The 285101-nt window shown below is 41.6% G+C and overlaps 4 protein-coding genes, 1 long non-coding RNA gene and 5 gene segments (V, D, J or C); 2 read left to right on the top strand and 8 right to left on the bottom strand.

Annotated features, from left to right (window-relative positions):
* Positions 1 to 22623: 22623 nt before the first annotated feature.
* On the bottom strand, positions 22624 to 53235 carry LOC136284918 (T-cell receptor beta-2 chain C region-like). The segment is given in 7 exon segments: positions 22624 to 22956; positions 24495 to 24601; positions 25696 to 25713; positions 26089 to 26424; positions 30136 to 30179; positions 52452 to 52749; positions 53187 to 53235. Coding segments are annotated over 7 exon segments (873 nt in total).
* On the top strand, positions 46833 to 50089 carry LOC136284910 (trypsin-like). Its single transcript, XM_066175403.1, has 5 exons — positions 46833 to 46938; positions 47651 to 47819; positions 48421 to 48674; positions 49303 to 49439; positions 49834 to 50089. Exons 1-5 carry the CDS (start codon positions 46899 to 46901, stop codon positions 49981 to 49983), a joined length of 750 nt encoding a protein of 249 aa, XP_066031500.1. The 5' UTR covers positions 46833 to 46898; the 3' UTR covers positions 49984 to 50089.
* A 6763-nt stretch (positions 53236 to 59998) lies between the features above and the next one.
* LOC136285860 (immunoglobulin lambda variable 3-10-like) lies at positions 59999 to 61358 on the bottom strand. The segment is given in 2 exon segments: positions 59999 to 60812; positions 61226 to 61358. Coding segments are annotated over 2 exon segments (423 nt in total).
* Positions 61359 to 69003: 7645 nt separating this feature from the next.
* LOC136285750 (T cell receptor beta variable 6-1-like) lies at positions 69004 to 69833 on the bottom strand. The segment is given in 2 exon segments: positions 69004 to 69383; positions 69791 to 69833. Coding segments are annotated over 2 exon segments (423 nt in total).
* An 8563-nt stretch (positions 69834 to 78396) lies between these two features.
* Positions 78397 to 79236, bottom strand: LOC136285749 (T cell receptor beta variable 20-1-like). The segment is given in 2 exon segments: positions 78397 to 78776; positions 79194 to 79236. Coding segments are annotated over 2 exon segments (423 nt in total).
* A 7378-nt stretch (positions 79237 to 86614) lies between these two features.
* On the bottom strand, positions 86615 to 87401 carry LOC136285748 (T cell receptor beta variable 14-like). The segment is given in 2 exon segments: positions 86615 to 86916; positions 87359 to 87401. Coding segments are annotated over 2 exon segments (345 nt in total).
* Positions 87402 to 100362: 12961 nt separating this feature from the next.
* Positions 100363 to 103619, bottom strand: LOC136284890 (trypsin-like). The gene is made up of 5 exons (XM_066175366.1): positions 103514 to 103619; positions 102633 to 102801; positions 101778 to 102031; positions 101013 to 101149; positions 100363 to 100618 (listed from the first exon to the last, which is right to left on the bottom strand). The coding sequence occupies exons 1-5, from the start codon at positions 103551 to 103553 to the stop codon at positions 100469 to 100471; spliced, it is 750 nt and encodes a 249-aa protein (XP_066031463.1). The 5' UTR covers positions 103554 to 103619; the 3' UTR covers positions 100363 to 100468.
* Positions 103620 to 107771: 4152 nt separating this feature from the next.
* Positions 107772 to 112114, bottom strand: LOC136284891 (uncharacterized). The gene is made up of 3 exons (XR_010719321.1): positions 108255 to 112114; positions 108095 to 108115; positions 107772 to 107785 (listed from the first exon to the last, which is right to left on the bottom strand). It is a non-coding gene; the product is annotated as an uncharacterized lncRNA (long non-coding RNA).
* Positions 112115 to 159581: 47467 nt separating this feature from the next.
* Positions 159582 to 217553, top strand: PRMT8 (protein arginine methyltransferase 8). 3 transcript variants are annotated; one of them, XM_066175365.1, is made up of 11 exons: positions 159582 to 159920; positions 160854 to 160997; positions 191481 to 191666; positions 194866 to 195021; positions 199951 to 200014; positions 203105 to 203247; positions 203632 to 203719; positions 206826 to 206941; positions 211496 to 211646; positions 213950 to 214071; positions 215906 to 217553. In XM_066175365.1, the coding sequence occupies exons 2-11, from the start codon at positions 160923 to 160925 to the stop codon at positions 215987 to 215989; spliced, it is 1185 nt and encodes a 394-aa protein (XP_066031462.1). In that variant the 5' UTR covers positions 159582 to 159920; positions 160854 to 160922; the 3' UTR covers positions 215990 to 217553. The 3 variants fall into 3 exon arrangements, with proteins under 3 accessions (XP_066031462.1, XP_066031461.1, XP_066031460.1); XM_066175364.1 differs by having other exon boundaries at positions 159582 to 160236; positions 203123 to 203247; XM_066175363.1 differs by having other exon boundaries at positions 159582 to 160236.
* Positions 217554 to 224270: 6717 nt separating this feature from the next.
* CRACR2A (calcium release activated channel regulator 2A) lies at positions 224271 to 284579 on the bottom strand. 5 transcript variants are annotated; one of them, XR_010719320.1, is made up of 19 exons: positions 284482 to 284579; positions 274730 to 274968; positions 270341 to 270452; positions 267913 to 268081; positions 266083 to 266229; positions 260523 to 260613; positions 257917 to 258012; positions 252896 to 253083; positions 250818 to 250889; positions 248263 to 248308; positions 247342 to 247433; positions 246275 to 246596; positions 242284 to 242416; positions 240257 to 240338; positions 239192 to 239306; positions 237457 to 237558; positions 232740 to 232816; positions 231569 to 231762; positions 224271 to 224292 (listed from the first exon to the last, which is right to left on the bottom strand). XR_010719320.1 is itself a non-coding variant. In XM_066175359.1 (18 exons), the coding sequence occupies exons 2-18, from the start codon at positions 274895 to 274897 to the stop codon at positions 231672 to 231674; spliced, it is 2103 nt and encodes a 700-aa protein (XP_066031456.1). In that variant the 5' UTR covers positions 274898 to 274968; positions 284482 to 284579; the 3' UTR covers positions 231321 to 231671. The 5 variants fall into 5 exon arrangements, 4 of the variants coding, with proteins under 4 accessions (XP_066031456.1, XP_066031459.1, XP_066031458.1 ...); XM_066175359.1 differs by lacking the exon at positions 224271 to 224292 and having other exon boundaries at positions 231321 to 231762; XM_066175362.1 differs by lacking the exons at positions 224271 to 224292; positions 284482 to 284579 and adding an exon at positions 281954 to 282014 and having other exon boundaries at positions 231321 to 231762.
* Between the last annotated feature and the right edge of the window lie 522 nt (positions 284580 to 285101).

The following is a 285101-nucleotide window of genomic DNA, read 5'->3' as shown; positions in this document are numbered from 1 at the left end:
GTCCCACAGATATTTCAACCCCACAAGAATATGAACCTCTACTGAGACAGGTAACCTTACACTCTTTTTCTCTGCCATTTCCTCATCACCTTCCCAGTGCTATCAGCAAAGATTTGTGCAGTGATCTGGATCAAGGATCTGATCTGTCTGAAAACTAATTCATCAAAAATTAAAGGAACAATTTTGATGTACATGTAGGAGACTTTATGGAATTGAATAAAATGCTACAGCTAGAAGATGGATGGGAAGGCAAAGGGTGTGCAGGTTGGGGAGGGACAGTCAAGAGAGTTGGTGTTTGTTTTAAGTGGACATCTGCCAGTCCCCAGAGTATGAAGGCTTTGAAACTGAGTATCCCATAACAGGGTTGTGTTTTCAGTACCCCTTGCTGTTGCAGTCTGTGTATGAAACTGTTCCCTTCCCACCAAAAATAAAGCTGCAAAAAGAAAGAAAGAAAATCGCTAAGAAACTATGCAAGAAAATAAAGTTAAACCTGAAAATGCCTTCAGAAATTGTTGAAATGCCCTTGTTGAGTAAATCTGGAAAACACTGAGGGTGTAGTGGTGTGAAGTCACACAGGTTTAGCCACAGGGTAACATGCAAAGAGTAAACCCCCTATGCATTAGGCAGCACAGCTGCAGAAGGTAAGCAAACACCTTGAAGGTTACAAAAGCAATGAACAACTGCTTCCCTTCATCATGTTGGGAGTAATCCATTACAATCTCATCAGCCCTCCGGCTTATCACCCTGAATTACAGAATTATAGAATCACAGGATATCTTGAGTTGGAAGGGACCCATTAGGATCACTGAGTCCCACCCCCTGCTCCTGACAGGACTGCCTAAATCTAAACCATATGACTTAAGTGCTCCTTGAACTCCAACAAGCTTGGGGCCAAGACCACTTCCCTGGGGAGCATGTTCCAGTGACCAACAATGCTCTCAGTGAAGGAATTCTTCCTAATGTCCAATGTAAACTTCCCCTAACACAGTTTCATATAATTTCAGTGGAATGAAAAGACAATAAAAATGTCTTTATAAATACATCAATGACAAATGGAAGGCTAGGGAGAATCTCCATCCTTTACTGGATGCTACAGGGGCAAATGTAGTGACACAGGATGAGGAAAAGGTAAATCATAGACCTTCCTTGCCTCAGTCCTTAATAGCAAGACCAGTTGTTCTTCAAGTACCCAGCTCTTTGAAATAAAAGACAGGGACAGGGAGCAGAATGCACTCCCCACAAGCCAATGGAAATGCTCAGTGACCAGCTGCACCACTCAGACACACGCAGGGTGCTCTGGATCCAAATGAGATCCACCTGAGGGACCTGGATCACCAGGGAGGGCCCAGTTGACTGGATGTTGACAAATGTGATGCCCATCCAAAAGAAGGGCCAGAAGGAAGATCCAGGGAGCTACAGACCCGTCAGATTGAGCTCAGTGCCTGGGATGGTAATGGAATAGCTCATCCTCAGTGCCGTCACACATCATGTGCAGAGCAACCAGGGGTTCAAGCCCAGCCAGCATGGATTTAGAAAAGGCAGGTCCTGCCTGAGCAACCTGATCTTCTGTGACAGGGTGACCTGCTTAGGGGATGAGGGAAAGGCTGTGGATGTTATTTTCTACCTGGACTTCAGTAAAGCCTTTGACACCATTTCCCGCAACATTTTTCCAGGGGGAAACAGGGTGCTTATCATTCAGACAGGTATACTTTCCATTGGGTTAAAAACTGCCTGGATGGCTGAGCCCAGGAAGTGGTGGTGAATGGAGTTGTGTCCAATAGGCAGTTGGTCACTAGTGGGGTTGCCCAGAACTCAGTACTGGGGCCAGTCCTGTTTAATATCTTTACTGATGATCTGGACAAAGGGACCAAAGGCATCTTCAGTCAGCTCACAGGACACACCAAGCTGGGTGGGAGTGTTTGTCTGCTGGAGGACAGGAGGGCTCAGCAGAGGGATCTGGACAGGCTGGATCCATGGGCTGAGCCCAATTGCATGAGTTTCAATGTGGCCAAGTGCAGAGTCCTGCACTTCAGTCACAACATGCAGAGTTAACAGGCTTGGAACAGAGTGAAAGGAGTGTGGCCCAGTGTAAAACCACCTGGGGGTGTGGCTGAACAGGAACTGGGAGTGTGCTCAGGTGGCCAAGAAGGCCAATGGCACCTGGCCTGTATGATCAGTACTGTGGCCAGCAGGGCCAGGGCAGGGATCATCCCCTTTCTCCTTGGCACTAGTGAGGCCACACTTCAAATCCTGTTTTCAATGCTGGGCCCCTCACTACAAGAAAAACATTGAGGTGCTGGAGCGAGTCCAGAGAAGGGCAATAAAGCTGGGGAAGGGTCTGGAGCACAAGTCTTGTGAGGAGCTGCTGAGGCAGCTGGGGTTGTTTGGCAGCTATGGGGGGACCTTATCGGGCTCCACAACTGCCTGAAAGGAAGGTGTAGCCAGGTGGGAGTGAGTCTATTTTTCCATGCAACAAGCAACAGGACAAGAGGAAACAACCTCGAGTTGTGCCAGGGCAGGTTTAGATAGGAAATTAAGGAAGATTTGTTCACCAAAAGGTTTATCAAACACTGGAACAGGCTGTCCAGGAAAGTGGATGAGTCACCATCCCTGGAGGCATTTGAAAGATGTGCAAATGTGGCAATTAGGGACATGTTTTAAAGACAGACTTGGCAGTGTTTGGTTTATAGTTGGATTTGATGATCTTAAAGGTCTTTTTCAACCTTAATGATTCTAGATTTCCTTTCGTTCTATCTTTGGTCACCAGAGAGAGAAGATCAGCAGCTCCCACTCTATTTACCCCATGAGGAAGCTGTAGGTCACTCCTCAGCCTTCTTTAGGCTGAACAAACCGAGTGACCTTGCTCTGGAGACCTTTCAATCACCTTGGTCGCCTTTCCTTAGACACACGCTAATAATCTGATGTTCCTCTTACACTGTGGTGCCCAAAACTGCACACAGAACTTGAGGCGAGGTCACATCAATGCAGACCAGAGCAGCACAATCCCCTCCCTTGCCTGGCTGGCGATGCTGTACCTGATATGCACCCCTGGACACAGTTAGCCCTTTTGGCTGCCAGGGCACTCCTGATTCGTGTTCCGCTTGCCATCAACCCAAATCCCCACATCCCTTTCCACAGGGCTCTCCAGCCTCTCATTCCCCAGTGTGTATGTATTAGAGTACAGGCTGTGAACAGAGAGGACTAAGAATTGTACTAAGGTACGAAAAAGAATTGAAGAAAACTATGGAATGGAGAGTGCAATTTTGAACTAGAACTGAGGAGAATAGAGAGCCGGCGAACGTGTTTGAGAACAAGTTAATATATTTTTCCTCACGCTTAAGTCTGAACACAGGGTGAGGATACTGTGTGGAGGGCCTAGCATTTCTGTGTCTCTTTTAGGAGAGCAGGGAACTCTGTTTGTCTGTGGGTGTCAAGTCACCCGAGGCGGCCGATTTTGGGGCGCCCCTTCCTTTGAGGCTGCGCGCTGGGTCGGGTTCTGCGGCTAGACAGTGCCGCCCTGTGGCCAGATCTGGTACTGCCGACCCGCGGGACCATCCGAGCGCCCCAAAGCGCCGGCTCAGCCCCGCACGCCTCCGGCTCATCCCTCGCGCTTACCAGAACCAGAGGTGTAAAAGCATGGAGTATTCAAATGTTAGCAATTCCATGAAATAAAAAAGCCCAAAAACTTGGCCAAGTACTAACCCTCTCCTTTTAAGGGTCCTTACTAGCGCTGCACAGGTCAGGGTACTGAACGGTAGGGAAAGTCATTTGAAACTACTTACCTAATCTCTAGCATTTCAGGGATATTCATGAATTCTAAGTGACTGTAACTGATCATTAATCATTAACTACTACCGTGATGAGGTTTTCTCTGCTGCAGAAAGTATCTTGAAGCAATGGGTGCTCGCTGTTTAACGTCGTCGGTATCCTACTGACACAGTGGGGTGCCACATGTGGTTCAAGTAAGTCTCTGTTTACTGAGTCTATGATTTCCTCTATGATGCTTGTTGAAGCTGTACTCCTTCATCCAAGAGAGTCAGGGTCCTGAGTGCATCAATAAGCTTTAATTATTCTAGACAAGCTCACCTGCACTCTCCAAAAATGCAGTTTCTGTCCCTTGCCCCAAAAGCTGTATTTAAATGTTGCCACACATTCCTTGTCTAAGCTATGTTGGGAGCGGGTCTTCACTTGTGTTATTGGTTAAAATGGGTGAAATGCACCATTGGTCAGCAGATCCTGCCTTGCATTTGTTGTTAGAAAAAGCTCCAGAGATCTTTTATGGATCATATTTACAAATTGCCTGTTCTCATGTAGGCAGTCTTCTGCTGTCTGTCTAAAGGCTTTCTCTCCTACTTAGTGACCACTGGATTGTTTCATAAATGCTTGGGAGCATTTTAAAGGCAGTGTGTCATTCAGGAAAGGACATCTTAAGGTTTTTTGCCACTGACACAAGTGGATATGTTACTTTGCCAAAATACAGATATTTTTCTCAGGTCCCATTAGCAATACTGAGACAACAAATCAGTCCTTGTACAGGCAAGAGCAGGGAAATGTCATCTTAAAAAAACCTGCAGGTTTTATGGAAAGTGTCATGGAACTACTTCTGCAAGTCTCTCAATTAGAGTCAGGCTTGTGAGGACCCATATGTAGTTAGATCTCACCTGTACTACAGCTCACTGCATAAAAAGAGTAACAATTTTGAGGAATTATAACCAAGTGAACAATAAAGAGCTGCAGGGGAAAAAAAAATTAAAAATCAGGAACTTGCTGCTGTGCTTCACAGCAAGATTGGACAGGTCATCCAAACAAACAAACAAACAAACAAAACGTGTGCATGCAAAATGTGTGGTACTGTTGTTGTTTCATTACAGTTGATTATGTGTCTGCTCAGAGAGGACATAGCAAACCGCTCATCTGGGCACAAAATGCAGGTGAGGAAGAGGACACCTCTCTTAAAGCAGGTAATGTAGGCTGCTTGCAGTGAAGTGCTTTCTGGTTTCACATTCAACAGGATGAACAAGGATGTGGTTGAAAGATTTCTGTCTGTAACTGAACGTTTTTCATCCTTGACTAGGAATATTCTGGCTCAGAGAAAAAAAAGCTTCAAGAAAATCTGGGACTCCAGATAAATGCAAGACTGTATTTGAGGGGGAATTCTTAAACTGTGGCCTGTAAAGAAAGTAAAACTGTTTTGCCCACAGTAAGGTGGGTTCACTTTTTTTTCTCCAAAAATAAACTAGCCTAATGTCTTGCTTCTACCTCAGCGTCCTAGGCACCTTAATCCCAAATTACCTGTCTTTTGCTTTCTACAAGTCAATTTTTATTTCTCATTCTCATTTATCCTGAAACACAGCCTGTGTCAATCTGCCTTACAATGACTCTGTGATATTCTAATCAGGCAGTCTGGTATTTCTACCTACTGACTTTCTGTCATTCCCTTGATTTGAAGTGCTTTTTAATGAACTGCTGAAATTCTTCATTTTCCTGGAATGAGCTACAGCCTGAGCAAGACCAAATCAATAAATGTTTTGAGCCAATCTTTTAAGAGGGGAAGAAGTTGCCATATGCAAAGAGGTTCAGGCAGTTGGTTCAGGGTTCAGCATCCTATACTCAAAGAAAAGAAAATAATGTGGAAAAATGTAAAGAACAGAAATTAATGTGGGAAAAAAAATCATGTTTAAGGTGCATTTATCTCTTTTTTTCAAAGATGGGACATAACTCATAAAAGGAATACTGCAGGAATATGGGACTGATTTCATAACCACTTTTTCAGTAATTCCATGGTAAAACAATTCTGTGGGAGTAGAATGTTGAATAAAGCACCAAAAGAAAAGTATTAACTTCAGATATTTCAGGAAATTGAAAAAATAATTAAAGAGGAGGAACTAGGAATAAAGGGAGAGTCTAGTAAAAGGGGGGAAAGTAAGAGCCACAGCATAACCAAATAAAAAAAAAATCCAGACAGATGAAGTAATGGAGACTGGAAAAATGAGGGTTTTGTAGGGAAAAATAAGATCTGGGCAACAGATAGAACATCTGGCTTCGAAGTGCCTGATATCTCTTGCTGACATCAGTGCAGTTGCAGGACAGGAAAATGCTGACATGCTTGTTGTTGTTTTTGTTTCTCTTTACAGCTGCTGAATGTAAGAACACACTGGGACTATCAGAACCAAGAGGTGCGCCTTCTGTTTTTTCCTCCTTCTTTCACATGAGTGCTCTCAGACCTTTTGGTAGCCTCCCTGGTTAGTTTGTCAGCTCCAGGGATCATCAGTCCAGCTTCTTGGCAAGCTGCAGTGGCAATGTTCCTCTGAACCAGCAGCCAGCCCGTGAGGAAGCTTTTCCAGCGCTGGTGGTGTGTGCTGCTCCGGCTGGTGCGAGCATCCCGCACAAAAATGTCACGGCTGGCGGGCAGGAGAGGCAGCTCCCAGAGTGCACAAGGACTTGTATGACATGAGAGGTGGGTTACTGGTGCCTGAAACCTCATGCTGAGCCACGCAAACACGGCTCTTGCACAGAGCTCTTTACCAGCTGAGCAGAGCTGGGCCGGTTTCAGCTGGCACTTCCCACCCTCTCTGAAGGGAGGTGCCCCGGACTGCTTCCTGCTGAACATAGGCTGTTTACCTTTTGTTAATTCTGGAAGCCGAATCAAGGAGGAACTCCTCATTAGTAAAGTCTCTTCAGAGGTTTTATTTTAGATCACAAGTTCCAAAGAAAATTCTGAGTTGTTCAAAAGGCTTTTTATTAATTTTTCCAATATCTCTGATAAGTTTTGTACTTTTTTTCATTGCAATTTTACATATAAAAATAAGATTCCCAGAAAAATATAAAACTGCCGTCTCCTTGAGAGTGTTCTTAAAATCTGCACTTTCAGAATGTATGGAATGTGGTTCATCCACCTCAGTCTAAGGAATGCTCATCAGTGAGAAATCCACGGAAAGGTGAGCCCTCAAGTGTGTTAATTCCCTAGGGGAAAGGGGAAATAGGATCAGCTCACAATCAGTTTAATTATGCGTGGGAGGGACAATTTCTTTTGACTCACCCTGCGCTGAGATTTTATTAATGAATAGGGAACAGGTTGTTCTTAAATCTGGTTTAGGCATCATGCCTGTTCACTAAAATCCTGCTCAGGGGCCGGCTGGCACAGCCGGTGCTAAGGCCCGAAGAAGGCTGGGGGCAGACACTGGGTCAGAGAGAGAGCTCCGGTGGGCAGGACAGGTGCCCAGAAAGGGCCAAAGGGCCATTATGCAGCCATTGTCACCTGCCGGTCGCTGGCACCTGCAGCCATCCTCTCCGTCTGCCACTTTGTGCACAATCTGCTAATTTATGAAAATGATGTAGACCAAACTTTTAGGCTGGAAGATATGAAACCATCAGCTTAGTCAGAATGGTTTGGAGCAGACACAACACCAGCTGGATTGCTGGGACTACTGTGCTTCCGGGTGTTTCACAGGGAGTGATCAAAGCGGGATGGAAGAGGAAGGATGAACATTCTCGCTATCGACTAGATGTCTAATTGATATTTTTTTTCCTTGTAAGGGCATGAATTACCAATTATGGGTTATAAGATTTGAAGCCGTATGATTTGAATGCTGAATAAGTGAATTTCTGTGATAGACTAGTCTAGGCAAAAGGAGGTTGAGCCCCTTGTTGTCAGACTGGCTGCATTTCTTTACGAGCTCATGAAATAAAGTTCAGATCACAAGTATTTTATGCTGTAAATTTGACCAGGCATTTAATTTTACAGCACCCGAAAACATTGAGTATATCCTAATGCTGTTGCATCTGCAGTCTTTTCTATAGATACTTGACATTTTTCCCTCAGGTCGAGGAAAACTAAAGGGTAAATGATGTGTAAGAACTTGTTTTAGGGACAGAAAAATGCTGAAAATTTTCAAGTAGAAAAAACAAGGCTGTAATTAACATCTTCCTTGGTCTGCATTATGAGCGTAAAACTAATGTCTTTACAGTTTGATGGGTGAAGGTGTGGGTGTTAATGTCTTTGAAATGGGTCTTAATATCTCTGCTGACTTTATGCAGCAGGTTTGTTGCAGAGCCCAGAAAGGCCCCTGAAATAGAGAGGGGTCTGCACAAGCCTCAGCTTCTGAGCTTTGGGGTACTTTTGGGGTACTACTGTGTGTAGGTTCAGGGGGGGAATATATGGTAGGCGGTTCAGGAAGGCTGTACCTTCCCTATACCTCAGCAATGGGGAGACAAAGAGGGCGATGTGTGGCTGTGAGTTGAGGATAAAAGGAGGCTGCGGCCTCTGAAACCTCGAGAGAGAAAACCCCACGGGTGTGTGCCGTGGCATCTGTGGATTTTCTTGAAAATTGTAAGTTTTTTAACATAAATAAACTTTGTCTTCTGCTTTCTTTTACAGTATCTTAATACAAATTTAACTATAGTGAATAATATGAATAGGAAAGCATCCTTTAGCACTACTGCTGGTAGAAAATCAGCCTAGTTCTTCTTAAATCATCTTATGTAACTACAGAAATAAGAGATTAATTGATTTCTAGTCTTTTACATTCCTATTTGTGGGCATATACTAATTTATTGACATATATTTGATACCAACTTTATATCATAGTTTGACAGAAAATTGTGTTACCACATTTTGCGTGTACATCAACATAAGTTCATTCCTATAATCACATTGCTCCTCAAACTCTTTATCAGCTTCACTAAACAGCTTCAAAAGTGTTACAAATAACTATGTAGTTGTTGGCTTTCACTCTTATATATTGGCTTTTGCAAATTAATATTTTTCAGCTTTTTGTGGCCAAGGCCCTGGCCCCTGTGTAGCTCGTATCCTCAAAAAAACATTTATGGATGATACTTTGATTTGTGGACAGTGTGATAAACACATAATATAGTTTTGGCTTTCTCAAACATTGAAGTGAATGCTATGTGTTGTGCATTATAATGTTAACTTTTGCAGAAATAACTGCAGTTGTGAAATAATAACTGTCATGGGTTTTGTAAAGAACATGTTATTCTATTCCATCTGGGTGGAGCAGAGTTGCTTATCTTTGCCCAAATGAGTCACTGTCACTTATCAGATGGTGGAGTGCTACTTATCTTTCTTCATTGTTTCACTACTCCCATGGAAATATCTTCTGCTAATGGACAATTAAGAGCTCATCAATGACATGACACATTACATTGTACTATTGTAAGATGCTCCACACAGGGAGGAGGAGCCAAACCATCTTAACCTAGATAAAAAGGAGCCACAGTACCTCTAGGTATCCAGTTTTCCACTGGATCCCTGGAGGAAGACCGGACCCATCTCACTATTACTGGACCCTTTTTCTTCAATGGGACCATCTCTACTCCAACAGAACCACATCTGCCACTCCAGGAGGGCTTACTTTGCACTGCTTCCAACACCCTGACCAACAGGGTGTCAGGTTGTATTTCTGACTCTGTCAGGGTTTTTTCTAGGATTTCTTGTTTGTTTATTTGCTTGCTTATTCTTCTGTACTACAACATCTGTATTATTATATCCCTAGTAAAGAACTGCTGTACCTATTCCCAAAATCTTTGCCTGACAGCCTTTTAATTGCAATTTTATAATAATTTGGAAAAGGGCGAGGGGCTTCCATTTCAAGGGAGACTCCAACCCTCCCTGGCAGATACCTGTCTATCTAAACCAAGACAATAGCTAATCCTTTTATTTTTGTAACTAAGTAACAGTAATGAAAATAACTCATATATTTATAAAATAACTGATGTTAATTTAAGGTACTTTTAGTTAACTTACAATAACAAAAGTAGCTAAAACCATCTGCATGGTCAAATAACACTTAAAGAACAAATGTGATGAGAACCCCTACTACTGACCCTTTGACTATCAATAACTGTCGCCTACTGAAACCAAGGAACAAAGAACTGTTGTGAAAAAATAAAACACAACCCTCAAAACCACATCCACAATTACTACATGTACTCTAAACAGACAAATCAAGAGTGGAACCAACCTAAAGAATTCCCAAAACATATAAATGAATGCAAAAAAATGTTAAAACATGTATAATCCTTATAAATATGTATTTAACCAATACAATGGAAAAAGTATACAAGAAGAATTACTAAGTTAGCCAGTATCCCTCTGACTGTCGCCAAACACCCAACACTGTTATTGATTTGTCCCTTATTATCCCTCATTAAACTTTTAAACATTTTGAAAAATGAAGCTTGTTTCTCACAATAAGCTTGTAAAGAAAATGCCATAAGGGTTTTTCTGTCGATTCAAGCATATTTGTTAAAGTCAATAGTGTTAAAGCAAGGGAGGAGCTCACATATATCTTAGTTATGGAAGTTTATCAATGCTTATTGAAAATCCTTCATCTTTTCTAAGAAAAAGTCCAGGTACTCAAGTTTTCAACTGGAATAGTAAAGTTTATTTGTACTTTTTTGTCCTGGTTTCACCTGGGGTAGAGTTAATTTCCTTCCTAGCTGCTGCAGTGCTGCGTTTTGGATTTGGAAAGAGAATGGTGTTGGTAACGCACTCATGTTTTGGTTTTTTGCTAAGTCAGGTTTATCCTGAGTCAAGGACTTCTTTCATTTTCCATGTCTCATGCTCTGCCAGTGCAGAAGTACACCAAAGAAGCTGGGAGGGAGCATAGCTGGGCAGCAGACCCAAACTGACCAGAAGGATATTCCACACAATAGAACATCATGCACAGTATTTAAAATGGGGGGAGTTCATGGAACCACAGCCAGTCTGGGCTTGGGAGGTGAGGTCTGGCACTAGTCAGAGGGTGGTGAGCAATTGCATTGTGCATCACTCATTTGTTTTTTTATTATTATTATTATTAATAATAATAATAATACTCATTATTATTCTATTTGACTTAATTTTCAATTATTGAACTGTTCTTATCTCAGCATACAAGTTTTGCTTTGATTCTCTGTCCTGGGTTGAAGTATATTCTATCACCATCTTCATGAACTGTTGAAACCAGGTGAGGCAGTGCTCCCTGCCTCCTCCACTCTGGCTTATCTTCTGTTAATGGGCCCATCAGCACCTTTGCTGCACAGCTCACAGATAACCCCCTCCTGGACTACCTCCTGTTAATGGGCTCATCAGGCCTTATCACATGACTCACCATCCCATTGTGAGATGCTCCGCCCAGAGGGAGGAACCAAGCATTCCAGCCTGGATATAAGCTGAGACTCTGAACACCAGAGGGGAGCTTATCCACTGGATTACCAGAGGACCCGAGCTACCAGACCTTTCTACAGGATCAGTGCTTCAGGAAGACCACCTTATCTGGACTGCTTCCATCACTCTGCTCAGGTTGTATTCTGACTCTGTCAGTGGTCTTTTGTGTTATTGCATCTATTTTATTTTACTTTCTTTCCTTTTCTTTCTATTAAATTGTATCTCTGACTTGGAACCTCTCATTTGTTTTGCTTTCAAACCACTACATTCTCCTCCCCATTTCACCGGAGGTGGTGTGGGAGCTGTTTCATCTCCAGCTGAGCTTAAATCCATGACAGGTTTTTTTTGGCAAAGTGGGGCACAAAGGGTTGAGATAAGGACAGACCCAACCAGAGCATGTTGTGAGATTTTCTTTCTTGCAAGAAGTACTTTGATTACCAACCCATTAGCAAATATCATCATAAAGAAGGGTGTTTATGGACCTAGCTGTTGTTTATGGTTCCCATCTTCTTTCCCAGAGAAGAAGTGTGTTCAAGCTGGTATAACTAACTGCATGAATTCTTTTCTCAGGATGTGATACGAATTATAAAATATAACAGGGTTTGTGTACATTGTTGCACAGTAAAAGTGGCCTGATCATGCTCCTCAAACTACAAAAAAAAAAATTGTTAATGTCACTCAGATTCAGCCCCCCTTCCTCTCCATGTTTAGCTGTTCACAGAATCAGCTTCTAGTCAATTTTAGCCAGTATGTAATAATATTTTTGGAATAATCTGAACAGTGAGAAAATGGATAGTTGTGACAGATATAGAAATAGTAGTACTTTTTCTCAACCACATCCCATTACCAAATATATAGTTTTATCCTTACTTAAAACTACTTTAAATACTGTAGGGTTACATCTCTGTGTTGTAGTATCATCAGCCAGAAAGGCTTCTTTCTCCCATACAGTCCTGCTAGCATCATAAAATGCAAGCTGTGTTTCTTGGTCCTGCCAGTATGTGACTCTCACTTTATTCATTGCCTGGCTATATGTTATTTTTATGTTGTTTGCAAAGTCAAGTGCTTTGTGTTTTGGTCTTTTTTTTTTTTTTTTTTTTTTTTTTTTTAGTCATATGGATAAGCTTGGCAGCAAAGAAATTAATTTTGTTTGGTGGTTATCTGTGAGATTGTGTACAGATGTGCCAGAAAGAAAACTCTGCAATTAAATACTTTTATCACCATGTGATAAAATACAGTTTCAGGCTGGTTTTGAGGTTTTGCTGACTTGTCTTCTTTCCTTGGTTTTTCAGCAAACTGTTGAATAGTTAATGAGCAGTGTCTTCTACTCAAAAATGTGTGGCAGCCAGCATTCTTTAGGTCTTATTTGCAGCTGTGCTGTATAGCATGCTTCTTTACTCACATGAGAATTTAGAGATCTATAGCTTTTGCTTCCTCTGCAGAGTATTTTATTGAGTGCATTGACAGCAAATATACTCAAAATCAATACCTTGAATGCTAGGCATTGCTTAGGTAAAGGACAAGCAGCTGTAATTGCTGCACCTCGGTCCACAGCATTGCAAGTAGACTAGACATCCTTTCCTTGATTTTCTATTCTCTTTATTTCAGCATCCACCTATCTCCCTTCTGGCTAAGATAATACACCTGTTGGTCTCCTGTCTGCTATTTCCAGTTCTATCTTCCCTCTCACCAAAGTAGTTGCATTGTTAATAGACCAGAGGACTTAGCTTTATGCCAACCTTTCTCTTTTACTGCTTGACTCCTAATGCTGCCTGTTCTCCCACTGGCTCTCCTTTCTAAAGCAGTCACAAGCTGGTTTATTAGTGAGAAGCAAAAGATCATTAGGGCTGCAACATGCTTGATGCTGGCAGCTGAAGTAGGAGGCAAACTAATAGGAGCTGTGACCAGCTGCCCAGGGAGTCATCAGTCCTGAAGGACAGGATATTCATGGCTTCTGAGTAGTGTGATATGAAAGATTAAACCTGGATGAACTGGAGAACATGCTTTATTCTGGTGTTGACTGCCAAACAGAAGAAGGCCTTCAGTACAATTCCTCTCACTCTGTTTGTGTGTTTGAAAGAACAGAGGGTAGAATTTGCACAACGAGGTTGTGTAGACCAGATGAGTGGGTGGGGAAAGCCTGAGAGTTTCTTGTGTTCTTAAACACAAGGTGACAAAAAGTAGTCATCTGAAGGTCTAGTAATGGAAATTTTAAAAGGTTGCTTTGTTATCTAGAGACTAACAAAAGTACAGTCTGATCACAGCTGTGAGGTTTGACAGGCCTTGATGCAAAAGGGCCATGTAGTTGGCACAGGCACAGAAAACTTGTTTAGAAGTGATGGGTTTTAATTGAGGAAGGGGAAAAGCAAGAAGATGGGAAGAGGGGAGAATGGAAGTAATCTGTAAGAGTGTTGTATGTGAATTCTGGAGCAAATTAGGGATAAGCTTAACGTTAAGACAAATGGCAGTGGAAGATGGAAAGCCTGAAATGGTATGTGATTCAACTGGTATGTAGCTTTTACCTGCCTGGAGGAAGGAAAATTACCTGAGACCAATGATGTTTAAGGAAAGAAAGATACCTGGGTAGCCACTGCTGCTTCTTTTTATCATGACATTCACTAAATACATGAACAGAAGTTATCTGCTGTGCATGAGAATACTTTCTCCTTTTGCTGGTTTTGCTCGTTTGTTTGTTTTGTTAGTTTCACTCCTTCCCTATTTCCTTCTTTATTTTTCAAGCGGATTCTCTGATTCTCCACCAGGAGGGGCACAGAGACAATCTTGCATTTACTGCTTCCAAGAGTCGAGACAGCGTGTTTTAGTGCAGGCAGCAAAAAAAGGTGGATGTTTAGACTGAATATAGAAAGAGTTTATCAGAAAAAAGGGAAACCCTAAAACATTGGGGTGCATTATGGTGCCAGGAGCCTTCAGTATGCAACAACAATAAAAAAAATGTCCTTTACTCTCACTGTGAGTAGCTGAAGACTAAGTGTTTGTCAGTAGGCCAGTTTCTTTCCCTTCCACCCTCACCAATGGATGTTCCTGTGATACAGAGTCCATTCCTTTATTCCGTTATATTTTCAATAAGAATTTAGAACTGGTTCAAAAAGAAAAAAAACAAAGAAGTCATCCTAAAAAAAGTGAATTGAAATTCCAGGCCTGACTAGGAGGGCTGTAGTACCAAACCTACATTGCTTGTGGCTTAACTGCAATGACAACCATCTCGTGCTGTGCTGAAACTTCTTTAATCCTCACTGAGCTACACACAGGGTTCTGAGACAGAGACACCATCAAGGAGTTTGGGATCTCCTGAAAGAAAACCTATCATTCAGATCTGAATAATAGTAGCATTGAAATTTCTGACAATGAAGAGAGTTAAGAGACCCCTGATTTATGAGATAAATATTTTTGCAACATCTCTGGATGTTATGAAATTCACAGTGAAACCCACGCTGAAATCCTTCTCTGTGTAACTCATCCTCACCAGAAGTGCTGTGTTGAAATTGAACTGACCAGAGAAGAGATTATGGAGCATGCAAACTAAACTAAATACCATTATCATATCTTTTTCACATAAAAATAATGTGACAACACAAGTTTGAAACAGCTGGCTTACAGACAAGAGTGAGTATTCTCTCATGACTATCCCTGATAGTCATGACTGGAAGATGACTAACATAACTAATTTTAAAATAAATTTGACAAATTGAGAAAAAAAAAAGAAAAAAGGAAATGCAGGGGTTTTTATCTAAAAATTTTTTTAAATTAAATTTTTAATGTAATTTTTTTTCCTGAAAGATGTATTTGTATTTACTGAATGAGTTCTATTAATGTTGCTAGTCATAACTTTTTTCTACATCTTATAATTTCAGTGTCACACAAAAATTTAAAAAAACATGGCTAAAAGGTTAATCATTACATTAGTTGTGAGTGAAGCCCATGTTACATGTGTTCATTCCCATTAAGAAGAAACTAAGCCCATCACACCACTGAGATGATGATTAGGTGAATAGGTTATCAGCCATGTTATGCTCGAAGTGTCAGTAAGACATTTTGATGCCTTTATTTTTACAACTTCATCAGAAAGACCAATCTCCCGGCAAACTCACTGCCAGGATTAGGTGATGAGGTCTCTTCCTCCAACTTCCCACACTTAACCACTTAGATTTAGCCACTGCTGTGCAACAGGATGATGTAAATCAGAATTTCCTCTTGAAATTCTTTCACTTTGTATTAAATACTTAAATATTTATTGTTCGAACATAGAATCTGAAGTCTAAGCTATAAAATTGGTTTTTTTATACATTAGTCATTAATCCCTTTGTGATACCCTACAGCACAGTGCACTTAAGAGCTGGTTTGTCTGGATTCAGATCCTGTCTCAAAACAACAACATGGGATTTAAATCTAGATATTGTTCTGAAAGGTTTTACCCGTAACATTGCTGTAGACCCCTCCTCTCCTCCCTGTACCATGTAAAATGCAGAGGAGAATGGTTCTGAGTGAAAAAAGGTTTCGCTTTCCAGCCCCTTTACCTGGATCTTAGGACAATTTTTGCAGCATATCTAATTAGGAACCTCAGCTTCAATTAGTTCCCTTGCTCGTCTACATTATGTTTTTGAAATCCCATTCTCAATATTACCTCTGAGATTTTTCTTGTCCAGGTAAAGAACCTGTGTTCTTGTGAGTCAACACTTTCAGTGCACAATTGCACAGTCTCCAGTTTAACGATAGACATGTATATCTCTGGCACATTAGTTCCAGTCCCTTTTCCATTAATATCTGCCAATGCAAAAATGAAGGTCTGTGAAAAATAATCCTCTAAAGATCACTGTAAACACCACCTCACTCCACCAGATGGTACCCTTTCACTTAAGAAAGAATAATTTCAGTAGTACAGATCTTGTGTTGCTTGATATGAGCACTGGCCTCTGGGGCCACACTTCAAAGCTATAAATGTCAGATTACGAGTACTGTGATGGTTCCCATTGTGCTTCCAAAATACCTTGGTGGAACAGCAATCAGTCTTCTTAATACCGGTTAAAAGGTTGTGTCAGAATCAGTGGTATCACTCTGGATCCTGCAAGATGCACTTATAATTAGTACAGGTACTGCTGGCCAAGAAGTTGTTAGATATTTACTTCAGGAATAACCGAGTTTTCCTTCATTTTTGCTCTGTGCTATGGCTGCAACAGGCTCCCACATAAAGCTCTTCACAAAATAACACTATGCATGCTTGTTCTAACAGGTGGAGAAGGAAGAAAAAAAAATTAAGGTCTGAGCATAAGTATTGCATTTTTCCTGAAAGAAAAGATCCATCAGTTACCAATACAAAAAGCAACCACATTATTTTGTTGCACTAAACATTTCCTGGTTTATTCTGGAAACAAAATATCAAAAGGTAAAAAAAGACATGCAAGGATAAATAAAACCACAATTGTCATTGGTAGAGTATGAAAAGCTTCCAGATGAGTCAGTTTGAAACTTTCTGTGTGTTTTCAACGCATGCACTTCAATTAAAGTGTTTGCTTGAAATCTTGCAGGAAGGAGCTTGTTTTTCAGCCCAGATGTAGCTGTCACAGAGATATCTGCTATTGGTTTTGGGGAAGCAGGTGAAACAGTTCTATATAAGTCCTGTCTAGGGTAGGTTCACTGACTCCTGAGGCAGAAATGAGGATGTGGACGGCTCTGTGTGTGGCATTGTACTTCTTTGGAACAAGTAAGGAATCAGTAGAGCCATAATGTCTGCTCTGCTGCTGGGAGAATGTGGCTTACTTGTTTTACTGTGTTTTCATTTTGTTCTGTTTTACAGGAGCTGAAATCACCCAGACTCCAAGTCTTGTGGTGAGAGAAGATGAGAAAGCTACTCTGAAATGCAGTCAAAATGATAATCACAATTCTATGTATTGGTATCTGCAGCAGGCAGGGAAGGGGATGCAATTGATTTATTATTCCTATGGTGCAAATCAAAAGGAAGAGGGTGACATTCCAGCTGGATTCCAAGCTAACCGGCCAAACCTTGCAGAATTCTATTTGGATATTTTGTCAGTGAAGTTGAACCACTCAGCCATCTATTTCTGTGCCAGTAGTTTGGACACAACACTTCAAAGTCACTTGCTTTCTTTACATAAACCTCTCCCCTTTCAGCACCTTTCCTCTGAAGGGAGCTGCTCTCAGCACAGGAAAAGGGTGTGTAGGGCAATCACCTACTCACATACCAGATATTACTTAGAAGGTGGAGAAAGAATAGGTAGAAATAAGACTTAGGCAAAATAGGTATTTGAAGTGCAGGCTAATTCCTGAACTACTCTGTCCTGATCAGCCATTTATCCTCCATCTCATCAGAACAATCAATAAAGATGGTTAACCAAATGCAGATATAAAATAAAGGAAATGTAAATTGTAGTCGACACAGCCACAAGTTGTTGTCCCCTAGGACATTTTCTTACCTGACACAGAACAGTTGCTTGACATATACAAGTCTGAAATACTTTAGAGATAGTGACCTCTATGTGCACTCTCATTCTTTCCTGAACCACAATGTTTTTCATTGTGTTTGGAAAGGTTACCCCAATCACAAGAAGACTGTTGAATTATCATTTTCAATGGTGATGAAGAGGAGTCTGAACAAAAGATGATGCAGGAATAGAATCTAAACAGAACTACCATGCAACAGACTGATTAAAATGACAAAAGTGGAGTCATTACCATGGCCTGCAAGTGCATAGACAAAATCCTGACAAGCTGTATGCAGATGGAGGGTATAAAGGCAGGTAGTCAAAGTAGTATGCAACTTGGAATGAATTCACAGTCAAGAAAAAATAACATGTAGGTTTTCATTTGTTTAAAAATGGTTCTGACTGTGGAGTTTACTTCTGGCTGCATAGTAAATCCCATACCACTATGTGTGTCACATCTATCTCTTTATCTCCCTCTCTCACTACTCAATAAGCAGCAGAATTCAGTATTAATCTGGTTGATTCCTTCTCTCTGTGGCTGAGTTCTGAGGGTATTTTAAATCCAAGGCAACTTTGTGATGTTTCTCAAGGCCTTGTAGATCTTTCTGACTGTGAGCTAAGTCCTGGTAGGAACACTGCTTCAGAGCGCATGCATATTTTGAAGACAAAAATATAGAGGGATGAACAAACAGGATGTGAATGTAAATTTAAATACTGCATAACCTCTCTCTGAGAGGATATTTCTGGTTTTGCATGAAGACTCTCTTCGTGTCACACAAAAAGATTTACCAGTGTCTTTCCATCACCACAATTCTCCCAGATAGTGTAACTGATGCAGTGGGATTAGTCATGGCCTGAGATACTCTTTGGTCTAAGCCTTTGATGATGATAATGTAACAAATTGTCTTAAGTTGTTATAAAGCAAAAGAGCACTAAGAAAGGTTCCTGTGATGTCTAAAAGTCACCTGCATAATTTTCTAGTTCTGAAATTATTATTATTACTATTATTATTATTATTATTATTAATAACAATAATAATGTGTTTCCAGTTTTGGAAAGGTTTAAATAAAGGGTGTAGAATCGGAACATTCTGTAATTACACATAGCATCCACACTGTGATATTATTCTTATCCCAGTCTGAACTGTGTCAGATTATATTGTAAATGTTGTAGGGCAAATGAGTTACCACATATGCAGGATAACCATATTGACCTTCAAAGGAAATTTTCAATTTGTGATTATTGTGCAGTGTTACTTCATTGGGACGGGAATTATTGGACTACAGGTATATCCCTGGAGAAAAGGTGAAAGAACTTTTATGTGAATCCTTTAAATATCACCTGACTGGGTAGGAGAACAACTTTGCTGAAAAATAATTAAACGTGAACAGGCAGCAAGCCCTTTCAGCAATGAAGGCTAGTTGCATTTTTGGTTGCACAGGCAAGGGTGCAGTTAGCATGTTGAAGCACTCTTGAGACTACATCTGGAATACCACCACTCTAGTCCACACACATTCCTGCCCCGCCGCAGACCCAGTAAAACAGAGGTATCAAAAACTGTGGAGTGCAGCAGAGGGTCAGTCACTGAGATGATCAAGGGACTGAAGCAGAAACATAAAAGAGGGAATTGATTTTTTTGTTCATCATGGAGAGAAGAAGGCTAAAAGATTAGTAATTGCATGACTCCAAATGCCTAACCAGAGTTGTAGTCTTAGAGGAGCAAGTGGAATCAAGTGGGAACAAGCTGCAGCAAGATAAACTCTGATTAGACATAACAAAAGTACTTTGTCTTGATGATGCTTCCACACTGGAATATGCTTTTCGGAGATCTTGTCAAATCTCTGTCCTTGAAGATTTTCAGAAGTCGCCTGGACAAAGCTCTGAGCTTGAGCTGGAACATAAGTTGGAGCATTGGAGTTAGCCCTGTTTTCAACAGGAATTTGTATTGAGAAACCTCCAGAAGTCCCCTCCCATCAGTTTTTCTACAAGTCTGTGATTTTTATTTTCTTGCTTTGCTGATTTGAGATGCCTGGAAAAAGCATTAGGGTTTGGTTGTTTTTTTTTAATTCGTAAAAGCAGATCAACAACTCCCCCTAAACCCACAAATCTTTTTTTTTTTTGGGGGGAGGGTTGTTTGTTTGTTTGTACTTTGCACAACACAAAGAGCAGCTGCACATGCAGGACCCGTCTGCAGACTTCAGTAACGAGAAGATTGTGTGATAATTTGGGGCAAAAAACCAAACTGCTTTCATGAGACCGTTTATGTGTCACTTTTTCTGCCCAGCTGTAAAATGGTGAACAGAAAGCCACATCCTGTGCCTCGTCCTGAGAAGCCTGGATGATGTTGTGGTAAGAGAGGCTGATGCGTTATCAAAATGGTTTTTTGAGTAAATGTCAAACCACATCCTGTTTTGCTAAAATTTAACTGCTGTTCTTTTAAGAGATATTTTCCAGCACAATTTGGTACATCACCTGCTCTCATTCTGAGATACCATTTTCTGTGGAGGCCTTCAGAGATATTTTCCTCTGCTGTTGACTCTGTTAGACAGAAAATGCCTTTAGGGCTTCCGCTCTAAGCCTTCTACTCCTTCTACCTGGCTAGTACATTCTCAGGTCTTCTACTTCCAAAGCTCCGCAACTGCATCTCTACCGTAGTCTGCAATTTTTCTACATCTATGAAAGAAACATTTATACATAAACTGTATGACTGCATTCTTCAATTAGCCCTGTGTGAACTTCCACTGAATTAACAATGGTTTAAATTGTGGTGTGAGGTAATAATGAGATGTAAAGTGGATGAAAAATCTCCAGAAAGAATCTCCGCATTTACTAATCCCTTGGGTTTATCCTTCATGGCACACAGAAAAGGTCCCAACAAACACGGTTTTACAGAAACACACCCTGGTTCCCTTTGATTCTCCTTGACTACAGATTAGATTCTCTTCCCTGTCTCTCAATTGTATCCTTTTCACCCTACCTCTGTTTTGTGTTTTTATTTTCATTCTTGGTTTTCTTAGTCTTTATTGTCTTGTTTTCTTAGGCTTCCGAAATTTCCTTTTTATTCCTTTCTTTGAAAGGCCAACACAATTTGATCATTCCTCATTGATTGTCTTAGGCAGTATTTCCCTGGGACTTTTCCCCTCTTTTTGTCCAAAACTCTCCCCTTCATTCTCACTAGCTGGTTCTCTTGAAAATTAAAGGGAACAAAGTGCAATTGGTAAGAAGTGGACTTACATAAATATCACCCTGAAGGCATCACTTTGTCCAAAGTGGTCTCCTATATGGCTAGAATGAGGGATAACAGATGTGTCCAGAGCACAATTCTGCTTCTACCCTTGGACCGGCGTAGGCATCATCTCCATCACAAACATCCTCTGTCCAAAACACACTTGCCAAAGAGCTTAATGGACAAAAGCTTTCATTTAAACATACTCCAGTACAAGAGGAAAATAAAAGGAGAGATTACATGAGGCCAGATATATATCTGTCTCTCTTTTAAAGTGATCTCTTTGCACAAACACCTGCATAATAGCGGGAGTGTGTGGGAATGAGAATTACAAGGCTTGCAGCAAGCTTGGAAAAGGACAGGATTGGATTGCTATGCTCGGTCTCAATTTCCAGCGACTGAGAGATATGAATACAGTGTGGGAACATTCTTCTTGTTCCAGAATTTTACAGGAAGTCTCTGTCATTTGCCAAGTTATTTTCTTGCATAGAACCACTGTGTTGTGTCCCTCCTTCACACTGCTGCTTGCCTGCTCCAAAACTGCTATGCCCAAGTTTGTCCTCTGTTCACTTTGACCGTGTTCTGCCATGACCACTCTGAAAGTCTGTGCGTGTGAGGACAAGGTTGATTTGGGGGTTTTTCTGTCAGCTCTGATAAATGCAGCCATTTTCACCAAATCTCCTAATAAATTATATCTACCTTAATGTGTTCCAGACTGAGCTAGAATTATTTGTTAATATTCCACTCTGCTGTGCCCCATTCTATTCTAAATTCATTGAGCATGAATAATGAGGCATCTTGGGAAAAGAGCCCATCATCAGAATCAAAAGGTGTCTCTCTTTGTTTATCTTTGTCCCACCCCCTGAAATGTGCCCCTTTGTACAACCTTCTGACGATTCCCGCTTGCCGACAACTGTTCCTTTTATTTCTTCTCCAAAGAGGAGGGGTACACCTTTCCTTAGACCAAGTTGTTCACACCTTGCAAATGTAAGACCCCTTGAAACACTTCTGTGAAAAGTATTTTTCAGGAAACAGTTCTCTGTTTTGTTTGAAGCATCCCCGAGACTACAGAAGTAATTTCTGTACTCAGAACACCAAATAAATCTCTTGGTTCTGTAGGATATTTTCTCGTGTTCTGAAGTGTTTTGAGGAGATTAAAGCAGTGACAAGCGCAGAGCAGGAACAGTAACTCCATTTTACAGCAAGAATAACTCCATTTTACAGCATTATACCCATCTGTCCTCTACCACTAAGATACAGCTTTTTTCTTTAATGACATTAAAAGAGATGTGACAGATTCCTCTCAAGTCTGTCATCAGATCCTTTAGAAACAAATGCATTTAGTGGCAGGTGACTTTTAATCTATTCACCAAATTTCTTTGCACAGCTACAATGAGTCTGGTGCCATCACCAAGGAAATCCCATGGAAGAGGAGAGGGAAAGAAAAAGCAGCTCTCATGTCTCTCCCTAAATGGTGTCCCTTCTCATCTGGCTGGAGTGCTGTTTCCTTCTCTGCCACCTTTGAATTATGCAGCTATTTTGGCTCAAAGTTAGACCCTGGTGAGGGCCTGCCTCCAAAGCCGGAAGCCCTGCTCCACTTGTTGGTACACAGTGTAAGTACTCAATGAGTGTCCACTGTTACCATAGAAAGTCAGAGATTGACCGTAAACGATCTTTAATGTGCCATCCCTTATGGCACTATTCATCACTGAATGTTGTGTGGTATGGCATTGTTACTACAGAAGACCAAATTTATAAACAACAAATCATACTTTTTCAAGGGAAAAGAAGTGAATACTTTATTTCTAAACCAAGGAGACAAGTTCACAGCCTCTGAGCATTAAGAAGGTGTTAGTTTTAAAGATATGTTACAAGAATAGATGATACAGTAGGATATGGAAGTACGGGAAAGCTCAGCAGTGATTACAACAACGTGAAGAACATGAAGGCGACCGATAATTATAACAAAATTATCTTCGTAAGTTCTTAGAAGATTTACTTCCGTAGCATAGATGCTTTGCAATGGAAAGTTAGAGAAGTGCTGTGTTCCTGCTGATGAGATGACAAGGGCTTTTCATTTATTCTCTAGATAACTTGACACCAGTCTGATTGAAAACAAAATGGAATAAAATCATAAGAACAATAAAATCATCATGATAACAACAAACACCAAGAGCAGAAACAAACACAGGAACTGGCTGGATGACCTTGCCCAAAGAGTTACCATCAATGGTTGAATGTTCAAGAGGTAACCAGTAACAAATTGTTTTCCTCAAGGGTCTGTACTGAGACTCAAAGCATTTTTTCATCTTTCATCTCTGTGTCATTGAGACTGGGATCAAGTGCCCCCTCAGCCAGTTCACAGATGACAGCAAGCCGTGTGGCCGTTGATGCGTGTGGGGGAAGGGATGCCATCCAGAGGGCCCTGGACAGACTTTGAGAGTGGGCCCATGTGAACGCCCACCAATCCCACCTGCAGTTCTGTGTCCTGCCCTGGGGGCCCAGCACAGGAAACTCATGGACGTGTGAGAGCAGGTCTAGAGGAGACCCACAGAAAACAGTCACAGGGCTTCAGGGTGTGAAGACAGGCTTAGAGAACAACCCATCTTCACTCTGGAGAAGAAAAGCCTCTGGAGAGGCCTGCCTGAGGCCTTTCAATACATGGCCCTGGGGGACTTTTAAGAAAAACACACATGTTTGACCAAGGCCTGCAGTGACCAAACAAAGAGGCCTGGTCCTAAACTAGTACAGGGTAGCTTCAGATGAAAGGAAGAAATTTCTTCTGGTGAGGGTGGTGAGACAGTTTCCCAGGTTTCCCAGAGAAGCTGTGGATGTCCCACCCCTGGAAGTGTTTAAGGCTGGATTGCATGGGGCTTGGAGCAACCTGGTCTAGTGAAAGATGGCCCTGCCCATTTCAGTGTGGGGATGGAACTAGACAGGTAATTCTAGCCTAAGTCATTCTTTGATTCTATTCTTGTGATCCAGAAAAGGACAAAACTACCCCCTTCAGTATATCTTTGGAAAAGGACTAAAAAATATAATTGTCTTTCTCCTTGCCCTCAACTCTACCAGCTCACTTTGGAAATACATCTCCCTGTTCTGTTTTTAAACGGACAAATGCTGGGGCTTCTGGTGCTCTCACTGGTGTATCTTTCAGCCACAGGAAAAACTTACTAATCAAAACCATTTTCAGGCAGTTAGTTCAATTTATCCCATCTGTTCAGATGGATCCCACTGTTCCTTGTAAATCTTTGTAAATGTTTGATCAGATTTATCCCCTGCATCACCACAAAAAACCTGCTTATTATTTTCATTACAGGCGTAAGCCCCTTTACAGTGGTTAGACAAATGCATGATATATCTGATATTTCCCTTATTTGCTTTCTGGGCAACTTGTCCTTAATTCTCATCTTTTTTCGTGGGTTTCAAGAGGATTCTCTGCTAGATAGCATTGATTTTATTTGAGTTCTGGAAAAACAGTAATAGGAAGCGCACCATTTGTGATTTTTCAAGCCAGACGTGCGCACAAAGCCTGGCAGAGCTCCTGCAAACCACCGCACTTGTGAGAACAGGTTTAGCATCCCGCATCCACTGATCCTTGACTAGTGAGTAAGCCCAGCCTTCCAGGGGCACTCTGACTTACCTTGGCTGTCCACACCAGGCCACTCACCAAAACTGCATAGACCAAGGCTTTGCCACAGAGGATGAGGTAAGTGAGCTTCAGAGAATTTCCATACCGCAAGTACGACTCTGCAAGTCAAACAGCATTTGTGTATTCAATTATCATCACCATCATCATCACGAGATGCTGCTTCTAATGGAGCTCTCATCAAATGAGAACCCTTGAAATCTTTAGCTAAGTGACTTAAACGAACAAGAGCCAAATGAGTGGCTCTGTTGACACCAGGGAACCGGGGATGGGACAGAACATAGACTCAGAGAACTGACAGGGAAAGCAAGTCAAGGAAAGACAGAGATTGGCTTTATGCTAGGGAAGTACTGAGTTGCCACATGTACTGGTCATCCGAGTGCCCTGCTAGAAACACAAAACAGGCTGAATCACAAGATATGAATTTTTATTTTGTCTCATTTTTGTCAGAGGCCTTATGAGTGCTGCTGATGTATCAGGAAGGTTTTACAAAGCCCAGAATTACATGTCTTCTAGAAGTTTTATTCTTGTAGATGTTTCACTCTTAAGGGGTTGCCATAGTATGGAGATACCAGCTCTGTCTTGGTGCAGCCCTAAGATTCCTGAAGCATCTAAGAAGTTTTTGAAAAAAAGAAGTGTGCAAATATGTAGACAAAGGGGAAAGAAATGTAATTTTTAATATGGATATCCTCCATACATGACAGCAGTGTGGAGGAGAATGTGACTTGTTATGAAAAGTTTGACACTTAGAAATATTTAGAAAATCATATCCTGAATCTTGATGTCAGAATCATTTGGATAAGAATAGATAACTTCTTTCATGGCTGAGCAAGACTATTCCCAATGGAAGTCAGTTTCTAGGACTGGAGGAGATGATAAAGAGTAGATTACAGTCTACAGGAAGGTACCCTGATTTCCTCTGTTTTCGAAATACATGGGAGAGCTAAAGCCTAAAGCAGAGCTGCATACAATATGCACAAACAACCCTCCCAAAAACTTGTCTTCCTTTTTTTTTGTTTTGTTTTGTTTTTAAATATGACATACAAATCACTTAGATGAGAAAGTAGAAGCTATTCACACAGCAGATATCTCCCACGCGTTGCACTTAGTGTCAGGAAAGCTGGAATTAAAATACACACTGATAATTGCCTGAGAGAAGAGGCAAAATTCTCTTTATGGGAGAAGCCACACGTACCTTCTGTGAGTGCACAACCTGAAAGACAAAAATGAACTGAGAGTCATGTTTCTCTTCAAAGCCAACAGAATACAGATTTTAGAAGTTCCAGTTTACAAAACACTGCCTCATTCATTTTTCTACTCTAGTGGTTTTAGGATACTGTGCAATTTACTACAGAGATTTCTCAGTGGAAAGCCTGAGGAAACACTAGATGCCTACTGGTAATGCAGGTTCAGAGGTCCAGGAATGGGAAGAGACATATGATAATCCCTACATATTTAGGTGTGTATTTGTGCCAGAAGAACACCCTGAAGGGAAGCTATATAGAGATGAGGTCTGTGTCATAACACATGCTCTTTTGATTTGTGATTTCTTCCTTGTACAACGTGGTGAGAGACTTATTTTACTCACCAGCATCACCAGAGATAAATTTACGTATTGACTGCGTTGCTCCATTCTGGAAAAAATTGGCAACACACTCAAAGCGATTCAAAGGGTTGAACCACTCCCAGGCTGGCATCCTCAGTCGGCTGGTCAGTGAGTAGGTGCTGCCATTCTTTGTGGAGGACTCGTCTGTCCCCACCCCTTCGGTCCTTTTCACCCCGTTCACCCTCCAGACCAGGGTCAGGTGGTCAGGGTAGAAACCAGAGGCCAGGCACACCAGCGTGGCCTTGCTCTTCTGCTGGATCTCCTGCTTTGATGGGGAAAAGATGGCCACAGCTGGAGGTATGATTTCCTCATTCTTCCCTGAAACACAAAGCAACATAGTCCACAGCCTCCATCACTCTCTTCAATCAGAACTCCCTGAAAATGGTCCTGACTTTGTGCCGTGTTACTCCTGAAATACCTGGCCTTTCAACAGCTATCTATTGGACAATTAATGTCTATTGGACAGGAGACACCAGGAAAGTGGAGGGATTTGTTTTCACTCGTTACACAGAGAGCTCTGGCCACAGAAATTCATGAGCACATGAATTTCTTCTATTGCCTCTGTCAGGAGAATAGAAAGCTGCAGAGAAGCTGAACAGTCAGATGGGCAGAAATATCCCCTGTTTTGCTGCAAGGTCTGTGTTTGTAATATTGTATGAATAGATAGGAGAGTCTTTTAGAAGGCACAAACATCTTCAGCAAACTGAGTCACATTCCTGGAGATGGAGTTGACACATGGTGGTCATAGCAGTGTTCAGAATTATACTGTCATGGGATACCCTACGTGGCCCTCATCTAAAACATGACGTGGAAGGAGGTAGCTGATCCTTCTCACTGTCTGAAGTGAAGAACACTTGAGGCAGGTAACATGAATCTGCCACGGACAGGTTTTTGCATTGGGTCTTAACCAACCAGCATTTAAGAATATTAAACATGTTTTTATGTCGTTTAATTTTTAGGTTATTGTAGGTATGAGACGCTCTGATCCTAGGCTACGCGCTTTCCCAAAATGACGCCAGATTCTATACACTTGCAAATCAAAAATTGTTCCCTGTCCTAATGTGTTTAATACCTGCTTGTAAGATTTATGGGAACAGACTTCAGTGAAAAGGATGTACAAGGCAGCCATGAGAAGTTAGTCAGAAGCCAAGCAGTGACCCTAAAAGCCAGGGTTTTTCCATATACTGGATCAGAGAGTCTTTTTTACTCATCTAGCATGAGAAAGCCATGAGGTCGGTAGAGTGCTGCTGGAAAAAGAAATGCAGAGAGAACTATGGAGCTAAAGAGAAAATAATTACTCCAGGTTGGGGTTTTTTTGTGTGACGGCACTATAAACTGTAGATGTTCTTTCTTATGACTCTCTCCTTTGCAGAGGAAGAGAGGTAGCAGAATTAGCAGAAATTAATCTCTTGCAGAGATCTTGTCCCCTAAGCCCTCCTGTTTGCATTCAAATGGTGCCTTAATTGTGACCACCAGGGCTTGCTCTGCAAAGATCCCTGGGCTGCTTCTGTATGAGCTTGTACAGACTTTAGATGACCTGGATATTAACTAGAGAGAACTCCCTAGAGGGTTTAGCACTGCTCTGCTTTCTTTTCAGTGGGTGTGTAGAGAGGTTGATGGCTTCTACTTCTCCCTTCTAGCACTTGGCGTTATGACATTTTTTCCTATTCTAAAATATTTTTGAAAAATTCTCTGGCTCATAACGGAGAGGAGGACACAAAAGAAAATATTAAAACCCATAATGAATACTGCATTAAAAAAAATAGAGGAACGCAGGGGGGAAGGCAAGTAAAAAGAGTGGCAGAAAGAATGATGAAACTACTGGATAGAAAAAGAAAATGAGCATGTTAGAAATGGAATAAGGAGACTGGTAAAAGCAAGAACTGGAAGAAACATCTGATCAGCAGCCCATTGTGCTCTGGTCGTCTACACTGGTCATTTTGATCTCAGCCTCTATACTATTTCCTTAAACAGTGGGAGGAAAGAAAATTATTTATTTCCTTTTTCCTTCATGAAGTTCCCAGAAATGAAAGACAAAGACTGCAGACAAAAGGATGTCTACATCTGTGCCTGCAAATTCGGCAAATTTCATAATGGCACATCTCATTTTAATAAGCAATTAATAAAGCATTCATCCTGTTCTCATGGCTGCATGAAAAATTATCATTATTAAACTTTTCATTAAGAATGTTCTTGTCCCCTATGCAGTATCACACAGATCACAGAGATCTGACTTCTTACTTACCTATGACCGTAAGTTTTGTCCCTCTGCCAAAGAACAGCTGCCCATTATTCACACTGTTTTGCAGCTGCATAAAAACCTCTCCTCTACTCCCAGACCTCTGAGCCAAGCCTGTGGACTAACCCTCCTCTCATGTGGTACCAGGAAAAGAAGAAACACAAAGTACTCAGGTCCTCTAAAAAAACAAGTCTGTAAGGGAAGACCACCAAATGTGTGTGTCTAAACAGCTGAGACCAACATCAGAAATACCCTGTCCAGAGCCCTTTTGCTTCAGGCTTAGGTGAATCAGTTGTTGGAACTTCCATCATTTCTTCAGATGATATTTATTTATTTATCTAGGTGTCATATTAGAATATTAGAAAATATTTCCTTTATGCAGACTGAATAATTTCTTATTCTCAGTGAAATAGCCACATTTCCTCTTAATTTATTTCAACATTGTAAATATTTTTCAGTCGTAAAATAAATGCCTTTTTCTTTTTACTTGCAAAATAATTTTTACTACATAGCGCAGTTTCCTGGTCCACTCTGCTCTTTCTAGAGGTTCCTAAACATGCTGCCTCTCCCTGGAAGGCTTTCCTTGGAAGGAAGTCTCTGCTTTTATTCTCTGTGCTCCCTTGGTGATGATTATTCAAGTTCATGGCATAAATGACTATGGTCAGTGAGGGGTGAGTGTATTCATTTTCATCAGCTCAGGCACCTCAGATAAACTTTGGATTTCAAAAAATGTGCTGGTCACAGATTTTTTTTCTTACGGAGATTGAATTTTACCACTTGTTATCAATTTATTCTGTAGTGGCACAGCAAGGTACAAATATCTGAGGCATCAATTCTTCAAACTCCAGGAGCAGCACAAAGAGAAGAAGAGATCACCATCATTTATCAGCATCTGAGAAGCAGCTTTGCTTTCCTGAGATTTGGACAGTCCAAATCCATAAATGTGGCACAGAAAAAAGCATTCCCTGAGATCTCCTTCCCCTTGAAATGAATCATATATTCTTCCTTCTGTGGTTTTCAGTGGCTGTTTAGCATATATTCTGAAATAGTAAGACCATTGTCCTTAGTGATCTTTTTATCACCATCCTGGTGAACCTGTTCAGAGGAAAGAAACTGGCTCTGCTATGGAGAGCTAATTTTATAACAAAAAGCACCACTTTAAACAGCTGCAGAGAGATTTTAGTATTGCTTATTATATAGTCGAGTATTTATTTGTGCCTTCTTTTTTATAAAGTAAAAATGCTATCACATTTGTTTCTCCCCAGTTATCTGAGATAACATATTCTTTAATTCACCCTAGAAAGATCCAGGTTATCTTGAGCTTGTATCATCTTGATTTTCTTTCCTACACCTCCTCAAAATGTAACTATAAGTCAGTTCTTTCCAGACAGATAGACAACTTTTCACTGACTTTTCCTTAATCATCTCTAACCCCAGTGGAACCAGCATTATAGAGAGTAGCTACACTTTTGGGGAATTTTTGCATGTCTTGATTCATAAGGGCAACTTTTTTTTTAAAGTCATGCAGACATTATTTATGGCATTCCTTATCCTAATTCTTTCTATGGACAACTTTTTCTTTACTGAAAATGCATTCATTCAGTTCTCCAAAATGAAAGGTGTACCCCTACTTAGAGGACCCAACTAATTCTATTCTCTGAAATGGATAGGATTACTAGCAGACCAGGAGAACACCAGTTTCATAACAATAGGGAGGATAATAATGAAATTATTTAAAGAGAAGACATAGCATTTGAAGTGAATTTAAAAAGGAAACAAATATTTCTTACCAATTACTGTAAGTTTTGTCCCACTGCCAAAAGACAAACCATCGCTGTACACAGCAGCAAAGTGATGTATCATAAGCTAAGAGAAGGGATGCACTTTTACTGGCTTACTATAAGCAGAAGCCTAAGAAACCATTTCTGCATTTGGAATTCCAAACAACATTCAATCTCTGTCTAAAGGGGTTTGACAGAAATCCAGCTTGAAATCAGTTGTATAATCTGTAGAATTCATAAAAGCATTTCCCAGATTTGTTTGCTACTTTGTCGACTTTTCAGCCAAGTGTTTTTGCCACCTTTCTCCAGTCTCCATGTTACGTCACTGATTTTATCTGCTATTCTCATTTTGCACATCTTGAAAACAAGCAGACACACCCAGAGGCTCTCACTGTCTAGGAACAGATCTTCTCTACAACTAGAACTTCCCCACTGTCAGACTTGTATTCCAAGCATTGCGATGCCTTCTTTTCTGTAACTTGTGAAATTAATAATCAAATTATACTTGCTTTGTGGTGTTTATAATCAAATGCAGGTGGTTCACCTTTAGCAGAGATGTGAAACAAATCCCTTTGTTTTCCCTTCCATGGCAGGCCAGCTATCTTCGATAGTCTTTCAGAATCCCATTCAATTTTCTGATTGCTTAGAATCATCCACACAAGGAGAGCCCAGACGAATCTGTTCACTGGTTCAAGACAAACCCTGCATATCCACTAGGAAAAACTGCAGTGAGACACTGGATAGAAGGATTAGAGGCAACCTTTGTTCTCACGAGCATGAGGCAATCTGCAGGTATGGGAAGACTGTTTAAGAGAGAAAACCCCAACACATTTTATGTACTGCCTCTGAGAGATACCTGCTGCATGTCAGAATTCTTTTATGAACACTTGTGTCACATTAAGAAAGAACCATTTTGGCATCTACTGCAAATACTGGTGCATCAGGAAAAAATAATAATTCCAGCTTTGCATGCTTGATAGGCTTTAGGTGCATCTGCAGGCAGTTTGGTTTGCTGAAAATTAATTTCAATAGCTCAGAATTTCCTAGCTTGCTTCCCAGAGAGGGCAGGCTCAGTTCTCAGATGATGAAAGTAAGTCCCAGCATACAAGGTCTGTTAAGAGAAACCAAAGCACAGCACGCCTGCTCTGCTGCACAATTCTCTGCAGCTGCCTTAGCACGCTCTGCCACAAGGCTCATGCACTTACGGGTTTTTGTAAAGGCTTCCTGAGAAATGTATCATGGTGCTCCCCTGTCCCCACAATGATACAACCTGGTACAAAAACAATCCCACCCATGACTCCACCCCCTGTTTTTTTGTCAACTGGGAAGGATTGCCATGAGTCCCTGTGCTGGTTTGGACTGTGGTAGAGTTAATTTCCTTCACCGAGGCTACTGTGGGGTTGTGCTTTGGGCTTGTTCTGCAAATACAGCTGACAACACAGAAATGTTTTTGTTGTTGCTAAGAAGTGCTTACACAGCATTCAAGGCTTTTCTGCTTCTCATACCACCATGCTGGCAAGGAGGCTGGTGGTGCATGGGAACTTGGGAGGAGGGACAGCAGGTGCAGCCTATCCCAACTGATCCAAGGGATACTACATATCCTTTGGCATCATGCCCAGTATGTGAAAGGCATGAGAAGGGGAAAGAAGAAGGAAGAGAGAGATATTTGGAGTGATGGTGTTTTCCTTCCCCAGTCACTGTTATGTGTGATGGGGCCCTGCCATCCTGGGAATGGCTGAACATCTGCCCACCCATGGGAAGTGGTGAATGAATTCCTTGTTTTGCTTTGCCTGTGTGCACAGGTTTTGCTCTCCCTCTTAAACTGTCTTTGTCTCAAGCCACGAGTTTTACTTGTGTTTTTCCTGCTGGTGGGGAGTGAGCAAGCGGTTGTGTGGGGCTGGATCCTGGCTGGGGCTAAACCATGACAGAACCACAGACCACATCCTTCCTTTGCCATTGCTGTTTCTGTGTGATAGTCCAATTAGCTCTCAGTGTATATTCATTATCCCACCCTCAATTTATAATCTCAAGATTCTTTTTCTATACTCAAAAAGGTAACACTTTTTTTTTTCTTTTATTGGTTGGCTTTAAATGTGGTAATTTTTCACTTGGTACTGTCATGGCAGTGTTCATGCTGCTTTCCTTCTGCTCTTTCTCTCTTCCGCCCCCAGGATGACAAACAAACTTCAAGCTCACAGTTTGCAATTTTTGGTTTGCAAGGAGAGTAATTTGCTTACTATGGGTCAGTGTTTGTCCTTGTAGCTTGCTGTTGCTTGAGAGCATCCTCCCAGGGCTTGTGACTCTGCCTATGAAAAGGCTTCATCTAGGAGTAAGAGCAAGCCTTCATACTGCAGACTGTCTGAAGGGATGGGAACTGCTGGGGGCAGGTAACAGGCTACATTTATCTCCCTCCCTTACAAATAAGTGGTGCAGTCTTGTCTCACAAAGTGTCAACACGTAGTTCAAGTACCTGCAGTAAACATGTTTTTCATATTGCTCTTTAATGGCTTCATTTGAATCTTCCTTGATCTGAAAAATAGACTGTAGAGCACAGGACAAAATCCTTCAAAACAAGGTCATTCTACTAGGATAATCTGAAATTATTTTTTTCTATTATATTCACATATCAGAGAAGAACCCATAATTTCTGATACAGCCTGTTTAGCCTAAAAGAGCTGTTAATGTCCCAGAGAAGGGAATGAGAAACATAGACTAAGCTGTAACATGTAGGACCAAGAAATAGGACTACAGAACACACATTGGGCAGGTCATCTTGGAATGCCCCTAGGTTGTACTCTCTTCTACAACAGTGAATGGAGTACTTCAGTAACTAATTCTGTCTGTTCATACAGAATGTTTGTTTCTATATATTGAATTCTTTCAAAAAATACATTTAAGATTTTTTTTCTTTTCTGTTACAGCCTAAATAATACAACTAATAGTGGGATATTGTTTTCCCGCCTTGGTGTTAGTCTGCCTGTGATCTCAACACTATTTACTCAGTGTCTTAACCCACTGGACTAAAATTCATTTGAGATTATTCTGTCTTCATCTCCAATCTAGAGCTCCATTAGTGTCCTTACTGTCACTTACAGACTGTCTTCCATGAGGTGTCTTTCATTTAAAAAGAAGGAAGTCAGCTCTTTATTAGTTTTGAAGGTATATGTGCTGCTATCAGCTCCTTAGGTCATGTTCAAAAGGCAATTTCCCAGACATGCCAGCAGAGACCAGTCTTGTCACACCTTTATGTTCCTTTGTAACCTGTCAAAAGGAAAGGATTTGCTGGCCATGAATTCAAGTAAATGTGAGTGAGAAAACAAAGGGAAGACACATCCATGATTTTTATTTCCAAGTCTTTCAAAAGAGGCTTTTTGGGCTTTGGAGGCTAAACTGCATAAGATTTCAGACAAGGAAAATCAAAAATATGTAAGGAAGAAACATTTAGGGATAAATTTTCTAAAAATTATGTCTTTTTAGTGGGAGAATTTCACAAGAAACTAAAGATTGCATCAGTTATACCTGACCTGGATTCTTTGGAGTTTACAGAAGAAGTAGATACAAAGATGCCGGCCATACTACAGAGACTCCATGAGCTTTACAGATCAGTTTTAGAGACACTAGGAAGCTTTCCATAAACATCCAGAGCTTTTGACCACAACCTCATAAAGTTAAGCAACGGCTCTTTTTAAGGGCCCATCTACGCACTGAAAAGGTATGATGGTGGAAGGAGGGGTCTGATTAATAATTTGTCTTTGAAGACAGAGCCTGCTGCACTGCTCTTTCTCTCTCCGCTTCAATACATGCTGCGTCTATTGCACCAACTTCTACCTCGTCTCCTTTCTGCTCTTCCTCTCCCTCTCTCCTGACTGTCTCACATTTTTCAAAGACTCCGTCTCTCATTCACAGAAGGTGGGGATTTGATCTTAGCGTTCAACCCCCTCGCTACACCGTGTGATCGTTCGCAGCACAGAAATATGTGGCTTCATCCTTGGATGTCACATTCTTGATTGTCATCAGAACATAGTTACTACTCTCTCTCTTTACTTCAAACTTGGCCTCACTGTAACCATCCTCATAAAAGTTATGCGTCCATGTACTAGTTCCAACTATTAACTTCAAACCATTTTTTGGAGGCTGCTGGTACCAGAACATGTAGGCAAGGTTACTATAGTTCTGGTAGCAGAAAATTGTCAAAGAGTCTCCAGCTCTCTGAAGGATTTTGTCAGGCCACTGTGCAATGTAGGCTCCAATCCCAACACCTGCATTAAGAAGAGACAACAGGAGAGAGTGAGGAGAAGGAGTACAGCTGATGGCCAAAGGGGTCCTCTACGTAATATTAGGCCTGCATGGCCTGGATGAGAACCCTGCTGCAGATGGATCTGTTGTCTCTCACCAGGTAAAAGAGCAAGCACAACAACCAGCATGGCCCTCCAGCTCTCCCAGGACATTGTGCTCCTGCTCACTGTGAGGTAAAAGAGACCGATGCCCCTCCCCTTGCCCTGATTTTTCTGTCAAGATTGGGCAGGGAAGAGAGAAGGGACTGTCCAGCTTTGATATTTTCTTTTCTGGGCCAGTAAAAGCAAAGCTAAATACTCACATGGCTCCAAGTTCTGCTTTAGCTTTTCCACAAGACAGTGTTCTGAGCTCCTGACACAAACGTGGAATTTCTCACACGCCAGTATTTTGCTGGCTGAATGCTGAGCTGTTTTTCCATGATTGAGAAGGTCTGGGTGCTGGAGGTCAGACAGGAACCTGGGATCCGTGGCTTCATAAATGATTTTTTTGGCCCATTTCTATCGGTGGATATAACTTGGGCCATTTTTGCAGAAGGATTTCCAGCAAAAGTACACCTGTCTTGTTTCCTTCTGAAGAGTTGCTCTTAAAATCTGGAGCACAGTATCTTACAACTCAGAACTTGTTAGTCAGAAGCAAAGATGATAGATCAAGGTAGCAAAGGCACAAAAAGCATGTTTAATGATATCTTAATTTCTTCAGTTTTCCAGCCAAGGATGCATATTCCCTGCTGGTGAATCTTTCTGGGAGCTCTAATTCACTTTTACAAAAAACAAGACATCTCGGCCAGCCGTTTTTTCTCAAAGCAAAAATTGTAGTTAAACATAAACCTCATGAACACCCTGTTTGTTTCTAGCCTGCCAGATACATCCTAGTTAGCCTATTCTATATATAGATTCTATTCTATTCTATTCTATTCTATTCTATTCTATTCTATTCTATTCTATTCTATTCTGTTCTGTTCTGTTCTGTTCTGCTCTGCTCTGCTCTGTTCTATTCTATTCTATTCTATTCTATTCTATTCTATTCTATTCTATTCTATTGTTTTCTTTATAGAACCTATGCCACTCACCATTCTTTTCTGAATATGTAAGATTTAAAATTACTATTGCAACTGCTTCTTTTCTCCCTAGTACTTTTAATGAAACACACACATTTAATTCTAATGACCTTCAATAATCCTGATATTGCATCTTCCAAAAACAATTGGGGAGACTTCTGAGGTTTTTTCTTTTTCCCTTTTTTTCTCTTTTGCCCTTTCATCTCTTTTCCTCACATTTTTCTTTTTAAGGGCCTATCTGTTTGCTGAAAAGATAAGAGAGTGGACGGAGGAACCTGCTTAATGATCTGAAGAAATCTGAGGACAAACAATGAGACACGAAGGAGAGTAGCTCGTTCATGAGAAACTTCTTAGAATACTGGCCTTTTCTGCATATGCAATTCAGGCTGGCCAAAGAAGTACTGCATGGGAGAAAAATGTCCCTTAGAGCTGGAAGAGGGAACTGTAACCACAGAATTCACAGTGGCAATGAACGTAGAGATCTCTGTAGTTGGCTATTACCACTGGGAAACAGCACAGCTGTGAGCACTCAATAGCCATCTCATTAAACTGCTGTATGTTGAAGGTGAACTGATAACTTTGTTATCACAAGGCCTTAAAATTGCATTTGCCACTCAAAACCAAAAATGCTCAGGAGTTGAGAAATAGAAAGGATCCCTCCTCTGTTGTATTACCAGAGCTGAAAAGGTGGTTTGCAATGCTTATGAAAAAGGTCTGAGCTAGCACTGTAAAGTGATTTCCAGGAAGAGGTAACTCACTAGAACAAAATTTAAAAAAGAAAACCCAAACAAAAAACTCAAAAAAAAATTTAAAAATTCTCACCCAAATCACCACCATAGTGTTTGTATTCCTTCATGATTCCACCATGAACTAGTTTTCCTAAAACTTTTACAGGGCATTTGGATCAGCAATAATAATTCAATAATCCCAGACAGCATCAGTGTGAGCATGTTTTACAAAGATGATCTCTACAAAAAGATCAGAGGCTGAAAAAAAAAGAATTCAGTATGTCTCTGCTATGTGAGCGACAACACTTTCCCAGTGTTTCCCTGTTGTTTGTCTGTAGCCTGACATGAACAGGGAGGAGATGACGGACCTGAGGATGTTCTGAGGAGCAGAGGAGTGCTACATGAGAGCAAGGAGTGGTGTGTTATGTTTGCTGCTGCGCAATTCCTGAAGTCAGGAGAATACTGGCTACAAAGATGTCCCATGTCTGGATTTCCCTAGCCCAGAACACTTTACTTTCTTTCAGGGCACAAGTGTGTTTATGTAGCGTGGTTGATCAGGAGACTTGGATTCCGGCACGAAACTCAGTGATCCATCTTGACAGGAGACTTCCAGCAATGTTGGTGACGTGGAGTGTGAGGATCTTTTACAGGACATGCTCCCAGCTGATTCCTGCTCCTTGTTCTCACCAGCTATTCTTATCACTTCCCACTCCTTCTTTTGCTGCAATCACACAGTGTGTCACTTCAGTATATCCATGTCCGACTTTGTCCCATCATGGAGCAGCATGGTACGTTTGCTACCTGTGATACCCAAGTGCTTCATATGCCATGCCCTCCACAGGAGCACATGAGGCAATCGGTTCATGCTCAGTGGTTGGTATGCAGACTGTCAGGGCCACAGCCTAAAAACAGAACCCAAAATACTAGGGTGTAGAGCCACACTTTCTTAAAATCACCTTTTGCTCTTCTACGTGCTGTTAGCCTTTGTTTGGAGAAAAGGTAAATCTTAGGTTATGCAATAAAAACAGGAGCATGGACAAGCAATGGTAGGTGAGGGAACCCTAGTAATACCCTGCCCTCAGCTTTGCCAGGTCCATCACAGAAAAGCGATTAGTTAATCAAAAGTTCACCTCTGCAAGCAATGGAGACAGAGGGACAATGGGGGAAATTTCTGCCTTCAGCTGTTCCTCACAAATAACATCAGCTCTTTGTGGTTTCTTTTTTCTGCCTATGAGGTTTTGCCCTGAAGGGACGCCTGGGTCCAGCTCAGAACTGTATGAATTCCCATGGCAGGGAAGAAAGGGATCCTGCAATTAAGCGATGTGCGAAGCAGGTGAATAAAATGCTGCAGTGCACACTGTTGCTTGTAAAGATGCTAAAGGACTGTTCCTTCCGCAGTAGGAGGTATGCCTGGTCCCCTGGGTATGTCTTCCTCCACTGTTAATGGTCTCATCCTCCTAAGTCTATAATCGGGGGCTGAGCTCACCTCACACACCGATCAGTTTCTCATTGGGCACCTCAGTTCTGTGTGGATTGTGACTATATGGAAGAACTTTGAATTCTCTGTCCGCTTTGTACTCTTTTTCTGGCCCTATGGGGATATCTGTGGGGAACTAGTGGCCTAGAACATGACTGTGCTTCTGTAGTACGAATCATCAGAAATATCTGCTGCCTTATCTAACCATACCAGCTGTGCCTCAATTCTTTATGCTGTTCTGTGGGTTTGTATTTCTGAAGGTCTTTGCCTTCGAAGACAGAGCCTGCTGCACTGCTCTTTCTCTCTCCGCTTCAATGCATGCTGTGTCTATTGCACCAACTTCTACCTCATCTCCTTTCTGCTCTTCCTCTCCCTCTCTCCTGACTGTCTCACATTTTTCAAAGACTCCGTCTCTCACTCACAGAAGGTGGGGATTTGATCTTAGTGTTCAACCCCCTCACTACACCGTGTGATCGTTCACAGCACAGAAATATGTGGCTTCATCCTTGGATGTCACATTCTTGATTGTCATCAGAACATAGTTACTACTCTCTCTCTTTACTTCAAACTTGGCCTCACTGTAACCATCCTCATAAAAGTTATGCGTCCATGAAGTACTGCTGACTATTAACTTCAAGCCATTTCTTGGAGGCTGCTGGTACCAGAACATGTAGGCAAGGTTACTATAGTTCTGGTAGCAGAAAATTGTCAAAGAGTCTCCAGCTCTCTGAAGGATTTTGTCAGGCCACTGTGCAATGTAGGCTCCAATCCTAACACCTGCATTAAGAAGAGACAACAGGAGAGAGTGAGGAGAAGGAGTACAGCTGATGGCCAAAGGGGTCCTCTATGTAATATTAGCTCTGCATGGCCTGGATGAGAACCCTGCTGCAGATGGATCTGTTGTCTCTCACCAGATAGAAGAGCAAGCACAACAACCAGCATGGCCCTCCAGCTCTCCCAGGACATTGTGCTCCTGCTCACTGTGAGGTAAAAGAGACCGATGCCCCTCCCCTTGCCCTGATTTTTCTGTCAAGATTGGGCAGGGAAGAGAGAAGGGACTGTCCAGCTTTGATATTTTCTTTTCTGGGCCAGTAAAAGCAAAGCTAAATACTCACATGGCTCCAAGTTCTGCTTTAGCTTTTCCACAAGACAGTGTTCTGAGCTACTGACATAAATGTGGAATTTCTGGCACATCAGTAGGACACTGTTGTACACTACAATGACACAAGACTCTGACTTTAGAAGGTTGAAAATGACTCTTTTATTTTTGGGATGTTTCTTCTTTATATACTATTTTACACAGACTAATTCAATTGGTGAAACAAAGACCAACTTTTTAATCACATTGGTTAGACCAGAGGGACATCAAGAAGTCCCTCCTAGGGAAAGAATGTAAATAAATTTTCAGTTACAAAAACATGTTTCTTGTTTACAGAAAATTTATTGGGAAAAGAATTTTAGAAAACCAAAACATCTCATGCATGAATTAGGGCTACATCAGTATGTTGCTGGGGGAATGCTGAGCTGTCATTCCATGATTGAGATGGTGTGGTGTTGGAGGTCAGACAGGAACCTGGGATCCGTCGATTTCTAAATTATTTTTTGGCCCATTTCTATCGGTGGATATAACTTGGGCCGTCTTTGCAGAAGGATTTCCAGCAAAAGTACACCTGTCTTGTTTCCTTCTGAAGAGTTGCTCTTAAAATCTGGAGCACAGTATCTTACAACTCAGAACTTGTTAGTCAGAAGCAAAGATGATAGATAGATGAAGATAGCAAAGGCATAAAAATCATGTTTAATGATACCTTAATTTCTTCAGTTTTCCAGCCAAGGATGCATATTCCCTGCTGGTGAATCTTTCTGGGTGCTCTAATTCACTTTTACAAAAAACAAGACATCTCTGCCTGCCGTTTTTTCTCAAAACAAAAAACCATAGTTAAACATAAACCTCATGAACACTCTGTTTGTTTCTAGCCTGCCAGATACATCCTAGTTAGCCTATTCTATATATAGAATCTATTCTATTCGTTTCTATTCTATTCTATTCTATTCTATTCTATTCTATTCTATTCTATTCTATTCTATTCTATTCTATTCTATTCTGTTTTCTTTATAGAACCTATGCCACTCACCATTCTTTTCTGAATATGTAAGATTTAAAATTACTATTGCAACTGCTTCTTTTCTCCCTAGTACTTTTAATGAAACACACACATTTAATTCTAATGACCTTCAATAATCCTGATATTGCATCTTCCAAAAACGGTGGGACACTTCTGAGGTTTTCTCTGTGTCTTCATATTTTGTGATTATCCCCTCTCCCTTATTTGCCTGATGCTCTAGAGAGATTTATATCTTTGCTTGGCCTCTAGACATTTGTATAAAAGACATGTTCTGTCTATGATCCTGGCAATATTGTACTTTCTTGGGGCCTGCGGCTTAGTTCCTGAATCCTCCAGGATTCAGAGCGGTGGAAATCTCAAAAATTTGGTAGTGAATGTTCCCTGTCTCACTTTTTAAATTCTTCTTTTTAAGGGTGTTAACGGAAATTACCTGAGAAGCTATAGCTTCTTTCCTGTCAGGAATGAAAATGCATTTTTTATGATGTATAAATGTTTTGTATGATCTCCAGTTTCATGGACACTTTGCATCTAAAATGTTTAGCCAGTTCTGAGGTTTTCTCAGGAGAAATTATTCCTTACCTGTGCTGCCATGAGGATAAGCCAATTTCAGTGATTTGTCAGAGAATTACAAATGATATGGACATTCTTGGTTTTTTAATTACTTTCCATAACTTTTACATTTTCTTTGAATTTTCATGCTGTTTACCAAGTCAATACATCAGTTAGCAAATAAATTTGAACAAATTTAATAAACTTCCATATCCTTTTTTGTTTCAATACTGGTTATTCTTTGATGCATATTTTTAGCTTTTACTTTTCACAAGTTTTTCTTCTTTTTCTGGAAGGTTTATTTTGATTTTACTTGTTCTTCATTTGATTTTATTGACATTTTTTCTTTTCACCGTAGTGCTAGGATGGGACAGTTTTAGGCACTTCCATGGATCCTGCTGAGACAGTTCCATAGGACACTGCTGCTTTGATCAATGTCTCAAAATGCATACCTTTTGCATGAAGACCGTACAGGATTTTTAGTTTGATTATTGTCTGTCATGCCAAAAGTATTTAAAGCCTTTTTTTCTAGTAGTAGTCAGACCTTAAGTCCTGGAGGGAGAAACTGTTTCGGAGACTTGATGAGAAATGAAACAGATTGTGGAGACTCTGGGAATTAATTCTAAGATTGTTCTGTGTAAGAACTCTGAGACAAGGCAAAAGCATTTCAATGCAGTTGGGCTACACCTTCTTCTTTAATCACTTACATTAGAATTTATTACTCATCCCAGCATGAAGATTTTTATTCAGATTAGCTTTTCTCTCTTAGGAAACAAAAGATGATTGCAGACTCGCCAAAGGAAGGAAGCATCTGGAAGATGTAACTTAGGACCTCTAGTGTGTCTCTTGGGAATTGCTTAATATATTACTGCCTTTTGAAGAGTAGCTAAATTGACAACCCTTTCATTTTTCAGTTCAAAATGTCTAATTCTTTCAGTCTGTTTTCTTTGAAGACTAAAGATGAAACAAGGGAAAACAAAAAAGTACCAAGATAAAGGCAGGTATGGTCAGTCTTCCCAAGCAAGACCCTGAACTACTGTACTTGGGGAGGAATAGACACAGAAAAGTGGAGAAATACAGTTATAAAATGGGCCACTCACATGAAATAAACAAGATGCTGGTGAGTACGCTTGTCTGGATATCCTTTGTACTGGCTTAGCTCAGTGTAATCCCCGTCTTACTAAGTTCCATTTCTAAGTATTTGCCTGAGGGAAGACCTGTCTATTCTATGTGCATGTGTTTTATGGCTCGATATGTAAGGGCTAGGAACTGGAGTCAGACCACAGGCAGCTGGAGAGACCAGAGTGAATGAACTTAAGCAGAAGACACTGGAGTAAGGCCACAGGCAAGAGGGGCCCTGTGTTCCCCATGCTGGCAGCTGGGGAGAGGGAGGGTGTGGGAGTGTGTGATCACTAGTGAATATGAAGCCAGAATGGCTGGCGAGTAAATGAGGTGGCCTGGACTTCAGGTATGTGTCTCTAATGGCAAGAACAGTGAGAGGTGGAAACCAGTGGGAGCAGGGGAGTCCCAGGCATTTTTTGGAGAGAGCTGTGTGAGAGGTGTGTGTGTGGACATAACAGTGACTGGGGGCTCAGAGGGCCAAGGGCCGGCACATGTGGTGACTGGGATTCAGTGACAGCCACTGGACTCAGTGGCTGAGCGTGGAAACCTGTGGAAAGCTTGCACACTGTACATGTGTATACATATATTTCCCACTATTGAACCTTGTCTAGAACCCTGATTTCCCACTGTGAACCCCAGCCAGAGAGGGACAAAAGATGAGGCCATCAGTGTTGTTTCTGTGGGTGCATTTGTGTTTATCCACATGTTCAGCTGTGTATACATGTATGTATGCTTGGTATTTATCTGTATAAATACTGGGGAGACACTCTCATTCTTACTGCCAGCTGGGCCAGGGGGCCTGGAGCTGTGGCAGCCTCCCCTCTGTCAACCCAGCCTAACAGTGAGCCTTGGGGGAAAACTGTGAGATCTCCTTCCTAAAGGTAAAAGAGACTGTAGAAGAGTTATGACAATGAGGAAAGGGCTGAGGTATGCTGCCCACATGGAAGAGGACCAAGGGAATAAGGAAAAGATTCCTGCTGAAGAGTGTTTAACATAAACTGGGAACAGTAAGTACTGGCTTAGCAGGGTTTTGTGCTGTATTTGGAAACCAATGTTATGAAACAGAGCATCAGGCAAAGGTGGTCTTCACTGTACCAAGTGATAGAGAAAAATGCCCATTGCAATGCAAGGAAGGCACTGACAACCCATTATCAGACCTACATGTAGGCTAAGTGTGTAAGGTCTGGGCTAGGACTGCATCCAAGTCAGTGGTGACTGTGAGCATCAGATGTCCCACTAGTTTTAGGGGATTTAAGGCATCTCAGGCCAGTTCCTTTCCATAGTCTGCACTAGTACAGGAAGGTTCTCCACGGCCAATTCTTTGCATTCAATTCTTAGAGGAAATCCTTCCTCCTCAGGCTTGTCATCCCTTGCCCACTCAGACCCATGCTGCTCCTTTATAGCTCTCACTCCCAACCAGGCCAGTTGAATTCTATTTCTAATGGAAGCAGATTGTCTGCTTGTTTGGTGAAAGTTCCTGTTCCTCATCCATTCTATTTAACTGTGCCAGCCTTGCTGGCTGCCACCTCTAAACTTTTTCCCAAGTTTTTCAGACCATCTGACTTTCCACATCATTACTTTTACACTTTTTCCAGTCCTTCATTGTCGTCCTTTTTGTTTCCCAAACTCTCCATCCCATATTTTTATAGCAGAGTCAGCTTCTAGGTTTGGAGATGTTAAAATTGCCCAGTTTTATAGGCTTGGGGTGCACAGACCCTCCAGAGAAGGTTCTTCAGGCTGCTCACTTACAGATCATGTCCTGGATGAGATGGATTAAATAAATACTTTCAAATCTGATGTCCTCCATCTGCTATGTTGTTTCAAGACCCTTCCTTTTAGGTCCAGCCACTTGATGAAGATTACTAGGTCTGTTTCCCACCTCAAAGGCTGAGGCTTTATATCCACATCTCTCTCAATGTGGGACCCCTGTTCTTAGGATTTTCCTACCCTTCTTCCTAGTACCATGATCTTTTCTTACTTTTTATTCCCTCAGTGCCTCTGGCCACAGTCATCCAGAATCCCTTCCCAGTTCCTGAGCTCAGGCACTCTGAAAGTAGTCATAACTTTCCTTCTTCATCCCCCCAAAAAATTAACAAAAACCAGAACGTCTGCAAAGTAGTGAAGAAATCAGAGAGGACATGAAGGCTCTGCAGAATTGGACACTGTTGGACACTGGATGTTATAGCAAATAATAAGAAACCTCATGTGAAATACTTTTTGACAGTACTAGAACAGTGTTCTCCAAAAATTCTTCATTGTACCTCCCTATCAGTAAAGTATTTTTAAACACATACACCCAGTATATGTATACTTAGTAGCTGATAGATACGTGTAACACTAAAGTTCTAATGCTTCCACCTCACACCTCAGTGCATCATCTTGCACCCCACTTTGAAGACTCCTGCACAGGAACATCATAAGACAGCAGCCTGTTGATGAATATGGATTACAGATACAAAGTCTAGGAGATGCACAGCCCTTCATCAAACACTCTCCTGGTCCCCCAGCAACTGAGGAGTTGATGTTCCCAGTCCTAGGTGTGCCTGTCCAGGAACATTTCACTGGCAGGAGACACTTGGGAAGAGAGGAGTAATTGTTCCTCCACCACAAAGTTCTGTGAGATCACAGAATCACAGAATATTCTGAGTTGGAGGGGATCCACAGGAATCATCAAGTCCAACTCATAAGTGAATGTCTCATCTCACCTTTTACATCTCAGTCATGGGATCAAACCCATGACTGAGATGTAAAAGGAATCAGCTCAGAAACTTCATGTTTTATGCTCGTGGGAAGCTTTACCTCTCTCAGCCCATAGTCTCAACAGGTTTCTCTTTCCCAGGCTCTTGCATCAGCCTGGACAAATGTATTTCCTTTATCTGAGTCCTGTGATGACCCAGCTGACCAAAATACTTGAACTAGGAACATGGAGTTACAGAAAAAATAAGCTGCCATTGCTTGTCCACTGATAACACGTAACACAGCTGCCCTTCAGTCACCAGTCCTCCCTCCTTCCTCTGCCCCAGGAGCTACCAGCTTTCTACTGCAGCATCACTGCATGAAATGAGAAACTTGTTTGCAGCAATGGATGTAGACCCTTAAGTGTATTCTTTGAAGGATACTATAAAAAACATTTCAGTGGGTCTGTGGGATGTTCAGCAGCACTGAGCAGAAAGAGTTATTTATGTTTCAGACAGGGATTTCTCCTCCTAAAGAAAGAAAGAAAGAAAGGGGGGTCATCAGAGGGTGTTCTAATTTCAACTGTAATTCAAAGGGGTCTGTTCATCCTCCACAGTTCTCATGGAAAGGCCTGAAGGGCTGCTGTGAGACTGCTTGCTGGATCACCTCTGAATCGTGTCAGAAACACCATTTGCCCTCATTTCAAACAGCAGTTTGCCCCACGAACAGGACACACATCATGGAGTTCTGGGCTTAGTGGGAGCCTCTAGAAGGGGTGTCAAAGAGGCTGTTAGGAGAATGAGAGGGGCTTGGGTGAGGTATGTTCACTAGATACCTGCCGTCAAGGACCTAGGAACACAGGAGCCCCAGGAGCTATGATCCAGATCCTTGGCTGTGAACTTTAGCAGTAGTCTGGGAAGAGGTCAGGAATCTCCTCTTGCTGATTCAAGCAAGTAACATAGGGAACCTCAGAGATCCTGTTCTTCTTGGGGATTATCAACCAGCCCTATACGATGCACTTCCTGCTGTTCAGAATAACTTACAAGTTAAAAATCAGAGTAGATGAAATAAGTAACAAAGAGAAACAATAAAATGTACTAAGATACAGGTAGGGATGATCAAGCTTCCTGATTCAAATGCTCACTTGCTAATTTACCTGAAATTTGTGTGGATATTTATCCCCATGAAAGGAACGAAAGAGACGTAGTCATAGCCTAAAGGTTACCTTACTGGATATGAGAGCAATAGATCAGGAAATATATTGTTCTAAAACATTGGTCTCCTTCTATGTCAATGGCATGTTTTAGACAAAGACATTAGAAATCCACAGTTCAAATGAAACACTACAATAAATGGGAAATTTTTCTTGCTCCACTTATGGGATTGAACAGCTTTGGTATTTTTGACCCTCTTAGTCCTATTACGGACACTTTCCTTTCCCACAGGAAGCTTCTAATCCTTGTTTCTTTCACAGAATAAAACATGCTTGTAAGAAAGCTGTGCACTAATACCAGGTTAATGGCCAACAGAATTCATGCACCCCCTTGGAGGAGTCCCCAGGCTTGGACTTGGACTTCAACATGAAGGAAAATTAAGGTCTGGACAGTGACACTGTGCACATCAGTCCTCCAGGGCCCACAAAAAATTAATCAAGAAATGGAGTAGGAAGAGTATTCCTATTTAGTCTCTCAAGCTATTCCAGCATCTCTAAACATATGGCTTCTCTTTACGGTCTCTGGAGAGAATCCTGTGTCTTTCAGGAACTAACATGAGGAAGCTGGCAGCTGCTTGGAGAATGAACATGATTATTCAGCAAAGCATTAAGCTTTAGTAAACTTGGTGTCATGACTAAAATCCCCACTCCTGCAGAGAGGGATTTCAGAAGATCTCACTATTTGTGTTCACAGGATTATTGCTCATCTACATTACACTCATAAACATCAGCATTATACTGAAATTCTTGCGTGGCAAAAAATCAGTCTCTATAGAACATTCCAAAGATGAATAAAAGCATGGTTTGGTACTTGGGCAGATACTTAAATACAGGTTAGGAGAGAGAAAGTAGAAAAGGGAGAAGCTGAGCATTCTCCCATTTGAACTATTTAACTTGGGAAGCGCTGGGGGGCACAGGATAGTTTTTCTATCCTATCTTTTGAACTTACAATGGAGGAATTTGATTTAGGAAAACACTGTGTTGCATATAATAAAACCCCACATGATTCAAGTAAACGGATTTACAAAAATAAACTCAACAAAGTTAAACACTGGGTTTGCTGGATTCCCTCCCCCCCCCCCCCCCAAAAAAAAATGCAATATAACTTTCTGTCCACTACCTACAATATGCAACTTTGGGTAAAAATATGCATTTTTAAGAAAGACACCATCAGCACAGAGGAATGTGAAAGAGGTTTGAGAGTTGTCCTCAACAGGTGCTGTGTCTAAGAATGAGACAGACAAACAACTACATATCTTCCAAAGCCAAAAGGTATTTTTAGATTGAAGGCTACCTTAAGGGAATAATTAAAATAGCTCTCTATCTTAGCAGAGGTTTATGATTAACGGGTATGTTATTTGTACATTCTACCAATGCCTGCTAATGCCCACATTTAGATCTTCAAATTTTCCACTGTGTACTTTTTGTCTGGAGAAAACCTTGGACTAGAGATAAGACCATTACCAAAAATGTATTTCTAGCAGCTCCCACGTCTAGTCAACCACTCTGGGCTTGAGGCTGAATCAAGACCATGAAGTGCCTGCTGCTTCTCGCCTTTATTGGGGTGGCTGGTGAGTATATTTTTTATTTCTATTTCTGTCATTTAATAGGAAGCTGATTTTCTGAGCAAACCTGCAAGGTAGCCTATTGTGGGAAAGCCAAGTCCAGTTTTGACTTGCAGAAGTTTGAAGGCAGGGCCTGCAACTTCCTTCTTCTGTCTGTTCCTAATGCCTTGCGCCACAAGCTGGGGAATGAACGCCTTCATTGGGGTTCCTGACCCAGCTATAGACATGTGGCCATAGCTTCAGAAAAAGGCTGCCTCCTTCTGCAGGACTAAGGAGTGCACAGGGAATACTTGTGGCCCAGGAAGTCCTAAAGCAACTGCAAAATTTTGGACCCTGGGTAGATGCTCCAAGATAATATCACTGCACACTTGTTTTTACTTTTCCCCTCAGTCAACCCTTGACTGTTTCAGTAGACAGGATCCTGGGAAAGACACACCCGTGATCTGATCCAACAAGAACTTTTCTATGCCCTTATGTTCCCTCAGGGAGTAGCCAGCAGGGCTTTAGTTGCAGATATGTGAGGCACCAGTGTAGGTCTGATCCCTTCTTTGAGGGTGCAGCAAATGGATGTGCCTTAGATCTGCCCAGCATTGCTGCCCTGAGTGCCCATAGAAGGGGAGCCTACAAGTGAGGGGCTACAGACAGGCAGTCACAGGGCACATTACAGGCCACATTACCTTTGGCCAGCTCTTGACACATGGCACTTCTTGTCTCCCAGTTGCCTTCCCCACCTTTGCTGAAGATGATGATGACAAGATTGTGGGAGGCTACACCTGTGAAGAGAACTCTGTGCCCTATCAAGTGTCCCTGAATTCTGGATATCACTTCTGTGGAGGTTCCCTCATCAGCAGCCAGTGGGTCGTGTCGGCTGCTCACTGCTACAAATCGTGAGTGGAAAAATTACATCCTTCTATAACCTACTTCTGTCTTCCAGTTCACTTCTAGCAGGAATTCTGAGCTATGAGACAGAAATATCTAAGTGCCTCCATTCTGACCAGAGACAGCCAAGGGATGGCTGGATCATTCAGGAGGCTGGGCCAAGGCACCCTGAGGCGTTTTCCCCTTCTGCAAATGTTTCTGTGAAAGCAAAACACTTGCTGAAATAACAATGGGATAATCAAGCAACGAGTTCTGGGCAGTGAATTCTTATCAATTGCATGAATCTTGCTAAAGCATTGTCCCTGGAGAACAGGAAGAGGAACGACGTCAGGCTAGAGCAGTTTGCCTTGTCCCAGAACACTTGTATAAAGTGCTGCTATGTATCCAACTGCTGTCATGTATTTACAAACCTGCAGAAATTCACCACCCATACTGGGTGTGCGGTAAGATCTCGGGGTGCATCCCCAGGGCTCCCTGCAGGACAAGAAAGATCCCCTGCCCCAGAAGGCTTCCGTGGCAGTATTGTTGGAGCGGGTGCACTCAGTGACAGGGAGGTTTCTTCAACCGGCCAGGAGCAGTAAAGGACATGCTGTGCCTTCTCTTTTCCAGTCGCATCCAAGTGCAACTGGGGAAACACAACCTGGGACTCACCGAATCCACACAGCAGTTTATCAACTCTGCTAAAGTCATCCGCCACTCTGGCTACAGCGCCTACACCCTGGACAATGACATCATGCTCATCAAGCTGGCCACCCCAGCCCAGCTCAACAAAGCTGTCCAAACCATTTCTCTGCCTACCAGCTGCGTGGCCACCGGCACCACCTGCCTGATCTCCGGCTGGGGCAACACTCTCAGCAGTGGCAGTGAGTACTCTGGGGGAATGTACAGACCCTTGGGGGCCCAGGACAGTCTCTAAGACCTCGCCATTAACCCCCAACAGGACAGGTTAAAGCACAGGAAATGCTGTGGGACAGGTCTTCTGAGCAATGGGTCAGTGTAGGGACTGCACACTGGACTCAGCTAATGTCAAAGAGAGTTCTCAGTTCTCTGAGGATAATGGTGAAGTCCGGGATTGTGGATCTAGAATTCCTACTAGAGATCTCGATTCCCCTACACCAGTGGTCAGAGATGTGCATGGCCAGTGGGTTCTATTCCTCTGATGACATCTAAACCTGCAGAAGAGGAGAGGATGGTTTTCCTGAGGCTCAGGTTTCTTTCAGTGAATGTATCACAAGAGTGGCCTCACTCTTGCAAATTGATGAAATTGCAAATACCAGGAAAGTTAGGGTGGCTGCAGTGTAGAATGCTGGGCCCACGGGTAGAATTTGTTGCATCTCTACAGAAGGAACCCATTGTGTGGTTGCTGTTGAGAGGAAGCAGGATGGCTGCTAGAACAGGGTGTCCCAGCATGTGCTTTTCTGCTAAGATCTTCTCCCAGCTCTGAAAAGGACTCAGCAATGCCATCAACCATCTCTCCCTATTTCCTTGTAGGTAACTACCCAGACCAATTGCAGTGCCTGAAGGCTCCTGTCCTCTCTGCTGCCGACTGCTCTGACGCCTACCCTGGGCAAATTACCAGTAACATGATGTGTGTAGGATTCCTGGAGGGAGGAAAAGACTCCTGCCAGGTAAATCATCTGCCTCTCCTTTCCCAGGCATTTCTCTCCTGCCTTTTCCCAGATGAAGAGGCCTTCACATTACAGAGTCAGCTCTAGTCACTGCACTGGTAAACCTGAGTTCTTGAATGACAGCAGAGCCTTCAGGAGCGCATATCCTGAATGTTTGCCAAGTACCGTGCCTGGAAAAACCAGGCAGCTGACTCATCCTTAGTTGTGGTTCCATTGGAGCTCGTCAGGCATGGTAGCATCAGGTGGAGAGTGTGAATCAGAAACAGCCTTTGTAGAACCTTTGTGCAGAGTACACCTGGCAGGGCTTCCTCCAGAGTCAGTGATCTCGGGGAGCTCTGGCTCATTGCTTAGGCTGATGCCATTTGCTCAATATCCACACCCTTTGTGTGCGCAGGGAGATTCCGGCGGCCCCGTGGTCTGCAATGGAGAGCTCCAGGGCATTGTTTCCTGGGGTATTGGATGTGCCCAGAGGGGCTACCCTGGAGTTTACACCAAGGTTTGCAACTACGTCTCCTGGATCCAGTCCACCATTGCCGCTAACTGAGATGCTCGTTTGGTGTGACCTGTATTTTCTCATCATCATTTCTGTTCTTGTGGGTCTGGACAAGCAAAAATTATGAAAAATTAATAAAGACTTTCAGGCACCCTTACTTTGTGCACTGTTTCTCTGGGAATTTCCATAGGCTGTGATACAGAGAACTGAGACAGTGAATGCCACTATGGAGAAAGTATTTAGTATTTGTAGTACCTGCAAAACAGAAAGGATCTTGGAAAACTTTACAGACTCATTCTTAGAAGCCTTTCAGTCAGTTTCTTTCAGTTGTTTCGGAAGTCTTTAATTTATGCCATTTCCTCCAAATTTCTCACTTTGAAGTATCCAATTCAGGTTTCTGCCTCGTGCATGTGTAGCTCTCCAGCCCCTTTCACAGTGGAGGATGCTGCTTGCTTCAACACATGAGGGCAGTCCTGACTTACCAACGCTTCATTATCCTCAGTGCAAAGGACAGTGCAAGTGTCCAGAGGAATGCAATGATCACATGAATTTTCATAATCCATCAAGAACAGAATCTGGAAATATCTTACTGGAGGGTGAAGTGCCATCTTGGTCAGGGGAGCCACAGCTCACGCCATAGCTGTGGGGACACAGAGATGCTGTCTGCTGCTGAGGTTGTAGTGGTTTAAGCCCAGGCAGCCACCAGGAGTTAGAGCCACTCTCTCACTATCCCCTTCCCCTGGTGGGCTAGGAAAAAGGATAAAATGTACAGGATGAGATACAAACAAAGCAATAATAGGAGCAACTGAAAAGGAGAAGACACAAATAAAAAGTCAAGTCAATCAATGTGATGCACACTACTGTCGCTCATGACGCACTGACATGGTGTCCAGCCCATCCCAAAGCAGGGATAGGCCACACCTGGCCAGTTCCCCTCATCTGGAGTCTTTCTGTTGGTTACTTGCCCTTGTTTCTGGAGAAGAACCTAATTTCTGTTCTTTTTGAACAGGACATGCAATAGCCCATATGTCGCCGGTAGGGACACGAAAGAATCACACTCACTCAGGTTCAGCGGTGAGCAGAGAAAGAGGAAGTTTATTATCATTTGGGATTTAAATAGGATTTGGAGTTTGGTCAAGGATTGCTAGATGATAGGAACACCTTTCCGACCCTAGTGGTCAGTTCACCAGTCCATCACAGCCTGGAACGAAAACAATCTACTTGTTTATGTTACATTTGTGAGAGACTCCACTAGAAATATGTAAACAGTCATCAGAAGGCTAAAGAATCAGGGCGACACCCATATTTCAACAGTTCTTGAAGTGATTCTGAAATTCATCCTCAAACTTTGCCTGTCCCCCTTCCCCTGGGAACACTAGCAGCTGCAGCATGTTATCCTTTCTTTAAGCCTGCTTATGCCACTGCATGAGGAATGGAAGATGGATGAGGGTGGTGTTTTCCCAGAAAGTCAGCAGGAGGCAGGGCATTGGAGTAGAGACTTTGGGTCTATCATGTTGAAGAGTTGGTCCTTGCCAGGAAGCTGCTTGGGATATCATGATCTATGCTTGCAGAGTGCCAGAATGAGGCTGTGCTGTCCCAAATGCCGAGGAGAAAAGAAGTTCAGGAGAGAGAAAGGTGGGAAGTGAGGAGGGAAGACAGAAAAGCTGCAGGAACAAAAAACGTATGGCAGGGAGGGAAGCAGGAACACAAGTCAAAAAGGGAGAAACACAAGGAAGAAAGCAGGAGAGCAGGAAGTAAGAAAAAAAGGAAAAAATCTAGAAAAGAATAAAAAACTAAAAGGAAGATAGGAAATGAAAGTTGCAGGAGGAAAAGAAGAAAGGCTCAGGAAGTGATGTTAGTCATGAGTATCTGCAAATGCCTGGAGCTCTTGGCCTACAGTCCCTGGATACAGTCAAACCGTGGGTTACATCATGACCATTAGAGTGTTCAGGTTACAGGGCAGTGGTGTAACTTGGGTCCCCGGTGCACAGCAGTGTGCCCATTCCGTGGAGACCAGTGGGGCCAAGGACCAGTGGGCCTTGTCCTTCCAGCTGGTGGAGACGGAAAGGTCTGCATGAACTATTCCAAATCCTTCTTCACCTGCCAGGAATTGATGTAACAGACTGAAAGGAAGGAGAAATGGATGAGAAAGGGTATGAGAAATAGGAAGGGACTAGGTGTGAGAGGATACAGGAAAAGTCAGGAGGACTGACAGAAAGACATGAAAGGAGGAAAGTGAGAATCAGTCAGTGAATGGCAGAGATAAGAGCTGAGACAGTGAGGACAAGAAGAAACAAGAGTCAAGAGGTGATTCAGAGATAGGAAGGAACAGAAATGCAGCTAGAGACCATGCAGAAGACAGACACTTGGATAGACAGACATAAACCATCTTTCCTGAAGAGCTGGAGGGCAAGTGAAGCAAACATGGTTCTGACAAATACAGGGCTCAGTGTGTGCTGGTAACAGATCCCTGACTGCCTGGAAAGGTTTGTGCTATGCTGCACCAGCCTTTGAGTCACTGTGCATCTCTTTCAGCACAGAAATAGGTGCCTGTGTCATTGAGCAGGACAGGCTGTATCTTCACAGATAAATGGTTGTTCTTAGTCCCATTACTCTGGAAGCGATGTTGGAATTCCTTTTCAATATCTGCTTTGCTGCCTTCCACTGAATATACAACCAACTGCATACTGGCATCCTTCTCCATGGGTAACTTGTACCAGTACATGAATATGAAATCTTTCCCTGATGCAGAACATTCCAGAGTCACTGTGTCTCCCACCCGGACAACTGTGTCTGGTGATTGTTGAAGGGCCCAGCCTGGAAACACAGTGGATGAAAGGTGGGAAGTCAAATGCATTAGAGAGGACAAAAAGACACATCCATGAACTGTGTCATAAAATGGAATGCCACCAGGACATCAGAAAGCTTTTAGTGAGTGCCCTGCTTCTCTAGAAAACACACACAGAATCCAAAAACCCCAAAGAAACCAGCTTCAAATGCAACAGTAAATCTGTTTTGAGAAATAAAGACTTGGGTACTCCCACAAGAAGTATGAAAATGAGAAAGGAAGGAAACGGATTTGCAGCTTTGCAGAGTTTTTCAATTCAACAGGTGGTGGAAAAGCTCACCTGGGTCATTGCCCATCCTCCCCCTGCAAGCCTTGGGGAAGGGGCACTGCCAGCAATTGGGAGCACAGCTGAGGAGGCAGCAGCAGCTCCAGTGCAGCTGCTCAAGAGGAAGGGAAGCCCACTTACCCACAGGGAGCAGGATGGCCACGAGCAACCGCTGGCAATCCATAGAGAAAGGCCTCCTCCTTCCAGCAACCTGCCCCTGGTGAGAGCACAGACACGGAGATGTGTAAAGAGGAGAGCTGGAGAGGAGGAGATAGGTCTCTCTGTGACTGGGCAGGGGAGTGAGAGGGAGTCTGAAATGTGCCAAGACAGCTGGCTGTGCGGGAACAGTGGGGAATGACACCTGCAGGCAGTCATGAGGTGCTTGTCCTCTGCTCCTCTGGCTTCCTGCTGGGTGTGAGCATGGGTGTGCCTGAGGAGGTGGGAGTTCAGTAGGTGGACAGTTCAGGGCTCTCATGGAGCAGGAGGGGGCTGTGTTGGAGCCTGAGCGTGTGCACAGGAATGCACCAAATGGCAGAAAATGCTGGGAAGAGAAGCACATCTCAGGAATGCATGTGTGTGTCTGTGTCCCGCTGTTTGTCTCCTCCCCAGCCACCCTCACCCTCACAGACTCCCAACCCTGCAACCTGCAAGGTGCAATCTCTGCTTCTCCCAGTCAGGCCTGACCTGTTGTCCAAGTGTGGGAGAAGCTGCTGACCTGCCAACCTGGTGTTTCTTGTAGGATGTCAGAGAATAGTTCAGTACCTGTTCCTCTCTAACTCCAAAAGAGCATCTCAAAGGGAGAACAGGCTGCATTTGCCTCTTCACTGGGACTGCCCCTGGAGAGATGGCACGTGGGAGAGATTGCTGAGGAGAAGGATGTGCCCCACAGGATGTGCTGCTACAGATTGACCTTCTCAATGCTCGAGAAAAACAGAGACTCTCCTTGTTCCCCTGTGGCCTGTCAGCGGAGGAGAGCAGCAATGCCTCCAGCTCCCAAACCCTCTGCTGCACCTCTGAGTGTGGCCCATTGCATTCATTTTCCCAAGCTGCCACGGGAAGATTCAGGAAAGACCCCAGATCCCTCTAAAGAAGTGGGAGAAAAAAGAAAAGAGATTGGGCTACTTTGTAGAAATACCACATCCTCACACCAGGACCAACACTCCAGCAGAGAGGAGGCTGTGCCTGATGTGTGCCAGGAAAGGGTCTCCAGTTCCCTGAGGTGTGCAGAGGGCAGGGCAGTGCCTGGGGAGCCTTGCAGAAGACACGGTACTTGAGGAGTTAGTGATGCTGAACAGACATGGCTGCTGTGTGGGGCCCTGGTTTAGGTCCTGAGGAGCTTGCACGTTAGCATGGGAATGTGACGGGTGGGAACCTCCTGGAGTGCCCCATGCAGGCCTGTGCTGTGCACAGGTGTGTGTTATGCAGGACACAATCATGGATTGGGGCAGCTAAGAAGGGACCTTGTGGGGTCACTGCTCCAATCATCCCTGCTTAAGCAGAGCCATCCCAGAGCACATGGCACAGGATTGTATCCAGATGTTTTTGGAATATCTCCAGTGAGAGAACCTTCAGAACTTCTCTGGGAAAACTTCTCCAGTGCACAAGCAACCACACTGCAAAGCTCTTTCCTCAGATTCAGCTGGATCTTCCTGCACATAATTCTCTACCCACTGCCTCTTGTCCTAGTGCTTGGCATCACAGTGAAGAACCCGGATCCACCTCTTGGCACTTTCCCTTCAGACGCTTTTAGAAGCTGATGAGGTGGCTTTGGAAGAATAGATTATGGGACATTAGAAATGGGGCTGTGGCCAAGCCTCATTCCTAATGTGTTGCAGGTGTGTCACATGGGTGACCAGCATTGAAGGAAAAGGGGCACGGAATGCTGAGGTCTATTGCCCAATCACAAAAGAGTAAAAGAGCATGCAGGTGTTATGCATGGGACAAACAGGGTATTAAAGGTTGTACTGGGGGATAATAAAGTGCTGATGTTTGTCACCATTATCTGTGTCAGTCATGTGTCCTCTGTCAGTGGCCACTGTGTTGTTTCTTCTCAAGGCCAAGCAGGCCGAGACCCCTCAGCTTTCTTCTTGGCGCTTCACTCTATTCCTCATTTTTCTTCTCCTCTCCTGGACAGTCCACTGGTGATCCATGTGTCTTTTGTACTAAGGAGCCCAGAAATGCACACAGCACAGCCATTGTTCCTCACAAAGGCAGAGTGGAGTGGCTGGATCATCTGCAACACCACGCTGGCCATGCTCTTCCTAATGCATCCCAGGACACCCCTGGCCTTCTTGGCCACCAGGACACACTGCTGGCTCATGGGGAGCTTCTTGTCCACAGGGACCCCCACGTCCTTCTCTGAAGAGCTGCTTCCCAGCAGGTCAGCCCCAGCCTCTGCTGGTACATGGGGTGATTCCTCCCCAGCTGCATTTGCATTGGCTGAATTTCAGAAGATTCCTCTCTGCACATCTCTACAACATTTTGAGGTCCCTCTGAACTGCTGCACATCCCCCTGGGGTGTTGGAAACTCCTTCTAACTTGATGTTATCAGTGAACATGATGAGGAGACTCTCTACACCTTCATCTGAGTCACTGATGAAAACAACACTGTAACCCGTTGGAAATTTCTGTTATCTGCTTTGCTTGCTAACATGACCTGTAATCTTTATAAAATATTTGCTGAATATAGAATGTATGTGGATCAAGGGGTTGAAGGCAGGCGGATCCCACCCCAGAGATGACTCTGAATGGATGAAATAATACTTGACCTGAGTAAGCACAGCCTTGTGCTCTGCTGGTCCTATTCCTTGGCCCCAGAACAACCACAGACAAGTGGTTATAATAGAGGAACATGTGGGCAGCTCCCACAGGCTACTGGCAACTTCAATACCTGCCTGGCCTTGCCTTTATCTGCAGGTGCACCAAGAACTTCCCACACAAGCACCTGTTCTGCTTGACAGTGAGAATCATCAGCAGGGTTGACTGGAGTTAAGTAAGACAAAGTCACTGGAAGAGTGAAACAGCATCCTGAAACAGCAAGAAGAAAGTGGGGTAGGGAAGAGAGAAAGAGTGGAGAAGAAGGGCTGACAGAATTTTGTGTACTGCAAGTTAGAATTAAATGCAGAGGGAGGCCTGGAGTGATAAAGAGACAAAGATGGACAAAGAAACTGACAGTATCTGACAAGCTGAAGAAGGCAAGGCTGGGAAGCAGAGGAGCTAGTGAGTGAGAAGCCTCATGCAGCACTCATGAGGTGGAAAGCAGCTCCTGTATTTGGAGGGATAAGTTTGTGCTCAGCTCCCTCTGCAGCTTCACCACTGTGTTCACTCTCAGCACAGTAGTATGTGCCAGAGTCATTGAGAAAGGCATGTTCTATGGAGAGGGTGACGCTGTCTCCTTTTATGTCGCTGCTCTTGAAATGGCCCTCAAAACCCTTCTCCACTGTTGCCTTAGCACCTACTACTGCAGAAGCAACAAGGGTCAGACTGGCATTCTTCTTGGAAGGCTGCATGTACCAGTACATGGCTATGTTTGAGGATTTCTTCTTGGAACATTCCAGATTCACGGACTGGCCTTCTTTTATCACCATGTCTGGAGACTGTTCCAGGGCTAACACTGGAAAGGAAAAGTAAGAGCAGTGAGAAGAAGAAAAAAATGGAAAAAATTTGATTGAGGCACTGTGAGTTGGTAGGGAAAGAGTGAAAAGAAAGAGGGCAGCCAAGGGAGCGGTTCAAGGCATGAGCTCTTCAGATCAGCAAGGGAATTTCCAATCTCTCTTCAATAGGCAAGGTGCATACCTGGGCAGTTTGTGTCCAGAACCATTAACCAGCTAGGGGCTGCACAAAGAAGGACAAAAAGACAGCCATTGCAGAAGATTCAGGGATTCCTGCCCACCACATTCACTGCCCATCCTCAACACAGGAAGCTCTGCAGAATGAAGCAGGGCCAGGAACTGGCTACAGAGCTGGGAGAGCAGCAGCAGCAGGATCAGTGGAGGTTCTCAGGGCTGCGTTGAGTTCACTTACCCAGAGGGGCCAGCATGGCCACAAAGAAACAGCAGGGAACCATGGCTGAAAAAAGGCCCTTCCCTCTCAGCAACCTGCCTCTTGCAGCTGCCCAAAGATGTGTGAAGAAGGAGCAGTGAGGGAGGGTGGGACATGTCGGGGTGGGGCTGGCCAAGAAATGTCAGAAGGCATTGGCTGGCTGGGAAGCCTGGGGAATGACACAAAGCATGGCAGGAAAGCAGAAGCCCTGCAGAGATGCAGCAGGTGGAAGGGGCAGGCTGGGCGTGGGTGGGTGGGGAGGCAAGGATGGGGTTGTAAGGACAGAACTGGGCTGAGGTTGCACGGGAGGCTGAGGGTGTGCAAGGCAGAGGAATTCTGGCTGCTCCCCTTCTGCTTCTGAAGCCCTTGGGAGATGGAGGAATGAGGGATAAAGGCCACACAGAGGTGCCTTGAATTTTCCCATGCATTATCCCTGTCTTCCCCACACATGGGTGATTCAGTTCCTGCCTGGCCACCCCACGTCCCACCCAGCTGTGGGACGGCTCTTTTTCTCTCTGCAGCACTTTGAGCACGGCAAGTAACATCAGTGAGAGGGAGGCAGGACCCTGAAAGACAGCAAGCAGCCCGAGCACTCAGACTTGGAAGGGCTCTCATGGACATGGCAGTGAGAGCGGCAGGAGAGGAAGGTCAATTCCTATGCACAACTGAGGGACAGTCAATGCTCGTGTGCCCTGGAATTCTGAGTTCCTCTGCCTGCCCTGCTGGAGCTGGGCCAGTCCTGCCCCAGAATCGCGGCTTCTTTGGCACTGCTCTTTTTGCTACAGTGTGACCCTGCATCTACTGCCCTGCTGGGACACCTTGCCCCTGCCTGCCTGGGACATCCTGCTGTTCCAACCACCACCGCAGGACTCTCCTGTGTTCCAGCCTGGTGCTCTCTGAGTCCTGCACCAAGACCAAACTGCCCTGGGTTTTGTGAAGTAAAGCCCTCAGCGTTCTTGGAACTGTTTTGTTATTAATGCTCTAGTTGGTTTTGTTTGCTTTGTTATACATACTAGTAAAGAATTGCTATTCCTATCCCCACATCTTTGCCTGAAAGCCTCTAACTTCAAATTTATAAGTGGAAAAAAGAGGGAGGTGGTTTACATTCTCCATTCCAACGCAAACTCCAGCTTTCCCTGGCAGATACCTGTCTTCCAAACCAAGACAAGCCTGTTCTCCTTTTTTTTCTCGTAATCCTATCTCACAGCAGAAAAGACACTCAAACCAGTACACTAAATTTGGCAAACAGAAACAGTTGAATGTGAAACCACTACACCATCCCAGAACACCTGGCACAGGATTCTATCCAAATGGTTCTAGAATATCTCCAGAGAGCCTCCAGAACTTCTCTGGGCAGCCTGCTCCAATGCACAGTCACCAACACAGTAAGGCCATTGCCTCATATTCAGGTGGAATTTTCTGTGCATCATTTTCTGCCCATTGTCTCTTCTCTTAGTGCTTGGCAACGTGGAGAACAGCCTGGATCTACCTCTTGGCACCTTCCCTTCAGATATTTATAGTCATTGATGAGGTGCCCTCTGTGTTGTTTCTTCTCAAGGACAAACAGGCCCAGCTCCTACAGCCTTTGCTCACAAAAGAGGTGCTTCACTCCATTCATCACCTTTCTCCTCCACTGGACCTGCTGCAGGAGATCCACGTCTCTCTTGTACTGAAGAGCCCAGAACAGGACACTGCACTCCAGATTTGCCTCACCAGTCCTGAGTGGAGCCTCACCTCCCTCACCCTGCTGGCAGTGCTCTTCCTAGTGCACCCAGGACAGCCCTGGCCTTCTTGGCCACCAAGATACACTGCTGGTCCATGGAGAGCTTGATTTCCATGGGCACACCACGTCCTTCTCTGAAGAAGGACTTCCCAGCCGGTCAGCCCCCAGCCCATGCAGGTAGGTGGGGTTATTCCTCCCCAGGTGCATTTGCCATGGCTGAATTGAAGAAGGTTCCTCTCTGCCCATCTCTACAACCTCTTGAGGTCCCTCTGAAGGGCTGCACAGGCCCCTCGGGTATGGGACACTCCTCCTAACTCCGTGTTATCGGTGAGCTTGATGAGAAGACTCTCTACCCCTTCACCTGAGTTGCTGATGAAGAGAACACTGTAACCTGTGGGAAATTTCTGTTATCTGCTCCACTTGCCAACATCCCCTGTAATCTTTATAATGTATTTGCTGAAGACATGTGACAATATGATAAGTTTTTATATTAAATGGTGTTTTATTTTGTCTCTTATCCTAATAATTGAGTCCTAAATTTTACCTCCTCCTTTCCCTGTCCTGTTAGTATGGCCTAGACTGCATTCCGTTACTTATCTGTCAATCTTTCCCTAACCCTGCCTTTTCTTCCAGACTCTTCCCTATCAATCTCCCAATCTTCAATGCCTTAATAGCAGTTTATATTGCTCCCCTTACTACTGCATTCCCTTATTAGTTATTACGCTCCCCTTATTGCTGTGTTCCCTTATTAGTTTCAGTATTGTAATCCCAGCCTTGTTCCCCTCTCCATCCTGGAACCTTACCCTGAAATCTGCGTCTGAACCAGTCCCATAAAACCCACTTCCCTGAGAGAAGGACTTTTTCTTTCATTTTTCATTTAGAGATTTTTGGGTCCTAGCTTCAGCTCTGTCTTCAAGTTAAGTTATAATAAAGGAATCTTAGAGCTGCAAGCTAGGTCCATGCTGCATTCTTTACGCTGACCCGCCAGTGACTGCCTGGGACACAGGGGACCCTGGGGGAACATGCTGCACCCCCATAAAGAGCAGTAGTATCAAAGAGGGCTGTGACAAAGATAAAATGTATGTGGCTCAAGGGGGGGAAGGCAGGTGGATCCTGTCCCAGAGACCACTCTGCATGGAGGAAATAATACTTGACCTGAGTAAGCACAGCCTTGTGCTCTGCTGTTCCTATTCCTTGGCCACAGAACAACCACAGACAAGTAGTTATAAGAGAGGAGTGTGTGGGCAGCTCCCACAGGGTACTGGCTACTTCAACACCTGCCTGGCCTTGTTTATTATCTACAAGTGCACCAAGAACTTCCCACACAAGCACCTGTTCTGCTTGACAGTGAGAATCATGTGCAGCATTGACTGCAGTTAAAGAAAACAACATCAGTGGAGTGCAGACTGAAAAGAGAAAAAAAAAAGATGGGGAAGAGAAAAGATGGAAAAGAGAAAGAGTGGAGAACAAGGCTTGAAAGAAGTAAGTGTATTGCAAGTAAGAGTTAAACACAGAGGGAGACCTGGAGTGGCAAAGAGACAAAGATGGACAAAGAAACTGACAGTATCTGACAAGGGGAAGAAGGCAAGGCTGGGAAGCAGAGGAGCTAGTGAGTGAGAAGCCTCATGCAGCACTCATGAAGTGGAAAGCAGCTCCTGTATTTGGAGGGATAAGTTTGTGCTCAGCTCCCTCTGCAGCTTCACCACTGTGTTCACTCTCAGCACAGTAGTATGTGCCAGAGTCATTGAGAAAGGCATGTTCTATGGAGAGGGTGATGCTGTCTCCTTTTATGTCGCTGCTCTTGAAATGGCCCTCAAAACCCTTCTCCACTGTTGCCTTAGCACCTTCATATGCATAAACCAACTGGGTCAGGCTGGAATTCTTCTGGGAAGGCAGCATGTACCAGTACATATATCTGTTGGAGGATTTCTTCTTGGAACATTCCAGATTCACGGACTGGCCTTCTTTTATCACCATGTCTGGAGACTGTTCCAGGGCTAATACTGGAAAGAAAAAGTAAGAGCAGTGAGGAGAAGAAAGAAATGGGAAAAATTTGATCAAGGCACTGTGGGTTGGTAGAAAAAGGCGAAAAGAAAGAGGGCATCCAAGGGAGCGGTTCAAGGCATGAGACAGCTCTTCAGATCAGCAAGGGAATTTCCAATCTCTCTTCAATAGGCAAGGTGCATTCCTGGGCAGTTTGTGTCCAGAACCAGGAACCAGCTAGGGGCTGCACAAAGAAGGACAAAAAGACAGCCATTGCAGAAGATTCAGGGATTCCTGCCCACCACATTCACTGCCCATCCTCAACACAGGAAGCTCTGCAGAATGAAGCAGGGCCAGGAACTGGCTACAGAGCTGGGAGAGCAGCAGCAGCAGGATCAGTGGAGGTTCTCAGGGCTGCGTTGAGTTCACTTACCCAGAGGGGCCAGCATGGCCACAAAGAAACAGCAAGGAACCATGGCTGAAGAAAGGCCCTTCCCTCTCAGCAACCTGCCTCTTGCAGCTGCCCAAAGATGTGTGAAGAGGGAGCAGTGAGGGAGGGTGGGACATGTCGGGGTGGGGCTGGCCAAGAAATGTCAGAAGGCATTGGCTGGCTGGGAAGCCTGGGGAATGACACAAAGCATGGCAGGAAAGCAGAAGCCTTGCAGAGATGCAGCAGGTGGAAGGGGCAGGCTGGGCGTGGGTGGGTGGGGAGGCAAGGATGGGGTTGTAAGGACAGAACTGTGCTGAGGTTGCACGGGAGGCTGAGGGTGTGCAAGGCAGAGGAATGCTGGCTGCTCCCCTTCTGCTTCTGAAGCCCTTGGGAGATGGAGGAATGAGGGATAAAGGCCACACAGAGGTGCCTTGAATTTTCCCATGCACTTTCCCTGTCTTTCCCACACATAGCTGATTCAATTCCTGCCTGGCCATTCTAATTCCCACCCAGCTGTGGGACGGGCTCTTTTTCTCTCTGCAGCACTGTGAGCACAGCAAATAACATCAGTGAGATGTCACCCTGATTCTTTAGCCTTCTGATGACTGTTTACATATTTCTAGTGGAGTGTCTCACAAATGAAACATGGACAAGTAGACTGTTTTCATTGCAGTCTGTGATGGACTGGTGAACTGACCACTAGGGTCAGAAAGGTGTTCCTCTCATCTACCTATCCTTGATCAAACTCCAAATCCTATTTAAATCTCAAATGATATTAAACGCTCTCTTTCTCTGCTCACCTCAAAAAAAACCCCACAAAAAAACCAAACAAACCAATTCTTTAAAACAAAACAGGGAATGCAGGTTTCACCCTGCACACAGTTGATTGGCAAAGCTTTATATGCCTTGAAGCACCTTATGATGCCACAGAATTCTAATAACTCTGTCATGTTGAAAGCTGGAGACCGTGACCAAATGAAAGGCAACTAATGCATGAGCCATGGGGTGACAACTCAGATGCTGACGACACGAGTGTTCACTCCAATGGTCCTTCAACAAGACTGAACATTGTTCACTTTTCTTTTCCGGATTTCTTTTTTCCTAACGCAAAAAGGGTGAGATGTCACCCTGATTCTTTAGCCTTCTGATGACTGTTTACACATTTCTAGTGGAGTCTCTCATGAATGTAACATAAACAAGTAGATTGTTTTCATTGCAGTCTGTGATGGATTGGTGAACTGACCACTAGGGTCAGAAAGGTGTTCCTCTCATCTGCCAATCCTTGACCAAACTCCAAATCCTATTTAAATCCCAAATGATAATAAACTTCCTCTTTCTCTGCTCACCTGTGAACCTGAGTGAGTGTGGTTCTTTCGTGTCCCTACAGGTGACAGTGAGATGGAGGCAGGAGCCCGAAAGACAGCACAGCAGCCCAAGCACTCCGACTTGGGAGGGCTCTCATGGACATGGCAGTGAGAGCGGCAGGAGAGGAAGGTCAGTTCTTCTGAAGAGCTGAGGGACACTCTGCCTTGGCATGGGAAGAGAGAAAGGAACAAGTGTGGCCACCAGGGACAGCCATGAGGGTGACAAGGTGTTGAGGATGGGGGTCGGGGTGACCTCTCCTTGGTGACAGAAAATAGGCTAAGCACCTCCAGAGATGGCTCCTCCCTGGAACTGTGTGGCCTTGCTGGGGAGCCCAGGGTGTCTCTGACTGGTGCTGCCTGTGGCACAGGGGCTTCTGGAGGTTTGGCTTCAGGAGTACAGTTCATTTGGCAAATTCAGGGATTGCTCTGGGACACAGAGCATCTGTGTCATTGCCCCCTCTGTCCTGAGAATTGACCACTGCAAGGAGATTTGTTTTCCTGGCAGGACTGAGCTGCACCTCCAGGGGGCTGTGGAGGCTGCCCCTGGGATTCAGTCAGTGAGAGCCCTGGGCTCTAGAAAGCAGCTGTACAGTGCAATTTGATTCACTCCTGCTGTGCCAGTGAGAAGCAGTCTGTGAATGGCAGAAAAATGATCTGAGACAGAGAGGACAAGAAGAAATGAGAGTCAAAGAGTGATTCAGAAAAGAGAGTGAGACAGAAAAGAATAGAAAAGCAGCTAGACACCATGAAGAAGGCAGACAGATGGACAGACAGACAGACATACACTGTCTTTCCTGAAGAGCTGGAGGGCAAAGGAAAAAAATGTGTTTCCGTCAAAAACAAGATTCAGTGTGTCTTAGTGCTAGATCCCTAGTTTCCCAGAAAGGTTTGTGCTGTGCTGCACCAGCCTTTGTGTCACTGTGCATCTCTTTCAGCACAGAAATAGGTGCCTGTGTCATTGAGCAGGACAGGCTGTATCTTCACAGATAAATGGTTGTTCTTAGTCCCATTACTCTGGAAGCGATGTTGGAATTCCTTTTCAATATCTGCTTTGCTGCCTTCCACTGAATATACAACCAACTGCATACTGGCATCCTTCCCCATGGGTAACTTATACCAGGACATATATATGAAATCTTTCCCTGATGCAGAACATTCCAGAGTCACGGTGTCTCCCACCCGGACAACTGTGTCTGGTGATTGCTGAAGGGCCCAGCCTGGAAAGAGAGGACATGAAATGTGGGAAGTGAAATACATTAGAGAGAACAGAAATAAACATCTCCAAAGTATGTCATAGGATGGAATGCCACCAAGACATGAGAAAGCTTTGGTAGAGTGCCCTCCTTCTCTGAAAAAAACCCAGAGGATCCAAAAACTCCAAACAAACCAGCTTCAAATGCAATAGTAAATCTCTTTTGAGAAATTAAAAAGAGTAAACAGTCAATCTGTTTGAATACTCTCAAATGAAGTATGAAAATGGAACAGGAAGAAAATGAATTTGCAGCTTTGCAGAGTTTTCCAATTCAACTGGTGGTGGAAAAGCTCATCTGGGTCATTGCCCATGCTCCCCCTGCAAGCCTTGGGGAAGGGGCACTGCCAGCAATTGGGAGCACAGCTGAGGAGGCAGCAGCAGCTCCAGTGCAGCTGCTCAAGAGGAAGGGAAGCCCACTTACCCACAGGGAGCAGGATGGCCACGAGCAACCGCTGGCAATCCATAGAGAAAGGCCTCCTCCTTCCAGCAACCTGCCCCTGGTGACAGCACAGACACAGAGATGTGTAAAGAGGAGAGCTGGAGAGGAGGAGATAGGTCTCTCTGTGACTGGGCAGGGGAGTGAGAGGGAGTCTGAAATGCACCAAGGCAGCTGGCTGTGCGGGAACAGTGGGGAATGACACCTGCAGGCAGTCATGAGGTGCTTGTCCTCTGCTCCTCTGGCTTCCTGCTGGGTGTGAGCATGGGTGTGCCTGAGGAGGTGGGAGTTCAGTAGGTGGACAGTTCAGGGCTCTCATGGAGCAGGAGGGGGCTGTGTTGGAGCCTGAGCATGTGCACAGGAATGCACCAAATGGCAGAAAATGCTGGGAAGAGAAGCACATCTCAGGAATGCATGTGCGTGCCTGTGTCCTGCTGTTTGTCTCCTCCCCAGCCACCCTCACCCTCACAGAGTCCCAACCCTGCAAGGTGCAATCTCTGCTTCTTCCAGTCAGCCCTGACCTGTTGTTCAGGTGTGGGAGAAGCTGCTGACCTGCCAACCTGGTGTTTCTTGTAGGATGACAGAGAATAGTTCTGTACCTGTGAAATAGCGCCCCCTCAGACCCCGGGGTAACTCAGTTTCTTGAGAGACTTTAGAGGGATATCTCAGGGACAAGAAAAAAGATTCCAAAAGAGGCTCTTACCTCGGGATTATTCGAAGGAGTTTATTCTTGAAGGTGTCAGGGGGGCAAGAGAAAGAACAAGGAAGAACAGGGGCTTATCTAGTCTCCTCCTCAGGAAAGGATGGCTGGAACTCAGCAAATTGTGTCAAGAAAGGAAGGAAAGGTCAAACCATATGGTTACAAACTTAAGGGGTCTTGGGGGGAAAAACCATTCCCCAGAGAAATACAACATACCTGTTCTTCTCTAACTCCAAAAGGGCATCTCAAAGGAGAACAGGCTGCATTTGCCTCTGCACTGGGACTGCCCCTGGAGAGACTGCACGTGGGAGAGATTGCTGAGGAGAAGGATGTGCCCCACAGGATGTGCTGCTACAGATTGACCTTCTCCATGCTGGAGAAAAACAGAGACTCTCCTTGCCTCTTTCTTGCAGCACTCTGCAAAAGAGCAGCAGGACACAAATGGACAGCGCTGGTTAAAATCATGTCTTCTTCCTTGCACACAGCCTTGTTCACCTGCCCAAGGCAGAGGGAAATGCCTGCAGGCAGGAAGGGACACTCCCAGCTTGTGTGCACTGAGTTTGGGTCTAGAGCTCTGACAGAGACTCTGCACATCGGTGCTGGGCTGTGTGCTCACCAATACCCGGCAGTGGAAGGCTGGCCCATACAGGACATCAAGGGATCCAGCTGCTCAAGGCTGTCATGGGCTTTGCAGTGAACATGTTCCCCTGTGGCCTGTCAGCGGAGGAGAGCAGCAATGCCTCCAGCTCCCAGACCCTCTGCTGCACCTCTGAGTGTGTCCCATTGCATTCATTTTCCCAAGCTGCCAAGGGAAGATTCAGGAAAGACCCCAGATCCCTCTAAAGAAGTGGGAGAGAAAAGAAAAGAGATTGGGCTACTGTAGTGGTGCGTTTTGGGGTTTTGCCTGTTTTCTGTATTTGTTCCTTGTTTTATACTCTTTTGGTCTGTTTCATGTACCCCATGTTTTACCTCACTTTGGTTTACCCCAGTGATTCTTTGTAATCAATCATCATTTATGTGACACCTGGGTCCTCTCTGTCACTTCAAAGCCTCACCCTGATGTCTAGAAAGTTCTGGTGAGGACATCGAGTGGTTGGCACGGTCCCAGTTCTCCACTCCCCTTTGTTCCTTGATTTGTCTTATGGGTTTTCATTTATGTTCTAGCTCACTCCCTTCCCCTCCTGGATTGGTTCCAGACTGCCCCCTTCACATTTTCCCACCCTCATATTTAAGGTGAAAACCAGTGAGTTCAGTTGGCTTCAGTGGGCTGACTCCTGGGAGAAAGGAAGTTGTGTGGATTTAATAAAACCCAGTTTAAAATTCCCCACCAGAGTTCCATCCTTTTATTTCTCGCACTGTTCACGATTCTGCCAAGGCAACAACCTACAGGATCAGATCTGCATTCCAGAATACAGGACCATACCTTTATTGCAACGCCGGCACCACAGCTAGCCAGGAAGCACGGGCGGAAGCCCCGAGAGAAGCACACCATCAGAGGCTACTTTGTAGAAACACCACAACCTCACACCAGGACCAACACTCCAGCTGAGAGGAGGCTATGCCTGATGTGTGCCAGGAAAGGGTCTCAAGTTCCCTGGGGTGTGCAGAGGGCAGGGCAGTGCCTGGGGAGCATTGCAAAAGACATAGTACTTGAGGAGTTAGTGATGCTGAACAGACATGGCTGCTGTGTGGGGCCCTGGTTTAGGTCCTGAGGAGCTTGCACGTTAGCATGGGAATGTGCCGGGTGGGAACCTCCTGGAGTGCCCCATGCAGGCCTGTGCTGTGCACAGGGTGTGTTATGCAGGACGCAATCATGGATTGGGGCAGCTAAGAAGGGACCTTGTGGGGTCACTGCTCCAATCGTCCCTGCTCAAGCAGAGTCATCCCAGAGCACATGGCACAGGATTGTAGCCAGATGGTTCTGGAATATCTCCAGAGAGCCTCCAGAACTTCTCTGGGCAACTTGCTCCAATGCATGGTCATCAACACTGCAAACTTCTTTCCTCATATGCTGGTGGAATTTCCTGTGCATCATTTTCTGCTCATTGTCTCTTGTCTTGGCATTTGGAAACATAGAGAAAAACCTAGATCCACCGCATGGCACCTTCCCTTCACACACTTATAGTCATTGATGAGGTGCCTTCTGAGTTGTTTCTTCTCAAGGACAAACAGGCCCAGCTCCTACAGCCTTTGCTCACAAATAAGGTGCTTCACTCCATTCATCACCTTTCTCCTCCACTGGACCTGCTGCAGGAGATCCAAGTCTCTCTTGTACTGAAGAGCCCAGAACAGGACACTGCACTCCAGATTTGCCTCACCAGTCCTGAGTGGAGCCTCACCTCCCTCACCTCAACACCCTCACTGCCCTGCTGGCAGTGCTCTTCCTAATGTACCCCAGGACACCTCTGGCCTTTTTGGCCACCAGGACACACTGCTGATCCATTATGAGCTTCTTGCCCACGGTGACCCCCATGTCCTTCTCTGAAGAAGGACTTCCCGGCAGGTCAACCCCCGCCCATGCTGGTACGTGGGATTATTTTTCCACATAGGAAAAATATGTAGGACCCTGCACTTGCCTTTCCTGAATTTCAGAATGTTCCTCTCTGCCCAACTCTCCAACCTCCTGAGGTCCCTCTGAAGGGCTGCATAGCCTCCTGGGGTATCAAAACATCCTCCTAACTTGGTGTTATCAGTGAACTTGATGAGGAGACTCTCTACTGCTTCATCTGAGTCACTGATGATAAGAATACTGTAACCTGTTGGATATCTCTGTTATCTGCTCCACTTGCTAACATCCCCTTATCATGATCCGCTAATGCAGGCAGGGGTCGTGATGGTTCATTTACTGATCTCAGAGTGCAAAAACAACACAGAGGGGATTTCAGTATTAATCAAAACAAATGCACTTTTATTAATGCCAACAGCAAATGCAATGGAAGGATTTGAAAGGAAATAAAGGATAGAGAGAAAGAGAAAGAGAGGGTGAGTAATAGCTACCAGTGGAGAGACAAAATCCTCGTAGTCCAGGCAATAGATCTATCTTCTTCCATGGGGAGATCTCAAAGCCTTGGTTAACTCAGGGGTCCTTAGAGTCCTTTCCAAAGCAACAGGCAGTTGGCCAAAAGGTGGGGAGGATGTTATGGTGTGTTCGTTTTGAGAGAACGAGAACAGGTCACCCATCAGCAAGTACAGTGTTAACGAGAACAGGTACAACCGTCAAAAGGTGCAGTCAATTCACCATGACATGTCCATTGTTTCTGCTCACGTTCTGATGTTCCGATGAAAATGTGTGCTAGGTTTTTCCAGTGAACACATCTGTACGCAACACTTGGCAAACATCCCATCTCAGCCAGGCCAGAACTCCTGTGCTGGGGTATTAGAGTCGTTTTAGGGGTTTCAGACTCTATCCTTGACGATGGTTGTGAGGCAGAAGAGGGTTCTTCACACCGTCTCCTACACACCGGTAATTTTTAAAACACGTTTGCTAAAGATAAACTGTATGTGGATTAAGGGGTGGAAGGCAGGAGTATCCTGCACCAGAGACAACTCTACATGGAGGAAGTAATACTTTACCTGAGTAAGCACAGTCTTGTGCTCTGCTGTTCCTATGCCTTGGCCACAGAACAATCACAGACAAGTGGTTATAAGAGAGGAGCATGTGGGCAGCTCCCACAGGCTACTGGCTATTTTAATACCTGCCTGGGATTGCCTTTATCTACAGGTGCACCAAGAACTTCCCACACAAGCATTGCTCTGCTTGACAGTGAGAATCATGACCAGCATTGACTGGAGTTAAGTAAGAGAAAGTCAGTGGAATGCAGATTGAAAACAAAAAGAAAAAGGTGGGGAATAGAAGGGAGACAAAGAGGAGATGGAGGGTTGGAAAAAGCAAGTGCAGTACAAAAAAAAATTAAACGCAGAGGGAGGCCTGGAGTTGCAAGGAGACAAAGATGGACAAAGAAACTGACAGTATCTGAGAAAAGCAGGAAGGCAAGGCTAGGAAGAAGAAGAGGTAATGAGTGAGAAGCCTCATGCAGCACCCATGAAGTGGAAAGCAGCTCCTGTATTTGGAGGGATAAGTTTGTGCTCAGCTCCCTCTGCAGCTTCACCACTGTGTTCACTCTCAGCACAGTAGTATGTGCCAGAGTCATTGAGAAAGGCATGTTCTATGGAGAGGGTGATGCTGTCTCCTTTTATGTCGCTGCTCTTGAAATGGCCCTCAAAACCCTTCTCCACTGTTGCCTTAGCACCTATTATTGCATAAACCAACTGGGTCAGGCTGGAATTCTTCTGGGAAGGCAGCATGTACCAGTACATAGCTGTGTTTGAGGATTTCTTCTCAGAACATTCCAGATTCACTGACTGGCCTTCTTTTATCACCATGTCTGGAGACTGTTCCAGGGCTAATACTGGAAAGAAAAAGTAAGAGCAGTGAGGAGAAGGGAAAAATGGGAAAAATTTGATCGAGGCACTGTGGGTTGGTAGAAAAAGGCGAAAAGAAAGAGGGCAGCCAAGGGAGCGGTTCAAGGCATGGGACAGCTCTTCAGATCAGCAAGGGAATTTCCAATCTCTCTTCAATAAGCAAGATGCATTCCTGGGCAATTTGTATCCAAAACCAGGAACCAGCTAGGGGCTGCACAAAGGATGACAAAGAGACAGCCATTGCAGAAGATTCAGGGATTCCTGCCCACCACATTCACTGCCCATCCTCAACACAGGAAGCTCTGCAGAATGAAGCAGGGCCAGGAACTGGCTACAGAGCTGGGAGAGCAGCAGGATCAGTGGAGGTTCTCAGGGCTGCGTTGAGTTCACTTACCCAGAGGGGCCAGCATGGCCACAAAGAAACAGCAGGGAACCATGGCTGAAAAAAGGCCCTTCCCTCTCAGCAACCTGCCTCTTGCAGCTGCCCAAAGATGTGTGAAGAGGGAGCAGTGAGGGAGGGTGGGACATGTCGGGGTGGGGCTGACCAAGAAATGTCAGAAGACATTGGCTGGCTGGGAAGCCTGGGGAATGACACAAAGCATGGCAGGAAAGCAGAAGCCCTGCAGAGATGCAGCAGGTGGAAGGGGCAGGCTGGGCGTGGGCGGGTGGGGAGGCAAGGATGGGGTTGTAAGGACAGAACTGTGCTGAGGTTGCACGGGAGGCTGAGGGTGTGCAAGGCAGAGGAATTCTGGCTGCTCCCCTTCTGCTTCTGAAGCCCTTGGGAGATGGAGGAATGAGGGATAAAGGCCACACAGAGGTGCCCTGAATTTTCCCATGCATTTTCCCTGTCTTCCCCACACATGGGTGATTCAGTTCCTGCCTGGCCACCCCACATCCCACCCACCTGTGGGACGGCTCTTCTTCTCTCTGCAGCAATGTGAGCACAGCAAGTAACATCAGTGAGAGGGAGGCAGGACCCTGAAAGACAGCACAGCAGCCCAAGCACTCCGACTTGGGAGGGCTCTCATGGACATGGCAGTGAGAGTGGCAGGAGAGGAAGGTCAATTCCTCTGAAGAGCTGAGGGACACTCAATGCTCTTGTATGGGAAGATCGAAAGGAGTGAGTGTGGCCCCTGGAGATGCCATGAAGGTGACAAGGTGCTGAGGATGGGGGTCAGGGTGACCTCTCCTTGGTTACAGGAAATAGGCTAAGCACTTCCAGAGATGGCTCCTCCCTGGCACTGGGGCCTTGCTGGGGAGCCCAGGGTGTCTCTGACTGGTGCTGCCTGTGGCACAGGGGCTTCTGGAAGTTTGGCTTCAGGGGCACAGTTCATTTGGCAAAATCAGTTATTGCTCTGGGACACAGCATCTGTGTCACTGCCCCCTCTGTCCTGAGAATTGACCACTGCAAGGAGATTTGCTTTCCTGGCAGGAATGAGCTGCTCCTCTAGGGTGCTGTGGAGGCTGCCCCTGGGATTCAGTCAGTGAGAGCCCTGGGCTCTAGAAAGCGGCTGTACAGCGCAATTTGATTCACTCCTGCTGTGCCAGTGACACCTCCCTGCTGCTCTGCTCCCAGGCTGAGGAGACCGAGGCCACTGCATCCTCTGCACTGCGCTCTCAGGTGTTTCTGCTCTGAAGAACATCCACGGCTTCTCTCCTGCATGGCACTAAATCATCATGGGATCGAGCTGGAGAGCCTGATGAGCACAGGGATAATAACATCTGGGACAGTGGCAAGGGTGAAAGGAATACAGGGAAGAAGGAAGTGGCCATTCTACTGAGATCTGCTGGCAGCACATTTCTCTCATCCTTCTTCTTCCTGTGCAGGGAGCTCTGCCTCACAATAGGGAAGGATAAACAAGTGGAAAAAGGCCAGGATGCCTGCTGGAACTTCTGCCTCCTAACTCTGGGAAGGAGAAGGCTCCTGGGGTGTCACCGGATTGAGTGTTTTTCTGAAGGAGAAATTTCAGTGGAAATCCTGAAGAAAACTTCATGCAGGTGCTAACAGGAGGCAGGATTAACAGGTGGAGACTGTGGCACTATGCTATTTTACTCTTTCACTGTGTGAAAAATGTTGATAAGAGAGTTTTAGTTGGAGTTAAGCACTGCTCACCCCTAATCCAGGACTTTACAGTGTCTCATGCTCTGCAGGCAGAGGGCAGTTGCACACGCAGCTGGAAGGGAGCATCTCAAGGGCAGCAAAGCCAAACTGGCCAAAAGGATATTTCCTCCCCTTTAACATGATTCTCAGTATGGAAGCTGTGGGGAACCAGCCAGGTGCTGCTTATCCCTGCTCTGGGACATCCTGGACACCATGTCAGTTTGTTGTGAGTGACAGTACTGTGCATCACATGGATTTTCTTGACTTTTTGCTTCCTTTCTCCCTTTCATTTACTCCTAATATTGCTCTGTTTGTATCTCAACCTGTAAGTTTTACCCTTTTTCCCATCCCACTGAGACACAGACTTCAAAGAATTAAAGATTTTAAAGAAGTTAAGATTTCAGTTAGAGATTAGCTTTGTTGAAATTATTTAAAGTTTGTTAAAAATTAAAAGTTTTAAGATAATTAAGAGAAATCAGATTTGAGTTAACTTTCCAAGGCCTCAGTAACTGATTGCTTGTCAACTTTATATTTTGATTAGCTGGGTTTGTAATGAAGAACAGAGAACCTGATAAATAGATTTAGAAACACAAGACAATTACAGAAACTCCCCCATTCCTAAACCCATTGAAAATCATGCACCTGGGGAAATGGGAGTCCTACAAGAGCTTATTTGTCACATTTGAATTGAAAAGGTAGAAAGTTCAGAGCGATGAAGGGTCATTTTACTTCCTCATTTTAAGCCCCCTCTCCTTGAAAAAGACCACCACCCATTTCAAAGGGCAAACTACACATGCTTAATTGTTTTTTAGGTAATTACCATACAAAGCGGAAAATGGGACGTACAGGGGCTATGAATATGCATTTGTGTTTTGGGTATTCAACATCTTTGTAAATAAAAAGACTTTGTGATTGTCTGTAAATGGCAGTGTGTATTTGGGAGCTATCCTGCATGCTGCCCATCGCTGTAATAAACATACACTTTCTAACTTTAAACTGTTAGAGTTTTTGTCCATCTCAGTTGGATATCGGTATTAGATCGATATTCGTATTTTTTTAATAAATCACCACCAGGGGAAGGGGGTAGTGAGAGAGTCGCTGTAACCCCTAGTGACTGACTGGGCTTAAACCACAACAACCTGAGCACCAGACATATCTCCGTGTCCCCACAGCTATGGCATGAGCTGCAGCTCCCCTGCCAGAGAATGTGCTTCACACTCCAATAAGGAATTTCCAGCTTCTGTTCTCTTGGGGTTGGTTTTCTTTTCCCGAGATTCAGGTGGTGGTTCGAGTGAGCCTTTTTTGCCCTCTGAAGGCCCCGAGCCAGACGCGAGAAAAAAGCGGAGACTTCAAGGTCTTTTTCTCTTTGGTTTCTCGCGTTGTTTATTATTTTCTTATCTTACAATTTTCTCTGTGCCTGGCTGAGATGTTCACAGCAGCTTGGACACAGGGCGACTCTCCCCGCGATGGGAGGTCGCTGCCTTTTATACAGATAACTACGTGTATATTATTTACAATTATGTGCCAATGCCTAATACCTATACTAAAGGGGTCAACTCTACTCTGACCCAATCTCCTTCAACTACTTTGTGCCACCGTAACCAGAAGATGGACACCAGGGGAGAAGAAAGAAGAACTCAGGGCAACACCCTAAATCCTCCATCTTGTTCCCCATGCACCTACATACTAAGAATCCTAAAACTACAAAATTTTCCACCCTGTGACACACTACGCTACTGTCTGTCACATCTTTGTGACTTGTGATTCTTCTCTCAGTCTTAGAAGCTTTTTTCCATGGACTGAAGTCAAAGATGGTGTCTCTCTGGGCTCTGTGCCAGGGTCTACAACCCCCCTGTACAGATTCCAGACCTCCCTGTACAGATCTCAAACCCTCTTGCTCGGGTCCCAGACCTCTCTGCCGAGCTCTGTAGCCTCCCAGGGTGCCCAAAGGAATGCCCTGGACTCCAACATGTTCTTGATGGATTATGAAAGTTTATGGGAGGATTCCCCTGGACCTTTGCACTCTGTTTTAAACTGGAGATAAAGAGGAATGAGCAAGTCAGGGCAGCTCTCATGTCTTGCAGCAAGCAGCAGGGGATGTCATGGATGGGCCAGACAAGATGCCTGGAAACACCAACAACCCCTGCTGAAAACTCCAAGGACATTCCATGGACAACCTGGGCTGTCTCCTACTGTAGGCAGGGACAATTCTCAAACATCAGAGCGTTCAGGTCACAGGGCACTGGTGTAACTTGGGGTCCCTGGTGCACAGCAGTGTGCCCATTCCCTGGAGACCAGTGGGGCCATAGACCAGTGGGCCTTGTCCTTCCAGCTGGTGGAGAGGGAAAGCGCTGTGTGAACTATTCCACATCCTGCTTCACCTGCCAGGAGTTGATGTAACAGACTGAACAGAAGGGGAGATGGGTGAGGAAATAGGAAGGGACTAGGTGTGAGAGGTCAGAGAGGAAAAGTCAGGGGGGCAAACAGAAAGACATGAAAGGAGGAAAGTGAGAAGCAGTCAGTGAATGGCAGAGAAATGAGCTGAGACAGGGAGGACAAGAAGAAACGAGAGTCAAAATGTGTTTCAGAGATGGGAAAGAACAGAAAAGCTGCTAGACACCATGCAGAAGACAGACAGACAGACATACACTATCTTTCCTTGAGAGTTGAGGGCAAGTGGAGAAAACTGGGTTCTGTCAAACACAGGGCCTCAGTGTTCACTGGTGGCAGATCCCTGACTGCCTGGAAAGGTTTGTGCTGTGCTGCACCAGCCTTTGAGTCACTGTGCATCTCTTTCAGCACAGAAATAGGTGCCTGTGTCATTGAGCAGGACAGGCTGTATCTTCACAGATAAATGGTTGTTCTTAGTCCCATTACTCTGGAAGTGATGTTGGAATTCCTTTTCAATATCTGCTTTGCTGCCTTCCACTGAATATACAACCAACTGCATACTGGCATCCTTCCCCATGGGTAACTTGTACCAGTACATGTTTATGAAATCTTTCCCTGATGCAGAACATTCCAGAGTCACGGTGTCTCCCACCCGGACAACTGTGTCTGGTGATTGCTGAAGGGCCCAGCCTGGAAGGACAAGAGAAGAAATGTGGGAAGTCAAATGAATTGAAGAGGACAAAAAGACACATCCTTGAACTATGTCATAGGGTGTAATGTCACCAGGACATGCGAAAGTTTTGGGAGAATGCCCTCCTTCTCTAAAAAACACACACAGGATCAAAAAACCAAAAAGAAACCAGGTCCAAATGCAACAGTAAATCTGCTTTGAAAAAAAAGGACTTGCATACTCTCAAAAGACAAATGAAAATGGAACAGGAAGAAAATGAATTTGCAGCTTTGCAGAGTTTTCCAATTCAACTGGTGGTGGAAAAGCTCATCTCGGTCATTGTCCATCCTCCCCCTGCAAGCCTTGGGGAAGGGGCACTGCCAGCAATTGGGAGCACAGCTGAGGAGGCAGCAGCAGCTCCAGTGCAGCTGCTCAAGAGGAAGGGAAGCCCACTTACCCACAGGGAGCAGGATGGCCACAAGCAAACGCTGGGAATCCATAGGGAAAGGCCTCCTCCTTCCAGCAACCTGCCCTTGATGACAGCACAGACACGGAGATGTGTAAAGAGGAGAGCTGGAGAGGAGGAGATAGGTCTCTCTGTGACTGGGCAGGGGAGTGAGGGAGTCTGAAATGTGCCAAGGCAGCTGGCTGTGCGGGAACGCTAGGAATGACACGTGCAGGCAGTCATGAGGTGCTTGTACTCTGCTCCTCTGGCTTCCTGCTGGGTGTGAGCGTGGGTGTGCCTGAGGAGGTGGGAGTTCAGTAGGTGGACAGTTCAGGGCTCTCATGGAGCAGGAGGGGGCTGTGTTGGAGCCTGAGTGTGTGCACAGGAATGCACCAAATGGCAGAAGATGCTGGGAAGAGAGACACATCTCAGGAATGCATGTGCGTGCCTGTGTCCTGCTGTTTGTCTCCTCCCCAGCCACCCTCACACTCACAGACTCCCAACCCTGCAACCTGCAAGGTGCAATCTCTGCTTCTCCCAGTCAGGCCTGACCTGTTGTTCAGGTGTGGGAGAAGCTGCTGACCTGCCAACCTCGTGTCTCTTGGAGCATGACAGAGAATAGTTCAGTACCTGTTCTTTTCTAACTCCAGAAGGGCATCTCAAGGAGAGAACAGGCTGCATTTGCCTCTTCACTGGGACTGCCCCTGGAGAGACTGCACCTGGGAGAGATTGCTGAGGAGAAGGATGTGCCCCACAGGATGTGCTGCTACAGATTGACCTTCTCCATGCCAGAGAAGAAGAGAGACTCTCCTTGCCTCTTTCTTGCAGCATTCTGCAAAAGAGCAGCCAAACACAAATGGACAAAGCTGGAGAAAATCATGTCTTCTTCCCTGCACACAGCCTTGTTCACCTGCCCAAGGCAGAGGGAAATGCCTGCAGGCAGGAAGAGACACTCCCAGCTTGGGTGCACTGAGTTTGGGTCCAGAGCTCTGACAGAGACTCTGCACATTGGTGCTGGGCTGTGTGCTCACCAATACCCAGCAGTGGAAGGCTGGCCCATACAAGACATCAAGGGATCCAGCTGCTCAAGGCTGTCATGGACTTTGCAGTGAACATGTTCCCCTGTGGCCTGTCAGCAGAGGAGAGCAGCAATGCCTCCAGCTCCCAAACCCTCTGCTGCACCTCTGAGTGTGGCCCATTGCATTCATTTTCCCAAACTACCTAGAGAAGATTCAGGAAAGACCCCAGATCCCTCTAAAGAAGTGGGAGAGAAAAGGATAGAGACTGGGCTTCTTTGTAGAAATGCCACATCCTCACACCAGGACCAACACTCCAGCTGAGAGGAGGCTGTGCCTGATGTGTGCCAGGAAAGGGTCTCTAGTTCCCTGAGGTGTGCAGAGGACAGGGCAGTGCCTGGGGAGCCTTGCAGAAGACACGGTACTTGAGGAGTTAGTGATGCTGAACAGACATGGCTGCTGTGTGGGGCCCTGGTTTAGGTCCTGAGGAGCTTGCACGTTAGCATGGGAATGTGCAGGGTGGGAACCTCCTGGAGTGCCCCATGCAGGCCTGTGCTGTGCACAGGTGTGTGTTATGCAGGATGGAATCATGGATTGGGGCAGCTAAGAAGGGACCTTGTGGGGTCACTGCTCCAATCATCCCTGCTCAAGCAAATCATCCTGGAGCATGTGGCAGACTTTATACACATTATTCTGGAATATGTCCAGAGAGAGAGCCTCCAGAACTTCTTTGGGCAACCTGCCCGGGTGCATGGGCACCCACATTGCAAAGCTCTTTCCTCAGATTCAGCTGGATCTTCCTGCACATAATTCTCTACCCACTGCCTCTTGTCCTAGTGCTTGGCATCACAGTGAAGAACCCGGATCCACCTCTTGGCACTTTCCCTTCAGATACTTGTCGACATTGATGAGGTGGCTGTGGGAGAATAGATTATGGGACATTAGAAATGGGGCTGTGGCCAAGCCTCATTCCTAATGTGTTGCAGGTGTGTCACATGGGTGACCAGCATTGAAGGAAAAGGGGCACGGAATGCTGAGGTCTATTGCCCAATCACAAAAGAGTAAAAGAGCATGCAGGTGTTATGCATGGGACAAACAGGGTATAAAAGGTTGTACTGGGGGATAATAAGATGCTGATATTTGTCACCATTATCTGTGTCAGTCATGTGTCCTCTGTCAGTGGCCACTGTGTTGTTTCTTCTTAAGGCCAAGCAGGCCGAGACCCCTCATACATTATTCATGGTGCTTCACTCTATTCCTCATCTTTCTTCTCCTCTCCTGGACAGTCCACTGGTGGGCCATGTGTCTTTTGTACTAAGGAGCCCAGAACTGCACACAGCACACCAATTATGCCTCACAAGGACTGAGTGAAGTGGCTGGATAATCTCCCACACCATCCTGGCAATGCTCTTCCTAATGCATCCCAGAACACCCCTGGCCTTCTTGGCCACCAGGACACACTGCTGGCTCATGGGGAGCTTCTTGTCCACAGGGACCCCCAGGTCCTTCTCTGAAGAGCTGCTTCCCAGCAGGTCAGCCCCAGCCTCTGCTGGTACATGGGGTGATTCCTCCCCAGCTGCATTTGCATTGGCTGAATTTCAGAAGATTCCTCTCTGCGCATCTCTACAACATTTTGAGGTCCCTCTGAAGGGCTGCACATCCCCCTGGGGTATTGGAAACTCCTTCTAACTTGATGTTATCAGTGAACGTGATGAGGAGACTCTCTACACCTTCATCTGAGTCACTGATGAAAACAACACTGTAACCCGTTGGAAATTTCTGTTATCTGCTCTGCTTGCTAACATGACCTGTAATCTTTATAAAATATTTGCTGAATATAGAATGTATGTGGATCAAGGGGTTGAAGGCAGGCGGATCCCACCCCAGAGATGACTCTGAATGGATGAAATAATACTTGACCTGAGTAAGCACAGCCTTGTGCTCTGCTGGTCCTATTCCTTGGCCCCAGAACAACCACAGACAAGTGGTTATAATAGAGGAACATGTGGGCAGCTCCCACAGGCTACTGGCAACTTCAATACCTGCCTGGCCTTGCCTTTATCTACAGGTGCACCAAGAACTTCCCACACAAGCACTTGTTCTGTTTGACAGTGAGAATCATCAGCAAGGTTGACAGGAGTTAAGTAAGAGAAAGCCAGTGGAGTGCAGCTTGGAGACAGCAAGAAGAAAGTGGGGAAGGGAAGAGAGAAAGAGTGGAGAAGTAGGGCTGACAGAATTTTGTGTACTGCAAGTGAGAATTAAATGCAGAGGATGGCCTGGAGTGATAAAGAGACAAAGATGGACAAAGAAACTGACAGTATCTGACAAGGGGAGGATGGCAAGGCTGGGAAGCAGAGGAGCTAGTGAGTGAGAAGCCTCATGCAGCACTCATGAGGTGGAAAGCAGCTCCTGTATTTGGAGGGATAAGTTTGTGCTCAGCTCCCTCTGCAGCTTCACCACTGTGTTCACTCTCAGCACAGTAGTATGTGCCAGAGTCATTGAGAAAGGCATGTTGTATGAAGAGGGAGATGCTGTCTCCTTTTATGTCACTGCTCGTGAAATGGCCCTCAAAACCCTTCTCCACTGCTGCCTTAGCACCTTCTATTGCAGAAGCAATAAGGGTCAGACTGGCATTCTTCTTGGAAGGCTGCATATACCAGTACATGGCTGTGCTAGAGGATTTCATCTTGGAACATTCCAGATTCACGGACTGGCCTTCTTTTATCACCATGTCTGGAGACTGTTCCAGGGCTAACACTGGAAAGGAAAAGTAAGAGCAGTGAGGAGCAGGAAAAAAAATGAGAAAATAACATGATCTGGGCACTGTGGGTTGGTAGAAAAAGGTGAAAAGAAAGAGAGCAGCCAAGGGAGCGGTTCAAAGCATGGGACAGCTCTTCAGATCAGCAAGGGAATTTCCAATCTCTCTTCAATAGGCAAGGTGCATTCCTGGGCAGTTTGTGTCCAGAACCAGGAACCAGCTAGGGGCTGCACAAAGAAGGACAAAAAGACAGCCATTGCAGAAGATTCAGGGATTCCTGCCCACCACATTCACTGCCCATCCTCAACACAGGAAGCTCTGCAGAATGAAGCAGGGCCAGGAACTGGCTACAGAGCTGGGAGAGCAGCAGCAGCAGGATCAGTGGAGGTTCTCAGGGCTGCGTTGAGTTCACTTACCCAGAGGGGCCAGCATGGCCACAAAGAAACAGCAGGGAACCATGGCTGAAAAAAGGCCCTTCCCTCTCAGCAACCTGCCTCTTGCAGCTGCCCAAAGATGTGTGAAGAGGGAGCAGTGAGGGAGGGTGGGACATGTCGGGGTGGGGCTGGCCAAGAAATGTCAGAAGGCATTGGCTGGCTGGGAAGCCTGGGGAATGACACAAAGCATGGCAGGAAAGCAGAAGCCCTGCAGAGATGCAGCAGGTGGAAGGGGTAGGCTGGGCGTGGGTGGGTGGGGAGGCAAGGATGGGGTTGTAAGGACAGAACTGGGCTGAGGTTGCACGGGAGGCTGAGGGTGTGCAAGGCAGAGGAATGCTGGCTGCTCCCCTTCTGCTTCTGAAGCCCTTGGGAGATGGAGGAATGAGGGATAAAGGCCACACAGAGGTGCCCTGAATTCTCTCATGCATTTTCCCTGTCTTCCCCACACATGGGTGATTCAGTTCCTGCCTGGCCACCCCACATCTCACCCAGCTGTGGGACGGCTCTTTTTCTCTCTGCAGCACTTTGAGCACAGCAAGTAACATCAGTGAGAGGGAGGCAGGACCCTGAAAGACAGCACAGCAGCCCAAGCACTCCAACTTGGAAGGGCTCTCATGGACATGGCAGTGAGAGCGGCAGGAGAGGAAGGTCAATTCCTATGCACAACTGAGGGACAGTCAATGCTCGTGTGCCCTGGAATTCTGAGTTCCTCTGCCTGCCCTGCTGGAGCTGGGCCAGTCCTGCCCCAGAATCGCGGCTTCTTTGGCACTGCTCTTTTTGCTACAGTGTGACCCTGCATCTACTGCCCTGCTGGGACACCTTGCCCCTGCCTGCCTGGGACATCCTGCTGTTCCAACCACCACCACAGGACTCTCCTGTGTTCCAGCCTGGTGCTCTCTGAGTCCCGCACCAAGACCAAACTGCCCTGGGTTTTGTGAAGTAAAGCCCTCAGGGTTCTTGGAACTGTTTTGTTATTAATGCTCTAGTTGTTGTTTTTGTTGGCTTTCTTATACGTACTGGTAAAGAATTGCTATTCCTATCCCCACATCTTTGCCTGAAAGCCTCCAACTTCGAATTTATAAGTGGAAAAAGGGGGAGGTGGTTTACATTCTCCATTCCAACGGAAACTCCAGCTTTCCCTGGCAGATACCTGTCTTCCAAACCAAGACAAGCCTGTTCTCCTTTTTTTTCTCGTAATCCTATCTCACAGCAGAAAAGACACTCAAACCAGTACACTAAATTTGGCAAACAGAAACAGTTGAATGTGAAACCACTACACCATCCCAGAACACCTGGCACAGGATTCTATCCAAATGGTTCTGGAATATCTCCAGAGAGCCTCCAGAACTTCTCTGGGCAGCCTGCTCCAATGCACAGTCACCAACACAGTAAGGCCATTGCCTCATATTCAGGTGGAATTTCCTGTGCATCATTTTCTGCCCATTGTCTCTTCTCTTAGTGCTTGGCAACGTGGAGAACAGCCTGGATCTACCTCTTGGCACCTTCCCTTCAGATATTTATAGTCATTGATGAGGTGCCCTCTGTGTTGTTTCTTCTCAAGGACAAACAGGCCCAGCTCCTACAGCCTTTGCTCACAAAAGAGGTGCTTCACTCCATTCATCACCTTTCTCCTCCACTGGACCTGCTGCAGGAGATCCACGTCTCTCTTCTACTGAAGAGCCCAGAACAGGACACTGCACTCCAGATTTGCCTCACCAGGCCTGAGTGGAGCCTTACCTCCCTCACCCTGCTGGCAGTGCTCTTCCTAGTGCACCCAGGACAGCCCTGGCCTTCTTGACCACCAGAACTCACTGCTGGTTGATGGGGAGCTTGATGTGCATGGTGACTCCCAGGTCCTTTTCTGAAGAGCTGCTTCCCAGCAGGTCAGCCCCAGGCTGTGCTGGTACAGGGAGTTATTCCTCCCCAGGTGCATTGGCCTTGGCTGAATTGAAGAAGGTTCCTCTCTGCCCATCTCTACAACCTCTTGAGGCCCCTCTGAAGGGCTGCACAACAGCCTGGGGTGTTGGAAACTCCTCCTAACTTGGTGTTATCAGTGAACTTGATGAGGAGATGCTCTACCCCTTCATCTGACTCGCTGATAAAAAGAACGCTGTAACCTGTTGGAAGTTTCTGTTATCTGCTCTGCTTGCTAACATCACCTGTAATGTTTTAAGACATGGTTGCTGGAAAGAAACTGTATGTGGCTCAATGGATGGAAGGCAGGTGGATCCTGCCCCAGAGACCACTCTACATGTGGGAAAAAATACTTTACCTGAGTAAGCACAGCCTTGTGCTCTGCTGGTCCTATTCCTTGGCCACAGAACAACCACAGACAAGTGGTTAAAACAGAGGAACATGTGGGCAGCTCCCACAGGGTACAGGCTACTTCAACACCTGCCTGTGCTTGCCTTTATCTACTGGTGCACCAAGAACTTCCCACACAAGCACTTGTTCTGTTTGACAGTGAGTGTCATCAGCAGTGTTAACTGGAGTTAACTAAGAGAAAGTCAGTGGAGTTGTCTTGGTTTTGATAGACAGGTATCTGCCAGGGAATATTTGAGTCTCCCTTGGAATGTAAGACCCTTCCCCCCTTTCCAAAATATTATAAATTTGCAATTAAAAGGCTGTCAGGCAAAGATTTTGGGAATAGGTATAGCAGTTTTTTACTAGGGATATAAAAATTACAAACGATGTAGTACATAAAAATAAGCAAGCAAACAAATAAACAAGAAATCCTAGAAAACCCTGACGGAGTCAGGAGTACAACCTGACACCCTGTTGGTCAGGGTGTTGGAAGCGGTCCAAAGTAAGCCCTCCTGGAGGGGCAGATGTGGGTCTGTTGGAGTAGACATGGTCCCGTGGAAAAAGGGTCCAGTAATGGTGAGATGGGTCTAGTCTTCCTCCAGGAATTCAGTGGAAAATTGGATGACTGGTGAAACTATAAATATTTTTTTGTTTTTTTGGTTAAAAAAACCCAAGACAGGATTGCAGACTGAAGACATAAAGAAAAAGGTGAGGAAGGGAAGGGAAACAGAGAGGAGAAGAAGTAGGGCAGACAGAATTAAGTGTACTGCAAGTAAGAGTTAAATGCAGAGGGAGGCCTGGAGTGATAAAGAGACAAAGATGGACAAAGAAACTGACAGTATCTGACAAGGGGGGATGGCAAGGCTGGGAAGAAGAAGAGGTAATGAGTGAGAAGCCTCATGCAGCACCCATGAAGTGGAAAGCAGCTCCTGTATTTGGAGGGATAAGTTTGTGCTCAGCTCCCTCTGCAGCTTCACCACTGTGTTCACTCTCAGCACAGTAGTATGTGCCAGAGTCATTGAGAAAGGCATGTTCTATGGAGAGGGAGATGCTGTCTCCTTTTATGTCACTACTCTTGAAATGGCCCTCAAAACCCTTCTCCACTGTTGCCTTAGCACCTTCATATGCATAAACCAACTGGGTCAGGCTGGAATTCTTCTGGGAAGGCAGCATGTACCAGTACATAGCTCTGTTGGAGGATTTCTTCTCAGAACATTCCAGATTCACGGACTGGCCTTCTTTTATCACCATGTCTGGAGACTGTTCCAGGGCTAATACTGGAAAGGAAAAGTACAAGCAGTGAGGAGAAGAAAGAAATGGGAAAAATTTGATCGAAGCACTGTGGGTCAGTAGGGCAAGGATGAGAAGAAAGAGGGCATTCAAGGGAGCGGTTCAAGGCATGGGACAGCTCTTCAGATCAGCAAGAGAATTTCCAATCTCTCTTCAATAGGCAAAGTGCATTCCTGGGCAGTTTGTGTCCAAAACCAGGAACCAGCTAGGGGCTGCACAAAGGATGACAAAGAGACAGCCATTGCAGAAGATTCAGGGATTCCTGCCCACCACATTCACTGCCCATCCTCAACACAGGAAGCTCTGCAGAATGAAGCAGGGCCAGGAACTGGCTACAGAGCTGGGAGAGCAGCAGGATCAGTGGAGGTTCTCAGGGCTGCGTTGAGTTCACTTACCCAGAGGGGCCAGCATGGCCACAAAGAAACAGCAGGGAACCATGGCTGAAAAAAGACCCTTCCCTCTCAGCAACCTGCCTCTTGCAGCTGCCCAAAGATGTGTGAAGAGGGAGCAGTGAGGGAGGGTGGGACATGTCGGGGTGGGGCTGGCCAAGAAATGTCAGAAGGCATTGGCTGGCTGGGAAGCCTGGGGAATGACACAAAGCATGGCAGGAAAGCAGAAGCCCTGCAGAGATGCAGCAGGTGGAAGGGGCAGGCTGGGCGTGGGTGGGTGGGGAGGCAAGGATGGGGTTGTAAGGACAGTACTGGGCTGAGGTTGCACGGGAGGCTGAGGGTGTGCAAGGCAGAGGAATGCTGGCTGCTCCCCTTCTGCTTCTGAAGCCCTTGGGAGATGGAGGAATGAGGGATAAAGTCCACACAGAGGTGCCTTGAATTTTCCCATGCATTTTCCCTGTCTTCCCCACACATGGGTGATTCAGTTCCTGCCTGGCCACCCCACATCCCACCCAGCTGTGGGACGGCTCTTTTTCTCTCTGCAGCACTGGGAGCACAGCAAGTAACATCAGTGAGAGGGAGGCAGGACCCTGAAAGACAGCACAGCAGCCCAAGCACTCCGACTTGGGAGGGCTCTCATGGACATGGCAGGGAGAGTGGCAGGAGAGGAAGGTCAATTCCTCTGAAGAGCTGAGGGACACTCTATGCCCTGGCATGGGAAGAGAGAAAGGAGCAAGTGTGGCCCCCAGGGACAGCCATGAGTGTGACAAGGTGCTGAGGATGGGGGTCAGGGTGACCTCTCCTTGGTGACAGGAAATAGGCTAAGCACCTCCAGAGATGGCTCCTCCCTGGAACTGTGTGGCCTTGCTGGGGAGCCCAGGGTGTCTCTGACTGGTGCTGCCTGTGGCACAGGGGCTTCTGGAGGTTTGGCTTCCGGGGCACAGTTCATTTGGCAAATTCAGGGATTGCTCTGGGACACAGAGCATCTGTGTCACTGCCCCCTCTGTCCTGAGAATTGACCTCTGCAAGATTTGCTTTCCTGGCAGGTCTGAGCTGCTCCTCCAGGGGGCTGTGGAGGCTGCCCCTGGGATTCAGTCAGTGAGAGCCCTGGGCTCTAGAAAGCGGCTGTACAGTGCAATTTGATTCACTCCTGCTGTGCCAGTGACACCTCCCTGCTGCTCTGCTCCCAGGCTGAGGAGACCGAGGCCACTGCATCCTCTGCACTGCGCCCTCAGGTGTTTCTGCTCTGAAGAACATCCACGGCTTCTCTCCTGCATGGCACTAAATCATCATGGGATCGAGCTGGAGAGCCTGATGAGCACAGGGATAACATCTGGGACAGTGGCAAGGGTGAAAGGAACAGAGGGAAGGAAGGAGGAAGTGGCCATTCTACTGAGGTCTTTTGGCAGCAGATTTCCCTCTTCCTTCTCCTTCTTGTGCATGGAGTTCTGCCTGACAACAGGGAAAGGGAAACAAGTGGAAATAGGCCTGGATCCCTGCTGGAACTTCTGCCTCCTTTATGCTGGGAAGGAGAAGGCGCCCATTGTGCAACCCAGTCCAGTGTTTTTCTGAAGGAAAAATTTCAGTGGAAGTCCTGAGGAAAACTGGGTGCAGGTGCTAAGCAGGAGGCAGGATTAACAGCTGGAGACTGTGGCACTGTGCTGTGTTCTGCATTCACTCTGACAATAATGTTGATAACAGTGTTTTAGTTGGAATTAAGCACTGCTCTACCCCAAATCCAGGACTTTACAGTGTCTCATGCTCTGCAGCCAGAGGGCAGGTGCACAATCAGCTGGAAGGGAGCATTTCCAGCACAGCTGAACCAAACTGGCCAAAAAGGATATTTCCTTCCTTTCAACAAGATAGTCAGTCTGTAAACTGAGAGAAACTGGCCAGGCGATGCCTATTCCTACTCTGGGATGGGCCGGACACCATGTCAGTGGGTCATGAGTGACAGTACTGTGCATCACATGGATTGACTTGACTTTTTATTTCTCTCTCTTCTCCTTTTCAGTTTCTTCTACTATTGCTCTGTTTGTATCTCAACTTGCAAGTTTTACCCTTTTTCCCATACCAACAGGGGAAGAGGGTAGTGAGAGAGTAGCTGTAACACCTAGTGGCATACTGGGCTTAAACCACAACAACCTGAGCACCAGACAACATCACTGTGGTCTCACAGCTATGGCATGAGCTGCTGCTCCCCTGACCAAGCCTGTCCTTCACACTCTTGGATGCTGACAGCCTGTTCAAAAAGCAATTTTCAAGCATCACACAGCTACAAGGCCTGTGAGAGATAAAGTCAAATCCCTTTCCCATACGCTCATCTGAGAAGCCTTGAGAAAGCTCATGAGGGAGCTAAAAACAATCCTTGCACCTGTTGTTTTGCACTTGTTTACTTGCAAGATGTTTATGAAGGGGTGTTCTTTCTAATTAGCCAATAATGGTGAGGGGTGTTGATTGAGGGATCAATCACGTCCACTGTCTCGGAACAGTCTATAAAAAATGTGATTTCCAATAGACTGTGCTTTTTGCCTTCTGAGAAGATTTGGAGTCCGTGTCGTTATTCAGCCATCTCTAATACAATAGCCACAACACTCCAGTACGGAATTTCCAGCTTCTGTTCTTGATGGATTATGAAAGTTTATGGGAGGATTCCCCTGGACCTTTGTTTTAAACTGGAGATGAAGAGGAATGAGCAAGTCAGGGCAGCCCTCGTGTCTTGCAGCAAGCAGCAGGGGATGTCATGGATGGGCCAGACAAGATGCCCGGAAACACCAAGAACCCCTGCTGAAAACTCCAAGGACATTCCATGGACAACCTGGGCTGTCTCCTACTGTAGGCAGGGACAATTCTCAAACATCAGAGTGTTCAGGTCACAGGGCACTGGTGTAACTTGGGGTCCCTGGTGCACAGCAGTGTGCCCATTCCCTGGAGACCAGTGGGGCCAAGGACCAGTGGGCCTTGTCCTTCCAGCTGGTGGAGAGGGAAAGCACTGTGTGAACTATTCCACATCCTGCTTCACCTGCCAGGAGTTGATGTAACAGACTGAACAGAAGGGGAGATGGGTGAGGAAATAGGAAGGGACTAGGTGTGAGAGGTCAGAGAGGAAAAGTCAGGGGGGCAAACAGAAAGACATGAAAGGAGGAAAGTGAGAAGCAGTCAGTGAATGGCAGAGAAATGAGCTGAGACAGGGAGGACAAGAAGAAACGAGAGTCAAAATGTGTTTCAGAGATGGGAAAGAACAGAAAAGCTGCTAGACACCATGAAGAAGGCAGACAGACAGACATACACTATCTTTCCTGAAGAGCTGAGGGCAAGTGGAGAAAACTGGGTTCTGTCAAACACAGGGCCTCAGTGTTCACTGGTGGCAGATCCCTGACTGCCTGGAAAGGTTTGTGCTGTGCTGCACCAGCCTTTGAGTCACTGTGCATCTCTTTCAGCACAGAAATAGGTGCCTGTGTCATTGAGCAGGACAGGCTGTATCTTCACAGATAAATGGTTGTTCTTAGTCCCATTACTCTGGAAGTGATGTTGGAATTCCTTTTCAATATCTGCTTTGCTGCCTTCCACTGAATATACAACCAACTGCATACTGGCATCCTTCCCCATGGGTAACTTGTACCAGTACATGTATATGAAATCTTTCCCTGATGCAGAACATTCCAGAGTCACGGTGTCTCCCACCCGGACAACTGTGTCTGGTGATTGCTGAAGGGCCCAGCCTGGAAGGACAAGAGAAGAAATGTGGGAAGTCAAATGAATTGAAGAGGACAAAAAGACACATCCATGAACTATGTCATAGGATGGAACATCAAAATACCTGGATATCAAAAAGCTTTAGGAGAGTGCTCTGCTTCTCTGAAAAACACACATACAGGCCAAAAACCCCACAGAAACCAGGTTCAAATGCAACAGTAAATCTGTTTTGAGAAATAAGGACTTAGGGACTCTCAAGTGAAGTATGAAAATGGGACAGGAGGAAAATGAATTTGCAACTTTGCAAAGTTATCTGATTCAATAGGGGGTGGAAAAGCTCATCTGGGTCATTGCCCATCCTCCCCCTGCAAGCCTTGGGGAAGGGGCACTGCCAGCAATTGGGAGCACAGCTGAGGAGGCAGCAGCAGCTCCAGTGCAGCTGCTCAAGAGGAAGGGAAGCCCACTTACCCACAGGGAGCAGGATGGCCACGAGCAACCGCTGGCAATCCATAGAGAAAGGCCTCCTCCTTCCAGCAACCTGCCCCTGGTGACAGCACAGACACGGAGATGTGTAAAGAGGAGAGCTGGAGAGGAGGAGATAGGTCTCTCTGTGACTGGGCAGGGGAGTGAGAGGGAGTCTGAAATGTGCCAAGACAGCTGGCTGTGCGGGAACAGTGGGGAATGACACCTACAGGCAGTCATGAGGTGCTTGTACTCTGCTCCTCTGGCTTCCTGCTGGGTGTGAGCGTGGGTGTGCCTGAGGAGGTGGGAGTTCAGTAGGTGGACAGTTCAGGGCTCTCATGGAGCAGGAGGGGGCTGTGTTGGAGCCTGAGCGTGTGCACAGGAATGCACCAAATGGCAGAAAATGCTGGGAAGAGAAACACATCTCAGGAATGCATGTGCGTGCCTGTGTCCTGCTGTTTGTCTCCTCCCCAGCCACCCTCACACTCACAGACTCCCAACCCTGCAACCTGCAAGGTGCAATCTCTACTTCTCCCAGTCAGGCCTGACCTGTTGTTCAGGTGTGGGAGAAGCTGCTGACCTGCCAACCTGGTGTCTCTTGGAGGATGACAGAGAATATTTCTGCACCTGTTCTTTTCTAACTCCAGAAGGGCATCTCAAGGAGAGAACAGGCTGCATTTGCCTCTTCACTGGGACTGCCCCTGGAGAGACTGCACCTGGGAGAGATTGCTGAGGAGAAGGATGTGCCCCACAGGATGTGCCCCACAGGATGGGCTGCTACAGATTGACCTTCTCCATGCCAGAGAAGAAGAGAGACTCTCCTTGCCTCTTTCTTGCAGCATTCTGCAAAAGAGCAGCCGAACACAAATGGACAAAGCTGGAGAAAATCATGTCTTCTTCCCTGCACACAGCCTTGTTCACCTGCCCAAGGCAGAGGGAAATGCCTGCAGGCAGGAAGAGACACTCCCAGTTTGGGTGCACTGAGTTTGGGTCCAGAGCTCTGACAGAGACTCTGCACATTGGTGCTGGGCTGTGTGCTCACCAATGCCCGGCAGTGGAAGGCTGGCCCATACAGGACATCAAGGGATCCAGCTGCTCAAGGCTGTCATAGGCTTTGCAGTGAACATGTTCCCCTGTGGCCTGTCAGCAGAGGAGAGCAGCAATGCCTCCAGCTCCCAGACCCTCTGCTGCACCTCTGAGTGTGGCCCATTGCATTCATTTTCCCAAACTACCTAGAGAAGATTCAGGAAAGACCCCAGATCCCTCTAAAGAAGTGGGAGAGAAAAGGATAGAGACTGGGCTTCTTTGTAGAAATGCCACATCCTCACACCAGGACCAACACTCCAGCAGAGAGGAGGCTGTGCCTGATGTGTGCCAGGAAAGGGTCTCCAGTTCCCTGAGGTTTGCAGAGGACAGGGCAGTGCCTGGGGAGCCTTGCAGAAGACACGGTACTTGAGGAGTTAGTGATGCTGAACAGACATGGCTGCTGTGTGGGGCCCTGGTTTAGGTCCTGAGGAGCTTGCACGTTAGCATGGGAATGTGCCGGGTGGGAACCTCCTGGAGTGCCCCATGCAGGCCTGTGCTGTGCACAGGTGTGTGTTATGCAGGACGCAATCATGGATTGGGGCAGCTAAGAAGGGACCTTGTGGGGTCACTGCTCCAATCATCCCTGCTCAAGCAGAGTCATCCCAGAGCAGGTGGCACAGGATTGTAGCCAGATGGTTCTGGAATACGTTCACAAACAGAGCCTCCAGAACTTTTCTGGGCAATCTGCTCGAGTGCATGGGCATCCACACTGCAAAGCTCTTTCCTCAGATTCAGCTGGAGCTTCCTGCACATGATTTCCTCCCCATTGCTTGTTATCCTAGTGCTTGGCACCCCAGTGAAGAACCTGGATCCACGTCTTAGCAGCTTCCCTTCAGATACTTGTAGATGTTGATGAGGTGGCTGGGGGGAAATAGATTATGGGGCATTAGGAATGGGGCTGCGGCCAAGGTGTGTCACATGGGTGACCAGCATTGAAGGAAAAGGGGCACGGAATGCTGAGGTCCATCGCCCAATCACAAAAGAGTAAAAGAGCGTGCAGGTGTTATGCATGGGACAAACAGGGTATAAAAGGTTGTACTGGGGAATAATAAAGTGCTGATATTTGTCACAATTATCTGTGTCAGTCATGTGTCCTCTGTCACTGGCCTCTGAGTTGTTTCTTCTCAAGGCCAAATGGGCTGAGCCTTTGTTCTTGGTGCTTCACTCTATTAATCATTTTTCTTCTCCTTTCATGGACATTCTCCAGGAAGTCCCTGTGTCTTTTGTACTAAGGAGCCCAGAACTGGACAGAGCGCACCAATTGTACCTCACAAGGGCTCAGTGGAGTGGCCGGATCATCTCCCACACCATCCTGGCTATGCTCTTCCTAATGCATGCCAGGACACCCCCGGCCTTCTTGGCCACCAGGACACACTGCTGGCTCATGGGAAGTTTCTTGTCCACAGGAACCCCCAGGTCCTTCTCTAAAGAGCTGCTTCCCAGCAGGTCAGCCCCAGCCTCTGCTGGTACATGGGATTATTCCACCCCAGGTGCATTGGCCTTTCCTGAATTTCAGAAGATTCCTCTCTGCCCATGTATACAACCTCTTGAGGCCACTCTGAACTGCTGCACATCACTCTGAGTTCTTGAAAATTTCTCCTAACTTGGTGTTATCAGTGAACTTCATGAGGAGACTCTCTATCCCTTCATCTGAGTCACTGATGAACACTGTAACCAGTTGGAAGTTTCTGTTATCTGCTAAGCTTCCTACAATCACCTATAATCTTTATAATATGTTTGCTGAAGAAAAAAATCTATGTGGCTCAAGGGGTGGTAGGCAGGTGGATCCTGCCCCAGAGACAACTCTGCGTGGAGGAAAAAATACTTTACCTGAGTAAGCACAGCCTTGTGCTCTGCTGTTCCTATTCCTTGGCCCCAGAACAACCACAGACAAGTCGTTACAACAGAGGAGCGTGTGGGCAGCTCCCACAGGCTACTGGCTACTTCAACACCTGCCTGGCGTTGCCTTTATCTGCAGGTGCACCAAGAACTTCCCACACAAGCACTCCTTCTGCTTGATAGTGAGATTCATCAGCAGGGTTGACTGGAGTTAAGTAAGAGAAAGTCAGGGAAGTGCAGACTGAAGACAGAAGGAAGAAGGTGACAAATGGAAGGGAGACAAAGAAAAGAGAAAGTAGGGCTGACAGAACTTTGTGTAGTGCAAGTAAGAGTTAAATGCAGAGGGAGACCTGGAGTGCTAAGGAGACAAAGATAGACAAAGAAACCGACTGTATCTAAGAAGAGGAGGAATGCAAGGCTAGGAATCAGAGGAGCTAGTTGAGTGAGAAGCCTCATGCAGCACCCATGAGGTGAAAAGCAGCTCCTGTATATGTGCAGGGCTAAGTTTGTGCTCAGCTCCCTCTGCAGCTTCACCACTGTGTTTAGACTCAGCACAGATGTATATGCCAGAGTCATTGAGAAAGGCATGTTCTATTGATAGGGTGATGCTGTCTCCTTTTATGCCACTGCTTTTGAAACGGTTCTCAAGACCCTTCTCCACTAATGCATGACCACCTACTATTGCATAAACCAACTGGGTCAGGCTGGAATTCTTCTGGGAAGGCAGCATGTACCAGTACATAGCTGTGTTTGAGGATTTCTTCTCAGAACATTCCAGATTCACGGACTGGCCTTCTTTTATCACCATGTCTGGAGACTGTTCCAGGGCTAATACTGGAAAGAAAAAGTAAGAGCAGTGAGGAGAAGGGAAAAATGGGAAAAATTGATCAAGGCACTGTGGGTTGGTAGAAAAAGGCGAAAAGAAAGAGGGCAGCCAAGGGAGCGGTTCAAGGCATGGGACACCACTTCAGATAAGCAAGGGAATTTCCAATCTCTCTTCAATAAGCAAGGTGCATTCCTGGGTAATTTGTATCCAAAACCAGGAACCAGCTAGGGGCTGCACAAAGGATGACAAAGAGACAGCCATTGCAGAAGATTCAGGGATTCCTGCCCACCACATTCACTGCCCATCCTCAACACAGGAAGCTCTGCAGAATGAAGCAGGGCCAGGAACTGGCTACAGAGCTGGGAGAGCAGCAGGATCAGTGGAGGTTCTCAGGGCTGCGTTGAGTTCACTTACCCAGAGGGGCCAGCATGGCCACAAAAAAACAGCAGGGAACCATGGCTGAAGAAAGGCCCTTCCCTCTCAGCAACCTGCCTCTTGCAGCTGCCCAAAGATGTGTGAAGAGGGAGCAGTGAGGGAGGGTGGGACATGTCGGGGTGGGGCTGGCCAAGAAATGTCAGAAGGCATTGGCTGGCTGGGAAGCCTGGGGAATGACACAAAGCATGGCAGGAAAGCAGAAGCCCTGCAGAGATGCAGCAGGTGGAAGGGGCAGGCTGGGCGTGGGTGGGTGGGGAGGCAAGGATGGGGTTGTAAGGACAGAACTGGGCTGAGGTTGCACGGGAGGCTGAGGGTGTGCAAGGCAGAGGAATGCTGGCTGCTCCCCTTCTGCTTCTGAAGCCCTTGGGAGATGGAGGAATGAGGGATAAAGTCCACACAGAGGTGCCTTGAATTTTCCCATGCATTTTCCCTGTCTTCCCCACACATGGGTGATTCAGTTCCTGCCTGGCCACCCCACATCCCACCCAGCTGTGGGACGGCTCTTTTTCTCTCTGCAGCAATGTGAGCACAGCAAGTAACATCAGTGAGAGGGAGGCAGGACCCTGAAAGACAGCACAGCAGCCCAAGCACTCCGACTTGGGAGGGCTCTCATGGACATGGCAGTGAGAGCGGCAGGAGAGGAAGGTCAATTCCTCTGAAGAGCTGAGGGACACTCTATGCCCTGGCATGGGAAGAGAGAAAGGAGCAAGTGTGGCCCTCAGGGACAGCCATGAGGGTGACAAGGTGCTGAGGATGGGGGTCAGGGTGACCTCTCCTTGGTGATAGGAAATAGGCTAAGCACCTCCAGAGATGGCTCCTCCCTGGAACTGTGTGGCCTTGCTGGGGAGCCCAGGGTGTCTCTGACTGGTGCTGCCTGTGGCACAGGGGCTTCTGGAGGTTTGGCTTCAGGAGCACAGTTCATTTGGCCAGTTCCGGGATTGCTCTGGGACACAGAGCATCTGTGTCATTGCCCCCTCTGTCCTGAGAATTGACCACTGCAAGGAGATTTGCTTTCCTGGCAGGAATGAGCTGCTCCTCCAGGGGGCTGTGGAGGCTGCCCCTGGGATTCAGTCAGTGAGAGCCCTGGGCTCTAGAAAGCGGCTGTACAGTGCAATTTGATTCACTCCTGCTGTGCCAGTGACACCTCCCTGCTGCTCTGCTCCCAGGCTGAAGAGACCGAGGCCACTGCATCCTCTGCACTGCGCCCTCAGGTGTTTCTGCTCTGAAGAACATCCACGGCTTCTCTCCTGCATGGCACTAAATCATCATGGGATCGAGCTGGAGAGCCTGATGAGCACAGGGATAACATCTGGGACAGTGGCAAGGGTGAAAGGAACAGTGGGAAGGAAGGAGGAAGTGGCCATTCTACTGAGGTCTTTTGGCAGCAGATTTCCCTCTTCCTTCTCCTTCTTGTGCATGGAGTTCTGCCTGACAACAGGGAAAGGGAAACAAGTGGAAATAGGCCTGGATCCCTGCTGGAACTTCTGCCTCCTTTATGCTGGGAAGGAGAAGGCGCCCATTGTGCAACCCAGTCCAGTGTTTTTCTGAAGGAAAAATTTCAGTGGAAGTCCTGAGGAAAACTGGGTGCAGGTGCTAAGCAGGAGGCAGGATTAACAGCTGGAGACTGTGGCACTGTGCTGTGTTCTGCATTCACTCTGACAATAATGTTGATAACAGTGTTTTAGTTGGAATTAAGCACTGCTCTACCCCAAATCCAGGACTTTACAGTGTCTCATGCTCTGCAGCCAGAGGGCAGGTGCACAATCAGCTGGAAGGGAGCATTTCCAGCACAGCTGAACCAAACTGGCCAAAAAGGATATTTCCTGTCAGGATGCTCAGTATGGAAACTGAGGGGAACTGGCCAGGGTTCTCTGGGATGGGCCGGACACCATGTCAGTGGGTCATGAGTGACAGTACTGTGCATCACATGGATTGACTTGACTTTTTATTTCTCTCTCTTCTCCTTTTCAGTTTCTTCTACTATTGCTCTGTTTGCATCTCAACTTGTAAGTTTTACCCTTTTTCCTATCCCACCAGGGGGAGGGGGTAGTGAGAGAGTCGCTGTAACACCTAGTGGCTTACTGGGCTTAAACCACAACAAGATGAGCATCAGACAGCATCTCTGTGGTCCCACAGCTATGGAATGAGCTGCAGTTCCCCTGCCCAAGCTTGTGCTTCACACTCCACTAGGAAAGTTCTACCTTCTGTTCTTGATGGGTGATGGAAATTGATGTGAGGATGCCCCTGGGTCTTTGCACTCTGTTTTAAACTGGAGATAAGGAGGAATGAACAAATCAGGGCAGCCCTTGTGTCTTGCAGCAAGCAGCAGAGGATATAGTGGATGGGCCAGACAAGATGCCCGGAAACACCAAGAACCCCTGCTGAAAATTCCAGGGACATTCCATGGACAACCTGGGCAGTCTCCTACTGTGGGCAAGGACAATCTCAAACAAGAAAGTGTCCAGGTTGAAGGGCAGTGGTGTAACTTGGGGTCCCTGGTGCACAGCAGTGTGCCCATTCCCTGGAGACCAGTGGGGCCAAGGACCAGTGGGCCTTGTCCTTCCAGCTGGTGGAGAGGGAAAGCACTGTGTGAACTATTCCACATCCTGCTTCCCACGCCATGTGTTCGTGGAACAGGTTGAAATGAAGGAGAGATGGATGAGGAAGGGAATATGAAATAGGAAGGGACTAGGTGTGAGAGGTAAGAGAGGAAAGGTCATGGGCACCAACAGGAAGACATGAAAGGAGAAATGTGGGAAATCTGTGAATGGCGGAAAATGAGCTGAGAGGACAAGAAGAAACGAGAGTCAAAATGTGATTCAGAGATGGGAAAGAACAGAAAAGCTGCTAGACACCATGCAGGAGAAAGTCACATGGACAAGCAGAGAAAGACACATACACTGTCTTTCCTGAAGAGCTGGAAGGCAAGTGGAGAAAACTGGGTTCTGTCAAGCACGGGGCCTCAATGTGCACTTGTGGCAGATCCCTGACTGCCTGGAAAGGTTTGTGCTGTGCTGCACCAGCCTTTGAGTCACTGTGCATCTCTTTCAGCACAGAAATAGGTGCCTGTGTCATTGAGCAGGACAGGCTGTATCTTCACAGATAAATGGTTGTCCTTAGTCCCATTACTCTGGAAGCGATGTTGGAATTCCTTTTCAATATCTGCTTTGCTGCCTTCCACTGAATATACAACCAACTGCATACTGGCATCCTTCCCCATGGGTAACTTGTACCAGTACATGTTTATGAAATCTTTCCCTGATGCAGAACATTCCAGAGTCACGGTGTCTCCCACCCGGACAACTGTGTCTGGTGATTGCTGAAGTGTCCAGCCTGGAAGGACAAGAGAAGAAATGTGGGAAGTCAAATGAATTGAAGAGGACAAAAAGACACATCCATGAACTATGTCATAGGGTGTAATGTCACCAGGACATGCGAAAGTTTTGGGAGAATGCCCTCCTTCTCTAAAAAACACACACAGGATCAAAAAACCAAAAAGAAACCAGGTTCAAATGCAACAATAAATCTGTTCTGAGAAATAAGGACTTGCGTACTCTCAAAAGACAAATGAAAATGGAACAGGAAGAAAACAAATTTGCAGCTTTGCAGAGTTTTCTAATTCAACTGGTGGTGGAAAAGCTCATCTTGGTACTTGCCCATCCTCCCCCTGCAAGCCTTGGGGAAGGGGCACTGCCAGCAATTGGGAGCACAGCTGAGGAGGCAGCAGCAGCTCCAGTGCAGCTGCTCAAGAGGAAGGGAAGCCCACTTACCCACAGGGAGCAGGATGGCCACGAGCAACCGCTGGCAATCCATAGAGAAAGGCCCCCTCCTTCCACCAACCTGCCCTTGGTGACAGCACAGACACGGAGATGTGTAAAGAGGAGAGCTGGAGAGGAGGAGATAGGTCTCTCTGTGACTGGACAGGGGAGTGAGAGGGAGTCTGAAATGTGCCAAGACAGCTGGCTGTGCGGGAACAGTGGGGAATGACACCTACAGGCAGTCATGAGGTGCTTGTACTCTGCTCCTCTGGCTTCCTGCTGGGTGTGAGCGTGGGTGTGCCTGAGGAGGTGGGAGTTCAGTAGGTGGACAGTTCAGGGCTCTCATGGAGCAAGGTGGGGCTGTGTTGGAGCCTGAGCGTGTGCACAGGAATGCACCAAATGGCAGAAAATGCTGGGAAGAGAAACACATCTCAGGAATGCATGTGCGTGCCTGTGTCCTGCTGTTTGTCTCCTCCCCAGCCACCCTCACACTCACAGACTCCCAACCCTGCAACCTGCAAGGTGAAATCTCTGCTTCTCCCAGTCAGGCCTGACCTGTTGTTCAGGTGTGGGAGAAGCTGCTGACCTGCCAACCTGGTGTCTCTTGGAGCATGACAGAGAATATTTCTGCACCTGTTCTTTTCTAACTCCAGAAGGGCATCTCAAGGAGAGAACAGGCTGCATTTGCCTCTTCACTGGGACTGCCCCTGGAGAGACTGCACGTGGGAGAGATTGCTGAGGAGAAGGATGTGCCCCACAGGATGTGCTGCTACAGATTGACCTTCTCCATGCCAGAGAAGAAGAGAGACTCTCCTTGCCTCTTTCTTGCAGCATTCTGCAAAAGAGCAGCCGAACACAAATGGACAGCGCTGGTTAAAATCATGTCTTCTTCCCTGCACAGAGCCTTGTTCACCTGCCCAAGGCAGAGGGAAATGCCTGCAGGCAGGAAGAGACACTCCCAGTTTGGGTGCACTGAGTTTGGGTCCAGAGCTCTGACAGAGACTCTGCACATTGGTGCTGGGCTGTGTGCTCACCAATGCCCGGCAGTGGAAGGCTGGCCCATACAAGACATCAAGGGATCCAGCTGCTCAAGGCTGTCATAGGCTTTGCAGTGAACATGTTCCCCTGTGGCCTGTCAGCAGAGGAGAGCAGCAATGCCTCCAGCTCCCAGACCCTCTGCTGCACCTCTGAGTGTGGCCCATTGCATTCATTTTCCCAAACTACCTAGAGAAGATTCAGGAAAGACCCCAGATCCCTCTAAAGAAGTGGGAGAGAAAAGGAAAGAGACTGGGCTTCTTTGTAGAAATGCCACATCCTCACACCAGGACCAACACTCCAGCTGAGAGGAGGCTGTGCCTGATGTGTGCCAGGAAAGGGTCTCCAGTTCCCTGAGGTTTGCAGAGGGCAGGGCAGTGCCTGGGGAGCCTTGCAGAAGACACGGTACTTGAGGAGTTAGTGATGCTGAACAGACATGGCTGCTGTGTGGGGCCCTGGTTTAGGTCCTGAGGAGCTTGCACGTTAGCATGGGAATGTGCAGGGTGGGAACCTCCTGGAGTGCCCCATGCAGGCCTGTGCTGTGCACAGGTGTGTGTTATGCAGGACACAGTCATGGATTGGGGCAGCTAAGAAGGGACCTCGTGGGGTCACTGCTCCAATCATCCCTGCTCAAGCAGAGTCATCCTGGAGAATGTGGAAGACTTCTATCCGCTTGGGTCTGGAATATATCCAGAGAGCCTCCAGAACTTTTCTGGGCAATCTGCTCGAGTGCACGGGCACCCACACTGCAAAGCTCTTTCCTCAGATCAGCTGAATTTCCCTGGATATAATTTTCTACCCACTGCCTCTTGTCCTAGTGCTTGGCATCCCAGTGAAGAAAATGGATCCACGTCTTGGCACCTTTCCTTTCAGATACTTGTAGACGCTGATGAGTTGGCTGTGTGAGAATAGATTATGGGACATTAGAAATGGGGCTGCAGCCGAGCCTTTTTTCTTGATGCTTCACTCTATTCATCGTTTTTCTTCTCTCCTGGACATTCTACTGGAGGTCCCTGTGTCTTTTGTACTAAGGAGCCCAGAACTGCACACAGCACACCAACTGTGCCTCACCAGGGCTCAGTGGAGTGGCCGGATCATCTCCCACACCATCCTGGCAATGCTCTTCCTAATGCATGCCAGGACACCCCTGGCCTTCTTGGCCACCAGGACACACTGCTGGCTCATGGGGAGTTTCTTGTCTACAGGGACCCCCGGATGCCTCTTTGAAGAAGGACTTCCCAGAAGGTCAGCCCCAGCCTGTGCTGGTACATGGGGTTATTCCTGTGCATTGGCCTTTTCTGAATTTCAGAAGATTCCTCTCTGCCCATCTCTACAACCTCCTGAGGTCCCTCTGAAGGGCTGCACATCCCCCTGGAGTATTAGAAACTGCTCCTAACTTGATGTAATCAGTTCATTTGACAAGAAGACTCTCTACCCCTTCATCTGTGTTGCTGAAGAAAAGAACACTGTAACACGTCCGAAATTTCTGTTATGTGCTCCACTTGCTAACATCACCTGTAACTTTTATAACATGTTTGCTGAAGTTAAACTGTATGTGGATCAAGGGGTGGTAGGCAAGTGGATCCTCCACCAGAGACAACGCTGGGTGGAGGAAATAATATCTTATTTGAGTAAGCACAGCCTCGTGCTCTGCTGTTCCTATTCTTTGGCCACAGAATAACCGCAGACTAGTGGTTATAACAGAGGAGCGTGTGGGCAGCTCCCACAGGGTACTGGCTACTTCAACACCTGCCTGGCCATGTTTTATATGTACAGGTGCACCAAGAACTTCCCACACAAGCACTTGTTCTGTTTGACAGAGAGAATCATCAGCAGAGTTGTTTGGAGTTAAGTAAGAGGAAGTCATTTGAGTGCAGATTGAAGACAGAAAGAAGAAGGTGGGGAATAGAAGGGAGACAAAGAGGAGAAAAAGTAGTGCTGACAATTTTGTGTAGTGCAAGTAAGAGTTAAACACAGAGGGAGGCCTGGAGTGGCACGGAAAAAAAATGGACAAGGAAACTGACAGTATCTGACAAGGGGAGGCAGGAAAGGCTAGGAATCAGAAGGGGTAATGAGTGAGAAGCCTCATGCAGCACCCATGAGGTGGAAAGCAGCTCCTGTTTCTGCAGGGACAAGTTTGTGCTCAGCTCCCTCTGCAGCTTCACCACTGTGCTCACCCTCAGCACAGTAGTATGTGCCAGAGTCATTGAGAAAAGCATGTTCTATGGAGAGGGTGATGCTGTCTCCTTTTATGTCGCTGCTCTTGAAATGGCCCTCAAAACCCTTCTCCACTGCTGCCTTAGCACCTTCTATTGCAGAAGCCACTACAGTCAGACTGGAATTCTTCTGGGAAGGCAGCATGAACCAGTACATAGCTGTGCTGGAAGATTTTTTCTTGGAACATTCCAGATTCACGGACTGGCCTTCTTTTATCACCATGTCTGGAGACTGTTCCAGGGCTGACACTGGAAAGGAAAAGTACAAGCAGTGAGGAGAAGAAAAAAATGGGCAAAATTTGATCGAGGCACTGTGGGTTGGTAGAAAAAGGTGAAAAGAAAGAGGGCAGCCAAGGGAGCGGTTCAAGGCATGGGACAGCTCTTCAGATCAGCAAGGGAATTTCCAATCTCTCTTCAATAGGCAAGGTGCATTCCTGGGCAGTTTGTGTCCAAAACCAGGAACCAGCTAGAGGCTGCACAAAGGATGACAAAGAGACAGCCATTGCAGAAGATTCAGGGATTCCTGCCCACCACATTCACTGCCCATCCTCAACACAGGAAGCTCTGCAGAATGAAGCAGGGCCAGGAACGAGCTACAGAGCTGGGAGAGCAGCAGCAGCAGGATCAGTGGAGGTTCTCAGGGCTGCGTTGAGTTCACTTACCCAGAGGGGCCAGCATGGCCACAAAAAAACAGCAGGGAACCATGGCTGAAGAAAGGCCCTTCCCTCTCAGCAACCTGCCTCTTGCAGCTGCCCAAAGATGTGTGAAGAGGGAGCAGTGAGGGAGGGTGGGACATGTCGGGGTGGGGCTGGCCAAGAAATGTCAGAAGGCATTGGCTGGCTGGGAAGCCTGGGGAATGACACAAAGCATGGCAGGAAAACAGAAGCCCTGCAGAGATGCATCAGGTGGAAGGGGTAGGCTGGGCGTGGGTGGCAGGTGCACAAGCAGCTGGAAGGGAGCATTTCCTGGACAGCTGACCCAAACTGGCCAAAAGAATATTTCCTCCCAATTGGCATGATGCTCAGTATGGAAACTGAGGGGAACTGGCCAGGTGCGGCCTATCCCTGCTTTGGGATGGGCTGGACACCATGTCAGTGGGTCATGAGCGACAGTAGTGTGCATCACATTGATTGACTTGACTTTTTATTTGTGTCTTCTCCTTTTCAGTTGCTCCTATTATTGCTTTGTTTGTATCTCATCCTGTACATTTTATCCTTTTTCCTAGCCCACCAGGGGAAGGGGATAGTGAGAGAGTGGCTCTAACTCCTGGTGGCTGCCTGGGCTTAAACCACTACAACCTCAGCAGCAGACAGCATCTCTGTGTCCCCACAGCTATGGCATGAGCTGCGGCTCCCCTGACCAAGATGGCACTTCACCCTCCAGTAAGATATTTCCAGATTCTGTTCTTGATGGATTATGAAAATTCATGTGATCATTGCATTCCTCTGGACACTTGCACTGTCCTTTGCACTGAGGATAATGAAGCGTTGGTAAGTCAGGACTGCCCTCATGTGTTGAAGCAAGCAGCATCCTCCACTGTGAAAGGGGCTGGAGAGCTACACATGCACGAGGCAGAAACCTGAATTGGATACTTCAAAGTGAGAAATTTGGAGGAAATGGCATAAATTAAAGACTTCCGAAACAACTGAAAGAAACTGACTGAAAAGCTTCTAAGAATGAGTCTGTAAAGTTTTCCAAGATCCTTTCTGTTTTGCAGGTACTACAAATACTAAATACTTTCTCCATAGTGGCATTCACTGTCTCAGTTCTCTATATCACAGCCTATGGAAATTCCCAGAGAAACAGTGCACAAAGTAAGGGTGCCTGAAAGTCTTTATTAATTTTTCATAATTTTTGCTTGTCCAGACCCACAAGAACAGAAATGATGATGAGAAAATACAGGTCACACCAAACGAGCATCTCAGTTGGCGGCAATGGTGGACTGGATCCAGGAGACGTAGTTGCAAACCTTGGTGTAAACTCCGGGGTAGCCCCTCTGGGCACATCCAATACCCCAGGAAACAATGCCCTGGAGCTCTCCATTGCAGACCACGGGGCCGCCGGAATCTCCCTGCGCACACAAAGGGTGTGGATATTGAGCAAATGGCATCAGCCTAAGCAATGAGCCAGAGCTCCCCGAGATCACTGACTCTGAAGGAAGCCCTGCCAGGTGTACTCTGCACAAAGGTTCTACAAAGGCTGTTTCTGATTCACACTCTCCACCTGATGCTACCATGCCTGACGAGCTCCAATGGAACCACAACTAAGGATGAGTCAGCTGCCTGGTTTTTCCAGGCACGGTACTTGGCAAACATTCAGGATATGCGCTCCTGAAGGCTCTGCTGTCATTCAAGAACTCAGATTTACCAGTGCAGTGACTAGAGCTGACTCTGTAATGTGAAGGCCTCTTCATCTGGGAAAAGGCAGGAGAGAGATGCCTGGGAAAGGAGAGACAGATGATTTACCTGGCAGGAGTCTTTTCCTCCCTCCAGGAATCCTACACACATCATGTTACTGGTAATTTGCCCAGGGTAGGCGTCAGAGCAGTCGGCAGCAGAGAGGACAGGAGCCTTCAGGCACTGCAATTGGTCTGGGTAGTTACCTACAAGGAAATAGGGAGAGATGGTTGATGGCATTGCTGAGTCCTTTTCAGAGCTGGGAGAAGATCTTAGCAGAAAAGCACATGCTGGGACACCCTGTTCTAGCAGCCATCCTGCTTCCTCTCAACAGCAACCACACAATGGGTTCCTTCTGTAGAGATGCAACAAATTCTACCCGTGGGCCCAGCATTCTACACTGCAGCCACCCTAACTTTCCTGGTATTTGCAATTTCATCAATTTGCAAGAGTGAGGCCACTCTTGTGATACATTCACTGAAAGAAACCTGAGCCTCAGGAAAACCATCCTCTCCTCTTCTGCAGGTTTAGATGTCATCAGAGGAATAGAACCCACTGGCCATGCACATCTCTGACCACTGGTGTAGGGGAATCGAGATCTCTAGTAGGAATTCTAGATCCACAATCCCGGACTTCACCATTATCCTCAGAGAACTGAGAACTCTCTTTGACATTAGCTGAGTCCAGTGTGCAGTCCCTACACTGACCCATTGCTCAGAAGACCTGTCCCACAGCATTTCCTGTGCTTTAACCTGTCCTGTTGGGGGTTAATGGCGAGGTCTTAGAGACTGTCCTGGGCCCCCAAGGGTCTGTACATTCCCCCAGAGTACTCACTGCCACTGCTGAGAGTGTTGCCCCAGCCGGAGATCAGGCAGGTGGTGCCGGTGGCCACGCAGCTGGTAGGCAGAGAAATGGTTTGGACAGCTTTGTTGAGCTGGGCTGGGGTGGCCAGCTTGATGAGCATGATGTCATTGTCCAGGGTGTAGGCGCTGTAGCCAGAGTGGCGGATGACTTTAGCAGAGTTGATAAACTGCTGTGTGGATTCGGTGAGTCCCAGGTTGTGTTTCCCCAGTTGCACTTGGATGCGACTGGAAAAGAGAAGGCACAGCATGTCCTTTACTGCTCCTGGCCGGTTGAAGAAACCTCCCTGTCACTGAGTGCACCCGCTCCAACAATACTGCCACGGAAGCCTTCTGGGGCAGGGGATCTTTCTTGTCCTGCAGGGAGCCCTGGGGATGCACCCCGAGATCTTACCGCACACCCAGTATGGGTGGTGAATTTCTGCAGGTTTGTAAATACATGACAGCAGTTGGATACATAGCAGCACTTTATACAAGTGTTCTGGGACAAGGCAAACTGCTCTAGCCTGACGTCGTTCCTCTTCCTGTTCTCCAGGGACAATGCTTTAGCAAGATTCATGCAATTGATAAGAATTCACTGCCCAGAACTCGTTGCTTGATTATCCCATTGTTATTTCAGCAAGTGTTTTGCTTTCACAGAAACATTTGCAGAAGGGGAAAACGCCTCAGGGTGCCTTGGCCCAGCCTCCTGAATGATCCAGCCATCCCTTGGCTGTCTCTGGTCAGAATGGAGGCACTTAGATATTTCTGTCTCATAGCTCAGAATTCCTGCTAGAAGTGAACTGGAAGACAGAAGTAGGTTATAGAAGGATGTAATTTTTCCACTCACGATTTGTAGCAGTGAGCAGCCGACACGACCCACTGGCTGCTGATGAGGGAACCTCCACAGAAGTGATATCCAGAATTCAGGGACACTTGATAGGGCACAGAGTTCTCTTCACAGGTGTAGCCTCCCACAATCTTGTCATCATCATCTTCAGCAAAGGTGGGGAAGGCAACTGGGAGACAAGAAGTGCCATGTGTCAAGAGCTGGCCAAAGGTAATGTGGCCTGTAATGTGCCCTGTGACTGCCTGTCTGTAGCCCCTCACTTGTAGGCTCCCCTTCTATGGGCACTCAGGGCAGCAATGCTGGGCAGATCTAAGGCACATCCATTTGCTGCACCCTCAAAGAAGGGATCAGACCTACACTGGTGCCTCACATATCTGCAACTAAAGCCCTGCTGGCTACTCCCTGAGGGAACATAAGGGCATAGAAAAGTTCTTGTTGGATCAGATCACGGGTGTGTCTTTCCCAGGATCCTGTCTACTGAAACAGTCAAGGGTTGACTGAGGGGAAAAGTAAAAACAAGTGTGCAGTGATATTATCTTGGAGCATCTACCCAGGGTCCAAAATTTTGCAGTTGCTTTAGGACTTCCTGGGCCACAAGTATTCCCTGTGCACTCCTTAGTCCTGCAGAAGGAGGCAGCCTTTTTCTGAAGCTATGGCCACATGTCTATAGCTGGGTCAGGAACCCCAATGAAGGCGTTCATTCCCCAGCTTGTGGCGCAAGGCATTAGGAACAGACAGAAGAAGGAAGTTGCAGGCCCTGCCTTCAAACTTCTGCAAGTCAAAACTGGACTTGGCTTTCCCACAATAGGCTACCTTGCAGGTTTGCTCAGAAAATCAGCTTCCTATTAAATGACAGAAATAGAAATAAAAAATATACTCACCAGCCACCCCAATAAAGGCGAGAAGCAGCAGGCACTTCATGGTCTTGATTCAGCCTCAAGCCCAGAGTGGTTGACTAGACGTGGGAGCTGCTAGAAATACATTTTTGGTAATGGTCTTATCTCTAGTCCAAGGTTTTCTCCAGACAAAAAGTACACAGTGGAAAATTTGAAGATCTAAATGTGGGCATTAGCAGGCATTGGTAGAATGTACAAATAACATACCCGTTAATCATAAACCTCTGCTAAGATAGAGAGCTATTTTAATTATTCCCTTAAGGTAGCCTTCAATCTAAAAATACCTTTTGGCTTTGGAAGATATGTAGTTGTTTGTCTGTCTCATTCTTAGACACAGCACCTGTTGAGGACAACTCTCAAACCTCTTTCACATTCCTCTGTGCTGATGATATCTTTCTTAAAAATGCATATTTTTTACCGGAAGTTGCATATTGTAGTGGACAGAAAGATATATTGCATTTGTTTGGGGGGGGGGGGGGGGGGGGGAATCCAGCAAACCCAGTGTTTAACTTTGTTGAGTTTATTTTAGCAAATCCCTTTACTTGAATAATGTGGGTTTTTATCCTTGCAACATAGTGTTTTCCTAAATCGAATTCCTCCATTGTAATTTCTAAAGGTAGGATAGAAAAACTATCCTGTGCCCCCCAGCACTTCCGAAGTTGAATAGTTCAAATATGAGAATGCTCAGCATCTCCCTTTTCTACTTTGTCTCTCCTAACCTGTATTTAAGTATCTGCCCAAGTACCAAACCATGCTTTTATTCATCTTTGGAATGTTCTACAGAGACTCACGCAAGAATTTGTGTGAAGTCACACAAATGAAAACTCACTTGTTTTTACCACACAAGAATTTCAGTATAATGCTGATGTTTATGAGTGTAATGTAGATGAGCAATAATCCTGTGAACACAAATAGTGAGATCTTCTGAAATCCCTCTCTGCAGGAATGGGGATTTCTGTCATGATACAAAGTTTACTAAATAATAATTCAAACATAAAGTTTACCGAATAATCATGTTCATTCTCCAAGCTGCTGCCAACTTCCTCATGTTAGTTCCTGAAAGACACAGGATTCTCTCCAGAGACAGTAAAGAGAAGCCATATGTTTGGAGATGCTGGAATGGCTTGAGAGACTAAATAGGAATAATCTTCCTACTCCATTTCTTGATTAATTTTTTGTGGGCCCTGGAGGACTGATGTGCACAGTGTCACTGTCCAGACCTTAATTTTCCTTCATGTTGAAGTCCAAGTCCAAGCCTGGGGACTCCTCCAAGGGGATGCATGAATTATGTTGGCCTTTAGCCTGGTATTAGTGCACAGCTTTCTTACAAGCATGTTTTATCCTGTGAACAAAACAAGGATTAGAAGCTTCCTGTGGGAAAGGAAAGTGTCCGTAATAGGACTAAGAGGGTCAAAAATACCAAAGCTGTTCAATCCCATAAGTGGAGCAAGAAAAATTTCCCATTTATTGTAGTGTTTCATTTGAACTGTGGATTTCTAATGTCTTTGTCCAAAACATGCCATTAGCATAGACAAGATGTGCTGCTGAACATTCCGTAGACCCATTGTAATGTTTTTCGCAGGGTCTTTTAAAGACACACTCAAGGGTGTACATCTATTGCAAATGAATTTCTCATTTCATGCAGTGATGCTGCAGTAGAAAGCTGGGGGCTCCAGGGGCACAGGAAGGGGGAGGGATGGTGACTGAAGGGCAGCTGTGTTAGGTGTTATTAGTGGATAAGCAATGGCAGCTTGTACTTCTAGAACTTCATGTTCCTATTTCAAATATTTCAGTCAGCTGTATCAACACTGGACTCAGATAAAGGAAATACATTTGTCCAGGCTGATGCAAGATCCTGGGAAAAAGAAACCTGGTAAAACCATGGGCTGACAGAGAAAAAGATTCCTAGGAGCATAAATCAGGAGGAGTTTCTGAGGGTAGTCCTTTTATACGTCACAGAGCTTGGTGGTGGTGGTTGCATTGATTCTCTCTTCCCACCTGTCTCATTTCTGGGAGAGGCTGGTACATTCTCCAAAGCTTCTTATCCTCCAGCTCTCCACACCTGAATAAAACTGCTGTCACAGCCTCTTGCCTTGTTCTCTTTGTCTGTATTTCTCTTTCACCTATGGCCACAATGCTTTTCTTCTATTTCTGCCCTTACCAAAGACATGGATTCTTAGTGTTCTAGAGAGAAAGAGGATGTAGGACATGACAGGAACTTATGAAATTATGAGTGGCCTGGGAACCCTGGGGAAGAACGAATTGCTTATTGTCTATTAGGGAGTAGCATGCAAACCTTGGTGGGGATGGCTCATTCAGAGCAAGCAAAAGACACATCCTCTCTCTTCGGAAATCTATGAAGTCCTTTCCACAGGTTTTTATGGATACAAAACATTTACATGGCCTCAAAAAGAGAAGAGACGCATGGAAGAAAAATCCTTGGAGGGCTGTGAGGTTGAAGGATACCTGATCCAATCTCCCTTGTCCCCAGGAATGGCCTGGTGTTGGAATGTTCCCTGCTACCACAGCCCAGCAAGAGACCAAAGATTATAAGGTATCTCTCTGGACTCTCGCCCTACTGCCAATGTGTCACGGTCTCCCAGAGAAGGACAGCCAGGGTTGCTTAAATCCTGCAAAGGCTTGGAGGAACCCAAACTCATGCCTTCATTTGCCGCAGCATAGAAGGTCTCCTGGGACCACCTCAGACCCTTTTGATCATGATGGAGGGCACAGATCAGGTCTGACTGGACAAAGATGTGTGTTAGAAGGTGGATTTATCTGACAGCGCTGCTGGGCTGTTATTGTTCAGGCAGATATGGAAGTGGGGATAGGGCTTTAATGATGGGAACACTTGTCATAATGATTCTATAATATATGAGTTATAAAGGGTTTGCTAGGGGAGTAAAATACCTGTCTTTCCTGGGAAACACAAAGACTCAGAACACTGTTTTCCACACAGCTTCTGTTCTCTCTGTCTCTCAGAAAGGATACCTAGATAGAGATGCTTATATCTTTCTTCCCCTAAAGCTCATTTCTATATTGTTTGCATCATTATTTAAATCTGATCCAGAGAGCAACTGATGGTGATGCACATTTTCTTCTCCAGCCTTCAAGCAAAATTCCCCTGTGTCCTGAAAATTCTCCAGTTGCCTTGGTAAAATTTCTTCCTGCCCTCTTCTTGCTTGCTTTTCCAAACCACAGAAACTAGGCATCTAGAGAGGAGTGTGGCCAAGCAAGGCCGTGGTGACCAAGATAGAGTCTCCAGTTTTGGTGGAGAAGGATCTGGGAAAGTAGAAGAGGGAAGGGCAGCATCAGCAGGAAGGCAGAGGCTTTGGGATGGTTAAAAACACTCCTGAAGGAGAGCTCCTCATCTTCTTCTACTACCATTTACTGCCGCAACCTGCTGTGGTCTCCTCAAGTCAATCAATCCTTTCTTCTTCTGTCATCTTTGTCCATTACCTCTTCCACTGACTCCTCTTTTTAAAATTCTGCTGCCTTCTTCCGTTATCTTCTCTACTGTCTCTTCCTTCCCTAGTTATGCTGCTTTTCTTCATCACTGTCAACTCTACGGCTGACATCCTCTGTCAACTTTTCCAACCTTCTATTCTTCTGCTGTTTTCTTTTGCCACCTTCTTCAGTCGCCTCCTCTTTTTCCTTCTTCCACTGCCTTCTTTTGCTGCCTTCTTCTGTCCCTTCCTCTGTCATCTTCTATTGCACATCATCCACAGCCCTGTTCCTCCTCTTCCTGTTCTTTCAATAAGACCTTCTGACATGTTATTCTGCTACCTTATTCCACTCTGTTCTTCATCTCCTTCTCCTGCTTCCATCTTCCTTTCCCTTCTTTTGCCACCTTCTTCCACTATAACTCCTTCCTATTCTTCTACTGCCAGTATTTCTGTTTCAGGTGGAGCATACAGGCCTTAGATCCTCAGATGGAGGAAGGAAGGAAGGAAGGAAGGAAGGAAGGAAGGAAGGAAGGAAGGAAGGAAGGAAGGAAGGAAGGAAGGAAGGAAGGAAGGAAGGAAGGAAGGAAGGAAGGAAGGAAGGAAGGAAGGAAGGAAGGAAGGAAGGAAGGAAGGAAGGAAGGAAGGAAGGAAGGAAGGAAGGAAGGAAGGAAGGAAGGAAGGAAGGAAGGAAGGAAGGAAGGAAGGAAGGAAGGAAGGAAGGAAGGAAGGAAGGAAGGAAGGAAGGAAGGAAGGAAGGAAGGAAGGAAGGAAGGAAGGAAGGAAGGAAGGAAGTTTCCCCCCTATGTTGGCTCTGCAAGGAGAAAAGGCAAAACATGTAATTATTAATAGCTCCCAATAGATGGCTCCCAAAACACAGAGGTGACAGCAATGCTGAGCACACAGATCAGATTAATTTCAAGACTAGCAATTCTTTTGTATCATAAGCTGATAAAAATGAATGCTTTTCTTTTTAGAAAAAGAAAATACAATGATTCTTTTATTTCATCACCCTTTGGTCAGATCTGTAGTTATCTTGACTCTTTGTGCCCCACATTGGTACCAAAAAAGGATCATTATGCTTTAACCCCAGCCAGCAACTAGGTACAATGCATCCACTCACTTTCTTCTCTCACTTCCACTCCTCCAGCCGGATGGGGAGAAGAATCAGAAAAAAAAAAAAGTAAAAAACCTTTGTGGGTTGAGATAAGAATTGTTTAATTCTTAAAGTATAACAATAATAGAAAAAGAAAACACAAGAAAAACAAAGTGCAATTGCTTACCACCTGCTGAGTGATGCTCAGCCTGTCCCTGGGCAGTGATTAGTTCTGTCGGTCCAGCTCCTCCCAGTTTATATTCCAAGGATGACGTTTTGTGGTGTGGAATATCCTTTTGGCCAGTTAGTGTCAGTAGTCCCAGCTATGCTCCCCCACAGCTTCTTGTTCACCTCCTTGCTGGTAGAGCATGGAAAGCTGAAAAGTCCTTGACTTGGAGTAAGCACTACATAGGAACAACCGAAACCTCAGAGTGTTATCAATAATATTCTCACATTAAAAACATAGTGCTGTATCAGCTACTAAGAAGAAAACTAACTTTATGCCACCCAAAATAACAAGTCACCTCCTCCATCTCCTCCTTCATCTTCTCCTAATCTTCCAACATTTTCTTCCATTGCCTCTTCCTTCCTTTCTGCTGCCTTCTTCCACTGACTTATTCTCTTCTGTCTCTTCTGTCTCCTCCTCCTTTTCTTCTTACACACCTTCTTCCACCACTTTCATCCTCTTCTTTCTTCTGCGGCCATCTCCTCAAGCTGCCTTCTTCCATTGCCACTTGCTCTTTTTCCAATACCTTCTTCCATCAAGTCTTCCTTCTCTTTTTTTGCTGCCTTCTTCTCACACTCTATTCCACCACCTTCTCCATTCCTTCTGCCTTCTTTTCCTCTGCTATCTTCTTCTGTCACCTGCACCAGGTCCTCGTTTTCTTCCACCACCTTTTTCTCATGTCTTCTTCCATCACTTACATCATCACATTCTTCATCACTTCCTTCTTTCCTAATTCCAGCACCTTCTTCCATTGCCTTCTCTCACATCCTCCTTTTCTTCTTCTGTCATACACTTCTGCTGCATTCTGTCACTTCTGCTGCATTCTGTCACTTCTGCCCTCTCTTCCTTCACTGTGTTTTTCCACCACCACCATTACCTCCTCCTTCACTTTTTCTGCCACCTTTTTCCTTCACCTCCTTTGTTGTCTCTTGCTTCTTCTTCCATTGCCTTCATCACCATTGTCTTCTATTGCCTCCTCAGTTGTTTTTTCCTTCTTTATTTTCACAGACTCCTCCTCCCCCTCCTTCACTGCCTTCTTCCATGGCCTCTTTTTTCTCTTCTTCCAATGTCTTCTGCCACCTTCCTTCATTGCCTTGTCTGTAGCCTTCTTCTTCCCTTCTTACAACATTTTTTTCTTCACCTCCTCCATTTTCTTCTTTTTTATTCTGTGGCTTTCTTCCTCTGCCTTTTTTTTGTTCCCTCCACCATTGCCTCCTCCTTCTGTTTTTCTGCCTGCTTCTGTTGCCTTCATCTGCCACAGCCGCCTTCCAATGCAAATGCCTTCCTTCTGCCACCTCCACCTTCTTCTGTCTTCTTCCACCACCATTTTTTGATGACTCCTTCCACCACTGCTGTCTTCATGCACCGCCTGTCTCTGCTGTCTTCCTCCACTGCTTTCTGCTGCCACCAGCTCCTGTCAATGCAGTCTGCTGTCACATTCCATCACTGCCTCCTGTTGCTGCCTTCTGCCACCTCCCACTGCTGCCACCTTCCACTGCTGAATTAATCAGCCACTGCCTCCATATGCCGAAGCTGCCTTCTGTCTCGCTGCCTTTACCACTGCATTTCACCACCACACCATTCCATGACCTCCTTAAGCCACTGTATCCCTCCACCTTTGGCCTCTGCCACCTTTCACTCCTTCTATCTTCCCTTATTCACCACCTTCTTCCAGCTTCTTCTGTCACCTACTCTGTCATCTCATTCACCATCTTCTTCTCTTCCATCACCTCTTCTGCCTCCTTTTTTTCCTATGTCACCTCCTCCTTCTCTGGTACTACTGCAGTCCTTTGCAACTTCTTTTGTCACCTTCTCCATTGCCTCCTCCTTCTGCTCCTCCATGGCCTTCTGCTGCTTGCTGCCAGTCCTTGCTTCTGCCAGCTCTTCCACCATTTCCTACTTCTCTTCTCCATTTCCAAGACATCCTAATGAAACTGTAATTGGCAAGCCAAATAATTGTAACCGTAGTTGTTAATGACTGTATAAGAATGTCTATATCAGCTCATTGGCAAATGAATACATTGGAAAACTCATTTTTTAATTATAATTATGAGAGAAGTGTTGCATTATAACAGCATAAAGAAAATAGTTTTTATCCCTAGAATATTGTTCAGTGGTACAGGTCCTAACTCTGCCTTTGAAAGATTTAGGTAATATTGTACTATTCCACTGATCCTTGAGTAAATAACATCACCCTTCTATCTGTTTATCTTTCTGCCTTTTTTGTGAGTCTTAGCTATACATACTGGAGATCTTAGGACAGGAACAATTTACATTAGTTATTTTCATTTTGCCCAGCATTAAAGAGAGACAATGAGATGTTTATAGCAAAAAGTAGTACTGAAGTGTCATATCCAGTTATGTGTCTATATACTTTCTGCTCTTTGACAATCAAGAGACGATTTCACAGAATACTTTTTGCCTGAAGGAGCATCCAGGAGGTGGGGGTCTGTGGTCCAACCTCCAACTTAAAGCAATTCCAGTTTATAACCTAGAAGAGGTTGCTTAGGGACTTACCCATTTGAGAGTTGGAAACCTCCAAGGAAGGAGATTCTACAGTCTTTCTGGGTACTCCCTGTTCTGGCTCAGTAGGACCCTCAAGGGCAAATTCTTTTCCTTTTATTCCTGCAATCCTGCCATTCCATCTTATTATTATGGCATGCACTGTCTCTATTTCCCTGTATCTGCCTTTTTTGGCAGTGAAAGGTTGGAATTATACCTCCCCTAGCCCAACCAGCCCTTAGCTTTCTTCTCTCTGAGTCAAAGAGTAGCAGGTCTCTTGTTTTCTCTTGTATGCCATGTGCCACTTAATCATCTTGGACACTAATCAACTTGTTTGCCATCTGCTGGAAATTTTTGGGTATTTAACACTACTTTTGCATAGAGGGGAAGGTGTGAACAAAACTGGACTTTATTCATCCCTTTACAATAATCAGCTCTCTATAAGGAGCAGAAGGGGTAAGTCATCATAGTCAGTAACACAGAGCAAGCAGAAAATGGATAAAAATGCTTTTTGCTAATGACATAGTAGTTGTACTATTGACCTAGAAATGATAAAGAGTCTGTGATCCGTCTTGCCCTTAATTATTGAAGGGACAGATAATTTTTTCACTAGCTTTACATGTTGTAAAAGAAATTTAACTATTTTTCCTAGCCTAGGAAGAAGGGTAAGAATCATTTTGCATTTTTCCCAGAAATTTAAATTGTTGTAGAGTGTGTGTCCTGGAACACATGAGGTTGTTATCTACAAATAATTATCATGGCATCTTAGCATACTAGATTATTTTTGTAGTGTGTGCTTGTTGACCAGTAACATTTGTGTTTGAAAAGGATGAGAATATGGGCCGGTCCAAGTCCCGATTCTTTGACAGTTGTGCAATCATTTTCATTAGTCAATACAATAAGAGTCAAATAATTCACTAGAGTCTGTTGTTACTGTTGCTTGAACACAAAACTAAATCATTCCATGAAATGCACATCAAGTACCACGTCCAGGAGATTTTCATTGAAATGTACTGCGTTGATTTAGAAATCCATCCTCTTGGATGCACCAGCATCTGAATGGGAGGAGCACATGTGCATTTTCCCTGCAGGTGCTTCAGGGAAACCTCTGTCTCTGATGGATAAGGTAAGTAAGCCACCAGCTTACTTAGGGCAAGTGAAAACTAGAGTGTTCAGAAAATGATGGCCTGGAAATATGTTTCTTTACTGAAATCAAGGACCAGATCAATTCCAGTGAAACACAACAGAGAGTCATAGAAGTATAGAATCACACAATCATAGAATGGTAAGGGATTGGCATGGATCTTAAAGACCATGTAGTCCCAACCCCTTTTTGGCCCCCACTGTATCTCTGGGTCACTAGTTTAGCACTTTAGTTCTCATGCTGCTCACACAGCCTCTTCTTATGCCTGTGGCTTATCCCTCCTCATTACCCAGTTGTCTTGCTTTAGACCACCAAATGAATGTGGTATTGAAATGTTCTGGGTTTCAGTGTAATCTAAAGGTGAAACTTCAAGGGGTTTGTGGACCTTGCACTTAACATTGGTGTCTCAGTTCCAGCAAAGATATTACATGTCATTTTACAGTTGTAGAGATAAAGGGGACTCTTCAGATGCAGCTGATAATTTATTATAGTGTGTAAATCTGCAGACAGATTAGGAAGACTTCCAACAGGACAAATTTCCTAAGTTTTTAATTAATTCAGAAAACTATTCTGGCTTTGTGAGGCCTTTTCACTATTTTCTTCTCTCTGCCCAAATGTTTTATTAACTTTGTAAGGACTATGAATTGAAACTCAGACAATTGCTCTCTATTTACTATGTATTATATGAGGTGTTACTAGTATAACACTCAAGAAAATTCTCTCAGGAGTGAGGCTAATCAAGAACAGAAGAAGTCTCAGTTTAAAGATTACCAATATCACAGAGTGTGGAGTCAGCCAGGCTTCCCCAGCAAGGGTCCTCTCTTGTCTGGGAGAATTCGTGCAATGAAGCTCTTGCAGAGTGGTTCATTTTGAGTAACCAATTAGTTATTTTTTATACCTTTTTGGTGTAGATACACAAGAGTAGCATGGGGCATCAGTGCCTGGAAAGTTGTTGCTGACTCCTAGTTTTCTGCAAAGTCAGTTCTTTATCACAGTTTCTTTGTGCACCCACCAGTTTGGTTTTTTGTGGGGTTTTTTGTTGTTTTTCTTTTTTTTTTTTTTTCTGAGAGGAACATGCTCTTATAAACAAGATGGTTCCCAAGAGAATTCTATCACTGCAAAAGCCATGTTTGCCAGTAAAATAGATGACAGATTTGCTAAAATACTCTTTGTTATGGAAAATCTTTGCTATTGTTACCTATCATTCTTCACTGCAGTGGCTGAAAATTATGACTGATGCCATCCATCTCTTGTACAGCACAACTTAACATTTTCAGTAGTAAGTTGGGCAGTTGGACAGAGTGCACCCTCAGCAATTTTGCAGATGATACGAAACTGGAAGAACTGATTGATACACCTGTTGAGAGAAAGGGAACATCCTGTACATGGGGAAAATAACCTCATGTACAAAAGTTGGAAAGTAGCTTTGCAAAAAAAAAAAAAAAAAAAAAAAAAAAAAGGATGTAGGAGTCCTCAAGGAAAGGTTGAAGATGAGTCAGCAACATGTCCTTGCAGCAAATAAGTCTGACAGCATTTCTGACTGCACTAAGAAAAGCATTCCCAGATCAAGGAGGTTATTACTCCTATTGTGCACCAACAAGATCACATCTGAGATCTTTGAGATATGTATTCAGTTCTGGACTCCCCACCACAAGAATTATATGGACATGCTGGATCAAGTCCAGCAAAGGGCTACTAAGATCATTAAAGGACTGGAGCTCCTTTCATATGAAGAGAGGCTGAGAGATCTGGGATTATTTAGCCTTAAAAAAAGAAGGTTCAGGAAGCACCTTATCAATGGGTATGAATGTCTGAATAAAGACAACAACATCAGCTATTCTCAGTTGTATAAGAGGCATAAATTAAATTCCAGAAAATTCTGTTTCAACATAATCCCCCCCCCCTTTTTTTTTTTTTCCCCACTATAAGGGTACTCAAACACAGGAACAGGTTTTCCAGCTATGTTGAACAGCCCTGGAATATCTTTGGATATTGAATATCTTTGGAGATGTTTCAAACCTGATTGAATACTGAGCAAGCTGCTCTAGCTACTATTCAAGAGCAGAGGTCAGCCTAGACAATCTCCAGACATTTCTTACAACCTCAAGATATTCACTGTGATTCCATAAATGGAATCTCAAAGCCAAAGGGTCTTAAATATTCTTTTAATTTTTCAGATGTTTGCATAAATGAATGATAATTTCTAAATTGACTCTTACACACCCAGAAAAGAGAAAGATATGTTTTTCTGTACCAAATAAGTTGAGTCTTTGTATATGCACTACATTTCAACTTTCCTTTTGGAGGTTGCTTTTATGCTGCCTGCAGTGCACTGAAGTAAGATACATTAAATCAATAAAATTTTTCCATTAAACTGTATAGATTTATGATTGAGGTCCTGCTCTCCTAGCACTCTTAATAAGTTGGAAGAAGCAAATCCTAGTCCTAGTCTCATAGGAATAGTTATATTACCTGCTGAAACTATCAGGAATATATATTCCATTTACTGACTTTAAAGTCAACTAGTAGAGATTTTATGTGCCATTTTAGCTGCAAGACTGTAATTTCTGTCACCATTAGTCCTATAAAAAATTGCATAGAGCACTGCAAAGTAAAAACTTCACTTATCATTGACCCTGTAGACATACAAGCTATCCTCAAATTTTGAAAATAATGCCTATCCCAGCCCAGACTATTTCAAATGATAGGTCCCCCTCAAATCCTAATGCTGATTTACTGCTTACTTTCTCTTGAAGGAGCTAAACAGAAGAGACAGCTAAGTCTGTAATGGTTCCTTCTGAAATGTCTAAGCTTGTGTAAATTAATTGCTTTAAAAGACACAACCTATTATACAAATCCCACTTAAAAACCATTAAAGCTAAATGAATTCTAAGCAGGAAGAGGAATTATCCTGTGGGCCACAATTAATTCACTAAGCAGCTCTCTCTTCCTTCACCTCTCTGTTTCTCTTCTGCATTTTTTTCCTCTTTAATCTTGTCAAAATGCCTGAGGAAAATAAAAACAGTTGAAAGTGTTTTCCCAGAGAGAACAGAGCTGTGAAGAATTCATCTTACTATTTCCTGAAGTCAGTGTGTAGGAAAACAGGACGGGTTTGAAGGAAATATTTTGTGGGAATAGATATGAAAATCCTAGCTCAACCATTCTGATCCTTGCTATTCCCTGTTTTTTTCACTGTCTCTTCAAAAAGTCTCTTTGGGCAGTTCAGTCTTGAACTACTGCATGAAAACAGTCTCTCAACATAAAATTCTTTTAGTTGCAGAGGCAAAGCGAACAAGATAAGTATTTGGCATGGGTTTCCAGAATCTGGAATGCTACCAGTAAGCACCACACAGTTGACAGCTTTATGATGATATAATTGCTAAATGATAATGGCTTCAACAGCTGTGTCACAGACCAAATGTTTTACACAATCTTATTCAGGTCATATGTATCCCAGTCCACACAATTCCAAGCCCCAGAGTCTGTTTATGAGATTATTTCAAGATCCATGACTTAATCAACAGGAGCACAGTGAAGATTATTCACTAGACCTAATTGATTAAGGGACTAGAGCTCCTCTGCATCTACTGAAATCTACTTTTGCAGATCTAAAAGCAGATGCAGCTCTACTGCATCTACTTTTAGTGAAAAGTAAATTCTTCCCCTCTGGGATGCATCTCATGATCTGTACCCTACAGAAGGAGAGTATCCCAGTCCCAAAGTCTGGTTAATAAATAGTCTTACAGACACAGACTCGTCCTAGTATTGCTATGAATTTTACTGAAAAAAAGATTGACACAGGTTTTGACATTTTTCCCTGTCCTCCAAAAGATGGTGTATTTTCTTAAATAAGACCACAGTTTTAATTCAGTGCAACTTCAATCTTCAGGGTAGGAGTAATCTTAGGTATATAAGCTGTATCAGCCCTAGCATGCATCCTGAGTGGCAAGGCTACTATTTAGAGATAGTCTATATTCACTACAGGCAAGTTGTAGGTAACACTCTTAGAAGCCAGACAAAAAAGATACAGAAAGACAATGCTTTGACACAAGCAGTTTGTAAAGGAGACAAAACTTCCATTTGCAGTTCTGCAAGTGTAGGTCAGTTAACAATGGAATCAAGCTCGAAGGTATTTATTATTCCTATCTCTCTATATTGCTGTATTAAGAGCTAGTGCTCATGGGACTGGGAAATATCATTCTTATCGGACAGCACAACTCTGTACAGCTCTGTATTGATTTCAAGGTTCTATAATTGGGTTTATACGGTATTGTAACCCAACAGATCGGGCAGAACTTCTGTTATTTGAGGCTTGTAGGAAGTCAGTAGCAGGAAGATGATACTTTAATCAGTTTGAACAACACTTTAATGTCTTTGGAATAAAAATACTCTCTGAATCACATCCTGTGATTTCAGAGCTCTTGCTTGAGTTGCTCTCATTGTTTGGGCTTTCACTTGATGTTATTCTAGCCTTTTTTAAGCTAAGAGTGATAATTATTAAATATTTTATTGCACAGCATGCTGCAGCTTCAGGGCATACTGAAGGGCACTGCTATGATGTTTCATTGCAGTTGACAATGAATGTGGTAATATTTTGGGTGTGCTTGTCTTTGGAGTGTTCCCTTTACATTCTGTTACCCTACTTATTTCCCCATTCCTGGATGCTAAAATGGGTCTCTTTGTAACTGTAAACAAAACAAATTTTGAATCATGTGAGGGATTCTGGATGCTCTCTGAGTAGGATTGTGTTTTACTGGAACAGAAACTCACATGGGCTTCCTGCACAGCTGGATACAAGTGGTCAAAAATTATCTTGGCTTGCCCATACTCTTGGCAGGACATGAAACAAAATCTATTCCCAAAGCCATTCATACATGTTAACATAGGACAGAGCCTGATCACGGAAGCTCTTAGTCTCAAGGCTGCAAAAGCCTTCTGATCCAGAGGCAGTCCATGGCAAGAGAGGACTTAACTCAAAACTGTCTGATTAAGAAAAGTTTGTCTTGCTACTAAATCTTTATTTTAGAGTAACTTATTTTGGATAATTTTATTTCCACCTCCCCCAATAAAATGCATCTGCATGGCAAAGTGCATGGCCAATGACTTTTTGGTGGAACTTACCACTTAGCACCACAGCTTGTTATTAGTAGTCACAGGCAGAGCATGTTTTGATTGGTAGTTTGCAATGTCTTGCATTCATAGCATGCATTTTACACTTGTCAAACTGATAGCAGAAATTGGCCAAGAAAACAAAGTCCTTTACTGTAACTACTGCATATTATCCAGCTTTTGTTAGTGATCAGTTCATGCTGTGTCCACTCTTCATATGCTCCTACATGTTTACAAATATTTACTAATTTTCAAATTCAAATTTCAAATTTACATTCAATTTCAATTTACAATTTTACAAATATTCTTTAAGAACAGCTTTCCTTTCACTTTTTCTCAGTTTTCTGCTAGTTTGTTACTGCATTTCATTTTTCTCTTTCTCAGAACAAGGTCTTTGATCTTTCACTTGCTGGCTCAATGAGTTACTTAGATTTTAAACAAGATGGACTGATTCAGAGAATTCACGGAAACCTGAAACTTATGAAATTATTCATATGTACTGAATGTTACTATTGAGCCATTAGAAACTTTTGCTTCAAGCTAGCCCCAGAGAGGAATGAGTTCAAGAAGCCAAGAAAATCTATGCTTTGGCTTTTGCTCAGTTAGCTATCTGAAAGCCATTAAATCTTACAGTCATGTCACACATGTGCTCTGTGTACCTTCTGAATTGTCTGGCTGACAGACAGACAATTGACAAAGGCAACTAAAACATGGCTAAATATCTTGGAAGTGAACATCAAATAAGATTTCTATTTATCCTGTCACTGATGTTACTTAAGAATCATTCTTTTGATGCTGTTGATTTCCATGACAAATGGAGAATTTGGCTTCCCCTGGACAAATATAGAAGAGAAGCTGACTTGGACCAAATAGCAGCAAAATCAAAGGCCATTGTATGTTGGTTCAGTTTTTCAGAGCTCAGGTATAACTGGTATCTTTTTCAGGCCTCAAATGAGAAGTTTTCATAGATTTTCCAGTTATGGGAGGTGTTTTTTCACAAGCCCACACCAATTAAAAAAAAAAGTACTAGTAATAATAATAATTCTCACTTTAATTTGGAAAGCTATAATATAATAAAACAACCTATTATGTCTCTCAGTCTGGCAAGAGGATCTGGCAGTCAGACAGATAGAATTATTGAGTCTTTTCCCTTGGTTGAATATACTGTTCTTAGTTTAGGTAAGCAATCAGGTCAAGGTGATGTTAATGCCGGTGCAGAACACAAACATTGATAGTGAATGCAGAATTTCTTTCCATGTTTCACTATTTGCAAAGCATGAAAAGATTACAAAGACAATATCCATGTTTACAAAAAGAGATCATGGTCTTCAGAGCCAATGTACTTACATGTTCACATATTCGCTCACAGGTAAGTAACTGTGCACAGCTGCACAGCTGCAGCTCTTCTAGGGAACGCCAGAAGCATTGTGTCTCAGGGAACAAAAATTGGCTCTGTCAAGGCACAAGATTTGCAGCCAACAGTGACGAGCAGAAACAAATTTTAACTACGAAGAAAAAAAAACACACAAAAAACCCCCACCCAAAACAAACAAACAAACAAACAAAAAGTTACAGGATTCCTAAATGCAGGATGAGAGAAAAGTTGCAAGGAATCTAGCAACTTTCCCTTTGAGAAAGTCATTCCTCAGCTGTTTAATCTGAGGCTTCTTGCATCTCCTTCTGAAGCACCGAGTACTGGCCCCAGGGCCAGTCTATTACTTCTGTGTTACCCTTAGCATGTGGTGAACTCTTTCTGGTTGGCTGTAGGTTTGAAAAGAAGTGGAAGAAACATGCACTTACTTCCTTTGCCATCCTAATTACAGCAAAAATATACTGCCTTTACTGACACCTTAGGTGTCAAAGCATGAGTTAAAGACAAATAAAGGCCAAGCATATTTTGCTGCAGTATTGCATTTATTCTTACCCCATTTATCTCAATATTCCATGTTCAGTTTGCACTGAAGGAAGATGAAAACCATCATGCTGTACTTCAGATGCATTAACCCAGGGGATGTTTAGAAAACACCTGTATTTTGAACCTCTTCAAAGCTCCAGACAGCACTGTTAGTAATATTTTATGACTTCCAGAACACTGTGCTCTCTGGCATTGGCAGTTTTCAATTGCCCGGCCACATGGGATTAAAGGCATCCATCAGAAACAAAAGGATCATTTGGTGCTTTAGGTTTTCTTGCCAAGTGAAATGGAGAGGCCTCACTTAAAATTAATTTTAAGCACATCACTAATGGGATATTCTCATGGAAGCGTCAATATTTGTTTTCTTAATAGCTACTATTTGGAGCCCAAAGAACTATCATACTTTTCATGCAAAGTTGTGCACTGAGGAGACTGTGCCTCCATATCTTTGGCAAAGTATGTTTCCCCATGTGTATTGATGTAGCTCTTTATTCCATGCTGCTGCTTCATTCAGGATGGTATGCTTAAAAATGAAAATTTGAGAACAGCCGTTTACTCCCTCTAATCCCTGCAGCATATCAACTAGACAGAAAGTGCCACATGACTGATTCCCACACTCCCCTTGTGCTAAAATTCAGAAGAATCAGGAAAGATTAGCATTGTATTCAGGGAAGAATAGTACTGTATCCCCACACTCCCCTTTCTTTTTGTTTGGTAGCATTTTCCATCCTCAACAGGGTAAAAGAGGGATGCACAGCAAGCAGGAAGATTTTTGCCACAAGCTCATCTGAAAAAAGTCTGAAAAGGTCCCAAGCCTAATTTTTTGCCTTGCTTGATTGATCTTTACAGCTCAGCAGAAACCAGAAGCCAGCCTAAACTTCCAAGACCTGGGGGCTTACTATTACTTTTTACACTTGGGCAATTCCTAATCAGGGCCGAGTGAGGTGCAAAGAGACAGGATCAGAGAAGTAGCATTTTAATGAAACATTGAAGCATTGAAAAAATACTACCATTGATAAAATTCAGTTTGCAGCAGTGGGTTCCAAAAAGAATCAAAAGTAAGAGAGAAGGTGGACAGCATGGGTGTCCTATGGATATATGAATGTTACATAGTCAGCATTGTTGGGAATCTGATGTAGGCCTTAATTAATATCAAGTATTAATATAAATTAATACAAAATATTAATTATTTAATTTAGACTGGAGGCTTAAATGAATATGGAGTATTTATTATTTTTTGTGGTATGTTCTAGTGATTGTTCCTTAGCAGGAGTGTTCCAAACAACCCAAATGAAAACACGGGCTTCTATGAGAAAAATCTTCTCGACCAGCCACTGCTTTGGTGCAGTGCATGAGAGAGCTGGTGCCCAAATGCAGCTGTGCAGAATCCTATGATACAGGAATATATGTTTGTTACATGAATATGATTATGATTATGTGATAAAAGACCAAAAGAAGAGTTTGTTTGAGAAAAAAAAAAAAGCAACAATAAAGTAGCTGAAGGTTAGCCTTTTAATAAATGGAGTGCAAGACATCTTGCACTATAGTTTGCTCTGGTCACTTGCTTGTTTGATCTACAGCCATGACAGAACTGCAGGGTTCATCAGTTTGTCCACCTGTAAAAATTTGCATACATAATATTGTGTGCACACTGTGGTGCCTTTTTTATTGCTTAGCTTAGCACCAAACCTGGCTAGCCTTACCAATAATGTGGCAGTCTACTCATACCATAAGTTCTGCCAATTTTTTGTTTCTAATCTTTCCCTTTCCAGAGATCCTGGAATGATTCCTAATAGCTAGAATCATAATAAACCTTTATTGGATTGTTTCCTTTTGGAGAGCACAGTTTGATTACACCGAATTCGAGTTTCGCAGCAACTGAAATACACCAAATATAGCTCTGAATATATATTATTCTAATGTAACTTCTTGAAGGTCTAGTGACTGAAAGGTAGCTGTCATAAAACCATACAACTGATATTTTTTACCAGCAATTGCCTGGCTTTTTTTTTTACTGTCTTTATGTACTTCAGTTGCTTAAAAATCTTTTTATGTACCTTTATTGATGCTGATATGTGTTTATATACTTTGATGTCAGTGTCTGTGTTTTGGTATTCCAGCTATTGAGTATTCATTCCTTGACCCAATAAAGTTGTAACATTACCACTTAAAAAGTGAGTTAGAGTCAGCTGCCATAAATCCTCAGAATGTTTGTGATCCTCACAATGTGAGCACAATCAATCAGCAGTTCCAGCCAGCAGACTTGAATGAATCATATGCTTTGGTCTACTTTTGGTGGTTGTATAAGATACATTAATCAACAATCCTTGCATGTTTAGAAAATACTAGAATCAGTCAGCCTTTGCTTTGAGATTTTAATTTTGCACATTGCTTTGATGATTACAACATCATTTGCTATAGAGGGTGGTTTGCTCATCATGGTCTGATGATTTGCTTATGATTTAATCAAGCACTAAATTCAGAGAGGAATGTGACTGCATCTGGCTTCCCTTACTATTTTTAAAGAGATGGGGGGCAGTCAGTATTCCAGGAACATGACAGCTTTGCAATCATAATGCTTATATTTAAGTTTTTTGTAAAGAGGTTCATTATATGAAGTGTTTATGCTAAGCATGATTATGAAATCAATCAGTGGTGAATAAGGGACTGGCATTCCCATTTATGAAGTCTTAATGGGACCCTGGACCCCTCTTGCAATGCCCAGCACAGCAGAGTATCAAGACAGTGGCAAGGGGTCTTCTGAAAAACTTCATATGCCATTTGAGGAGCTGGTAGTGCAAAGTGTCTGCTCAGAGGAGATTAATTTCAGTGATTACTGTCAGAGGCAAAACCACCCTGGCCTGACTGATATAGAGAGAAATGTCCCTTAACATCCTACAAGAATTTACAATATCGGTAAACAAGTTTTTCAAACCTTTTCAAAGGGTTGGGAAAGGGGTTTTTTTGTGTTGTCATGAAATTTAAGAGTAATATGAGATTGTTTACAAAAAATGAATGGTAATCTCTGCATAAAGAACTATCTAGAACACATTTTGTGCAAAAGTAATTAACTTTATAAGAATTTTGTTGAAAGATTTTGCAATGCAATGTTGGCTTAATGGCTGTTCATCACTTGCTAGTGTACTTTCCAGTTTCCTTATCTCTTATCCTATTTAATACTTAATCTATGCCCAGTTTCCATTGCACATAGCAGTTAAAAGTCCAGATATCACAGATCATTTTTAAATTACATGGTTCTAGAAGTAATTTTCTGACTAATTATCACTACTTTGGCTTCACCCATCAAGTGTGATCTACCTAAAATTACTACCTTGTCAAAACAAGCAAGACCAAAACATCCTTTCCTAATTCTCATGAACAAGCTGGGACATGTAAATTGTTACACACGATGCTCCTCTGACTGAAATTAACATTCTCTGACAGAGTCTGTAGAAATGCATGGGCAAAATTTTAATCTCTTTGTTTCATGGTCTAGCATGTTGTCTTAAAATATAGCATAAAATGGAATTTTGCCATGACACCATACCATGGACATGGGCGTCTGAGGCTCATATCTATCCTGGTTACTCTACAAATCAGTACCTCCCACCAGCCTCATTATGTTATATTATTCTAGGAGTCTTTCAGGTAGCAAGTCTACTATGATAAATGTCTATGTGAAGGTGGCAATTTCTTGTTGAATACACTTGTTCCCTGTGTATATTCCTTTCCTCCCTGCTTTTACTGAAACATCTCTTATTGCTAGTTTTTATCTCTATTTGTCTTTCAAAGCCTGAAGAGAGCAATGAGAAGACTTGGAAAGAGTGATGATATGCTTTCTTTCATGTTATCAGTCCTTTTGACCTAGTAGAAAATCACTTACGGCAGAAGAGAAGTAGAATTCTCTGGGAGTTGTTAACAGAATGGGACTGAGGTGGTACATTTGTAAAGGGAGAAAGGGAATTAGTCACTTCATGTAACTTATTAGCATTAGCAGGTGGACATGCTGAGAACTCAGGACACAAGCTGTAAACTTTTTCCTAAATATGCTGAGCTTTTCATCTACTTAGGTAAAGGGAGGCTCCACAGCTAGTTCACAGTGGAAGATAAAGAATGAAGGTCACTACCTGTGTTAGCAGAGGCTGCAGTCTTAGAGATACGAGGAGAAATAGTCTGCCTAGAGACAGTGAAGACAACCAGCAGAGAGCAAGAAGACCCCAGACCCTAATACAAATATTGGACCAAACTGTCACACGAGGGGTGGGCAACTTAGTTTTTAACAGCATAATTCCTATGTATTCCTTTGTTTGGGGTACTCAGCTTGAGCCAATCCTATTGTTGTACCACTCAAATAATAATTTTTTCTTCCTGGTATCAGACAGCTGAGACTCTGCTGTTGGAAACCTATGGCAAAGACATTTCTTTAACACATTTACATAGATGCCAGTGAGTATCCTAATTTATTCTGCAGAATTTTGTTGGAAACTCATTTTGGCTCAGAATCCAGATCGTATTTCAAGGGATGACACCTAAAGTATAAGCAAAAACTATTTTGACTATTCTCTCACCTAAAGTTTAAACTTGGTACTTGATAAATTTTTGTGCAATTGGAATACAACAAAGCTTTATGAATGATAGTTCAAACAATCAATTGTTGTTAATATTGGTTAATGTATCATATTACCAGTACATATAGCCCTTTATAGAGTCCAAGAGAGAAGTCCATACCTTTGCAACCCATTCTGCCTGGGAATGGAAAAGCTAAAGAAGAACATTCTAGAAGTCCTTTCACAACAATGACACAGGTTCACAATATCACAGAATGGGTCAGTTTGGAAGGGACAACAGTGGGTCATCTGGTCAAAATCCCCTGCTTAAGCAGAGTCATCCTAGAGCACATGGCACTGGATTGCATCATTCAGATGATTCTTGAATATCTCCAGTGAGGGAGAACCCACAACCCCTCTGAGCAATCTATTCCAGTGCTTGCTCACCTGCACAGCAAAGAAATTCTTCCTCATGCTCAGGTGGAACTTCCTCTGCGGACAGCTCACTCTTGGACACATCTAGCAGTGGAAATGACCCATTTCATTACTGCCCATACAAGCTTCTAATAGACAAAAAGAAGAGCAAAAATTCTTTTTTGTTTGTTTATTTTGTTCTGACTTCATGATTCATGCCTGAAAACTTTATCACATATGGTGAATTTTCTATACCTTGTGGTGAAAACAGTGCTCCATCTGTAAGAGACCACAGGGAGAGTGCTGACAGGAAGTAGCTATCTGTTTACTGTCATTGTTGGCAGTGTAGATTATAAGGGCCTCTGAGCCCTTCAAGGAGTGTTTTTACAGTTTTTTATGACCAACAAAAGAACAAGATATCAAATCAGCAGAACTAAAAAAAAACAAAAAGAGCAATATTGGCAAGTATTAGCCACTATTGGAAGTGGCCTCAATTTGCATCAGAGGAGGTTTAGACTAGATATTGGGGGGGAAAAAACTTCTCCAAAAGGGTTGTAAAGCACCGGAACAGACTGCCTACAGAAGTGGTGAAGTCACCACTCTTGAAGATGTTCAAAAATGTGTGGATATGGCACTTGAGAACATGTTCTAATAGTTAACATGGTGATGGTGCTGGGTTGGACTTGATGGTCTTAAAGGTCTTTTCCAACCTTTATAATTCTATGACTCTGTGATTCTAAGAACCAGGATTTTGAACATGATAACTGACAGTATGAGGTGATTGCAGAATATGGGACGGCAGCAAGGAACTGCAGTCTTTTCCCTGTGATCTCTCCTCAGGGAAAACATATTTTTTCTACCATGGTTTCTATGTAAGTTTACATCAGAACTGCTTATGCCAGGGAGCTAAAGGATCACATGTTGCCTCTCACAAGGTCAACAATGAGCAACTGACCATTCTTAGTGTGTGATATTCAGCTTGGTGCCACCCTCATAATTCAAAAAATGCATATATGTTTTTCTCAAGTACCTCATCCTTGCTGGATGAGCTACTGTGTGAAAATGGCAACAGGCTGACTCCAGAAAGACCGAGCTTTCTTGGCATCCTAGATGCCTTTTAGTCAGTACTGGAAGTTTAATGTGTTGAGAGAAAGCAGTTGTATTGTGTCAGTGAATCGTCTACAAGGAACTGCAGCTCTAGGCCGAGAATCCAGAATCCAGTGTTCAATTTGATATAGAATAGTACAAATTATATGTGGAAAAACCCTAAACCATGAGGATTATTCCATTCTTCAATGTCACAGCATTGAACTCTATAGTATACTTCCTATCATATTTTCAGTACTGCTGGCCATTATTTATTGACTTGCAAGGATTTTAAGTATTAGATTAAATTGCAGTTCTTTACTCATCTCAGCCCAATCCCAAAGGCTGCTGATTGGAGCTATGCTCTTTTTAATTCCTTTAAGTTATTCCTATGGTGTACAGAGTTCAGCTTTATTATGTTATAAATTAAATGTCTTCAATTACTCAGCAACACCACAGTAGTGTATAGAATTTTGTAAATGAATTCTTGTCCTGGTTTTGTGTGGGAAAGAGTTCATTTTCCTCTCAGAAGCTGGCACAGTGCTGTGTTTTGGATTTGTATGAGAAAAACATTGATAACACACGGATGTTTCAGTTGTTGCTATGTGGTGTTTACTCTAAATCAAGAAATTTTCAGCTTCCCATGCTCTGCCAGCAAGGAGATGCACAAGAAGCTAGGAGGGACCATGGCCAGGACAGCTGACGCAAATTGGCCAACGGGGTATTCCACACCATAGAATGTCACGCTCAGCATAAAAAACTGGGGAGAGCTGGCCAGGAGCTTTTGATTGCTGCCCAGGGATGGACTGGGCATCCATCAGCAAGGGATGAATGACTGTATTGTGCATCACTTGTATTATATTTAAATTTCCTTGTGTTTCAGTTATAAAACTTTTCCTATCTCAATTTTCTTGATCCTCCTCCCCCAGGAGGAAGGTGGGGCCAAGGCATCTGGGGTGTGAGAAAGCAGCTGTGTGGTACCTCATTGCTGGCTGGGGTTAAACCACAATAATTTTGCATGTTAAACACATCCTGCTTTCACACCTTCCATGGTGAATATAAACCCTGATGTTTCCTAGTTCAGTCCCTATGGAATTAAAACTGTTGCTAACGTAGTCAATTAAAAAGCTTAAAAAAGGAAAAGATAGCATTTTTAGGACAGGAATATTGTGAAGATTTTTTCATTTTCTTTTTCTCTTCCTTTTCTTCATCTGGTTTTGTTTTTCTGAAAAGGTATATATTTTCAGAGATGAATGTAACCAAGCTAAAAAACAATGGTTTGTTCAATTTCAGCCTTTTTCTGTAGGCATTTTGAACAGAACTGTTGCATCATTAAATGGCTGAAGGTAAAGAAGAGTGACTCACTGCCTTGTTTTTATTGTCTAACCTGAGTGCTATGACAGTAGTAAATGCTTGGTGCTGACATGAAAAAAGACTGTTTAAATCATCACCCTTTTTATTTGCCCTAAATTCATCTTAGGGTATTTTTAAAATTATCAGACTCCATTTTGATTATGGTATCACAATAGAATTTTTTATTCCTACCCTGCTTCTGTAGAGTTTCCATTCAACAATATTTAGTGTCCCTACATGTTCCTGGCAGAGTTTGCTGTTTAGTCGTGATGTGTATTCACACCATCCTGTAGAACTTGTGTCTATTCTTCTTTAACTAGATTATTCTCTGAGTTCATAGATTATGTATATGTACACATTTAAAGCCTAGAGGTTATCAGCTATAAGACATTTTCATTTAAATGTATTATGGTCATCGTGGTCCCTTCATGCAAATGCCCTCTTCAAACATAGACCAAAACCTTTAGCAGTGATAGACCATACCATGATACATAGGGTATCAAAAAAATATAGTAGTGGATTGGATTCCTAGTTAGTGGTGTTCCAGTTTACATCACTGAAGCTGTGACCAAGGGTCTTTTCAGATATCTTTAAAGGTAAATTCAAACACATTTTGTATGACAGCTTTTTAATACAGGCATTTTCTTCACTTTGCTTTAAAGATACCTATTTCTGGAAACTCACTGAAATTTTCTTAAACTTTCTTTATCATTTAAATTACAATATTTTTGGCTATAGATTGCATTTAAGCATGCAATTCTACTCCAATGTTGAGGGAGAACAAGTTGTTTGCCTTTTAGATTTGCTTTTTTATTAGCTTTTTTCCCACTCTTAGGAGAAGTATTTTCAGATACTCTATTTGGTCTCTTTGACCTGTTCTGACTTAAGCAGAAGGTTTTTGTCTGAAAGAGCTAAAATTTCTTCACCTTTAATTTCAGTGCTATCGTGCTACCAGAACTTTGTGTAAGTTGAACTGAAAAACTTCACTTTTCAATTTGGAAAGATTAAAAGACTGAACAGAGAATAATGGAGGGAATCAAGGGTTGAATCTCTATAGTTCATATGGCATAGGTAGTTGGAGTACTTACATCTGATCCAATTTTTAGTTAAATATGAGAGCGTAATCTGAATTTAAGAACCTTTCTGAGAGGTCAATTCTAGGTATTTTCTGTAAATACCTTTGTATAACAAATGTATATAAATGTATATATACCTTTGTATAACATTACAAACAGTGAAGGATATTTGAGTATCCAGATGAAGCCTCTTTAACAGCAGCAGCACCAACCAAAGAATTTTGTTTCCTAGAGGTCAATTGCATTCACGCCAACAAATGACAGAAAACAAATGAGAATCCATTGATTTAGGTTTGACTGAATTCAGTGGAAAAACCCATGACTTCTAGGGAAGCCAGTATTTTAAAATAATGTTTAGTCAAATTTTTATTTAATGTTTGTCAGATTTTTAAGAACAGGAGGAACCAATAAAATCTTTTGTGATCTACTTCAAAATGCAGAATGTAAAATTTATTTCCCTGATATCCTCACTGAATCTGTTCTGATTGCTCTTACAAGTGTATTTGGTGGAAACATGCAAAGTGATTTAGCTGTTACACAAGAATGAATAACATCTAGACCCCTGGCTGAATTGTGTGGGTTCTGCAAGGAGACAGGACAGGAATAAAAGTATTAAAGGCATATTTTTGTCTTTGAGGTAAATAGATCTGACTGAATAAACACAGCAATCAAATCTGTTGAGTAGGAAGGTGCAATTTTTATGTAATCACTTTTGGAATAGAACTTCCAGTATTCTATCCAGTTATCCAGCTTTTAGTTAAGTGAGTGAGTACAATCTGACTTTAAGTACCTGATGTCCATTTAAAGTCTTTTCTGTAAAATAATACATTCAACATTCCCACTTGAACTTTCAATATAAACATGAATGCTCTCCTCCTATCTCCTTGTTCTTACAGTAGCAATTTAAATTTTACTGTCAACTTTTTTAGGGTTTCACAACTTCAGCACTGACATCTCTTCCCGAACACTTCTCAAGACTCTGCATCTCTTGAGTCTAATGTGAATGTGTATCTTTCTTCTTTCTTTATCCCTTTGTTTGGCTCACCCTCTGGTTTTTGTTTGCCCACTGAAGATGCACGTTGTCTTTCAAACAACATGTAACTCATGCAGAAGAACAAACTGCCATTGAGATGGAGAGCATTGTGTTCCTAAACTACTCTTTGCACTTGCCTTCTCTGATCTGTGTTTCTTAGATCAGAAGTCAGAGCCCTGAGTGCACCACTGCATGCAATTCTTCCTTATTCCCACTGCATTTGATGGGCAAAAACTGTTCCTATTTAACTTTGGGCATTTATTTTATTAAAGCGTACAACTCTCAAAGAGATATTATATTCCTCTTTGGAATCTGCTTGTTTGCCTCGTTTCTCTACACCTGGTTGACTTCACCTGTTTTCTATTAACTGCAACATTAATTGGTTTTGATTGGTCTAATTTGCATAAACTGTCAATGATGTTTCATTTTCCCCTTACAAAATCCAACATAAAACTCTTGTCTGTAACTTCTAGTCCGTTTTCAGACTTTCACATGGACCCCAGTACTTACTCCTAACTCTGCCAATACATCCAGAAATACCCAGGTGAATTTTCTCTAGTTTTCTGACAGTGCAACTCTTACTAGGAATTGAAAGATCCTTTGTTCTGTAGTTGGTGAGTTTCAGCACAGAAACCAATTTTAACACCTCCTACCTTCACCATAAACAGCCCAGAACTTTCTTGCACCAAATATCAAATCAGGAGTTCTTAAAAAATCCTAAAAAATTAGTCAGTGGCTTAATTAGCAAAAAATATTTAAATTTTCCCAGTATTTATTTTCTGAAAATTCTTACAAAGGTTTGGATTGGGTTGGTTTTAGTTTAGTTTTTGGTGTGAAATTTCAAAGACATGCAGTGAATTTGTTTTTAACCAATGTCTCCCATGTGCAGGATAACAGGGCCAGTGGAAAGGAAGGGGAAACGGCAGAATATTGCAACCAACATGTAGTTGTTTATTGTACACTAAATTTTGGTTTGTTTCTAGTGTATTTTTACTGGAAAAGGCCACCAAAAACCCCCATACATGTCCCCCATCGCCTTGTCTTGTATCAGCTGTTGAAGTGTAGGGACTGCCTTGCTCAGACACAAGGTGTCTCTGCTCATTGTTAATCTTTCACAATGTGAGCTGATACCTCTAAATCCCTTAAATCTGCTGCAGGAATTCTGATGTTAAAGATCCAGGCAAGGACAGAATGATGATGTTCAGACAGAGAGGGACATTTGTCCTGATTTCAGCTGGGATGGAGTTATTTTCTTAGTAGGTGGCACAGTGCTGTGTTTTGAATTTAGTATGAGAAAAATGCTGGTAACACACTGGTGATTTCATTGTTGCTAAGAAGAGCTTACTCTAAATCAAGGACTTTTCAGTTTCCCATCCTCTGTCAGTGAGCAGATGCACAAGAAGTTGGGAGGGAGTACTGCCAGGACAGCTGACACAAACTGGCCCAAGGGATATTCTGTACTAGAGAACATCATGCCCAGTACGTACACTGGGGAGAGTTTTGCCAGAAGCCACCAAATGTTGCACAGGTGTAGGTTGGGGAGTCAGTGGGTAGTGAGTATTGTGCATCACTTTTTTTCTTGGTTTTTAATTTGCTTTCTCTTTTTCCTTTTTAAATTATTTTTGCCGTGACTATTATCATTAAATCGTTCTTTTCTCAACCCACGGATTTTACGTTTTTCCAGTTCCCTTCCTTATTCCGTTGTGAGTGGGAGAAGCATGAGCAGGTGGCTGTGTAGTCCTTAGTTGCCAGCAGGGGTTAATCACGACAGTCCTTCTTGATGCCCAGTGTGGGGCAAAACGAGTTGAGAAAACAACAGATCTGACATGAGCATGTTAAAACAAAATTGTTTTAAGTGTTCATTTTATCAGTTCAATAGTCACTGCTCACCCTGCTGATTTATTTCCTCTCAGAGTTTCTGCATGTGTGCTCATACAGTATTTCACTTGATGTATGTGCTCCCTGTTGTGCTGTCTATCATTCTCGAGGTCTGGGCTAAAGTTGTCGTTTTGTCGTTCTGTGCAATACTGGCTTATAATTAGATAGAATCACTGGTTGTGAAACTAATCTGGTACGTGTGATCCGTATGCTCAGCATCTCTGTTACCTCTGTGTTTCGGGAGCCATCTATTGGGAACTATTAATAACTACACTTTCCACCTTTTCTTGCAGAGCCAACCTATGGGGGAAACTTCCTTCCTTCCTTCCTTCCTTCCTTCCTTCCTTCCTTCCTTCCTTCCTTCCTTCCTTCCTTCCTTCCTTCCTTCCTGCCTGCCTGCCTGCCTTCCTGCCTTCCTGCCTTCCTGCCTTCCTGCCTTCCTGCCTTCCTGCCTTCCCCCTCTCCAGGCTATTTACAATAGCCTGTGAGATTTTTAAAGGTATTGAATATCCTTTGAATTACCTGAAAACAAACCGGGTCCTTCTGCGAGGATCCAGCCTACTACTGAATTCAGTTCAGATCTTGTTTAGGGTTAAACAAATGTGTGTGACATGGTACTCCAGAAAGTACTCGAGACAATGGACTCACTTCCAACAGAACCTTATAGATCCCTGGTCCAAAGAAAAGGGCACTGAGGGGGTATATCACATCCCCTCCCATGCACCAGCCTCTGGAAAAATTGAACAATGCAATGTACTTTTAAAAGCTACACTGAAACAATGGGTGGGGGGACACTCAGACTTTGGGTTTGGCATAGACAACCTGGCTAGTCAACGCTAGGCAATCTGCCTGTTGGTCTGACCCTGCCCGTAATTTTTTGACTTTAGAACAGGATAAAGTTCCTGTAGTGGACATAAAAAAATACTCCAGGGAAAACAGTCTGGGTTATTCCTGCCTCAGGAAAAGGCTGACCCATCCATAGGATTGCTTTTACTCAGTAGCCTGAGTGCTCTTGGTGAATAAAGTGGGAGGATGGGGAGGTCTGGTATGTGCCTCAGGGGGATTTGACTTGAGGTAAGAATAGCCAATCAATTAAATTGCATGATGTTAATTGCTAGATAACACTATATATTATCATTTGTGCAGTGGCTATATGCTCATCACACTGGGATCTGAACCCCAGTTCCTTTTGATTTCCACATTAATGGAAACTGAATTTTGATGAAACTGGACAAGTGCAGCAGTGATGGAATCAGAACTGACTTCAGCATGCAACAATTCACACACCATCTTTGCTGCCTTGAAAGATTTTTATGACAGATGGATCCCAATTTCATGGACTAAATGAACTCAATAAGTGGTCCATACACCAAGAGACTATATCTGTGTGCATATATCAAAAAACAGGAAAGATGATAGATAGGGAATTGGAAGTGTGGCATGACATACATCATATGGAACAAGTGATGTAGTACAGGTTTTAGCTGGGATAGAATTAATTTTCTTCTTAGTAGCTGGCACAGTGCTGTGTCTTGGATTTAGTGTGAAGTAATGTTGATAACACACTGATGTTTCAGTTGTTGCTAAATAGTGCTTATTCTAAATGAAGACCTTTTCCATTTCTCATGCTCTGCCAGCAAGCAGGTGCAGAAGAAGCTGAGAGGGAGCATGGCCAGGACAGCTGACCCGAACTGGCCAAAGACACGTTTTGTAATATGCAGCGTTATTCTCAGTATTTAAATGAAGGGGCGCTGGCTGTGAGCCACAAATTGCTGCTCAGGGATGTGCTGTGCATTGGTCAGTGGGTGGTGAGTAACTGTATTGTGCATCACTTGTTTTCCTTTTTTTCCTTTTAAATTATTTTTCAGTATCATCATCGTCGTCATCATCATCATCATCATCATCTTTTACTTTATTTCAATAATTAAAGTGTTCTTAACCTGTGAATTTTACTTTTTTTCCAGGTCCCCTCCCCATCCTGCTGAGGGGAGAGGAGGGAGCACGTGGCTGTGGGATATTTACTGAGTGGCTGGAATTAAAACACAGCAGTATTCCAAACATGGAAGCAGGGAAGCACAGGATAAAGAACTGAGGGAACAGCATTGCGAGGTGGGGGTGCATAAGGTTTATTCATCTTTTGGGTGAGTTGAGTGGCTGTGACAGGAGTATGGGTTTGGATTTCTGTTTAGGAGGTGAAAAAATATGTGATGTACGGGTCTGGAATTGCTAAGACAGGAGATGTAGGATCACACAGTATTTCAAGTGAAATTTCTACTTCTGCCCTCTCAAAGGGACATAAAATCAGTAGTGATCTATAAGATAATTTTAGAGACAACAGTGTGTCTTTGGAGGATGGTGGTGTACATTTCTCAGGAATTATTTAGTCACCCCAAAATAGCATAAATACAATATCTAGAGGCATGCAATAAAACAATGGGAAGTTGAGTGGCTGAATATTCCTTTATGAGAAGTTAACCCACTAGACCCACTTGGCTTAGAAGAGAGAGTCATAGAATGAGTTGTGAAACCACAGTGTTTAATACAATTAACTTGGAAGGAGGATTTGGAAGGATTCTTGTTTTCATGACAAAATTTCAGTAGCAGAGCTAACTGATTAATTAATTAGTATTTTTGAGTGTCCTTATCCAAGCATCCGTGGCATACCAAGAATATTTGGTGCAAGAACATAACGCAGGATTGGGAACAGTTATGAAAGAAATATTGGTGTTGAGGGGGAAGAAATAACTAAAAATGTACTGTTGTGGTGTAACCCGCGTAGGCAGCTAAGCACCACCCAGCCACACGCTCACTCCCCTGCAGTGGGATGGGGGAGATGAACGGGAGGGTAGAAGTGTGAAAACTCATGTGTTGAGATAAAGATGGTTTAATAGGTAAAGCAAAGGCTGCACGCACAGTGAAAATAAGGAGTTCATTCATTACTTCCCATCAACAGGCAAATATTTTGCCATCTCCAGGCAAGCAGTCCTCCATCATGCATAATGGAAAGACAAACACCAACACTCTGATCTTCACCCTTCTCCTTTCCCCAGCTCATATTGATCAGCATGATGCCATATGGTATGGGCATCCCTTTAGTCATTGGGGTCAGCTGTCCTGGCTCTGTCCTCTCCCAACTTCTTCCACACTCTCAACCTACTCATGGGCAGGGCCATACGAGAAACAAAAAATGCCTCAATAATGCATAATTGCTACTCAGCAGCATCGAAAACTTTGATGTATTATTGACACTGTTTTGGTCACAAATCCAAAGCATGGCAAAATTAACTCTCCCTTAGACCAAACAATGAGTACTTACAAAATTTTAATCTTATTAGTTGTTAGCGGAACATCTGCAAATAATGAATATTCATAAAAATCATGGGCTTTTCTTCTAGCCTGTCCTTAAGAGTCAAATTCTTCTCTCATTCCAAAAGGAGAAAAAGACAAACAGATTTTGCATTTCTATCAGAGATATTAACTATTGAACAAACCTAGTCTGCTGCTTGTTTTTATCAAAGGAACTGTTACACTGTACCTTGGAGCTCTTTGGATCATGCTAACTTTAGATATATTGTCTAGCTGCAGATGGTTCATTTTCTTTAGAATGCAGAAATAGAAGGCATTCATTTAAATGCAAATTTGCCACTATGTCCTATGGAATTTCCTCTCACTGAAGAGTGTTCTTGTGAACATCTACTGTGACTGGAAAAATACTGACACTCATGTATGCCTGCCCCTATTTTCCTGCAGTAAAGTGCAAGAGCTGTTAACTATTATAATTTGTGACAAACAACTGACAAGAAGAAATCTTACATTAAACATCTTGATGTATGAGTGGGGAATATCTGCCCAGCTTAATGTTCTAATTAAAGCAGAACATTAGACTATTAGCTTTTTGAAGAATCAAAAATTCATTTTCTCTGCATTTTTCTTGACTGATGCAGAGGTTTTCAAAAGATGATAACCAAATATAAAATTTCATGACAGATAATTTGCATATTTTCAAAGTCCCACCTTCTCACAGTTGTCAAATCTTTCATATTTCTTTCAAGCAATGTCATGATTCTGATTGCTTTAACAAATATCAACCAGGTTATATCACATCATTTGTTTCTCCGTTTGTGTGGTATCCACATTGCAGAATGAATCTCTGAACCTCAAGTTATTGTGACATTAATGTTTTTCAAAGACAGTACCAATGTGTCTGGGTTTTTTTGTTTTGTTGGTTTCATCTGTATTGGGTTTCTTATTTGGTTTAGCTTATTTTGTATTTCCTTTGAAACATGAATCAGGAGGCAGCTAACAGCTTCAGGACAGGTATGATCAGTATCATGTGATGTCAGTGTTGCTTCTAGCTTCACTTTTCTCTTCTGTATTCCACAAAAAAATCCCCTTATGTGTTCTACAAAACTATACAAGAATAAAGCCAACTGACTCATGAAGTGTTTACCTGATTGTGTGGTGGCCTGGGTTCTGATCTTACACTCACTATGAAATATTTATTTTGTTCATTTGCTTAGTGTGGTTTAGTTTCAATTGCATAAGATTCCCTACTTTTTGAACAAACTGCAGCACTTAGTCCTGGAGACAAACCTTAACATACCACTCTAGTCAAAGCTACACTGGGCCTGGAATCTTATTTACTTACGGAGCAAATATTTACGAACTTTGCAGAATAATAGCCCATAACTGTGTAAGAAATCGTACTTTGGAAAATGCTGTTCAGTATTACATTCTTTCACCCCTTTCCCTTTATATCATACTTTGAGCATACAATCCATTTGTTGTCCACAAAATTTTTTAGGTATCACTTGCAAATATAGTTTGCCTGGTTTCTGTGTCCATGGAGTATTGTTAAGGAGTAATGATATTTTTAAAAATGCCCCAGCTTTGTTCTGAGTATTAAATAATATCGAATGCAATAAATCACACTCTAATTAAAATTCAAGGTGTTAAGTTTAGTTAGATGTTCTCCAAGTAGTGTTCCCCATTTTCCCATTTTCTGCTTTTTCTTCTTTACTGTAGCGCCCTTTTCTTTAACCTGCAAAGTTCTTTGTTTGATTTTTTAAGCCATGCCCTGGAGGATTTTTGATGTATAAGTTCTAAACTCCCTTTTTTACATCAGTAGCAAATGTAATAAAAGAAGCAGAGCTTGACACCAAAACTTTCCTACCCTTCCAGAGATGTTTCCCTCTTACACTCCCCAGTGTGGATCAGAAAGACCATACAGACTCTAGAAACTTCCCAGGTTCTCCTTTACACTAAGTGTGGAAGGAATCTCCCTCTTCTGCCAGCAGGTGTGTCTTTGGACTCTCTTCAAGTCTACCATGCACCTCTTTAAAGTAGTCAGTGAGGGAGTAGCACATGCTGTACAAAACACTCACTGTATTGTTACCTGAGCAAGCTACACTTTACATCAGTGAACTTGTTTATGCTTATCATTTATTCTAAAATGTTATTAAGGAAGATCAGATGATATTAGGGCACATTGTCCCCAGGTAAGAAAAAGCCCATGCTCTGAAGAATTTACAGTCAAAATAGACAAACCAGGGTGGGAAACAGAAGAACTCTCTTTTAGCATGTGAGCACAAAAATCCTCATACAAGGTCCCCATCTCCACCTCCTTCTCTTATTTTGTACAACACATAGTGTGCCACATGTTAATCTGTGACAGTGCCATCATTGCTCTGAACACAAAGTCACGCATCAACCAAGACAAAGATTTCACCATTATCATACAGGCACCTGTTTGCTTAATTAGGTGACAACTCTGTGGCTCTCATAAACTATTTTAGGACAAAACAGGTAAAGAGGAATGCTTTTGCAGTGTGAATTATTTCAGTGCGCTAAGTTTGTGACTGATATTTGTAGATAAAAATATGTTCATTTCGTAGGAACAGTACAAACTGCAGAGAGGTCCAGTTTGATTGCAAAATGCAGCAGCATCAAAAATTCAGAACATTGATAAAAATCCAGACATTGGGGTCCAAGTTTCCCATACATGCTGCTTTTCAAAGAAAGGGAACATTATGCAAAACCTCTTGTTTTGATGGTTAGTTAAGCTACAAAGGCAAGAAAATCCAATGAGAATTCTCTCATTTGACAAAAAAAAAATCTATTTTTCCATCACAGAGTCTTTTAACTGCTGGAACATTTATCAGTTCAAGAAAACCATCTTGAAAGTGAAGCTTCTTCTGTGTTAAAACATGCAGAGCAGTCTATAGGAAACTGTGAAAGCCCTGAGAGGCAGCACTTTGCATTTTTTAGCTACTATCAGCCTATGAAAATGGAATCTTGAGCTATGAGCTAGAACCCTCCTATCAGAGCTAATCCACTTCTTTTGCTCATTTTACTTTGGATGAAGTACAGCACCCAGATCCATCTCTTGGAAGGCTAAGTCCCTATGATCTTGCCCAGCTTTCCTAAGAATTTAAAATATATCTAATTAGAGAAATGACTTTAGGAAACTTCAGTCAGTTTTGAGCTGAAAAACACATGATAAATGAAGGATGTGGAAAAACTTGGAAAGGGTCTGGCAGAGGGATGCTAAAATGGTGTAGGGCCTAGAGCACATGATCTGCAAAGGAGATACTTAATTCTTCTTCTTTTTTTTTCTTTTTCTTTTTTTTTTCTATTTCTTTTTTTCTTTACTTTTTCTTTTTCTTCTGCTTCCACTTCTTCATCTTCTGCTGCTTCTTCATGCACTGCTTCTGCTTCTGCTCCTGTATCTGGCTCTTCTTCATCTGTTTCTTCTTCTTCTGTTTCAGCTTCTACTTATTTACTCTGCTTCTGCTTTTTCTTCTCCTGCTGCTTATTTTGCTGCTGCTTCTTCTTTTTGTTTCTTCTTCTTCCTCCTCTTTTCTTCTCGTCCTCCTCCTTCTCCTCCTCCTCCTCCTTCTCCTTCTTCTTCTCCTCCTCCTCTAGTAGATGTTACGCCAACTAACCACTATCTTTACTGTGTTGTTTTTTGGTTTTTCTATGTGAACAAGGCTTATACCATTCCTTTCTCAATCTGCCTTTACCAGATGAAACATTCCTAATACCTTTGATCTATCCTGCCGTCTACTCAAAGGAATCTACAATTCTCTGGAGGGAAAAATTAAATTATTCATACAGTTTAAAATCACTGTGTGTAGGCAATGAGTATTAGAATCACTGTGAAACGCACATAAATTAAAATTGTAAATGCAATTATTTGTTTCTCATTTAGATTTTTTTTTTTTTAATTCTGTGCAGTAGTTCTGCTTTCATAAGTGGATAAGCTAGATAAGGATTACCTAGAGTATTATGATGGTGGATAGAACTGCCTTCCAAAGGGACCCTAGCAGACTGGAGAAATTACGCAGGCTCCACTGAGGTGCATGAAAGCCCTCGATCTGTAACTGAAGACCACATGGCCATGATTGAGAGTGCCTTGATAGAGCCTTTTCTGGGAACAAGTTGGCCTTTACCTTCTCAGCCCAATTCACTGTGAGGACCATGGGGAGTACATGCAGGTACCTGTTGGCGCACTGCACTGGTTTGGGCTGAGACACAGCTAATTTTCTTCATAGTAGCTTATGTGGTGCTGTGCTTTGGATTTGCAACCAAAACAGTGTCAATAATACATGAAACTTCTGCTACTGCTGAGCAGCACTTACACAACATCAAGGCCTTTTCTGTTCCTCACACAGCCCTGCAAAGGAGCAGCCTGGGGATGTGCAAGGAGTTGGGGGAGGACACAGCCATGACAGCTGATCCCAGTGACCAAAGGGATGTTCCATACACATGGCATCATGCTCAGTGTAAAAGTTCAGGGAAAAGGAGGGACAGTGGAGATTCAGATTTACTGTGTTTGTCTTTCCAAGTAAGCATTCTGTGTCATTAAATCCTGCTTTCCTGGAAGTTTCAAAACATCTGCCTGTTGACTGGAATGAATGAATGAATGAATTCCTTATTTTGGATTTGCTCATGAATGCAGTTTTTGCTTTATCTTCTTTCTATTCCCTGTCTCTTTTCAAATTTTTTGTTACTCATCAGGCCTGTGGGGAGTAAGAACCATCTTTTGATTCTCATGTTTTTGTACAGTGTAAAAAAAAGTCTCTTGTATCTGCAGTTGCTCTAATGATTCCTTCACAGTCAAAGCATTGTAAAGGGAACTTGGTATACATCCAAATCAGATAATCTATCTCTGATAAAACTTTAGCCTATGAAGAAGAAAGCAATTTCTCCTTTCCAAGTATAGCTACTTGTGAAATGACTGGTGCTTAACTTCAGTTGAGTAGCCAGATGTTAGAACAGAGGTAACTTTAAGACTGAAATGACATGCATTTATTGATGCATTTTGAAAAGTCAAAACTAGGAGGGGAATGCAAGTAAAATGTGATTATGATAATTTCATCTATCTAGAATGTATTTGTAATTGAAGAGACATAAATTTAAGTACGACTGTACACCAAGAAGTTCTCATGGGAAACCCCCAAAAGAGTATGAAGCAAGGTTTGCTTTATCCTAGCATGTTTCAGATATTTTTTTGGTCTCAATAGAAGTCTGTGAGACATACAGATGACTAGAAGTACCCTCAAACAGTTGCACCTTCTGAGAGGAGTGCGTGTTTGCAAAAATATCCTGCAGAATTATGCTTTTAGAATTTTGAGGATTCTCTAAACATTCATTAGCTTTGCCTTTGTGAGATCACTTTCTTACTGAAGTGTCCACAAGCACAGTACACAACAAATAACATCTGTCATCCAATTTCAGTTGTTTCTAAAAGGTTTGGGGAGGAAATAATAAAGGTTTAGACATAATAAATATAATTGCAAGTCAGACATTGTAGAAATACTTCATAAATATTTTGTCTGCCATTTATTTGAAATCTTACCATGTGTTCAATCTCTAACAGTTAAAGTTCTGCCTCTCATGTCTCTCTCATATTATCAGTTCAAAGAGGTATGCAAAATTACTTTCCTTTTGTATTTCATTGTTCTTCTCTCTTTTGTGAAACCTGATTTTGGTCTAAATCAAGCCAGTCTAAAATCTATCAATAACAAGAGTTGTTTGCCTCCGGACCTTGCATAAAAATATTCTTTGAAACAGCAAAGACTGCAAAAGTTCAGACACTTTCCAGAACTTTCAAGATAGCCCACAAAGCCTCATTCAAAGGCATTGAGAGCTAAATAACCCGTGGGATTCTGTCCATCCTTTTACATAAGTGTGGAAATTCTGGTATATTACAAAAGACAAGTTATATATGCCAGTCTGTAACTTTTTAAGATAATTAATTATGCATGATTACAAAAGGTTTTTTGTCATTTTATCAGTGTACTAAGACCAAATACCTAAGAATTTCCAAACAGAAGTGCTCAATGAAAGACACAGATTGTATGCATTTTCTAAGTAAGATCATTGGCACAGCACTTCAGTTAGATGGTTTTACTTCTGGATATCAGCATTAGCATCTTTCTACTATTTCTTGTCCCTACATAATGATGAGAGGCCTTCAAGCAGAAAATTGTTGATTCTTAATCCAAAATTTTATAGCCCTTGGGAAAGAATTTTTGGTGCATCTCAAAAACAAGTTTTAAAAGAGAATGACTTTAAAATTCCTAAAAGCATCAGAACTGAATATGCAAAAAGAAATAATAACAAAACCCCAAAATCCTCAAATATGTGGAAGAGGTTCTATTAATGAAGATAACATGGGAGGTTTCTCACAGTAGGGAGTGTTCTTGGTTAAACAGTTGCTCCCTTTTTCATGGCTTTCACATTCCTAGCAAAACTGGAGCAACTATCAAATGAAAAAACAAAGGTCCTTAGCCTCTTTTACTTTCCTGTCCTCATGCTTTTATCAAACATGCATATGACAATAGAGAATCGATGCATGAGAAAGAAAAAGAAATTTTGAGCAAACTAAATAGGAATGCTGAATGCCAAGATAAAATCCATAGCTAATATTAGCCAACAGCTAATGATTAGCCCAACAAGTTTATTGTAATTGCAGTGGACTGGAGTTGAAAAGAAGATGATATGTCTTTAAAAAGTCACTTTGCTGCATGTTGCAAGGTGATACAGAAACTGTTAAAGTAGAACTCAAAATGAACAAAATGCTTTGCCTGGGTTTTCCCTGGAGAGAGACACTTAACAAAGCACGTGTAAAAAAACTGCAGGAGTCTTTGTATAACAAATGAACTGTGCCTCTTAATTAAGAGACTCTCTCAGCACTCTTGGCAAGTCAAGGAAAAGCATGCTTGTATGAAAATCAGCTGGCTGTTTTAAGTGGATTTAGGATTTGTGCCATGTATTGGCCTGACAGCTCTGGGGACTGAAATCACTCAATAGTGAAGCAACTGTGCAGACTTTCCTACCTCCCTTCTGCAAAAGTGTTTTGTTTCTATCCTCTCAGAGCTCTCCCAAGATGCCTCCGTTCATTCTCCAAGCCTGTTTCATGCAAGACTTTTTGGATGACTACTCAAGGTCTAGTCCTGTCACCACAAGGATTCCTGCTGCGCTTAAGCATGTGACTTAAGGAGGGAGGAGGGAGTAGGGAGTGCTAAATTTGCTGCTGAGATAATCGTGGTTTTGATTAAATAAAGTAATATTCAGTTTCTGAGAACATGCAAATGGATTTTTATCCATCTTTACCCTGTGAGTGATTACTGTTTAAAACTTAAATAAGAATGAAGAGTTAAATTTAAATTCAGTCCCTATCCCTGTGCAAACTCTCAGCTCCACTGTCTCTGTTCCACAGATTTATCAGGAGTCTGCACATGGAACTTTACTGGCCTTTTCTCAGCTTCCCAGAGAAAGCTTAAAGCAGTTCTTAAAGAGTTCTTAAATTCTTCAACCGATTTTAACATGCTTTTTTCTATCTAACAATGCTGCTGATCCACAGCTACAAATGGTCAAATTTGCTTCATGTAAGAATTGCAACATCAGCATAAACAGGCTCACATAAATAAATTTGAGAACACTTTAGTGAGATCTGTAAGGAAGACTGTTTAGTCTCGTTTTGCACAGTAGAATAAATTAAATTCAGGAAAATCAAACAACTCATTTTGAGTATGTCTGAAATATCTGGAAGAAGGAAAGCTTGGTTAATATGATCTTATTTTTCATTATTTACTGTATAGCTGCTTTCTTTTATAAAGATGTTTTCTTTCTAGATTTGTATAATACAGTTCTTTCACTAGACAAAATGAGACATTGCCTTAGTAAATTTGCTAAATCAATTGTGCATTAAAACATGACTAATGAAGCATGCAAATCAGATTCTTACTTTTGTAATTTTTATTGTCTTTAGAAATGGTGACTTTCCTATTTGGTAGATGAAAAGCTTTTTCATTCATTGTGCAGGTTAAGCAGCCTTTTGTAAAGAAATGGAGTTAAACTCAAAAGGATTTTAATTGATTTTATACTTTAGTGAAGCTGCTGTAAAGATGTTGACTATACAAGAATAAAGTAGCTTATCAAATTTCCTGCACTGAAACAGAATCCTTCTAGTGAGAAAGATAGCTATTAGCCATAGTTACAGAACAGAAATATATTGTTTTGGATCACCATGCCTGATCTAACACAAAAGAAAGGTTTGGAGATCCCTTTTTTGTTGTTTTGGAATATGTCATTTTTTCCATTTTGGAAAAATCAGATATCAAGCAGCCACAGATAAATTGACCCAAATGAAGTGACTGTTCTTTCTGTATCTGGAAGATACTGAATTAGTTGCCAAAGGCAACTGGTGGATTGATGGGAAAAGGAGAAACCTGAATAGAAAACAGTGAGACACATGAATAGTGCATTGTCATTTAGCCATTCTACACAAAATCTTATCATCACTGGCTTTGATGGATTTTTATGATGTTATGAGAAGATTTATCTCATTTTTAAATGTTTATAACTAGAACAAAACACTCATGAAGAAGGATTTAATTTCAGAGTTTATTTTTTGGAACATATTCAAAGAGTAAATCTGGAAAAAATATCACAGGGTCATAGAATGGTTTGTGTTGGAAGGGACTTTAAAAACCATCTAATTCCAGCCCCCCTGCCACGGGTGAATTTTTAGGATCAATGCTTAATTTGCCTGGTTGCACCTGAAAAGAAAATGCATTTTCTAATGACATTGAAAGCAAAACATTATTTGGGTTATATAATCTCAACTATTTTTCCTGACAGAATCTTAATATTTAGCTTCTGACTTTCACTTTTGTGAAATTGTTTTCCTTTAGCAATTGAAAGAGTTACACATTTAGGGATGCACACATAGTCAAAAGCAAAATTTCCTTTTATCAAAAAGAGTGCCCTTCCCAACGTATTTTCCCAAGAAAGGTGATTTTTAATTGATTGATTTGTTTTTGCAAAGGAAATAGATTTCTCTGATGTACATTAGTTAATGCTTGCACGTTTGGAGTCACAAACAGCTTCTAATAACTCTCCACGTAAAAAAAAACTGCTTAGATTTATGTCTGATAGTATATCCTGGGATCAGGCTTATTCAAACACAGGAGTACATGACTGTGAAAAGGTTGCTGTTTTTGAAGCTGCACTGAATGTGACATTACATGAGCTGAAAAACTCCAGAAACGAGTTATTGGGGAGTCTAAGGTCTACAACGGAACAATCTGCTGACTACTGTTTTGCAGCTCAAGAGATTGCTGCCTGTGTCTCTCCCTCTTGGCCACTGTGCTGCTTTGCATCTGTCCTGGGAGTGAGGGCGATGACAGGGAGCATGAGCCTTCAGATTAACCACTGCAGCGGAGAATCTCCTTGCTTAGTGCCATCAGCCAGGAAGAGTGTTTTGATCTAAAATATCACACCATGAACTGAAGAGTTTGAAAAACAGATATGTTGTTTTCTTTCTGTTCTGTGGCTGAATTGAAAGTTTCTAGCAGCAAGGACAAAAGGCAGCTGGGTAACGCTGTAAGCTCCTTTAGAAAGGGGACACGAGACCTTGCTTATGTAGACCCAGGTTTTTAACTAAGAGGTAACCAGGTGTCATTTTGCATTTGCAGTAACTTTAAAAAGGAAAGTATTCTTTTATGGTTGCTCAGCTTCTCCTTTTCTTCAGCTGATGATTTTTATGGCACATAGGTTAATTTTATTGTTTATTTATTTGCTGGATGTTTAATACTGCAGATTGCACTTTGTTCTTTAAACAAAACTCACAGTGGTTTTGAAAGCAAAGATGCACATATTTGCAATAGGAATAAGCAGAGTGCTTGGAAAATTTTCTGAGATTCACTTGAGTATGTCAAGGTGGGTGTGTGTCTAATTTGATTAGCTCAATTGCTGCATTAAGAAATTGCCGTTCCTTTGGGGTCATGTGCTTTCTTTTATTGAACAATCTCATGGAAACTCATACTCTCAAAAAAACATAGTAAATTGCATCTGCAAAACCAGTTTGTGTTCAGTCATCATCTGTAGAAGTCATCCCACTGACAGTGATACAAAAATCATGTTTTTATTCACAATCCTCACACAGACCACAGTACCATGATGCTATTGAGAAACAAAAATGCTCTGTCTCAGATATTATTAGCATATTGGCTTAGTTAGGAGCTAACACAGCTTTTGCGGGTTAGTCTGCTTTTTCTTTCAGAATCAAGAATTCAAATCTCATCTTGTAGTCAAGTGCACAAATTTACAAAAATGCTGAAGCTATATTGGGGTTCATTTGGGTTTAAAATATCCCAAGGCGCTAATGATTCTGACTCAGGGCTTGAAGGGTCTTAGGAACTGAGAATCTGATAGTCTTCTTCGTGCTTTATATTTTACATCTGTGCCAAAAGTATCACAGTCCCATTCTTTCCTGTGACATCCTCAGAAAGAATATGCTGTGAAAAAGCAATTTTCCAATAGCCATTTCTACAGCAGAACTGCATATTAATTTCTTTAAAATTCATGTTTGCTCACTTTCCTGCAGAAAGTGATGATTTCTGACATGAAAAAAGGGACCAGATTGGAAATTGTCCCAACCTAGAGCATTTGCTGTGTTTAAAGTGAGATAGCAGTGAGAGCCTTTTCAGAGCACTGCAACACAGGTATTCAAACTGTGAGAAGAAGCTCTCCTTAGCACCGAACAGACTGAAAGCATTGGCTGAACTTCCCCTGCTGAAATCATAAAGTCAGGGGTACAAGTTACAAATTTCAAAGACCTGGGAAGATCAGCCACTGATATGTCATCCCACTCCCATGAAAGGATAGACATTGAGAGAAATTTAATGCGTATCTTCCCAGCTCATTAGATGAGCACTGGTTGCCAAAGCTTTATCATTAGCAGAGGCATATAGAACCCTTAAGACTCTAGAATTTTTCTTTACCATGCCTGTATTTTCCTTTTGAGGTAGATTCTTCTGCACTGTTCTTATTTAAGAAGCAAATCTCCATTCAAACACAGATAAAAATATAGAAAGGAAGCACTGTAATAGTGTGGGAAGGAAATACAAGAGGCTCTAACAAAAATGATGATAAGGATCACTAAGTGAGTCTCAGAGTGACTTTGTTTTCATTACTGTGATTATAGTCTTCATTATCCTTGATTGTGTTTGTTTAAAAGGGGCTAATGGATTTGGTCAAATTCAAAAGTAGATCTGCTTTATGAGGTACTGTGAGATACTGATAAAAAAGATTTTAAAGGGAATTACAGTTGTTAGAATTATGAGAAGGAATACGTTTCAAAAACCCTCAGTTTAGAGGCAGATGTGTCATTGGTAGGAAATATTCAGGAAAAAAAATGTTTAATGCTATGAAATTTGGGGATATTACAGTGAAGAATTAGAGGTGAGGAAATTTTTTAAAGGAATATGCCAGTGAAAAAGGCCTGTGGTGTTGAACTTTGATAACACACAGCAGTAGTCTCTCTTTCCCTGGAACTGACAAAATTGTCCTCTGGGCAGTTCTAGACGTGTCCTTAAAGATAGATAATCCCATAAAGGATGAGTTTAAAGGAAAAGAAAGAAAAAAAAAATCTGATGGGTCTGTCTGGAGGGATTAATTTATGGGGAAAGAATATGTGAAGAAGGATATAAATATGCCTTGCTTGACTGAGAAACCATTAAAAAGGAGAAGGGACAGAAGTATCTACATTTTTTTCAAGAGTAAACAAGTCTTAAGTTTATTTTTAGATTTTTTTTTTCCTTCAAACACATATTCCCATTGAAGTTTCCCAGGAAAAAAAAGCCTTCCTAGAACTAAACCCTTTCATATCAGTAAAACAGAGATCTAATATGTCTGACACCATCAATTAGTCTGCATTCTTTAGCATAGATTTTAATATCAGACTTTATAAATAGATAAAAAAGGTTTCTTGGGATTTAAAAACTGTGTGTAAGTCAAAAATACAAAAAAGTCAAAATAAGAAAGAAATACTAATTTATAATTTTTAAGGTACGTAGAGATTCACTCATCTTCCCTATGAAGTGAAAGGCCTTACGCAACCAGTGGTCAGTGTTTAAAATACTGCATTAAAATGGGTAATCCTGAAACAGAGTAGCCATCCTCTAGTGGAAGGCTTTTGTAGCCCTACCTGTTATTAGTTGCAATGATAGCATTTCCTCAGGAGTGCTGTCTTTGAAAAATTCTGGTCCTGTCTGACCTGTACTCAGGATCTTTAGCTCAATGGATCTGAGAATCAGGCCCTTCAGGTTTGACTAGGATTGCTGCGTTTGTTTCTTTTTATTTAAAATTGACTGTAAATTGACTTTTATTTTTCTTTGAAGAAATTCATCTTCAATTTCTGTTCAAGGTCAGCCTACCCACATTCAATTACCTTTGGAACAGAAACTGTAGCAGGTGGTAGAGTTTTTGCATGGAACAAGGACAGCTTGGAGAAAGGAAGGGAGCAGAGCTGACACCAAGCAGAAAATACCTAGCAGGTCTTTTAGAGGCAGGCTGAAGGGAGTGAAAATGGATCTGCATCAGAATTTAACAATAAAACCATATCCTGCTAGCTTGAACTGAATCAAGAAAAATATCATAGTAATACAATTAAATAATATGATGATAATATATATAATAAGATTTGCCATGACATAGCTCTACTTTGCAGTGCATGTGGCACGATAAGCAGAGTTAATTTCTCATTTCTTTTGGGAATATGATGTTCTCTTGTTAAGGTGCAAACTAACTTGTCATCACTTCTGGGAATTCAGTTTTAGTGGTCTGGTATTATTTCTTGGGGTGAATATACACTGACATTACTTAACATACATTAGCAGCAGAGTGTGCCTAGTTAAGAAAATGCAAATCTCAAGTTTTAAGATGTCAATATGGAATATAAACTGCAACCTGGCAAAGAAAATTCCTAAATTTAAAGTAGTGAGATTGGCAGATGTTTTTATTCTGTCATAGGAGCTGATTATTCTTTTCACTTAGAAACCTTTGAAACTGAAATCTTCTATAACAAAAAGCCAACTTTTAAAACATTTTGTATCAAGAAACCAAAGTAGAAAAAATACAATTTAAAATCATATTGGAATATCTCGCTTTATTAGCTTTATTTTTATAGCTTCTCTCCATGGTATTCCACGATAATTTGTTAGATGACCAGAACGGTTTGAAAGAAATGTCTCATTACAGTGTCCATAGTTTTATTTTAATCCACGTTCCTCAATTTACTGTGTGTGGGCAATAAGACCAAAGTGATTTATTAAATTGACCTCATGGTCAGTGGATCTGATGCCCACTAGTGTCTCACTTACAAACCTGTTAAATTCATAACAGGGTAAGCTAACATAAATCCCATAACCCTTCAGCCTTTCAGCCTCGGTTCAGAGCACTCAGTCCAGGGAGAAAGCTCAGGCACATAAATTAAGTATCACCAGACTCTGATGTTAAAATGCGTAAATAGTGGTTATTTTGTAGCCCAGATCCTCCTAATACTCAAAGGTATTTAGAAATTCACTCACATGCACACTTCAAAAATTAAAAATTAAGTATTTCCCTTGTTTTTCTGCGTATTTCTGTTTCATAAACAAAATCTGTCTATACCCCTGCCTACCAAATATGATTTTTCATGCCACACTACGCTCAGTGGACTAGTATTCTTCTGTCAAGAATTTGTGATGCAAAGTAAGAAAATGTTAGGCTCAAAGCTACTAATAATAACTGTTATATAACGAGAAGAATGGGTGAAATAAAGAAGCACTTAGACAGCAGCTAATGATTCAAGAATTATAGAACCAGAGAAGCAGTGAATGGAATGAACATCAGAGGTCTCCATCCAAATGTCATTATTGGAGTGGGACTGTTGCCAACACTCTATGAGATGAATCTCGAAAGTGCTCAGACATGGAGATTACCCAGGCTCTCTGAGAAACGTCTTCTAGCACTGCCCTACTCAATGAATGCTTTCATTTTGTCAAAGACAAAAACAGCTTTCCCCAAGATTTTGGGAATTCTCAAGCCATTTGCAGCCCCCAGGCCCTTGTTGGCCCCCTGGTCCAGTTTTGCTCTGTCATCCTCCTAAACTGCCCTTCATGTAATTATGAACAAACTCAGCTCCAGCTTTAAGATCAGTTCCCACCTGTGGGACCAGGAAGGCCGGCGGGATGCCCTGCTCCCCTCAGAGTGCCTCCTGGCCAGGGAAGCTTGGCTCTGCTGTCCCTCAGGGACCTTGCCCCTGACAGCCAGCTGTCGGCTGTGGTGCCCCTCTTCCCTCAAGGCTGAGCATTTTGTGCCAGCAAAGTGCTCTAGGCCCACTGTGGTTCCGTTCCCCTCCTAGCTGTCCTTCTTCTGGGGTCTGGTAGGCTGGAGGGGTGTCCTGCTCCCACTCAGGATGCCCTGCCTTGAGTTCCATCAGAGAGCCCCATTGTCTTCCAGGGCTCTCCAGGCTGCCCTACCTCCAGGCTGTAGCAAGGAGGCCTGCCTCCCTCAAGGCTACTCTGTTTCTGGATCAATTCCTTTTAGGGGAAGCTGCCCAGTGTCCTTGGCCTGGCAGGTAGCCCAGGTCCCTTTGTGACTGCCTTGTCTTCAGGGCATGGTGTGGTGCCCCAGACCCCCTCAACTCTTATGCCTGACAGGCCAGCATCGTGCTCCATGCTCCTTGGGGCTGTGCTGGCTCCACGACCAGCATGCAAGCTCGGCGTCCTTTCAGGAGGAATCATTACATGACCTTGATCTCTTGATCAGGAGGTCATTACATCTCTTGATTAACCCTTCAAAATATTGCACGTTGAAGTTTGATAAGAGATTACAATTAGTAATAAAAGAGTAGTTGTAAATAAAAGAGGATTTGTTTGTGAGAGTAAATGTAGACTAGCACTGGCATTAGAGCTAGGAACAACAAAGCCTTCATCAGGTATAAAGGGTGTTCACTACAGTCTTTGGCCTCTCTGGCAGGGAGATGCAGCAATCCTTCAAAGGCCCTTCTCTATAAATGACTCTTCTGAAATGGACACCCTCTCCTGGGGCAGGCCATTAGCCCCATTGGTAACCCTGAGAGCAGCAACTGGAGTTAGACCACAGACTGGAGGGGCCGATATTTGTCTGTGATACCAAAATTGCTGATACAGACATTAATGAATCACTACCTCCACCATAAACACAGGACTGAAGCTGTGTCTTTAATCGTATTTTTTTAGCACTAAAGGCAAAATTTCTGTCCCTTTCTCTTTGGACATACCCTCCAACAGCCTCAGTTTTGTGATAGTTCACCTCTTTTTTTCAGCTATACAATGAATTCGTTTAGTAAATGAAACGGAATAAAAGCAAACCCTCCTAAAGAACAATGTCACACTCCCTAAAAAATTTGGTTTGTCATTTTAATCAGTGCCCTGGTCTGGATCTACACAGACAAGTGGGTTTCCAAACAAAAAAAAGCAACAATGGGCAACAGATCTTGCTCTTGAGAAAATTGCCATCTTGAGCTGCATCTTGAACTCACCAAATAATTTCATACACTGGTACACATAAATGCTCATTAGATAACAATTACTTCTATAACTACCAGCTTCAGTAAATTTCTGGTTTTGTGATCTGGGATTAAAACTGTGTTCCTCTAACACCTTCTTGTGCCACTGTTCCATTCTGATATGCACTCTCAAACTGATCCTTGTGATGTTGAAGTAGGAGTCTCAATGGAAGTAATTTCTTATCTTTCCAGAAAATGGATCTTCTCCAAAAAGCCAGTACAGAACTGCTCCAAAAAGACTGCAAATTTTGGAAAAACAAAACAGAAAAGCCCAACTTGCCTCTTTCTCCAGAACACAGAGCATGGGATTTTACTGTGCTTTAGATCAGGACAGACTAAATCATTCTTTAATTATTATGCAATAATTGTATCCACATGAAGGAGTTTGGTTACGTATTGCTGTTGTGAAAGAGTGGTTATTGATGCATAAAACACTACAACATTACAGAGCAATTGTTATTTCTATTTCCCCTTTCCTTGCTGACAAGAACAGCAGCTGTCTGTCAGTGTTCTGGAGGAGTAGGTTGTTAAGAGTAGATTCTTGGTCCCAGGTATCCCTGGAGTGGATCCAGAGTTAAGCATTCCAAAACATAAAGTTCTCCCCTTCAGACAGAGGTGGATGAGCAAATTCTGGACTTTTAACATTATTATTGATGGGCTGCTTTGAGGTGTTATATGCTGATCAATGTAGCAGGTTGCCAGGCAAATATTAATAGTTCTGTTATTTTTGCCACTTACACGTGTTTTATAATAACTGTCTAATTTCAATTTAACGAATAAAAGTTGCATCCCTAATAACTCCACAGCAGCATATCAAAGGTTAGATTCTGGGCCTTCACCACCAAGCTAATTGTTCCAGTCATGTCAGCTCGGTAGGGATTTATCTCTCCATAAGGAAGATAATTTGCATAAGATAATTTTCACATAGGAAATCAAATCTCTCAAACAGGTTGGTCAACTGGTATCTGAACAGTCACCCTGTAGGTGTCTGTTGCATGTGTCTTTGTAAAAGCACCTTCAGCTGAATCTAGTGAGACTCACTGAATGGCTTCTGTGCTGAATTCTTATAATACAGCTGGCAAACAGTCTTATGTGCAAATCTAGTCTAGATGGCTCAAGTGTTATGTTTGACCATTTCTGTAACTGCAAGAACAGTTCTAAAGACTAGTTACAAGTATCTATGTACAGTTTGGCCAATTGTGCAGCATCAATTACCTGGGAGTGTCTCTGAGACAATAATGCCATCAGCTTATAAACAGAAGGAACTGCCTGAGGAAACCTCCAGGACTGGCTGAAATCCTCTCTTGAAGAGCTTCTGCAATGGTTTGTCACTTCGTTGTGAAGGCAACTAGGAGTTTAGTTGGCCCCCTCATGTCATGTCAGTACATTATCTCAAATGAGCTGTCTCAGCCAGCAAGATCAGCCTGTAGAGTTCCTCAGCCACCCAGGGAATTAGTGATTGTGCTGGGTATGCACATTGGCACAGCCAGGATACACATCTACACTGTGACTGCAACTTGTCACAAATGAGTATATCTGGATGTTATCTACCAGTTAGGGAATTGCTGGCATGGCAAGGTTTAGAAAACTGAGAGAGCAGGGCGAGAAGTTCCAGTTTTAAACAAGGAAACTAGATTTTTTTTAAAATCATCCATCAGCAATGCACTTCTTGGCAACAGTCAGTGCTTCTGCTATACTGATCATCATCATTTCATCTCCAGACCTCTTAGTCTTTAACAGTCATATTTTAAATTCCATGAGAGTATATGGACCTGATGGCTCAGAGGTCAGGATGACTAGGATTGAGAGCACAGTACAAGCCATGTTGGAATATCCTGATTAGTACAATTATATGTTATAGTTTTCAAAGGCCTCTGCAATAGTCCTAAATTACAGGTCAAATGCAAAGGTCAATCTTACATCACAATTAAAACTTAAAGTCCATAATTCTTTCCACAAGGGGAATTCATGATTACTTTTCTTTTTGTGAAAGATGTGAGAGGTTTTGGGTCTTTCACTACTACATTTATACTGAAAATAAAATAGCTATTAAATGTAGCAGAGAGACAAAATAGTCACTCAGAGAGACAAAATAATTTTTAAAATATGGAGTACAAAAATATATGAAATACATTCCTCCCTATGGAGTAACCATAATTAGGCTACTGTATTTGACAATGCTCTGGACTTGACCATATCTTCAATCTCTTTAGTTCTCTTCCTCTTGCAAACCACAGTGTGAGGACTTCTTGTCCTTTGTTACTGTAAATTTTAAGATTTTACTGGACAATAAAACATTTTGGTTTGCAGTGCATGAAATTATTTGTAAAATTTTAATTTTAAGTCTGTGTGTTTGTAATGATATTCCAAATATCATTGTAATATGATATTACAAATATTATTGTAATATCTAACGATGTCCAAACCAACTCCCTGAAATAATAATCCAGGTGGTCCCTCCCATTCTTGTGTCACATAGAAGAAGTGCTTTAAATAATAATTTGCATTTAGGGAGACTTCCGTCTTGTCTCTAGACATGTACAACACCAGGCATGTACCAGCTGATGATCCACACTCCAAAATGCAGGGTAATATTATAGGTTAACTTAAATATTAATATTATAGATCACAAAACTTGAAGATAAAATCACCTAGTATTTTGGGATAGAGACAAGATGAAAATCTAATGCTTGTAACCATGTGTGTATTTCTAACTTAGGCATTTGAAACATCAATATGCTTTCTCATTAAAAATGTTCTTCGAGGTTTTTACTCCTATTTGACCATAACTTGCAGGAACCATTATAGGATTCATTGTGGCTTAAGGTTGTTGGTGTTGAGTTTTCTTTATTTATCCTGGCATCAAAAGACAGAACAGCTCAAATTCGTCCTGAGCTCATACTCCTACAAAACGAACATGACCTTTCATGTGCCATTTTAAAAACATGCCTTACATTTTCTTATAATTTGAATCTTCTGTGGTTTAGATTGTTGTAATTTCCATTTTCCTCCTCACCAAGCTGGTAATTCTTTATAAACAGTACACACATGAATTTGCTACCTCTAAATCATAATTTTTATGTATTTTCAGAACATATTAGGTGCAAGGGAGAGAATGTACCACATTCTTATATTCTTTCTGTCATTAATAAATTACATATTTTTTAAAATATGCAGGCTGCAACACTGCAGTAAAGATTAGCATATTTCCATTTGGAGTTGCAATGGTGTACTCTTCTTGTAAACCCATTTATTCTATTATTGTTGTTTCCACACTGAAGAAGGTAGTGTTCCCAATGAAAAGGAATGGATCACATAAATTAGCTTAGTCACAAGAAGAGTTCTAATTCTGCATGATTTCTTTTTTCTAAATCCTCCATTTTTAATTATGTACTGTTTTGATTGAGCAGCTTGAATTTCATTTCCATTTTTTTCCAGAATGCCAGTTCTTAGGTTTACGGACAGAAAGATCCTGTCAGCTACTGAAATAGACCTGAAAACTGGCTCTGGCCCAGCCCTCCTGAAATTTGTTTTATGTTTCATGTAATTCACTTGAGCTCTGTGGCAAAACTGTAAAGCAAGAATTAGGGAAATAATGCTTTGCTCTCCTCTATTTTGTGGCAAACCACCAAAGCAGGATCTGAAGGGTGCTACTGGAACAATGGGATTTGAAGATTGATGGGCTTCTCTAGGCCACATCTCTAACAAAAATAACTGGTGTAAGAAACTCTTTCCTTAATGAAGAGAACTCTTTCCTTTACCTTGCCTGTAAAAGTACTAGCTATGTTCTCAGAAGCAAGCTTTCACCCAAACTGTGAATTCTGCTACACTGATTTCTCTAATTTGATAACTTATGCCCAACACATCTGTATTTCCAGAGGCTTTTTATTATATCATGCAGGTTTCTGAACACTACAAGCAAAACTATTATACACTACTTAAGAACCATCTGTTTCTCCTGAAAGAAAATACAAACACCACATATAAAGTTCATGCAATTCTCAATATTGGCTTCTTTAATATACTCCTTCTATTTCATATAGTTTGAAGAAAGAGAGAAGAGGGACACCATTAACACCTAGGTCACACAATTATACCTGTATTATGGAGAGTTTAGTATAAATAAGTTGATCTTCTCCCTGGCAGCGATCATAGATGAATTAGCAGAGTCTCCAGATTCTGCCAAAGTCCACAGCCACATCAGATGCCAAGGTCTACTACCAGATCAATAATCCAGGAGGCTGAGCTCAGTTTGCAGCTAGAAAAATCATCATCTTAGGCACCTCAGAGTGCTGACTCCATGCTATAACCTGGCCAAAGCCTGATTATATTTAATTTATTGGGGAACATCATCAAGCAACATTCTGAAGAGGTATGACCTCACTTTGGCTAAATTATAGACAGTTCTGGAAAATGAGCTACATTGTTCTCAGCTCATGAAATACACAGTACTGCTCACACTTCCTTATTTTTCACGTTTTAGTAGGAGGCAGCAGGGTTTGGCAATTTTCCTTATTGGAAGAGGAAGGAAAATACCAAACTGGGGAGAAAGAAATGCCAGCCCACTATCATAGTTACCGTTGGTTGCTTGTCAACAGTGACAGCTGAATATGAAGAAAATTGTTCACAACAGCGAAACGTGAGAAACGTAACAGAATGCCTTACTGTATAAGTCAGTTATGGAAGAGAAAGCAAGAAGACAGACAGCTATTTGCCAGACTTGACAGAGCCATATAAGTTATTTTCAAAGATCTTCCAGTTAAAATGCTTTACAGGAGTGCTCCCAAAGCACTACGCGTATCACTGAAGGAGGCAAATGCCTCATCCATTTTCTGAAAAACAGAAAGCAACAGAAACCAAGATGACAGAATGCCTGCTATTGGGCAAAGAAATAAAAGAGAGGTGTAATTTCAATTATTGCAGCTTCATCTGTGATCTAGTTAAATTCCTCTAACCTCATGTGACACAGCAATTCCAATTTTAGGCACTGACTGTACCCTACGAAGCAAAGAAACTACTAAGATTTGATATTTAGAAAGTAAGAAAACCTCTTGTTTGAATAAATAGTGACATTTTTACGTATTTGGTCTTCATCTCAGACTTGCTAATCATGCTATAATCTGTCAGGAGAGAAAGGCAGAGCAGATGAAAAAGAAATGGGTCTTTATGTGTAGAAATTCCTTCTTAGATTCCAGCAAACAGTAGACGGCAGAAGGCAGAGTTTTTCTCAGAAAGGAAAGTTTCTTAAAGCTATCACACAAGAGAAGTGACAAGAAAGGATGGACTCTAGTGATTTACATTTCTTTTCAGTGAGTTCATGACTCTGAGAGTATTACTTCACTTTCTTTCTCATAAGGTGTGTGCCTGGGTACAATACTCTGCACCCATTATATCTTCTGAGAGATGGCATTATAATGAGGTTTAGCTCTTCAAACAACATTACACACCTTCTCTCTCCTGTGAGAACTCTAGAATAGAATACAAGCAACAGTCTGTCACTTCTCTTAGCATATATTTTCTGTGACAATATTGGCTGCACATATCAAATCACCATGGTATGAGATTATACATATATAATCTTTTCAAGGCTTCAGGAATAATACAGAGAGAAAGCAAAAAGACAGATGCCCATTTGCCAGGTCTGGCAGAGCCATCTAGGTGATTTTCACGGCTCTTCCACAACACACAGAATTACATCATCACTGAAGTTAGAAAAGACATCAGGAAATCATCTAGTTCAGCCCTGACTCAAAGGACTGTCAGCTACAGTTGAGGCCATTTGTAGCCAGGTTTTTAACACATCTAAGGAAGGAAACTAGAAAATATCTTTTAACACCTTCACAGTAAAAAAAAAAAATGTTAGTTTTTAAAGCTTCCATGTCCTTTATTTCAATTTATGCTCATTTCCTCTTCTCCTTTTGCTGACTACCACTGAGAAGAGTCTGGCTTCACTTTTTTACCCCCTTCCATACCAAGCACTCTGCGCCTATCTTCATATTTAGACACCTCATAACTTTAAGAAAACTTTGACATCAAACTTCAGAAGTATTTTGCTGTCTGTTCTGAGTACATGATTTGTAAATGCTCAAGAAGTTAGGTGGGAACTGAACAAGGTTAGCATATAACAAACATCACGATGCTACACCCATTTATCTCTGCCATTGTAGTAATCACAATTCTCAAAATCCTGCTTAGCTCCTCCAATCCACAGAGGACTGGAGATCCAATTTGGTGACCTTTATAGAAGCTGTCCAAATACAACTTTCTTCCAACTGACCCAGTTACAACTTATTTAGAGTTTGGCACTCTCAATGGAAGAAAAAGAATGGAAGGAACATTTTGGTTCAGTTTAGATTAAGTTTTCAGGTTTGCAACTGCAAAATAGAGCTTCTGTTCTTAAATAAAGTGAAGTCTACAATCTTAGAAAAAATAATAAAATTATCTTGCAGAGATAGATCTGTGGTGTTCCATTATCTGTTAGTATGACTAAGGGTCTGTTTGTGAGAAGGTGTCTACAATTTGACACTGAATGATCTGAGCCCTGGACATGTATTCTTGGCCGGCAGCAGTGGGTATCTCAGATCAGCTTAGCTTCTGACAGACCCTTCCTCACCCAAACCTAACATCAATGATTGAAAACTGCAATGATTCCCAGGAAAAGGCTGGCATATGCAATGCTCATGAAGAAGGGTAAGAAGATGATACATGGCGGGGCGGGAGGGGGGGTGGGGAAGTTAATGGGGAAAACGAAAGGACAAGGAAGGAATGGCATAAATAAAATGAGATCTTTAAATCTGCAGTATGAATTAGAATTCACTTCAAATTCTTCAGAATTAACATGGGCAAGTTTCAGGAATAAGAGTAATATTTGAAGTATTGGCAACCTTGAGAGTCACAGTAGGGATAAAAGTGCGCAAAGAGACTGGAAAGATTGCCAAAGGTATCTTTTTGAGACAAAGGAAGTCACTGTGACTTTCTGAGCAATAATAAACAATGCAAAGTGATGCTACAGAAGGATCCTTCCAATAACAAATCACATAACAAACAAAATTGATTAGATAACAAAATTTGGTGGGGATATTGAAACAGGAATAATTTTTGCTACAATATTTTGCCATCCAAATAGGACATGGATTTCTAGTCCAAGAATTGTCTGATACTGAATCTGAACTCCCAAAGCCTCAATGTGCAGTTGTTGCCCATTTTCAAATGATCTGACTGTACCAAGTGGAGTTTGGGTCATTTTAGTTACAATCCTTAAAGCTAGTCATAAGACATTACTGGCTGCCTAACAAGCCCAGTTTTCCTCAGAACTTAGTGTCCTAAGAGACCACTGTAGCAGTCTTTCACTGAGCCATCTGCAATGTATAAGCTTCCTTCCTAAACCAGAAGACCCAGCTCTGGACACAGAATCAATGATGTAGTCTCACTAGTTCCAAGTAGAGAAAGAGATAGAGTCAGACTTCCCTCACTCCACTGGCCACTTTCCATTTAATGTAGATGAATTATACAGTTTGCCTTTCATGCAGTGAGAGAGTGTGATGAGTCATATCCAACCTAGCTGCACCTCCACCCCATAACCCCAGGATGCTTTCCAGCAGGACTGCTGTGCAATTTCTCAGTCTGCACTGATGCACAGGATTACCCCACCTCAAATGCAGACATCTGGGTTTCATCCAAGCTAATGACAAAGCTGGCAATAAGTCTGAATCTTCTGAGGGCCAGAACAGTGTTATTGCCACACTCAGCAAGTAGCAAGCAGCCTCAACCACAGCTGCTATTATTGGAGTTCTGAAGTAATAAATGCTTCCCTTTCCATTTTCCCTTCAGCACCACTCTACTCAATTCCTAATACTTGGTGACCTTCACATGTACTTACACATGATGTATTTAAACTCAGAAGATGCATTTGACACCTCCTGGCTTTGCTGCAAATGCACTTCTACTACCATGACATTTTCTTCATGACAGTTTTCTTTTTCTCCATGAAAGTTTTCTTTTTCTCAAGATCTAACGAAACAGGGGTTCAGAAATATGTTCCAAATACAGTTCCAATAACCAATTATCACCCTGGGGTAATGGATGATGTTAACAGGATTTGTATTCACATGATGGGAGTAGAATTTGTCCCCTAAACAGTATGAAAGCTCACATTCTTCAGGTTCAGTGTTGCTGTGAATTTCAGTATCAACAGGAACTTGCATGGAGCCTCATATTCAAACTGAAGAACTGGCCAAGTGTCTTTGTGTGCTCACAGGCATCTGTGTATGTAAACAAACTGCTCTGAGTTTCTTAAAAATTATTACAAGGAGTAACTTCTACCTGATTTTAAAAAAAGGTTCCAGTAAGACCAATCGTTTTCCCTTTGGAATAAAGACTAGAGAAAACTGTGTGTATGTTTTCAATGCAGTTTCCTCAATCACATATAGAATATAAATGGAGTGAAGACACCAACCATCTGGCAGATTTCCAAAGGAACTCAGGACCAAAACATTCATCCTTATCCTGGAAACTAAGAGACTGGAAGGCTTTCCCAGTATCTGTAAAACATCAGCACCATGTTCAAGGATGAGCAGTCAGGTATCATCTGTGTTGACAAAGAGGTGGAGGAGAACAAGAATAGGTGCCAGGGTAAGTCATGCAGTATCTGAAGCATAGGAGGGAAGGATATATTAAATCTCTGCCTGCCAACTTTGCTAGTTGCCGAGTGCTTTTGAAAATCTGATGCCTCATTTAGCTGACTAAAGAGTGATTGAGCTGTACCAGAAATACAAACCCAGCTGTCAGAGAAAACTGGAAAATATGTTCTGGAGTAGTTTTTCAAAATCAAATTCTTTTTCTCTATATAGAATGCTGGTTTATTTTGAAATGTTTAATTAGGCTAAGTTTAGCTGTGTGTATAACCTGAAAATAGAAAAGACACACTAAAACTATGCAGGTTAGTCCAAATGCATGCTGACTAAAACTTCACTCACTAACCACCAGATATTCATGCCATAGCAGAGAAAAACATTGTGACAAAGATTGCAGAGACATTAATTTTTTTAATCTGCAGATCATTTTATCCCCTTACTCCTTCACTTAGAAACTGAAGTACTTAGTGAGAAAGCAGTCCATAGCCCAAGATTATGAGAGTAGCTTTGGAATACTTGGCAATGACTATAGATATTTTCAGATTTGAAGGGTCTTAAGACCTTCAAAAGCTCCATGAATGTCACAAAGAAAAGGGGAGATGACCCACTTCCAACTCTGTCATTACTTAAGCCTCATGCTGGGAAGGTGTGAAATAAAATTCTTCCATACAAACAAAGGAGGTGTGGACAATTACTGAAAAAATTAGCAGTGATGTGGTGTTAATGAAAGAATTTGAAGTGTCAAAATAAATGTGAGATGAAAGGAATGGTGGGAAATCAGAAGCTTGTGAAAGACTGAGTGATCAAATGGCTCTGCAAAGTGTCTCACAGAGGTCCAGTTTCAGTCTGTATGGAATGTGTGTCTAAAACATATTCTCATATTCTGAAACCGCTTCATACGGTACCATCGTGCCCTACACGGCATACTCTCATTGCCACTTGACATTTCAGCATACCACACACCTTCTGCTTCCCTAGGTTTCTTACTTATTACTGTGTAACTTCTTACAAATTCCTGAAATCTAATGCATATCCACCGATCCATTTCTGAGCAAGAATTTGTGAGGGTCATTCAAGTAAAAAGGAGAAATTCATCTATTTCATTTTCTTGGCCCCACCTCCTCATCCCCATGGGGCAGGAAAGTAATTTTGCTCTCTACTCTCAAATTCACATTCTCTATTTCCATTCCCCCACCCCCAGGAATATTTTTGCCTCCTGTGGGCCCAGGGACCTCCTGTTTTTTGGCAGAACTTCATGGTATGTCAGTATTCCAGAGGTCAGCTGAGGATAAACTCTAATTGAAAGATATTAAAATAGGCTGCAAGGGACAAAAATTGAAAAACCCAAGTCTATCAAAATCTGTTACTGATGAAGCATCTGAACTGGCTATGTCCTTAAAATATACATCAAAAGTAATCTTTCAAACCTCTTCTTCAGGTCTCCATTGGCACCCCCAGAGAAAATAATTTCAAACTGTTCAGAGAGCAGCAATCCTGTTCTGGTCCTTGAAATCCTTCGAGCAACACACACCCACACACCAGCATTATTTTCTCACCTCCTCCGTATAAAAACAAAACAGAAACGTGAGAACAGTGGGCTGGAGATGGAGCTGCGGAAAGTGAAGTTGGAAGGATTAATTATGTAATACGCCCCCTCTCCCGCCCTTACCCACAGCAACACGAGTGAGGTAAACCCAATCCTCCCAGCTGACAACTCAGAACTAGAAAGTACCCGGAGGAGTGAACGCAAAATAAACGTGTGGGGAAGGCGGCGATGCACTCCTACAGAGGAAGATGTCATTAGGAAAAGGCTAAAAACAAGTTCAAATCACCTTTAGCCTCTTCCCTTCCCTCCCCAGCAAGACCTCTCCCTCCGCCTCTTCCCCTCTCCTCCCCCCAGCTCCTCCTCCCCCCTTTTCAGCAGGAACTGCAGCCGGATTGGGACTATATTCCTACAGTTCACGGCTATCTGACGGAGTGTGGATCCTCCTGAAAAACTTCAAGTAAAACAGGAGCTGGGAGCACACACACGAGAAGATATATTAAGAAAGCAGGTTTGCTACTTAACTCGGAGGAAAGAAGCTGGAGCAGACTTCTTCGGTTGCTCTCTAAGAGCCTTGCCGAGAGTCCTTGCAAAGAAAAGTGTTGCTGATTCAAAAGAAGAGGAGGGATGGGGAAGAGAAAAAAAAATGTGCATGTCTGTGTGAGAGGGAGACAACGTGTGTGTGCGTACGTGTGAATGCGTGCTTGTGTGTGAGAGGGTGTAGGCGATGGGTGGGGGGAGCTTGAAATTATATTTTTTTTTCTACGAAAGACACGTGAATGCAATTCCCAGTGAGGGGCACCAAGCTCTGCCCAAGAGCAGAAGGGGTAGGGAGGGGGAAAGGGAGAAGAGAGGGAAGGGGAGAGGGAAGGGAAGGGGAGAGGGGGGGAGGAGGGAGGGAAGAGGAGGAGGAGAAGGGATTTCTATTTCAGAAGACGTTCATAGAAGGAGGGTGGCAGATTCTGTGACCGTCTTTAAAGGAAGTGTCCTGGGACATAGAGAGAAAGAAAGAAGCCCAAAGAAGGAAAATAAAGGGCTATGATTTCCTTGTCCTGTTGCTTTGTCTCTGGCTCCCTCTGCCTCTGGAAGAGTAGCCACAGGACACAAAGATGCCCAGCTGGTCACTGCACGCCCAAGTTCAGTTTAGCTGGTGCTTCTCTCCTGTTTAGCCTGACTGCTTTCTCTGAAGGGGAGGACTCATAGCCCGACAGCCTTTTAGTTTAACCTGAAGAGTGTGTGCCGCCTCTCTCTGCCCACCCCAAGAACTCGCTGGAGGTGGAGGAGAGGGGAGAAAAGAGGAGGACTTGAAAGTGCCTGAGGAGCTCCCGATGCTAAGAGGAGACAAACATTCCTGTGGACGACGCAGAAAGGACAAAGCTGACTGATTTATTGCTGTTTTCCATATTTTTTTTTTTTTATCTCCCTGTCCTTTGGCGCACACCAGTGTTTGGAGATCTTTGAAAACACAAACCAAAACACCAGCCCCGAAGCCCCAACCCCTTGGCTAGCTCTTATGGGAATGAAACACTCCTCCCGCTGCCTGCTCCTAAGGAGGAAAATGGCGGAGAACGCTGCCGACAGCACCGAGGTGAGTAAGGATGCGAGTCGGAGCCGGCGCCGCGCTCCCCCAGACCCGAGCACTGATCCCTGGGCAGAAGCAGCAGTAAGTGCAGAACAACTTTCCCGGCCCCTCCGGCCAGCTCCTGCCTGCCGTGCTGCCATGGTTTCCTGCATTTGCCCCCACCTCTTCCCCCCCCCCCCCCCCCCCCCGAGATTCCTCCGTTCCCCGTAGGCAGAGAAGTTTGCCCGGCGCCGAGCCTTGCAGGCGCTCGGGGCTGCCCGGGGCCGGCGCTCCGCGGCCGCTTCCCGGGAAGTTGGGTGGCCGTGCGGAGCGGAGGCTCGGCGGCGTGGCGGGTCTGGGGCGTCGGGGCGGGCGGCGGTGATTCGGGTGTTGGACACGCCGAAAGGGACAGACCGTCTCTTGCGGCAGCACCTTGGCCAGCTCCCCGTGCTTTCCGCCGGCAGCCTTGGCTAGGATCGCCTGGGGGGACTTTTGGAGCATCCGTGCCTCTGCAGCATCCTGGATGTTACCGAGCGGAGCTGCTCGAGGTGGGGGCTGTCCGGCCGGCCTGGGCAGTGCCGAAAATAGCTTTGCACTGCCTTCAGGCCGGGAGGGTACCCTGAGAGCTCTCGGGTTTTCTGCAAGAAATCCATCACCGCCCGCCACCCGCCGCTCCCCCACCCGTTACCTTCTGCTTCCTCAACATTGGGGGTGAGCAGCCCCTGTTTACTTGTCTGGGGCTGTCTTGACCTCACTGAGACTTCTCAAGGGATACAGCAGTGTGCGAAGTCTCAGGTCTGGAAAAGCAGAAGGATGCAGGATGCAGTCCCAGCATCTCTGGGAGCATGTGAGAAGGAGACAGGCGAAAGTGCGAGCGTGTGCCAAACTCGCTGTTTCTATTAATAGACTGTGCCTAGCACTCTGACTGAACGCTTCACACATGCTTAAGCAAGATGCAGCACAGCCATGTACAGACCCCACGGACACTGCACCTCAAACAACTTCACAGCTTTGCCCTTGCAGGGGAGGCACTGAACCTTCTCCCCAGTTACCCCGCAAAGGGAATAAAGAGCAAAATACACTGTGAACACATGACTATTCCGTTCTTTATTATTTCCACATCTCTGCCAAATGTCTCCTCCTTTCAGTTTGATCTCCCAGTAGGTGTCCTGCTCGCTCATGAATTCCATCCACATTTCTCTTCACAATAGTGTTCTCTCTGCATGACCTTCATAAATATGCCTCCTTAGCCGTGCCATCTGAAGAGCCAAATTTTCTTAAATGAGTGTGATGTAAGCGGTATATCAAAGAACATGCCTGCTTACTGCACTACAACCCCATAAAGTACTGTTTGCAGAAGAGGCATCTATAAATAGCGCGAAGTCTGGCTGCACATCTGTAAACTGTCATAGTCCTGACAGCACATATTGCGTTATAGATCCCAGGATCCCAGGACAGGATTGTGATGATAAATGTACAAGCACAGACACTTCCTTTCAAAGCCATTTTTTTAAATGGATATTGTTTTTATAGAGGGAAAATAGGTGAAAAGAGCTCTTTAAAGATTCCTCTTCTATTTCATTCACTCTTAGTACGTTTTTGTTGTTTAATCATGTTTTCCTGCTAGTGCAATGCTGCACACACTGCAATATTATTTTATGGAGAAGGATTTTTATTTAAAAAAACAGATTCATTCCTATGCTGCATACAAGTAAGAACAATATTAAAGTGCTGCGCTTCATCTCCTCAGAGTATTCATCAGTGACAGACTTGTGAAATGAGAGGGAAAATATTGCGGATTAGGCATATCCTGCTCCCCTTCTACCTTCAGAAAATCAGGAGGGATACATTTGTAACCCCTACCGAGATATTTTCTGTTTTATTGGTGTTCTTATTTCTGATATGAATGGAGAGAAGTTGTCTATCTGCATTTGTGCAGAGGTAGAAGTGCACCAAGCAAAATATGCCAAGACCTGTGAAGCTCTTTTACTCGTCAAGCATCTATATTTAGCTAAGTCATATGATACCAGTTTGACCTTCAAACCTGTATTTCTCTAAGTTTTTCCTGAAGTTAACAAATGTGTGTGGCAGAAGGAATGCAGGACGAAATGTCTCACTTTTGGACTAACCACAGTGTCAGGGAAAATCAGGAATTCATATAAATTTGCTTCATTTGAAACAGATGGAGTACCAGTAATACTCATTATTTGATATTAAATTTCTGAAGAATTTTTATATCACAGTGATAATAGGCATGATATTTTAAAAATCACCTGTAATGAGAGATGAAGAATTAAAACATTTAACAACTGGTGAGAATTCCCTATTACCAAATTTTTCCAAAGACCTTCTGGTTCTTGCTTAGATTGATTTGACCCAATTTACTTGTGTTACAGCTTCATAGTATATTTTTTATGTTTTGGGATTTTTTTTTTTAATCTACCACGGCTAAGAGCATTTATCAAAGTTTTGGTCAAATATGGCAAGTATACTCTTTCAGTTGTAGGGCAGTCTAAAACAATCATTAAGTCAAGGAACAGGGACATTGCATGAGAAACCTTTTATTCCCTTGACTACCCTCTGTTGCCCATAGCTGCTACCTCTTCAGCTTAAAGAGCTTGAAGAAAAGATGCCAACAGGCACAGACAAGGAAAAAACAAAGCTACAGTAAGACAGCACTCACTGTTTCCTCAAGCAAAAACACAGAATAGAAATGCAGTCACTCACCAGCATTACTTTTCAGTCAAGGAAGACACCTTGTGTTACCAGGAAACTTAGAGAAGTGTGCCCCCAATGGTTCCAGCTGTACAGACATTTGTATCACTGGTATCCCCACAGCCTTATATCTTGATACAAAACATGGTCAAGTGAGTCCAAGTGTTGCAACAGGTGCTGTTGGGCCTTGGATCAGAGTATCAGAACTATCAGAACTATCAGAATGGTTTTGCAATTTATTTCACTGATAACAGCCTGATACCAGTCTATCTGCCAGAGTTTATGTAGGACCAGTGGTTTGTTGTATGTAGTCCCCTGAGAACACACAGTGGTTTTGTATAAAACTAAAAGTCAAGAGGGAAAAAGAAAAAAACCTTAAGATTTTTCTATTTACACCCTCGCTAAATGCCACGGGATCCCACTAATAGCAAACTTGCCAGAATGGTTTCAGATCCGTGTCTGCAGCAGACAAGGAAAAAAGATGAAGAAAATCTTTATTGCCCATGACCATCACATTAATTTTAAGAGGTGTTCCACTGGAACAAAAGCTGTCGAATCTCTCCTCCAGATACAAAAATGAACCTCTGTATCTTCAGTCACGAAAGGAGGCTTGTCTAAATAAAACAGGACTGTTTGCATAAATAACAGATGCAGAATTGCGTTCTCTGCAAATAATTAAAGACACTCTGACAGAAAACAAAGTAAAAGAGAAACTGTTCTTTATAGAACATACGCACAAAGGTTCTGCAAAATTCATGGTGCTGACCCCCTGTAAATTTTGGGTTCTGGGTTTTTTTTTATTTTAAATATATTATTTGGAATTCTTAGGCCTGATGTCAGTGATGGAGAAAAAAATCTGAAAGAAGTTTGATTTCACAAAAAGTGTGCCTGGCTGTAACTTGTGAACCTGTACCAGGTGAAGGGAACACAGTCATAAAATCATAGAATAAATTGAGTTGGAAGGAAAATTTAAGGTCATCTACTCCCCTCACCTTGCCATGGGCAGGATATCTTCAACTTGACCAGGTTGCTCAGAGCCCCATCCAATCTGACATTGAATATTTTCATGAATGGGGTGTTAATCAACTCTCTGGGCAACTTGTGTCAGTGTTTCACGGTCCTCATTGTAAAAAAATTCTTCCTTATGTCTTGCCTATTTATAAGTCTAGTCTAAATCCACTCTCTTTTTGTTTAAAATCATTATGCCTTGTCCTATTACAATAGGTCCTGCTACAAAGTTTGTCCTCATCTTTCTTATAAGCCTCCTTTAAGTACTGGGAGGGTGTGATAACCACAAAGTGCTGCAATAGCACAAAGTGCCAGGGTTTATGTGCACATCCAAAAGGTATCTACCTGTGACAGACTAGTGTCTGACTGAAATAATCCTAGAACTTGAAGCTGATCTGGTTTTGTACAATCTAATTGCTTAGCAACTTCATAAAAAGCAATTCTTGTGCTGAAGACTTCACAGTGTCTGTAGAGAGAAAAGATTCCTGTCTCATTGCTAAGAATAGAGTGATCAGTTAATTTATTTATGGTAGCATAATAGAGTCCTCCCTGAATGTCCTATTATGCAAAACTTGGGCTTTGGTTAGATTTGGGGCAACATGCCTAATAGATGTACTTCCCTAAACAGATGGATGAAACTGATTCAGGATTAGGTGATCCAGGTCAGCAAAGGTAGCTGACTTTTCTGTTGTCAGAAGTGCGGAGGTTAAAGTGTTCTATCTGCATGAAACCCAGTCATACCACTACTGAGGAGGGGGAAAAAGATATTATAGAATCTATTGAAACCATGAACTTCTATTTGTGATTTATGAGTAGGAAGAGGGATTTCTCCTTAATAAGTTACCAAAGTAGAAATTAAAAAAAGCAGAGCAGGAGTGTGTGTAACAGAGAAAATTGGACTGAATTTATTCAGTAAACTGAAGTTTTGCTCCTGGTTAGTGTGCTGGGTGATCTTGCAGATAGAATTCAACCCCCCTAAGATTTTCTATTCATTTTATTGAATTCTGTGGTTCATTAGTGAAAGGTGGTGTAGAAATTTCTTATTTGGTGTTACTAAATTGCTTAGAACATCAAATATGAATGAACATTAATGAGTGGGCGATGTTTTCGCAAGAGAGAAATGGCAGTGCTGTAGGGTGTATGTCTTAGACTAACAGAAGTCACAAGAGGTCTGGCCTGGTGTCACAGAGCCAGCTGAGGAGGCAGTTTGCAACACAAATCTCAACCTTACTGAGTGGCCGCATGCCTGTGTCACATAACTTTGAATGGGAAAAGTTGTGGGTGTGTGCAAGTAGTGTGGGTGAGCTACAGAGACCAGGCCACTGGCTCATGATCCAGAGGTTTTGTGCTGCTGAGAAGGCAGTCAGAAAGCTGACCCATGATGTCAGGGCTTCCCTGTGGGTGTAGCCAAATTCCCAAGGGCTATAGAGGCTCTGAGTTAAAGCAGGGAATATTCCACCTCCAACACATTTTGATCCTTTACAATGCTCCTACTAGAACTGAGTCACCCATGTTATTAGACTAGCAGTTATTAGACTAGGTAGTTCTAACATAGCCATAGGGGCTTTTTATGGTTTCTAGCCAATTCAAGAGTGGGGGAGCAGAAATATGGCTCTGAGCCATCTTCTACAACTTCAGCTGTACAGAACATTAATTCAGGACAGCTGAAGATATATCTAAGTGCATTCCACTCCTTTCTCAAATTTAATACTAAAATTTCAAGGTCTTGATCATGATATTTTGGCCCCATTGAAGAAATAGATTTTAGCTGGCATTAATAATAGAGATAGGATGAAGAAACACTCTTAAGTAAAGAGTAGCAGCAATCACTCAAAGCAGAGTTTCAAGATAAAGATATCTTAGCATGGTTCATCCTCTGCCAGCATAGGTTTTAGTGAGTAACATTTTAGTGTCAAGAAGACTGGGATTTTTAGAAAGGGTATGCTTCGTATTGGTGACATCATGGGCCAAATCACATTGTGTCCTTGTGCCTATGCTAAAAGAGGACGTCCATGCTAATGGGCAGGCTTTAATGACACTTTTTTCCCAATCTCACTTTATGAAAAGCACCAAATCCTTCAGAGAAGAGCACAAGATATTCTGTAGGTGATAGATTTTGTAATTGTTCTACATCCATGCAAAAAGTGAGCTTAGCAAGACTGATTCACATGCCTTCCAGAGCTCCATCCTCAGCCCGATTGTAAAAGATGAAGGCTTGTGCCTTTAGTAGTAAAGTCGGAGCAGAGAAATACTTAGAGGTAAAAAAGCATTGAAATTATTATTATTTTCATAAGATTTTGCCTCAGCCTTTCTGAGTTTGCAACAAAGTTCAGTCCCTTGACAGGTGAGATAATGAAGAGCTGAAGGGGGTGAATGACAAAACTTGTTGCTCCTACCTCTGATTCCACAGAGAATCCTGTTACCTGCTGCCCTGATCACTAACTTCAATTCCGTCTTTATTTTGATCTAGAAGTTTTGGGTAAAATGGGTATTCTCCATATTTTTATTTTTTCTTTGGGACTAACCTCTAATTAACAGAAACAAAAAGCACTCCCCTCAAGGGAGCAAAGAAGAGATTACCCTGTAAGTAGCTGATTTGATGACCAAAGGTGTCTTCCCCATGTCGGAATGGAGCAATTGATGATTAATCACAGCCTACCTGGCTCTTTCTTGTGTCCTTGAACAGGTCTTGGCTGGCTTCATGAAGTCTTTTGGCATGTTATTTCTTTCAGGGTCTTGCATGGGAGCTGAGTCACTTCACAGCAACAGTGAGAGGATGGGCTCTACTTCATTCTTACTATTTCACTTTTAAGCTGAGATTAAACTTGCAGAGGGGCAGGTACTGATCTCTTCAGTCTTGTGACCAGTGACAGGACTTGAAGGAACAGTGTGAAGCTGAATCAGGAAAGGCTTAGGCTGGATATCAGAGGGTGGTTGGGCACTGGCACAGGCTCCCCAGGGAAGTGGTTCACAGCACCAAGCCTGACAGAGTTCAAGAAGTGTTTGGACAATGCTCTCAGGCACAGGATATGATTTTTGGGGATGGTCCTGTGCAGGGCCAGGAGCTGGACTCAATCATCTTGATGGGTCCCTTCCAACTCAGCTTACTCAATGATGCTATGACTCTATGATTCTATGATTGATTCTATGATTTAAGAGGTACAGTAAGGTCAAGGATGATAGATTTACATATTTCTTATAAGCTAGGTTTGTTAAGTCCCAGTTCTAAAAAAAATAAAAAACCCCAAAATTTTAAAAGGCGTGTAAAATGCTGTCTTTTCCATGATCTACATAATTATAAAAATGGAAACTCACTTTAAAAATCTGGAATAGAAAATCTATTTATCTTCATTTTATTGCATCAACAATTCAGAGATTTAAAGACCTGAATTGGAAATAAGGCAGACTCATTTTCAGAAGCACTCACTGCCAAGTTCGCTTTTCTGAAAATTCTGTTAAGTGCAGAAATTAAAGATAATTTTCCTTTGTGTTTTGAGTGTGAAATGGAAGGTGATCATAAATAAAATCTCAATGTTTTTCTTTCCAAAATGAAGAGAGTATTTTAGTAATAAAACATTTGAAATTATATTAAGGTGAGAAAAAATTGTTTCGCTGAAATTTTTGACAGAGAAACAATAAAGAAGGTGAAGAGAATACCATTCTCCCTCAGTTAAAATATCCTGTCCTGCAGTACATGCTTTTGGAACCTTGTGTGTATTGAGGACTCTACCTGGGTCCTTTCCTCACAGAGTGAATTCTTGCTTAAAAAGAGTCATTACCACTTTTTCTCATCATTGCCCACAGAAAAGGAGTTACTTAAGCTCTTAAGCTTTTTTTTTTTTTGAGGAGGGGGGCCTTGAATAGGGGCATGGAAGTGGGTGTTTTCTAAGACATTGTTTTATATGACTGTCCTCCTCAGCTTTTCCTGGTGCCAAACTCTTCCTCATAGTGCAGCTGGCAAGCTTCCCATTCTTTTGTTTTAGTCTTGTCCCTTACTCTCCTTTATCACACATTTCAGTTCCTGGTGCTCTCCTTGTCCTGTTCCAAGCTACCAAGCATATCTGAGATGTTTTGCCACAGTTCCTCTTCTGTCTTCCTTTTTAAAAGAAAAAGTAGCACTTCAGTCTCTCATCAGTATGATGAAAGTAAACATCTACTGGCTGGGAAGCAGTAACATGTTGTGGTCTCCAAGAAGTAGTATTGAAGTGTTCCCTCAGTGGCCACAAAGCACACTTGGGGTCGTGTGTGGCCTCACAGTTTTCCTGTGCTTCTTGCCTTTTTTTAGCCTGATTGTATTTCATTGCTTCCAATAGGACCAGGAAGGCTCAGACCTGGTCTCAGAGCCCAGAATAATATGTGACCAAGACAGGGCCTTCCAACAACAATCCACCAGTTCAAACTTACTTCTGCTTTGGACCTTAATTTCTCATTTAGATAGGAAGAGAGGAGCCATCTGTTTCAGTTTCTAGCTGTGTCCTTGTGCTATTCTTCAATCCATTGTGAAGTTTGACCACAGCTTGGGAGAAAAACCAGCTACTGATATTCTTTTCCTTAGTCACAAACAGGAAAGTAATTTACCCTTCCTGTAACTCATTCTGAACTACTTCTATTTGAGGACCATATATCTCATGATTGTGCCCCATATTAGACATTAACCTGTCTGAAGTACAGGACTTGTACGTTTTTATTTTACTCTGATATGATTTACATTAGGATATATCAGGAGTAACACCTCTGAGTCCTATATAAATAGGGATCACAGTGACATGGCAGAAACACAGATGTGTTAGTCGGAACAAACTTCTGTAGACCATCTCATGTAACCTTATACCCAGTGTAAAACAGTCACCAGCATTAAATCATTTTGGCCATTGCTGTCTCTGGCCCAGTCTTGAAAATCTCCAAACAAAGAGATTCCACTGCCTCTCTGGGTAACCTTTTCCAGTGCTGCACAGACCTCTGAGAGGACAAGTTTTTCTTATTGTCTTATCTGAACCTCAGTAATTGCAGGCTTTAACCTTTTTACCTCATTATCTCGTCTTCTGCTATTTAGAAGCTTTCTCTACCATATTTTTGTAGCTGTCTTTCAAGTACTTGCAGGCTGCTCCTAGATTGTCCCTTAGTCTCCTCTTTCACAAATCAACTTCAGCCCATAGTAATCTCTTCTTACACATCATCTTTTCAGGCCCATGACCATTGTTTTATATAGTATCTTGCTCACCTCTTTTTAACTAAAGGCTGTACAGAAATTGTTATGAGAATGGAAAGGAAGAATATTTTCCTAAATGAAAGAACTTAGCAGAAGACTAACTGATTAATGCACATGGCCAAGTAGTGTCAGTAGAGTGTATTTTGCAGAAATCCCTTGTGACTGAGCTGAGCTGCATATCTGGCATGTTTTACTTCAGTGTTTTGGGTCAGTAGTTTCATATTTTCCCTAGAAGGAGTCAAATCTAAAAAGTAGCACTGCTTCTTACTACCCACAGTTTGCATCTTATTGAAGTGTACCTCTGGAACAGCTGTTTCAGGAGGAAAGAAAGTGAGATAGAGTTAACCACCTCATAATGTAGTTGTCTCTTTAGAAGCCACAATGTTTTAAACCTAATTAGGATTAGCCAAATTTACTAGGAGCAGGGGTTGTTCCACAGTTGCTAGGGATGCTTGCCTATTGTTGAGCCTTAAAAAAAGGTAAGGGCCACCATTACCCTTTCAGTTTCATTGGCTTTGGTAAAACCCAGTAAACCCTCTGCAAGCCTGAAGCAGACCAAGGATGCAAAATAGCAAAACAGATACAATACAGTTATTGGGCAGGGAAGACAAAGAAATGGACCATACTTTAATGTGCAAGAATATATGTTGCAGACTGAAATTTCAGCTGAATCCTTTTCAGTTCTGTGTAAGTTTGATGATCTCTTAGATTCTTTGGATTAGAAGAGGCAAATGTAAAGTTACCCTCAAGTAAAAGCCCTGGTCTGGAAAATATTATATTCATATAGTACTATATTTAGCCATGTAACAGAATGCTTTGCAAATTTACTGGCGGTCAAACTGGATAACGAAATTATTTTGTGAAGTTGGAAAAGAAAAGGCAAGAGGGATGAAAGGCAGTCAGGAAAGTGGGTGGGCAGGTGGGCAGAGGGAAAAAATAAGGAAAGGTGAAAAGGGAAGGGAAGGGAAGGGAAGGGAAGGGAAGGGAAGGGAAGGGAAGGGAAGGGAAGGGAAGGGAAGGGAAGGGAAGGGAAGGGAAGGGAAGGGAAGGGAAGGGAAGGGAAGGGAAGGGAAGGGAAGGGAAGGGAAGGGAAGGGAAGGGAAGGGAAGGGAAGGGAAGGGAAGGGAAGGGAAGGGAAGGGAAGGGAAGGGAAGGGAAGGGAAGGGAAGGGAAGGGAAGGGAAGGGAAGGGAAGGGAAGGGAAGGGAAGGGAAGGGAAGGGAAGGGAAGGGAAGAGAAGGGAAGGGAAGGGAAGGGAGAAATACAGTCTAAATACAGAGAAACACATGAGCAGTAGAAAAACTTAAATTCATTATCAAAAAGTCACAGAATCACTCTGTGACTCCTTGAAGACTGTCCTTATCAACAAAGGCCAAGGTGAAGAAAGCACTGAGTAGCTTGGCCTTTTCCTCATCCATTGTCCCCAGGGCCCTGCTTCTTTTAGCCACAGGCCCACATTTTCCTTACCCCCCCCCCCCGCTTTTGGTGCCTGTGTACTTGCAGATCATTGTTCCATTGTCAGGTTTAACAAATGTCAGGAATCAAGGAGCTGTAGGCAGAGGTAGCAGGAGGCCTTCAGCAGAGTGAATCAATTTACCCTTTTACAGCCTGTCAATAAGGAAATAACAGGGGGGCTTGCAGCAGCCTGTGAGTTCTAATGCAAATCTCAATTTCTCTGTCAAAGTGAATAAGCCCAACATTCACTGCTTTTTGACAGATTAGTCAGTTATGAAATAAGAAGAGACAGCATGTAGTTCTAGGCCCATGATTCACCCCCACCAATCATGAAAAAAGAACATAACATAGAAAATAACAAGTCTCTTTTAAATTAGTTATCAAGGTATGTATTTTAAAGCTTCTGTGAAATTCTCCATTAAATTTTGCCCTTACCAGCATTGTCTAACAAATCATTAACCAATTGGTAATCTCACAAATAAGGAGTTTACAATACTGTGAGAGAGACTCTGCCAATGGAAACTTTTCACCAACCTTACACCTTTGCACACACACCTGAAACCCACCCCAATCTCTGCTCCAACAAGTAGAACCAGGACAATGTGCAATATTCCTCACTTGTCTCCATGTCAGGATTCTAAGCAGCGGCTCAGCTCCAACTCACCTCATCTCACCTCATAGGCACATTGTCATTGCTGAACTTGACGTATTACTGTAAAGATCATTTTCCTAGCTTGCTGTTTCAACTACATTACTCTTCTATTAATATCTAAATAGCTGAATCTTTATATTCTATTAAATCCAAAAGCTGATTGCACTTTCCAGGGCTGTTCAAAGCGTGTGTCCTGTTACCTATCTGAATTTCTTATTCAGCACCGAGAGATTAATTCAAGCCTCCAGTGCCTAACTCCATCTCACACTTCTTAGATTTTTCAAACATACTGTAATGAATAATACTAGCACCATGACAGTGTGTATACTGTTTAATGAAGGTTAGCCTAAAAAAATTGTAAAACTAGGCCAATGGGTTTATGTTTCTCTTTTCGCTGTATTTGACATTCATTTTCTGTCCTGCTTTTCTAAGATTTTTTTTTAATCAGATAAACTTAATGGATGGCAAAGATAGATAAGGATTTTAAGTAAAGAAGGTGCTAGCACTTATTACTGTGAGATTTTCATGAAAATGTGAAAACTATTCTCAGTGCCTCAATACCACTTTTTTATTGAAGAAAAAAATCTCTGTGCCATCTTTCTATCTTTTTAGGTCTGTACCTTTCTCAACAGAAAACCAATAATGCTTCTCAGTGCCCATAAAATATGTCTTTGTTGCTTTGTGAAAGGGAAGGCAAAAGTTCTTATGTTTGCAAGACCTACCTCCACCTGGTAAAACTGAGTATTCTAACCATGCCTACTAAAAAACAAAGGCGTTCTAAGCTAGAGACAGGTTTACCCTCATGTAAATCCATCAGTTTCAGCAGAATTATTTTTGATTTATATAGATCCAAAACCAGCTCACATCTATATATAAAATTGTATTTAAAAGGATGAATCACCGGTGGTTTTGCTCAAGAATAGTTTTCATCATTCTGTTTTGCAATTGTGTAAAAATGTTCGGAGCATACTTTTTTGTATTGCGTTCTTAACTGTGTTTAAAAATGGGTTTAAGATACCAAAAGCTTATTTGATCATTAACACACAGCTACAAAAGCCTGATTTATATCAACACGACTCTCAATTGCTGCTTTTGAAATACACAGTGTAGATACCTTTTTAATAGGTGTGGTTCAGAACCCACTGTAGTTAACACAAATCACTGAAGATCTCTGAACATTTCAGTAGATGTTTGATTAATAATGCAAGAAATGCTGAACACACTGGTTTGCTCATGTGTGTCAGTAGCACTCAGCATGATTATTTATTGTAGAATCAAGTTCATACCAGCAGGGTATTTAAAAACACTCCTCATCTACTTTGTATAATATGGAGCAAGAGCAATTCTGCTGAAACTAGAGGTATTACCTTTGTTCTACATGTCAGATACGCATCCATTTTCTTAAATGACTCCTGAAAACACATTGAAGTCAGTTACAGCATTCGCAGCCCTCGTGGGAAAAAATATATTACCAAGCCTGGAATTGACTTGTTATTAATCTCAGTCTCTTCCAATGAAATTTCTCACACTAGGTAAACTAACACCAAGTAACATTTAATGACCAGATATCAGCAAGTGTAGTTCATTAGGCTAAATTCACAGGGCGGTTAAGAACATATATGTTGTCCTTGCTATAAATGGGGACTAGTCTCACACATACACACGATTGCCTTTGTAGTCTGCAGAAAGATTATTACTTCTTGGTCCATTACTAGGCAGACTGTCATGGTTTAACCCCAGCTGGCAACTAAGTACCACGCTACTGCTCCTTCACTCCTTTTTTTCCCCGGGGAGATGGGGAAGAGAATCAGGGAAAAAATATAAAAAAACAAGCATAACTCATGAGCTAAGAGGAGTTAAATAATTTAAAGAATGTAAAATATGGTAATAACAACAGTGCTATTAATACTACTAATAAAAATAATAAGAATTTCATTGAAATGGAGAGTGGGAGACAAACAAGTGATGCCCAATATAGTTTCTCACCACGGACTGATGCCCAGCCCATCTCTGAGCAGTAATCAGTGGCTCCCACCCATCTCACCCAGTTTATACACTGAGCATGATATTCAGTGGAATATCCCTTCAGCCAGCTGGGGTCAGCTGTCCTGGCCGTGCTTCCTCCCAGATTCTTGTGCACCTGCTCACTGACCGGGCATGAGACACTGAAAAGTCCTTGGCTTAGAGCAAGCACTGCCCAGCAACAACGAAAACATCAGTATGTCAACAACATGGTTCTCACACCAAATTCAAAACACAGCACTGTACCAGTTACTAAGAAAATGAATTCTGTCTCAGCTGAAACCAGAAGAAAGACTTACAAGTAGCTTTCCTTTACACAGGCATTTTAAACTTCCGATTTAAATTTAATTAGCTGCTTTAACATGGTTATAAAATACCATCACCATTAAAAAAAAAAAAACATTGATACCCAGTGTAGTTCCAGAATCTGATAATTAATGAATTACCCTGAGATAGTCACACAACAGTTTCTTCTCTGACACTATTCCAAATCAAGAAAATTACTCCACTGCCCATCTTAGAACTGAAATGCAAATGTGATACATAACCCTAATTCTGAGTGAGCAGGACTATGCTATTTAATAATTCAATAACTGCCTTAACATTGTGATCATTTGTCATTTCAGCCACATGGTTCCTTAAAGGCACATTAATATACTTGCTTACAAAATTCTTTAGCAGGTATACATGTGTATACACATACACACAATGTTTTACATTTACATAAAATTCAAACTGGATGTGGTGCCATTTCATTTCTTTGTGCACTCATGTTAATCTTATTAAAACTGTGTCAGAGGAGACACAACTATGCCTATGTGGGCTCAAACACTGTAAAATTATAAAATCCTGGTTAAAATCTTAAACCACATCAAATGTTTGTATATATTTACGTATTCAAATACATTTATATGTTGGTAGAGAAATATCAGGTTTTAAAAGGCAGTTTCATGGAAAAGTCCTAGCTTTATATTTCTTTGCATCCTTTGTATTCACTGTTCCTCTGTATGGGTGTTGAGACAAAATTCAGTTTAGATGTGGAGAATCACAGGAAGATTTCACGTTCAAAACCAACCTCATATTTTAGATGTAGTACTAGCTGAGCTGAAGTAAGTTTAAATTCAACTAACTTCTGAGCTGTTAGTAATACAGGCTCCCAATGCAGGAAGGGGGCATTTAGATATATGTCTCTAAGTTTAAATCACTTCCAAGCATTCACACCTTTGAAGCAATTAAATATAGTTGGTCTTGTTTTCTTAAATGCTGTAACACCCTCACACCTCATAGCACATAGAGATGCCCACCTGGATCCTGGGCTCCCTTACCTGCCCCACAGGGTCTCCCACTGCCAGCTGTGCCCCATGACAGGATCAGAAGCAATGGGCACAAACTAAAATGCAGGAGGTTCCATCTGAGAACCAGGAAATATTGTTTTACTGCAAGGCTGAGTGAGCCCTGGCGCAGATTGCCCAGGTTGATCGTGGAATCTCTCTCCTTGGAGATAATCAAAAGCCATCTGGATACACATAGACCTCTGGCCTGAGGTGGTACGGATTGAATATAGGGGTTGCACCAGATGACCTCCAGAGGTCCCTTCCAACCTCAGCTGCTCTGTGGTTCTGTGATATTCAAACACAACATATAAATAAAATTGGGAATCTAAGTGGCTTATATACCTATTGCACACGTCACATTGGTCTTCTTTGCTGATATTTTAAAATCTGGCAAATTTAGGAATCTATAACAAAGAATCACAGTCTCTGTTTTTTCTCAAACATTCAATCCTGTGAAATGCTGAGTATGTTCACATCTCTATTCACTATGGTGTTTTTTACACCTGATGAACTGAGGTCCCAATAAAATAGAAAGGACCAGTGATTTATTAAAGCCACTGGATTGTACAGACTGTACAGAACAAAGGAAGTCAAGTCAATTAACTTAATGTGCTAGGCAACTATTCTATATTTAGCATTTTCACTTTGCATTGGTTTTAATTTTTTGACTGCTGGATATGACTTTGCTATCTCTGACATCAATTTAAATTCAAAATCCTTCCTAATCATCTGGTTTTAGTGTGTATTCCTAAGTTAAATAAAAATAATATTATTTATTTGGGAATTTCTTAAGGAGTTAGGGGAGATGCTGTTGTCTGTTTCCATTGTTCTTCCTTCATCTTTTAACAATTTAGATCTTCCCCATGGTATGGTCTACAAAAGAAACATTGTTGTTTGAGGGAAACAATTTGTGTGTCTTGCTGCTGGTGGCAGAACTTTGCATTCCTCTGACTAGCAACATGCTTCAGAGTTCTGCTGAAAATTATTTTGTTGTCAGTAAAAGAAGAAAAATAAGAACTGGGGTTTTTATGTGGTGCAGAATGGTTTTACCTCCAGGGACTGAGTGGCTCAGAACAAATCCTACCAAAAAAACTCAAACCAAAACAAAAAAAACCCACCCCAAATATTTTTGCGTCTTTTTTAGGGGATCTTGATGACAGTTATTTGTTTTCTATGGTATTTTAAGAAATATGCACAACTCATTGGTTAGAGTCCTAATATTCTCTATCATTGAATCCATAAATCTTTATAATTTTCTGTAGTTATTATTTTACTTTGACTGGATCAGCTAGAATCTGGAATCTGCTCACATAAGCTCAAATGCTTTAATAAGGTATCTGAGCTGCTGGCCTGCTTGTCCTGTCTAAGCAGCAGAGACAAACACCTCTGAATGGCAATTCTGCCCATCTCAAACCATACTTTAAAGAAACCTTTTATTTCTATTGTTCCTAGACAGAGCCTAGGGTGGTTTGGTGGCCAAACTTCAGTTATATTAGCAGACCAAACACAGTGGTTTTTGATTTGTATGTCAGTACTGGGAGCATACTCCCCTGATTTATATGTCTGTGAAAAATCCTGGTTTTTGTCTGTGTTTTTTACATTTTCAAAATCTTCTCCATGTCAGAAAGCTCTCCCTCCCCATTAATTCTGAATGTGCAGCCAGTTCAGAAGTGAGAGCTGATGCTTCTTCTCCTCTATCCCACTCAGCTGCCAATCATTCCATGAAAAGAAGAAATATTTAAAGCAACAGGATCCCATGAAGCTTGATATGTTCAAAAAAGAAAAAAAAAGGCACTCTTTGTCAATAAACCTTGAATCACCTTGAATTGAAACACTATTTTTACTTCTGTTATTTCTCTGTTCTTTTTCTTTCTATTTCTGAGATCATGTTGATGTTCAAATAACTAGCAACTGAAACTTTCAGTCTTACCCTATAACTCCAAGTTGTCTTAAGCAATTCACAGCTGCTTTTTTTTTTTTTTTTGCCTTTTTTGGGTTTTTTTGTTTGTTTGTTTTAATTTTTGGGGGTTTTAGGGCAGTACAACAGCATATCAAAAGGCAGGAAAATGTGAAGGTCTGTTCTGCCATCGGAACACAGATAGGGTTGGTGCAACAAAGAATTTTGCATTGCTGTACATCCTGCTGTGCCCATACTGTGGCTAAAGAACAATAATGCCAACCTTATATGTGGAAAGGTGATAAGACTGGCTAAAAAAAGACATTGAATCTGCGTCAGTGTGTTACTTTTATAGGCCTTTCTGTACCCAGAAACTTTTTCTCAGTCTTTTCAAGGTTTCTTCACAACTGTGAATGGTAAAAACCTTTCTAAGGCTGAGATCCACTCTCTGAGCTTATCAGGTTGAGAAAAGTCACATGAATCAGTGAAATTCAAGGATCAGAAGCACTTTAATCATAAAACATCAGTCTTCACACTGATCAAGCTATTTACACAGCATCAACGGAAGACTAATTTGAACAGAAGCCCAGCTATACAGATCTTATTACTGTCAGTTACATTTTTTGCTCTTGTTGTTGCGAGTAATCTCCTTTTTACTCTACAGCTTTCCTTAGAGGAGCCACTTCTCCAGTCTGTAGTGATTCTACACCAATCATTTGTATTGGTTCTCCATTACTGTCTAAGTGAAGGGAGGGATGAACCACTCATCCATGCACAAGGACGAATCGTTACCGAGCTCCTCCTGTGGATGCTCTTGGCTGGCAGAGCCAGATCTTTTCACACAACCAGAAACAATCAGAACCCAGGAAGGATAGTCAACAGAAAAACATGAAAGGGCATGTGGCCACTACAGAAGTGGGGGAGCAGGATGCAGACTGTCCTTGCACGCCTGAGACATGCAGGAAGGACTCAACTCCAGCTGACACCGTGTCACGCAAACAACATTTGCTTGTTGCAAAAGAGGCACTGACAACTGTCAGGACAATCACAGGTTGTGTTTTGTAGACAAAGATTGTGCTTTGTGTCCATAAGTCAGGCAAGGATTTCCATTCTGTCTCAGCCAAGCGCGTACCCACTCTCATCTCAAAATAACATATGCTGCCTTATGAATCAGCATCAAGAGAAGTGCTGAGGCACAAAGGGAAAGTGCTGCCAATCCCTTATGAAAATGGCAGAAACAAGAAGGGGAAAGAACATTATGGCAGCAAAAGCCCTGTGTTGAATAGCAATGGAGGTGGCTCAGGGTAGGTTGTTCGTAGTACTTTAACTAACCTGAAACCAGTCGGTATAATATTCCTACATTCTCACTCCTGGAGGGAGAAGAGAAGATGCACTCCGAAGGGGAACTGTCTTCTCAAACTTCAAGTGCCCAAGAGAGAACAGAGAGAGTCAGAATTTTCCACCTTTCATGGACTTAACCATGTTTGTGAGGCTAAAAAGCTACCAACTTAGTTTTAGCAGCTGGGGATCCTGAGCTCAAGCTAAAATGGCTTTCTGCCAGTTTTCTCCCCAGTGATTTAACTACAGTTGGAACCTTTACATCTGATATAAAAAATAAAGTTTTGAATGTCATCACAAGAGTTGTATTCTAATAACTACAAACAAAAATAGTAATTGCTTACTTAAAGAGGCATCAGAGTACAATATGCTTTGATCACTTTCTTCTAGAAATTCCTGCATGGAAGATGTAACATTAAGTATCAAATGTCTTATTAATGTCTCTTTTGAAGACCGTTGACATTACATGAGATTTCTCATTTAGCAGAGGGGTTCAAAATACACTGAAAATGGAATATAAACAAAAGTTTCACTTAGAAAAAGATAAGAACTTCAATTGCAGTTAAATCATAATACAAATGTGTTTTTGTAATACGTCCATGGTCATGACACTGGGTGTCCCCAGTCACTGGGGAGGATAATGTGAGTTGGAGGCAACTCAACCCCATTGCTCTCACTGAAATTATTCTGTTAGTTTTTCAACTTTTATACTTTATGTTGCGTCATGTAAGCACAGTCTCCTTTGCAAGTCTGGTTATCTCAGGGAGGTGTTCATGTTCTTCTACTGAACTCAGAGAGAAACATTTAAACTATCAGTTGATTCACTTAAAATCAACTTCTTTGCAACTGCTGTGAGCAGCTGCATTATTCCCTGGGTTTCACCGGCACTGCATCCTTGCCCATCTTCAGTGAGCCATCTTCCATTGTAAGTGTTGATTCAGAGAGCCACGTTCCACCTCTGGGGGTTTCATCTGTCACAAAATGGTGCAAAATTCTGATAACGCACACTAAGAAATGGCTGATTCCTTCAGGGTCACACAGTGAGATGGACTTAAGACCAACACAGAGGACAAAAAAACTGCCAGGTGATGGAGAGAAAGTCTGTGCTGTAACATTTAATATCCAGTGAGGTACAGCTCCAGAAGAGGTGTCAGGATGTCATTGCTCTGTGCAGGGAAATGTTATTTTTTGCCAGTTGACAAATGGAAGTGCCAAATGTGGGACTTCTATTCAATGTTGGTGCCCTTTTGTTGATAGGTGTGCAGCAGCACTGAACTGTAAGTCACTGTGCTGATATTCTCTGGCACTTCAGCTTAGGAACTGCCATTTCTCAGTCTTGTTCTTTTTTCTGCCCTCGTTTGTCCTGCAGAGGGTAAGAAATAATAAACCTGGACTCTTCTTAGGCAGAGACCTCCTCTACAGCTGAAGTACATCTGAAACTACACTGAGTGCAGATCAGAAGCTTGTCTAGGACATGGAGTAGATGGTCACTTGGATATTTTTCCTCCTGCATACTAAGGCTCAGCAAAGCCTGCAGAATATGATGTCTTCCTGAAAAACTTCCTATAGAGCTGTTGTGAAACAGCTGAAACTCAGTGAGAGGGGAAGAAAAGACTGGTATATCAGCTGCAAAGTGACTTTCAGAGATCAGTGCCTTAGAAATTTGCTAAGCAGAGGAGGTCTTCCATTAAATTTTCTGCTAATTTAAGAAAATAATTTGTACAGATAGAATACTCTGGATATTTTTGTTAATAATTAGACTCTAAAAATAGTGGAGCTCTACTTTTTCATGTGAAGTTCAGCTTACTGCCTGATACTGAGAAAAGGCCTAAAAATAACTAGGTTTATAGTTGATTAGCACTTTCTGGTTCTTGTTCTTTGTCACTAGAGAGTCAGTTGAGATGATGCTGGGGAGAGAAAGAGGCCAGTCAGTGATATAGGTACTTTTCCAAAAGAAAGGTACTGTGGGCATTGATAATTGGAGGCTCTAACTCCCCCTGACCTCTCCTCTGAAGGTTTTCGTGCACTTGCCAGGGTGATGTAAAGTAGCTTGAAAGTACCACATCCTTTTTGCTTCCTTTCCATTCATTTCTATTGCCTTGCCTGTTCAGCAAAGGAGGCACTTATGCAGCAGCAATCATAGTAAAAACCAATAAGAAAATCACAATGGAAAATTCACACTTCTCTGGCTTTGTATCTTCATAACTCTTTATGCAATGATCTGCAACAAACTCTTCTTCTTCACTGCATTCAACTTTGATATTTTCAGTTCAGGCTTCTATAAGTTCTGTTGCTATTTCTACAACAAGCTGCGCCTTGTGATGCGAGGCGTTTTAAAGTAATCTGGCACATGAATATCTCTCTTCACTTGAAAATCAATAAAAACCTTCAGTCACATTTACATTTCTGTGTACTGCTTCCAGATAAGAGGAGCGTGTCGTCCCTGGGTTATAGCTGATCACAAAGTGAAAACAACTGCTAGGGTTTCATGCCTCAGAAGATGACCTTGTCCTTATTTTTTTTTCTTGTCACAAAAAGAGCTGACTTGCCTAGCCATCCTTAAAATAGAACTAATTACCATCTGTTAACAGGTCCCTAATGCTCTGTCTATAGATCCTCATGCACCATTCATGGTTTCATAGCCATGATGATAAATTGTCTGTAATTCAGAATTCATGTGGAGTTACATCAGCTTACCTGGGTGACCCAGCACATATTTTGGAGACTTTTTCTACAGAGCCTTGCACACTGAATGTTGAGCTCCGTAGAGAAGTGCGATTAAAATGCTTTTAATCAATTTACACTGTGAGTTATACTGTAAAAAAGAAGTATTCAGGCAACACCAATGAGTCCTCTCTGTTGCGTGCAGAAGGAAGGACAGAGAAATGAGAAACCGAGATCCTCCTTCCAGCTAGTCCAAGCCAGTGAAAAGGCAGCCCTAGAAAACTGGCTGCTTGTGTGCTGAGCCCCACATTGCAGGAGGAAAGGGAGCTGAGTCGTGACTTGCTAAATAACGATACAGTCTTTGAGCTACTCCCAGGGAAACATAGCATGGAATGATTTCTTCATTCTGTATGATTGCATAGTGCCAAATCTACCCAAGCAGCAGGGAACATGACTCACCAGCAACCTTGAACTTTGTTCATGTGCACAAAAGAAGAGCCACTTACTCTTGTTCCAGCTACTCACTCACACTACCCAGCCACCCTAGAACGGGTGCTGGATACCCAGGTCCTGGCAACTCCTCTCAGCCATACATAAAACTGAGTGTGTTCACATCCTGTCTGAAAAAACAAGGCAAGACTAGTGCAGCTTGGCTACTTGTATTGCAGAATGCAAGGGGAAGGGGAAGACTTCACAACTGCAGTATAAAGCCAGTGCTGTTCGAGCAATATGACGCTTTTGCAGCCTTCTCACTCTGCCATGCCAAACATGAAAAAGGTTAGGGGGAGTTCAGTCCCTGAACAGCACCCCATAGCTGTGTGCTACTTGTGGATGGCATGGAGCTGCTTGCCCAGTCAGGCCAGGTGGGACTTCAAATATCGGTATCAGTGCAATTAGTAAGCATATAACATTAGCAATTATCACTACCAAATATAGAGGTGACTCTGCGATGAATGCCCAGAAATTAAATTGATATGGTTTATTTTTAGATTCTTTTAGTTTGGAACAGATATCTTGAAATCATCTGGAAGACCTGATGCATTTTATTAATGCAGAGATACTTCTTTCTGTAACTCCCTGAAAGGCAAATCAGAAATAAAATGACATTAAACTTGGAAAAGCTCTTTATTTCCCAGAGGCTGTAGCCTAATTCAAATGGAAAATACTGTTATCATCTTTTCCTCTTTCCAGTTTCAACAGTAGACAGGCAGTAGTCATACCTCAAACCTTCCCTCTGAACAACCACAAAAAATACGCCTCTAATAGCTCTGTCAGAACAACAGGCTGTTTCCTCTTCTTATATCTGTGCATCTTGATTTTTTTTTGTTCTAGGTAGTTTTGGATGTAGAACTTTAAAGGCAAGAGATCTGTCAAAACTCCCAAAACCCAGACATCTCAGAAGGAAAACGTGTTGCAGCAGAACATACAACATAGTTTATACCTACTGGTTGTTTCTTCTGGATAACTGAATGTAAGCGGAAAAGTATTCCAAGGCAATCAGTCAATTTAAGTGCTCCCTGGCCTTTACTGGCTATTTTAGGTGTTAGGTGCTCTTCAAATTTTGATAGAAGTGATACCAGTTATGCAACATATGGTTGTCAATAACAGTTATAACTCTCACAGCTTATCTCAGTTCTAAATTTTAAATTCCTGTCATGATATTGGAATTTCACACAGTCAACATTGATAGGCTGGAGTCCACACATTAAGGCACCTTCCTGTTTTTCACTGCCAAGTGAATAAAGAATGAAATTAGGTTAAATGAAATTCTCATCTTCTTTAGTCAGAGAGAGACTTAAAATGACAGGGAAGTAGGGAGGATTTTTTTTTTTTCATCTTTTGGTTTTATTTGCCTTTTGTGAATCCTTGAAAAAGGTGAGGATGCTCCCACAGAAAGCCGGGACTTGCAGTGTTACCATGTCAGACATAGCTGTAAATCTGTGTAAGTCCAGAAGCTTCAACCTGCAAGAGACACTGGCTTTCTGAAGCTGATGATGTGCTGGTCTGTGGTCCACAAACCAGAGCAAACTTTTCAGACTGGATTCTGAAACAGGAGAAAGGCTGCTGTAGCACAAATTAACCAAAAAGCTCATAATTTTAGCAAGGCACTATACTCAGAAGAGCTCTGTTAGAAAGCATGCTCTTCCCAGGAGCTCTGATATATGGGACTGAGTCAGGAAAACACTGAGAAGTCTGGAATGTCTCTCAGAAGCAGCTAGCCCTGGTGGCCTAGCCTGTGTTTCTCAGCCTGCCATATTTACTTCTAGGTACCAATCTTGTGTCAAAATAACCAGTATGCTTGAATGTATCCACCTCTTCTATTCCTGATTGCGGCGAAAAATGGAAAGAAAACTGCAGGAGATCTAGCCACAGATCATCACAGCTTTCTTTATTTATCTATAGTTCTCCTTTATTTAATTCTTCGGCTTTCAGATTCTTGACATACATGGCAGAGACCATTAAACTGCAACAAATCCATATGCTGCGTATGTAGAGGGAACAGCATGGTTATACATGGAGATCCGTTTCCAGATTATTGATAGCAGTTAGATTAGTCTCTACCCTGTGAAAAGAAGAATTAATTTAGCCATCTGCCAACTGTAGTTCACTTTTGGTATTATCCACCAGAGGACAAATCTTCTAAAACACAGTCCCCCGCTGAGCTGAAGCTGTGAAACCCTGGCTGTGATAGAAGTGGGTTTGAGACCTCATCCAGTGCTTGAGAACCTCCTCACTGGGCAACTTACCTCACTCCTAATGAGGCTCAAGGGGCTCCAAACAAACAGATGGGCAACAGTGTCTACTGACAGACCATCTGCTCAACACCGCACAGTACAGGTGAAAACACAAGGCATTTCTCCAGCTGTTCTTTGTAGCAGGGATCTTGCGAACAAAGAACGCGTTGCTATGATAATAAATGTAAAATAATAATAGGCATTAGATCTACCAAATGCCAAAGATAATCAAAATACAACCTTCTCCTAAAGAAAGATGCCTCTCAGCACTTTTAAAATAATGCTTTGCTATCCTTCCACAAGGTGCTTTGCAAAGAATAAATTTCAGCTAATACATTTCCCTCATATTTTCCTTTTGTTCTGTGCTGAACTAGGATTTTTTATGCCCTGCATGGGACATTCTGCTTTACATGCATTGCAAAATCTCCATCTTTATGAAAAGTAACACAAATTCAGTTAAATGTCGACATCTGTAACTTGTGGCAATTTTTTTCCCAATGGCACCATGCACTAAGCAGTCATGAGAGCAGATTGGATGAAGAGCATTTTAATTACATGTACTGACACACAGAATGGTCTAGAGCTGCTCACACATTTATAAATAATTAAAATACTTAGTATCATTCCTGTCCTTAATTTTTTTCATTTCCTGTAGTCTCAGTTCTGTTCTGTTACATGTAGCTTTTAGAAGGTTTTAATTCCTGAGTGACATGTCCTCGTCTTCTTATAGTGTGCATTCTTTAATCTTATGAAAGCAGGTTGTCTTCTTATTGTGTGTACAAATCTATCGACCAAAACTTAGTAACCTACCTCATAATTTGCACTAGACTCAGGTTTATAAACTTTACCACCTGTATCACCTGCACAGTGCAAATACAACTATGTCTTAATATCATAGAATAATGTGTGTGGAATGGACCTCTGGAGGCCATCTAGTCCAGCACCCTGCTCAGATAAAAGATAGCTTTAAAGGCTGGTAAGAGATATTCTCCAGCTGAGTTTTGCAATCTACACAGTTGGAGACCCCACAGACCCTGTAAGCATTTTAGTGCTTAACTTCTATTAGGGAGAAGAGTTAATCCTGCATACCCAGGAATATTGGGAACTGGAAATTGGAGTGCCTATTTTGTGACCTGTTACTAGAAAATTCTGGCTGTTACTCAACAGACAGTCCCCATTAAAAATCTTGACAGTATGAAGTACCCTGGGTCAGATCCATAAAGGTATCATGGCACCTATCTTGCACTTATATATCTAAATTTCATTTTAGCTTCTGCACAATAAGTAACAACTTTGCAAACATTGTGATCTTTACATTCCTTTTTCTACTTGGTGTTATTTCTGCTGCAGCCTAAGTATGCTGACCACACCTTTATCATACTGATCACCAGCTTGCATCTTTTCCTTTGACTTTTTGAGGATTTGGACATCTAAGGTATTAATTTAGTTCCTTGTATAACTGATCAGCCTCAATTGTTCTGGAAAGAGGCCTTGTTCTAAAGCATCAGTATTTCCACAATATTTTTCCTATCACTATTACTTAGGGATATTATGTCACAGTTGTAATACACTCTAAGCTATGCTTTTCTGTATAAAGGACGGTGAATTTCCTGCTGATAACAAATGAACAGGTTTGTCTGTGACAGGCTGATCTGGCATTTCAAACAATCCATGGAGAAAGTTCAGGGCAGCGCCTCACTTTGAAGTGGCTGAACAAGGGGTAGCCTCAAAGCAAGCAATTTTAAGAATCAGTTCTCTCTCCCAGTTTTCTTACAGAGTCTATCTGACTAGATTCAGTTTTAGAGTTTAGATAGATTTGCATTTGCATTGAACTCGTAGTTATGTGCAACTTAAAACAGACTGAGCCTGATTTTCATCAAGCAGAAAGTAGCTGCTGAAGAATTGGCAATTTCATACTGGTTTTTAGAAAACATAGAGCTTCCACTGTGTAAATGTTCTTTACTGGTCTTCAAAGGTCCTAGTTCCTGAAAGCATGTAATACAGGCATGCATATATATGTATGTATACATATATATATACACACACATACACATACACATACATATACATATACATATACATATACATATACATATACATATACATATACATACATATATATACATATATATATATATAGTATGTACCTCCTAATACAGGCACATGTATCTATACCTATATATCTGTATCTATATCTACATATCCTTGTTCCAAAACAGCTACATTTGTCTGCAGTTGAATGTTGGAACTCCTTGTTTTCCTGCTATTTTGCATTCCTTGTGAAATTCCCATCCTTAGCATGGAAAGGTTTTCCCATGTGTAGAGAAGAAAACAAAGCCTGGTTTCCTGCAAGTATGTGCTCTTTATGCCCCCAGCTCTTAATTTAGTTCTGAGCAATACCTGGTCTCCTTTGTACACCTTCGTTACTGATCATCACATCAGGAGGCTACACATTGCTCATGTAACACCAGCCATGTGACTTAATAAACCTAGAGCAGGTAGAAAGCATGACAACTGAAATCTACCTGCTTTAATTTTAGTGGATCATCAAATCACTTATCCTTTCACCTAATTTCTGGTTTTCAGGAACTGTACCAAAATATAATTGTGTCTGATATTTCCACACTTCTCTCAAATCAGGCTGGCTTGGAGAAGCTCAGAAGTTATTAATGGGAGGCATAGGCAAGATACTGAAGGAGCTTCATTTCCTCAGAAAATCAGGTTAAAACTTCTCTGATAATGGATTAGATTCTTTGCCCTATCCAAAGACCACTTAAGATAAGCCTTGGACAAAGACTTCAAAATAATACAAGATAAAGCAGTCAAAGGAGTTTTTAAGCTGCAGGATGACTGCCAAGAAGTTTTTGTTGAAGACTAATTTTTGGCAGGAGGATAGCAAATACCTCTTATATTTGGCTCTGCTTTTAAATGTGCAGCAAGAGGAAGCTGTATTGTTGGAATTGCTATGGTGATTGCATATCAGTTGATAATCTCTTGCACTCTAGAGGTCTTCATTATTAAATTCAGACCAATGAAAATGGTGTTAGGAACATTCTATTGTGGTAGTTCTGGCATAGAAAGCTATCTGGCTCAAAAAATAAGTAAAACTGACATTTAGATAGGATGAAACCTCTTGTTTAAAAGGAAGATGATGCTGAAATTGAATAATTTAAAACTGTAATTCCATTCTTAATTAGTTTCTTAAGGAAAAGTTGAGCACTTCCCAGCAGAAGGTACAGTTAACTACTTCAGTGTCATAAAAATGCCATAAATATCTAAGAATTTGTCAAGAATAAAACACTGCAGCTTGAACAACAGTTTTGCAAGAATTGGAATTTTAACCTCCAGCCTGGTGTCTCCATAGTAATATCAAGAAAGGAGAATTGAAATTCAAGTTTATTTTTACTCTACACACCACAGCTTTTGTCACAAACCTCCTAAAAAATGAATTGTGCATATTTCACCATCTTGTCTCTCTGTAGACAGATGGATATATCTAAAAGGCTCAAATTTTCAAAAATATCTCATAATTTTTGAATACCCAGTTCTCTTTTGTATTTTGGGAGTTGCATACCCAGACAGTCTTGTCGGTCTATGTTGGATTAGGTTCAGTTTTCAAAGAACTTCAACAGTACCCATTGATACACATGAGCAACTCTATGTATCTCAAAGTCACACAGAGGTGTCACTGAAGTGTCTATATATGTTCTAGAAACCTACATCAGGATGTTGAGTTGTGGGATTTTGAGAAAGAATGAGATTTACGAATCTTGTCTTTTGTGAGAATTCAAAGCTTTTAAGGACACCAGTCGTGTGCTAGTACTTTTGATCACCTGCAGTGTACCAAGCCTGTCCACAAAGAAAGAGGAAATTAATTTTATTTGATTTTTAAAAGTAGGAAAACAGTTCCCTAATTTAATGTGATTTAAATGTTGAAATGGTACACAAAAGTAGGACTTCAATTGCAAAGCAGTGATGGACTGCTTCTCAGATCCTTCAGACCCCCCACCTCCACCTTCAGTACCAAATGAGAGATGGAAAAATAGAGGGATGCATGTTTAGCACAGTAAAGAATGAATTCTGGAGCAGCTGCTTCCATTCTTTCAGACTTCATCTGCATTAGCAGCAAGCCAGTGTTCTGGAATTGTGTGCAGCTGGCCAGAATCCATACATGGGTTCTGCAGAGAGAGTTTTTTAGATTCTTTAAATTGATGTGAGGTTTGCCCCCAGCCCAGATGCTCTGCCTTTTCAGGTGTTATTCAAAAGATGAGTTGTTCCTCATGTAGGCTATATATATATGCTAAGCTTGCAAATCATCAAGGGTTCTTTTCAGTTCTGGAAAGAATGCAGGAAGTTGACTTTCCTTGATAGCTTTTGTCTTAAAAGCATGTTTTCACTTTATGCAATTATACCATATCCCTAAAAGCATAGTTGTTTCTAGTTTGCAGTCTCAGAGCTGTACACCTGAAGACTTTGTTGTTTCTGATACAAATAATAGCTTTCATTGTAATTCTTTTTTCTGTAGTTGTCCCCTCTGTTTATATCTTCCCCAGATATTTGTTGTCATAGGGTATAAGTTGCTCTCAAGTGAAATTTTTTATAGAGTCTATGGCAAGGTATTGATAGAGGGATTTCCTGGGTCCCACTCACAAAATTATTCTTACAATTTTGTTTTGGAATTCCAGAATTACAGTGCTACATGCAGAAATTTCAGCAGGAGGTATTACAGATGCTGCAAAATTTACACCATTTGAATCCAGAAGGTCTGCGTTGTGTTAGTATGCCTAGAACAGAAATGAAGCAGCTGGTTTAAGGTTCCTGTGACAGAGTGCTGCTGGCTGAGATCACCACCCCTATTCAGTTTTCTACTGCCCCTGCTGCATGAGGCTGTGGTACCCACAGCACATAGCCGAATGTTGTCACTCAACCACCATCAACACTTTTTACTACAGGCTGCTTGGCTACAAACTAAGGCAGCTGAGAAGTAGAACTAATAGGCTTCTAATTCTTTTGCTGGGTGGGATATGTTCTTCCTGGCAGAGATGTAGATGCACAGTTGAGAGCAGTAATTCTTCAAGTAGTTTGTATAAATCTGAAAAGTACTGCAAGTCAAAGGTGCAATACTGCTTTAGTAGCTTAATAAAACTATCTTGTCACCCCTTGGCCATAGCAGAATTCAGTTGCAGACTAGGAAACAGCGATGTTAATTCTTTTACAGGAAAGAAATTCATTCAGGCAACTTTCCTAGCCTAAGTTGCTAGGTTTAATTTCATTCTGTATCTTTAGTCAGAATAACCTAGTTCTCATAATCCTGTCTAGACTCTTCCATGCAACCAGGAGCAGAATTGATACTGTCTAAGATCTATATAGGAGATTTGCCTTCAAGACCAGCCTCTTTCCTTGTAGCACATGCTCTCTGCTGTACAGCCAACCACATTTAAATTTGTCGTTTGGAGCAACAGAAATGCTAGAAGCCCCCTGGTTTCATTTACAAAAACTGGTATAACTTCTCTCCATTACATATCTTTTGAGCAATTGCCTGTAATGCACTGTTGTGTGTCTGGAGACATTCTTACCTAAGACAGGAACAGAATTCAGTGACTGTATTATTTTGTAATTTATATAAACATGCATTTTTCTTGTAAGATGATGCAGAGGGTAAGATTTAGGAGGAAAGTGTAAGACCTTACAGATTTCATATTATAATAAAACAGAATTTCAAACAGCTACAGTTTAAGTCTTTGTAATCCAGTAGACAAATACAGAAAGGACTGCTGAGAAAGGTAACTGCAAAAATTACAGAGGGTGCATGCCAGCGGAGAAAAAAGTTAATATATAACCTCAAGTACGTAATTAAAAGTAGCAGGATTATATTTGAATGAGTTGAATATTAAGAGCAACACTTTGACAGAATGAGTTATCAGTCATGCTTGCAATGAACAGGCAATGAAGCAATGTCTTAAAAAAAATTATTGCAGATGGACATTTTTGAAACTAGATCAGAAGGAAATACGAACACCAATTGGGAGCAAGTGTATTCTGTGTGGGAGGTGAACTAGGTGAGGTGAACAGGGTGAGGTGATAAAGTAAAAAGTGTAAGAAATAGAAAAGACTTATAAATAAAGCACTTCTGTATCTTTGGGGATGAAAAGTGTTGAAGAAACATAAACCAGTGGTATTTACTTTTGTAACAGATGGACCAAAGACGCCATGGAAAGATGACACATATAAATCTTCAAATGAACAAGGGTAGAAAATGTGGGGGCTTTTTCTTCTTCCCCCCCCCCTTTTTTTTTTTCTTAATTGAAGCAAACTGAACTAGGCTAATTGATGCTATTCAGAGACAGTACAAGGGACTGATACGTCACAGTACCGAGCTATAGAAGACAGCATGAACTTAATGCAAGTAGCAAGGAGAGGCTCAGGCAAATCTGGTCCACACTGGGAAACAATTGAGTCTTAAAAAAAAAAAAAAAAAGGACGAGAGGATATTGTATATTTAAAGTAGGATTGACCTTAATATATGAAGCTGCTGACCCATAATTTGCAGGTGGCTTAGTGCATAGGTAAAGCTGCAGCATATTGCTCAGTCTTTCTCAGTTTTCAACATTTTGCTAAAATATTAAGGATTCAAAATGGTGATATACAAATGGGCCAGACCGGGGTCTGTTTTACCTCGTATTTGAAAAACATTCTGTCTTCTGTCTTACGTGCTACAGGTATCAAATCTGGATCAAGGGGGTGTGAAAATTCTGTGTCTGTCAGAGTGTTGGTGTTGGAGATGCAATACACAATAAAAATTAGGTGCTGGGGGCCATGGTGGGTTGGAAATGCATAACTCCTGCATCTCCCAACAACAGGAAACTACATTAAGTGACCACACATGCCACACAGCTCCCTACAGTGCTTTCTGAACGTGCTGAGACACTTTCAGATATTGTGAGCCTTCTCAGACCTAGCTCATCAATATAGACAGGTACCTTCCCTACCTGATAAGTAGGAATCGATTGTGAATCCTGCCCTTGTTGGCAACACTGTGTCTGGAATCCGTTTTATATTAGCTCTTCTTTGCAGGGGAACTATTTATTTATTTAATGCAACCTGCCTCTCACAAAGCTGTGGCAGTTTGACAGAACAGGACACTAATGGAGAAAAAGGAGCTCTTTACTGCTTTGTGTCAATGTTTGCAGTAACCTGCTTCAGCCAACACCAATAATTTGCCGTTACTCTGCACTAAATTAGATATCTGCAGAGAAACATTAAGGAAAAATCCATTAAGGAAATTTTCCAATACATCAAATAAGTTAAAGATCCAGGAACAGAAAGCAGCCTAAATTTCACTTATAATACACCAGGTGTCTTTGGATTGTTATCTGCTAGATAGTTACAATAACACCACTAACAATAACATCACTATGCTGGACATAGAGAGAAATATTTTCTTTTAGTGATGCCTCTTAACAATATTCCATGTTCTCCTAGGTTTGCACCATTCCATCCCAGCCTCCACAGCCTACTGTTGTTCCAAAGCCAGTTCAATCTGTCATACATGTTCCATTGCAACCAAGCTGCCCAGGCCGAGGCAAGATGGCAAAGCTCATCAATCCAGAAGAGATGACATCCAGGGATTATTACTTTGATTCCTATGCTCACTTTGGAATTCATGAGGTAATCTTTATTTTTGCTTCAGCAATTGTTAAATAACTGACAATATTATTATTATTATTATTATTATTATTATTATTTCTTTTATTTTTTACTTACTTACCTGTATCCCACTTGCCCATGATTATATTCCTCTGCCTTTCCTCAGACAGTTGTGTAGTCTGGTTAAGTGCCATAGGTATCACCCACTTCTGTAGAGACTTGTACTCAAAACCTCTGACCCACTTAGATTCCGATTGTAGCAGTCTGTGCAGCGGTGGATTTCACAAGTGCATCAGCGCCGTGCAATTATGAGGGCTGCAAACCAGCCCAGCCACAGCCACGGGCACTCCCTTATTGCTAAGTTGGGGATTTTGTTCTCTTGTGTGTTTGAGCACAGACATCAGCAGAACTCAGCTGACATGAGAAGCCAAACAGTTTCTTGTCTCCTGGCATGTTACTTGAATGCACAGGCTGCATTGATGGGAACATTAAGCCCAGTGGCTTCCATTAAATGCACTCCTGGAAAGAATTTGAAATACTTGATGGACCATTTACTGTCAAAATGTTGACTGTAGACAAGTTCTAAAGAAGTCACTGATACTTTGCCCTGCTGATATTTTTGTGACGCGAGAGGATGAGATCTTTAAGAGCAGGATGCAAAAAATGTGAAATTACTCACTGCACTCCTAACAAACAGCATAACAAACAATATCTATTTCCATTACTCTAGTAATTTTTTGTGGGGTGTAAACATAAAAGATTTCTATCAGCCAATAATATCTTGCCAGTGTAGTGTTCAGAAGTTCAGTCCAAGAATGGAAGAAGATAGAGAAACACTTGAGTGGGAAGAAGACCTAGGAGAAATTTTGAAGACACACCAGAGACCTTATATCAAATGGATCTCCTGATGGAAGGGTACAGCTATGTAGGTCTCAGGCAGTGCAGAGAGCTTCTTGCTGATACTGGGAAGTTGGAGGTTTCCTCCTTGCCTGAAGGAGGTGTTCACTGGTAAAGGTTGTGTGTCAACAAGTAAAGGAGCTTCTAGAGGAGGCTGGCAGTCTTTGAAGCCTCAGGGGCATGAGGAAGAGACCGACTGGATCTTCTCTGAGGGCATGATGGTACAAGAGCCTAAAATACCAATTGTACTGAAAGGAGAGGCAGAGTCTGTACTTAACGTGTTTGGAAGTGGTTACTCCTCTGATGCTGGAGGCTGGAAACTTGTGACTTCTGGGAACAGGAGGGAGACTCTTGATCCACCTGCAGGTCTCTGGCTGCAGAATAGGCTCAGTGTCTTCATTGCAGCTGAGGGGCAGGAAGACCTGCCCAAAAAGCCTCCAGAACCAGTATGCTCTGAGCCCGGCAGAAGCACTGGGAGCAAATGACAAGTGGCAGCTGCCAAAGGCTCTCACCTGCTGGGTACAGAGGCCCCCATCTGCTGGCAAGAGCTTCTGCCAAAGCATTTGGGTCTGGGACGTTGTGGAGAGGCTCCTGACATTTGTCCATCCCTTAGACCAGCCCTTAAAGCCTGCTGCTCTTCTACATGAGGACCAGTGAGACCTGGAGCATATCAAGTGTCACTGGGCAGCTCTAACAATGATCAACAGCAAGGTGTGCCAGGTGGATTTTTGCCTCAATGCTAACAGCACAGAAAAGGGCTTGAGGAGAAGTGTTACCACAGGTCCACAATTGTTTGTGCAGCTGATGTCAATGACAAGTTTTTGGGTTTTATATCTATGGGACCCTCTTTGAGGATTGAGGTCTGCTAGGAAGAGATGGAATCCACCTGAAAAAAACAGGGCAAAAGGCATCAGTATTGACTCCTGGGGAGATACTTCTAGTGACTGACCTCCAGATGGACTTTGTGCTGCTCATTGCATTTTCAGAGCAGCAGTTCAGTCAGTTCTCAGCCCACTGCACTGACCATTTATGTAGTCCATAATTCATTCATTTTTTCGGTGAAGATGTTACGGGAAAAATGTTGAAAGTTTTGCAAAAAATCAAGATAAAAACATCCATTCTTCTTCCTTCATCCACAAAGCCCATTATTTTGCCATAGAAAGATACCAAGTGCTCGGGCATCTCCAAATCCATGCTGAACACTCCCAGTCACCTTGTTCTTAGCATGTGTGGAAACAATTTTCATGAGGGTGTACTCACAGCTTTCCAGTGGTGCTCTTTGCCTGATACCAAACCGTGTTTTATGATAAAAGTAGCCTTTTATTCATCTGCAGTTACCGAGCACACATGATGTCCTGCCAACACAGGTAAGTAAGCAGCTGAGATGTGTAACAATCCCATTCATGATTGCCTCAGACTGCTGGGCAGTGAATAGATCTTTTTCATCCTGAAATTGAAAATCTCATTTGCTTACTTGCTTAAACTATGAAATTAGGCAATACTATAAGCAAACCTTCTAGGCAGAACTGAAGCATTTCAGAAACTAAAGTCTAAAGTGTTGAATGGTCTAAACTTCTCTTAAAAATGGCACCTGGGTCTTGAGCTGGGTCCTCTCTATTACTACAGTTTGACTGACAGATGTATAAGAGAAAGCAAGGTGTTGATGGAATTAAATGCACGTACTGCTCCTATCAGTGCATCAAAAATCATCACCTAACAATGACAACTCAAACTAGTGAGACAGTAGTCTAAGTGATACACTAATATCTTCTGGAAATTGATCAGATAAATGAGTGGATAAATGAGAAGAGCAGTGAGGGAGGAGCTTACATTTACAATACAGAATTTCTATGATCTACTGTGGACTTCTGCCTCACATTGGGCAACACTTTCAAGCCTGCTGTCTCATAATGTCTTACGGAAAAATTTCTTTTCTGTTCAAAGAGGAGCCTCAGAAGGTCCCTGCACTAAGGCTCTGGGTTGTGCATGATTTAGGAGGAAAGGAATGTTTGGATTTCTGTACAGCTTTTGTCTATTCCCAAAGCAGTGCTGTGGTTAGATTACATTCTGGTTGTTGGTTGTAACAGTGAAGTAATAGCTGAATAAAATCATACAAGGGACATCATGCTGCTTCTTAATAATTCAGCTCTAAGTAGCTGGTGTTTTACAGTTGCTTTCTTGTCTGCACCCCAAAGTACTTGAGAAACCCTTCAAGTTGTGTATTAATAATGCTTAAATGACAGCAAGGGAATGCATTCAGCAGCAGTGTGGAATTCATTTAAGCATTTCAAACAGTGACACAATGCTTTTATTTTCATCACAGGAAATGTTAAAAGATGAAGTGCGCACATTAACCTATAGAAACTCAATGTATCACAATAAACATGTTTTTAAAGATAAGATTGTCCTCGATGTTGGAAGTGGCACGGGAATCCTCTCCATGTTTGCTGCAAAGGCAGGAGCCAAGAAGGTATATGGGGTAAGAAGACTTTCTCTCACATTTTGAATTTGTTTGTGCATTTTGCCTGAGAATTTGGCTTCATGATTTACCTTTTCTTACTTGTCTTGGTTTGAAATTCTACTCTCCAAGCCCATCTGTGCCTTGGTTTACAGTGACTTCAGTGGAGTTCTGTTGTATTCTATGACTTGCACTACTGTGCCTTTTCCAAATTGGGATGTAAATGTCTTTTCATATGTGGAACCTTTGGTGATCTGGTACATATTCACATTTCTTCTTGGCTGAAAAAAAATGTTAAAGAGACTCACTCCTACTCAGAGGGGTTAAGGAGCTATCTTGCATTTTAAATTTTCAAGGTCTGCAACTTTGTAGTGTTGGAAACAAATTTCCTTAATACACTTTTCCCTGCATATTACAACTCAGCAAATTGTGCAAGAAAGCATGTGCATGTTTTCTGTGCCAACAATAACACTTTTCAGAGGCAGAAGGAAATTATTACCTTAAATACATTGAACTTTAGGAGCATGAATGTGCTGTTCTCTGCAGAGAAGTCATTACGGAGAGCATAGATTTGCTTACTAAGTATATTCAAACTTGTTTGTACTGACTCTAAAATGACAAATACAGTTTCTTTTTGCTTTGGACTTCTGTTTGCCCTGAAGACACAATGCAACGTAGAAAAGAGGAAGTAGATCCTATTTCTCAGTGTACTTCAACAAAATTGTTTACTAAAATTTAATTTGGTACATCTGTGCATTTGAAGATGCTGTGTGCATTTGAAGATGCTGATGTCACTAAGTACCCAAACTGTGTGTCTTTATTACTGGCAATGGCACATGAAATGCCATTTCAATTCTCAGGCTTATATTTTCAAAATCCAGTGTTACTTCTGAGTATCTCATTTGAATATCAGACTAAAGCATGGATCTATAGACAGCTGAAATCAAAAGGTGCTGGAAAAAGTTTTGGAGTTTAAGCCCAAGACTGGCAGCTGGAATGTATTTTCTTGTAAACCAAGTATTACTTATTAATACGATTTATTACCTCAAAGCCTCAGGGAGGATAAACGTGTAGCTTTCTGTGATGCAGAAATGCAGGTCTCATGCAAAGATGTTGCAGTGCTCTAAAGTATAAGCATATACAAAATGATGATGCTGTGCTCCCACCTTCCTATCTCTCACATCCCTGGCCATATGGTCTTCCTCCCTCCCTTGTGCTGGCACTGGTGCTTATCTGATTCTACAGTGAGCCAGCTCACTGGCAGAAAATTCACCAAGTAAAATAAAAGTAAATACTTTTCCACATGTTTCTTGTTGTTGTGGGGTTTCTTGTGTCTGGGGTTTTTTTCCCCCTTTGGACTTCTTTAGAGTTCAGGCCTTTATAAAGGCCTTTATAAAGTTCACTGGCACCCGTGGACTGTTCATTGCTGAAGCTGGTGGGTGTGCTATCCGTGGAACTTAGCTCTCAGAGGAACTCCCTTAGGTGTGAAACTCTTCTGCTACAGCTAAAGAATTTCAACCTCTATGTCAGATGAGCTGTCTCACTGTGAACCCTGTATACAGCAAGCTGCAGAATGGATTTGTGTTGGACAAGCAGCCATTTCAGAGATCTAGCAGTGGCAGTCTTATAGTCAAATTGAGAATTTATGGTCATATTTGCCACTGGAAACTGTGAGTGTTCCATTTAAAAAGCAAACATTTGCCATGAGCTATTACATAGAACTGATGTTCCAGTTTCTTCTCTACAGTTAAAAGTGATTTTTCAAATAGCATGATGTGGGAACTGTTGACAAATGCAGTGTGTTGGTTTTTCAACTACAGAAATCACTCTCCTCTTACTCACGCTTTCCCTCTTTGGGTTCAAATCCATCCACTACTCTGTCTGGTTCTTCTTATCCCTTCTTATTCACTGTTGGAACTTATTCCTTGCCACTATCTAAGCCAACTGCTAGAATTATCTCTGGGTCTTCAAGAGATGTAAATCATGGAGTCATTAACTTAAAGCTGTATCAAGCTGGCCAAGGAAATGTCCAGTCCAATTTGGAAAATCTCCAAGTATAGAGACTCTAAATACTCTCTCAGCACCTATTCCAGGCCTACAATCAGCAGGAATTTCCCTTGTCACAGCTCATGGTTACTGATTTTTGTCTCGTCTCTGTGCATTTCAGAAAAGAGTTTGACTTTACTTTCTTTACAAGGCCCTTTGGGATACTTTTAGATTGCTATTGGACTGTGGGGGGATCTCTTCCACAACCTGAACAGAACCAGCCCCCTCATTTTCTCTTCTTTCTTCACCTGCTCTGAGCCATAACCCTTGTGGGAGGGTACCAATATGCCATGCAATGATGTTCATCTAACGGGGGAGCTGTTGTAAGGAATGTAGAAATAGAATTGGCACATAGATGTTGGTGCTTGGGAGGGGTCAGTGAGGGACACAAAAACACATAAAAATACACAAAATATCCCTTGAAGCCTTGGTTCATCTGCTGCATTTAGTCATACAAAATTCAGGACAGTCACTGCAGTAGAACTATCTGAATTCCATGGTATTTTCACACAAACAAGACAGTGCAGGGAAGGAGTTAAACAGACACAGAAAATGGAGGCTGATGTTAGATGTCAGCTGCTTTGTATAAAAAGGTGGTGATGAGGACACAGCCCAGGGGAAATCTGGGAATCTTGTGACTGTTTCAGGAAGAGATCACAGTAAAAGAGGACACGTTTGCAGACTGAGATTGAAGACTGAGAAGTAAAATGAAAGCAGAGGTGAATATACACACACAGAACCAGACACAGCTGAAGCAATTCAAGGGTCCATGCTGGAACCACTACTATTTAGTATCTTCATTAAGGACAATAGGTAGTGGGATTGACTTCACCCTCAGCAAGTTTGCAGATGACACAAAACTGCTTTGTGCAGCTGATATACTTGAGGGAAAATGCACGACACAGGGGAATCTTGTCAGGCTTGAGGAGTGGGCCTGTGTGAATCCTATGATTTTCAACATGGCCAAGAACAGGATCCTGCACCTGAATCAGGGCAATCCTTTGAAGATCTCTTCAAGCCATACCCATCCTATGATCCTGTGATTATAAACTCAGGTACAGACTTATTTTATTGGAACATGCACTTTTCATAACATCCAAATGCTTTGCAAAATAGGACAGATTTGAGCGGATCACTGACTTGAAAGAAAACTGAGAAAAAAACCTGACAACACTGATTGTTCCTCTATTTTTTCACCTACAGAATTCAGTTTTCTTTTTTCTGAAATGAGTTGCTTTTTAAAATAAAATTCACTACAGTATAAAGTCCAAGTCAAAATGCAGATGAACAGCTTTAGCCACCCTAAAGCAAGTTAACTTTCTGAAATATGTATTCCTTCATTAAACATTTAACATTTGGGGTTTTTTTATTCTTTTGCTTCTTTGTATCTGAAGCAGATTTTTGGAAACTTGTTGTCATTCATGAGAGAGAACTTGTTATTTCTTTGCACCTTTCTCTTTAGAAAGTTTGGAAAGCAACCTCCAAACACCTGCATACGCCTGCTTTATTTAAAAACTATCCAAAATGGGCAGTGGAATTGAAAATACCAGATAGATGTGAAGAAAGGGAAAATGAGTGTAATGGCAGTAACTGTAGACAGGGCATACAGTCTGTATATACAGTTTACAGTCAGGGAAGAACCTGGATGGAGCAAAAGGACAGCCCTCACCCCAAAGGATTTCTTCCTTGAACTCTCTGGACTGACACTCAGGTGTTCCTTTCCACAAGCTAGTTTTGGCTTATGCTCAGGCCATTGAGCCAGACATTTTAGGAATGGTTTACATCCACAGGCAAGCTAAGCAGAATCAATGTGTTCCCATGGGGACTGGGATTGATATTATGACTGCTATTATGTCTGTTTCACGCACAATATAAAAGCAATAAAGGATTTGTGTGTCCTTGCATCCGCTGTCCTGCCATCTGTGAGTGCTATCACGGAGGTCAAGCACAATTTAGCTTTTAGAGATTAAATGGGATTCACTGGATATAGAAACCACTTCATTAGAGATAATATAGTTCTATTTGACATTCCCATAGGGGAATTAGAGAGACAAGGATTATGCAAAGTAGTATCATCTTTTTAATGCCAAATTTGGAAGAGGTAAATTAGGAACTGATTCAGTGAATACAAGCCTTCATGATTTTCGAGGGACACAAAACCCAGACAGATTCATGGAATGTAGTTTTTCTTTAAAAGATATTAAAGGTCATTGCAAACAGGCTTTTATGCTACTACACAGATTTTACCAAGTTTAAGGGCAGATCTAAAACTAGGAAGCACTCTGTAATTATTTTCCTAGAAAAAGCACAGAACTGGTCAGAGAAAAAGCTATGCAGATCTGGATGGTCTTGTAAATAGAAAATTTCAGTCATTTCTTATGTGTTAAATGCCTGTATTCTTTTGGAATAGCGGCTTCACTAAAGAATATAGATTTTTCACATGGAAAATGATTGCTTCTTGGCATAGACCAGTATTGGCACATTTGAATTTTAATATTATTCACAAAGTTTGAATGTATTTTGTTTTAAAATACATATGGAAATGTGGCATCATTCTAATTCATTCCATTCAGATTTTTGTGAGGGAGGAGGCAATATTCTAAAGTACCATGAATAAATTAAATATCATTAATAAATTATGTACATTTTGTTGGTAGAACCTCCTTTTTTCACATTTCAAGAATTTTAAAAGCAATCTTTTCTTAATTCAGACACTGACTGCAATTTAAATATTAAAATATCATTCATTATGATCCTCCCCACAGGGACGTGGCTTTATCAATGGTTACATGCTTTGTATAGTCTTTGCTGCCTTCAGTAGATATTGTTTTCATTCACATAGCTGAGCTGTCTAACGGATAAATTGCTCTTTATCTTGCTTTTCTTTTTTTTTTTTTTTCCTAGATTGAATGCTCAAGTATATCTGACTACTCAGAAAAAATTATCAAGGCCAACCACTTGGACAACAGTAAGGCATACATAATTTTTTTTTTTTTTCAGGAAAAAGAGAAGATAACAGTTTTGCTTTTTCTGATTTATTTATGTTGTGTGTTTTACATGTAAATTGTAGTTTTGCAGAATTTACTTATGCAAATACAAAACTAAACACCTCATTCTAGGCACTACAACAATTCCTCAGAAGAATTACTATTATTTCTGTGTTTATCAGAGATGAAAGAAGTAAATAGAATTTATCAACAGGAAGTTTGGTTTAGCAAAGCAGAAGGAAGACCCTATATTAGAACTGAACTTATCAAATTAATTCTGCCATTTCAATTCCACCTTTTTTCTTAAACAGAAGAGAAATACAAACACACATACTGACATTCAAACTGAAATAAGGTTTAAAGCAAAAATTTTTCAGTAAGTTTTCTGACTCTCTAATTTAAGAAAATGCTTTTTTCAAAACCTTATCAAAACACACAAACAAAAATTTTCAAATCATAAAATAAAAATCTAATATAAAACTTATTTTTTGCTTGAAAAGAAAGCTGATGAAATTTCCAAGTATGTGTAAAGTCTAAATTGAAAAAAAAAGAAAAAACAAAAAACCTAGAAATAACTCCAAGTTACTGAAAACCCATAGCACAAAATAATCCCCAACAAGTTCTATTTCATGCCTTCAGTCCTCCTCCAAATCACAGCACACAAGATATCTTTGTAACAACCCAAAAAATCAGTCTTTTTTTAACTGAGGCCGTGAGACAGCTCCTGTTTAAAAGTGCTTTGTTGTGCAGAGCTTGCCTTTGCTGCAGAGCAGGTCATGGCTGGGCTGTACCAAGTGCCCCCACTTTTAGCTGTGTCTGTTCTGATGCTCTGCCCGCACATGCGCGGGGAATGGGTTTCTGTTCTGGTTCAGATCTGTTCTAATTTTTATTGCTGTCACTGGCAGTTTCTGACTAACCCTGAGCTCTCTGAGAGGAATATTTATTGTCCATGACCGGCATTCAAGTGTTGTGGTGTGAAACAGCAGTGACGTAGGATACAAGAGGTCAGCCAGCGTATGCAACTCTTGGTTCAGGGAAAGAAGGAACCAAAGGACCAGAAAATATTCTTCTCTGCACTAGTTATAAGAGTACCAAGCAGGGATAAGGCACTAAAGCAGAGAGGAGTGACATCCTTGGTTGTCCTGAACCTTGGATGCAGAGGCTGTATGTTCCCAGAACAGCTTTCATCCGCTAGAGACACAAATAGCACACCGCAAATCAATTTGCGTTTGGCTTTCCAACAGCAGGAATTGTGTGTGAAGGGACCATTGTCAGAATAAATTAGAAAGTTCCAGTGTGGTCCAGAGGGTGCAGAAGGTATTTATCTCTGCTTTTTCCTCCTGTTTCTACAAGGAGAAAGTCACTGGAAAACTGTGGCAGCAGAAGCAGAGCCCCCTCCTTTTGGGAGGAGACTTGGCAGGACAGGTGCAGCAGTCTGCCTGGTTGCAGTTTGGTCTGCAAACTGTGCACCTGAACCAACATTTGCACTTTCACACTCTACACCGACCCACATTCACTTTGATTTTAATGCAGCCAGGTACTGAGCCAAATGATCTTGTTGTTCATGGATATTTTCCCTCCCCCCACCCCCCCAAATGTTTTGAGAAATGCAGAGTCAGCAAAAAGGGCTGAACCAAGAGAAAACCCACTGTTCCCAGAAGAGACATGCAATAATACATCTGGGGACAGCACAGTCTGTCCCCACATGATGCCTTATGAAGTGAAGGGGGGTGGCAGGAACCAGTGCTGCTGCTGCTGCTGCTGCTGCTTACACTCTGATGTTCTAGGTGTAAACAGGGGGCTTCAGGTGTGTCACCCTGGCAGCTGTCAACAGTGCTAAAATTCACTCCAAAAGAATTGGGGCAGTGAAAGTTCTTGGGAGAAAAGAAAACTAAAGAGAACTCATGTCTGGAGCTTATAGACAGGAAGAGTCTTCAGTACAACAACAGAACTATTGAATTACTAACTGTGAAATAAATGTGGTTAAATAATGGTAAAGAGAAGAGAACTCAACTCTTTTCCAATCAGGTTGCTCTTGTCAGCTGATACTTTGTGGTACCAGTGTGAGTCAGAGTGTTCCAAATTTCTTAGCAGGCCAGTCTGGATTAAAAATTTTCTATGCAAATAACATGGCCACATCTGGTTAGAGTAATACTAGTACTGCATGTATTTGGGAAAGACAAAATCTCCTTTTCCCTGGGCTGAGTTCTAAAAACCACTCAACCCACACTTTCACACTCAGCCAGCTAACCTAGTTCTAGCTAAATTAAATTAAATTAAATTACCTTCATTATTCTGAAACTGAATGTCAACCATTTCATCAATAAAATCTGCTATCATTAAAAATTGCCATTAATTAAGAGTAGTGGAGTAATCTTATCAATTAGCAATGGAAAGTAGAATATTCACCTTATTCCTAAGTTTCAAGTGCATCTGTTACCTTGTCAAGGAAGAATCCAGAACCACGAGACTTTATCCACTGCAACAAATAATATAAGCAGCAGAGAAACACGTGCTGAAAATTATTTAGCCCAAGCTGAAAATACACTTGTGAATAGGAAATATTTTTTTAAAATCAGGAATAACTGGTGACTTGTAGTGGTCCTAAAAGGAAATTGTTACAACTGAACTAAATATGACCCACTTTTTAAACATTAGTGTGTAAACCTGCAGGGGTGCTTAAAGGCTTCTAAATGGATTCTTTGCCTTACTTGGTCAATGATCTAGAAATCTGCCAAATTCCAAAGGGCATTGTAAAATGAGATCATACAGGTAACAAGGTAAGGCCTGTTTTTTCTGTTGTTTTTAGACATGGTGGGGTTTTTTGTTTGGCCTTTGGATTTTGGGTTGGTGTTTTTTCCTTTTATATTGATACTAAAATTCTATTTATTACACCTACTCTGAGTAGTTTTTGAAAAGTGTGAAATGCATTGAGTCACGTGGAGTCATGCCTTATCGACAGGCATTCAAGAAGAGAATCATATAGAAAAGGTCAGTCTGACATTCACCAGTAAGGATCTTAGTCAGGTGTTTTATTATGTGCAACGTATTTCTTTGGATTCTCTTTTCAGTAATCACAATATTTAAAGGTAAAGTGGAAGAAGTTGAATTACCTGTGGATCAAGTAGACATCATCATCAGCGAGTGGATGGGTTACTGTCTGTTCTATGAGTCAATGTTAAACACAGTCATCTTCGCACGAGACAAGTGGCTGGTAGGTGCTCTGCATGTTGGGCTCCTTGCTGGAGCAGTCACCACTTACTTTCTGACTACAAGCTTTCCCTTCCCTACTGTCGCCATAACAAGAAACAGTCACATCTCCAAGTGCCATTTCTTAGGCTTTAATGAGGAGATAACAAAGGGAACCTCAGTGAAAGAGCTTTGCTTTTGATTTAAGTGCTGGCCGGCGAAGTTTTCGTCGACAATGTCTAATGACATTGCCACTGGCTGCAAGGTTAAAGCTGGTGTGACAATCTGAAGGAAAACAATAAAGGCATGCAGGGGGTGCTTGTCTGGTTTTTGTATGTGCAGTTCAAAATGTGATGTCTTTGTCAGGTGAATAGATTACGAGATCCATTTCCCCACAATTCATCAACAGAAACCTGGAGGGCTAATGTTTCCAGACCGAGCTGCTTTGTACGTGGTAGCAATTGAAGACAGACAGTACAAGGACTTCAAAATTCACTGTGAGTAAGCACCTGCCAGTGACACTTTTCTGTGGTCATTTCCCTAAAGTCTTCCATTTCCAGTAGCCTGCTGTAATATCTTTGCAGGCCAGAATTCCAATACAAATGTCAACTCTGAGAAAACGTTGGTCTGCTGACAAATTCAGGAAATTTGCAGTAATTTAAAGTGCGCAAAGGAAAGATGCATGTATAAATTGATGACGCCTTTGCCTAGAGTTATATTAATACCTCTAGCTATATTTAAAATGTGGATTATAGGAGATTTAGTTTTGTTGTTGTTTTGATAAATATATAATCCATCAAAACAGCCACAAAACCCAGTAATAGTCTTTTGCCATTCAGATCCTTATTTTTGTTTTTAACATAAGAAAAACATAAAAACAGTAAGATGTTCATTAATTGTACATGTGAAGAAATAAACCTAGAAAAAAAACTAGATCTCCATAATGGCTTGTTAAGGAGAAAAAAACCCACAACATGTAGTATTTATTTAAAACATTTTATCCAAGAATTTTTAAATTAAAAATAAGGATCAGAAATTTAAATTTTACTTTTCTGTTAAAAAAATGATTCTAATTTGGGGGTTTTTTAATACTTCACAGATGCATAAAATTGACTTTTCCTTTGTTTTTAAAATGTTGGGAGAGTTTCCTTGAAGCATCATGAATAACTGGTGCTGTTAGTAACATCTACAAGTGACCTAGTCCAAGCTCCTGTTGTGGTCAAATGAACAAGTTTTACATTATTTCATTCTTCTTTTTTTTTCCTTTCAACATTTTTTTGATTTTATTTATTTCTCAGAGCTGGGCAGTTTCACTTAAAGGTATTTTCCGTTATGGAAAAAAAAAAAAACACCTCAAAATTGCTAAGCAGATTTATTAACCAAAGATACATGTGAAAGTTTGGGTTAAATAAGTGGGTTCAGACAACCTTTAAATAAAAATGCCTAACTTCTCATTCTTTCACTCTCACCTCCTCCCAGAAAAGAAGGCTTGGTGTTTCTATAATCAAATTCGGTGCTAATATGCAGAACTGCCAGTTGGTCAAAATTCCTATTTTGAGTCAAAAGTGAGCCCAGTGAAGCGGGGCGGTGACAAGAAGTCTCTGTAGGTGCCAGGCAGGATTATTTCTCCTCCTCATACACAGCCTGTATTTTTCTCCTTGGCAATGTGGTGACCTTGACAGTTAAACTCCTTACAAAATGTACAGCTTCAAAAGGATGTATGATGCACACATTCCATAAAGGAATCAGTGCCATTTTGGCCTAAAATCTTTCGTTTTACTTTTGAACTCCTTCCTTTCTTGATCTTGAGTCTTTTTCTTTTCTCACAGGCAATACATCTGTTTTCAAATTGTTTCATTATTAGCCATTTGAAAAAATGTTTCAAGTCATTTTTTCCTCTTCTAAAATGTTGTTTTCCTTTAAGACACTTTATTTTCTGATTTCATCTCTGATTTCCCTTCCACCCTTGCCTTATATACCTCTGTGTCTTTAGTTATTTCCATCTCACTATCCATCTGCGCCACCATCTTGTCTCTTCTTTCCATTTGTAAATCCTTGATAGTGTCTCCTAACATTTCAATTTTTCATCTTTTTCTCTCTTAAGGAGGATAGAGCCTTGCCTTCATATGAGATGCAGGGCTGAACATTTTAAAGGGCGTTCAAGGACCATTATATTGATTAAGAAATATTCCAATATGAGGTTTCTAAAAAAAATCTAACTTCTGATTTTTCTAACTGAAGATTAATACCACAGAGTACTATTACAGTCTATTACTCTGATTTTCTGCAAAGTGTAAAACATACAATTTTAATTTTTACCTCCCATGACAGCTCTCTGCCTAAGACAGATTGGGCCACCTATTTCAAAGGTATCCCACATAGGCTGAAGTGCAGTAAATTATGGAGGTGCCAATAATAAATAAAAAATTAATAAATTGTTTCTTCAGGGCTTCCTAGTTAATCTTTTCTGAGAAATCACATAAAAATATATGACTTTATAAAAGTAATCTGAAGTTCTCACATGCTTATGATGCTTAAAAGAAGAGTTTCAGCTCCCCTGAAACGTTGAGAAACTTGCAACCCAATAAAGAGATAATAAAGAGATATCAAAGAATCATTCATGTCCATGTTTTTTCCAATTTAGGAATATGCAGATTTTTATATCACATTGCATTTTGAGTCATACTCCTCAGGAAACCTCAGTGGCTCAGACGCTATGCTCTGGAAAAGATGAGACATTTCAAACATGCTCACAAAATCTGTTTATCTGTTTACTTTTTTTTTTGTTCAAGCCATTTTTTAAAACACTCCCACGGTATTCAGTTTAGATTTTGAGATGAATGGACCTTGCTTCATAAGACTAAGATTTCACTTGTTTGAAGGTTCTTGTTTTCACTTTTTTAAACCACCTCGTCTACTTTTCCATTTTTCAATGTTTTCGTTTTATGCAAAAAATCCTTAGCACGATAAGAAGTATTTGTTGGAACAATCAGAATAACAATTCAAATACAGAGGATTGGCATGACTTTTAAATCTTTTCAAAGTGAACCTTTTGCTTTTCTGTTGTGGCATATGTGCAGATTAAAACTTGGAGTCCCAACTATTGAAACACACCTGCAGTTCTACTCCTGCCAGTAATTCACTTGATGAAACTAAAACAAATAATCAAAAGAGCATGTAAACTGCCAATTGAGTGGCAATCCATGAGGAAAAAAAATAAAGTAAGTATTAAGCAGAATGGATAGGAAAGGATAGAATCCCGAACAGCTATTCCCAGCAGTTAGCCTGACATCAGATGATTTTGGGCAACAATAAAAAGCGTCTAAAGCCAGAAAAATCATTAACAAATCTCATATAACACAGTTTTGGAGACATCAAAAAATAAGGGTCACTTGTTCAAAGATGTACATTGAGGGCTTTTTTTGCCACAACTGCATTATCTGGAAAATAGCAATGATGACACAGACAGCTGGGAGCAAAGAGCTGAAGGGGACATCTGAAAATAAGTGGATGGTGCAAATTCTTTCAAAGAAAAATGCTTTGAGAGCAAAAAATATTTTCTGTTATTGCTGCTAACCTTGCCAAATCCATTTGCATTGACAGGGTGGGAGAATGTGTACGGCTTTGACATGACCTGTATTAGGGATGTTGCCATGAAGGAGCCCTTGGTGGACATAGTAGATCCAAAGCAAGTGGTGACCAACGCCTGCTTAATAAAGGTTTGGTAATTCTGAATATACCTAATTATGAATGTTAACACCTAACTGTAGGGTTCTTTTGGGACCTGCTGCTTAATGCTTTGCTACTATCTCTGCATGCTTTGAACCAGCTGCAGAATCCATCACTGAAGAATGCTGTCACGCTAAGAAGGAAAATTCTGCAGTTTTAAATTAGCCAGTTTTTGCATGTGTCACATGCTCAGTACTATCACATGACGTGAGCATTAACATTGATACCTTGATTTTTGATGGAATTACCAAAAGCAAGATGCTCCTTGTCTCTATTCATCTCGTCGTATCTGCAGGCTGTAACTCAAGATTCTTACAAATTTTACATGTGGAAATACTGGATGAAGAGAGACATGGTATATTTAGATATGAATTTGAATTGCCCTGCCTTTTTGTAAATAGAGTTTGGAAATCACTGATTGAATGCTGCTGAGGAGAAGGGGTAAATGATTCTCTTTGCAATAAGAAAGTCTGAAGCGTCAGTTCTGAATTGATGATGAAATAAATAATTAACTCCAGAACATGTGATCAGAATTTGAACTCAATTAATTGCTCTAACTTCCTGATTCTTATATAGAATGTTACTGTTCTCTCTCAGTCCCAACATCTGCACCCAGAGGTTAACTTGAACCCTACCCTACATGAGACAGAAAGGTCACTAATCCCTGTTCAAAAGATCATGTTAACAATGAAGGAACTGCCTGCAGGAACACTTGAAAGCTCTAAAATTCCCTCCACTTGAAGGAATCCTCATGTGGGACAGCTGTCATGAACAAGGCTGTCTGCATCCTTGGTGGTAGTCCCAGGTCCGTGAGTCTAAGAGCTCATTTATCCCAAAGAGTCAGTTCTAACTTTTCACTTTTTGCCATTAACAAACACAGCATTGAATATTCCCATATGCAAAAGGAAAAGCCATGCCTCCAGTCTGCAAAACCTTTACTGAAAGCAGCTAAAAGGAACAGAAGCAGAAACTCTGCATGAGTACATATGCATGCACAGTCCATCTGCACTAGGGGGAACACAAGATGGCTGTGCTTGAAAACAGCCTCAGCCAGAGCAATTTAAAATTGCAGCATGCACAAAAGAAACAGCTAATTAGACTCTATGAAATATGTCCAGAAAGAAAGAGATCAGGGAGCAAAATGGGTTGGCTGCTCTGGAATAAAAAGCTGCACACCCTTAATTGAAGTGCAAATCCAACACTTTATTTAGAAGGTCTTTGAAAGTAATTTGGTTTAAGATGACAGACAACAGTTTTCAAAGTGTTTCTATTCAGGTTTTATGTTCAGTTTTGACATCTTTTGTCCATAAACTGAATGGTGCTGTACCATGTAGAGGCACCATGAGAGCAAAGCAGGTAATAAGTACACAAGCACAAACCACCCTCCGTTCCAGAATCAGTCGCTAATCTCACAAACTGATCACAAAGAAAAGAGAAAATTGTCAATGAAAAGCAAGGAGGGAGGTTTATGTTCAAGATAGCAATATGGAAGTAGGAAAAGCAGACTCTCTAGTTATATATTTTTAAATTTAATATACTTTTGCACATGGTTTATTTATATAAAATGCATTTCTTTCATCCTAAAAATATTTGCGAATTCAGAGAATAATATTAGCCTAAGAAAACATTTGACAATAAACAAAGCCGTAATGTTTAATTATTCAAATGTTTTATTACAGCACTTTTGGATAGCACAGCTTGTTCATATTAGATTCACAAAGGGATTTTTAGGGTTGTATTCAACCCAAAGCCAGCTAATTTAGGGTGTCTACCAGATGAGTCTGAGTTCTCTCTACATTAGTCAGTGGATGGACCAGTCACTAGATACATTCCTCGGAGACCAGTCAGAGTCTTGTGCTTCTGCAGTTATTTCAATTCCCAGTTTAGATGCTCTGAATGGTTCTACAAAATCAGCAAAATAAGACATCAACTGTGCATGCTGTGTAGCCATGGCACTTATCTGACATGCTGGAGACTTGAGTAAAATTTCCTCTTTTTCACTCCTCAGAAGCTGGATGTGACCCAAGTCCTGAATGCTAAGGAACTTCAGGCACTAGGGTACAGGTGCACTAGGGGTAATGCATGCAGGGAATGCAGCATCCTCCCTGCTGTGAGAGCCATTCTCTTTTGCATGATGTCTTAAATACATCTGAGGGGCACAGGAATTGTTCTGCCAAGTAGGAGTCCTGTGTTCAACGTCCATACCAAATCAGCCAGGGAAAGTAGTGAGAACAATGCATTTTCAAACCACCAGAATCAGTAAGTGAACTCAGGAATAAGTGTACAGGTGTCCTGCTGGGGGCCTACTGCTTTCAGTAACACTGCCAAAAAAATAGAAAATTTGTTTCACACTTAGTAAAACAGTTCTGTTTTCTTCTCTGATCCAAAAACAAACAAACAAACAAGCAAAACACCACTACCAACAACAACAAAAACAAACAAACAACCCTGAAAGAACTCCACCAAACCTGGACATCCACTGAGATTTGCACGTTTAGCTTATTTCCATGCTCACAAAATTCTAGCTGAGTAACCTGACTCTGAGAAGGAGATCAGGAAGGAGGTGCCATGGCATTCTAGAAGCAACCTTAACTCAAATTTGTATCATTTGTCTCCCATCCAGTTAGCTGTAATGAGTGTTGCCAATTTATATAAGAATGTAGAGTTGCCAGAGTACAATTCAAAGAGATCACCAAAGCCCAACTTGGCCATTCTCAGATTTATATTTATTCATAGAAAAACCCCACTTTTGTCTCCTATCTTGCACTGTAAAAAAAGCCGTGTTTCTGTCTTTAAAAAAAGGACTGCAAAAGTGACCAACAGTATATTCAGGACATTTGTTTAATATTTTTGAGAAATTTCTACTGACTTCTCTAATAAAAATATTTCCTAGTACTTTTGATTCCACTTTACCCTGCACAGCCAACACAGCTCAGAGAGAGGGAGCTAGTTCCCTTTTATGTGCCTCACCACTAGACTTAAAGTCCCAATTTCCCCACAGTGAGATCACTAAAAAGACACCAAAAATTACAGATAGTCAGCAGCTATCACCCGCCAGTGCAGTTTAGCTTGGCAAAGCAAATTTTGCAGACTGCTATGGAGCTCTGCCGGGACACCTCAGAAGTTCTCATTCCTACCATGTTTTTTTCTTACTCTCTTTTGAGGGGGAAAAACCAAAAACATTTTAAGGTTATCACAGCTTTAAATGATCAGTTATATGCATAGGTCTCTGATAAACACTAGTACCTCAGGGTGTCATTGCAATGCAGTAGAATAATTTTCATTATGGCTAAGTTGTTCTTGAACAGTAATGTTAACCAGACAGGCCAAAATTATGGCTTGCTTAAATCATCTCCCCATAAGTTTTCCAAGTCTCAGAAACACATATGTGGTCCATGCAAAGATCTCAGTAACTGAAATATGGCTGCATCTTTCTATGTCTCTTTTTGCAGTCTTAGGTTACAGACAGTAATTTCTACAAGAGCCCTCTGATGTGCCCTAAAGGAGGCTAGAAGAGCCCTCTAATGGGCAGTCTAGACTCAGTTTTCCGGTTTTGCATTGCAAGTCTTAAGAAATGCTGGTGAGGTCAGAGACACAATTCCTGACTTCAGCTGGTAGAGTAGAGAAAATCTGGATTTCTGCCTACAAAAATTCTGTTTCTCTGTATGCATGAGCAATAAGGGTACCACAGCAATGAGAATGAGCAATGAAGGTACCAGAAAGTGCATAGGAAACATTTCCCACAGCATCAGAATAGTACTTCAGACTTACCATCCCCCCTATCATCACTACAACTTTTGGAAACAACCCAGATAAAAGCAGTACCTAGCTGGGAAAATCAGATCCATCTGAAAAACACAGTTTAAGCCTTGAACAGTGAGATGTAAATATTGATGGAAATAAGCAATCCTGAAGACTACATTGTCACTTCCAACTCCTGCAATCAAGCCATAGTATGATTGACACAATTTGCTTCTATCTTGTTCAGAAGTAAGATGCCTGTGCTCACTGTTTGGAATCAATTACCTGACACAGGACTTGAAAGCATCACCACCCAAAAGCAGGTCCCTCTCGTGCCTCAAATGTTTTAACTGCTTGACACAGTGAAATCACTATCCAGAGGTGCAAAACCAAATAAATATATTTTTATTAAAAACTCAACTCTGGCATATTTCCTCATGCTGACATTCCATGATGATAAAAGGTCTCTGAGCTGGACCTATATCTTCATTTCAACATCTTCCTGTATATATCAGAGCACCTTTTTAACCCTGATTTTCCCCAGCTCCTACAGCCCCTCCTTGCCATTCCCAAGAGCACACACTCTTCAGTGAGTGTCCTCTCTGTCAACTTAGTCAGACAACTGGATCATTTGCTCATGATTTGATATAGTAGAATATACCTCTGATTTCTTACAGTGTTAAAAGGCTGCCAGTCATCTTTGTGTCTGATCACTGAATGAAATACTGAAGTACCTCATTTAACACTTACCTCAGAGTCACTGACATCTGCATGTAAATGTCATTTCTTTCTCCTCCAAACAGGAAGTAGATATTTATACAGTGAAGACTGAAGAATTGGAATTTACTTCTGCATTCTGCCTCCAAATTCAGCGCAATGATTACATTCATGCCTTGGTCACCTATTTTAATATTGAATTTACAAAGTGCCACAAGAAGATGGGATTTTCTACAGGTAATCTGTATTTCTTTTCATTTCCGTTACTATCAGTCTATCAGTGCTGTTGGTTAGAAGGTACCGGAAGGTTTAATGTGCCACCACATTGGAATTTCAGTGATAAAAACTATTGTAATTTTGGGGGAGGTGAGCAGGATGGCGAAAGGACAACTGCTTATAGGAATTCTGTGGAAACAGAGGCAGAATTTCACAATGGCTCTCAAGCTTAGAGCTCAGCAGGAATTACGACCTGTGAATTTATGTCCCTCACCAGTCAAATCTAAATCCTGTGTCAAGTTTTTCAGATTAGACAGAGAATTATAGGCTCAGAGAGAGAGAGCAGCTCTGCATCCTATTTTTCCCCAAATCCAAAACTCAACAAAGCTTGCCCCAGAGCCTAGAACAAAACTACCATTTTTTCCAAGCTGCAAAAACGCACATACTGATTATGTGAGTCATCTCTAACAACCCAGATGCGAAACTCTAACTTGCCTTGGTGAGCAGATATTTCAAGGAATAACTCCATTCCCTTAAGGCATCGTTTACCAGACTGAATAAACCAGAGTGTCTTGCAGTAAATGCAAAAACCTCATCCTATAGACAGCCTGCGTGTGGACAGGAGAATGAAGTATTTCTCTGCCTCTGTTCAGTTTATCATGATAAGGCAGGTGCAGAAGAACTACTTCATAAAAAGGTTGTTTGGCCATCTGCTGCTGAAGGTCACCACTGTGTGGAAGACTGGTAAAGATTCTCACCTGGTGTCTGTTGGCAAAGCTGCACTGGATTCAGTGAAGTACACCAGTTTGTAGGACATGTCCAAACACTGCTTCATTGATATGTATTTTTATAAATTATGAATAAGAGTGTAATTTGAGGTGAGCTTGGAGACCTGGGCCTGCGTTACACACACCCCCACCCTGTTCATGGGGCACAAGATTCCAGTTATGTCAGGTTTTTCTGGGGAATGTGGCCCTGCATAGGGGCATGTGCACAACTACGTGGGTGTGTACAAGGCAGCAGTTATGATTTAGAATATAAATTCAATTTCATTTTGGTCTAACATGTTTTCAGTTTAAAAATTTATGCAGCCATGTCCAAATAGTAAACAGTCTGGATCTGAACTCCTACAAGAAGAGATCTCATTTAACATTTGAGATTAACAGTCATTAAAACCGTCTGGACACACAGACAAAAACTATCTGGTAAAATCCTTTTCTTTTGAAGATACCCAATTTGTCAGCACAGTTTCTGAAAAAATGTTGCTTTATATCAGTCTTCTGATTCTAGAATTTTAGAAAACTTTAGAATTTTTAGTTAAAAAATTCCTGTCCTGCCAGTTTTTTAAGAAAGCATCAATATTTCCCCAGTCACAAACAATTTTCAAAGACAAGTTTTTTTTTTTTGAAAGATTGATGTTGAAATGAAATAAGATCATTATTTTATTTAACAGTGTTAATAATGATACAATACAGTGACCTCATGTGACTGGGGGTTACAAATAGAAGAAAAATAAACTTATCAGAAATTGGGGGGTTTTTTTCCAGGTTAGGAAGTCTTTGAGCTCCTACAGGTATTCTTAGGTTCCTAGATGCTCTTGACTGCAAGAATGCTGGGAACAAGAAGTGACCAATACAAGTTCATTAGGCACTGCTCAAAGATTGGAATTTAAATCAGAAGTAGAACCAAAGATGTAAATTAAAAGCCTGGAATAGCAAAGGGTCACCAAAGTGATTCTGCTAAGCAAGACTAGAAATTAATTTAGACCAGTTTCCATCTCTGGCAAAATGCCCAAATGCCTTTTAAGAGTCCCAAAAGAGATCAAGGTGCAAGTGCCCCTTCATCTGCTCTATCCTCCTGGAAACAGTAAAATTTGCTGTTTTGGGATCACTGGTCAAATGTTCCATCTGCAACATCAGGATTCGTATTTTTTGATGAACCTTTCCTTCATGCTTTTGTATCATTGTTTTTTTACACTAATTTATACTTCTGAAATTCAAAGCACTTGAATTGGTAAAGTTTCTCCCAATATGAACATGTGTAGGTTGAAAGAAAAGCATAAAAATGTGCCTATCTTGCCCTGTAACTCCTTTTGTGGAATCCTTCTTTCTGGGTGTGATTCACATCTGACATATTCCAGCAAAAATCAGGAGACAACCCCCAGACAGCCAATAGAATTGTGTTGTAAAGTACATTTACTAATATAGTACATAAAGCATTCTATGAAAAGAAAGGATTTTCCCCAATTGTTTCCAAGTCATAATTTGATTTGCAAGGCATTTAAGAAATTTCAGTAAGTGATACCCATGTATATATTTTTCTAGCACCTGATGCTCCTTATACTCACTGGAAGCAAACTGTCTTCTACTTGGAGGACTATTTAACTGTGAGACGAGGAGAAGAAATCTATGGGACTATATCCATGAAACCAAATGCAAAAAATGTGGTAAGTCAGCACCCCTGATCCTAATTTTCACCTCTACTGGTCACAAACTATGATCAACAATAAAGAAAATGCATGGGAGTAAAACAATGAGCTTGCTAAAGGCATTCATGTTTATTAGTAAGAGCTCCAGTCACAGCTTCACCAAAGCTGATGACAGCAATGATAAAGCAGTGCTAATGTTACAGAATTCAGCCTGCAAGCAGGCTAGCATGGGAGGGGAAAGAGGATTCAAATATACATCACTGAGTCAGCTGCCCTCTTCAATCAGTTTGACTCACATTTTTTGACACAAGGAGGCAAGGGGTTTTTCACACTGTCACTAAAATCAGTGGAAAGATCCCTTCTGTCAACACAGGGTGATCAAGAGTAAGTACTTCAGTTCCACATCTATGGGCACTGAGTGATTTGCCACTCAGTGCCCAAGGACAGTCCAACAGGAAATTAAGTAACACGTTTCAGAGGAACGCTTGCATGAACTCACTGATCCAATGTACTTGCACTCACTAATTGAGTGAAAGGGTTGATTAAAAATTGTGCCTTTCCATAGAAAACACAGATCTTTATTTAAGACTAAAGCTAAAGCATGATGGATATCACTCTACCATGACTGCTGAAAACTTCCTCAGTTTCTCTGCTATGGGCTAAATCCCCCTAGTGCTTCTTTTAACTCGTAATGAGACTGTGAGACATGGTCTGATAGACAACCTATGGCTGGATAGAACAAGACATGAGAATTATAGCTTCTGGGAGAAACACTGGACCATTTTCTGCCAAAAATCTTGAGCAGTATCTCTTCATTTTCTGTTAAATTAAAGACCAGTTAAAATAACCTGGTTATCCATCTATGCAGTTGTTGTAACTGTTGAAAAACTGCATTTGTTAACTGCGAAAAACCTTAACATTTCATTGTCTTCCCTTTTTGCATTGCTTTTCCATTTTTATAGCAAACACAGATTGGATATGGTAGTGTTGGTACAGAGGGAGAAATAAACACAAAATTAACTTGGCATTAAAACAAACACATTCACCCTTGAAGTTCCTTGCTCCAAGAGGAAAATAATCTGTTTCCTTACCCTTATCTTCTCCTCTATGTCCCCCGAGGAGATATTTTTCCCTAGGGGAATATCCCCCTAGAGATATTTTCTTTTGGGTTAAATGTATCAATTTTCTTTGAGGGGAAAAATGAATAAAATATCTCATTTTTTTTAAGCAGTAAGCACCTGAATGCAGATTTAGGTGCTAAAATTAATGTGCTCTTGATAGTTGTCATAAGACACAGAGACCACCTTGGTTCAATAGGATTTTCTAGTGCTTTGTTCTTCATGAAGTTTTTCAAAAGCTTGCATAGACACAGCTTCCTTCTGTAGGGCTGTGTAGTGCCTCTTCCCTAAAAACGCATCATTATAAGATAAAAAATGACTAAGGACTTCTGCACAATGGGAAGTTTACTAGATCTATTCTGGGACAACCGCTAGTGGGAAAGCCCTTTAGCCTGAATTAAGAGCATCTCACTGGGGGATACCCTTAAATATTTTTCATAGGATACATATGATAACAGCATTTCAGAAGCTTGCTGAACCATGAAGTAACCAGGACATTAAATCCACCTCAGGAAGAGTATAGAAATATGACCTAAGCACAGATTATATGATGAATGCTATTACACATCTTACAGCCAGCCGTCTCTGTGTTAGCGCTATTTAAAAACAAGAAGTTAGAAACCACCGCAGGAATCTCTTGAATCTGCTGGTCTTTTCAACCCAAGCAATGATTACTGAATTAATACACTAAACTTATGGTCTTACTTACATGTTGCATTTAAATCTTTTTACAGCGTGACCTGGATTTCACAGTAGACTTGGATTTTAAAGGACAGCTATGTGAAATGTCAGTATCTAATGACTACAAAATGCGTTAGCAAGAAACCTTGCAGAGAGATGAAAAGGAGAATTTTATCAAGTCTTGAACTGCTGAGCTTCAAGCTAGGAACAACTGTTCACAAGATTATTATATTAAATACTAGAATGTTTACTCTGATGGAGGGTGGTAACCTGATCTTTCTTGCAGATAGTACAGGGGGCTGGGATCCCACTGTGAATGTACAGTATACAGAACTGTAGCTTTTGTTAAACATAGGAAAAAAATAAGCAACAGTCTTGAGTGTTCTGGTTAACTTTAGGATGGCAAAAGATGCATATACAAATTGTATTACTTACTGTGAATTTCTGGTTCTTCCAAGCTTTGCATGTTAAAGATGATTAGGGCAGTTTTCTCACTATGAAAGACTACTACAGCACATTACTGTGATAGTATTACTGGACTTATATTCAATATAAATGAATATATATATTGTACATGAGGAAAAAAAAGTCATTTCATAATAGGAATTTGTTTTGTGATTATTTAATTCTCATTATGCAGTTATGGAGAGATGATGATGTTACCTTTGGCACTACTCTAAGGCAGTGATATATTCCATTAACTGTCCAATGTTATAGCTGTGGTAAATATTCCATGCAAAGTGTAGATAAGAGCTGGGCATTTACAGGAAGTTTAACAACTATATTTTTGAATGTCCTCTGAAAATGTGGACCATTAGTTTTGAAATTCACCTTCACAACTGGATGTCTGTCAGAGCTTTAAAAAACATTAGCTTTTTATCCTTGACAATATTCTGTGATGAGTTTTTATAGCTGGATTTTGCATGAGACTTTCAGAAATCAGACACCTAGTATTTAAATGTAATGAATGCAAAGTCTCTGAAATGGTGGATAATTCCTGCTTCTTGGCCGTGCCATATTTCAGTTCTTTGCAAAATTCTTAATACAAAATAATTTTTAAAAAATAGGAATTAGTGTTACCTTTTGGTGATGTTTTAGATAAGTTTTAAATTGCAAATACTATTCTCAAGAGTGCAGTAATTTGCAGGAGCAAGTTAATGTCTTTAAAAAAAAATGTCGATGGCTTCTGATATTACTAAGATGTCTGTAGCTTTCCCATCCCCTTGAGTCCCTTGTTTTTCGTACAAAATCTCCTGCTTATTGTTAAAATATTAAGTGCTTATAATTCCTCATATGTATGTATCAGATCTTTTTACTATATGAATGTGGGCCATTTAATCACGTGTAATTCATCAACAACTGCATCACCAGTCCTATCTACGCATTTTCCAGTCTGTCTGGCATTAGGCACTAAATCATGTTCTATCTTGTACTGGATAAGATTGACTAGTTTTTTGCCTAAAAATATTTTTAATCACCTGCAAATAAAGCATACTTGAAGATGTATTTTGCCAGTATTTGTCAACTTCTCGCTTTTTAGAAACCTGTTTCTATTGATTTTCCCTCCACAGAAACTGTACAGTGCCTCCATTTTCTTATGGTCTAAAGAATACGGTCCAGGGATTCTATTGAATGGTATCTATGTAGAGTGAAATTAAACTGTAATTCAGCAGTAAAAGATATTGTTTGCCATTTAGTTCATCACTGTTGTTTTGAAGCTTCTTTCGTATTTTTGGATTGAGGATGAACAACTTTCCTTACAAAACTGAGTTTATCAGTCAAATATTGCTATCATTTTCAGGGAATGAGTTCAGTTACTCTTTCAGTAATGGACTGGGAAAAAAACCATTTACAAGTCCCTTTCTAGTAACACTACTGTGATTCTAGGAATTTAAGGTAAGGAAGTCTACCATAGTTTTCCTCAGGTCCTCCATTTATATGAAAATCTACTCACACAATGTTTTCATCTTCTTCTTTGCCACTAATCACTGAGATGACTGTTACTGAAAGAGGAAAGACTGTTACTTTGTTTGCCTAAATTATACTTTGAAAGCATTTCAAACCATCCACTTCTCTAGCCCACTACATGAATATTTAATAACTTAAATATTAAAAGAATAACAAAGAAGGGGAAAAAATCTCATACCTTGTTTGTAACAAAAAAAAAGACAAATGAGAAAAAAAAAAAGGGGGAAAAAAAGATTCCCAAGAGTCTTTACTGAGAATGTGTCATTTTTGCCTGACAGAAAGCAATGGTCAAGAAGCAGAAAAAAACCAAAAAAAACCCCAAAAAAAAAAAACAAAAAAAAAAACCCCAAAAACAACAACAACAAAAAAACCAAAACCAACACCCCCACACACACAAAAAAAAACCCTTGATCAGAACAGCTCATTAACCAATTTGAGAAGTATTTAAGAACTTTAAGAACTGCTGTACATTGATTGCCCTTTCTGCCTCATCTTTGGAGTGCTGACAGTGAAGTGTTGGTCTTTTTTCAATAGTGGCCACATTGCCTTCGTACTTGAAGTGCCCATTCACTTTGGTGTTTCAGGATTACATCCTGACTAATTCTGTTAATGGCACGGTTCTGAAGTGATCACCACACCTCCGGCACATTCCGTCCCGGAAAGTTAGCTTGTGCTTTTCTTCACATTAAAAAAAAAAAATCATGTATTCCTCCGTCATAAAAAGAACTGAGAGTGCCTCCCGGAGTGCTGAGTTTCTTCAAATCACAGTGATCAAAAAGCAAATTCAGGCTTGAAAGGCCATTAAAGCTGTTACCTACCGACAAGGTTTTGAAACCACCTGTGAGTTCAGCACACACAGGATCGGTTAGGTCAGCATTAGTGAAACAGGTATGCCAAGACCTTGCAGGTCAGGTGCAATCAGCTACAAGGCTTTCCTCAGCAATCCAAGTCCAGGTAACTACCACAGAGTCTGAGCCTCATTTTCTCAAGGCTTGAATAAGAAGGCTTTTCATGAACTCCGGGATTGAACCAAAGCCACTGATTTTCAAAGTTTTGCATTAAAATATAGTGACAAAATGACCACTGAGAGCTGAAACAGACACATGTTTAAAACGCTTAATTCCCTTTCCACAGACAGGAAAAGAAGATCATGAGCTGAGGACAGAGCATGAGAAAGAAACAGAATTACAGTATTTACACTAAAGACTCTCCCTGATGAGTAACACAGCACTGGAGAAAAGAGAAAGCAGGTCTCTTCTGCCTTGACTCTGATCTTAAGGCAGAAGTATTAAAACTCTCCGCAGGGATTGTTCTGTCACTTGAAACAAAAGGGAACATGCAAAAAAAAGCTCCATGCTGAGCGCGCCTCTAAAAGGCACAGTGGGCAATTGACACTTGCAGTGCTTGATAGGATTAAGGAAGTAGTCCCTAGTGTTAGGGGAGCCACTCTGTATTCCCAAGGTTCTCTAAAGAACAGCACAGTATGGCTCTATTCTCATAAGAACTTCTTATTCCCAGCACCAATTAGCCCTTGCCAGATGCCATTAGTTTCAGGTTTGGGTTTTGCACGGGTTGTCCTGGGGACCTTTCTATGTGTAGAATTAGGGGTTTACAGCCTTTTAATACTGTCTTAGACTTCTAATAAGAGTTGGAACTGTCCAAAATGTGAACAGGAATATTACTCAAGGTGGTAATATTTACCCAGTAATACCCAAGACATGTTTTTACCACAGTGTTAATTTGAAGAACCTTCTCAGAGCTCATTTCTAACAGGCTTTATTTAAAATATATTGTTATTTCAGAAAATAATTTAGCACATACAGATTTGATTATAGATAACTTCATTCACTTAGAAGGTAAGTTTATAAAGGATACATGGTATTCTATGTATATAATGAAGAATAAATCCCTGATTTATGAAGATTAGAAAGTACAGGGCTGACCTGCTGGAAAGCAGCTCTTCAGAGAAGGACCTGGGGATGCTGGTGGACAACAAGCTGTCCATGAGCCAGAGGTGTGTCCCTGAGGCCAAGAAGGCCGATAGTATCGTGGGGTGCCTTAGGAAGAATATTGTCAATAGGTTTAAGGAGGTGAACCTGCCCCTCCACTCAGTCCTGGTAAGGCAAGTCTGAGTGCAGTGTCCAGTTCTGGGCTTTGAAGTCCAAGAGAGACATGGAGCTCCTGGGGCATGTCCAGCAGAGGGGAATGAGGATGACTGGAGGACTGAAACCTCTCTCTTAGGAGGGAAGTGTGAGGGAGCTAGGCCTGTTGAGCTTCAAGAAGAGAAGACTGAGAGGGGACCTGATCAGTGTCTGTAAGTACCGTGAGGGAGAGTGCCAAGAGAATGAGTCCAGACTCTTCTCAGTGGTGCCAATCAATAGGACAAGAGGCAAAGGGCAGAAACAGAAAGTTCACATGAGCCTGTCACTTGATTTGTTCAGCTTAGGGAAGATGAAAGGGAGACCTCATTGTGGTCTTTAGCATCCTCACAAGGAGAGGCAGAGGGGAAAGTACTGACCTTTCCATCCTTGCAGCCAGTGGCAGGACTCGAGGAAACAGCATGAAACTGAGTTGGGAGAGGTTTAGGTTGGATGCCAGTAAAAGGTTTTTCCCTCAGTGAGTGGCAAAGCACTGGAACAGGCTCTCCAGGAAATGGTCACAGCACCAAGCCTGACAGAGTTCAAAAAGACAACACTCTCAGGCAAATAGTGTGACTCTTGGGGCTGTGCTGTGCAGGGCACACTTGGACTCAATGATCCATATGAGTCCCGTCCACTTCAGGATGTTCTATGATTCCATGAGGAAGAGCTGTACTGTGCAGGTGACCAAGCACAGGAACAGACTGGCCAGAGAGGTTCTGGAATCTCCTTCCCTGGAAATATTAAAAAATCACTTGGAAACTAATCCCGAGTAATGGTTTCTAAGGGACTCTGCTTGAGCAGGGGGTTAGACTACATGACCTCCAGTGGTTCTTTCCAAATCTAACCATTCAGGGATTCTTTAATTTCCAAGAAAACTCCCCAGCTGCTCTGGGCAGCTGTTCCAGTGTTGTGATTATCTCACAGGGACACTTAATGGTCAACTGGAATTTCTCTTGGTTTAACCTGTGACTGTTGGTTCTTGTTATTTTACTACTTTCCCCTGAGAAAATCGTGGCTCTCTTTTCACTGTAACTCCCCATTAGGTACTGGAAGATACAATTAGTTCCTACCTAAATCCCCTCATGGTAACACTCCTCTTCCCTACACAACCCATGATTGCACCCTAGACTTTTATATGAATTACACCTCCTATCCACCTGTAATCCCACCTCCTCCATTTTTCCTCCAAACAGTCCATGTTGCCGCTGTTACACAGAGCTTAACAAATGCATCTAAAGGTTTTACAATAAATGTAATCCCAAGGATCACCATTTCAAAGAGAACTTGGGTTTTCTTACTGTGTTGTGTTGGTGGCATGAAGGACATATTTTATGAGCAATTTCCATTGGCTTATAAGATGTCTAAGTTTATGCTAGTGTGTGCACCTGCCTAGTTGGAATATACAACTAAGCCAGGTGATTTTTTTTTCAATAGGCATGAAGCATTCACAGACTAGTTCCAACTGGAAAAGTGGGAGGTTTTAACCTTTTTTTGAAACATTTCTTTTTAACATTTCTCAGAGATCATCTCAGATCTTAATCTGTTAAGCACACAGGTATGTGGGAGTCCTATAGAAGACAAATCCTTTAGATGGCATCTAAACTTCCTAGAAATTGTGTGAATTAACAGGAGGTACAAATCTTTTTAAAAGACAACTAAAGAAATAAGCTACATATTCAGATCTGAGATAACAATATGTTTAGAGTAAAGAGAACATGAATCATCAGCTAGAGATTTCCCAGAAAACTGGTATTTCTGCACAGTATGACGACTGGGGTGAGCCAGGGCAGTAGTACGCCTACAGGGAACAAGAGTGTTCCCTGAAAATAGCTACTGCTTCTGGGGATAGGCACAAAAAAGGTAAAAGATAAGTTCTACACAGTTGAGACAGAGAAAGAAGCAGACCACTAGTCACAAATGACTGCTAGAGCAGACCACCCATCTCTTATACAAAAAAAAATATTATTCTAGGGTCCAGATACAACTGACAGGAAAGAAAAATATTTTTATGATCTTGAAATTTTTGAAAACTCTGCTGTTCTCTTTGCCTGTCTTTCAGGCTTTACAGGTACCAATACAATTTCCCTGACTCTCTTCCATTTCCCTTTTCTTTGTATGTTTGATGTTTTTCTCATTTTTGAGTGGAAACAAACAGTGGAGATTAGTGATGATGAAAACAACATGAAGACAGTATTTTTTGAGAAAGCTTGGGAAGATACTATAGTGTGATTATGAAACAGAAAGAAAAACATGTTAGCTTTGAGATAACAACTGCAACACAAAATCAGTCTTACTTCCTCAAACAACATGCAGGTTTAGGCTACAATCCAAGTCATTCCTCTGAATCATCAAGTGCAGTCTTTTAGAAGCACAGCAATCAGCAAGATCAAGTCTGATCTGACCCCTAAATCTTCATGTGGAAAACAGAACGTCCTCTTTTGCAGCTCAGTTTTGTGCTTTCATGTCCAGCCATTTCCCCTTTACGCAAATGAACCGTCAGCATCTCCAGTACAACACAGCCCTAGAACCAGAAATGGACCCCTGCATTAAGGTCACAACAGAATTTAATCACGAATCAAACATGCCCTACCATTTTGATGCAGGAATATGAAATGGCAGCCCAGAAAGGCGCGTATGACTCATTAACAGTAACTTTCAATGCCGATCAGTTAGCAGAAGTACTTTATCACCATGGTGGCATATTTTTCACATTTATTGGCATGACAAATCAATGTCATTAGCTAATGAGATATGATTGAAGCAAATATAATTGCTATTATCACCACTGAGGGAGTATCTCAGAAAAAAAGCTCATTATTTTGCCTGCTTTCCTATGGGGTGAGTGTAGATAGCAAGAAACCTAAGTGCTGTGTGAAGTTGAAGCAGCAGTGTGTGATGGATAACATTTGTATGTCAAGTAGCCAACAACATGATGACAATACATTTTGAGCTATGAATTGAGGGTATGGAAGCAGCAGAATTCAAAAAGTGAAGGTATCCTTCACCAGTAAAGATGTGGAGGTAACTGAGAAAAGAACTTTAAGAAAATAACTGGAAAACATTCAGAAGACTGGATAAATTGTCCTGACACAACCCACTAACAAAAGTAGCGAAGACATTAGGCTCTAACATTTTCTGGGAGAAATTTCCATTTGAATTCTGTTGCTAAACAATACCATTAAGTGGGAATTCTGTTAAGCAGCAGGATGTCTACTCTCCATCTGGACAAATTCCTAGACCCTTGCAACCTAATGTTCATGGTCCAAATGCAAAATTCACTTCTGCTTGCCAGAACATTGATACTGTGTTATGTTCTTCCCATTCTTGTTCCTTCAACAGTACTGGCATAATATGCTGTTTCTTTTCCTTCATTTTGAGAAGTTTCTAGCTTGTACTTCAGTGATATATAGGATTCCCTTTGTGGAATCTGCTTATAAACCAAAATTAGACCTTTACCAAACATTTCTACTAAGCTGTCCTCATCTCTTACTTGCCTGTGTGTCATGTGTCCTTTTTACTACAGTCCACTCTAGTAAATGCCTGTGACAGTGAGGATAAATCTAGTTGGCCTGGAGATACTGCCAGTCCCACAAAATTTTGGACATTCATATTTTAGAAGACAGAAAGTACCACTGTGATTTACCAATCTCTTGAAAACATCCCACCCCACTGCTGAAGCAAGACAAACTGGAACAGGTTGCCCTAGGACCATTTACAGTTAGGTTTGCAGTATCTTCAAGGATGGATACTCCACAACTTCTCTGGGAAAACTATTCCAGTGTTCGAGCACTTCCAGGGGGAAAAAAAATGTAATTTCTTGTGTTCAGATGGAATTTCATCTGTTTCAATTTGTGCCCGTAGCCTCTTCTACAGTCACTGGGTACTCCAGAGAAGAGTCTGGCTCTCTTATCTTCATTTCCAAAGTCCATAAAGTATTTACATTTACTGATCAGATCCCTCTTGAGCTCTCTCTTCTTCAAGCCCCCTGAGCTCAGCCATTCAGCTGGTTTTCAGAGCAGTTTTCTGTCCAATTATCCAACACTTTGTCATGTTGTCACTGAGGATGTTGTGGGAGAGTGTCAAAAGCCTTACTAAAGCTGAGTTAAACAACATCCATGAATCTCCCCACATCCATCAAGCTAGACATCTCATTGTGGAAATGAGATCAGGTTCATTATGCATAATTTCCTCACTGTAATTCCATGCTGATTATTCCTGATCACCATCTTGTCCTTAGTGTGTCTCCGAGTGGTTTCCAGGACTAGTTGTCCCTCACTTTCCCAGGAATTGAGCTAAAGCTCATTGCTGTCTGGACTCTTCTTTTTGCCCTTCTGGAAGACAGGACGGACATTTGCTTTATTAGAGGTGTCTTGCACCACACAGTGCTTTCACAGCACCCTTAAATGCTCTGTTACAGGAGTTGTGGTGATCTTAGGTTAACTGCTAGGCTTTAATGTTGGTATATGCAAAACATACAAAATGGTCTGCTTAACTAAAATGCTATTTGTTTGGAGTTTTTGTCATCTGTACCACCAAAATGTAGGTTGTAAGGAAACCTTGGAGGTTTGTAGTCCAAGCAGAAACTTCCTCAAAGCTATGTCAAATCACTGTGGATTTGTGTAAAACCTGTTCTGAAAACTTCCAAGGATGGGGACTTTATAAGTTATCAGCAAACTGGATACAAATCCCCTTCACAACAAACCATGCCTGGCTTATTTAGCATTACATTTTGAAACCTGCCAGCAGTTAATTTTTAATCATTTGATACATGTCTGTAATTGTGTGTGATTTCACGTTCTTGACCAATGGTATCCTACGGAAATCTAAGTATACCATGTTTGCACAGCTGCATTGTCTGCACAGCAATGACAGAAAGGTACATTTTGCTACTGTTCTACACAAGAATCATGTCATCGAGGAACAAATATTAAACAAAAATTCCATTATTTAATCATCTGAGCAACACTCAAGTGCTGTGCAGCATTCCTTGCATGGGACAAGACAAGAGCAAGGGCTTCACACATCTTACCTGAGTTTAGTAATTCCTTGCACAACCTCCCCTGGGGCTTCTAATGACACAAATTATTTCAGTGTAGAAGGTGACTCTACAGAGAGTTGCAAATAAAAATGCCCATAGCATACCTGTAGAAAGTTTCACTCCTATCATTCATCTTTCTGACAGAAATGTCATTTAATGCAAATCAGTTTTTCTGTCAGAATAATACTTTAAAAAGTCCTGTCACTGAGAAGCTGCATTAGTGATTTATGCCTCATTTCAGAGGGATGAGCAACAGCCTTATTACAGCTTCATAATATAAATCCATACAATACAGGGTTGCTATGACAACTGATGAGCCTTAATAGCCTAGATTCAAAGGACCTTGTTCAAAACTGTCAAGTAGTGCAGTTCAATGCAATTCAGTCATTTGCACCTGTAAGAACCGGGAGAAGGCCTTGCAGAAACAGAAGGGTTCACTCAGGCTCTCGGGGGAGGCATCTGAGCTTTGCAGCTGAGAGCCTTACCTCTAGAGCTACGCACTGCTAGTCCTGAGGCTTTTCAGCCCCCAGCAGAAGTATCCAAACTAGTTTTTGGCTGCAGCAATACTGAGCTCTCAAGGCTGTCTGAGAAACATGGTTCACATCCAGTTCCATTTATTAGTATTTAAAGATGAGGTTACAAAGAGGTAAGACAATTAAACACCTCCCTGGTACTGAAAATGGGCTGCCCACCCCTCTAGACTTCTTTTCTCAAAACTGTGATTTTAGCTGTGTTTTCCACCCATATCCTCCCACTAACTGTGGTATTTGTCAGATTCTGCTGGGCTAGTTGAGCTCACTAATGCAGGAGACAATTCTGTCTTTTTCTTCTTTTCTCTATTTTTTTTTCCCTTGAGATTCTGCCAAGGCCTTAAATGGCTTGTTGCAGGGTTCTAACAACTTGTAAAAGGTAAAATGGAGGAATAATGACTGGCAGGAATGGAGAGTTGCAAACCTACACAGTACTCTACCCTCTGAAAACAGCAGCACCTGAGCTTTAACAGCAGCTACACAGTCACAGCAATATTCACATTCCCAATTCATAGACTTGATTTGCTCTGAAAAGGAAAGATTGAAGTGTAGTGCTGCGGCAGCACTGAATCCTGCAAATAGGCAGACTGATGTTCCAAAGCTGATAATACTCACTTTGCAACGAGGTCATTAAGAAGAGAGAAGAGAAGAGAAGAGAAGAGAAGAGAAGAGAAGAGAAGAGAAGAGAAGAGAAGAGAAGAGAAGAGAAGAGAAGAGAAGAGAAGAGAAGAGAAGAGAAGAGAAGAGAAGAGAAGAGAAGAGAAGAGAAGAGAAGAGAAGAGAAGAGAAGAGAAGAGAAGAGAAGAGAAGAGAAGAGAAGAGAGAAGAGGGAAGGAAAGGGAAGGAAAGGGAAGGGGAAAAAAAAAATTAAGCTGGATACAGTGACACAAGACCTAAAAAAGCATATTATGTATGCTCTGAGCAAAAGGACACAGATCTCACAACATGAGGCAAAGATGGCACAAGACAAAACACCGGGCACAACCCAGTATGTCATGGAGGGATGGTGGCTGTGGCTGCTGCTCTTCCCTTGTGCAAGTCCAGCCAAAACCTGAGCTGGGTACCTACTGCAAAGATGCAGATGCATACACAACACACCAATGTCATCGTCCACACAGAGCACAGCAGGGTCTCCACTGTTCATTACCCACACAGACAAAAACAGCAGCTCGAGTAATGGGAGTGTTTGAGTGGGGTTCAGAGCCACACAATGCGTTTCTCGAATGTCTCGGTTCCACAGGATTCCCTACTCCTTTCCTGTCCAACCCATGAAAACCAGACATTTTGAGTGAGAAAGCTCCTCTGAATCTGGGTTTTCTTGTAATGATTGTTGTGCTCAAGAGAAGCATGTGGCAGAAAAGGCACTGACAACTGCAGAAGCTAAACACAGCTGTCCATTATAACTGGACTTGTTTGAAACACTTCCCTCTTCAGTGTTTGAAAGGAAATAAGCAATGTTCGTCTGACTAATCCAGTGTCCTTCAACTTCTAGTACATTAGGAAGGATTCAGTGTCACTGCATGCAATATTTCAGATTAGTAACAGAAATGAACTTTAATACCTGCCCTGTACACTTAACCTACCGGGTTTTTGGGCTTTTTTGCCCCTTGAGAAGCCTATTTTCATCAGACAATAACCAGGTGCTTTTTACTAGCTACATATTAAAAGACCTTTAGTTGTTTGATGCATAAATGGGCCAAAGTGCCCAACTCTCTGCTTTTTTCAGAAGTGTATGTGAGTGCTATTGCAATTCCTGTAATTTCAATAATCAGAAAGACCTATTATTTCAACAGCTGTGGATGAATTCAGGAAGTTGCCACTGATGAGCTTTATGAGCATGTTTCTGCTTTCTAAAACAAGCTTCCACTTGAGCAGATGATAAAGTGGATTTATTCCAAAATGATATCACATGGTAGAAAATTCTGCCAATATACGGATGTTGCAAACAACAGTGGTCCCAAGTTGGGAAATTTTACTTGAGTTAATTTACTATCAAAGTACACAAATCTTTTATCAACGATTGAGGTTCTGGGGAAAGAAAAATAGTGTAAACCATTAGACAAATGTATTTATGTACATTTTTTCTCTCCTCTGTTCCTGAGTTTCAGCTTCCTTTTTTTTCACCATGGGGTCAACCCTGTCTGTCAGAATTTGTCCAGGGAGCCAACAGGCATCACAGGAAGTTGTGGTGCTGTGTGTAATTCTTTCTGCCATCCCAAGAATTATGATTTCAGCCATTCAAACCCAACACTTCCAGTTGTCCTGGGCTTAGGGATGCCAGTTGTCCTGTTCCTCATTTGTCCCTCCTCCAGCATGGGGTATGACCACTGACTGCAGTTCTTTCAGAGGAAAACTTGCTTTAGTGTGGTTTGTTCCTCACATATCCCTTGTGTGTGGACCATTCCCATTTTAACAGCTGCAGATTACTCCTTGAATCTGGTATGTGAGAAGGTGCACACTTCTTTCGGGAAGGTTATACTGTGCAATGATTTTTTTTTCCACTGTTGCTCCATTCACATCTGGGCAGGCTGGAACCTGTTTTGACTGGCACACAGTAATTCATGGACATCCAGTTCCAAAGGGTTAGAAGCACTCTGTTATATCCATGCAATTTGACTTCGTGTTGTGCATATCCAAAGATCTGTCAGTATTGGGTACCTGACCAGGCAGAGATAAATTTCTCCCAATGGAGAATTGAAATGATAAAATGGGGGGGGGGGGGGGGGGGGGGGGAGAGAAAAAAAAAAAGGAAAAGAGGAAAATGAAGCTTCAGTGCTGTTAAGCCAGCATTAACTTTTGGAAGAGCTGAGAAAAATACTGCCAGGAGGTATGAAACCCTGGTGGAGAGTCAGAGGACAGCAACCCAGCATCAAGGAACGTGGGACATGACAATTCCCACAACAGTTTGATGGCCAGCTGGACAGCAGAATCTGTCCAGGAGTAGAGCCTTGCAGCACATTATTCATATCCGTCTACAGTGAGCAATGAATCCACAGTAACTGCTGTTTATTCAGGTGTGCCAACAGGTGAGTAAGCCCTGCCCTGAGGTTTAGATAACCAAACAGACCATGAGAAACACTGGACATGACACAAGCAACCCTGAACACTGCAAATAACAGAGTGAGAAGCTGAAAGTTGTTACAGACAGCACTGTGACAAATGCTTGGACTTCCCAGGTGGATAAGAAGGAGTTACACAGTAACTCCACAAATAACTGGAGGGGAATAGTTGGGACTCCATTGGGAGTGGAAACTTGCAAGGCCAGCCGCACCTCAGTAACTATATCAATAACAGCATGTAAAATCAAGGTGACTTAGGAAATGGTATAAGAAATAAGTAAGTGAGTACAGATGTAGAAAACCTAGGACTAATAGGGCAAAGGTAACTAGGAACAACTTGTTTCTTTGGGACATGAAGGACAGAGAGAGGGAGGGGTCAGGGTAGATGGAAGAAGAATAAGCATAGAAAAAAACAAGAGAAGGTAGAATAAAAGGGACAAGTTGTATGCAGGGAAGCTGCTGGTCAGAATTTATCTGAATGAGCCTTGTGCCCCACAGCTGCAGGACATTCAGTCTTTTCATTAAATCTTTTTTTCTGCTTGATCCTGGGGAGAGGTGTAGGGCAGAGTGGAATAAAGAGAGCACTGCAAGTCATAGGAGTTGTGTACACGCACATTTTCGTCAGCGAACTTCAATCTTGATCTGTTGGAAAGGAAGAGGAGGATTAGGTTATCTGTGTTCATATTTATAGGAATGCTGTTTGTGTATATGTGGGTGACAAGCAGTGAAGACACCAATCTCTGTGTTGTCTGTGTGGCTGATGGATGTTGGTGCTGTTTGTGTATCTGCACCTTTGCAATGGGGACTCAGCTTGGGATTTGGCTGGACTTCCAAAAAGGATCAGCAGCAGCCACAGCTATCAATCGAAGATGTAACACATTGCCTGGGTCCTAGACTGCACCAGATTTGTCTGTAGAAGAAATCCCCCTCATCCCATGATTCAGCTGCTTCTTAGCACTGGTCTGTTCTCAAATTGTGTATATTCTGCCGGCAGGGTCTAAGTGCACCCTAAAAGACACTCAAATAAAAATGATCCCATGGGAGTCACAGAAAGAAAATCCATTTCACCTGTCACTGTCCTTCAAAACCAAGATGAACTTCAGGGAAAAAGAAATTAAGGATCTATATTTGAGCATTTGTGGGGCTAGAATCATGGGCAGTAAAGCTGAAATTAAGGGTTCAAACTATCTTCCTGAGGCTGACAGAGGCTGGAGGAAATGCTGCAGGTTCCAATATCGATGGGGGAACAGATTACTCCAAGCCAATTAGCAGAGCCAATATTTAAACTGATGACACTTCTTTCCTAGTTGAAATTGGGATAAAGTGTTTGTTTTGTTGATGTCTAAAATTAATGGTTTGCATTAGTTCAGCTCCAGCCAGGACTGAACACAGATGGTTCAATTCTAAGATTTCCATGACAGATAACATGCCACAGTCAATAAAGCGACTCAACTCTCCACAACCAGTAATGGACTTCAAGAAGCAACCCTGGGAAGTGAACAGAAAGCCCATTGATTTTCACTAATGGATGCTCACTTTGCTCCTTTGGTGTTTTAGAGCTTCTTAGGCACCTCACTGAAGGCAAGAAGAGGTTTTTTCATTTGGATGAGCAGATTCTCAGGAATCAAAAAGGGAAAAAGTCTTAATAATCAGCTTATCCTGGGCTGCTTGGTTTATCCCTCTTTCCGGACAGAAGTAAACACCTGGTTATTCTACCTGATACAGAAGGGGTCACATTTGGATCCCGGCTCATAGGAAAGGGAATTTGAGTGCTGCTATGGATATAGAAATGGCTGCAGGGGTGTATTGTGCAGTTCTTGGAACTAGATAAACACCTTTGATCAGACTGAAATCCCAAGTGCACAATTAATTACTGACAAAGTTTTTTATCCAAACATAGAGTTACTTATTGAGCTAGTACTTAACATTCGTCTTTAGTTTCAAATTGATTCAATAGTTAAGTGAAAAATAACTTTTAAAAAACATTTAGAAAATGGATTAAAAACACAACCTCTGTAACAGTTTTACATAATGAACTCTAATGTCTTGTGTGATATTTTAATGAAATAAATTATGTCATGGGTTCCACTTTCCCAGCAACCTCACCATTGTGAATACTTGTTCTCGAACGCTTACCACAGTAGCTGGATGCAGTGAAGACATATCCCACCAGGAATAATTGTTGATCATGTGGTGGCTGGGTGATGCACTCTCAAGTTTCTTATTTCCATTTATATTCCACAAAAGCTTCAAAAGACAATTGACATTTGCGTTTCTTATGATCCAGGGTGGGCCATGATTTTCTAAAACGCATCCCCATGGGTAAATTGTGTCTCAGTGCTATCAGGCCCTGGAGGAATGTTGTGCAGCAGCTGCTTGTGAAAAATCAGTCATGTGTTTAGCTACATAAGGAGGATTTGTTTCTTAGCATTGCTAAAAGAGCAATATCTGACTGGATTTTGGTGAGATTTTTCACGCATTAAATGCTGGTAAGTTTTTCAAAATCTTCCTCAAAATAAGATCCAGTGTTTCTGAAAATTCTACCTCCAAAATTTTCTATGACACCTTCTGTGACAGACTTTGGGAGACAAAGAGCTGTTCGGTCAGCCTTAACATATTTTGAACTACAAACAACTACACCTATGGCAATTTTTAAAAAACTGTAAAGAGAGCTTAGCACAAAGTCAGGATCTAAAGGTCTGAACTGAAATGAAATAAGCAGTATTCCAAGGATGGGTCACTCACACCAGTAAGAATTTACTTCATATTCCAAATAGTTTTCTTCCCATAAAATTACTTCTTCTTCTTAATAATGTGGTAGATTCCAAAAGCCTGATGACAAAGCAGGATTCAGTGGTGTTAGGCATCAAACAGAATAAAAAACTGTTACTGCCCCAAATACATTGTCAATTTACTAAACACAATATTTATAATAGCAAGATCAGATCATAAAAAGATTTTAACTTTCACTTACACCTACATTCAGAACACAGCAGAAGAAATATTTGGAAGATAAAAGCAAATCTGATTGTGCCAGATAGTGTTGTATAAATGTACGACATGTCTAAACACGCCTCAGCACTTTATTGCTTCATACAGCATGACTTTTTTTTTGTATCTGATTGAAGTTCGATGGTTTTCTCTTTCACTTTATCTTCATGTTCTTTTAAAATCCTGGGGCAAAGAAAGAATACTTGTGAGGAAAAAAGTCAGTAAAACCCACAAGAGATCAAACAAGAAAACATCTTCCCAAGAGGATAAAATCGTCCAGAGGTTTAACAGAAGATGATAAAATTTTGTGAACTGACAAACAAACAAAAAAGTACAATTATGGCGGTCCCATCACAAAACTGCCTTTGTTCATTTAGTTAGAAAAATTTCGTTAGTACTGATTGTTAACATTTATTGCATATTACAGAGACTCAAAACAATGACTTTCATTTCTTACTTCTAAGGTTGGAACAAAACTAAAACAAATGTGGCTGCCTATCATTTATCAATTACTGATGCTTCCACAAAATTTCAATGATTTCAGCAATGACATTACAGATTGTCCAACTCATTACCAGTGTCTTCACCTCTGCAAGTAGTTCAGAGGGGCCATATTTTCCTGTATCTTTACCTGTAGCCTCTATATAACCTCAAAAATCCACTTCTTCCTGTCTCCCAGCCCCCAGGCAGACAGCAGAATTTGAGCTGTAATGAGCAGAGGGAAGAAGGAAGCACATCCAATGTCCTGCTGCAAGGAGTCAGCAGCATCTATTTGCAAGTATATTTCTCCAAACCTTCAGGAAATTCTTGCAAGGATTATCACATCAGCCAAGGCTCTCAGCTTTCCTAGCAGCAATCCAGGTGTTTCTGGATCTATACAGAGTTTCAGCAGCATAACTATGACCCTGAGGAATTCACAGTCAGAGCAACAGGGTCAGGCTACAGAGCAGTTTAAAAGCAATGAATGTTTCACCATCCTGAGTTCCTATAGCTAATAAATATAAAACTAATATAACATAACATAACATAACATAACATAACATAACATAACATAACATAACATAACATAACATAACACTAATTAAACAAAGAGAATTCACAATGTCATCAGTTACAGGGCAGTCAAGCACATAAAAAACTCGGTTGTGCTTTCTTCTTACCTAGCTAAGTGAAGCACAGACTTTTCCACATTGTACCCAGAATATGCACTGCATTCATAGAAAATTAAATTGTAATCCTACAAACAAGAGAAAAACCATTTCAATTACTTTTGCACAATGTCTCACTCCAGCTGCAAAAAGAGCAACACAGATATACTGAAATAAGAAAATACAGAAGGAGAAATAGATCATCTTAGGATTTTAATTCTATAGCTAACAGTAAAGAGTAACAGAAGAAGTCCAAGTGTGCCTCACAAATAAAACTATATGCTTCTCGTAGCAGATATTTGTTCTGTAGAGTGGCTTTTGATGTAACAGCTCAAATGAAAACAGATCTTGTAAGGTACTAAGTCTTGTGAACTTCCCTTGTGATGATCAGACAATTCCCACATCACCGTGTGCTGGACAAAGCAAGTGAAAAGAATTCCAGTAACTCTTCTTTCATCTTTTTGTACTTGTGAAATTTTTCTGCACCTTCTTTCGAAGTCAGCCTGCATCTTTCAGTTTTGTACTCCCCTGGCAGCTTTGTAATTAGGAACAGTGGGTAAATGATCAAATCTTGGAAGAGATTCTCAGCACTTCAGCTGAAGTCTTATAAATGCAAATGCAAAAGATCATCCGCACAAGAGCCTGACCTGGCAGTTCTGATGGCAGAGAAGTTTGAAAGGGAATGACAGATTATCCTCCAAAATAGACACCTGCATACTTTCACAACCTACTACAACGAAGGTCACCTACCTTGCTCTATGGTATTACTACATGTCCTTTTACCCATCCAGATTTCAAACTTCTATTCACTTTGTACTTTTCTCTGTGTCTTATTGCTATTTATAGCAGTGGCTTAAAATTCAAGTAAGTCAGTACCTTAGAAAATTACAATCACATCTGCATATTTTAATTTGTTTGTTATTAACTGTGTTTACTGCACTTATACTTATTTAACCACTCTTCAGAAAACAGTTTTAATTCAGTTTTCAAAACTTGCCATTAAGATGATCAGGTATTTCAGTTTTGGTCTGAATTTTTTTCCCTATATACCATGCTTCCAGAATTACACAACTTTTGGAAATTTTTGTCATCTTCAGGAAATTTTAGAGACAAAAGGCAGGGAAAATAATTTCAAAAATAAAGCAGTTTGTTTTAGCAGCTCTAAAAAAGTGCTTCAGAGTTATCCAATGTTAGTTCTGAATATGTCGTCAATGGTTATATTGTTTGTTCTAATGAAAAAAAGATTGAACAACATGCTATAATTTCTTGATGACCAGATAAGCACAGAAAATCAGAGAAGGAAGCAAACAGGCAATGTTAGTATTGAATAGACATTTTATCGATTTTTTTAAACATCTATATCATGTACAATGATGCAACCCTATGGCTCTCTTGCTTTTCTTAGAAAAGTTTTAAGATAAAATTTAACCGGGTCAAATTTCTTGCTAGCTATGCAAACAGAAGCTTGAAATAAAAATTACACTCTCCTTTTCTGCTCAGCTGATCAGAACTCTAATAGAAAACCCACCGTGGTCAGTTTACAGGTATTTTATGTCAGTCAAGCTGAAACTACTCCAACATCTTCCCCACATACAAGAGAGTGTCACTAGAGGAGAACTCTCAGTGGCAACTTCATTTATGCTGGCATGAATGTGAATGGATTTTTCAACAAACTGCTTGGATGGAAAGATAACAATTTAAACTCAATTGATAATGAGTGCTTAATTCTCTCAGTCTAGCAAAAAGGTTCTTGTGTGAAAGGGGAGACAGTCTGGAAGTACAACATGCCATTTCCTTGATTCAAAGTGGAAACTTTAATTGATAGAATACAAAAGGAGCACAAACCAGGAGTAGGCAGGACACATATCATTATTAAGCTAGGAAATGCCATCCGTCTCCATCCAGGAATTAGCTATTGAACCTTGGAGACTACTGGCAATTACTTCATATTAAAATTTTACCTACAAATCAGCAGACAGCTAAAGAATAGGGAGGAAAATGAATTATTACCAGAGAGAGCTGGGCAATTTTGTGTCCTGTAAAGTAGCACCACTCTAAGAATAGCTCTCTTATAAGCAGTATTTGTGTAAGAATGGCACTGACAGGTTGACAAAGGAGACATTGTATGAATACACAGAAAGAGTCCTCATTCCATGAAGCACATATACTCTGCAAAGCCAAGGCAGAAAAGACATTATTATCTTATTTTATAGTTGAGGAACAGCGATAGATAAGGATTTATTGACCCATTTAAGATCACTCAGGAAGTAGGTGCAGGGCCAAAATAAGATCATGCGGATATAAGCATGCCTGAGCAGCACCTTTATAATAAGATATTTCATTTAAATAATTGGCAGTGCTTACACTTATCCATTCAAACAGAACATTGGCTATTCCTGGATGCTCACAATATGATCTGAACACTCTCTCTTGTTGTGCTCATATGAACTCTTGAAATTGGATCAAGCTAAGCTAAAGAGATATTTGTTATATGGAGTTTTCCTTCTGGATCCTCTGCTAAAAAAGTCAAATGGACTTCCATAATCCCTGTGCTCATTCCATTCTCCCTTTCACAGGGTACAAAACAAACAAACTGGAATTACCAGTCTTCACAAATGACAACTCCCTACAGGCTGCCTTTATTTCTTTTAAAAATTGATTGTGCTGCCCATCTTGCAGAGACGTTATGTGACAAGCGCATTATAATGGAAGCCCTTGGGTTTCTGACGAAAGCTGTGATACAGTACAGTGCTAGTAAGATGTGGGACTGAAGCAAAGCAAGGGTTAATACAACTGGGCTGAAATACCCACTGAAAATACATGTTCCTTTCTGACTATAGAAAAATCTGGGTAAAAACCAATCCCATCCTGTGAGACACTGAAACAATCCTTAAAACTGTTGGACTTTAGGGCTAGCAGCCTAAACTGATTCTTTGCCTCCACAAGAAGAGCTTGTTTTCACCAAATATGGCTGTACAAATTAGTATCAGGTCAGCATCTAGCCCTGTGCATTTGGGATCATTCCTGAGTAATTCATGGGATTATTCACAAAATAAGTAACTCAGGTGCACACACTAACAGAGACAGTGGTATGTGGTTTCATAGGAATTACATGGCCATTTAGCAAGAATTAATATTTCATTAAAATTCATGGTTATTATTAGCTCAGCAAGCAAATTATTGTAATTTAATTATATCTATGCTGCTTTTCAACTAATCCATTGCCATTAATCATTCCTTCTCTTAACTACCTCAGGCAGCACATTCAAACATTCAAATGAGTCATTCAGATCCATTCATTTGATTATAACCATCTTATTTGACAACTTTTTGTTTTACTTATGCAAAACATTTTATTTTCTTGCATGACATGTTAGAATTAATAGCCTGGTGGGCTGTGAGCTCTATATACGAGAATGATTCATCTTTGTTTTACTAGTACAGTTTTTTTAGAGCAAGATGACATGCAAGACACCTACTCTCTGTCCATTTAGCATTTATGTGTCACTTGTTTTTTCACAGAAGGATTCAGTGTTACACTTGGGAGTACCTCCTAGCTTCCAGGGTCTCAAAGTTACCTACATTTCCATGCACACAAAAAAATAAAGTTGATTTCCTAAAGGGACAACCTTTGGGGGATAAAGTTCAAGGCTGATAATCCTCTCCAACAAAAACCAAATAATGGACACAAAACTGAATAGGGAGGTATAATTTCAAAAGGCTATGTGAATAATCGAAATAAGACAAAAAGAGAGCTGGCCCTAATTTTTCTGTTACAGAGAGGTGCCTAGCAGCAACCTTTCCTGAAGGAACAATTCAGCTCCAATTCAAATTTTGAAAATACCCTTTTTATTACTGGCAGTAAATCTATTTTCAAAGGCAAAACAGGTAAATATGTGACACCCAGGACACTGTTTTATTTTATTCCTACCAATTCACTGAATATTTCAGCAATATTTTGATGACTTATTTCTAAATAAATGAATATTCTGCAGGCATTCATGTTCCAACTCTATAGGCATTCATGTTCAAACTATAGGCACTGTATAAAGAGATTCAAAGGGAAAAATGATGGACATGGTACACAAGAATATAAACAAGCATCTGGTATTTGCAGTCCCTTGAATGCTTAAATTATGTCCATGGATCACCAGTGCTCTGGAAGATGCAGACTGTTAACTCTTACTTATTTTATCTCCAAGATGGAAAGTTACTAAAAGTAAACATGTTTTCTACTCCTACCACAGGAGTAACAGATGGTCTTCTGTGGTTTTACAGGAGGTAGGAGGGAGAAAAGGTCCCCAAATTATCTCTATGTTAAGAATCCTTTCTCAGAAAAAAAAAAAAAAAAGGGAGGAAGAAAAGAGAGAGAAAAGAAGCAGCAAGGAAAAAAAATAGAGAAAAGGAGAGAACAGAGACAGAGGAGACACAATGAGAGTGAATTCTTGAACATTTTTCTTCTCCACTCTCTTTTTGGTTTGGTTCAGGGTTTTTTATTAGATTGGTTTGGTTTTAGGGTGTTCTCTTTATCTAGGCAGTGTTGTAAATACTACAATTATCAGCACTTACATCGTTGAAAGATGAATTGAAGAGTGTGATGGGGTTCCTAATCCTTAAAGATTCCTGTCTGACTAACATTAACCTGTGTTTCTATGAATTTGGAGACATTGAGACTCCATTTTAAAACCTTCACCTTCAAGCCTTGTAAGGAGTTCTCTAAGTAGAGTACCTTTGCAAGATGGTCCCCCATTCCCATTGGAACCTCGCGCTCCTTTTCGTTATCGGTTTTGTTACCCAACAAAAGAACAGGCACATTCTCCCCAGTTGCCTCCTGCAGAATAAATAGAAAATATCAGCTGAAGTGTTGCATTCAAAAGATCACAGATGAAGAGGACTAAAGCTAACAAATGTCACACTATAACAAGACATTTAAGACTTTACACAAACCAGGTATGTGCCACTTTGCTTACAAACATGTCACGAATTGAAGCTGGATAAAAGACATGAAAAAGACATAATGCTAAGATGACACTGACTAGGGACTTTTATAAATAACAGCACAAAAGCTCATTAGACTCTATATTAAAATGGGAGAGAGAAAACCACCATGCTACACAGGCTCAGATATTACGTGTTTACAGCCACTGCTTTTCTAATTACATGGGCAGGAAAAAAAATGGCAACACCTGGGTACGATTAATGCCAAATTAATTACACAAAATAGTGAAGAAATACACAGAATAGGCCCCCCAAAATATATAGAATAGACAGAAATCAAAATTCATTCTGAAAAGGGTTATAATTATCACAGTGAGTGCTTTCATTAGGTGGGCTGAATGCTACAGCAGTAAATGGACTTGGCAGTATGTCCAACTTAGCAACAGTTTGCAGCAAACAAAAATTAGTTAGTAAAGAAGAGTGAACTATTACACCTTGGAAAAAAGTTTTGACCACAATATTCCATTTTTATGAATCAAAATCAGCAATGCTCCTCTAGTTTTTACCATATTGAATTAAAAAATGCCACTGATTTATTAAGATCATACAATTAGCAAGGGTCTGTTCTTCCCAAATACATGGTAATGGCACTTCAGGAAGGCTACTCATATGTGGAATAACTCTGATTGTTTGGACGTATTTAAATGACTGAGTCCTAATTCAAACTCCAAAAGTCACCTCCTGGTTATTCTGGAAAACAGTGTGTTATACTAGAGCACATGCCCAATAAAATCAGACTAAATGATCTTTGCATATCAATTTGTCCCTTACTTTTTCAGTGTGCAAACAGGAAGTCACACTTCATTCTTGCTACAAGTCAGCCCTTTGTGGTAGCTGCCTCAGTTTTATTTTTACTCTTTGTTCTGGCCACAAGCAAATTCCGTTGCTTCCTCTCTTAATAGGTTTTATTTTTAAATTAACTGATGTCACTCAGTAGCATGGACTACGATTTTCTTTTCAAGTGGTTGAAAGGACAATGCACAGGAAACTGAACTATCTTTCATGAGGCAGTTTCACAGCACTAATGTAGATTACATAGTTCTAAGTTTATGGCTTATGTTCACAATGTGGTCTATTTTCCACGACTACACACTTGGTTATCAAACTGCTACAGGTCATCAGTGATCACCAGATCACCATCACTGATCCAAAACACCTCTCAGTGCTAGCAGTGATCCAGCTGGGGTCATCAGCTGGGGTCATCAGCTCAGCTCCAAATCAGAGGACTCCATGTTGGGATTTTCCCACCACTCAAAGTCCTTAAAACCCTGGAACAATGATTTTTTTCATACTAATAGAGATAAAAAACAACTTCACTGGCAACAGTGCAGACCAAACTCACAAGCAAAAATATAATTGTGACAACACAAGAAACATGGTGCTCACTTTTACCCTGCTAACAGCCCTTGTTCAGAAGATGGTAGCAAATGACACCAGAGTTTAGATTTAAAGTTATGTTGAGTTACCTCAATGCTTATCAGCCACTGCTTGACAGCTGTGAATGTGTCTTTTGCTGTTATGTCATACATCACAATGACACCATCAGCTTTTCTGAAAAACTGCTTGGTAATGCTTCGGTACCTACAAGTGAGAATCTGGTTACAGCTCTCCTCAACAGAAGCAACAATCTGACAAGTTAAAATTTATAGTAATTCCTCCATGCAAAAGCAAATAAATTATTTTGGAAAAAAAGATTTAAAAATAAAAGGATTTTTTAAAAGAAAGTGTTTGGAAAAGCTCCCCCTGCCTTCTTTAACTGATTCTGGGTTAGGCTGGATAGTTAGCTGCATATCTCACTTTCTCTCACCTCTTTCATTTTAAGCTTGGAGCAGAAATTTCCTCTCACTAAGTGCTCTTCTAAAGCAAGCAAGGTTTTTGGAGACCTTTTTCCCAAGCTTCACATAGAAAACACAGTTTGTCATTATCATCCTTGCTTTTAGTAATACAAAATTACACAATAGGTGAGGAGATGGGGAAGGAAATTTCCACTCAAACTATACAAAAACATGGAGTTCTACTACAATGGTATTTCTTTAGTAAAAAAGCAAACACCTCTTTTTTATCTATTAAAGTATTTTCTGCTACAGAAATAATTCTAGGTGCATTTTAAAATCAGTCTTCCTCCTAAAGAAACAGTATGGTACTAAACTTTTCAGAGATTAATTAAGAATCTTTTTTACATACTGGCAGTGGACATAGCAGCAAATCAGCCTATTAGTGCTGCAAGGGAATGAGCTAAACTGAATCCACTGGCTCTATTAGGAACACTCCTGTATTTGATCCTCTCCTAAGAAGCAGGATTAGGTCCACAGTTAATAATCTTCAAACAGATGATTCAAGGAAGCAAGACCTTAAAATGCATCCAGGTTTTGACAGGGATGGAGTTAAATTTCATCATACTGTCTTTATTTCAAAAAAAGGAGTTTTGCCACTTTCATCCCTCCAATTCCCTCCTCCATGCCAGTAGATGAGAGAGCAGCCACACAGCTGGGCTGACTGCCGGGGCTGAACCATAAGAGGACCTTCCTCACCGTTCCTGGCCAGCCGTGTCCCAGAGCTGCAGCGCTACCTGGGTGTGATCTACTGTGACAGTCCTCACGTTGTAATCCACACCTGCAACAGAAATGCAAGGTAAGTTGAATCTTTACATGCTGTTTGATCTTTGAAAACAAGATCCAGCAAACAGCAACAATTCCAGAAATGTAAAAAGATAGGCACTGCATTAAAAATTATGTCCAGAGTCTCCAGCTATCAGAGGACAAGAGCTTTTGTTTGCTTGAAGTTCTCCAGCAATAAAATACTGAATGGTAATAGAGTAGTTCAGTTGTGTAAAATATGCAAGCCAAGTCACTTTCCAAACCACGGAACATGAGTCAATGATCCATTTGACAGTCCACAGCAGTCTAAGCCACTTAGCCTGGAACTCACTGCACAACATCAGTTGAGTGAAATGTGTTAGTTTAGCCTGAGCTAACTACATGAGAGCCTTCTATAGCCTTCTACAAGGCATGGCACAGGGAACAGTGGATTCTAAGATAAATGCTGAAGATAGATGGACTGAACATGTGGAGAATCTCTTCCCCTTTTATTACATAGAAGATAAACTCACTTCATTTAGGTTAGTGGAGATGAAAATTCATTTATTTAAACTTTTAAATTAATCTTCTCCCGATTCCTCTAACCTGTGAAGATGTAAGCATTTTCTGGATATATATAACAATATTTAGAGTCTTAAATGTTAATCAGTCACTACCTCCTCCTAATGACAACCTACATTTTTTTGTATCACATTGAACTGTACCATAAAATCACAGAATTGCTGAATAGTTCAGGTTAGAAGGGATCTCTGTAGGTCAGCAACAGTATCTTTGGGGCCATTTTCCACAAAAATGGGATTTTTACCAGTAGCATTAATGGAGAAGCATCTATACCTGCATTCCTTCAACAGGCAATTAAAAACCCTGTATGGAAGATATATCCATTGTTTGTATCTCAAAGGAAGAAACTTGAACTATTCTGTAGAAATTCATTGAGAACACTCCTGTCCAAACTGTTCACCTGGCTTTTGCACTGTCTGTACCTCGCTAGCCATAGCCCACATCTGTGAAACTCATTGTTGTGAACACTAAATCAAAGCTATGACAAATGTGTTCCTGCCATTTTCTTTGCAAGAACCCTGGATGACCAGCCAAAAGAGGAAAATGTTCAGACTCATTCCTCTGTTTATCCTCTGGAAAATTTCACACACAGTGTAAGAGCTCAGAGTGTAGAGAAGTGCATCAGCCAATTACAGGACAACATGGACAGGACACAGCCTTTAGGTGTATAGGATATATGAACAGACAACTGCAGTCAGGTGTCTATGCTCCCATTCCAGTTAATGAAGATACAGTCAGTGAAAAACTAGGACATTACTGTGCTCACCTTGAAGTAGGTAAGTTTTATTTCATATATGCTGCAGAATAAGTAAGGTCTCAACACAGGCTAAGCATAAAGACCCTGATCATTTAACCCAGCTGCATTATAATAACCTACACTAGAGTTTTTTACTTTGATTTTGTGTCTGACTTTTGAAAGTCTGCACTTCAGGCAAGGTAAGAATAACACAGGCTTTGAAAACTTTGGCTTTGGAAACACTGGTCTGACTTTTTTTTTGGTGATTAGTATAATGCTAAATCTTCAAACAGGTGATTCAGATATTCTACTTTCTCTCTAAAACAAAATCAGATTACTTATAGGGATAGCAATGAGATAATTGTTGTTACAGTGCAGTCCAGAGGACAGGATATCTGTTTCAGAAATGTGAGATCTACAAGGAAATTCTAGCTACACAGAAGTCAGCAGAATTTTTCTGATTTACCTCAGCACCAGCCAGGATTTCAGTACAGATTCTACTCTGAAACCTCTCCATCAATTACGTGCTTAGGAGAACTCACTTTGCATGTCCTACTTTTACAACATCTGTATGTTTCTGTTTTATAATACAGGGCCTGATCTCAGTAGAAACTGTTAAATACTGTCAGAACAAAAATAATAACAGTTATTTTGTTAAACTTACCTACAGTAGCAGCTGTGCCTGGGAAAAAACGATCTTCACAAAACCTTCTTAAGAATGAAGTCTTTCCAACACTCGAATTGCCCACAAAAATGATCTTGAATAAACGGTCTGGGACAGAGCTTATTCTCTCCTCCTTCAAGTAAGAGTAAAAATTAGCCTCCAACTATCCTATAAATCCTGTTGCCTCCCCAGTTTAAGGCTGATATGGGGAAAAGAATAGATTTATCCTATCATATTCTTCATTACTCATGAAGCAATATTCTGTTTCCTAAAATAACTCAGCATTTCAGATGTTTGCCATGCATCATTCCAGATCATCTGAATGCAGTGATTTGCACTGAGCTCTGGAAGTATACTGAATATGAACCTTTGCATGAAACTGCCAAAATAAAACAGTTTACGTTCATGGCCACAAATCAAAATTTATAAAGCTACACAAAGTTCTGCTCAGTAGCTTCATCCTATACCAGTGACTCAGAGGAAGCAGCACATCTTCATCTAGATAACAGAAGCAAAGTCATAATTTTTTTAGCTTATGCCACCAGATTCTTCTCTCTGCTACTGCCATAGAGCCAAGAGCTTCTATCCAATTACTGCATTTCTACATCTGTTTACCATTACAGGCAGAAGAATGGAGGAAAGACACAGACAGAAAATTAGACCAGTTAATCAGGCTGTAAATATTCAGTTATGTTTCTGTCATTTCACTTTTTAAGCAGAAGGAACCACAATTTGTTCTGCTTATCCAGGTCCTGTTTACTGCAGGCTAAGCTAAGTGGATGCTGGAGAGAATATCCATATCCTCTAACAAGTAGGTCATCATTCTTTTGCATGTACATCAGGAGTTGGTTAGGGAAGCACTCTGTAGCACCAGCAAACCCTGGTTTGCAGGGGGGCCATTGCTGGTTTGTTAGTTGCAGTGTGGGTTGCAAGGAGGGAGAGGAGGGAAAGAGAGAGGAGGGAGGGAAAGGCCCTCTGCCACTCATTTGATGTGCAGGATCCAGGAGACTGCTGCCTCCACGAAGACATAAGAACTGAATTCACTGCCCAACAGCCCTTTGAATAAGACATTGAAGTCTACACTTGGAAGTGTTTTCTACAAATATACAGAAGTCTTAGAGAAAGAAGAAATAGAGAGTTGCTCTTGATGGGGAAAAAACCCAAACAACAAAGGCTTGAGCTGTTGTCTCTCTTTGTGTGAAAAAAAAAATTCACTGCTGTAAATTTTGGGGACAAAAAATACATGTCTCTTTCATGAGCTGGGCTTATGGCCCACCACAATTATAGAGGGGTTTCTTATTTTCCTCTTCTATTAAAATTCTAACCCCCCATGGCAACTATAGGCTACTAGTAGCACACATCAATTCATACAAAGCACAGTCTCAGTCCTGCTAAAAACCATTCCTAGCTTATTAGTCTATGTGCTCTGGGAAATAAAACAAGCTAATATACAATCATCAGCTTGGCAGTATTATCATAGTGCTTCTGAGAATCATAGCTAAATATATGGACTACATGACCTGAATTACTTTGTCCCTGGTGGTCATACACACTCCAGTAGCACTAAAACTCAAAGACCCCAGAGGCCTTCAGCTCAACTCCCAAAACAATAAGAAGCCATTTTTCACTGAGATGTATCAAGTCTAGTCATGAAAATAACCTTAACGATCGAACTTGATTTTAAAGCTGCATGTGAACACTATGCTAGGGCATAAGCTACTCCATAGTCTGCTTCAACAAAGTGCTGATGGGAAAATGGAATAGCAGTAGGATGAAAATTTATTTTAGTTTACAATGTAGTCCAAAGAAGTATTCCCTAGGTGCTTCTTTTGAGTGATATTTATGTAAACAGTAGCCAGGTAAAGTAACACACCTAGCTTTTGTACAGTTTAACACAAATGTGGGAGATTACAGGTATAAACATAGTGGTTCACATTCCATATTGAAAGATCAGAGGGGAGAGGAAGCAAATCTCATGCAAAAGTTTTAGACAGAAAATCTTGCTTTAATTTCCGTTAGGGTTCCTTCAGGTGCTTTCCCAGTGACATTTCTGGTAACGTTAACTGCAGCTTCATCTTCACAGCCACTCAGAAAAATGCTCTACCTGATTGTCAACTCCCAGATAAAACAGCAGTTGCTTGGCCTCATGCACTGCTGCCAACGTTGGTTCTACTCACCTATAAGGTGCAATAGGTCATCCAGAATTAGCAGCTGAACTACTGTGAATATACGCTTATTAGGAAGGCATAATGCCACCAGTTAGGAGCCTGAGTGCCATGCAGTAAGCAATAAGATCACTGTATGCACACATTCCATGTCACACAAAAGCCATTGTAGACTAATTATAATAAGAAACAAGATCTAGTTCCTACCCAGCTGAGAGGATGATCTTTCAAGGGGCACGACTGCTGGAGGAGGGCTGGCAGGACAGGCTTGTCCTAGCTGGATAGGATGAGCTACCTGGCTTTTGTAATCCTAAAGTCCAGTGATGGCATGCTTTGAAAACATGATACAAAATAAGTCATACAGCAAGCAGAAAGCATGCACTGAATTAAATAATTTCAAAATATGAAGCTCTTTTCTGTACCCTCAATATTTCATTAAAAGGTACCACTTAGAAATTATTATGTAACCATGGCATAATTCTATCATAATTTTTAAGATATGCTTGCTTATTCTAAAAGAACCATATAATTATGACCAAGCAAACCAATTTTTCCTATTCTTTAATCTTTTTAGTATGTGCTTCAAGAATCTAAAAATGAGTAATCCTTAACAATGATTCTAAAATTAGAAAACAAGCACAGCTAGCTCTGAAGCAATAACAGTGCAAAAAGAACTTTAGACTACAAAGAAATGTACCTTCCAGCACACTGTTTTAAGGATTATTACTGAATGGTGAATTCATTGCTAACATGCATATACAAGCTAGAGCTGAAATAATATAGGATTTCAATTTGCTAAATAAAAGTATTTTCAAAAATAATTAAAAATTAATGATATTCTTCTCATTATTTCTCAGATAATGTAATAGCTACCAAAGCTGACTTAAAAGTATCAGAATATGAGAAATATCACCTTGTGGCAAAAAAAAACCAAAAACAAAACCAATTTTTTTTTTAAAAAAAGACTTGCTTCTTTTTTAAGACCATTCCTACCTTCCACTGTATCTGTTTGTATCACCTATTACAAGGCTTAACTTCATTTTCCCTGAACAGTCCTTCAAATGTAAATCTATGCACACATTGTCCGCAGTTACCACTCCTTTAGGCTGAGTTTCCCTTTTTTGCACCTTCAGCACTTTTCTGCAGTACATTTTCATCCCCCACTTCATGCAATGGCTTAATTTGTCATGCTTCAACTTAAAGACAGAAAACTAAAAAATTTCAGATCCTAGGAATAACGCAATAACCTTTGACACCACTTCTTCATGGCATCCAAGGTCCTTCAGAATAGAACAGAACAGAAGAGTTCCAGTTGGGTGGGACCTACAGGAACCTAGTCCAACTGCCTGACCACTTCAGGGCTGACCAAAAGTTAAAGCACGTTATGAAAGGAATTATCAAAAAGCCTCTTAAACACTGACAGTCTTGTGGCATGGACCACCTCCCTAGGAAGCCCATTACAGTGTCTGAGAACCCTCTCACTGAAGAAATGCTTCCTAATGTCAAGTCTGCACCTCTCCTGAGGCAGCTTTGAATTGTTCCCATACATCCTGTTGCTGCATCCCAGGGGAAAGGGATCAGCCCCTCCCTCTCCCATTCCCCTCCTCAGGACGGTGTGGACAGTAAGGGAGTTGTCCCTCAGCCTGTTTTTCCAAACTGGACAAATCCAGAGCCCTCAGCTACTCCTCAGAGGACACACTTTGCAGCCCTCCCACCAGCTTTGTGGCCCTCCTCTGGATGCATTCAAGGACCTTCACATTCTCCTCAAATCACAGGGCTCAGAACTTCACACTCTACTCAAGGTGAGGTCTCCTTTCTCCTCTTACATTTGACAGTGTTTCCTTCCCTACAGGCTGCTCTCTAGAAGATGATGATGAGTGTTCCATTGTTTGCTCTCCAGCTTTGTTATTCATTTCCGTCTCAAAAGTATTTTCATCTTCTCCAGTCCACCTACACAGCTGCTTATCAACCAGCCTGTCAAGAAGCTGGGGTAGGTGATCTTCTTCAATTGATATTATTCTTTGGAGATGTGATGTTTTAGTGACTCCAATGACTCCAGCATCAGGCTCTTCAGAGAGAACTCCATTCAGTCCAGAAGAATCCCTTCTCTTTGAGTTACCGAAAATATCATCTTCTTCAAATGAATGGCTAGACAGAGAAAAAAGAAAGTACATCACAAAAATATAATAGACCTGCTATTTTATTCTGAATTTAATCTGGATAACTGAATTTATTCTCCCATGTTTTTGACTAGTCACAGTAGGCAGAGGAGAGTCATTCCAGTGTCTGCTGAAAAGTCAGCTCATATACCACGTGGATATATATTAATAATTACAAGCATCATGGGGAAAGCTAATAACTTACAGGAGAAACCTGAACCAGAATGGAAAACATTAGATTAACATTGCTTCTAACCTTGTAGAAGAGCTAAAGCATAATTCTCTACTGTGATTTTCTCCTTTCCTATCTTCCACTCCCATTCTGGAGGAATAAAAGAGCTCCCCAAGTGAGATCCTTTCTATGTGCAATCTAATTCTCTCTTTCATAGATGGGAGGGACATGGGTTTGCTTAAAATGGATTTAAAAAGTCCAAGTGGAGACTCAACATTGTACCACATTAGCTTAGGATCATGGGCAAGTTTTTGTGTCTCCCAGCATAGACCCATCCACAGTGGGGAGATCTCTTCCCTTTGCAGACAGCACACTTGATTTATGTTGACATTTGGCTCTTCATTTTCAAATTTCTTAATGAGCACAGTAATCTTATAGTGACAGACTCTTTAGAAATACACTCTTTGAAAAGTTCAAAAGTATCAGAAAGAAAGCATTCCACATCTTTTTTCTATAAGCCGCATCATACTCAAATAGGGAACACATGAAAAAGAGTTCCTACCTGTTAGGGAGCATCTTGCCCTCTATGTATTTCCCAATGATAGACCCTGATCTTTGCTTCCAGCTGGCTTTTGGAACAGTTGTTTTGCATTTCTGCAGAAATACAGAATACTTCTTACTGATTTACTTCTGGTGTTCATTATGGTTAACTACCTGCACTCCCAAAACTTAAATAATGCAATGCAAATGAAAGAAAAAATGTAGAAGAAAATCCTAGAGGTATAAATGCTTCAGAATTCCAGTTGCTAAACAACCAGAACAGGGAACTCCAGATCCTGCAAAAAATGCATCTGCTTTGTAAATAAAACAGCACAATGTCATGAAAAAAAAGTAAACAGGTATTTCTTTTAACACGAGCAGCTTCTTGTAGCTCTAAGACCACAAGAAAATATAAACTAAGTGGCCCTAGTCTCCTTTCACCAGGGTACTTCTAGAACACCTTAGGGGTCCATTCTTTAATGTTGCTTAAAAAGTTAATAGGATCTGGTCTTACCCCAGTCCGAAGAGGTATTCAGGTACTGATTCAGGTACACAGTTATTGCACTGTCGTATAAATGTTTCAGGATATAACTACTCTTGACTGAGTAAATTAACACAATTTAATTGTTCCATTTTTAGGTTATTTCATCCTTCCATGATTGCATCCTTAGTTTCTTCTAAAATACATCAATCTCTCTTCAGATAGAAGACTGAAGAGTCTTCTTCCCACTTTATCATTCTAAACATGTAGCTCTTAAAATTGTTCAGCCAATTAAAAAAACATCTTATTTTCAAGTGAGAAAAGAGACAAAACAAATTAAGAACAGGGCAAGATTTAAGTGGCATGAAAATCCATCTTCTGCATAGCCTTCTGCCCCCTTCTTTTAAAGCTGTTCTCATATGTGTCTGCTCAATACTGGGTTTGAAAATAATTGTTGGTTACCTGCAAAAATATGTCACGTTCATCCTTGAGATGTTTGTTCCTCTCTCTGCAAAGAAGAACACAAACAAAAGAAACACTGAAGCTGTGAAAGAACACTTAGAACTGCTGACTTTTCTACTCCACACTAACCGACAGACTGGACAGTCAGCAGTGCAAACCTTTCATCGTCCTTTATTTATATTCTCACCTCAGCCAGTTCCTTGTCTGGGCTATTGATTCTCCAGCAGGGCTATGCTGATTAAAGCCAGATGGGATCTGGATGTCTTTCTGTATTTTATCTAAACAAATGCCTTAACACATAGAAATCAGTTGTGGTCAATTCGCCTTCACAAACTGTAAATTAGAATGTTTAATGATTTTCACAGTAAAGATGACCTCTTAATGTGGAGAGGGTGCAATGAACACCATCTCTTGTTCATCTGGTGACAGCTGTGAAGGCCAGTTATGCCCCTCTGAGGGTTGCAGTTGTGGCTGCCACGGAAAAATAACCCCAGGAAAACATCCACCTTTCATCCTTTGTGCAGAAACAATGACAGTGTCAAGAAACAGATACTATAGGCAATCAGCAAGCTCTGATCAGATCTGACAGCACACCTGCTTAGCACATAACCTATTGTCTCCATCTGTTGCTGGCCTGGCCACAGGAGAGACTGTGCAGCCAGGGTGAATGGAAAAAACCTCTGTTGCCAGATGTTTTTATCTAAGTCCCCAAAATTTGCAGCAGGCATGATGACAGAGTGGCCTATGGAAAACACACACTGCAAAATAAGAAGTTTTCCTGAAGCCTGTAAAATTTTCAGGCAGCTTTGAAAGGAGGCCTCCTGAAGGAAGTGCAGCCAATGAAGGCCTAGAGGCAGGTGCAACCTACAGCCCACGCTGACTGACCACTGAGCAAACGAGACCCAATACTAAAAAATTAAAAAGAGGGCTACAGTTGTCTGAACACAGCTCCAAACTTTGAAGTGTATCAATAAAGGAATGTTAGCTAGGAACATTTTGGTATCATTTTACAAATATTTTGGGGAAATAATCTTCATTTTGGCTCAACTCCCAGTTCTTGAGAAGCAACAGAGGCTTTCAGCAAGCTCCTGCAGCCAGGCTTCTACCTCAGAATCAGCTCAGAACTGCTCAGTGCTGTTCTGCTTTACATTTGACTTTTGGAAGGAAGACTGTCCTACAATACTGAATTGTCAAAACAAATCACATCTTTCAGGTGTGCTGCCCTGTACTCTATGCAATAACTAAGCATACAAAAGTATTTTGTAACATTTTTACTATTTTTGTGTCATTTATCCGTGGCAGTTGACCTTGACTAGCTGCCAGATATACACCCAGCCACTCTCTCGCTCTCCTTCCTCAACACAACAAGGGAAGATAATAACATGGAAAAGCTTGTGGGCCAAGATAAAGACAAGGTTACTTACCAGCTCCCCATTACAGACAAAACAGACTCAACTGTAGGATGATCAGAAATAGAGACAAAACTAAAATAACCTTCTCCACAAACTCCTTTCTTCTCAGGCTCAACTCCACTCCTACACCTTCAGCTCTTTCGTTGGAAAATCCAGCTCTACAGAGATGGGGCAACTGAGAGGCGTTTTAAAAAGATTTTATTCTATTATTAATCTTGTAGAAGGGTGAGACACAAGAGGTGTAAAACTGAACGCCATTCTATCAGAAGCCAAGCTATTTCTTGTTTACAGTACCTTATAAATGTTCAATTTCTCTCTCAACAATGTCTTCTCTACTCCACAGCCTAAGTCAGCACACCGTATCTCAAAATTTACATAAAATTGTACAAGACTATGTGAGTTTTCAGTCTGGATTTAAGAATCCTCTACAAATCCATTTCTCACACTCTTCTACCTCCTTACAAATCCTGAATGGCACAAGGGGGTGGGGAATAGTGGAGTTGGTGGTCAATCCCCAACAGCTTCTCTCTGCAGCTCCTTCCTCCTCACACTGTTTTCTTGCTCCAGCGTGAGTTCCCTCACACAGGTTACAGTCCTTCACAAACTCCAGCACAGCTCCTTTCCACGGGGAATAGTCCTTCAGGAATGGACTGCTCCAACATGGGTCCCCCATGGGCCACAATTCCTGCCAGAAAACCTGCTCCTGCATGGGCCCTTCTTCATGGACCAAGCTCCTCCCAGGAGCCTGCTCTTGTGTGGACTCTGCACAGGCTACAAGGGACTCTGCTCCAGTGGTGCCTGGAGCACTTTCTATCCCTCCTTCTTCACTGATCTTGGTGTCTGAAGGGATTTCTCATACAACTTTTTTTCTCTTATCTTCTCTCCCAACTGCTATGCTGTTTTCCACCCTTTTTACCAAGGTTTCCCAAAAGCACACTGGGGCTGTGGGGTTCCACTGTGCCCTGTGCTGTGTCCTTTGCCACAGGGCAGCCCTGGCTTCTCTCTGGGACAGAGGTTGCCCCTGTGGCACCCCACTGTCAGCACCTTGACACCTACACTCACTACATATCCCAACATAATTTCATCCTTTAATGGACCTCTTTAGAACTATGTAAGAAGTTTTGAATGGAAGATCTACATTACCTTAAAAAATCCAGCTGCTTCAAAAGTCCTGACTTCTCTCTCTGTAAGGTTTCTGTCACCCGGTACACCTCCCTAAAAAAAAAAAAAAAAAAAAAAAAAAAAAATACACATGTATGTATTTTAAAAGAAATTGTTCTAACAATTCTAGTAAGACAATTGTTCTAACAATTGTTCTAGTAAGAACACTGCTAAAATGCTTCCCCCCCGAGGGTATCTACATTTGAGACCTCGGCTTCTTTAAACCTGTAGATTCTATTCTGCATGAATGGTTAATATTTTAAAGAAGTTTATTCAGTACAAGGCCCACAGTAGCACAGCAGTACAGGTTAGCAGAGGAAGGGGTAGAGGTTCTTTTTTCAAAAGATATTGCTTTTTCATTTCTTCATCCAGAGAGCTTAATATATGTTGATACTGGCACTTGGAGCATTCAGAAAAGATACACTGCTAAAATACTTCTCACTCATGGCCACTAAAAAACAGGTGACATTTTATCCAAAATTAGAGCTTATCCTGCTGCAGGAACCATATGTCAGGCTCCCACGTCTACAATCCCTACAATTTCTTTCCAAATCCTGACACTTATGCAGCCATTTTAACAGCATTTACTTTGATTTAGCACGATTTGGTGTCTGGCCTTACTCTTTTTTTTTTCTTTTCTTTTTTTTTTTTCCTTGTTTTTTTTTATTTTTGCCTTTCAGTGAAGCCTCAAGTTCTTCCTGTGCACTGTCTGAACATTACACCTGCTTCAACAGCTCACATCTTACCAGACTGATACAGATGTTTAAAGCAACACTGCAGGTGCAGTTGAGTAGGGCTGAGCTCTAATTCCATAAACCACTATTGAATCCACAGTGCTTTTTAAGTGCAGTAGTATTATTCAGCAGTCTGACCACTGGGCAGATTTCCTTTGTAGCTTTTAAATCAGATCATTCCATAGTCTTTGCTCTGGATCTGAAAAGAGAGGCCTCAAAGAGGAAACAAACCACCTTGAGGAGGAGTATTTCTACTGTCTACTTCTAAAACACATATCAAACATGCAAACCTAAAAATTCTAATCATGGTGGTCATTCTTTAACACTAATTTATCAATAAAGTTCATTATTTATACTCTCAAGAAAAACTGAAGAAGTAATAACTAAGTAGAGCTTGGCACAAAGCTTAAGAGAAAAAGAATGTGACATTTGAACTAATGTTCTGCTCTATCCTGAAATAAGACAAACAGCAACAGCTCTGAATTATACAGTTCATTGCTGCAGTGGCTAGGTCCATCTGTCATTCATGTGCTCTCCATTGGCAATGAGAGGCTTCTACAGATCCCTGAGCATTTTCCTTAAAATGGACTTCAGTGAACACTTCTGCCAATTACAGCTTCAGGGCAGGGATTCTTCTGCTTTGTGCAGAAGGCTGGAGCAAGACGGGTAGCTTGATCTGTCACAGGTCATTGTTATCCCTCAAAACATGAACCATAAATATTTCTTCTTGATTTTTTTTCTTTTGATAATTCAGAGTCAGACTCTGAAATCTTCAACATTTGAACTGGAAACTCCAAAATTATAGTTCTAAATTATCATAAGGCCTTGTGGGAATTGGGATAAGCTAAGTTTTATCTTGCTGGCCTTACTAGGCTTACTTTTGATGAAGGAAAAAAAGAAGATCTTAGGTGTCCCACAGTCAGAGTGCATTCTGAGAAGCAAGTTTCAGATAGACTCAGCTTAGAGGAGGATGAAGCATCATGTGCCACAACTGTAAGGCACTTCCATAAGGAATTCCATTTGCATTTCAAAACTAAGACACTACACGGATTATTTAATTCCAAGCACCCTCAACCAATGGCAGTGGGAAAACACTGACATTTTGAACACATAGCAAAAGGTTCCATAGAAGCCAGATATGAATTTGAATGCTGAATTACCTGGGGGAAAGCATCTAGAATTGCATTTGGCTTTGCAGGTGGCACAAGCTTATGACACAAGCTTAAATCACAGTACTGGTTACCCCTGAGGAGACTCGCCAAGCAAGTGCACTAGAACTGCTGCAGCAGTTCTTGCACAGTTCTGTCTAAGTAACTGGACACTTACATTTCCTTCTCCTCATGGAGCCTTGATGCCTCCTCCTGAAGCACCTGTAGCTGTTGTTGAGCCAGGCTTAGTTCATGGGATGTTCTCTCTAGGTCTCTCAGCAGCTCCTGGTTAGTCAGCTTCAGCCTGGTGTTCTCTACTTTGGTTTCTTCTTTGCCACTGAGGAGTTGTGTGCACTGATGCTCCAACTGGAGTAGAAGAAAAGAGAACAGAAAGCATTATAACTGACTGAGACATCTTGGTTTTGAGGCTTTCAGTTTGGGTCTTAGAGCTTAGCTGAGCAGGGAGCTATTTCTATCAAAGCCGAAAACTGAATAAAACACATACAGTGCTCTTCCACTGCTCTTTGTACAGACATAATTATGTTACACAAGAACAAAGCCATTCCATTCTACGACTGAATTTTATCCAGTTCAAAAACACACCAGTACAAACCATAAAAAAGGTGCTACGGAGCAGATTAGCAGCACTAATCTGATATTCACAACTGTTATTTTAGACCAGTTTGCCCAAAGACCAGGCCTACTCAGAGCAATTCAGAGTTCTACCTAAAAACTGTTAGATTTAAATCTGACAGCTGATAAACGTTCCCATCCTCAGCAATATGAACAAGCAGTGACCTTTTTGCCACCTCAGACAGATCTGCCAAGAAGTGTGAATTAGAGCCTATTTATTCAGTTTTATATTCCCTCCCCAATGTACATCAAAGTAAAGATGCAACTTCCCTATAAAACAATAACAGCAGATGATAGTGGTTTCTGGTACATAAAGAAGTTCTACCTGCTTCACCCTGGCTGATTGAGAAAATCTAAACAGTGCAGAACTTCATATTAGGGAAGGCATTACTGACCTTAAAATGTAAAAGTGTTCTTTGGGTTTTTGTTTTTGGTTTTTTTTTCTGTACTCATTTTAGGGGATGTAAAAATACTAGGAGCAATGATGCCATTTCAATCTTCTGGATCTGATATATAACAATGTTAGAACTCCCATTTTGCCCATCCCAACAAGCAGAGCTCACCCAACTAAAATCTGTCCCCACCCAGCTCTTCCAGTCTGTTCCTACCCTAGAACACTGCTGTTGTTGTCGTCTTGGTTTTGAATGAGGCCCAGGTTAGAAATAAAAGCAGAAAATGCTTTCTAGCCTGGACTGTGAGAAGTCAGGACAAGTGTAGAGTGGGAGCACTTAGCAGCAGCAGCAGCTTAATGTATTTGCTGAACTGTAGCCTCAGCAGGCTCACATTTCACATGGAACACTGGCTGGGCATCATATTCCTGCTGAACAAGGTTGGTTTACGTGGATAGATTACGTCAGTTCCTGAATATTGCTTCCACTCCTTGACAGAATGAAGTTATCCATTCTAAATACAAGACTTAAGTCTTTTTTCTAAGTAAATTCTAAGTAAAAGACTTAAAATTCTAAATAAAAGACTTAAAAGCTGCTTCAGGTACTTAAGACAAGACTCAACCAAAGGAGTGACTTTGGGAGAAGCAAAAAGTGATCACACAAAGATGAACTTTCAAAAATCTTAAAAACTACTTACACAAAGACTGTTCTGGAAATGTAACTGCAATGGTAGCCAACATCAGTTCCCAGAATCATCTAAGCTGATGTTAGAAATACTAGCTTTAAATCCTGGTGCTCACTCTTGTCAGAAAAATGATAATATAATGTCTAAAACCCAGAACACAAGAGGAGAAAGGATTGTCTCACAGCAATACAAAGCTCCCTTCTTCCACTGTACCCACACAATCCTTTGAGAAATGCAAAACACTACCTTTAAAGAATTCATCTAAACAACTCCCAGTACAGAGAAATAACTCATTAGGTGAATGCTCCGCTGGTAATAGAATGTCATAGATCCTGTAGCTTCCAGCTGCTTATCGGAGCTGCAAATTGGCTCCTATTTTCATCTGGTAGATGGAAACTGATGGGGAAAAGACTCATGGCCCATAGACATGTTTAAGAAAATCAAAGTAGCAGAGACAACCCATATCTACAGGTCAAGCACAGACACAATAGTTGATGCATATTCTCTTTTTTGGACAAAGATAAGAGGAAAACCAAGTTTAAATTGAATAAAGAACTGGGATTATCCAATGCAAATGAGCTGTTTCTGAAGAGATTTGTTGGTGTCCCTGAAAGACACACACATTGAGCACTCTCCATGCAATCCCTTGTTCTTAGCTCAGCTTCCTTTCTCCTTATTTATTTCAGTAGCATGTGAAAGATGAAACATTTATACACTGCCACAAGGCAGCTATAAGCACTTGAGTCCTACTGATCCACGTTTTCATGCATCTCATTCCCAATTCCAAGATCACACTCTTCAGCAGCTGTCATGAGCACCGAACCCAGCATTTTATGTGAGAAGTCCAGTAACTCCCTTATATTTCACCTGGTCCACACCTACTTTCTTCCTCTCACACAATAGTCTGTGCCCTAGAGGTTATGCTGGATATCCTCTGTCCCCAATGCCTCCTCCTGAGATGTTCCAACTCACATCCCTTGAGGAACAATGCCAGCCAGACAACCCTCATAAGGGAGAATCCCTCTGGCTACGTCAGAGGAAACAACTCTGAGCTCATCTGGTTTGAAAGATCCCTTTCACATTTTTGTTAATGATTTCTAGCACAGAAAAAATTACTTCATATTTTAAATTTAAAAAATAATTAAAAAAAAACTTATTCATGAATCATGAATTTGGAAAAAACTATTTGTGTTGCTCCCAAAAGATTCTCTCATACAACCAAGCATAGAAGTCATAATTAAATCAAGCTACCTTTACTGTCTGCAAGAAGGGATTTAGTTACAAAAGTATATTTCTGTGCCAGGGGAGGAGGCAAAAGTGAAAGAGATCTCTGGATAAGGAAAACATTAGACATCACACATGGGTACCTCAGTGAATGAAAAGCAATACCAGAAAATGAGTGCGGATATCATATTATAAAAACAGACCTGAGTAAAGAGTCACTTGCAGAGAAGATCATTTGAAATCAGAAAAATATATGCAGAAAACAGTGCCTCTAACTACACTGAGTAAAGCACTCAAATAAATAGGTTAGGTTGGTATACCAGAAAAAAAAACCATCAAATACTGCATATCAGATTAACAATGGGCCAATCAGCTGGTTGAATGACAAGTTTCAGTTGTCATCAATCATCTGAATGAAATTATGTCACTCGTCTCATCATTAGAAATAGTGAATTCCATTCGTCCAACACAACTTCCTTTCCATAAAACCAAAATGGAATCTTCATACACCATAAAGAGTTTAACCTTTGTAATGTATGAAGATCCTGTCTTTCAAAAGCACCCTTTGTTGTCATCATGCAAATTATGCAAATTCATAATGGAGAAGGGAAATGATAAATACTATAAATTACAAATTTAAAAAAAACCCAAACCGTAATACTATTAATTATAAACAATGTAGTGAATAGAAATGGAAAACATAAAATCAGATAAAAAATAATACCCATAAAGTAGCACAGAAATTGTTTTATGTTCTCCGAGATAGGCAAGAGCAAACAATGGCAATGTAGACAACAATCGTAAGATAAGACTTCCTGGTATTGTTGCCTATATTGATTGATTATACCAGGCTTAAAATTGAGTGAAAGCCATTGAATAGCTTCTGGGTTTTATACCAAATTTCTAAAGCACATACTTGAAAGAAACACAAGAAGAGTTTTTTTACAGAATTACTGGTTTACAACCAAGTTTTAAACAGAGCTTTAAAGCAAAAACAAAGGAAAATATTAAATATAATCATTACAAAATTAGAATAACTAATTTCTTATACTTCTGCAGTTAGTTCCAGATGAAAAATGCCTGATCTGTGTGCCCTCATAGATATCTTCAAAGCATAGATTATTCCACTCTAGTGTTGCAAGGTGGTAAAGAGCCTGCATAAAACCACAAGGGTAATTAACATTAGGCACTTGATTTCAACTATGGAATAGACTTTTAGTTCAGTCCTGTATCCTTATCAGCTGAACTTCACAGAATCACAGAGTACCAGGTTGGAAGGGGAACTCAAGGTTCATCTGTTCCAACCTTTTTTGGCAAAAACACAGTTTAGCCAAGATGACCCAGCATCCAGCTGCCGAGAGCACTAGGCGCGCCGAACAGGGACTTTCTCGCTTCCCAGGCTAGGAGATGCACTTGCCGTGCTGCAGGCTCCCTTCTGCCCAGCTAAATATTTAGTGTACAATGTTGCAATAAACTTCCAGGGGAAGTTTATTGCAACAGATGATGGTTCTCATTGTGAAAAACTTTCTTCTTTTTGTCCACATATTCATATTCTACAGAGAGAATTGCATTTACAGCATTCCATTTCAGCCCTTTAAATTCCAGTGCTACCTCCTTTCCTCTTTTCCCTATTGCTAGTCTTTCCTGCAATGACCTTGGAGCCACTTTACAGCAAATTCTCTGCCCCTCCAAGCAGGCCATGCATTTTAGAAGTAAAACACATCAGGTTTTAATATGGGAACTTGACAAGTTGTTACCAATGCGAGGGAAACGTGCACTGCTATAAAACTGTTATCACAGGGATATATCAGGAGCAAGTTGTTCAGGAAGGAGCATTTCAAGTTCATAGTGCTGAATCAGTCCAAAACAAGTAAATGAGTGGCTGGTACAGGCTTGGAGCAGAGGTGAGAACTAGAAGAGCCAAATCATTGTTCTCTGCTCTTAAGCTGTCTGTGTGTTAAACCAGTTCCTAGAACATCGAAGGCAGTGGAATTATGCTACATTTTCAAAAAAATTAACCTAGTGCCTGGGGAGAATGTTCAAAGCATTATTTTATTTTCCATTTTACCACATAAAAGGAAAATTACTTCAGAAATAGAGGTTAACAGTTTTCCTAAGCACACAACAGGAAAACAACAAAGGGTCACAATTTGGCAGAACCACACCACACCAGCTTGCAGTTTTGGGACCTAAAATAGTACCTAAAGAAAATCATAGGAGCAAATAAGAGCTATCTATTTTTTAACTCCAAAAGATATCATTCAGTACCCTTTTCTGTTTTTGAACCAATTGTTCCAGTTCTTGTTCTTTTGACAGCAGCTTGCGCTCCAGCTCTTGACTGTGGGACTGAAACCTCTCTGTGTCCTGCAAAATTCCAAGAGGAGACGGATTAACAGAACAGCACAATTGCATCACACGAGGGATCACAAATCAGGGATGAAGCTTTCCACAGTGAATACAAGACATGGGTAGCACTCAGTTTAGGGATGGTATCACTCATGAACCTCCAAATTGCTGTAGTCCAGCAGCTTCCATGACTGTGGTTGCTACAGAATGTGCTGATTGCACATGAGTAGGTATGGAGCCTAGCAAGTGGAGGCAGGCATCTCAGGCAGGAAGCTGAGGAGCTTAGCCAGTCTAAATCAATACAGGCAGAATGTATCCTCTCCTTTCCAGCCACAGAGACTCAGGTCAATGTGAAAGGAACAACAACTGCCATGCTTCAAATCCGCCCCTAACAACAATTCTTCACAGATGTTCCACTGGTATAAACAAGCAACTGGGGCTTCAAGCTCCGCCTTTCACTCTGCAATTATATTATCCTGTCCACTACCTAAATATCCTGCAGACACTGGGAACTCCCAGTCACATTTGGGATTACGCCTCCTGACACTCCTCAGCTGAGAAAAATTGTCAGCCCTCTCCTGAGTAAAATCAGGTTCCAGCAGTTTGTATCTGCTGAGAATCTGTCCTGTTTCTCCAAAAACAGGCTTCTACTCTCTAAGATCCCCAGGAAAATGCCTCCAAACAAAAATAAAAATTCCCTCAAGACAGCAGTGGTTCTTCCAAGTGTTTTCCTTTAAGCAGTACATGTAATGGGGTAATCAAATGCATGATAAGTAGCTCTTTCTGAGGAAGAATATATATGCAAGAGAAAAAACAGACTAACTGCCCCTTTTGTATAACATTCAGTCAGCAGGGTATTAAGTATTGTAAATAGCTACAATTTGTTCTTATTTGCATCTTACCAATTTCTTTAAATGTATTCTTCAAGAGCTGCTCTTCATTCAAGCCACAATAATTTCCCCTTTATATGGCATCAATGCATCTCTCCAGGCTGTAAAGTCTTTGTAAGACTTTGCATTAGAGAAAGAATTTAACAGTCAGATATCCCCAGACCTCAAATTAGTCATGCAAAGAAACAATACTTCATGAGTGTCTGGCAGCCCTTAGTGTGACTGCTGACTAAACTGTAAATAGCTTGAGTGGGAAGCTTTCATGAAAAAGCCTGAAAGGAATGGCTTAACCTCAAACATATAACTAATTAGGAGATCCAACAATCATTGCTTATGGAAAAGTCCTTGTTGTTTGGGGATTTTCAGTACTACTACTTCAGTTGTTGGCTATTAAGAGCACATAAACTATTTTTTCCACAAAACTACTGTCAGGCAAAGTTGCAAATACTTTTTTATCCTTCAGCTGACATACAAACTTTATTTAAAGGTTTCATCTCATCCATCACTAAAAACTGCTTTCAGCTTGCAATGGAAAAAAACTTGAAAATTTGAGTCAACTTCACTACCCTGTAAGGCAAGTGAAAAGAATGATTCCTTAGACAGCTGATAAAGGCTTTTTTTTCTTCTTTTTTATTTTGGTTGGCAGAAAACAAAAAATACTTGATATATTTGCATCACAAAAGGACATCTTAGATCTATTTGATTATATTGTCTAGATATATTTATATATACTTGACTGGGAATGGAGGCAACAACCTCTATTTTGGCAACTATTTCTATCATGTATTGCTGAAACCCTGTACTTGTTTCATTTACATGACTGATGCCAAGACAACAAAAAGGGATGAGCCAGTAGCTCATGACTGCCCCAGGCTACCCAGAGCAGCTGTGGAACCTCCAATTTTTTAATACTCAAAACTTAATTGGCCGAGTTCCTGAGAATCCTGAGGAAGTGAGGCGTCACCTTCCCACCTACATGATTCTAAGATGACTCTTTCCTGGAGCATGCTGGAAGTTCTTGTTAGTTTCCTTGTTTTGCAAGAAAAAGCAGGACAGAAAAATCCAAAGACTGAGGACACAGTAGTGGACATTTAAAGACAACTTCCCAAGAAAATTCACCTTCAGGTGTTCTGGAAGTGCCATGGCAGTGACAAAAGATTCTGGCCCATGTTTATTTTGCAAATAACCTGTGGTTGTTCCACAAATTACCATCACCTGATTCATCCCTTATTGTTATCCCCTCCCAAAAAGCAGAGACTGCAGAAGTCAACAGGATTGGTGCTGCTCTGAACAGCCTCATAGATTATTTTTCCTGGCTGACCAGAAGTTGGCACCAATAGAGTAGCACCAATAATTCAGTGTTTGTAGTTTAACTGACTTTCAAAGCAATGCCAACTGTGCTGTATGCCAGCCACTGAGCAAAGGACATCACAGCTCCTTCAGCCAACAAGTGACTTAGCTTGATGATGCTGCAGCACAACAGTAGCTGTGAGGTAAAAGATGTTTTTACTTCCTCTGTTGTGAAACAACATTACAAAAAAAAAAAAAAATTGTGGGCTTTAATTTTACATCCAGAACAGGTTTAAAAACACTGAAAGGAGGAGCAGAATCCATGGCCGCTATAACAGAGACACTCACTTTCAAGAGGAACTGCTCTTTCTCCTTTTTGATTTGCTGTTCCATTTCCTCATAGAGATGTTGAATTTCTTCATCATAAGCAGCAATTTTCCTAATAAGAGATAAAAATACACTGAGTAGGTCTTTGTAGCATTACTTCAAGTCATGCCCCACATTACCAGCTAAGCTCCACATCTCTGCCTTAACACAAGACTCCAAAGAATGTTCTGGTGTCAAGGAAATAGAAATTTTTGTGCAGTAAAGCTTGCAGATTTTTTTTTTTCTCGTGGAAGTAAAGCTTTAATAGCTCAAAAGCTAATATAAAGCTGATTTTCCATATAAAGCAGCTGTTTATTACGCAGTTTTAATGACTACTAGATCTTAGGTATAAGGAAGAGAGTTTCCTAATGACAATACCAAGATATCTGAGACTAAATTTGGCAGTTAAAACTATTTTCACGGCAACTTCCTTTTTTTACTCTTGGACTGCACTGTTGCCCATTCAAGGGTACCTACTGAAGGAGGTACTTCTAAGACATATTAACTAGAACAGAATTCTTGAAAGACCTTCTTGAAAGCTGCCTAACTGCTCTGCTGAAACAAATTTGAAAAGCCCAGATGAGGAACAGAAATAAATATGTTTTCCACAAATATACGTGACTGTAAGAAGAACAAGAACCTACAAAGTTCACATTTTTCCAGTAGAGTATTGCAATTAATATCACTGCAGTTTGATCCATGAAGGATTACATGGAGCAAATGCTTTAGCTTGGACAGGAAAAATTTAACTATTGAGGGTAACAAGATACCTGCTTTGTTCTGCTATTCTATTCTATGCTCCTTAATCCAGACACTGAAAAGCAAAAATCTCTTTGTATCAAACTTAGGGGACATCCTATAAAAAAAATTGTGATAGAGATCATTAGGACCTTTATCAGACAGAATTATATATTCCCCCATATTCTTTCTGCCATAACTGTTCTTTGAGCAATCTGCATAATGCATCTGTTACAAGTAATTTACAGAATCTTCAAGGGCATTCACACCAGCAAGAGCAAAACAAGGAACATTCAGTAGGAAAACTCCCTATATTTATTTTGTATCTACCTTTTTTTTTTTTTTAACTAATGCTGTACATCTTCTATGTTTTCCCTTATTGAAAGCCTGGTTCTCTTCTCATTTAAAATAAAGCCAATTTTAAAGAAAGTTCAAAAACTTTAACTAATCTAAGAAGAGTGAGTAAAACCAGAAGCAAGTCTGTCTTTCTCCCTTTCTACAGCAGAACACCTGACACTGCCAGCTTGCTTTTTCGGTCACAAGAAAAAAAAAAAGTGAGAAATTTTCCCAGGATTTACAGAAGCAATAAACAACTGTCAAGCCACAAGAACTGGAGGAAAACAACTGCTGTCACTTAGACTTTTGTAAACTCTGACTAGGTGAAAACCAGGCCCCAAAAGGGCCTCTGCCATGTGACTGCAACCTTTCAAATAGAGAGTGCCAGAAAATCCAAAAGTCCTCTTTGCTGCCTTACTACTGTAAAGATGGGTCATGTTCTGATCTCAAATTATTTTCTTAAAACTAAGAAAATGCTAATTTCTTAAATTAGCACTCATCAATGGAATCTAATTACACAAATTCATAGAGAAATAACAGCTACTTAGAAAAAGGTATGGCAGAGATGCTAAAATCATACACCTACTGTATTCATGCAGTATAATGTCACTTTGACCAGTGCGAGACTGACTACTAAAAAACCCTGTAACTTTGCAGAGGCAGAACACATTGCACAGCAGTCAGTGTTTCCATGGGAATCATAAAGATTTTTCTGAGCTTCTGTGTGACAGGGAAAATAACTTCAGTCCTGTGTTTTAGCTTGCTGATTTAAGTATTTCTTTCCTCTTACGTGGAAAGAAATTACATTTCTTAAATTTCTATCCTTTTCTCTTTGGAAGCAAAGGATATGGTAGCACCATGAAGACTACATCCTGAAGGCACTACTGAATTTAGGAATCTTTTCAGTTGGTCTGGCACATAAGCACATGCCATTTCTGCAGGCTGAACACTCTCCAACATTTCATGCATGGATTTCCATTCTTTTCTCTGATGAAATTAAACAGAAGGGGAAAATAATATCCCCTTGTAATCAAAAGTCTAACAATTACAAGTAAAATAACTAACAAGCAGAAGAAAAAATAATCCAATACATTAGCTGGCAAATATTTCCCACATATATTCAGGAGAAAAAACCCAAACAGATAAGGATATATCATTGTTATGTGAAAAATGCAACCTGATTTTCTATTTCTTTAGATTACCCCTTCATGTTTTACTTAACACATAATTTCATAATTTCAGCCATATTTGATAATGTAGTCTCTTGGTTTTAGTAACATTGTGAAATAAACAGATGAAGATGAAAGCAGATGAAATGTAACATGAGTTCATTAAGTTCAGATGGTAAATTTAGGATCAACACACTTAGAAGGGTTTAATTTCTGCCCCTTCATGTAGCTGCAATGTAAATTGCTGATTTCACAATGGCTGTCCGTGCAGTTTGTCATAATGGTTCTTTCTCCTTAAAAAATTACAGTATTTTGTGCACAGTATGAACTAATCTCCTGAGATGCTGATTCGCCTCTTCTTCCACAAAGATGGACTCTGACACTATCCCATGCTAAGCTCAGTGAGAAATCAGTTCTTCCTTCCCTTCCCCTTTACCCTTTTGTTTATCTTGCCTGTTTAGAATTCTTGTTTGAAACACAGTCTACATTTTTATTAGGTTTGTCCTTCAAATGCAAAGCACAGCAGCAGACAGAGCTAATGGCAGTTGAAGATTTTATCTGCTATTAGAAGAAAAAGGTCTTTCTCATCTCTTTTAGGCTTACTTCCTATCAGTCTTATTAAAAGCCCCTTGGTTCTACTGCCAGGGATTTGAAGAATAACAAGGTCTGTCATATTCCACTCCAGCCTTTGCCTCCTCATTCAAGAGACATGACCTTTTAAATATAGCTCTCTCAGAATAGCTGTTCTACTCCTTTAACCACTGAGGTGCCATTCCCTGCACTTTTTCTCACCCCACTACATTCTTCCTGTGTTGCAGAGACCAGAACTTCCCAGAACTTCAGGACATGGGTGCACTAAGAGTCCGTGTAGTGGCAAAAACATGCTTTGCCACATGCCCAGTACCTTCCCTGGCAGTGCCCTGCATTTTACTTGGCTCTTCTGGCTGATTTTGGGAAGCTTCCTGTAATGCCCCCATGGGCTTTCCTTGGAATAGTAATTGCCCATCACATAAGCATGAGTTTACTTTCTCTTCCTCATGTTCACCTCTGCTTTTTTTGGGTGCTCAACACATCACCTTATTATTTTAAAAACCACTACTGCTATGTTTAAGAAGCCATCTAATTTTAAACTAGCACTCCAAATGGAAAATAAATACCAAAATTCAAGAACTAACCCACCCTGGCAAATAAAATATTGTACCCCAAAATTCCATTTGCTTTAGATTTAAAATCCCTTATTTGGGTTTGTTTTCCTCTCTAATTACATCAGTGTTAATGTGCAAAGTTGCCCATGTGTGCTGTATTTGCATGTTTATGTATTGAGAATATATGTTCAGCCTCACTGCTGCCTGGACCTACAAACAGGAACAGCAGCAACCTACTGGATCTATTGAACCAGAACAGGAGGAAGCTCCTGGCTCTCTTAGACCATGGGACTCAGGTTCAAGAATGAAAATATGCATGTGTGAAAGGTCCAGAAGAAAGGAGAAAAAAAAAAAAAAAAAAAAAAAAAAAAAAAAAAAAAAAAAGGTAGAGAAGAACATCACAGGAGAAGAGCATAGATTTTTATGGCATAAAGATCCCAGCACACACATGAAGCTTCTCAGCGCATCCAGGACAGAAGAAAAAGGAATAATTGAAGACAAAAGCACAGCCTACACCCAAGAAAGGAGACAAAAGGCTGAGAGTAGACTGCCTTATTGCCTAATGACTCATGGAGGTGAGTCAGGAAGGAAAGATGAAAAATCAAATTCATATTCAATTTCCAAAGAGTATTATCGTCACCAATCAAGAACAACCCAGTGACCCCACAGTGAATCCTGGCCAGTCTCTGCAGATACACGCATCTTAGTGCAAGTAAGTATGTGGGTATTAAAAAAATTAATCTTCTCCCCTATATGGTGCTGGCTTGAGCTTTGCTGTTATTTGTACACAGTTTAAAAGAAACGGGTTATTCATCCCCACTGTGACTACCAAAGACAACATTACTACTCTGATTCCTTCCAGCAATTGACTACAAACAAAACAACAATCAACGTGCTGAAATCAGTGGCGTTATCAGGAGCAACAAAAAGAAGGAATTAGCTAAAACATGTTTTTACTACAAAGGCATAAAAATCCAACGCATTTTCAAGGTAGAGATTTTACGTCAGCCAGAAAAGATAATGCTAATGCACTCTATGTACTCCTCTGCATTGATCAGAGCTATTAAATATTTATTCATTCAGTTCCCAAAAAAAACCACTCACAAAAAAAACTCAAAAAACCCCACAGAACAAACCTCTCACGACACATGGTAGTTAACAATCTCTAGTCTAAAACAGACAGCAAAACTCTCTGTATGCTGTTTCCAGCTGTCTGAAGGCTAAAACCGCACACAGAGACTTACCTGAAAATGCTACTACCAATATAAACCAATTGTCTTTAGTGATCATACATTTTTAGGTCTTTTTCCTCCTTCACAAGCCTTGTCGCATTCTCAGAATAGTCAGGAGAGTTCTGAACAAATGAAGTAAATTTTCTACAATATATTTGCCTTTATTACTCAGTCTGTAAGAATCTGAAATTTGGAAGTGACACTTAAAAAATAAAAATACATTGGAACTTCAACTAGGCCCATAATTTTGCATTTTGTTAAGATTTAGCATCATAACTTTTCTCCCTCTAGATAACTACATATAATAGAATGATCTATTAATTTTTAGTTCTTATACATTTTTGTATGTGCATTTTATGTACTTGTCTATATTTACATTTTATATGCTTTATATATAAAACATAAATGTTATTTATAATATTTCATAGGTTTGCTTTATATATAATTGTTAACTTACATTTTTACTAGTATCAGTGCCTTGTGCTGCTCTAACATCTTAAACTTCTTATGTCTCTGGCCAGTTAATCCAGGTTTAGAGCTTTTCTGCACTCAGTGCTTGCAAAGCACACAGACAATTTACCAGATTTACTGTTAAATACGACTTTCCTCTGGAACCAAACTGATTAACTAGATTGGAATCACTCAATATAGTCTTAAAACTTCAATGCAATAACAGATATCTGCAAGAGAATTTCAGTCAATAGAATCTTAACCAGAAGAGAAAAGCTAATTTAATTCAGTTCTGCCACATGAATAGTTTTACCAGTAGTTGTAATGCCTGATAAAATTTTGGCAAATTTTGCATTATGTGAAGTCTTGTCCTCAGCTCTCCACTGAAATACCTTGTTTATTTCAGAAGTTCAAATAGCAGGTAAAATAGCTGTACAACTACACAAGCAGTCTAACAAAGAGAAATACTAACTTTTTCAGAGCACATTCCAACTCATTCTTCTCATTATCTGCTTCTTGGAGCTGGGAAAAAATTCTGACCAGAAACTCTTCAAAATTGGAAAGTAAATGAGGTTCTTCTTTTCTTAGCTGCAACCAAAGTTGCTTCACATCAGTCTCACTGAAAGAAAAGATCATAAAGGATTCATTAAGAGAGAACATTTCCCAGGCTGCAGTAAATGTCCTTAGCACCCTTAGTAGATGGAGGCTTCAGGGCATCACTAGTCAGAACACAAAACTTATTAAAAACAACTTAAACTGAGCCATATTTGAAAAGGATGAGGGGGTGGGAAATGATAGAGAATGAATTTATTCAAAAAAATGCATTGTAACATCTGGCCATTCCTGACTGCAGAATAGCACAGGAACTGCTTGTTTAGTGACTGCCTCGCCAGACGCTCCACCGAAACAGGAACAGGTAAGAAAGGAGACAGATGAAATTCAGTATGCCCTGACACCACTTCTATTAGTAGTAAAGAAGTTCCCACAGATCTAGAGGGGAGGGGGCAGTGGAAAAGCTAATAAAAATCCCTTCCTCATAAGAAATGAATGAGATTCAGACTCCTAAGTAACATAGATTCGTTAACAAATTGCATTTGTACCTCGTTCTTTCATTTTCGATACATTTTTATTCCATGGTGAGTCTGCTACAAAAAGCAGAACAAAACATCTTGAAATTTTGATTTAAAGATTTACCAAGATAATGTTCTGTTTCCAAATCTGTTCAGCAGACACTGACAGCTCTGTTGTGAATGATAATGGGTTTCTAATACTTTGCCAATATTCTCCTGAACCGCTTTGCTTGTTTCTGACTCACTCTCTTCCAAGAGCATTGCAAGCCTGAACCTAGCCAGGAAAGGGTGCTGTATTTAAAGGACAAAATGAGGATAAGGATAGAAAAGTAAGTGACAAATATCTCTTCATAATGAAAGCCTTCCAGGATGACTGATAATGAACTGTTTCCTGGAACAGGCAGTGAGGGAAAGAGAAGGACAGGTGAGCACTTTTATTCTATAGTAAGAATCACGAATGTATTTCTTAAATATTTCTACCACTAGTCCAGATTCTCTCCCATTTTTCCCCAATGCTTTTCTTTTCTTTTTTCTTTTTTCTCTTTTCTCTTTTCTTTTCTTTTCTTTTCTTTTCTTTTCTTTTCTTTTCTTTTCTTTTCTTTTCTTTTCTTTTCTTTTCTTTTCTTTTCTTTTCTTTTCTTTTCTTTTCTTTTCTTTTCTTTTCTTTTCTTTTCTTTTCTTTTCTTTTCATTGTGACTGATCAATGAATTTGAGGCCAGCACACAAAAAGCTCTTTGAGCAGGTTTATGCTCCACGTTTCAGAGTAAGCCATCCTGGCCTTGGAAGAAGTAGCATTACCAGAGCAATCACAACATGCAATTATGCATGAAGAGGAGCAAAAGTGGGAAAAGTGGAGAAAACTTCCCTACTTACGGTGCACTTTAAACACAGCCCTTGGCAAAAATAGCTGTGATCACGCATTGACTGAAAATCAGTAACACCTGTGGATTACATGCTAGCAATTACATTCAGATCCCATGGCACATCATGTGGTACAGCTTTCACATGGCAGAAAAACACGTTTCACGTGCCTGGAGTACAACAGTTTTGGTCTTGGAAATTCTGGTCAAATGGCATTTTATCCTGACAGCAAGAAAATTAGTTTTTTAAGAATCTCTGTGGTTTTGAGCAGCTTTTGTTCTCACCATTCATCTTGGATTCCATTAAAATCAAACCCAGAGGTGAAACATAAAAAGGTCATACAATTGATTACTATTGCTGTGAGAACTCACTCATCCAAAACCTTTGTAGCTCCAAGCCGATCCATCAGATTTGAGAACTGGAATTCTTCATCCTCTTCACCAGTCATGGTCTCTTCATATCTAACAGGGCAGGCTGTTTCACTTTCTGATGGTTGCACCGTGTCATTTTTCAAGGCAATCTGCTCCAAAAGAAATTGGCCTAAGAATTAGAAATTACACACATTAGCATTTTCAGAAATTACTATAAGAAGCAATGTCATACTAAACATACTAAAGCTCAAATTTTATGGTAAATAAACAACAAAAATATGGGCATGCCAAGAGGATCCCTAAGTTTTATGGCTGTCTTTGTGCCCAGTTTAATGTCTAACCTTCAGTAAATCATCCACCTCAAAATTCACAAACATAACAAAAAAATTTGTATCTCCATGCAAAAACATAAAAGGACATAAATTGCAGTAACAACCCTTCATAAATGTCATGGTCTTCTTTCTTGATAGGTTTAAATAGATTCGGAATCTAAAATATCAGTACTGAAAAAATGTATAATAAATAAAATTTAACATTCTTTTTAGTGCATGACCAAAGACACACATTCAATTCCTACATAAATTGCATAAAGAAAGCTACATTTTATTAACAATAGTTGTATGGTGAGGATGCAAAAGTGAAATTGTTACATGAATAATCAATATATTTGTGCTCAGTTGCCACAGACAAGATACATTCCATCAGATTCTAAATGTGCCGTCTATTTTATTTGAACATGCAAAAGCCAAAAAAAATTTTTTTTTTTGGGGGGGGGGAATATTGTGATTTTATGCAGAGGGGTTTTTGTTATATTCTAAGTTCCAGTACAGAAATTACTAGAGATCCAAGGAAACAGAAATATTGGTGTGGTTTTATGTTTTTATTAACTCCATTTTGCATTTTTTCTCATAGAGAAAAATGTGCTTTTTTTCCCAAGAGAGCACGTTGGCAACAGAATGGAGAACGTTGCAAAGAGAGGCTACAGATTTTTTTTTTTTTTACAGCAAATTTCAGATAAGCTGCCACTTAGAAACAGGACTCTCCCATAGTATTTAGTGCAGCATGATCTCTATCCAGACACTACTCTACCTTCTCAAGCAGCTTTTATCTACTACAGCTTCTGCTTCTACCAGGAATGCCAACATCATCACCTAGCCAAATGTAGGACTACCTGGCCTGGAAAATACCTGTCAGTGCTGTGTGGCAGGTTAAAAAGTGCCATGCTTTACACTGTCTATCCTTATCTTTTACGTGGTGTGGTCCATGTCTTTTGTGTGCCTGTGTGGGTGTCTTTGGGGTACAAGTTTAACTTTACTGAACCAACTGACCCTGCAAACAGGGAAAGCAGTGGCCACATCCACCTGGGCCTCTGGACTGGGATCCAGCACCTGAACAGGAGGAATCCCCAGGATCTGGAGCTGCTTGAGACGGCAGCCACTTACAACCTCCCTTAATAAAGGGTTTTGGTTATGCAAGGACTGCTTATGAAAGTAATCTTAATTTAACTTATAAAAAGCAAAGCATTTATTATTTCATTTTTTAATGATGTCAATTTTCAGATTAGAGCACACTCTACAAAGATACTTGATCTACCTCTATAATGGGAGAGGTGGGACATGAGAGAAAATTATTTCAAACTACTGATGATTTACAAACAAAAATGAAGGTTCTGTTTTCTGGACCTGTAGATAGTAACTAAATTGAGATTTACTCCTACAATTCATGCATAGATGAGATTCAGTTTTCTAGAGAAAATGCTTAAACCTTAGCCAGCAGAGCTAAAATTCAGTACAAAACTGATTCTTAGTAAACAACCACACTCTAACTAAACCTCATCATCTTATCTGCAATGTCACAGCTGGGGAGAAAACCACCCTGTGACAAACACAGAGAACATGACAGTAAGAGTGCTGTTGCAAAACAGGCAGTTACAAAGAACTTACCAGATCACATCTTACAGTAGTAATTATTGCCTCATCCTGTTTTGTTTCGAAATAAATTAACATCACTTCAAGAATTAATTCATTGCAGAAAGCATTCCCACAGCTCTAAGGACAGTGGTGTTAACCGACTCCTAGCATTGTCTTACATTAAGATTAGAGATAATTTTAATTATCTTTCATGTCTTATTACCTGATATGAAATAACACACAAGACTATTCAGATGATTACACCATTTTCTCATATTGTGTCATGGTTTGCCATTTTACACAGGAGAGAAAGACCCTGGAGCCTTTTGTCTATTTATTCACATAATTTGACTGCTTCTTCTTCTGCTACATATATCTGCTATATTTAGGGAATAGTCTGCCTGGCTTCCTATGTGCATTAGTAAGTGTACTGTTAAGACAAAATTCTTCTTGATTGATGTGGAGAGTACAGAACATGAATAAAGCTCAGAAAAGGAGACATGCTTTCCAAGACTCACTGAATCCTGTGATGAACTCCTTGGGGGTAAGTGAACCATTGCCATCAGCATCCAACGTAACAAAAACTTTTTCAAGTTCTTCCAGGCTAAGAGGTAGCTCAGGATGCAGTCTCTGTAATGACAAAACATGCTGCAACTTTATCCATTACTGCAGGTTAAGAGGAAGACTGGGTTCTATAAACCATCCATAGTACAGCAGGATAGGTCCTTTGCTTCCCCAAGTGAAAATCCAATTACAGAGCAAAACCAGACTAACTGAAGGACATTAGATTTAATGACTTAGTTGCCTTTATGAATCCATTATGATGACATGAGGAGAATAACTGCCAGGTGCCACAAATTCCAGTAGCACTGGGAAGAGGAAGAACTTGAGGTGGAGTCTCAGCATCCTGGTGAAATGGCTTGATTATCTTGGTGAAAGGCCTTGGTTATCAGGCTACTGGACAAACTTGGCAGCAGAATTGTGCAACTAGTTCCTTCCACGTCATAAAGTCAAGGAAGAGACTCTCTAGACAACTACATTATAGAGGATATACTGTCCTAATTCAAGCTGATTCAAAAAGTGCACATAAATAATTAAGTAAATAAAACAAAGCTAAGCAAGCTGCATGGTCTAAGGACCAAACCTGTTGCTCCCACAATGAGTTAAATGGAGATCACAACTGTCTACTTCTGAACTGCAGCACGCTCACACCAAAAAAGAAACAGTTTCATAAAACCAACTCCACAATTATTACATATTTTTTCCTGATGATCTAAAGAGAGGCATAAAAGAAAATAATTCTGTAAAACTGATCCTTATGGTTTTACTCTAAATCTTTTAATAGTGTAGACAGATTCCCAGAAACAGGAGGAAACTGGAGTGGCAAACAACCCCAATAACCAGCATTTTCACTGGGAGACAGCACCAGGAAAATTAAAACCTTCTCTCAGCTTGGAAGCAATATAAATGCACATGAGTTCAGTCCTCTCTCCCTGAACTCCTGTACATAGAACATATATACTAAAACTGCAAACCAGTAGGTGGATAAAGTTCATTAAATTAAAAGTGCTGATCTGTTCCACTGTGGGGGAGGAATTTAGGGCCAAAAAGTGTTTCTTCTGCAATCCAAAACAGCAGAAACCACTATTCAATATGCTAAGCCATATAGGCAAGGTAAGAATTGGCTGAGTGCATTAACCAGGAGCTCCCTGGTTGCCACAAAGGGTTTAGGGTATGCTTTATGAACTGTATGAATTAAATGGAAGAGTGGTAAAAAGAATTCCAAGGTGGTCTTGGGAAGTGAAAGCAACAGAGCTCCTAAAGCACAGAACTATCTGGAATAGTCACAAAGGGATTTCTGAGCAGGATTAGATGTGTATTGCTGTCTGCTTCCAAAAAAATTAACTTAGAAAAATTTGATGTATACTCAGTTTGAATGACTTATTTCATCAGTGCTACACCTGTCTTCCATTTCTTACTTAAACACACCCATCTTCCTGAAGTTTGGATTTCAATCTCTAAGATCTAAAGGGAAACTTTTTAAAAGCAGCTTCTCCTGTGAAATTCTTACAGCCAACACTGCACTGATGAGGGAGAAGGTGCTTCAAAAAAATTACTCTTTTTACATTCAGAAAAAACAGAAACTGGACTCTCACCACCAGATCTCTGAGACTTGCTGAAGGAAGGAGCACCCATTTGGCCACACCAAAAACACAGACCCAGCTGCTCTTCCAGTGCAATGGCCTGCAGGCTGTGCTGCAAACCTGACTGACAAATACGGGCTTCTCCAACCACAGCTGCACAGCCCTAATGCAGTGTCCAAATTTTGATGAGAATTACCCTAAATTTACAGTGGAAAACACCACAATTACTTGCGTTTTCTTGGGGGGAAAAATGTATGAAAATAGGAGGTTCTAATGAATGTACCAACATTTTGCTCCATTAAATTCCCTCTGAATAATTTACAGACTTTTATGAACTGGGGCACACTTACTAAAACTAAGTCAGTGTTTTCCCAGTCTCTAAAGGTTTCTTCTTAATTTAAAAAAAAATAGGGTGGTTTGTGGCTAGGAAAGCAAAATGTTATTGGTCTCAAAGTTGTAATTTTATTTGCTCATTTCAAGCTTACTGTAAAAATACATAGGCTCCTAAAATATTTAAAAGAAAACAAAATAAAACATATTCAGATATACAACTGGAGCTTCAAAAGAAGCTATCTGCACTGCCACCAAATGTGCTCTGTGGTTGCATGATATCTGTGCTTAAGTCTCTCAAAATACCAAGCTTTTACTCAGCTAAATAAAGGGACAGAGGTCAAATAGCTAAGAGCAAGATCTGAACCCAATCCTCCTGTGCACATTAGAACAAAACCTTTTACAGCACTAATTCTCATTATTCATTATAACCTCAAGGACCAACAGATGAAACTGTGGTTTCAAGTCTGAGGTAGAATTTGCTTTGTTGCCATTTCAGAAAACCTCTTGTAGGTTTGAAAGTTGGGTACATTTGGTATTTAGAAATGTAATTAAAAATTTTTAAAAAACCCAGCTATTAACATCTTCTCACAATAAATATCATTATATAATCAAGGAGTAAACCTTTAGTGTAGTTACTGTCATAGACACAAGAGAAAACACTGCAAGATTTGTTCCATCAAGATTAATTTAATTTCAGGCACTTAGCACTCTCTGCTGAAATCATGCCTTGTATCCCATGACTAAAGATTAAAAAGCTTAGCATTAGCATCCTATGTTTGAAGCAAAGCTTTAGGAATGATAAGCACTACAGACCTACCAAACAGCACAATGCAAAAGTGATCAACACTTTGTTCCTTCTAAGGAAAAAACTGATTTGTTTTATTGATTTATGTTTTTCTTACGGGGAGCAATCATGAAAAATGCAGGAAATAAAATCAAGCATAAAGAAACACCATCTCAAATGTCCTGAGCACTTTTATTTCTGTATTAAAGAATTTACATACACTTACATACAAAGATGAAGTTTGCAGGCAAACACTTATAATGAAATAGAATGAAATAGAACTTTATTTGTTATTTGCAACCCTGTTTCTACTGCATCTTTTGCAACACCTGTTCTAGAATCTGAAGCATAAATCTAGCATCACTAAGCATAAGCCTAGAATCAAAGAGAAACAAATAATTTTACTTTCCTTGCAAAAAAGCTATTAAAACTTTTTATATATGCATACATACATACAATTATATGGGTTTTCAATTAGGTAAAAATATATGCCATTCAGCTTTTAGAAAGACTGTAAAATTGGAAACCATTAAACTCTCTGTGGCTTTGGATTTACCAAAAACTACCCCTGGCAAAATATTTGGGTTTTTTGCATTCAGTTACTACAGTGAGATAATGTAGACTGGCAAAGCCTACAGCATAACAAGCATCCACATTTCTCTCTTTTCTCAACTTTGCATAATTGACAGAGGTCATCAGAAAACTCAGCAACACAACTGCAAAGAAAGCTCTTGAGAGCTAGCAAACTGAGCAGTTTACTTAGGTTTTTGCTTTTCCAAAATAAGTAGTTAAAGTTGTTTCAACTGTGTTTTCATACATAGAGACATCTTTGTTTCTGAGGACAGGGAAAGTGTCTAAATTTTCTATTAGATGCTTTCTTTAGTAGTAGATCATGATGAATTTGTTTTGTTCCTGCTCCCCAATTCTGTTTCATCCATAAGTACTGAAGTAGAAATGGATTAACACAAATCATGCTTTGCATGACAAGCATGAGTATATTCCTCTTTTCTGCCATATACTGTTTCAAATCATCTTATCACTTTTCCAATGTGCCACAACCACATTTTCAAAAGCTTTTGTTATATATAGTTGCTTTTCCTCATCAGCATATTCAGCAAATCTGATTTTGGGCCCTCAAACAAATTAAGCACAATTTCCTAAGATTGCTGCCAACATTGAATAATGCTAAAAATACTGTTACTTTATACTTCCTACATATATATGTGATTCAGCTAAGAGTTCACCATTGTCTGACAGTGAAGCCACAGTGAAAGACTTTATTTAGACAATTTTGCTGAAAAAAAGGAGAGATTGTCCAACTGAATGTACTCCTGACACTGTGGCAAATTGCAAAATAATTAATTTAATGGTATTTCGATGTTTTCGACAAGAATAGAATTGAATTCCTGAGGCATCTTTTTAAACATAATTTACTTTCATTTTCCACTTTTTTGTTGCTTTGTCTGTGAGAAAAAAAATGCAAGCATTATGTAAGACTTCAAAGATATTATTTTAAATCCCACATATCTCTTTAAAGTCATGAGGAGGGTGTTAACATTTTTAACTCTAAATTAATCAGTCCCAACTCATTAACCACTTTAGAAGCTTCTCTCATCGTGTATTTCACATAACCAATTCTGTTTTACCTGCATGTCTTGACAAGTGACGAAGCCTTTGCCTTCCAGATCACAGATCTGAAAGAACTCTCGTGCTTTTCCCAACACAGTTAGTTCTGGGTCCTGCTCTCCAGTCCTGCTCCTCTCTGCATCTCCTGGTTGCACAGGACTGGCACAGTCTCCTTTTATTCTGTCCATGGTTACAATCTTGGCTCAGTAATATCCTGGGATGCTGCTGTTCCATTTACCCATAAATTCTGATCTGAAACCTGTGCATGGAAAAAAGTAAGGAAAAAAGCAAATCAGACCCTCTAAATGATGCTTTCCACAAGCTCTTAGCAACCATCTCTTTCATTAGGCACCAAAGGTTAGAAGAACAAAAAAGCTTTTTGAAAATGCCTACCCTTGATGGGCTGCACTAAAGACATTGCAAATGGGATGATGAGCAAGGAAGGGAAGTCTGAGGGAAGGAGATAACAAAACAAGCTCTGAAGGGGAATCTCAACGCAAAATCAGCCAGTTTGACAAGAAATACAGACAATCAATCAACATGAACAAGAAAACACAAGAAATACAGCTAAAGGCAAGAGTTATTTAAAGTCACTTCAACTTGACTTCATATACTTGTCTTGAACATATAGCTCTTATCAAAGCAAGTCTACCAAAAGTAGACACAAATTTGTCTGAAAATTTTTAACAGAACAAAGAATTTTGTAAGGCATTTGACCAATATAAGAGAATATAGTCTGATTCTGATCCAGTATGACCGGCACAACTTGGAACAACTCCACAGAGGCCAGTGAAAATTGATTAAATACGGAACTTACGTTGTCTTCAGAGCAAAGACCTCCGCACTGCGTGGATGTGAAGGTAGAATAAGAGGAAACAAGACCTTCTGCTTGTCTCTGCACTTCTTAAGGTGAAAAGGCTCTGATCACATAGACAGAACAACTCAGACTGGTTTACTCTACACTTAAGTTCAAACCTGGCACTCTTGGAACCCAGCATCTTCTAAGAATTTCACAGAACTCACACAGCTTCCCATGAAAAAGTGATTTCTCTGATAGTCATGGGGCAAGCAGTTGGACTTCCCACATTGCATGGAAATATAAATTTATTCTGCAAACAGACCATTGACTTCAAACTAAGATTTTGGTGAGAAAATCAGCCAGCCCCTCAAACCATGTGACAAAAATCTGCAAACATAGGTAATTTTCCTCTCTTTCCCTCCTCTCTTTTACAACACTAATCATCCCAGGACTGTTGTTCTAATCCTTTCCAAAACTGAAATAACTTTGGCCACATGGCCAAAGAACCTGTCAGAATCTCCCTAAAGCGTTACAAGCAGGAGAAGAAAAAATACTCTTAGAGAAGCCAAGGGATGTCTAAACCCAGAGTCATGCCACCTTAGGAAACTCCTGCCTCAGAATGGGTCTTACTTGAATTTTAATGCACAGCTGTCAGGTGTGCCTTATAAACCCCAAGCCCTCTCTGATAGGGCAAGCCACACTCCACACCCCAAGAGGCACTAAAGCCTACCAGAGCACCTATGCCAGCAGCCCTGGGCAGTTAACAAGGCTAGAAAATGGTGCCATGGGCAATTCTGGTCACACATAACAAGGGGCTTTTGCCTATTATAACTGCCTGAACAGCTGTAATCTCTTTCTCTTATGAGGAAAGTTTCTAGCTCAGAAAGTCTAACCAACATTCAGTAGGTGGGAAGATACACAAAGGAAAAGATCACTCCATGATTGCCCTGTTTCTTAATCCCTTCCACAACATTTCCAACAGTCTTAAAACAGTATATGAGCCAGATGAATCTTTGCTCTCACTGTATATAGCCACCCACAAGTGGATCAGATGGAAAGCCACAATCAAACTACACTGGTGTAATAGTCTGGATAAAATTCTCCTTTCATTCTGCCTTTACACACCTGAACCTCCATTACTCCAATACAGTTCTCCTGGTTCACATCCGTGTATGAGGCAACAAACCAGGCCATCAGTTTCAACTTAGCAATGACACTAACTTAAAATCAGGTTTTAAAACAGCAAAACTCAATGGGACAAGCACAGTTTAAAGATGGTCTTGACAAGATCTGACCCAGACTTAAAATGTATTAGTTTGTTTTGTTTGGGTTTTTTCTTTGCTTTGGTTTGGGGTGTTTTGTTTTGTTGGGGTTTTTTTGGGGAGGTTTTTTTCGTTGTTTTATTGGGGTTTTTTCAGCAATTTCTCAGAAGGCCACAACTTCAGAAACAGGGCAAGCTAGCCAAGATAATAAGTGCTGCTAGTGCCTGCCTCTGCACAGTCCATTAGACTTCCTTAGGAAAAAAGAAAAACTATGCAAGGAATAGATAGCCCATTGAAAGTGAAGGAACAGAAAAACAAAAACAGATTAAAAATGGTGGAACAAAAAGGCACTTTGATAAAGTAGTTTGCAGTTAGTAAACATCACCATGCTTTCTAAATACTTCCATACCACAAAATGAAATTGCATGCATCAGGAGAGCCTCACCTTTTTATAAGTTGCCCCACCTTTTATAGACATCATAAAAACTTGCTACACAGCAAGTGTCTTCAACACAGCAGAAAATTAAATTAGAGCACCTGCAAAAATTCTTAATCCTTATGGCAGCTTCTAAAGCTGATAGAGTTCATCATAATTCCTACAGTGTCCTGATACATTGCAACTGCTGGTAAGAACATGAAAGATTAAAACTGCAATTTGTCCCACATTACTGAATCAGCACTCAGTAATTACCTCAAGGCCAGTTTCAAACAACATAGGTAGTTCCATTCACTTATCTATCTCCTTTAGAAAATGAATGGCTTACAAAATCAATTCTATTTAGACCTTTGATTTCCATTCTTTTAGCTACAAACACACTTCACTATGCAAAATAGGTCATATCATGACCTGATGCAAACAAGCATAGCTCCTAATACTAAAAAAAGATGCGTGATTTAGGAGGTTTCTGTCCATTAATCATGAAGTAAATTTTGGACAGGTCTGCAAAAGGCAGGTCACTGTTAATATTCCAAAAGGCATTTTCATCATTTCCAGTCAGGTCTATTGCAAATCACCAAACTCTTGAAGTACAGAGCAACATTGAGCCACAGATTTCACAGGTCATGATGTGTGACAACCCCATTCTCCCTAACTGTGATAGTTAAAAACCTAGAGAGCTAGTTTGCCTGCCCTCATATCCCTTCAGTTTTTAGGTTTATGTGAAATATTTGTCTTGGCATGTGTCTCTACAGGTACAAATTTTCTGCAGCACACTCCAAAAAATATCATCAGCTGAAAAATACAGTAAGCTTACTTAATACCAAGGTCACCTTGGATTTATCCAAAACACTGTTATGAGAGACCAGTTATGTCTTACACTACAAAATAAAAAATAGATTGCATGCTTTTTCTACGAGAAATATTTATTTCCTAAAACCAAATTATCTTTGTTAAAATAACCCACAGCTGCAGTGTAGCATGCCTGACACATGAACAGGGATCTCTTCAGAAATAACTGAGTGTCAGAGTTGGTTATCTTTCAGCATTGTGCTGAAAAGCTCCTAAAGCTAAGATGTATCACCACAAGGAATTCACCATTACTCTGCCCTGCTTTTGAACACGTGTTCCTCCAGTTAGACAGTGAACTCTCTTGTAGAATCCTTTCAATTTAAACTGGAAAGTTATAGTTTATTTAATTTAATTAGGGCCAAGTGGTCCATCAAGGAAGACTCAAAAAAAGCAGAACTTACGGAGAATAACAGAGGAGTGGGACTGCTAAGACCAAAGAAAGCACAATAACCAAGCTCAAGTACATAAAATTTTCTAGGTACAGGATTGGAGAAAAATGCTCCCTCTGCACATGACACAATCCACAAGAAGCAAACATGTCAGACAAGCTGGACATGAAAACCCACCCAAGGATAAAGAAGGTGGAACACTGAACCCCTGGCTGCAAGGGCAGTGCAGTTCTGCCATCATGGAAGAACAGACCAAACACAAATCTGCAAATAATGGTAGAGGAGATCACTCCTGAGAAAGACTACTAGATCAGTGAACTTCAATGTTTCTTCTACCCATTTAAAAAAAGGGTATGACCGTCCAATGTAAAAATTCGGGCCCCACACTTAAAACAACTAGCAGAGATACAAAGTTGTGTGCTCAAGAAAATACCTGTCTTTTCTCAACTATGACAAAGACAATTAATCTTTAAGCTCTCATGGAAGCATTATAAAACTTGGCCTAACCATGTGGACACCTAGACACAATTGGATGAAAAAAAGGGGACATTCATTCCTCCAGTTTTGGCTTTTCAAGTGAAAGCATGCAAGTCAGAAAATCTTGTAATGAAATGCATCATCAAAGCCTCTTCCACACAGCCTGAATTCACTTCTCTCATGGTGTCCATGATCTCTCATGACTCTTCATCTTAGAAGATCGTGCACCCTGGAGAGGGTGTGGGGAGTTTAGCTCTGGAGGGAGAGATCTAAGGCAGGCTGGAGTTCCTATGAGGGACCACAAGAAGGTGGTCTGAAAGAAATGTGTCATGAAAATCATTTCAGAGTAGCAAAGGCAGAGACAACAGAGGATCCTACATCCACTGGCCTGTAAAAGGAAAAACTAAGTTATGTAGAAATTCCTTTCGTGCAAGTAGATTTGTGTGGGAGAACCAAATTCCATTTAGAATCAGTCTTAACAGACTGTTTAGATTCAGTCTTAACAGAAACTCTCCAACCAGACCTGATTAGCTTTTAAAGATTAAGAGAACCATTACGATCACCTGCTTTGCTATCTGCAAGCTTAAAGCTTCATTTATACCACAACAAGGTTTCAAGTTTCCATAAAATTACTTACAATTTATTTCAAAGTAAGGGAGCTCAGGATAAGTCAAGGAGGAAAAAGACCTGGGAGAAGATATTGTGTGTTATACATACATCAAAGTCATATAAATGAAATTTCTCCTTTTCAGAAGATTACTGGTTAAGGAAAAAAAAAAAAAAAAACCACAAACAAACAAAAAAAAACACCTTAAAGCTAAAGAAGAAGCCTAAAAAAATCCAGATTATATATCTGAAGCAGTCTCTCAACAATATTAACTGTGCAACAGGAGAACAGAAAATATGCTTGAAGCGATTAAGCACTGAGGATTCCAAAACAGATAGCCAAAGACTTTGGACAGAGACCACTTACTCCCCACTGAGCATTTGTCCCTAGATGAATCCATAAATACAAATGTTGGGAGAAAAACAAACTATGCCAGTTCTGTGCACCATGATGAAGAATTCCAGCTCTGACTGGTGAACATGTCTTCATTAGACTTTTAACATTTGCATCCAAGCAACTGGTTTTCACTGGGCTTGTAAAAAAAATTTCTTCTCCCAAAGGCCAGCTTCCCCAGAGGAAGAGGAAGACAAAAGATCTCCTGGCTGACTTCTTGCTGGCTTCTATGGAAGTAGTAAATAAAACTATCCATGTATTAAAATTCAGATGCCCAAAGTAAGCAGGCATATTAATTTATTCCCCATCTTGCTCTGAAATGTGAAAACACTAATGAAAAACAACTAACCGGACATTTATTGCCTAAATCTAGCAGTTCTTAGGGGTCCATACTAAAAAGGCAGGATGAAGTTAAAATGGGCCTGCTAAGTTCTGCTAGGATCCTTGAGATGTAAAGCTACTCTAGGTAATGATTTTAGCAGAAATACATCTTTTCCTCTTGCTTCACTGCTTTGGATACTTCCTTTTTAATGTATTTACGAAGTCAAAAGCTAAGAGCTGCCAGGAAATACAAACTTCCTATAGAAGTTTAGGGGCAGCAATTATCATGGAAATCACAGTTGCAGAATAATCACAAGATCATCGGAACTGAGAGCACCCTGCCAGTAGTCTCTGCAGGCTTAAGGACCCGTTGTTTCCTCTCCCTCCTGCTCTTTCTGCCTTATTCGAGAAAACTGATTCCAAGAAGAACTCTTCTTCCCGCCTCTTGTTCCTTGCCTGCCTGCTGGTTGCAAGAACCTTGTGTCTTCAGAAACTGTTGACCTACACAATACCTGAGCAGGATGGTGGTACAAGTGTGCATGAGTATCTGAGTGGGCGTTTTCCTCACTAAGTCTATCTCTCTAAATTGCCAATAAACCTTTACTGCATACAAATACATCTTGGCCAGCTATTATTTTGGGCTAAAACTCTGGCTAACATTTATGGCTGCAGCACGAGGTTTTATAGACGTCTGCAAGTAAACCGGACAGACACTGGCACTTAGAGAACTTGTATCAGAACTATTACAGAACTACACAGAACTATTCTACCATTATTTTGACTGATTTCTAAAACTTTTTTTTTTTTTTTAATTCAGGGATGTAAAAACTATTGTTAGGAAGGACCATCTTACAGTATATGCAACACATTCTAAATGTAGTGAAGTCAAAACCGAGCTGAGTCCATCTGACTGCAAAGAATCCCAGAATCATTTTGTTGGAAAATGCCTCTAAGCACAATTTATTGTGCTGCATTGTTCCAAGTACTGAAATTAAATGTGATTAACTATATTGATAACAGCATTACATTAGTAATTGGTGTAACATGACGTTCCGGCAGTAGATATTGCCAATTCACATGGGCTGTTCCATTTGTAGACAAATTATTTGCACTCGAAACCCCCTCCCCCTGAAGTAAAGATCTGGAAAAAAAAAAGTTACATAGTGTAAATACTCCTTTTAATTGTCTTATCTTTCAAGTTTTCCTAATGACTCACTGCTAAATGGAGCTACTTTCAGCTGGTGAAATCAGGTTGACAGGAACATCTTTATAAGTACACCATTTTCACAAAAAATCCCTTGAAATATTCTGCCTCCTCCAAAAGTCCTTGCTAAAAATGTAACTTCTGAAAAAAAAACCAAAACCTTTTATCTGCCTGAAAACTAACAGCAATTTGGCTTGAAGTCTAAAATACACTATTTCTAGTTTTTCAAGGAATGTTATATCTGTAACCTGAGTTAAAGGATTTTGACATGCAAATTAAATACTCTCTTCAAACAGGAATTCATTTTTCACAGAAAAAAACATGAGTCGAAAATTTCAGTCTACTCCACCATGGACATTGGAGGACCCAAGTTAAGGCAGATTCCACTAGAAGACAGAGACATATTCCAAGTGTTTCCTTACTTATTTGGCCCTCGGTTTGAAGCCAGGTTGGCACGAATTTTTGTCTTCAAAACTTTCGGAATTCCTAAAACTACAAACTTACCCTGGGAAAATACCTTCACCTGAGTCAGTGGAACAGGTTTTATGGGACAAGAGCACATCAGTGAGGCACAGGAATATTTAATTTGCTACTCCACTGTTTTTCCACTGCAAAAAGTATTGGTAAAACGTGATACTAAAAGAGTCATATTTTCCTATATGCAGAACAAGATAACCTTCATGCTATCTGCTCCACACAGTTCACTCCCAAGGCCTTGGAAACACATATAAACAAATCCACTTATCTGTGTTTGATTAGGAGGCTTGGTGTACTCCATCCTGTTCAGTTCTACAAAAAAAGTCTCGCTATGCAAACAATTGAAAATGTATCATTACAGATTCTTAATTGGATTTTAATTCACTACTACTTTTGAATAGAGATACAACTTCCACTCTCTCCATGAGCCAATTACTCAGAAAGTTATCTTTTACAATTGTGAGGATCCCTGACTTCATTTATGCTGCTCTTCAATTAATGGAAGTTCCCAGCAAGACCGTTCACTTTCCTTAACACCCCCCTGTGAAACTGAGGAATAAGACGGATTCAAAATCTTTAAACTCAGTTTCAATCAGACACAGACATCCTGGTACTTCTGCACAGATTAGGTCATGAACAGTGGAATCAATCATGTTTTTACATCAAGTTTAACTTGAACTGCCTAAATCTGCATTTTTCAACAGGAGAAATAAAACCCTATAGATGTGCCACTCCCAACTTAGACGTTGGGACTGTATGTTCACATATATTTAGACTGCAAATTAGCAAACAGTGGAGAGGAAATCAGGGCAGACTACTATATTCTTTACTCCTCCATTTATCCACCATTTACCCACCTAAAAAATCATGATAGGATATCATTTTTCAGTGTACAGAAATGGGAGGAAAAGAGAGACTTGTTAAAGCAGCACATTCATCCTGTGGTCTGAAGAAACCACAAACAATGCTTGTTGAGTGATGCTCTTAAGTGCATTTATTTCTGCTACTTTTTTTACTGTTATCTTCTAGTCCACCACAAGATAAGAGGAAAGGATTGGGGGGGGGGGGGGGGGGGGGGGGGGGCCAGAGATAGTTCACAAGGAACCAAAGATATCTCATTCATTTCAGCAGCAGTGAACTTGAGTCTCCGAGAGCTGGCAGGCCATGAGACTGTAAACTATTACTACCCTAAATCTCATTTGCTACTTAATCCATTCACAGAAACTTATCTGCCTTTTTGTACCTCAGACTCTGACTTTTGATTTCTTTGCTTGATTTCATGAAAGATGAGAATCTAGTTTAGAGAAGACAAACATTTAATTTTCACTCTTGTACTTTTGGATGTAATGGTTCCCTTTCGATCTGTACAATTACTGAAGCTCAAATATGAGGACCTAGGAGTTCTTAGAACAACTCACAGAAAACCAATAAATTTTTACCCATGCATCAGAATAATTCACGTATTCTAAAAAGAAAAGCGAAACTAAGCTACAAACTACTGTTGAAAACCACTAAGTTGCAGCTAAGAAAATAGAAGAGCGCACTAAATTAGCCAAAGTGTTCCAGAGGGATTTCACCAGTCTCCCAATTGTGACACTACCCACGTTTCACTACATGCAGTCATGCTACTGGTGTATATTAAGAAATCTATTACCCTGGTAGCAGTACGGGTTTTTGTAACTGTCATTTACAGTCATCATAAGCCTTCAGTAGAAAGAAAGACAGAAAACGAAATCAGAGATCACATAAGTGCTACAGCAGAGTAAGAGTGACACCAAACTATTGCAGGGGGACACCGGAATCCTTTCTACAACCACCAGGAACAGCACTGCCTTCTTCAACAAGCACTTGCTGGGCCTCAAGGCAGTCACCAGCCACAAACTCCATTGTCTTCTGTATCTGCAGGGAAGCGAAAACCAGCGGGGCAGCCCCTGAAGCGGCCAGGCCGTGCAGGGACTTCTCTGCGACAGCGTCTGTCAGCCTCGGCACGGAGCTGCTACACGAGGCACGGCAGGAGCGCCAGCACGACGACTCCCCGTCACCGGCACTTTTGGGCACCACCTTTGGGAAACATTCCGCGTGTGGGAGGAGTCACGACAGCCGCAGCCCCGGCACCGAGCTGTCGCTCCCCACGCCGGCCCCGGCCCCGCGGCGGAGCTGGCTCCATCGCCGTGCGGGCGTTCGCGCCGCAGCCGGCGCTGCGGGGGCTGCACCACCAGCCTGCTGGCGGCCGCTTCCAGCCACCTTCCAGCCTGGCAGCGAGCCGAGGGAGGGGCAAGGGCAGTGCCCGCCGCCCCTGCCACCCTGCCGGACCGCCGCTGCCCTCGGGGAGGAAGCGCGTTCCGCGCCGGCCGCCGGGCCCTGTGCCCCGGACCCCGCGCAGGAGGCGCGGCTTGCGACACGGCGGGGCTCGCTTGGGACAGCGGGGCTCTCCCCGCGGGGCACGGCGAAGCGGCGGCCGCGGTGCTTCCCCGCCGGGAGGACGGTCCGGCCGGGCACGGACCTCGCCGTCCCCTGGCCCGGCTCCCCCGGCCCGCGGTGCCGCCCCGACTCACCTCCCGCTGGCCCGGCCGGCGCTCTCCGGGCTGGAAGCGACACCGCGGAAAGGCTGAAACCGCTTTCCTAACTTTGTTTTGAGCACGGGTGACATAATCGGGCGAGGCGGGCTGTGCCCCAGGGGCGGGACGGCCGGCCCGGCCTGTCCCTCCCTCCCTACCTGCAGCCGGAGCCCGGTTGCCCCGCCCGGTCTCACCTCACCTTGGGCAAGAGCGGCTCGCCCTCGGCGAGATCAGAGAGCCAGGGGAAGGCGAGGAGGGTGAGCCTTCCTTGGTCCCTCTTGCAGCCAGGACGGCGTGCGCGATGGTTTTCCAGGGTAAGGGTACGGGAAACCTAAACGGGTCAGGGCAGGTAGGTTTGGAAAGGCACAGGAACGCCCATCCACAGCAAGGTCCTAAGTGGTGACCAGTCCAAATGGACCTACTAGGATCTCCCCACCTTGTCATCTCAAACTCTCCAAGTTCTGTTTGCAAAAAGTGGCAGCAGGAGACAGAATTGGTTCACATTTCATTCACTTAGCCCAAAGTAAATTTTGAAAAATGCCCTCTTCTGGGATCATGTTTTCCAAGTAGTTCTAGAAGAAGAGAAAAAACTTTGACATAATTCCCATCACTTGGCA

This window comes from Chamaea fasciata, unplaced genomic scaffold, assembly GCF_029207755.1.
Source record: "Chamaea fasciata isolate MVZ Bird 193981 ecotype frontalis unplaced genomic scaffold, bChaFas1.0.hap1 SCAF_2, whole genome shotgun sequence".
Classification (NCBI taxonomy): Eukaryota; Metazoa; Chordata; class Aves; order Passeriformes; family Sylviidae; genus Chamaea; species Chamaea fasciata.
Note: the sequence above shows the minus strand (reverse complement) of the source record. Positions and strands in the feature narration are given on the sequence as shown.

Bases quoted from the DNA above. Each gene is read 5' to 3' on its own strand.
- LOC136284890 (XM_066175366.1), bottom strand. From the start codon at position 103,553: ATGAAGTGCCTGCTGCTTCTCGCCTTTATTGGGGTGGCTG. The intron at 101,150-101,777 runs GTGAGTACTCTG...ATTTCCTTGTAG, and splicing joins CAACACTCTCAGCAGTGGCA to GTAACTACCCAGACCAATTG. The intron at 100,619-101,012 runs GTAAATCATCTG...TTGTGTGCGCAG, and splicing joins GAGGAAAAGACTCCTGCCAG to GGAGATTCCGGCGGCCCCGT.
- LOC136284910 (XM_066175403.1), top strand. From the start codon at position 46,899: ATGAAGTGCCTGCTGCTTCTCGCCTTTATTGGGGTGGCTG. The intron at 47,820-48,420 runs GTGAGTGGAAAA...TCTCTTTTCCAG, and splicing joins GCTGCTCACTGCTACAAATC to TCGCATCCAAGTGCAACTGG. The intron at 49,440-49,833 runs GTAAATCATCTG...TTGTGTGCGCAG, and splicing joins GAGGAAAAGACTCCTGCCAG to GGAGATTCCGGCGGCCCCGT.
- CRACR2A (XM_066175359.1), bottom strand. From the start codon at position 274,897: ATGGACAGAATAAAAGGAGACTGTGCCAGTCCTGTGCAACCAGGAGAT. The intron at 260,614-266,082 runs GTTAGTATTTCT...ATCTCTTATTAG, and splicing joins TTGGAATGTGCTCTGAAAAA to GAAAATTGCTGCTTATGATG. The intron at 246,597-247,341 runs GTAGGAACTCTT...TTCTCTGTCTAG, and splicing joins GGCAAGATGCTCCCTAACAG to CCATTCATTTGAAGAAGATG.
- PRMT8 (XM_066175363.1), top strand. From the start codon at position 160,189: ATGCAATTCCCAGTGAGGGGCACCAAGCTCTGCCCAAGAGCAGAAGGG. The intron at 211,647-213,949 runs GTAATCTGTATT...ATATTTTTCTAG, and splicing joins GAAGATGGGATTTTCTACAG to CACCTGATGCTCCTTATACT. The intron at 214,072-215,905 runs GTAAGTCAGCAC...ATCTTTTTACAG, and splicing joins AACCAAATGCAAAAAATGTG to CGTGACCTGGATTTCACAGT.